Source organism: Rhinichthys klamathensis, unplaced genomic scaffold (genome assembly GCF_029890125.1).
Source record: "Rhinichthys klamathensis goyatoka isolate OS25496 unplaced genomic scaffold, OSU_Roscu_1.1 h1tg000237l_1, whole genome shotgun sequence".
Taxonomy (NCBI): Eukaryota; Metazoa; Chordata; class Actinopteri; order Cypriniformes; family Leuciscidae; genus Rhinichthys; species Rhinichthys klamathensis.
Window position 1 is genome coordinate 842,683 of NW_026606760.1, and position 276,172 is coordinate 1,118,854.

A 276,172-nucleotide genomic window follows, 5' to 3' on the forward strand; every position below is an offset into this window, starting at 1 on the left:
TTTCATTAAAAAAATTGCCATTGAAGTAAAAGAATTGAAAGTGTGTGGTGGGGGGGGGATGAAATAAATGTTTTTCTCCAAAATACATTGGCCACAATTATTGGTACCCCTAGAATTTTTTACGAGTAAAATATCTCTGAAGTATATTCCCATTAATGTTTACCTTTTTTGGCACGACTAGGAACATGAAATTGTCCAGCCATGACTTCTTGTTTCCCAGGAGTTTAAATATGAGGAAACACAAAGGCCAAATCCCCTTAATCATCCATCACAATGAGTAAAACCAAAGAATATAATTCTGATGTGCATCAAAAGATTGTTGAGCATCACAAAATAGAAAGTGGCTGTAAGAAAATATAGCTAAAGAATTAAAAATCCCCATTTTGAACATCAGGGCAAAAATTAAGAAGTTCCAATCAACTAAAGATGTTAAGAATCTGCCCGGAAGAGGACGTGTGTCTATATTGTCTTAATGCACAGTGAGGATGAAAGTTTGAGTGGCCAAAGACTCTCCAAGGATCACAGATGGAGAATTGCAGAGATTAGTTGATTCTTGGGGTCAGAAAGCCTATATAAAAAAAATCAAACAACCCCTACATCCCCACATGTTGTTTGCGAGGGTTTCAAGAAAAATCCTCCTCGCTCATCCAAGAACAAACTCCAGCATATTCAGTTGTCAGACATGACTGGAACAAACGACACAGGGTTCTGTGGTCAGATGAAACTAAAAAAAGAGCTTTTTGGCAGCAAACACGCTAGATGGGTTTGGTGCACACAAGGATAAAAAGTACCCCATGTGTACAATTTAATAAACCGTTGGATCTTTAATGTTGTGGGCATATTTTTTCTGCTGGAGGTCCTGGACTTCTTGTTCAGATACATGGCATCGTGGATTCTATCAAATATCAACAGATAAAAAATCAAAACCTGACAACCTCTGCTAGAAATCTTATAATGGGCCGTGGTTGGATCTTCCATCAGGACAACGATCCAAAACAAACATCAAAATCAACACAAAAATTTGTTACGGAGCACAAAATGAAGCTTCTGCCATGACCGCCCCAGTTCCCTGACCTGATGAGTGCAGAACTGAAGAGAAGAAGCACACACATGGATCTGGGAATCTGCAGGATCTGGAGAGAGTCTGAATGGAGGAATGGTCTCTGATCTCTTGTCAGGTGTTCTCCAAACTTATCAGGCATTAAAGGAGAAGACTCAGAGCTGGTATCTTGTCAAAAGGAGATTGCAAAAAGTATTTAATAAAAGGGTACCAATAATTGTGGCCAACGTGTTTTGGAGAAAAACATTTATTTCATAATGTGATCCCCCCCCCCCCCCCCCCCCACTTTCAATTCTTTTACTTCAATTTAAGGTTAGATTTTTGGCAATTTTTGAAAGATCAAAAGGATAAACGATGCAGATTTATTTTTTACAGCCAGTTTTGATCATATTTACCAGGGGTGCCATTAATTCTGAGCACGACTGTATATATATATATATATATATATATATATGAGTAAATCTATTTGTATTTATATTTGATTCTATTTGTTAGCTCCTTTGAATTAGATGTTTATTGAAACAATGCAGTGACACTGTATTCATGCAAATTAGCACATTTACCATATTCCAATATGTATGAAGTTTATAAATGCCTCTTAAATTACTGTTTACAATCCACAACATATTCAGCTAAAATCATTAAGACACATAATTGCCAAATCTATTTTATGATAGCATTCAGCAGATGGATTTTCGACTGCTTGTCACCGTCCCTCTAATCGTTGTAAGTTATACTATACAGATAGAGGATAGAAGCTAATGAACAGCATGTGATAGTGATTGTGAGAGTAAACTCAATGAACTTTGAGCGGTCAGCAAGGTTTACATAGTTCACTATGTCATTTGTATTTCTTTTGTTTACTTATTTTTATTGTTATTTATTCATAATGCAGAATCATTTCATGTGGAGTACAAGTCAGCCGTGTGCAGCCGCAGCGTCTGTGTGGAGTGGAAGAATCAATTTGTCTTGTTTAGAAACATGGATACAGTTTTGTTTAAAATTAAAAAAAATATATATATATATTTTTTTTTTATTGACTTGTAGGCCCGCATAAACACTATGCATGCACTTTTTGTAAATAGGAAAGAATGGGGCTTACAATTTTCCCGTGTAGATTTCAGGGTAGGTTTATTTGAAAAGTCAATATATTTCATATTTCAAAATAGACACCTAGCTTGACTATACAGAAAAAAACTATTAAACGTTATTATCACCAATGAAAAAAGTACAGTTCTTTGAACATATTGACCTCAGTCATTCCTGTTTGTAGCCTACCTTTGAAACATTTATAAAATGAATATACCTGTGTTGTAATTTAAGGAGATATTTCTATAATTACTGTTCCCTGGACTTCAGAAATATAGTCCACTCAATGTTAAACACTTAAACTTTTTTATAGGCTATAAACTTTCTCTTTCTTTCTTTCTTTCTTTCTTTCTTTCTTTCTTTCTTTCTTTCTTTCTTTCTTTCTTTCTTTCTTGATAATGTTATTTATTTATATGTTAATGTTATATTTTTGAAGTAATCTTTACTCGTCTGTTATCAATTGTCTGATTCAATATTTTGTAAGTTTTTCATTTGAGAAATTACCTTTCTATTCATCTTTATGTTCAGTTGATGTTCTAACTTTTTGCATGGTCCATTTGATATCAGTGTTCCTCTCAATCAATCCACAAATATCAGATATCATTTATTTGAACGATGCACTGTCTGTTTAAAGAAACTCTAGACCCCGCCCACTACAGTGAGCGACACGCCCTGTGCCGACATGTGGGAGGAGCCATGCGAGCAGGACCAGCCCCTTTCTAACAAAACACAACGCCGAGCGTCTTCTCAGTATCAAAGGCGATTATCAATAACATATATCGACTCCGGGGCTCAAAACGGAGAAAGGTAATTTTATTTTTTTATATAATAATCCCTCAGTGTGATTAAAAATGCAGTGACTTTGTGAGCGAAAGCACATGGATCATGCATTCGCGTCTTTAGCAGTGCTAACAATCACGGCATTATTGTCGACGTTTATCTAAGGTAAGTTAGTGAGGGATTGTCCTTGTATTCAACCCCGAAATACACCGCATTCATGTTTGTCATGTATTAACCTCCATAGAATGAAATATAGGTCATTGCATGGTGTTCTGCGGCTCGCGCATGCCAGTAGCCATGCACGCTGCCAGAAAATATGGTTCATGGTCATGTGAAATAAAAGCCAAACTGCATTTAAATGTGTACTTTCACGTGGCACCCAGCCTCGTGCGTTGTCGTTATTTGTGACGATCGTTTTACTGCGCAGATGACCTGTAATCATAATATTATGTAGGCCATATAGGTGGATACCCGTCTTTGTCTCGAGCCGCGAGTCATTCCTAACTCAGCCAGCTGTTGGTTTGATTCCAGACACTGATTCCCAGGACTGGCCAACTGTTGTCCTTATGTGGCCAGAAACGACTCTCAAAGACCACAGTTTGAATCGTAATTCTCAAGTGTATATGTTTATAGTGTTGCTAGTGCTCTGACATGACAGGACTCATGAGATTCACTGTACAAGAACAATCCCAAGTCCCCTTTTACCACTTAATCAAAGCAAATGAAAACAGTTATGTTTTGCTTAAAGAAAATTATGACTTGTAAGCACATTTATTTTGATTATCATCATAACTGTAATGCAAAATCAGTCTCACATTCATTAAAATTCATCAACATGAAAGTATTTCTAGATTAAAACATAGCATCACAGTATTGGTTTAACTGTAATACAGTCATGATAATCTAATGAATGTGATTTGCAATGTGAATTTTGATGGAAAACATGGCTATTTGTCATTAAAATATAAAAGGTCTAAACATTGTATGTCATCACACAATTTAAAGCAAAAGACTATTAGGATATTAATTGTTATTTGTTTACTTTGCATTAAGACTCATTTTAATTATTTGATAGTTTATCCATAATGTTGTTGCACTGCCCTTAGTTTGCATATCTAAATAGATGGATGTTTTGCAGCCATTTACAGTAAAGATAAAAAATACCTGAGAATTTGGTGATGTGATGACAATTTGGGGGAAGATCATGAAAATAATCTTAATTGGTCCCAAACGGCATCATTTTCAGGTGTTTCTTTTGATTCTGGATTGAATATACTTGTTTGTTATTCTTTTAGTGTTTTAGTAACTCAATTCATTCTTTGTAAATGCGAAATATGCCGCTCCTTACATATTGAAGATGAAATTGGCATTGCATCAGTTTTAGTGCAGTGACAATGCAGAATGATATTATGTCCTAGAACTAGAACACAAAAAATTTGCATTGGGATGGGCCAGTGGGTTGCATGGTAAATCATTGTGCAGCAGTGCAATGTAATAATTCTAAAGGTCCACTTGTGTTTATTTGTTTGTTATTTACTAGCACCCATTCCTGGCTTGCAGACACGACATCAGCAAACTGTAATCGCCGCTGAGCTGTCCTTTTCTAAATGATGTGGCACATTTCTGTGCATCAGCTTATGTTAAGATCACTTTGCCAAGCTGTGCTTCCTTTTGCAATCCTCCCTAAATCCATTATTGCAGTTGAGGAGGATTTTGATAATCTTTTTTGGGGAGCATTTAATTTTTATGATTTGTACTCAGTCAACCAGCAACACTCCATTGGTATTACCCTATTGGATGCTTACGTGACCACTTCCATTCTCAGCAGTTTATGAGGAGGTCTTTACCACTCTGATTAATTCTGATGTATTCAGATTGGTTGAACTAAACTGGATGGCAAAGAAGGTCTCAATGTAGTTTTTTTTTCTTTTTTCATTTTACTCTCTCTTCCTGTAACTCTTTCACGTGTTCTGTTTTTCCTCTTTCTCCTCCTCCTCCGCTCTCCGCTCTTTGCAGAACATGGACCAGGAGGGAATCGCATGAGATGTACTTGATGTGCTGCATCACTGTTGAAGGTGAGTGGGACTGTCAGCTTTTTGAAATCTAGTACAGCCTGCATTTGAGGACTCAGATCACTATGTACTTGATAGGGATTTAACCTACTTTTCAGCTTGTTTTGACAATTTGTTCTTTTTTGTATCGTTCTGGTATTTCTGGCATGGTGAAATGTTGCTTCTTACAAGCACAACTTTAAACAAGAAGGGCTTCCAACAAAACCTTTGTGTGTTTATCCTATAAAATTGAACAGGAATGCATTGTATGACTTGGCATTAAAGGAATAGTTCACTGGCTGTCAACCTCTGAAGTCAAATTATCCCTTTTTGCATGAAGCACAGACTTGAATATATAAAGGGAGAGAGAGTTCACCCAAAAATAAATTCTTGACTCCCCCTCATGTTGTTCCAATCCTGTATGAGTTTCTTACTTCTGTAGAACATAATATATTTTGAGAAATGTCTCAGTTTGGGTTACTGGGTTAGTCGCTTTGGATAAAGGCGTCTGCTAAATGACTAAATGTAAATGGAGAAAAAAAGAAACAGTGTGGTTTCTAACATTCTTCAAAATGTCAGCTTTTATGTACCACAAAAGAAAGTCATACAGGTTTGAATGGTGAATAAATGATGACCAGTCACAGCAGGTTTGACATTCTGTGATTGAATAATGACTTCAACTTAGCTTGGTTTCTCATGCAAAGCTGACGCTGGTGTATTTTATGATTCTTTAATGGTGTTTTTGGTTCTTTTTGGAGCTTGACAGCAGTGTTCACTATTTTGGGGTAAACCATTCCTTGACTTCTTTCCTGTATATTAGTGTTTAATTTAAAATATCTCAAAGAACTGTTTTTTATATCTGCCTGAAGTATTTCTTATTTCTTTTGATGTTGAGTCATAAGCCCCTTTCTCACAGCAATCCCGGTAAATTACTGTAAAATTACCAGAATGACTTTACCGGTAAATGCACAAATATGATGTCACACAAGCAACGGTGTTCTGGCTTTTTACCGGTAAGAGGCCATTCACACATCAGCACCAAAATACCGGTAAATTTTGTGATGTCAGTCATCGGATATGTTCTTTAAATGCTGCGTTGTTGTTGTCTTTGTCCGCTGGCATGAGGAGAAGCACTTTAGTCTACTATCTGTTCAATTTGACAAAATGTTTTGACGTCTGAGTGACAGGCATGAGGGATGATGATCAAACAGAATGCGTTTTTGCTCTTAAAAACACAAGACTAATATAATAGTCTATTAGACTAGTAATATTATCCAACTGCAGAGCCGCAACGTTGATGAATGGAAAAGAAGGCTGGGTCTCGAGCGCGACACGTTGAAAAAGCTGTGAGACGTGGCGCAAACGTCAAAAATGATCATGTAGCGCATATTTAAATAGGAAAAATATTAAAAAGCTTACTGTAAACAGCACAGAGTAATCACCTCATCTCCATAAGAACTTTGATTGGCCCAAAGAAGACTTCTTACCTCAGCGCGTTCTGACTTCGTAAATGTTACAACTTCCCTTACTGGTAAATTGCCGGAACTGATTTACGGGTATTTTTGAAAAGGTCCTGTTCACACATGATCTCTTACCGGTAAAGACTGTTTGTGTGAAAGGGGCTAATACACACAGATGTAGTTTTATTCACTCTATGCCTATGGGACATTTGAGGCTGCTATAATCATGAAAATGCGTTTCAAAGTCATTTGTTTTAGCCCTAAATCAGTCGTGGCCTAATGGTTAGAGAGTCAGACTGGGAACCCGAAGGCTGCGGGTTTGATTCTTAATACCGGCAGGAAATGACTTGAGCAAGGCACTAACCTTCAATCGCTCCCCGGGGGCCGCAGTGAATGGCTGCACACTGCTCTGGGTGTGTGTGTGTTCACTGTTCCCTACTCGCTGCTCCTAATGTGTGTGCACTAACTTAGATTTGTTAAATGCAGGGGACAAAACACTTAATGTCATGTCACTGGGCACTAAATTATCACATACAAATAAAAAATTTGTTCTTTAATGTGTTATCTAACAAGTTTTTCTTCAACTTTTTTGCAGCTGTGTAAGTAGACAATAGACTTGTTCCAGGATGGAGGCCTCCATCATACTGCCTGTGCTGAAGAAGAAGCTGGCCTTTCTGTCAGGTAAAGACTAGTAACATTATATTAAGATTTTAATTAATTAAATGGAAAAACAAGTCATCAAATAGTTTAGAGTAGTTTGGCAAAAAGTATCACAATATTACAGAAATGCAATTGCTGCCGGCATCTCTCCTCTCCTCTCTAGGATGTGATGTGAATACTTTCTTCATGCTTCATGATTAGATTTGATTATAACACTGAGCCAGAAATAAGCTGCTATCCAATAAAATGGACAGTGTCTAGTGATTATTTGAAACCCTTCACTTCTTGCTTTCTTGTTTGCTTTAATGGAAGTGAAAGATTGTGTCTCTGGCAGCAACATCTTCATCTTAATATAATGTAGTCAGAGATCATTATATGATCTGTTATTACTTTCGGCTTAATCTCAGTGAACCTGAACACTGTATTGATAAAATGATAGGCTATATTAGGTTTTTGCTGTTAAAATTTTCTTCAGAGTGTTAGTAAGACATTTTTGGGACAAGTAATTTGTATTTTTATTTTATTAGTTATTTACTACTACTTGACACTAGTTGGACTTTCACTCAAATGTCCACATATTATTTTAGATGCCTTCCAGAACTCAATATATACAGAGTATGAGGCTGTTTTGTCCGTTATCATATGCTGAAGGTTGTATAGATGCCTCCTGCTTCCAACAGTCTGCTGGATAACACTTGTCAACAATGGATGTCAACAAGAACATTGGCAAAATTGGGTCATATACTGAGGTGTTCTGATGAACTGATTCTTTTTTTTATATTTTCGTGTGTCTCAACATTATTTTTTATCACGGTCTTTGCACAAAAATTGGATAATGAAAGCTTCTAGGAAAGGAATTACTGAAACATTTGATGCTTGGTGTCCTTGAAATGGCGCATGTTCCCATGAAATAGTCTGAATTAATTACAGTTTGCAATGTCACGAGGCTCTACTCCTCCAAAAGGCTTTTTGTATAACCTCCGTACTGTTTTCTTCAGTCTTTTCCTTGAAGCTTCACACTCTTACACTGTTTTTCCATTCCTACATCATATTTCACTTTGTGCTGCTGGATTTTCTGCATATCTCCTGACTCGGCCCATTTGGTTTTCCAGGAGGCAAGGACAGGCGCAGTGGTTTGATCCTGACCATCCCACTATGTACCGAACAAACCAGCATGGAGGAGCTCAGCGCCACTCTAGACTACCTACTGAGTATTCCTAGGTAAACACAGCTCTGTTGCAAAGGCTGTACATCAAGCACACGTCAAAAGTATTGAGAGCAGAAATGAAACATTAATCTGATCATTGTAATTATAATGCACACTGTTACGGTATTCACACATGGAATAGAAAGTGGCCATAATTCATGGTCAGACTGTGGTTACGAGTTGAAAAATACTTTTATTGATTTCTCCAGACCTTTGAAGGTCTTTTAGGCTCCAAGGCACTGGAAAGATTTTGCTGTATGTTTCTGTTAGTTTGTCCATTTTACATTTGTGTCGGCTGTTACAGTATAAAGGTTTAACAAATAGCGGATAGTTATGATTCTAAATTCTGACTGGATGAGCCATGTTCAAAACCACTAAATAAAAATGCATTGTTGCTTGACAGTCACAAACTATGTTGCTTGACAGAATAAGACCATCTATGTTGCTTGGCAGTAAGACCATCACTTGTTCTGTAATCCCTTTAGTTTTTTAATGGTTTCATAGTTGACCTTCTCCAAATTACTTTTCTACTGACATTTTAGAGGCATTTTACGGGGTGAGTTGGCTGTTCTTTTCCCCAAAGAATGAAAAGAAATGTTATTCAGGCCTGCAATGTGTTTTTTTTTACAAACCAAAATAGTAACTGTATGATTGAATACATGTTTCTTGGAATCTGTGAGTCCTTGCTGCTCACACAAGCTCAGTTTATTCATTTTTAAATGCCACCACAGAAGAAACAAATTAGTCTGTTTAACGACACCGCCACAATGGAGGCGTTGTAATTGATTCATTGTATCTGTACCGACAACATGTATTGGCCTATCATTTGTGTTATGCAACCGAATAAATGTCATGTTTTTCTGTTGTATCTCTGCAGCGAGAAGTGCAAAGCTCGAGGTTTCACCGTCATCGTCGATGGCAGGAAGTCTCAGTGGAATATAGTGAAGACTGTTGTTCTGATGTTGCAGGTAGGATAAGAGACTTTTATTTGATTTGCCCACTTTTGGATTTTGTTCAGATTGGCAGAAAGCAACAAAGGAAACATTATGTGAAACATATGTCTGCTCTTGTTTATTTGACATCTGGTGCTTACTTTTCCACTAATGAACCCATTAATATTTGTGGTGATTATTTAATGAGCACTTAATTCCCCTGTAATAGAGCTCACTTCTTAAGGAATACCTGTAAATAATGAGATTTCAGTGCTATTATCAGAAGACAATGCTGCTTGCGTGTTGGCGGCCTTCCCTGGTTTTGTAGAGCGTGCTGTTGGAAGTCATTCACTTTGAGCTTTGTTGAACTGAATGGATGCTTGTTCTGCCCTGTTATTTTCCCCTGTTTATGGGACACAGCACTGAATTGCTGCTTTAAATAAAGGCTGCTAGTTTTTTCTTTTGCATTACGACTTATTCTGCATTACATTAAAGTCCCAAAATGCAAGTCCGGTCACTCTGTGGCCATCTTGGCGATCTTTGGACACAGCGGACCGCTATTTTCTAGGCAATAACAATAAAATTTGACACAAGTGGCATCATAAATTGTGCTAAAAAACACTTTTTCAGGCTGTACCAGCTAAGACACGTTTTGAAGGGGAAAACAGGTGGTTGGCTCTTTTAATTAAAAGGTGGGATGTCCTTCTATTGAGCGTTTCAATTTCTGAGTAGTCTCCTTCATGCTGTGTCCAAGTCAGATTTTCTAACCCCTAATATTTCATAATTCTTTTAATAGAATTTGTTTTGTGAAATTAGTGATGCTGCTGGTGTATGATGTTGCACAAAACATGGCGACACCCAAAAAATTCAGCAAGAATAATACATTTTTAAATGTATTAGATTAGAAAACAATTTATTTTAAATTGTAATAATATTTCACAATATTACTTATTTTACTGTATTTAAAATCAAATAAATACATCCTTGGTGAGCAAAAGAGGCTTCTTTCAAAAACATTAAAACAATGTTGCTGAACCCCAAACTTTTGAACAGTAGTGTTTTACCGATCAGTTACTAGGAGGCAATCACTTGCATTTTTGCACTTGCAATTTTGTTTCCTTACAAATATATTGTCTTCTGCGCTTCGGGCAATGACATGCCTTTATGTTTGCAAGTAGGAGATTGTGAGTAAGACTAGATTCTCTGAAGGAAATGGCAGCTTAAAGGCAGCATAAAAATAGTTTTAGCTTCAGGCTTGGGATGAATCGCTTTGGTGTATTCCTTGTTTGTAAGGCGCTTTTGAATTTATTGCTGATGATATTTGTGAAGAACAACGTTTGAGAAAAATCAATACCCTACATCTGACTTTGAATGGAACACAGCGTATGACTGTTATTATAAATTGCAATATTGTTTCGCCAAAGAAAGCTGAATTGGTTGTAGTTGGTTATTAAAGTGGTTGTAGTTGTACCTTGTAGATTTGTGTAGTTTGGCACTTTCTATCAGTGGAGGAGATGGTGAAGCCTCTCTGTTATTGTTGCTTGACGTGTCCTCTGGGTGATCTGCAGTTTTTAGTTATGAGTGAGTGCATTGTACATTTGCAGTGTGCAGATAACTTAATTTCAACAGCTTTAAAGATAGGATTTAAAAATAGAATCAAGTACTTGTATCTCTCAGCCTTTTCTCACTTTAAGAGCCTTTGGAGGAATGACAGGAGTTTACTGTCCTTCAGACCAGTAGCTACAATAACATTGATCAGCCGATTTTAAATGGTTGATTTGGCGATTATGTTAATTAAACTGAAAGGATTATGTGACCTTGGTCCCCTTTATATCTGACTATCAATGATTGATCCATCGCTATTCTTCAATAAACAGAGTGATCTAAATGTAAGTGGTGTGTGTGGCTGTCATGTTTTTGAATGATTTAAACAGCTGGATTGTGAACTGTGATATTTTTCTTCTAGAATGTGATCCCAGCTGAGGTCTCTCTTGTGTGTGTGGTGAAACCTGATGAATTCTGGGACAAAAAAGTGACCCATTTCTGCTTCTGGAAGGAGAAGGACAGGCTTGGCTTTGAGGTAAGTGTACTAGAGATCTTTTGTTTTAGTGGACAAAGAGCTCAATTTTTGACATAACTATTATTTGACATTAGGGTTGGGAATGAGTACACAAGTACTTAGGAGTGACAGCAGTGATCAAACATGAAAATGTAGTATTAGTGTTTTTCATTTTGTGAATGGTTGCAGTGGCCCATTGGGTAGTATCTTGTGCTCTGATTGGTTAGAGTTAGGTTGAGTCTGTTTTATTTGTATATTGTCGCTGAGTTTTAACAGCTCGCAACGTGGATCACAGTTCATATCTGGACTGAAGCAAGTGTGTTTCAAGTTTTTACGGACATATTTTGTTTACTCTCCTCACATATGCTCACATATTTCATCATGTCGTCTTCAAATGAAAAATGTTTGTGCAAAAAAGGACACTGATACAGCGGTACGTCTGATCATAAACACGATAACACAAATTTTTCTGATACACAGAAGACAATGATGTAGACAGAAAATTCTTCGCAATCCTTCAGTATTTAAAAAAACCCAACTGATGGGTCAATGGCTTTTTTGTTCAACCTAAATGGACTGTTTAGAAAGGTTCCACTGCAAGTGTTTTCCATACATCAGACCTCGGCTTCATCGTTTTACTCTTGGTGTAGCTGCACATAATACAATCACACATGACGACAGTGTATTTAATTAGGGACGCCAGAAGGATGTCATGCGTGTAAGTAGGTAATTTCCTGCATTTGCTGTGAATAATGAAACTCCATATACAGTAGTTGTGCATCTTCATTACAATGGTCTGGGGCTTCACGGTAAGACAGTGCTTTTGTTATTGACACTGATGCAATGGCTTCATTTCTCTTTCATTTGTCAGGGCACAAAGAGAGCGGTGCTGTGAGTAAAATAAGGTTTTCAGGGCTGTTTTAGGGCTTTAAAGGACATGGAGCACATCTGGGCTTGTCTGAATGAATTCTTCTGGAAAACTGGCATCATGAAGGTTGTTTGTTTCTTTGCTTTCAATTAGAGATGCACTGAACGACAGGCCAGGGACCGGAATCAGCCAATTTTCCACATGATCGGCATGGTCCGGTAACCGGCTGGTCAGTCTCACGTCTTACCGATTCCGAGCCAGTCAGTTTTATTGCCAGCGGCACAGGCAATAACGTCAGTTGCATGTTCTCGCTCTCTTCTCTCCGACGGCGAATTGACCCTCGCTCGCAAAGACACATGACCTTCTCTCACTCACTAGTCTCATTCGCTCTGGTTAAATAGTGCTTGTATTGCGCATAATTTTACTCATTCCAGCAGGTTTCGTGCTCACACTAAAATATATGTAAGTGGAGCGCACATAAGCCGCCTCCGTCTCAAGCAGCTTGTGAGTCGCAAGTTCCAAAATGAGTGGCTTACTGCGCTTAAATGGTCAAATACACACAAAATTATGTCAAAATGCCCGTCTTGGCGAGTATTCAGTTAAACAGTTAGTTTTGGAAACTAATTAATTGAGAAAGATAAGTAGTAGGCTATATTGGATCCATGCGTAAGCTCTTAAAGTGACAGCAGTCTAATATTCCTGCTGCTGTTAATAAAAGAACAAAAGACAGAGAAAATCACTCTCTGCTCTTGACTGAATATCTTTTGTAACTAATTGTAAGCATTTATCTGTATTTAATTTTTACAATGAAGACTCTCCCGTGTTACATTTTATTTTACAAATCCACTATCGGTCGATCTCTAAACCCAATCCTAGCTTGAATGAAAATGTTTCATACTTTGAATTATAATATTAGAATGCCTAAATTCACTTGTATAATCTACATGTTTTTGTTGTTTTTTTTGTATGTGGTTTATTTAAGAATGATTTATTCTGGAAAAATGATTGTCTTATTGATAATGGTCAAATTTTAAGCATGAGGTAAGTGTTTAAAGGAGAACTCCGGCGCAAAATGAACCTTTGGTCTAATTACACATTGTTACCTAGTCAACCGTTCTCTGAGATTTGTTTTCATGATTATCGAATGTAAAGAGTTTTCTCTCTAAAAACTGTTTAGCCAATAACGCTAGTATATAGGGCATAGAGTAATGGCAAATAAAAATCGCTAGTTAATACCACTAACAAGGCTGAAAATAGCCCCACACTAACACGGTAGCGTAATGAGGGTCCCTACCTGCAAACCGAAGCATTGAGAACTTTGTCAGAGTCCAGACAGTTTAATAAGAAGATACTTTATAAAGACAGTCCACTTCGCGTATACAGGCAGAAGCCATCTTTGTAAAACAGTCTCGACCAGTAGAACTACGAACGCCGATCCAAGTGAGCTGAACTGTGTCTTGGAATCTCATATGGTCCGTTGTTTCCGGAAGAAACCACTGAGCGCATAAGAGAAGCACTGAACGCAACACAGAAAATAAATAAATAAAAATAATTTAAAAAAGAGAGACTTAGATCGGCACTTAGATCGGCGTTCGTAGTTTGACTTGTCGAGACTGTTTTTCAAAGATGGCTCCTGCCTGCATACGCGAAGTGGACTGTCTTTATAAAGTATCTTCTTATTAAACTGCCTGGACTCTGACAAAGTTCTCAATGCTTCGGTTTGAAGGTAGGGACCCTCATTACGCTACCGTGTTAGTGTGGGGCTATTTTGAGCCTTGTTAGTGGTATTAACTAGCGATTTTTATTTGCCATTACTCTATGCCCTATATACTAGCGTTATAGGCTAAACAGTTTTTAGAGATAAAACTCTTTACATTCGATAACATTCTCCTTTAAATCGCTATACAAGAGAATGTTTCATATGGGTTGGTTTGGTTCCTTCACTTTCATGAATCTCTCCATTTCATCATCTCTCCTGTAATATCATAAATTAGAGCAGACTGCAGTGTTTCCTTGTAATCGGGCCATGAAGAAAATGGGTGAAGTTGGCAGGTGGTTGTGTTTACATTGAATGAGCAGCCCTCCGGCATTCACTTCAGGAGCAGGAAATTGGGCTATATGTGAACGTAACCGTAACATGATCATGCAGATGCGCACTACAGTATGCAGTCATGCACAGTATGTGTGCTGATGAAGCCTGGCCTCGAACCGCATGCTCATTTGTCTGGCTGTCTTGCTTAATGCCCTCTCTGGGCATTAACCAAATGCCATGTTGCCTGGCAACCATCACATGGATCCAGCCAAGAGCCGAATGACGGGTTTAGAAGGACAGTCGGACCACTGTCTCCTAAATGGAAACCTCTGTATGTGTATGTTTGTTGGGGTCATTGTGTTGTTTGTGCCGTGATCTGGGCCAGCAGGCCCCTCTAGCTGCCTACAACTAGCAGATGGCACAGTTTTGGCTGAATGGAGGTCAGTGTATCAGCATTAGGAAGTGTGGAGGCTTGAACACGGAGACTAGTGAAAACAGTCATTACCATACTCTTGACCTACTTGAAGATCCATACTTGAATGGGGGTTTTGTATCTGCATCCGATCGCTGAGATGCACGAGGACCGTGCGCTCTGCATTAATCATTCTGTCCAAGAACCTCTTCATCACTGATGCTTGGCCTGGCGTTATTGAGCATATGGGAAGGAAAAGACCCGGAGGCCTTATTAAATAAGTGGATTCTCGTTCACTGCCACTTAGGGTCCATTGGACCGTCTGTTACAGGGCTGCACTTTTTTTTATCCTTATAGACCTTATTCAGAGCAGCGCCATGACAGGTATGAAAGCGAGGCTGTGATTGATAGACTTACTGTGTTTTCAATGGCATCCGCTGTAAAAAGCTGTATAGAGCTCCTAGATCACTCATAATTTTCCACAGCTCATATTTTCTGAATGATGGTGATGACTGTTGACCGCCATTGCTTATTGAACATTTCATATAGATGTAAATATAAGTATAACCTTGTATTTTTTTTTGGATGATTTGTTTAAAGTAATTTTAAATGCAGCTTTTTTGTGTGTAAACCTTAATTGCTGAAATGCGTATATGTACACTATATCGGGCACCTTGCTCGTAAATACTAAAAAATATTTTATTTCGTTTGGCTCACGCTGCATTGAGCAGACACGTTCAGTTTATAATTGTTGTGTCTGTTCTCTAACTAAACTAAATATTTTGGGTATAAATGGGTAAGTGATGTAACTAAGCACATCAAAAAAAAATTTTAATTGTACTTTAAAATATATATATATTGTGTTTAAATACTTGCAAGGTAACCAGAATGCAAGCTGCTTTGAGGGACCTGTATTGATCAGACAGCTTTAGCAGACACAGTGTTTAATCTCCTCCAGCTAACCTTGCAGATGTGAGGGCACAGCTGGCACCAGTCCAGGCGGTTGCGTTCCTGCTTCAGCACCAGGCCTGCGTTCAGGGTCACTGGAGGATCTCAAAGAGCGCACATTACTTTGCTTAAATACACATCAGATTAAAAGTTTGGTGAGCAGATGGTTTTTAAAAAGATTTGTTCGTCCTAAAATGAAAATACTGCCATTTATTTACCCACATGTCATTATAAACTTGTATGTTTTTGTTTTTTGCATCCATCACAATTTATAGTGACCACAGATGTCAAGGCCCAAATTGGCTTCTGAAATCATACGATAGCTTTATGTGATCTCCACACTATGTCCGGTTAGAATATATGCAGGTGTCGATGAGAAAAGAGTCAAAAATTACAAAAAGGAGTGCACATTCTAAATCTAAGTTAGGCTCCGGTGCAGGACAAAAAAGATAACGATAAAATAAGCTTCCGATCAGACACGATGAAGGCACTTCATCATCACGAGCCTGAAGAAGACCCGATCGGTCGAAACGTTGCACTGTTTATAATAAATATTTATGTATTGAATCGATTTGTAATTTCAGTGTGCGGATATATCTTTTCTTTTTGTCAATGAGAACAGAAACATGAATGAGATTTGAGAGCTGCAGTGTAGGGGAAGATTATTAGTGAATGGCTTTAGTTTCAGATGACTTCAAAGGCCACGTTCAGACTGCCAACCAAAATGTGTGTTTTTTTTTTTTGTTGCAAATCCAGATTTTATCCAGATGCGGTTTTATCTCAGTCTGGATGCTCAAATCGGATTTCAAACTGTCTTTTGCATCACTAATCGATAACACGCAACAATAACACATAAACGATAACGTCAAAACTGGTGGCAGAAATGCTGGAAGCAATCATACGGTTTTCAAATGGTTTGTCAAAAGATTACGGAGGATTTCTGCACCGCAACTCGACAGGGCGCTCATTTGGAAAGCGAGATGATGCACCTCCATTTTTTTTTTATACGTGGGTATGCCCTTGTTGTTTCCAAAGCAACCCATTGAGATTGGTTGGTTATTTCTGGAAACACAAGTCTTATTTGATCACTTGCAATTAATCGTGCGGACAGTCTGCCTGAAAAGATCTAATTTGAGAAAAAAAATCCAATTTGCCTGCAGTCTGAACATAGCCAAGTAGATATTGCAGAAATAGTATTGACTATTTTTCAGGGTGCTCTGGCCCTTCCCCTCCCCCCAGCCCCAGCATACTGATGACATGAGATGTGACAGCTCTTTTTTGTTTTGAGTGAACATTTAAGCAAGGTGTTGGGTTTGTGTTTTAGTGATTTTTCTTTCTTTTTTTTCTCTGCATGCCTTTCATCTCGGAATTTGCAATGATATCATGACAGAAGGAGATAAGATGAAATCCAGTTCAAAAGCTTTTATGCTCAAGCTGCATTTTAGTATCTGCCACAGAAACTTCATGGCCCAAAACAAGGCTTTTTAGATGCAAGAACACCCGTTAGAGAGAGTTTGTGAAAACTGACATGAAACAAACCTGGCTTTGGCTCATCCTGTAGGCTTCTTTTCCCCCTTAAATTGTCCCCGGCAGACAGCCACGCAGCGGAGGCAGACACGCCTCTTACATCCTGTGAGTAATGTACCCCAGATATTATGAATCCAAAATATTTTTCTTCATCTCCTCTTTGGTGACACAGGCTGGAACTGTTTGCAGTGAGGCCTTGTCCCTCTGTGCCGTGTGTTGACTCAGCTGAACATATTTGTAAAGACAGCTGTTCTGTCGACACACCAAAGTGCAGTGAGGAGGGGTGTCCTTATTTTTATTGAGACTGCATACATTAAGCGCAGACAAAGGAATGATAAACATTTACATGTAAAGTATACCATAAATCAATGTGTGTGTATAATGTTACAGAATATTTTTTACTCTGCTTGGCAGCTGTAAACAGGTTTGTTTCGTATTAACGACCAGTCGATTGTACATTTTATTCCTCTTATTACTTGGCTGCATAACAATTAAGTAAATAAATAAATAGACATGACATATTGATTTGAGCTGAAGTGTTTGATTATCTGAGAAGAAAGAAAACGCTGAATGGTGAGGAACATCAGTCTCTGACAAGGTTTTATTTTGTCTAAGGAAAATATATAGTTTATTCATCATTGTACAGAATTTATTTATAATAAATAATCATAATTTATTATTATTAGTAGTAGTAGTGGTAGTTTGTTATACAGTATTATGATTACTTATTTTATAAACGGAATAAGTTAAGGTGGTCTCTGTTAGTGATTTTTACCAAAGATTAAGTAATGTTCTTAGGCACAACGTGAGATAAATTTTTAAAATCTTCATTACACTAATCATGTTTAAATATTTGGCTATTTAAACCTTTTTTTATCATGTTAATTTTCTCAAAGATGACAGGCAACACTATATAAAAATCTTGCCTGGTGTTCTTCTATAGAAACAGTTTTGGGTAATGAGTGTGACTGACATTATGTGACCCAGCGGAAGGGCTGCTTCACCTGCAGAGTTTGTCCTATATGCCTTCAAATATCAAATAAATTATTCACGGATTTTAACCTTGCATGACATTTGACTGCTGCAGAAGCGATTTCAGGTTATGCTACATTACGCGCACAGATGCCTGTTTAGTTGGTTACATTAGTAAATGGTGCACTTTCCCCTCTGTTACAACAAATAATTCTCAAATGGGTGGGTTTTATTATCTTGTCTTTTACATTCACAGAGCAGATATTGGAAAAGGTCCTTGGTCATGCCTGAGAGTAAATTTTTTTGTGTTTCAGGTGATTCTGGTGTCTGCCAATAAACTCACACGCTACATCGAGCCATGCCAACTTACAGATGAATTTGGCGGGAGTCTGGTTTACGATCATTTGGACTGGGTCAACAAACGATTGGTGAGTACCAAATTGCTTTATTAATTGGTAGACTACAATAGCCACAATACCACAGTTGTTGTGGCTAGTAGGGCTGAGTGATGTATATTCACATGACCTTGCTGGCGATATAAAACTAAGCAAAATTGTAAATATCAGGGGATTATTTTAGCATTCTTTTCTTGTGGTTTTCTGTGGTGTCATTAGTCTACTTTAGTTCATTTCTGGGAATCAAACTGTCTGTTTCAATGAATTGCCTCGTAGCCCTGATTCCACACTTGTTTATAGGGTTGTCACAGTACCGATACCAGTACAATTTCACGGTTCTCGGTACCAGTTTCGGTAACAACTAAAACTGTTGGAACTAGTTTACTTTTTTATTTCACTCTTTGAAATATTAATATTCATTCAATTTAATTAGTTTACTATTTATTTAGCCTTCAAAAGTTTTATAAGTAAACATTGTTTATAAAAAGATCAAGTGAACATTTTTTTAATAAAATGAAGGACAAAAAACACATACACTTTACATAGAGCAAGTGACAGGTCTATTAGTTTGCATTTACAGTCTAATACTTAATGCACAACTATTTTGACATACAGTATCAGATTGTTTTGTCACATCTGTTGCTATGGATATATCACTGTCAATCTTTGCAGTTTCGGATTCGATTGCGCATTTTAAATACAGTTGTGAATCCAGAAACTTTGCAGTGTACTGAGCAGCATGAAAAACAATACTTTTATTCCAATTGTATATGGGCTATAAACAGAAAGCGTGCAAAGAGCACTCCCTTTATAATCACTGAAGCTGTCAATCACTAAAGTTCAGAGCTTGACTGAGATCTACACACCTGCAAAGACCGTGAAAAGCAGCGTTGAGCGAATTCTGACACGTTGTAAATAGAAACCTTTGTTGCTCTTCACAGAGTGCTTACACATACACACGGGAGCGTTTGAAAGCAGCCTCTATCAGCGTGTACTGAATATGATGGTGTCACTTTTTTTTTTTTAAAGCTGCAGTCTAACACTTTTTTTTGTTAAATATTTATATAATAAGCGAGTACATCATAAATCCATTTTCCAAACCGTGTTTTTGTCTTATCCTGAATCACTACGGTACATCTATAATAAGTGCTTATATTCTGACTATTCAGACTGGTTCAGGTCGGCACCACTGCGGAGTAGCCCAGTTCCTGCTTGACTCGTCATAGACCCAAAAAAAAGAGACTGTAGCTCCGCCTACAATGTTCTCCCGCAATACACCATAAAAGTTACGGACTGCAGCTTTAAGTAAAAAGTTTCGATGTTTTGACAACCCTACTTGTTTACATTATCATTAAAAATGTTCACTGATATATTTCATATATTAAAATACAGTATGTTTTAGAAACAATAAATGTATCTAAATATTCGTCTTTTTTTTACTATGAATTGTTGTATTGGTGAATAGAAATTCACATTTAAAATATTATTAAATTGTCATTCTTCATTAGTTAAAATTAGTGTGTGTGAACCAGGTCTTCATTATTTAACTCAATTTCACTTTGCATTTTGAATCTACTTGACAGTAGTGGCTGTTTAGTTGAAACTAGTGTTATGTTAGTGTTGTAGTATTTAGTAACATTTCGAATTATCGATTTATTATGTTATTTACTTTCGTCATTTCTTTTTTAAATATTTCTATTCATCTTTTATTTATTTACATTTTTTTGGGTCAGTTTTAGTAAGTGTAGTACTTCAACTTTTATTTCAGTTAGTTGCCAAAGCAACATTTCTAATTTTCGTTTAAATAAAAATTTGTTTCCCATCTAACTTTATATTTTATTTTTCTTCGGGGTTTATTTTATTTAACAAAAACAATTCATAGTTTCAGTTTAACAATAACAACACTGTTTGAAACTGTGATCCTGCTTCAGTGCAAATACAGAAATATTGAGATGGGTATTGAATATCATTGAAAGGCTGAAAAATATTTAAGTGTGTAGCTATATCAATATAACGGTATGCTGTTTTTAACTGCAGGTCTTATTTGCCATTTATCCCTCATTTAGGTCTTTGAAAAATTCACAAAGGAATCCACATCCCTTCTGGATGAACTTATCGTCATCAATGAAAATGAGAAAGGAAGCCAGGCAGAGAAGGACAGGTATTTTATGACTCATCTCCAGGCATGAGCTCCTAATTATGTCTGCGGTTTCAAGGGCCACTGTTTTTCTTTTAACTATTAGCTGTTCTTAAAGGGGTCATTTAAAATGCTTTTAAAGGCACTGAACAATCAAATACACACAGCAATCAATTAGTTTGTTTCATTAAATGGTCATAATTTCATAGAAAATGCTCAACAACAACATATTGTTACAATCATAGGTCTTCAGAGAGCAACATCCTGCCTTCATTTGACCCTGAAACGGTCCTTCAGACTGGTGAGTGCTGTCTGTGTTCACATGCATGTAGGCATTGCTTTGAAATTGCTAAACTTTTAGATGTTTCTGAAATGGTTTGGGTCCATTTGAAAACTATTTGCAAAAGCAGATTTTGGTTTGGGGATTTGAACTGCTATGCTGTATCTAGCATGTGGTGTCAATGGTGAAGCTGTTTTTCCAGCTGGCCTGTGACTCCATTCAGTTTTATTGGTTGGGTAGAGCTAAGAACTTGGCTTTTGTGCTGTTTAGCACTCTAAAGCGATTTCACAGCTTTTGTGTTTGAAGCTAAAGCTGGTTTGTAAAGTGAGCTGATTCTTCCCTGAGCAGTATGTCCCTCACATCATGCCCTGCACTAAAGAATGGCTTCATCAGTTTAGTGATGTTGTGCCCCATGCAGTGGTGGATAAAGTACCTGAAAGCCACACTTGAGTAAAAGTATGTAAATAGATGGTAACAATCGTGACATTAATCGTTTGGGTCGGACTTGCGTGGGTTTTTGTCACATTGCTTTAACCGCTTGAGGTACTACTAATGTTAGCATCCTCTCAGCGTCAACTGCAAACATACTGCTGTTCTCCTGTAATGCAGCATCTAGTCAACAAACTTTACTTTATAATGATATGAAAACATGTACTGTAATGTAGACTGCATAACATACCATATTTTTGTCTTTGTTGTCTCCGTTTTTGAAGTGTCCCACTCTGTGCAGCACGCAGCCTCACGTCACGTGTCAAAACAAACTCCACGAGGCGTCAGTGATAGTTTTTATTTCGCCTCTAGAGGCTGTTCTCGTACTGTATAATGACAGCTCACCCTTCTCAGCCACTCCAGCAACGGCTGCACTCGGAAAATTAATGAATTAATCAAATGAAATCAACCGCAGTTGTGTGAGCACTTGTTTGCACATGCTTGCTTGCTGGCAATCTTCCGACTTAATTTTTTTGTAAGTAACGAATATGCTTTGGGGAAATGTATTGGAGTAAAAGTATACATTTTATAAAGTAAAAGTTGACAGAAATATAAAAACTCAAGTAAAGTACAGATTCTCCCAAAAAATACAAAGTATTATTAGTTTGTTACATTACACCACTGGCCTAAGTGATTTTTCTGTGAATAAACTGTAACAAGCAGGGTTGTGCACCATTCAGAATTGAACTGAGAATGCCTTTTAAAGGGATAGTTCACTTTGAAATTATTTTTTTATATGTTTTAGCTTACCTCAAGGGCATCCAAGATGTAGGTGTCTTTGTTTCCACAGTATTTTCAATTTTGATAATTTTAGGTCAAACCGTTCTTGTCTGTCAGTCATATAATGCAGGTCTATGGTAACTTCCTCAAAGAGCATGCACAGAGAAGTCCAAATTAAACATGATTTAATGACTTGTAAATGTAAGTAAACATTGATGGCCTAAGACACGAAACGAGCGGTTTGTGTGAGAAAACGAACAGTATTTATATCGTTTTTACCTCTTGTAAACACAGCCACGTCCAAGTGATCTGAGGTCGCGGGCGCTTCAGTCTTTTCCGGAAAGCGCCGGAAGTGATCTCTCGCGCGTGTACGTCACTCATTGTTTACACAGAACAGAGATTGTAGGTAAGACGGCTAATTAAAATGGTACTAATTTGCGCTTATCCGGGATGTTTAAACCGTCGTAAAAGAAAACAATAATAAAAATTTAAAAAATAAAACAATTGTATGAGTGACGTACACGCGCGAGAGATCACTTCCGGCGCTTTCCGGCGCTTGCCGGAAAAGACCGAAGCGCACGCGCCCTTAGAACATCTTGGATGCCCTTGAGGTAAGCTAAAACATATCAAAATTGTATTTCAAAGTGAACTATCCCTTTAAATGCCTTAAAAATTCAACTTGCATTGTTTCAAAGTAGAATTGGTGATCGGTGCATCTCAAATATAAACTACCAAAATATTTTAGTTTTTATCGCATAAATGTTTATTTGCCCTGTTGTCTACCTCTTTCATAGGGCATGAGTTGCTCTCTGAGCTCCAGCAGAGGCGTTTCAATGGCTCTGAGGGTGGAGGAAGTGGCACAGCCTGGTCACCCATGGACGATGAGCTGCTGGCTCAGCCTCAGGTGATGAAGCTCCTGGACTCTCTGAGGGAGCAGTACACAAAGTATCAGGAAGTTTGCCGACAGCGCAGCAAACGCTCCCAGCTAGAGGAAATCCAGACCAAGGTCATGCAGGTAAAACAGCAAAATGAAAGATCACCTCCAGATAGTCAGCTTGTGTTTAAGATATATCCTTCAGGCATTCCTGTTTCATAAGGGAGGACATAGCCTTGTGTTTATTTCATATCTTTGCACCGTCATCTTTCACAAACCCACAACATGATGTAGTGGAGTGTGAGGGAGTTTCAATGTGAACCATTTTGCTTTATTTCTATATCTAAATACCACCCAAGGTTTGAAAGAGAAGACATTGTACTCTTAGTTCAGACTTTGGCTGGGCTTCGATATTATGGTGAATCAGCAGTCTTTAGTCTACAAATAGAAGTTTTTGGTGGATCTCTGCACCATACAATCTGAGTTTTTCCACAGAAAAGATTCGTCACATAATTTTCTGTGCTGCACTGTATTCTTGGAAGGCTTACAAAACACACTCCCACCAAATTCCCTCTGACAATCCGATTACTATAGAGAATCACTGTTAGAGAGCAGGGCTGTGGCGGTGCATTCATACATCTATATATTGTGCTTTTGCTTTCTTTTTTTCACTACAATGATATGAATTGATTTATATTCTTGTATCAAATTGGGGCCAGTCATATTTTTATTTTATTTTTTGAATGCATGATCAAAAGTAACAGTAAAGGCATTTATAACGTCACAAATTCAAATAAATCCTGTTCTTTTGAACTTTCTGTTCATCAAAGAATCCTGAGAAAATATATCAAGGTTTCCACACAAATAATTTCTTAGTTTAATGTAATGAAGAATGTCTAAAACATCTGGAAATCACCAAGGTTGATGCCAAGATCAGAAGTTGTGTATCCTATGAAAGTCTCCCAAAACCACTCCTGTCAGATGAAATACAATGTCTGTTTCCATGGTAATCAGGATATTGGGAGGTGCACATCTTGTGTGTTGGAAAAGGAGTTTGGCCTACTACTTATCTTCTGTGAAAAATTGTGCAGGGAAGGGGTGTAATCCACAGTGCCTGAAGCAATTACAAACAGGAAGCCTTGCAAACTAAGCAGCGATTCTTTAAAAGTTCAGGCACATCAGCATTAGACAAATGAATGACTTTCTTCACAAAGCAAGTTATCTTGCTGCGGTTCCAGACTTTTCATTTGCTCCCCCAGTTCATTGAACAACAGAAATGAAATGAAATTTTCTGCCATTTCAGTTGTAATTCCCATTTTTAACTCTTAGCTATCAAATTGAGACTGAACTTGCAAGTTAATTAACGGGTTAGTTCACCCATAAATGAAAATTGTTGTAGTTTTTTTCACCTTCATGTTGTTCCAAATCTGTATCCTTTTCTTTCTGTGCAAAACAAAAGGATGAATTTTGAAATATCTTTACAAAGAGCTTCGAATAACACCATTAACGCTGTAAATATTATACTATACACTCACCGGCCACTTTATTAGGTACCCCATGCTAGTAACGGGTTGGACCCCCTTTTGCCTTCAGAACTGCCTCAATTCTTCGTGGCATAGATTCAACAAGGTGCTGGAAGCATTCCTCAGGGAGTTTGGTCCATATTGACATGATGGCATCACACAGTTGCCGCAGATTTGTCGGCTGCACATCCATGATGCGAATCTCCCGTTCCACCACATCCCAAAGATGCTCTATTGGGTTGAGATCTGGTGACTATGGAGGCCATTTTAGTACAGTGAACTCATTGTCATGTTCAAGAAACCAATTTGAAATGATTAGAGCTTTGTGACATGGTGGAAGTAGCCATCAGAGGATGGGTACATGGTGGCCATAAAGGGATGGACATGGTCAGAAACAATGCTCAGGTAGGGCGTGGCATTTAAACGATGCCCAATTGGCACTAAGGGGCCTAAAGTGTGCCAGGAAAACATCCCCCACACCATTACACCACCACCACCAGCCTGCACAGTGGTAACAAGGCATGATGGTTCCATGTTCTCATTCTGCCAAATTCTGACTCTAACATCTGAATGTCTCAACAGAAATCGAGACTCATCAGACCAGGCAACATTTTTCCAGTCTTCAACTGTTCAATTTTGGTGAGCTCTTGCAAATTGTAGCCTCTTTTTCCTATTTGTAGTGGAGATGAGTGGTACCCGGTGGAGTCTTCTGCTGTTGTAGCCCATCCGCCTCAAGGTTGTGCGTGTTGTGGCTTCACAAATGCTTTGCTGCATACCTCGGTTGTAACGAGTGGTTATTTCAGTCACTGTTGCCCTTCTATCAGCTCGAACCAGTCTGGCCATTCTCCTCTGACCTCTGGCATCAACAAGGCATTTCCGCCCACAGAACTGCCGCTCACTGGATGTTTTTTCTTTTTCGGACCATTCTCTGTAAACCCTAGAGATGGTTGTGCGTGAAAATCCCAGTAGATTAGCAGTTTCTGAAATACTCAGACCAGCCCTTCTGGCACCAACAATCATGCCACGTTCAAAGTCACTCAAATCAACTTTCTTCCCCATACTGATGCTCGGTTTGAACTGCAGGAGATTGTCTTGACCATGTCTACATGCCTAAATGCACTGAGTTGCCGCCATGTGATTGGCTGCTTAGAAATTAAGTGTTAACGAGCAGTTGGACAGGTGTACCTAATAAAGTGGCCGGTGAGTGTATTTGTGTGAGGAAACAGACTGAAATTTAGGTGCTATTCACTGACGATCTTCCATTTAGCTGCAGGTCTGAGATCTCATTTTGCTCTAACATTGATGTTCATTCAAAATCTGACAGCCAAAGGATTGTGCAGCCCTCGAGACGTGCAACCTACTTTTTGTCTTTTTGTAAACAAGTACATATCTAATTAAGTAAATCTTTAATTTGAGCTCTCATCGACCTGATCCTGTCATTTAGTTAATTAGATTTGCTCTTTGTTCCTCCTGATTTATTTCCGATTAGAGTCTGCTCGGGGGACAAATGTGGTAGTGCTTCACTAATTAAAGGTTTCTTTGTCTGTGTTTATGTGTCTTGTGTGTGAGCAGGTTGTGAATTGGCTGGAGGGTCCTGGCACAGAGCAGCTCCGCACGCAGTGGGGGATTGGAGACTCCATACGCGCGTCTCAGGCCTTGCAACAGAAGCATGAGGAGATCGAGAGTCAACACAGTGTAAGTACAGCTGTCATCTCTGGCTTGTGTATGTGGTTTTTGTGGAATGTATAGCACCTCTGAAATGCAAATGGGGAATTTTCAATATGGGTCTGTTATATACAAGGACATAACGGATTGACCAAATCAGTTATGATCAAGAATTTACACAAAAAAGCATGATAGTCATGTTTTGAAGTCGTATAATAGCTTTGTGTGAGGAACATACTTAAATCTATGGTTCTTATTCACTAATAATCTTCTCTCTCTTTTTTTATTTGAGCGATTAACAAAGAACTGATGCTGCTGGATCAGTCAGCGAGTTGACATCAAGGACCGTACCAGTTTGCTAATTGTTATTTTTGAGTCTGCAAATCAGACTGAATCAATTCACAAATCAGAAATAAATTATGTTCAGTTCAGCAACTTACTCAGTCTGGTCACAAGTTAACAGCATGTGAAAGTGAAGATTATCGGTGTATAATTTTTTTTTTTTTTTGCATTTTGGAGCTTAACAGCTATGTTCAATGCTTGTAACATGTTTGTTACTTTTGTAACACTTTACTTATAAGGTGTCATTTGTTAAAGTTAGTTAACAAGAGCGAACAATGAATACTTCAATCTGTCAATCTTAACATTTACTAATAAATTAAGATCAAAAGTTGTAAATCGGTTAACATTAATTAATGCACTGTGAACTAACATGAACATTAAAAAAATCACTAACTAAGAAAGGTTAATTAATGCGGTAAAAATATACGGCTTATTGTTAGTTCATGTTAGTGTATTATTAACTAATGTTAAAGGGTTAGTTAACCCAAAAATGAAGATTCTGTCATTAATTACTCATCCTCATGTCGTTCCAAACCCGTAAGACTTTCGTTCATCTTCGGAACACAAATGAAGATCTTTGCTACTCAACTACCTCATTGGTTCTTGCAGAAGCTCAAACGTGCGGAGTAACACAAAAATAAACCTCATTGGTTCTCGCACGTCATGTGAACATGCTTGAGCTTCCGTTTACCACAACTGATGTGTGTGTTGATGAATGTTTATATGGGAATTTAAAGCCTACATTCAATCGGTTCATGATATAAAGCGATCGTGTCTCTTCAGAAAACCGCTCAATTCATATGGATTAGTTTTACAATCTCTTTATGAACTTTTTGAAGAGTCAAGTGGTTGATGCGTAGCTGTCAACGGAGGAATATAAATTTTCATAAAATTTCATAAAAAAATCTTAATTTGAGTTCCAAAAATTAACTATAGTCTTATGGGTTGGGAACGACATGAGGGTGAAGAATATTTGGGTGAACTAACCCTTATTGAGACCTTATTGTAAAGTGTTACGATTACTTAGTCTTTCAACCTGTTGAATGAAAATTGCAGTGAAATAAATCATATTTATTTTTAGCATTTTGCAGCTTAACTGCCATTTTCACTGGTTATAACATGTTTGTTACTTAGTCTTTTAACTTGCCTGCTGAAAGAAAACCACAGTGAAATTTGAATTAGAACTGGTGGTAACTTTGTGGTACTCGGATGTTCTGAGTTGCTTGAGAAGCACTGTTGTAGACCATTGAACTCCAGCAATCAGAGCTGCTGAGATGAGGGATTTCATTAAAAAAATATATTTTGTGCTACTTTTTTGTGTTTCAAGATATAATTGCTATCTTGAGTAGATTTGTCAGGTCACAAAAGCAGAAGTCAGAGAAATGACACTGAAATGCCACAATCATGCAGTTTATGTCCCGCCAGTAGGTGGCAGTATTGATGTATTTTACTTTAGGGAATCGCATTCCAATTTTCTTAAACATATTTGTGCTTCAGATTGTACAAACTTTATTTGAGGAAATAAGAATATGATGTATGTAGATACATGTTAAATCTTTGATTCAGGCTACCTAGGATATTTTAGTACATATTTCATCAATACTATGTCATGTTTACAGTCTTTGTTAAAATGCATTTGATTTGCTGTAAAGATGTGGTTTTCACCCACAGTCACAGTTTTCCTGAAGGTCAGCTGTTTGGCTGTCTGTCTCAGGAGTGGTTTGTGGTGTGCTCTTGGCTTGTCTGAAGTAGTTACTGCCTCTGTATTTCTTCAGTGTGGTTTGTGGCTCAGTGTGATCACAAACAGCCTCTGTGATTTACTGGGATCTCTGACGTAGAGTTGTTGTTGGTATTGATGTTTTGTTACAGGAAGGTGTTGTTCTGGAGTGTGTGACTCAGTGGCTTCATGGTTTGTTGAACAGTGACCTCTTTGTCACACTGAGCCAGGAACTGAGCCAATTATAGACATGGTTCAAACCGTAGGTTACGTAAAAGTGATTTCATGTTAGTCAGCATGCAAAGTGGTGAGCTTTCTTGCAACACTCCAATAGGGATTTTGGTCACAATAGTATTTTTTCTAGATATTTCCTAAAGAACATGTAGGCTAAGTGATCTTTGTCTATGCAAAAGTCAAAAATGTGAGGGTATGAGGTTGGGATTGGTTGCCAGGACATTATGCGGTTACTAAGGTGTTCAGCTTGGTTGCTAGGTGGTTATTTATTGGTCTCTGTGCTGTTGAGTCTATATATACACTACTGTTGAAAAGCTTGGGGCTTGAGTCTTTTATGCTCACCAAGGCTGCATTTATTTGATCAAAAGTACAGTAAAAGCAGTAATATTGTGAAATATTATTACAATTTAAAGCAATGGTTATCCATTTTAATTGTAATTTTTTCCTGTTGGCAAAGCTGAATTTTCAGCATCATTACTCCAGTCCTCAGTGTCACGTGATCCTTCAGAAATCATTCTAATATGCTGAAACCTGTGGTGAACCTGTGATCTTTATGAGTGCTAGTGGTTTATTTAACTGTCTTAACAGCCAATGTCATGCTGTTTGCTGCAGGAGTGGTTTGCTGTTTATGTGGAGCTGAACCAGCAGATCGCAGCATTGCTGAGCGCAGGAGATGAAGAGGACCTGATGGAGCTCAAGGGTCTGCAGCAGCAGCTCAGTGATGTCTGTTACCGGCAGGCCAGCCAATTAGAGTTCAGACAGAACGTCCTGCAGTCTGCCCATGAGTTCCACATGACGGCACAAGATGTAAGATTCTAGACTATATCTGATCATGGAATCTGCACCCACAGAATTCTATTTTAAGCTCTGCAGATTTCAACAGAACACAAACATCTTTTGAATGTAGATTTAAGTAAATATTTTGGCTTCTTGGATGCTTTCTGCTATCTCTAGATACAGTGTAATACTATCAGTTTTGTCTAAAGTCAACATGAAGTCAAAATTTTACTTTTCCAATGTACAGTTCTGGTCTTATTGTGCACAGTTCACCTATAAATGTTATTCCAAATGAAATGCAATCATGTAATAACTTGCTCAGCCTCTGAAATAAGTTAATGGCATGAATCCCTCTTTCATATTTTCATCCCATCCCCTACAATCAGCAGGCTCCAATGTGGTATTTATCACCCACGCTTCACAATCCAATCCAAATTCCAGTTGGTTAAAATCAAGTCTCATCCTACTTTCTATTTTCCTCTTGTTTTACTTGTCTTAAAATGTCTTAAAGTCAACATAAAATGCTATTCACAAGCCATTTACGCATATTTAAAGTGCTCCAATTGTGCTTTTTCAGATTTTACCTTTCATGTAGTATGTAATAGCGATGTTTGTGAATGTAAAAGGTCTGCAAAGTTTTAAAGTTAAAAGTGCATGATAAATGGAGTTATTGTCTCCCAAAAGAAAGAACCAATTCTGGACTGCCTGAAACGAGTCGTCAGTAATTCCAGTCTTACTTCCTGCACAAACGTTTGTTGGTTTGTAAAAAAAATTGCATAATGCTCTTCATTGGCTGCCCACAAACAACATCTAGTTTGACCCGTTTTTAGACATTTAGTTCCAAGTTCCAACACAACAAACTGGGCCATCTGACCAATCACAGCAGAGTAGGAAAGGAGAGGTTTAGAGAGACCAAATCCTTTATCAAACCATTTCAGACAGTGTGAGAAAAGAGATTATGCTCCAGTGTACATATAAGAAAATTAAAGGTTTTTTTTAACCTTGGATGCATGTAAATCTATTGTTTGAGACCTCTAAAACAGAATTAGGAACCTTTAAAATAGCATAATGGGGGCTCTTTAAAGCCATTCCACAGATTTCCTCCCCAAATCGTCACAAAAAAGTGTAAAAATTCTTTGTTGGCCATATATATATGGAAAGCTTCTTTCTGACGTCAGTGTCTGTGTTTGTCTCAGCTGTCCCAGCAGTTAGACGGGCTGTTGGGAATGCTCTGTGCAGACGTCGCCCCTGCAGATGGAGCTGCAATCCAGCAAACTCTAAAACATCTGGAGGAGAAACTCAAGAGCGTAGGTTAGGAAGCCCTGTTGTCCTACTCATATGCCTGACGATGTTTCATGTAATTAAAGTTTGATAAAACAGAACTTCTGGTGCTAATTCATTAGTCTTACATAACCAGATTTTTGATTTTCAAGAACCACCCAGACATAAGGTTATTGTTCAATTTGTTATACAGTTAATTTTGTTACTGTGTCGTTTTGTCGTTATAATCTGAATTATATAGAATTTAAATAAAAGTTTAGTCTTAAATTAAATGCTATATACTATGCACTGTCTACTTCGCCATCTAGTGTATGAATTTTATAAGGTTATTTTGTCATCCAATATCAAAGTCTGATAGCCCCTCCTCCGCTTCATAAGGAAAGCTGTGACAGTTTTTTCGGTTAAATAAGTGCATCATCCGGGTATTTGAAGTGCCCTTTTTGTATTTGGAATTTTCAGTGTGAACATAATACTTGCACTATTTATAATATTAATAAAACTTAATAAATTACTGCATAAGTACATGAATTGGGATGCTTTTTTTAAAAACACAATTTAATTTACATTTAGCAGACGCCAAAGCGACAAAAAAAGGATAATTCAACTCTGACATTCTGTAATTCATGAAACAAAGCGGAATATGCTGTTCTGCTTGTAGATGTCTAGTTAACTTGCTAATTAGTGCTTCAAACTAAAATATTGTGAGTAGCAAAAAAAGATTTGAACAGAATTTTTCCATTTTTGTGCAATATGCATCGGGCAGTCACTGGGCCTGCCGTCCATCTCTGAGACTAAATATGCGTGAACATAAAACAGGAGAACTGTTAAATAGAGACGTTTCATCACTTTCAGTGTATTGAGTTCCTCTCACTGTCTTCCAGAGGGTGCCTTGCAAAGTTTAAGAGAAAAAGGCCAAGTGCTGCTTGACCAGATGTCTACCCAGACGTCCTTTTCCTACGGCAAGGATGTAGGCATTGAGAACAAAGATAATATCGACCACATTCAGAGCGTCATGGAGGACATGCAGCTCCGCAAACAGAGGTTCCTCTCCTCTTTTTATGATTTCTCATCATGGACACAGAACTCCTGGTGTACCAAGAGCAAGCGAAGAGGGTCTTATGTGTTCGCTTGTGTTTTACAGGTGTGAGGACATGGTTGATGTCAGGAGACTCAAGATGCTGCAGATGGTACAGCTCTTCAAGTGTGAGGAAGACGCTTCGCAGGTCAGAGCTTGAAATTCAATTGAAAAGACTCTTTTGAAGTGTGTCTGTTGTTCCTAGGGGTCTGTAAGGGCCGTTTCATTTCTTCTCAGGCGGTGGAGTGGTTAGGAGAGTTGCTCGATGCTTTGTTGAAGACCCACATCCGACTGGGAGATGATGCACAAGAAACCAAAGTTCTGCTGGAGAAACACAAGAAGTTTGTGGATGTTGCACAGGTATTTGAAACTGAGGTTTTGATTTTCTTCTTCTAATGAACCTTGCTTTAATAAGTTGGCACATTGAATCGTATTGAATCCGCTGCTAAAGACGTTGTGAACAGCTCAATTTTCCACATTATTATTATTATTGTATTTTATAATATTTTAGTTTTGATCAAATAATAATTTAATCCCGATTTATAGATTCTCATTATTAAATAAATTCCAGCCTTTTATATCCTTATGACCTATTATGTTGTCTTTTTCATCCGTTATAGTTTTTTATAAGATGTTTCACTTAAAATTTAAATATCATAATTGCCTTGATCTAAAGTATTTAATCCTCATAAATGATCATGTATTAAATAAATTCCTCCCTTTTTTTTAATGTTTATTGTTACAGAAGGCAACAATTACTCGAGTAATTTTCATTATAAAAACGGTCATTATAATATACGGTCATTTCATTATAAAAAATAATATTTCAAAAATGCAATTTTCCCCAGTATAAATGTAAATGTACTTTATTTATATAGCACCTTACATCGACCGATAGGTGAACCAAAGTGCTTTACAACAGATTAAACAACAATTTAGAACAATAACACACCAAAAACACAAGTACAATAATAAAAGAAAGAAACGTAAGAAAAATAGATAAAAATAAAATCAATATAAACGTGCCACCACACTACTAGGTACTAAAAGCCACTATAAAAAGATGCGTTTTAAGTCTTGATTTAAAAAGGCCCAGGTCAGCTCAGTAACAATACGCATCTCACTGGGAAGCTTATTCCAGAGCTTAGGTCCAGAAACTGAAAAAGCGCGGTCTCCCCAGTGTTTAAGTTTTGACCTGGGCACTTCCAACATGAGTTAAAAGTATATATATATAAGTATAAGAAATGAGTTTTCATGCTTCTTAGAGTATAATGTGGTAAGAGTATCCAGCCCATGTGGTGTTAACGGCTCACTGTAAATGTTTGCTTTTCTGCTTCCAGAGCACCTATGATTACGGCCGCCAGCTGCTGCAGGCCACAGTGGTGCTGTGCCAGTCTCTGCGCTGTACCACCCGCTCCTCAGGGGACACGCTGCCCAGACTCAACCGTGTGTGGAAACAGTTCACAGTCACGTCTGACGAGAGGCAGCACCGGCTGGAGATGGCCAGTGCCTTCCACACAGCCGCTGAGAAGGTTGGCGCAGTTCTGCAGAACAAATGTCATGCCAAATTTAAAGGGATAATTAAAGGAAAATTCTGTCATTTACCCACGCTCGTGTTTTTCCAAACTTGTATGAATTTCCTTATTCCATGGAACACAACAGGAGAAGTCTTAATGAGCAGCATGATTCTTTGGATTTTTCTCCCTTTTGTGTTCCATGGAAAATATAACAGCAAATCATGGGTTTGTAGCAACATGAGGATGTGTAAATGACGGAATATACATTTTTGGGTGAACTGTTTTAAACATATAGTTGAAACTATGAAAACTGAAACGGTGTTTTAAAGCAGTTAAAGGGAAAGTTCACTTTGAAATACATTTTTGATATGTTTTAGCTTACCTCAAGGGCATCCAAGATGTAGGTGTCTTTGTTTCCACAGTATTTTCAATTTTGATATTTTTAGGTCAAACCGTTCTTGTCTGTCAGTCATATAATGCAGGTCTATGGTCACCACCTCAAAGAGCATGCACAGAGAAGTCCAAATTAAACATGACTTAATGACTCGTAAATGTAAGTACACATTGATGGCCTAAGACACGAAACGAGCGGTTTGTGTGAGAAAACGAACAGTATTTATATCGTTTTTACCTCTTGTAACCACAGCCACGTCCAAGTGATCTGAGGGCGCGGGCGCTTCGGTCTGCGCGTTACAAGAGGTAAAAACGATATAAATACTGTTCGTTTTCTCACACAAACTGCTCGTTTCGTGTCTTAGGCCATCAATGTGTACTTACATTTACGAGTCATTAAGTCATGTTTAATTTGGACTTCTCTGTGCATGCTCTTTGAGGTGGTGACCATAGACCTGCATTATATGACTGACAGACAAGAACGGTTTGACCTAAAAATATCAAAATTAAAATTGCTGCGGAAACAAAGACACCTACATCTTGGATGCCCTTGAGGTAAGCTAAAACATATCAAAAATTAATTTCAAAGTGAACTATCCCTTTAAGGCATTGCAAAAGCTTTTTATTATGAACCCATAAATAACTATGGTCTGCTTGATGGTAGAGGAAATATGCATATTCATGGTTATTTTTAGGCAAATGAAAGCTGACATTTATAAATCTCAGTGGGGTTCAAAAAATGAATTTGCATTTTATTCTGCAATCTACCCAAAGCTTGATGATTTTGAAGTGATTGATATGATTTTAGATGTAGACTCATGCACCAAACCAGAGCTCTGTAATATATCAGACAGTAACTGTCTTTCTCCCTGCCTTCAGATTCTGAGAGAGAGCCCTGAATTAGCAGAGCTGATGGTGGATGTGGAGGCGTATGAAGAGGTGGAGACGGTGGGGAAAGGTTTGCTGGACAGGCTCACTGTGCCAGTCATTTTCCCTGATGGGTAAGAGCCAAAAAGCCAAAGTACAGCACATTTATGACACTCTTCTACTGTCTTTTTTTCTCTCAACTGTCATTAGTTGTAGTATATTAATTAGAACTGCACGATTTTAATCGTTAAAAAATTGGGATTTCGATTCAAACCCCCATGTGATCTTATTCCTAAATGACAACGATTTGGCTGTGTCTATTAAACCTTTGACAAAATCATACCGGAACATTCAATTCTGTCTTCACGCTGCCGCTGACCCAGAGAGAGCAGTTGTCATGTGTAGGTATGAAACCACTTCCCAGTGCGGATTTGTGTGATTTTCATGCGATTTGGGGTATTTTCATATCATTCTAGAAAGACTTCAGATAATAGGTGGGTTAATGTATAGTGGGATCAAAGTGGTGTAGATAGGCAAGCCATGTTATCCCAGAATAAAGGCTATTAATGGCCGAATACAAACAAAAGAATAATGCTAAAAGTAGAATGAAGATTAGATCTCATTACCCGCCAGAGGTGTGAAAGGTTTGTCGAGTGAGAACAATAGAAACATGAATGGGGCCGTTCGCCACACCAGACATAGACAATAGAGTGCAAGTGTTTACAGGGCAACACAATATTTTATTAGCATCTTATCAGCCTTCTCTAAAAACACACATGACATGATCTCAGAAAATGTTTTATAAAAATCATAGTTTTAGAGATGACATCCTCAGATTTGAAATGAAGCATGACCACACTTGTGTAGACCACACTATAGCCACATCATATTTTTATACATTTAAAAAATATATTCTTCATATTTGTATTTTTGTTTATAATAATGATGATTATTGAATACATTTTTAAGAATAGGATCCTTTAAAACTATTGACGGAGTAACCATGTATGTTCAGTCAGTAGGCGTTAGGGTTCCTAGGGAATGTATGAATTGAAAAAATATATAGCTTGAATGTGGTGGTAGTCACTTTGTATAAGCATAAATGTATAAGCGATAATGCATAAAATATTGCCTCGCTTTAATTGATCTATTTACTAATAATTTATGTACCGGTATCCACATACAACATCTTATGATTACATTATTATTATTATTTATGAATAAATTTTTTAAAAATAGGATCCTTTTAAAAAGTATTGAAGGAGTTGTGATGTAAGTTTCTTTCACTATCTGTTCTGATTCATCCATTACAAGTTTTTTTTTTTTACTTTTGTAAAGAAATCCATATGTTGGGCCAATTTCTATTCGCCTCAAACCAATTTAACGCATTAAACCATAATCTTTTAATATTTATTCCTTAATTGGAATGCTTGGTCGTCTTGACTTCTTCAACAATCACTGAGATGGATATGTCTTGTTTTTGTCATCATTTCCCACCATCCCCATTCGCCCTGGTTGCAGGAGCGAGCAGTTCTTCGGCAGCCCGGGGGACATGGCCTCCTCAGCCGAAAGCATCCGCGACCGGATGAAGCTAGTGGAGGAAAAGAGATTCCTACAGGAAGAGGAGCAGCAGCGGCTGGATGAGGAGGCTCTGGAAGCGGGGCCTAGGGAAAGTTGAGAACCCAATACCCCTCATGCCCTCTTGCAGGAATCGACGCAGTCGGCAGCACAGCGCCTGATTCTCACGTGCTGTCCCGCTGCTATCCCGGTCCGGTCCAGAAGTGACCCCGATCACCCGCCGTCTCTGTTGTACTTCACCTCACCAAACCATCTTAACTTACAGAGCGCAGTTAAAGAGAGACTCCACGGGCTCGCGTTGCATTGCCTGCGTGGACAGCTGAATACTAAACCGACCACATTACTCTGAACTCTCGCCTCCCTAAGAAGCTTTACCTTACCTGTCGACTTGTTCTCCTCCCACGAGGCGCCTTGAGCTTGTAATGGTGCTACTAAACCTGTAGAATGTACATAAAGCACCATCTTTACTCCATTTGTACCTGGTGCTCTAGATTTTTAGGCCTTTCCTGACCGTAAGCATTGTATTTTCTATTTCTTTTCTTCAGCTGCTTTCTGTTGAGAATTACCAAACCTTCTCTCTTGTGCCAGTATAAGTATCCATCCACAAGGCCTTCGCTGAAATGGCAGAAGATGGCGTCTAATGTAGAACCGCCCGGTATTGAAACAACACATCAGAAACTGAAGCTGTTGTAGTTCAACCATGAAGGTACAAAACAAAGCAAAGCTTTAAGGTTCAAATGTAGAATTGTTGTTCAGAGCTTTGTTTTGATGGGAAAATGTGAGCAACGGTTTCATCTCATAATTTGTCAGTCTAATGCGTACGCTGCTTGCAAATGAATGCATGTCATAAAATATTAATGCCATTATATTTATTTTCCTTTTTTTGTACCTTGCATACCATTTAAATTGTATAATGCTTTTGCCATTTTTAAAAGGCTATAGTGTATTTTATGAAAATATAAGTTGTATAAAATAAATGAAGAAAGAAATTGCGACAGGAGAGGAAAGGCTGTCTCTCTTATAAAGCTGGCAGGTTGTTACAGTTTACAGGACTTTGTTACTGTATGTATGCTTTGCATAAATCTGCCTCATAATGTCCATTGCTGTACAGGAATATTCTAGCACCCATTCAATAAACATGGGCAATATTGCGTTTCGTGATTTATTTTAATTTAATTTATTTTTATTTTTTTGTCAGTGCAATGCAAAATAATTAGCATTTCTGGCTGATTATACCAGTGTTGGTACGTGTGCATTTTTTTGAAAGAAGTCTCTTGTGCTCATCAAGGCTGCATTTATTTGAATAATACAATAAATATTATTACAATTTAAAATAACTTTTCTATTTTAATATATTTTAAAATGTAATATTCCTTTGATGGCGAAGCTGAATGATCAGAAATCCATTGTAACATTTTAAATGTCTTTACAGTCACATTTTTGATAAATTCACTGCATCGTGAATGAAATTGTGTTCTTTCTAAAAATCTTACTGACCTCAAACAATTTTAAAGGTAGCATGTGTTTATTTTTTTATTGAGAGAGCGAGAGAATTTTGGCTGCTGACTGGTTTGTGTGCAGTATAAATATTTTACAAAATCTTCATGCATACTGCTTGAACTCTGACTTGTGTTTGTATTGAGGATTTCTTATAACATCCCAAGGAAAAATGCGAGTCAAGCAGGTCATTAGTTGCCTGAGGCTTTGCTATTCACTTACATGCTCTCTGCCATGTTCAGCATTTTAGGAGAAAAGTCCTTGTCAGTTATGGTTAAGAATATATTTCTATATACTGAATATTTAAAGTTGCATCAATGTTTAACTGCAGATTTCAGCAGCTCATCTCAAACTCTTGCTTTCTGGTTATTTACAGGCCCTAAATGATTCACTTAGTTTGTACTGAAAATCATTGGCATAACTGGGAGTCATTTGAATAGCATTCTGATTTGATCTGTCCAGATCGCATTTCACCTAAAAAGTCAAAAGAAATGCTGAAATTTTTTTTATACTAAATTTGTAATTCTCTTTTTTTTTTTACCATTAGTCTATTTTATTTTATCTTATTGCAATATTATTTAATGAAGTGAAGTTCTTAAGTTATTCACATTTGATCTCGATGTGTATGTTTTTATTCCCTTATTATAAAGATGTAACAGGTGTCATTTTTAGCACATACATGCTTGTCAGGTTTCCACAAAGCATAGTCACAGACCTTATGTGATGACTGGCCTGAGAATCAGAGTTTTGTCTAATAATAAACTTGAGTTTATCAGGGCCCCTGACAAATGGCATGGTTGTCGTCAGGGGCCTTCTTAGGTCCTATACTAGTAGCCATTGGTGCTCTCTGAAGTCTATTGAATTTCTCAGCTGTCTTAGCAGCTGCTGCCTCTGTGCTGGTTTTGGGAGGACTGGTGGCATGTCTGTAACAGTGGGAAAAAACAGACCCTCTGTGGCAACTTTCTGGAAACCTTTATGTTCGTTTTTAACAGGCAACCTTTTAAACAGATCCCAGTCTTTGCAGTGAATTTGTCATGGAGATTTTTTTATGCTTCACAGTCTAAAATATTTAACAAAATATTGCTCTTTTGTAGCGTGAAACTTGAGTTGTTTGAAGGCCAACTGACTTACAAATCGGTACAGGTTATTTGTTAGCACTAAAAGTCTGAATTTGAGTGATTTAAAAAAAAATCATATCCAGAAAACAACTTCTATGGTCATGGAAATGCAATGGTGTAAAAATTGTAGAAATCCTGTTTAAAAATGTATGATCTACTACAATATGTATTCTTGTGAATTCCACAGACAGCCTGTAGATTATTTTTCTATTTTCCGTTAGGGTTGAAGATGAAATGACATCATCGTCTCATGTTCACTGTAATGGTTATCACATATAGCTGTATAAAATGCTGAATAATCGTTCAATGTGCAATGCACAGCTGAATTGCTCTTCCATTGCTGCCCTGTTGTTATCAGTTTCCCCACTTTATCTCTAAACATTTCCTCCATCAGGCACTGGTAGGAAGACCCCATAGCAAGACCTCAGGATGTTCTGCAACTGCTATTGTCCTCGGTGGAAAAGACAACATTGTTGCAGCAGTAAGTATGTGGTGGGATGCTGATCTAAAGGTCACTTTTTCCACTGTTCACAGTGATCATTTCAGTAATTAATATTTTGATAAATGTTTAAATAGTGCCTGTAAGTGATTTTCATTTTAGGAATGCCAAGCATAAAATGTCAATATCACCTGACACCTGTCATTCTTCAAAATAATTTTCAGAAACGGAAAATGTGAGGGTAAGTGATGATAACATTTTTGGGTGAATTTTGTCAACATATTGGAGCAAGCTAATTTTGATTTCATGCTCTTTGTAATATGATTGCAACAAAGTTTGCCGGGCGAGTAAAACATGATTTACTCACCCTCATGTCTTTCCAAACCTGTTTGACTTTCTTTTTCCCTGTGAAACCTAAAAGAAGATATTTTGATGAACAATTAACTAAACAGCTTTGGCAACCATTGATTTTCATTACATGGACAACACAATATATTTTATATTCCACAGAAGAAAGAAATGTTGGCCAATACAGGTTTAGAACAAAATGAGGGTACATTTACATATTTTTTTTTTTGTTAAACTAGCCCCTTTAAGGGTGTGTAGGGGACTGTTTCTCTTTGGGACTAGTCACTATCAGAGCTTCTCTCTGGTCTTTTCCGTCAATTGAGCTCTGGTTGACTGACGGACATTAGACTCTAAACACACCAGATACCTCTGCCACCTTCCAATAACTTTTGTTTTATAATTGCTTGCACTTTGTATAACAGTGTTTGTACTATTGTGCATTTACATAAATAGATACTGAGCAATAATATGAACCGCATATAGTACAAACAGTTATTTTAATAATTTAGTAGCCATTACATTTAATAGGAAGGAACGTAATGTGGATTTCTGGTGGTCTGTGGTTTGGATTGGAACAGGCATTTAATGACAGAACAGGCCTCTTCCATGGTCATTTTAAACACATGGTACAACATGGAAAGATGCCTTGCAGATGCATTACACTGAAAATGCCTTTCTGTTATTTCTGACCATTTAATTATGCTGATGACAATATAGTAGCAGTGGAAATAAACACTTCTGATAGGATTAGTTCACCCAAAAATGAACAGTCTGTCATGTCGTTCCAAACCTATGACTTTCTGTGGAACACAAAATGGGGAAAAAGTATCAGTTTGCGAAACAAAAGAAATTCACTTTCTCTTAATGATTATAGGCATGTTGCAATTACTTCTTTGGTTATGAAGTCTTTAATAAAAAAAGTTAGGAAGGAGATTTCAGCCTTGACACAATCAGCACTATGGATCAGGTAGAGGAGTTGAACACACTACTTGCACCTTATTAAATATGATTTTAAAGGGGTGGTTGATTATGATTTCACTTTTCTAACTGTAGTTAGTGTGTAATGTTGCTGTTTGAGCATAAACAATATCTGCAAATTTACAATGCTCAAAGTTCAAAGCAAAGGGAGATATTTGCTTTTAAAGAAAAGGACTACAAAAAACGGCTGGTAGGGACTACACGACATCCCTCCAGGGTTAGTGACATCACTAACCCCAAATGTACATAAACCCGCCCCCAGGAACACAGAAGAGGAAAAGTTGTTGTATAAGAGTACATTTGTGAGTCAGCTCAAACTTTAGCATCCTTTTCACATGCAATAAAAAGTCACTCTGTGTGCGTCGATCTCACAACAGTTCCAATTCAAGCGATTTATAGATTACCAAGACAGAATATCCTAATTGAAGATAGTTAACTCCACATCAGCAACATAAATTCATCAACTAACCATTCAGAGACATCCTGTTGCATTCTACATGTTGACACTTCTTCTTAGTCTCTCCATCTTTGTCTGACTCCGTTTTAACATGAAAGGGAGAACAGTTTCTGTCATTTTAGTGTGTCTGACTGCGTGAGTTGATCGCAGCTGCTAACAGGCACGAGCTCTTGAAACCCCGCCCTCTGCAGCAGCTCATTTGCATTTAAAGGGCCAGGCACAAAACGGTGCGTTTTTGCAAACCCTCAAAAAGTGACAACTTTAACATGCTATATAAACATATGTGTGGGATATTTTTGTGCTAAAACTTCACACACACACTCTGGGGACATCAGAGATTTATTTTACATCTTGTGAAAATGGCATTTTACCACCCCTTTAAGACATTTGGAAGGTACATGTACGTTTGCTTTTCATTGATATTTCCTCTGTTTTTAACTGTTCAGCCACACATTTTGCCAAGAAAACTTATTAACGATTTTCATTTCGAATTGAACATTGTGTGTTGGTTAGTGGATTTTTTTAAACGAATAGATCTCAGGATAGATGTCAACGCTGTGTTGTCTAACACACTGCTGTGTTCCACTGGCACCACACAGGGTTGTGTTCTGTCACCTCTTTGTTTCCCTTATATACTGATGAATGTCAGAGTATTTTTGAGGGGAGACACATTATTCAATTTGGTGATTGTTTCTCTTCTCACTGAGTCAGATGGTAGTCATGGTCCAGTGGTAGATAGCCTACTTTTATTCAATGGCGTGATGCTTCAGTTTTAAACATGAATGCTTCTAAAACAAAAGAGATGTTCATTGATTTCTATAAGAACTCGATACCGGTGTTGCCTGCTGTCTTCATCGGGTTGAAGTGGTTAAGCGTTAAAGATATTTAAGGACATTATTTGATGGTAAAATAGATTTTGAGGTAAACACTAACATTATTAGAGGGAAAGCTCTTCAGCGCATGCATTTTCTGAAGAAACTTTGCAATTTTAATGTTGATGTCTCTTATGAAAATGTGTTATACCTGTTTTATTGAATCTGTCTTAAGTTTTTCTATTATTTGTTGGTATGGTAATCTTAATGTAAAGAATATGAGTAAGTTGAATAGTATAGTTAAAACGTGCAGCAGCAAGATAGTGGGGACCGACTTAAGGACTTTTGTGTGTGTGTGTGTGTGGTGTTGCTGTACATGTATGTATGCTGTCTACATAAATTGCCTTTCGAGGACAATAAAGTAATAGAGCATACGTCAAGATTTTTAGTGAATGACAACTTTAGTTTTGGAATGTAGAACTACTTGTGCTTTTTTTGTTATTTTGTTATGATTTTTACATGAGATGAGTAAATAAGTTTTTAGTTTTTTTCTTCTGGTATGCAATAGTTTGCAATATGTTCTATTGTGATGAAAAACAAACTTTAGGCTAAGTGAGACACATGCAAGGGGTGGAGAAAGAGCAACAGACGCACTAAAGCAACCAAACGGGGGTGTGTCAAATGGCTCTCCGCACAGTGTGATAAACTTGGTGGATATTTCTATTTTTAACACGCCTCTCTCTGCCCTGTCAACATAGACGGCTGTGTTTTCACCATACTGTTCAGTCAGGCCAGTGGCCCTGGTGGAGCCTGCAGGAGCCCAGCTATTGTGAAAGTCCTTTGAGGGGTTGCAGAGTTTACCCGCAGGGCAAGTGGATCTTTGATGTGGACGTGGGCTGTGTCACTTTAAAATCCTTCAGAGACTTTACTCTGTTTGGGTTTAGTTGTGGAGATTTGGATTACAGCAAGAACCTGTGTGTACTGAGCTTTGTTCTGACCTTTCTGATTCTTGGACGTGTGGACTCGAGGGGGAGAATGTCCACAATGTCCAGTGAAGGTGATGCTGGAGGTCAGCCTTCCACAACCACAATCAGCACCGTGGCCGTACAGGCTGGAGACTCCCAGATTGTTGTAGCAGTGCTCAAGGTATTTTAATTTGAACTATTTTACTTTACAATGCGAAGACTTTTTGTTGTGTAAACATGTTTGTGTCTTATTATCTGTATGGTCATCTACATCTAAAGGTCAACTAAAGAAATTACAAACTGCCCAAAACAGAGCTGCCAGGTTAGTATTACATTGTCCCATCAGAACAAACACTATCAGTATGCACCGTCGACTCTCGTGGTTAACGGTAGAGAACAGGCTGGTTTTCAATACAACTACATCTACTTTTCTTCTCAACCCGTTTTCTTATATAACCAAAATGTTAGGTGTGATCAGGTTAATTCTCATTTGACTAGGTCAGCTGATGATGTTACCACGCCCAAAATCAAATGCTTTAAAGAGAACAGTTTTATCGTGCCATCAATCATTGGAATAATTGCCCACTGAATATATACGTAAAATGAATGGCAAAGTCTCTTTCTAGTACCATCTGAGAATGCACTATTTAAAATTGTGTGTAGGGAATGGACATATTTACTGTATGAATGTAATAATGAATATAATACTGTAATAATTTATTTTGAATCATTTCTGATGATGTTTATAATGATGTCTACAATGTTTTACTGCTTTTAGATTATCATTATGTGATTTTTTTTTTCTTTCTTTTTTTGTGGACCCCAGGAGGACTAGCTCGTCTCACTTTGGTGACAGCTAATGGGGATCCTTTTAACAATAAACAATAAATAAACAATATTAACTTGATACTGGTTTGTTACTGGTACACTTATAATTCTTTCAGATGATCATTGTGCAGTTAATAATAAAATTTTTTGGTGATTAAGGTTGACTTGTACTGTAGTATCAGTATGTCTTGAAATTACTTCATAGGGTAGTTCTTTCAAATATTAAAGTTAAATCATTATTTACTCAAATTACTGTTCTAAAGTAGAATCTGTGGAGAACAAAATAAGAGATTCAGCAGAATTTCCCTGCCGCAGTGTTATTTTAGTATATTTTTTTACATTCTATTATAGTATACTAATATATACTTTTTTGTTTTTAAATTTTGCAGATTTTAATTTAAGTTAAATTTGTATATTTTTTTGTGATTTTGTCCTTTTATTTTATTTTAGTACTTCCAAGTTAGTTAGTTAGTTAGTTATGAATAAATTTCTATTTATGTTTGATTACCAAAAATATATATTCAATTTTTAGTTTAAAAAGGAATTTAATAATTTTAGTTATACAGTGCAAGTGGATGGGGGCTGAATTTACATTTTGGGGTGAAATATTCCTTTCTTAATAATATCTTTCAATTAAAACTACTGCGTAGCTGCATGTGATGTGAACTCACCGTGAGATCTTTGTTGATTTATCTAAAGCTCTACAACACAGAAAGGAAACTGCTCCCACCAGTGATGTCCTGAGCACACCGCTTGCTTGGGCTATATTCAACAGACGTTTGGCTTAGGCTATCAATACAACCTTTTGTTTGTTTTTTTTGGTGAGAGAATTCCATGCACTGTGAATTTTCCAAAAATGCCTGACATAGTGACTTAATAGGAATACAAAAACAGCTGTGAGACAAACACAGAGCTCTGTAATGGTCCAAACCACTTATGGCATGAATTATTCATAATGGTTCTCTGCGACCGTTCATCCTCCTGTCTGGTTATTGTCTAGTGTGTGCTTGTTAGAAGGACACTACAGTCTCCCTGCTATTGTTTCAAGGAATAGTTCATCCCAGAATTAATATTTTTACTTCTCGTAATTTATATGCTGTTAATATGTATGTTAGGGTCAAAAAGTAGTCCATACAATGCTTGCTCTCTTCCAAATCTCCTGACATCATTTGATAGCTTTGTGTGGGAAACAGTATATTAAATATTTAAGTTGTTATTTACTGATAATCTTCCCTTCACCAGTGTTGCGGGAGGTTTGATATCATTGGCTTTTTAAGTTGAAGTATTCACTTTTTTCTTTGTTTATATGGCTGGTTCTTCATACACAAAGCTGTTAATGGCGTGTTGGTTTTAGCCTGCAATAGACCCTGTATGCTGCCTGAAGCTCTCGTTGAGGAGGGTTTTAGAAAGACTGAATCCTTTATCGAGCTTTTTCAGGCACTGTTAGTAAAGTGGTGATGCTGCAATGTATATTATTATTTGAAAATTAAAGTGTTTCTTGACCTTGGATGCAGCTATTGTAGGAGACCTCCAAAACAAGGAACGTTTAAAATAGCATAATAGGGGCACTTTAATGTATACAGAGCTGATAATTAGCCATCAGACATCATACCATAAACTGTATTTTTTGCTTTTGTTTAACAAACATGACTGGCTGTGGCAGCTGTGGAAGCTTCACATTTCATTCACTCTTAGAATGGCTTGTCCTGTACTTGCAAATTGCAATGCGAATTTAAGATCAGTGCAATTTGCATGCCAAAGTATGCATTGGGACTAGCAATTAATCGGATGAGAATTCACTGAGGGGGCTTGGCATTGAAATCGAAGTGCGCTTTGGCCAGGGGCCAGTGGAGGACTAGTCTTGTTTACAGTCTGTGAAATGCACTTGGGGCCACGTGGATACATAAGGTGCATGTGCAGAAGCACAAGCAAACATTAACACTTCCGTGTGCATGTGTGTGTTTAAAGTGTGGGGAGCTGGTGCATCTACACCTGATTGAAGCACAACCCAACCTCTTGGAGATTGGAAACAACCAAGATGAGACCAAAAAGCTTCTAGAGGAACATGAGCAGCTTCTTGCCAAACTTAAGGTAATCTCAGCTGTACCAACGCAAAATACAATTTCTTTTTATCTTAAAAGTCCCCCTGTGGTGAAAATCAAGTTTGTTCATATGTCTGTGTGGTGTTTTTAATGTGCTTTAAGACAAACCATGTACAAATGCATAAGTCGACACCATTGCTGAGTATTTTCTCCTTAAAACTGCGGTGAACCAAAGACTCAAAAAACACGGTTTGAAATCTCTGGTGTTTCTGACATCACAAACAACCTTGTAACCAATCAGGTCAACGAGTGATCGTCAACAGGTGGATCTCTGAGCTGTTGTGGTTGCTAATTTGCATATTCATAAAATAGCGTATACTAAATGAGGCAAGGGTGTTACATTCAAGGTATTTTAAGACTTTTAAATATGTCATTTTGGTGATTAAAGATGAGTTTTTAAGGGATTAAATGATTGACTACAGGGGGGCTTTAAAGCACAATTGTTTTATTTTGTACTACTAGACAAAAGTTACATTTCTCATGATCTTTAAAACCATTTTATGCAGACAAAATTAGTTTTGTAGACATTTTTTTTAATTATTATTATTATTATTACTACTACTGTATGGAGTTGGACCAGAGAGTGAAGTAAGCAGCCAACAAGTGTCCTTACTGTATTTATTGATCAAATAAATGCAGCTTGAGTGAGAATAAGAGACTTCTTTCAAAAAGTTGGTTTAGCAACTTTGAAGAAGCTATAATATAGTGCAGTTTTGATGATTCCCAAACTACAGTTGTGATATTATATAGTGTTGATGGCAGTTGGTGTGTTCAATGTATTGGCATGTATTTGTATAGTTTTCTGTTCTTTCGGTGCCCTATCTTAAGCCCAATGTCTTCCTCACAGAACCATGAGGAGATGATTAACTGCATTTCCACTGGCGTTTTATGTTGCCGTTGTTGGAGGCTCCTGAACTTTAATGCCTCTTTAAGACCCACCACACAGTTTAACTGCAAGGTTCTTTAATGTTTCATTTGAGCCTTTGAAATATGATTGTTATAAATCTGCTCTTTTCAGTGGGAAGATTCCATTCATGATTAATGTTTTGAAGGTGAATTATAAAGTTATTTGCAGGGTAAAAATCAAGGATTTAATGAAGAGAAATGAATAGCAGATGTTTAACATTCTGTGCACAGTTGCATAAGACATTTTGTACACTTTTATATTGCCCTATCTAAATAGCTGGCGTTACATCTGTCATATGCAACAAAGTGATGCTTTCAGACCTTACAAGGAGAGTTCCTTGCTGCTTTGATCTGCCTTAAAAAATATTTATTTGAACATACAATTATATGCATTTCTGTGCTATATTTGAAAGTGAAAAAATGGTCAGACCGCTCCAAACTGTTTGGGTGAACATCAGAGCTGCTATCTGACCAAAAGTAACTACAGACCCAGAACGGAGAGTATAGCCTTTAATCAAAAAAAAAAAAAAAAATCCTCTACCACAGTTAAAACGGCATTGCACATTAATATTTCATTATGTGCTTGTGCATCTGCCCACCAGACGTGTCTAATCAGCATGGAAGCTGCTTCTTGTTTACAGTTTAAATAAAAGAAAGAGTTGGGTACACTTAATATACTTAATAATACTCTAATAATTGAATTTCAATCCAACAGAAAAATGAAGGAGGTGTGTGGGCTTTGCTGGAGGAGGCAGATAAAACAGCAGCTCAGAAGGAAAGAGAGGGTCTGGTGTATGAGGCAATGGCTGTCTCTCTCAGCGAGGCTTGGAAAACACTGGTGACCCACCTGGAGAAGAGGAGATCCCTCCTGATCTTGGCTTGCTATTTCTTTGAGTGTGCTCTGGAGGTAATGTAGTTGCTTATAGGACCTGCTGACATACTTGAAACCACAGAGACTCGCTGTAGCAAAATTGCATGCTTAAAATGCAGTTTTATTTATTTTTTGAAGCCGAAAATGCAAAGAGAACGGTGTCCTTAAGTGTCCTTTAGGGGCCACTGTGCATGACAGCAGTGAAATTTCGTAACTTTAAAAGCCCATTGTTATATTTTCGCAACATTTTCCAAACATAAAGTATCATTATTTTCATAACCAGCGGCTTTTAAAAAACAATTTATAGAAAAAAAGCTTGGTCTCTGATGGTTAAACATTCCACGGGGAGTGCAGTACGCGGTGTACTGTTCAAAACAATGACGGTTTTTGTTTTTACAGCTTTAAAGTTGGAAACCATGGTGCTATTTGATATTGAACATGCAATGTTGTATATTTCTTCAGTTTTTTTTATAGTGAACAGCCACTTCTGTCTATCTTCTGCAATCTGAAGCAAGTCAGTCACAGTACTTTGAAATCTGCTTCCGCTATAAATTCCAGATAAAAGATGACTCCTCATCAAGGTCACATGCTGCAGTTTTGACAGAAGCCGAAAGCGAAAACAAATGTTGAACATGTTTCAGAACAATATTTGTTTTGCTGCTAAGATTTCAACACGCATGCTTCCTGCTAAATTACCGCTATGATGATGTACATAGTCGACTGCATTCATCCGTTGAAGGTTGCTGCTATCATTTTTGTGACGCGATGGAGTTGTCTTTCACCAGAAACTGGTCATGCAGAGTACACACACTGTTTCCGAGCAGATGTTGAAAGAAATGTGGCGTATACCAGATCTCAGATATCATTCTTTCTCAGAGATGAGAATCAAAAGGAATTTAACTATTTTTTCTTCCAAAGTGATTCCATCAACAATTGCTTTATTATGAACGTTTGAAGTAACCTCCTTACCAATAATTTGATTCCATGGAAACCAAAAATACTCATTAAAACAAAACAGTATTACAGTATTTTGGTAGCATTTTGATACCATCTATTACAACAAAACTCTGTTCTGAATTTGATTCTGAACTACATGTTGTCATGTGAGCAACTAGTCAGTAACAAAAATCTCATAAAAACAACACAGTAACAACTTTTTTTCATTTTAGTTGGAAATGGCTATTAATCAAACAAATAGTTGTTTGATTCAAACCAATGACTCTAGTGTTTTTAGTTCATGGGAGTAATTTGCCTACACTGGTCACATGCTTGTTGCGTACAGTTCTTTCTATAAATCTATACAATTTGCACTGTAATTTATTTTTATTTTTTTACAGTTTCCACTAAAAGTACAATCATTTTCAACATTGACAATAATAAGAAATATTTCTTGAGCGCCAAATTAACACATAAGAATGATTTATGAAGGATCGTGTGACACTAAAAATTCAGCTTTGGAATTACAGGAATAAATTCAATTTTAAAACAGTTATGTTAAACTGTAATAATATTTCATAACACTTTTTTACTGTATTTCTAATTAAATAAATGCAGCGTTGTTGAGACTTCTTTCAAAAACATTTAAAAAAAAATCTTACCGCCCCTAAACTTGAACATATTTCTTTTTATTAATATTTCCATAAGCCTCTTAATCTTACCAGTCTTTTCAGCTGCCTTTTAAAAACTTTTTCGATTATAGTTTGCCATCAGCATAGACGAAGCTGAGGACTTTCAGAGTGTTGGCCAGAAGTCGACCACTGCAGACAACATGAATGAATTGTTTCAGAGACACGGCACTATTAGAAGAGGTAAGAGCTTTGTTCCCCAGGTTTGTCTGTCATTCAAACTAAGTAACTATATAGGCACCATTCTGAACACGCTTGCGACTCACAGCCACCCGAACACCAAAGCAACTGACTAATGATGCACCCAACACCCTTGCAGCAAGAGCAAAGTCCGTAGTGGAAGCTTTGTTAGATTGACAGTAAAAAACACTATAATGAGATCATCATCACATGAACGTCAAAATAAGTGTGCATAGAGCTTTTTGTTATCTGTCATAGACACTGTAGGATCAAACACACCAAAGCTTGTGCTCTATCCTCAGGGATGTTGGAGAAGTCAATGCTGGTGTTGAATAAGAGTCGTGAGTTGCTGGAATTTTTGAAGGACTTCCAGTCTGAGAAGGCCCTGCAGTATGACAGAGCTTCTCATGGGGCCTGGAGCAGCTTTGGAAAGGTTGAAGGTCTAATGGAGATTCTGCAGGACAGACGCAGGCAAGTGGACCTTTGCATGAGACATCAGCAGCATGAGCTGGAAACAATCCACCGCATTTGCCAATGGGAGCGACAGGAACAGGAGGTAAGCCACTCTGCCAGATGAAAAAGTCCTTTTTATTATAGAAACTGGATATATTGTGTCTTAAGTTGAGTAAAAAAAAAATCCGTAAAAGAAGATATGCCATCAGCTGCACCTGGACTTGCAACAGAAGAGTGTAAGAGGCACTATTTTTAAGTGTTCGGCTTGGAGTTTTTTTGTTGTTGTTGTTGTTTTCTGGATGCTACAGCTACAGCCGCCAGGTCCAAGACAATACTGGCCGGTGCAACATTAAAATTTACTGATTGCTCCTTTAAGATATACCACATGACATCAGAATAAAATGAAAACGGTAAATGTCTGGCTGTGCTGCTTAAAGGGTTCTGCAGAAACCAGTCACAATCCTGACATTACTGCCATTGTGCAATCATGAATAGCTTGGTAATAAAATATGATATGATGAATATAGCTAACGTGAAAGTCGTTATTTTCATGATAGCGACTTTTTGTTGTGTTCACTTTAGTTTGTACAAACTCTCACATAGTAAAGGTTACTCAAGCTCAAAGGCACTCTGCAAAAACACGCTGATGACTGGCTGCCTTTTAAAAATGTTGAACTAAAATAACTGTCCAGCATACTTAACATGCTGAGAGGGGACAGGGCACATGCTAGTGTTTGATATGATCCCTGTGGAAATGCTCTTACTGCTTTCACTAATGTTTTGAATCACAATGTTCAATTTAAAATAATAATAAATGTATACTGCTGAATTAAAAAAAAACTGTGAATCAAATAATATTTAAGATTATCAAATAAATAAAAAACAATTAAAGGAAAAAAACTGACAGTCGGCTGTTTTTGCTTCCATTGGAGCTCTTTAGAACATACCTACACTAATCTTGCTGGAAAACATGATCATCAGGGTTTATGTATGTCAGATCTGTACTGCTGTCATTAAAGACAGCAAATAATCAAATATATAAAATAAATAATAAAATCTATTTTTTATGCTCATCATTTGTAATTTAATTTTGTATTAAATTGTAAAATTTACTACACAATTATACTTCAGGTCTCACACTTCTCACACTGTTGCATCTGAAAACTGTGTAATATGTGCTTTTAAACAGGTAACACAATGGTTTAAGGAAAAGACGACTTTGCTCTTGGAAAAAAGTCAGCTGGGTTCATCTCTGTCAGAAAATGAGGACTTACTACATGAATGCAAAGAGTTTGAACAGAAAGCCAAGGTAAGAGATCCCTTTTCAATAAACATTTGGCTTCAGTTTAAATTCAGAGTAAAATAAATGTAAAATAAATCACATAAACCTTAATATATTGGATAAAATATTAAACCTGGGAGGGGGGTACAGTATTTTTTTCTCACAAAACAATGAGTAAATGTCATAATTGAATTTTAAATCATTTTATTGCCATGTTTGCTCTGTCTCAGGTGTTATGCGCTGTCTGCTAAAAAAAATTTAGTATGAATATTTCAGGTGTTATTTATTTCTCTTTTCCAAAATGTTTCAAAACGAAACACACCCCTCCAGTTTCACAGACAAGGCGTAAGTCTAGTCTCAGACTAAAATGCATGTTTGAGCCGTTTTAACTGAAAGCAACTTGCACTGACATATCTTAAAATATGTCAGTGCCATTGCCAAGTGCTCAAGTATTGCTTTTTTTTCTAAGGCATTATTATAGAAGCTACTTAAATGTCCTAATTGAACTAAGACCTAATCCTGGCTTAATCTAAGCCCTGTCTGAGAAACCAGGCCATTGTGTTTTAATTGATTAAATCTATAATTAGTGTACAGGTCTTTGTCCACAAAATGCTATATCACATTCAAACAACTATTTTACTAGCAAAAGTCAGACATCAGGATGTGACATCATTTTGGTAGGAAAACAACACAGACATCAGTAAAAAAAATTGTATACATTAAATAAATACTTTTAATAAAAAATAACATTAATTTAAAAAATAGTTTGATATAATGACATAAATGTGCATGGTATTATATAACTTTCGAAATTAAATTGACATGTAATTTAAGTCCCTCACTGAGCCACAGCTACAGTAACATTAGATCTCTATTTCTGAACTGTTCATCTACTTGCCATTGTGTGAAATAATCAAGTTATAATTAATAAAGTGTCTGAGCTTGACCACAGCACATTACTTAAAATCTGATATAGAAATAGCTGCTAGTATTACAGCACACACATATTCTTTTCCAGTTTAATAGGTACTTCATGTCAGGACTGGCCCAAATAATACTGTTTGTCTTTGTGTTTCATACTGTTATCTTCCTTCAGGACTGGGGTGTGCTGGTCGAGAGGTTACTACAGCAGGCATCAGATCTGCTTTCCTCCAATGAGTCCACACAACTCCAGCGCTTGTCAGAGAAGAGTGACAACCTCAAAACTACACACGAGCAGTTCTGGAGCCTCATGATGAATCGTCTGGCTCATCTACAGGAGAGCAATGCCTTTTACAGCAGTGCTAATAAAGTATGCACTGTAGTGTAGTAGCACTTCACATGCTTTGACTAAGTTGAGGTTTGGATAACTGAGCTGATAGAGCTCTAACTCTGGTAAACACTTAAGCGGCTGTGTTTCTTCTGAGCGCACGCTAGTGACTTATACGTTTTGTTGTTGGAGGTGGTACCCCCTAGTGGAGATGTATATTGTAATAATATGAGTGTGGATTATAAAACAGAGAGAGAGGAGAAAATAGAGTGATTTGTTGCATACGTTGATTTAGAGCTGTTTGGTCATGACATCAAATTGTAGGCTAACCCGGAAGGCTAATTTGCAGTGGATTCCCTCAGGAATAAAGGTTTTTAAAGCCTGTGATTAACATTACTTGAAGAAACGTTCACATTTTTAACAAAACATAAATTACACGGATACCTTAAAGGTGAATATTTGTTGTGTGCTTATAAAATGTAAGTTGATATAGTTAATAAACGCAGAGTGTGTAAAACCTGGAAATATCAGGGAAATTTAATATTGCATAATATATTTAATGTTACTTGCATTACATGACAAAAATTGAAGTTGGTGATGTAATTGTCACAGGCTGTCAAACATGCATGTATCCAAAAAAAAAAAAAAATTATATTATTATTGTTATCTTTAATAATAAACAGGAAGAATACGCAGGAGAATCAAAACAGCAACTACATCATTACAGAAACTTTTACTTTCAGATTACTTTTGACCAAACTCGTTTATTGCATTGAATTGAATAGGATAGGGTTTGTGAAGGAACTGCAGGGGGTTTGTGAGTTTAATGAAAAGCAAATAGTTAAATAAATGTCAAATTAAAATAATTACCCACCCGACTAATGGCTGGTCTGTTCCACAAAACTGGAAGACTTTCTGAACGTATATAAGTGCTAGGCTTTTTAGCTTTTTAGACTGATTTACTGCGTGATAAACATCAGTCTTTCGAGGGCCATAATGGAGACATTTGTACTGCAATAATTCGTAAAGTATAAATCGTTTAAATATATACTTCAAGAGATTGGATCCTGACTTACAAATGGAAATGAAAATGAGTCAAAGTATCCCTATATTTGATGTGTTAGTCAGCATAGACTCAAACATTAGTGATCCACATTTATGTATTAAATACAAAGGTTTTTATGACATTATATATTTTTTGTCATCAGGCATTTGAGGTGCTGGGCACGATAGAGATTGCTATAAAGGAGCTGAAGACTCAACCTCTGTCATTACCTGAGCAGGCTAGGAAACATGAAGAGTTTTCACGCAGTATCAAAGACTCATCCACCGAGCCTCTTCAGAGAGGTCAGCTGTTCCTTCAGAAGCTCGACCCACAAAGGTGAGAAGACAAAGAGCAGATGCTACAGTGTGTTAAAAAAAAAACCCTATCACAGTAGATATCCAGACTCCAGGTTTTCCGTGGATTGGGATGTTCTGTGCAATGTCAGGCATCTGTGTTTGTTTGTTTGTTTGTTAGTGCCCAAGTTGGAGGGATACAAAGGATGCTGGGATACATCAAAGAGAGAATTGAGGTTCTGAGCCATGAGTGTCATGCCCACAGAGTGTTAACAGGCAAAAGGCAGCAGCTGGTGTCCTCCTTTGAAGAACTGGTGGATAAGGTATGGAAAAATTAGATAGTCTCTCTTTTCACTGTTTTAAGACACCTCTAATAAGACAGAATTATGGGAGAAACACATTTTTTTGATACATTATTTTTAAATGATTGTAAATAATAATAATACTTACAATTCAAAGACATCATTTATATGAAGTATTTATACATTATGGTTGTATTTGCTGTTGCCTTTCTAATCAAATGCAAAAATAGAATTATTATTTACGGCTGGCTTTCTATTTATGCTGATTAAAAACAAATCAAATTGATTTATCTAATGTTATCTAATTTATTGGCACATTTCTCCACCTAATAATTATAAAAAATAATAATAATTTATGTACAGTATTTATACACCATTGTTGTCATTGCTGTTGCCTTAATGCTGAATTGGTTATATTTTCTCTTGCCTGTATGCTGATTAAACTAAACAAATGCTAAAATATATTATTTATTTGTTTATTATATATTTAACCTGGACATGTTTTCCCGAGATTCAGCCTTAAACTCTTTTTTTTTTTTTTTTTTTTAAATGCATCATTAGATTGTTTATTATATGTCAATAAATGTGGCTTACTATTTCACAGTAGCTTGTTGAAAAGTGTATATATTTCCTCAATGATCTGGATCTCTACAGGTCTCTGTTTGGATTAAGAGCAGCAACAGTGTCCTGTCTGCCAGCACAGAGCCTGGTTCATCTCTAACTGAGGCTGAGGACACCCTTAACAAGCATGTTGAGCTACTCTCACAGTCTCAGGTGTCTTTATACTCGCCTACACTGAGAGTACAATATGATATGGAAAGTTCAAAGTGAACTGTGTTATTTTATACAACCCCTAAAAAGTTTGTAAAAGTGCTATGAAGATCTACTCATTGTAAACCGTGGTGTTTTTGTCCTGCAGGATGCTATGAGAGAATCAGAGGCTATAGCTAGTTTTATAAAAGAACTAAAGGGACTGGAATCCTCAGAGACAGTCGAGTTTTCGAACAAAGCTTCACTTCTGGCAGAGGAGATGAAAACATTGGCGAGGAACATATCATCACACGTGGAGAGCCTCAGGCCCTATGTGGACTTTTTGCGCTGTGCAGATGAGGTATGGTTATATATTTGTGACATATATTTATAATGAAGTACCCAGTTAGACTAAGGCCAAAAGTCCAATGATGATATTTTCTGTGGTGGCACAGGTTGAGGAGCAGATAAGGACTCTTCAGGAATGCTACAAGAACAAGCCAGAGGAAGAGGAGGAAAATGAAGGAGCATGTGCATCCATGAAGGAAATGTTGGATGCTAAGTGGCAGTCGTTGCTGCAGAGGTTTTTCACCATGCAGGATCTAGGGAACAACTTTATTAGCTCATCGAACATGGTAAGAAACGCTGTAGAGACACATTTTAACACAAGCTTAACAATAAGTGGTCTTTACAAATCTATGGCAGTGTCTTTGGGGTTTAAAACGAACAATAAATACAATATTATGTGTGTATGTATTTATTTATTTTGCAGATCAGTGGCAACCTGAATCTAAACGTTAAAGCAGCAGGGAATGTTGTAGAAAAATATATGGAGACACTGACCAGGAAGAAATCTGAACTAGCAGACTTGTGGACATCCTGGCAACTTCATTACAGTCAGATCAAATCTGTGAAGAAGCAATGGAAAAAATGTAAAGATCAACTTAAAAAGGTACCTTGGGATTTCACTTGGAAATACATCAGAATAGGGCAATTTGTGAAATGTTGGCCCATCCATATTATTTTCAATTAATAGAGCATTTAAAGAGAATGCAATTTTTTTTTATACAACAAAACATTATTAATAGACCATCTTTGTTCAATGCCCTAAATTTGTGGTTAATTGCCTGCAGGTTCTTCATGATTTAAGGGCATTGGAGGAGATTTTTGCTCCAGCATCAAAGGTTGATTTGGGGGGTGATCCTCAGTCTGTGTATAAACTACAGGAGAAATTCAACTCTGTAAAGCCAGAATTCCTGGTGAGAGAAGACTTTTTGCTTTCTCATTAGTGCTTATGATTTGTTTTAGTAACTAACCTAAATTTGAAAACCTTCATAGCAACTGAATGCAGAGGTGGAATTCCTGGTTAAAACATCCGAGCTGCTCGGCTTAAAGGGGATACCAGTGAAAGAGAAGAACGAGAAGGTTTCCGAGCTTCTGCAGCTACATCAGCACATCAGAGATAAAATCAGGGAGTATGAAACCGTTCTCAGTATGGCCGGTAAATTTCACCAGCTTTATCAAGAGGTAAAGTCCCATTTCTGTCAGAACACTTTATAGAATCAGAGAAATCAGAGATTGTGATGGATTTAAAATCAGAATTGATATGTACTGTTAATAGATGGACACCTTCTCATTCTCTGATATTTTCACACTTTTAGACTAATTGTTAATTAAAGCATAAGAATTAAATAGTGATGCAGAAAATGTAAAAGCATGTTCAGTCACCAACCAAGCTGCACATTCTTTTAGCCAGCGTCACAAGTTACATCCTGACAACTATAAATTGTGACTGGACTAAACACTAATTAATAGTAGTAGTAGTAGTAATAATTATAATAATAATCATCATCATCATTCACTAATGGGATGCAGTTTTTTTTAAACAGTACTGAATGTTATTACTATATGATGGACACTTGTTGCCTGTTTTTCTTTACCTTAACTACTATGGCCAGCTCATTAAAAATAATATTTTTTATTTTATTTTTTGTTTTTAAGTTTTGTAGACAAATATACATTTTGGTTAACCAATAGTAGTACTACTAGTAGCAATAATAATTATATTACATTACATTAGATACTGAAATTTGGAGCCTAAGCATAATTTACTTTATTTTATTTTAGTTGGATACCGTCTTACACACAGAACCAGTGACGGTGTTCAGTGACACCAGTCAGGCCAGGACTCAGTTGACTCAGCACCAAGAGAGGCAGTCTCACATCCGCCATCTGTATAAGCTGGCCCTCTCGCTGGGTGCAGACCTCACCAGCACTGTGCAGCAGTCGGTGCGTTGATTGCTTAACAATATTTCATGCCCTCATTATCTTCAAAAAATCCATGCATTATTTGGATTTCCTTACCTGAATCGTTTAACTTTTTTTATTTTTATTTTTATTTTTTACATAATGTCAACAGAACATGTGCAACCATGCTGTTGATTATTTCTTTGCGATGCATAAACAATACTTATTGATTTGATAGAAACTGCCACAAATGACCATCCTTTTCCCCCTTCTTTATGCTCCAAGCATGTGCTGGTGTTGTCAGTGCAGCAGTTACATGAGAAACTGGTAAAGTTGGAGAGAGGAAGCACTGACTGGATCGCTGAGGCTAATAAGTGTGAAGAGAGTTTGATAAGCAATGTCCACTTCTGCCTTCATAAGGAAGAAATCAGTGAGGTCAGTATTGTATGTGTGTGTCAGTTGGTCAGGGTTTAGGTCATTTACTAATCTGTAGATCTCTGACATACTAATCTTATCAGAGGCGCAGATCAGGAAAAACACAGGAAGAAAGATAATATAATATAATAATTTATAAGTGTTTATTTGCACTTGTCTGTGTTTTTCCCCATGAGGTCCACTTATAATATTTTTGTGCCCAAAGCAATCTAACTTAGACCATTTTCCACTATCTTTTAGAACTCAGAGGCGTTATTTGCTGCTGTGCTATTAAGACTCCAGTGAAAACGACCCTTATGCATGTGAAACGAGACTGTTGGGTCCAATATAGTTGTTAATGGTCCCCTCCTTCACAGCCTCTTTGCAAAGCCTGCATTGTATTGTGGAAAGCAATGGTGGATTTAAATGTGCAAAAATGGCAGTCATTTTTTCAAATGTATTCATCTTAACGTTGGAAAGTACAGAACAAGCCAATTTTTGCAGCTTAAGTTTCAACAAATGACCTTTTTTCACTGGGGAACAAATGTTGGGTTCTGGAAGTTAGTATGTTTTAAATTTTTCAGACCACTGAAGCTTTGATTCCTCATGATCCCCTTTTAACTGTATGAAGAAGGATTTTGGCCCAGCCCTTACTGTCAGTCATTTTCCCTAAAGATGTGTTAATGTCCCAGCCCACAGATCCAGGGCTCAGCAACACATGTGTTGGGCTTGTGGCTGCCTCTCATTGTCTCTCTCCCTGAATTATTTATAGCTTGTTAAATTTAGTCTGTGAACTACAGGGTTTGTCTTTCCGTCTGTTGACTGAGGGATCCTGCCATTTGTCTCTCATCACTTCAGATAGCAGGAAGGATTCCACCCTTATCACATACTTAATGCCCCCCAACCACAAAACCCACAGTCAATCCCCAGGATTACACGGCAAGCCTCCCAGGGCACTTTCCTATCACGACTCAGTTTCATGATGTCCTTTATGATTTTTGATTACAGCATTGGTTTCTGTGTAAGAGGAAAACAGACATATTCTCTTATCTTTCTTTTTTTAAGCTGCCACATGGACTGAAAAAAATGTTAACAATACTTTAATTTTAGAGATTGGTGAGAGGCAACATAAATCATTTCAAACATTTTAGAATGTCTTCATAAAACATTTGTTACTGTTGTGATGATATTATAATCTCTGCCTCCCTCTAGAGGACAACAATTTCAGTTTTTTCCTCTCTAAATGAATAAGCACAGGCATATAGACCAGTGATTCTAAACTAGGGGTCTGGGGTCCACTAGGGGGCCTCAGCAAACTTTTATAAAGACAAAACAAGCATTAAAATAAGCTTGAAATTCAATATTTCGAAAACATTTTATTTTTAATTTTATTTATAATTCATCCTCTCAACAACTGTTTTCTTTGAATAATCTTAAAACATGCAGGGAGGGGGGGGGGGGGTGTCTTGGAGTCAAAAAATGTTGAGAACCACTGGTTTTAGACCTTTTTAATAATCGCTTGGAACTTGGAAGCAACTGTGACATATTGCAAGGTTTTGTGAACTGTTTAATGCAGAGGACTGTCACTTTCTGAAGATTACCAGAGAATTAAAAAATATTTTAGATTTTTAGATTTCACGCAAAGACATGGGTTGCATTAAACCAATTAAACTCATGGGTCTCTATTAGTAAATCAGCATTCCAGAACCCCTGTGTCTATATCTTACTCCTCAGTCAAATTCAAAGCTTCTTAAACATATCCAAGTTAACTATGCCACGTGATGTCATGCTATTTCAATGTATGACTGCTGCAAGACTGTAAATAGAGCAAAGAAATTTCTAAAAGTAGCTGTACTTTATAGAGCTCGTACATGTTCTAGTTTTCTGTGAACATTTCTAGTGTGGCTTTAAAATGTAGGGAGTCTTCACTTCAAATCACTGTCTAAACAGTGGGATTTGGATTGGCGCATAGACTATGAAAACCTTTTGAATGAAATTAAAACATATAAGGGTTCTGTATACAGTACTGTTAAAAAGATTGGGGTGGATATCAAGAATAAGGCATCAAATTCAATGTCCATGTGAGTCACCAAACCATATGTTGTCACGTCAGTCTTACCCATAGATCCACCATCCAGTCATAAATATTATGCATGAGTAAACAAGCTGACATTTTAGCTTGGACAGTTGCTGCTGTTCATCTGCAAGGAAGACTGACTCTATTTCTCTCACTGTGAGTTCACAAGTCCAGTGTACTGCTTACAGAAGCTTTCATATGTTACTGAAAGGATATTTCATTGTAGTCGTGCTGACTCCTTTATATTTTAGAGTTGAATTAGAAGTAAAATTTCTTACTGTCCTGTTTAGTAGTGGATCTAATTGCACTCAAGATGGCCATCAATGACTTACATCTTTATTATGCTGTGATATTCATCAGTTTGGTCCGCAGAAATCCCTCATTCCTTGTTTTACAGATCACAAGGCCATGAAAAAACAGTGCCACCATAAATGTTTACTGAGCACAGTTTGAGTAAGTTGTTTAGATGGTAACCATTAATGTTACTGAACTTTCCTCCACGCATATCCCACTGTTTGGTCTGTAGCAGAAATTTCCTCTATAGCCCCCTGTTGGAAAAATCCAGCAAGACAGTTATGAGGCTTCTTTAACTGGCTCTAAGCTGGGCTGCAGCTGTCTTTGGGCGACACTTGAGCCTGTCATTTGGAGACACGACACCATTGCAAAAGCTCATCAGGCTGGACAGAAATGGATCTGCATTATAAATCATCCACCGGCCTGACAATTAATCCCTCTAAAATAATCCCCCTGGACTCTGCCCTCTGCACCCATGTACAACTAATCTTATATTTGATTACACTATTATATTTGGTTACGCAGTTCATAATCAGCATGTTAAACGAGGCGGATATTGTGGTTTTAGAGAGGGGTTTTAAAGGGATAGTTCAACCTAAAATGAAAATGATTCATGTTGTACATGTTTATGTTGTTCCATATATATCCAACACCATGATGATATGCGATTCCCATTTAAAAACATTGACCATATGGATTTGGCATGGCAGATCACACAAGTCTGACTTTATTTGGGATGGGCATTTCAAGCAAAAATAATATTCGATAATCGCTGGGAATTATTCGATTATTCCTCGAAAATCGCACCCCTCCCCCACATGCTCAGCGGTAAAACGGCGTTTGCTCAAATCCAGTTTTGACATTAAAGGGTTAGTTCACCCAAAAATGAAAATTATGTCATTAATGACTCACCCTCATGTCGTTCCAAGCCCGTAAGACCTCCGTTCATCTTCGGAACACAGTTTAAAGGGAAAGTTCACTTTGAAATTAATTTTGGGTATGTTTTAGCTTACCTCAGGGGCATCCTTTGTGTCTTTGTTTTCGCAGTAGTTTCAATTTTGATATTTTTAGGTCAAACCGTTCTTGTCTGTCAGTCATATAATGCAGGTCTATGGTCACTTTCTCAAAGAGCATGCACAGAGAAGTCCAAATTAAACATGATTTAATGACTCATAAATGTAAGTACACATTGATGGCCTAAGACACGAAACGAGCAGTTTGTGTGAGAAAACGAACAGCATTTATATCGTTTTTACCTCTTGTAAACACAGCCACGTCCAAGTGATCTGAGGGCGCGGGCGCTTCGGTCTTTTCCGGCAAGCGCCGGAAGTGATCTCTCGCGCGTGTACGTCACTCATTGTTTACACAGAACAGAGATTGTAGGTAAGACGGCTAATTAAAATGGTACTAATTTGCGCTTATCCGGGATGTTTAAACCGTCGTAAAAAAAAAAAAAAAAAAAAAAAAAAAATGTATGAGTGACGTACACGCGCGAGAGATCACTTCCGGCGCGTTCTGGCGCTTGCCGGAAAAGACCGAAGCGCCCGCGCCCTCAGATCACTTGGACGTGGCTGTGTTTACAAGAGGTAAAAATTATATAAATACTGTTCGTTTTCTCACACAAACTGCTCGTTTCGTGTCTTAGGCCATCAATGTGTACTTACATTTACGAGTCATTAAATCATGTTTTAATGAACAGACATGTTTTAATGACAGACAAGAATGGTTTGACCTAAAAATATCAAAATTGAAACTACTGCGGAAACAAAGACACCTACATCTTGGATGCCCTTGAGGTAAGCTAAAACATACCAAAAATTAATTTCAAAGTGAACTATCCCTTTAAGATATTTTAGATTTAGTCCGAGAGTTTTCTGTCCCTCCATTGAAAATGTATACACGGTATACTGTCCTTGTCCAGAAAGGAAATAAAGACAAAGTAGTCCAAGTGACATCAGTGGTTTAGTTAGAATTTTTTGAAGCATCGAAAATACATTTTGGTCCAAAAATAACAAAAACTACGACTTTATTCAGCATTGTATTCTCTTCCGGTTCTGTTGTCAAGCCGCGCGTTCAGTGATGCTGGTGACGTAAGACGCTGCTGACGCGTAATCTGGTGCGAAAGAGCTTCGTTCACTGTCTGAGGGAGATGCACGCTGTAAACAAAACAATCTTCGCAAACATGTCTAAGGATTTCCACACATTTTTTTGCCCAGCCATATTTATTTCTGAACCCGAATACATGGACCCACCAGATACACGTCAGCAGCGTCTTACGTCATCAGCGTCACTGCGGACTCGTGAACGCGGATTGACAACAGAACCGGAAGACAATACAATGCTGAATAAAGTCGTAGTTTTTGTTATTTTTGGACCAAAATGTATTTTCGATGCTTCAAAAATTCACATGATGTCACATGGACTACTTTGATGATGTCTTTATTTCCTTTCTGGACAAGGACAGTATACCGTGTATACATTTTCAATGGAGGGACAGAAAACTCTCGGACTAAATCTAAAATATCTTAAACTGTGTTCCGAAGAGTCATTAATGACATAATTTTCATTTTTGGGTGAACTAACCCTTTAAATTTCTCTGTAGGTTACTTTACGTGCTGTAGCCATTAAAGAAAACGTAGGCTATTTAGTTTCATATTTATGTTTAAATAATATAATGTTATTTTTAAATTTCATCTATGTTGATTATATGAAAAGTGAACTGCATGAGTAAGACAGGATCATAGGATTGAGTGGCTCAGACATGAGTTTGACCACTTCAGTAAGTTTTGTTTTGTAGAAAGCCTTTCTTTAAAGTAAATGTCGTTTTGTATAAATTGTATCTTAATTTTAATCAGTGTTTCATCAACAAATTCCCTTGATTTAATAAACAAGAAGCAAATATAGCCGACAATATAGTCAGGACGTGGAGGCGCCGGCGCGACCACTTGCATTGTACAAAAAGAAACGGTAGGCTATAGGCCTACTCTCTGCATTTTTAATCCGTATCATATGAAATGTGCATTTCTCATAGGCGCATTATACGGCGAAAATGGCAAGTCAGCATCGTCAACCGACACTGACACAGAAAACACTAGTTCATTAATAAACAATTAAAAACTCTCCTTGCTATATTTGACACATTCATAATTATTACTTTTGCCGGTTCTTAAATATTCTTTACAATTTCTTAAAAATTCTTAAAAATGTCTTAACTCGTGGATATACTATTTCTTCATTCACCCTTAGCTGTCTTTTTAGTAGAGTGTTTTATGCACTTTTTAGGCACTTATTTACATGAATGTTGATCCTGAATCCTTTATTTTAGCTGAGAGAGTCCTTTAAAGATCTCAAAAAGAAATTCAACAATTTGAAATTCAACTACATGAAGAAAAACGAGAAGTCGAGAAATGTAAAGGCGGTGAAAAATCAGCTCCAGCAAATTGAGATTTACATTGAAAAGCTGCAGGTAAGGAAGCCCTCTTTTAATCTACTTGCACTCATTTTATTAATGTTTTCTTCCGAATCTTTGCTCAGCAGTGACACAATTATACAGACATATACCTTAAGGAGATGTCTTCCTTTTTTTAATGCTTTGAGAGTTTTATATTTATAAAATGTAACATCCAAATCCCTCCCTTTTGTAGGTTTTGAAGAAGAAGCTGCAAGCCTTCACTCTGAAAGTATCCAGCAGCAGTGAGAGGCATTTAATTGGCAACAGCCTCAGAGAGATTGAGGATGCCTTAAATGAGTTGCAGAGACAGGTGTGCGACTTTGACAGGGCAGTGGAGGAGTACAAACAGAACCTGGATATGAATGTCAAGCTCCAGCAAGCCTTAGAGGAGGTGGGGTGCACCAGGAACATACAGTATAATGAGACAAAATTCAGCAGCAATTTTACATGTTCAATTTATAATCCTAGTGTGGAATTTCTTCAATTTTCTAATTTCTTTCAAAGTTTTACATGTTTAAACTGTTTACTCTTAGATCTTCCCATTCCTAATGCTGCTAAATGAAGTAGAAACAAAAAGAATCGGCTTTGCTTTAACTTATGTTTGCCTTCAAAGCAGTCTCTCAGTAAATGTCTATAAATAGTCTCTGAAAATAGTCTCTCCTCTCACCTTTCATTTTAAACACAGTATCAGTTCTGGTGCGACGAGGCAAGTTCCACAATTGTCCGTGTGGGTAAATATTCCTCCCAATGTAAGACTAAGGAAGCAGTCAGCTCTCTCTACAAACAGTTTGAAAAATTTGTGTGGCCCACAATACCACAGCAAGAGGAGAGAATAAGCCAGATCACAGAGCTGGCAGTGCGGCTACATGGTGAGAAACTGAGAATGCATTCTGAAATATTGTTTGGAGGAATGTATTCTTTATCATTCCAATGAATAGAACAGAGAATATAATGACAGCAATTTGGAAATTAATCGTTTTAACCCTTCAAATTCTTTATAATGTTCCTCTGATCAATTTAAAAGCTAGAATTACTAAACTTTGAATAATGTGCTTTTACAAGGTGGACATGGACTTATTATTTTAAATGTGAATCTTATCCAACATAGTAGCAAATGTTTCGGGTCAATTGCACCCCATCAGAATGATTCTCTGAAGTGTTGTTGGCCTTACAGTGTGACTGATTTTTTAAAATGTAGGTGCTGAAGATGGAAAGAAATATATGGAGAAAACAATCAACAAACACCATGAAATTGTGGAATCAATAAAAGAACTCTCAAATGGACTGCTGGACCTTGAGGCCAAACTTCAGGTGATGAAAACACCAAACATAATATTGTACTTGGTACATTCATCTGAGATTTTTTATGAAATATACTTTTACTAATATTTTCAAATGAACTCTTTCTGTAGCTAGAGACTTTGAAACAACCTCTTACACCTGAAGACAACAACAAACAGGACACCATTGATACGGTAAACACCAGTAACACTTTGACTTACAATTTCAAACATGCCAGAATTACATCGTCCTTCATTTTGTACATACATGTTACATTCAATTTAAAATGCAGGAAATTACAATTAAAGTTCAATTACAAAAACATAGAGTAAAAAAAAAAAAAAATCAAGGCATGTTTTCCCTGTTTGTAAATAAAATCTGTGAATATACTTGTGTGAACATTTGATGTATATGATCTAAAGGAATCATTAGTTCAGAGTTTTGAATCGATTCATTGAACTAATTCACAGAAATTAATCAAACTTGCATATAAACTCTAAAACCATATTTTCTGCTAAAGTTTAAATTACAACCACAAGACAAGGATCATAAAACCAGTGTAATGATGGTCTTAAAGGGTTAGTTCAGTGCCTTTAAGGAAACATAATAGACAAATATAATGGGCATTATTCAACGTTGTTTAATTTTGTCATCAGCAAAGGCATTGCAAATATATGATATATATTCAGAAATTGCTCAACCCTAAACCATACTTTTTTTCTGTTGCCACTTCAGTTTGAACCAAAGGAAAGTGGACATACCCCTGAGATGACAGGCCCACACTGTACTAAAGAGATGCCTTTCGGCAAGAATCCAGAAAACAAGAAACCTCAGCTTCGCAAAGCACAAAGCCAAGATCTGCCAGACATGCATCATCCGGAGCATCAAAAAGTGCTACAAGAGACCAGGTTGCACACCCAGGAGGCCTATTCCAAGACCAACAAAGTGGAGACCATCATGTGCAAATCTACTATAGAAAGAAGAGAGGAAATGCACACTTCCATCTCTAACTCCCGCACCATTAATGTGAGTCATTCCCCTGTGGAGCGGGATAAGAGGAGTCACACTATGCAGCAAACCAAGAGAAACTCCCAAGAAACTCCTCCTCCGCCACCTCCACGAGATCCAACTTTATCTCTCCCCATCATCATAGATATCCAAAGAGAGTTGCATGGTACAGAGAAACAGCATCCTGTTCAGAAGACCAACTCTGAGGACAAATATCAGGCCTGTAGTAGAAATCATCCTTTTCTCTCATATTCCAAGGTGAGCCTTGTTTGACATAAGAGTCATTCAATGGAAAGGTGCCTTTTGCCATGTTGAAAAGGTGATTGATTGACTGATTTATTTAGGCAAATTATAAGTAAGATTTTAATAATTCTATTCGACCAAGAATAGGCCTATTCTTTAAGTGACTGATAAATCCTGTTTTATTTTTAAATAAATGATGTATTTTTAAAACATACACTACATTTGAAAAGTGTGGGATATATATATATATCCTGGCCATGTCTTGGCACTTTTTAATAAACAAATTTAAAATAATTTATATGGCTGGTTATACAGCGATGTATAAATAATACACCATACTCACATAAAATATTTGGTAACACTTTATTTCGATAGTCCACTTTTGACATTCTACTAACTATAAGCAACTGTGTATCTACATGTCATCTCTCATGAGATTTAATAACTCCCATGTATTTTTGAGTTAAAATATTTGTTACTTTCCTGTCCTGTGTGCCATTGTTGTAGTCCTGTGTAGTTTTTCCCCTCGAGGGCCAACACGGTAGAGCCGGCAGAGCTGGAGACCAAAAAACTACACAGGACTACAACAATGACACACAGGACTAAAAACAGGAATATAACAATATTTAAGCTTGTAAATGACTAACACTAACAAAAAATGGTAACACAAAATTATTTTACAGGGAGATTTACAGGCATTCTTTTCTCATTATTTGTGTGTTTTATTTCTAGACGGCAGCTCATCATTCTTTAGAGGAGGACTTTTTGTCACATGGGACTCCAGAGCCAGCAGTTCCTGTAGGAAGTGTACCAGAGGGTGAGTTCCAGCCTGACCATCTCACTGAGGAGTCGCTCTCCAATGATGAATATGAGTGCACCTCCCCAGATGACATCTCCCTGCCTCCCTTATCTGAGACTCCAGAATCCAACATTATTCAGTCAGAAAATGACCTTGATGATGGCTATTGCGTGAGCTCTCACAGCCATCGCGTTAACCAATACAGCCACCAGTTCCACTCCCAGCAGGGTGACACCCTAAACCAGAGGCAACAGGAGTGGATGTCGTGCCAGGCCGAGAGCAACCCATCTCCCACCACTGGCTCGGGGGCCAGATTTAGAGCAGAATCATCCTCCTTTCTTCAAAGCCCCCTCACAGTACCTGCCCCTAGTCTTGTGTCAAACACCATCTCCAGCATCTTAAAGAAATCTGTCAACCCACCACCAGGCAGCCTCACTGAAACGCTTTACTCAGTGCATGAGAGTCATACTGAGATGCAAAAGTGTGTGCATGAGTCCAGTATGGGTCAATGCCACAGTGCTCAGCCCAATAACATGCATGCTACCCCAACCCCATTAACCACAGAGCTGGACTCGGATCTCTGCAAGCCCACAGCCATTCGAGAGGAGATCAGGCGGGCATCTTCCAAAAAGGTTATGGGCAAACTGACAGGCGGCACAGGTCCTAACTTCTCCAAGCCCTTGTCTAATACCACGGTAATGGAGGGCTCTCCGGTGACACTGGAGGTGGAAGTCACTGGATTCCCTGAGCCTACATTAACCTGGTGGGTAGCTTATAACAAACTTGACCTATAAATGAAAACATTCTTTGCTATTTCTTCAATATAATATAATTTAATATAACTGTTCAATAGTTTGGGGTCAGAAAGATTTTAAAGAAATTTAGAAGGAAAGATTAAATATTTCAGGAAGGATGCAGTAAATTGTTTAAAAGTGATAGCAAAGACATATAACGGAAGACTTAACACTTATATATATAGGCTATATAAAAAAAAAATGAAAACAGTTATTTTAAATTGAAATAATATTTCAGAGTATTACTGTTTTTACTGTATTTTGATCAAATACATTTTGACTTCTTTGAAAAACATAAAAAATATTGTACCGCCCTAAACGTTTGTATGGTGGTGTAGTATATAGAGATTATTAATTATCTGAATACTTTTGTATCTAAATAGGTGGCAAATTCTCATTATACAACACATAGATCAATATCCAGTTTTTAAAAACTAAAAATTCGTCACGAAGCCCAGTATTTTTAGTTCAGATAGATGAACAATTATGTATGTGTCTGCCTGCATGAAGCAGGTTTGTTGAGGAAAGTTGACATATTCCATTCATTTTGATTCCATTTCATTTGAAGAATTTAATTTCTCTTCCACTGTCATGTATATCCATTCATACTAACTTTTTATTCTAGATTTCCTGTAGCTAACATTTCCTTAGTTTGAATGTATTTTCTGTATACCTTCAACTTTAACATACCTCTAATTTCTCTCTTCCATTCAGTCTGTATTAATGAGTGCCCTTTTTTTGCTGTGGTGTGTTTGTGTGACATAATTCACTCTTTGTTTAGGTTCAAGAATGGACACAAACTGGCCAATGATGAGCACATTGAACTGTCCCATAAAGAAGGCAAACATGCATTGTTCATTCACAGCTCTGCAGTGAGAGACTCTGGGCAGTATTTGGTTACTGCCTCAAACTCAGCTGGCACAATCTCGTCCAGCTCCATGCTACAGGTCAAAGGTAACAGCAGCCCTGATTTTGACGTTCTCAAACTGGACTGGCACACCTGCTTTGGCACCCTCTGTTTCTTCTTGTGGCTTCTCTATCTGCTGTTGCTATAACGGACACTGCCATTAACATAAGGAAAACTCATGGATGTGGACTCTTTACTTTTGGACCTTCTTCACACGCACAAAACCACTGGTGTGCACAAAATTAACTGTCTTTGCACAAATATAAGAGCACATGGGTAGATATAAAAACTCTTTTGACACATCTTGTGGTGTGATGTGCTTTACTCCATCTAAAACGAGTTATTCTTTTATAATTCAATGCATATTTTGTTTGGTAAAACAACATTGAACATCTGTAGTTTAAAAAATGATGTTGTCACGCTGCAGGACAATGCAGTGAACTAGTGAAGGCAAAAAGGTGTTTTGAAATAGTGATCAGTCACAGGCCTAAATATACACTTAACCTTATACATTCATATAAATGTTAACATAAAAAATTGAGTGTTTTTTATTTGTTTTTGTTTTTTTTATTAAAAATGTATGCATCAACTAACCACATATTTGTTCACTTTGGCTATAACACTGAAATCACTATAACAATGTTTTGCAATATTCAAATTCAACATGAGATTAATTATTCTGTATTTTTCCTAATATATTATGCAAGTTGCAATGGATCTGCATACAATTCCCTTTGTGATGGTAATGAAGCCCTGGTCTGCTCTCCAGTTATTTATAGTTACAGTTCTGAAATAACATGTTCAGCATTTTGCAATTAAATTATTTATTTTTAAAGAGTTTGTGGGTTTTTTTTTTTTTTTTTTTTTTTTTTTTTACAAATCCACTTCCAGATCTTAAGGAAATGGTTCAATAAGGAAAATTAATTTATCAGTCATTCACCCTCATGTCCTTTTAAATCTGTATGACTGCAGAACACAAAAGAAGGTATTTTGAAGAATATATAGGCCTATATGTTTTGCCCATACAATGAAAGTAAATGGGGTCCATTTAAAATTGCACACACCAATAAATAAATAAATAAATACATGGGCAAGTAAGGTAAGTAAACAAGCTGTTCAACAAGCTCAACAAGCTCTCAATAATTTGCAACTACATGTCCACTAACTCTCATTAGAGTATTAGTTGACTGTTGGGTTCGGGTTAGTAGAATAAGTTGACGTACTTGCAAAGTGACTTATAGTAAGTAGAATGTCTGTTGGGGAACCATCAAAATAAAGTGGTAGCAGATATAAGCAGACAGTCTACTCATACTCTAATGACTCTAATGATGGTAGTTGACATGTAATTGCAAAGGTACTTATAGAATGTCCAAAGTGAAATATTAAAATAAAGTGTTACTAACATTTGTTGTATTTTGTAATATTTATTGAACTTTCCATAATTAATCAGATAAATTATAACCATAATACATACATGATCATAAATTAAGCTGATTTAACCTTTTGGAACAGTGATTAATCTAAAGCTGGCCACACTTTATGTGTGTCTTTAACTATTATGTACTTGCATGAATCAAATGTTGGTAACACTTTACTTGAAGGGGAGTGCATAAGACTGACATGACACCTTCATAATCATGACATGACACATGTCATGAATATGAAGGAGGGTTTACGCATGTTTATGACAACTGTCATTAAGTGTCATTCGCTCAATTATGACATTTTTAATGCAAATATGACATTGTTTGAGATGTCTTTGTTATGACAACTTGACATAAACCAATACATCATAACCTGTCAGTGCACACCCCTTCAAGTAAAGTGTTACCATAATTGCAAAACACTTTTGCTGATATTGAGGTTTGTATTTTTTAAATATAAGTGCAATATAAAAACATGTACACAATACACTGTATCAAATGATTGATTTAAATGTTAGTACATAAGACACTTAAAATAAAGTTGGACCCTAAAGCCTTATATTTCTAGATGAAATTTATAGTGACCCTTATTTTATACAGACATGGTATTGGTGTTCAAAGGGCTTCATATCCAACTTGCCAGCACTAAGCTTGAAAATAAGAGTAAGGACTGTTGTACAGAATGTACCCTTGGTTGTGAGAGAGTCTGTAATTTGACCTGAGGTAGGTGGCGACTGAGGGAAGGATATTCACCAACCCACCAGCTAATAGACACATCACAATTAACTTTGTTTATTGCATGCAAGTTGCTTGTCAGTGGTGTCATAATATCCACATGAGTTTCAGTTTCTTAGTGTTCTGAATTTCTGTTGATTTTGTTGACAAGTACATTTACTAATATTTCCTGTTGATAAAATATTTTTCCTTTTGGTAGGAAATACATTTTTATATGTAAAATAGATACAGGATGGATTATATGTTCTGTAATTTAAGGCTTGCTTAAAACCTGATCCTTAAAGACCCTTTGAAATTGGTTTTGTATTTTTCTTCCGGAGTCTTTTCTGATTAAAAATGAAGTTAGGAAGAAACATATTAATTAACAAACGCCATCGCACACCTGCAGGTGATAGGTGCGTAGAAAAAGAAGACCAAATAGGTAGGTCGACACACTATCAGTACTTGCAAGTAATATAAAAATGTTTTATTAGCAACGTTTCGGTCTCACGACCTTCATCAGGCCTGATGAAGGGTTGTGACACCGAAACGTTGCTAATAAAACATTTTTATATTACTTGCAAGTACTGATAGTGTGCGGGAGTTCCTTATTTGAAGGAAGAAACATACCGTATTAAAATATTATTTTAGAGAGCATTTTATTGTTAATATCAATATTGATACTTCATTAAGTGCAAGATGAGTCGTCAGTATTTTAGGACGTTTTGCGAGAAGAGATAGAATTATGAATAATGTTGAACGATGAATTGAATGAATGAACCTTTAGCGATAGCGAATAGATTAGTTTAGCATACAGATGACCTCAAATGTTACAGAGTAAAAGCCTCAAAATTTCAAATTTGATTTTATGGTATCTCTACTGAATGAAAGGGTGACTAGGGGCATGTTACTGTTATCACACAGCATAACTCAGGGCTCTCGGGTTACACCTTTGCTTCCTTGCCATGTCGCCCTACTGTGAAGGTGTCTATGGCGTCATTCCTCACCCTCCATTAAGATACAGCTGTCTCGCATTTATACTTTGCCTCCAGTGCTCCTTACTTTTTTACTTACTACTTTTTTCCAACAGTAAACAATAAAGGCAGGTAACATGCTTAATGAGGCGCAAGTTGGAGTATGACGACCCTTTTTGAACTATAACATTTTTATTAGCCTTTTTTTGTTCGAGATAATGATATGATAATTTCTGCTTCATATTCAGTGCAGTAAATTATAATGCAATTTGATTTCCTCAGGACACAGGGCCACTCCACACTTCCTCTCCAGACTGGATGAGCAAAATGTATTGGTGGAAGAAGACCTCAGCTCACACTGCACTTATCCTCAAGTGCTCTGTATGAATGATACTAAGGTTTCAGCATGTGACGAGAGCCAAGTGAGTCAAACGTATATACACTGAACAAAATTATAAATGCAACACTTTAGTTTTTTCCCCCATTTTTAATGAGCTGAACTCAAAGATCTAAAACTTTTTCTATGTACACAAAAGGCCTATTTCTCAAAAATATTGTTCACAAATCTGTCTAAATCTGTGTAAGTGAGCACTTCTCCTTTGCCGAGATAATCCATCCACCTCACAGGTGTGGCATATAAAGATGCTGATTAGACAGCATGATTATTGCACAGGTGTGCCTTATGCTGCCTCCCTCCCCCTTTTCAATTTATGAGTCCTTTACAAAGACAGCCTGTTAACAAAGTGTTGATACATCAGATTTTTGAGCCTGTACTTGCCTGATGACTCAGGAGAAAGATGTGTTTTACCTAGGTGACTATTAGAGACTATCTTACAAAATATACAATAATAATAATTATTTGTATGTATATTTTTAACAGGGGCCAAAACCACCATAAAGGTCACTGATTATGGGATTTATAAGGATCTGGAAAACCTCCTATCACTCTTTGCATTCACAGGCACAGATTCTGTTTATGGGAAAACTGGATTTCAGAGTTCACTGAGCCTAATCTTCTTTGTGAATTATTAAAAAAATGTATAATATCTGTAACACTACTGCTTGCAACTGATTGTTTTGTGTATACGTTGCCTTGCAAAAGTATTCAGACCATTAACCAATACCAATAAATGTCATATAACCACATTCTGAACAAAAATAAACAACTGAAAAACAGCTGCGTCTATGTTGTTTTTCAGTGATTGTTGCTAAAGCTTACAGAGATGAAATTCCCCAATGTGGAGTAAAAATATCAAGTTCATCATGATTCATACTATTAAATAACTCCCATATGTGATTATCAACATATAGTATGTGTGTATGTATGTTATGAATGCAAACAAAGGAGCATTTGAATTTAACTCATGCAAGTCCTTGTCAATGCTAGTCATGCATTCCACTCTTACATGTCACTGCCTATCTTTAACATGGTCTCTTCTGTCCGTTTTAGTTTGCTGCTAAACCAACTAGATCTCACCATGATGGTAATGTTCATAATGTAACTTCTTTTCTTCACAAAGTTTTAAAAGTCACTTCTGCCTCACTACACGGATAAACAAAAGAAAAACAAATGGGTGAACACTGCCTGTGATCTGAGCTGGAGACGTTTATCTTGCAGACTCAGAGCCTGAGTGACAGTGACAGCCCTTCTCCCCCATTTGGTTCTTCACTTCTTGGTGATCAACATGCTGTAACAGTGATTAATTTATGGGATAAAGCCAGTGAAGATTTATTTCTTTATGAGGGGCATTTTCCTGTTTCTTTAGGTATGGGGGTTTCAGACACTCTGTGATAATGAGCCCTGCGCTATGTTAAGTAAAGTAGGTGACAGGTGTGAGTTTGCATAAAATGGCTGCTACCTCCCATGATGCCTCGAGGGGGGATGGCCAATGGGGCATGGCAATGTAGTGATGATGCTGATTAGCCAAGGGGTATATAAAGTAAAACCACCATGTTAACACTTCTGAGCAGTTGGAGCATTCCCAGCCTTGCCTCGGGTGTAGGGATTGCAAGGGAAAAAAGCAAAACTACACGGTTAAGACCCTGTGTAGTTTTGTTTTTTTGGGATATTTCGAGGCTCATCCGTTCTCACACTGTGTTTTCTGAAATAATATCTGGATAAGGACTTTGTTTCAGAAGACAAAACCCTTTGGGATTCGTCCCTCCAATTCAAGGCACTCTTGGATACAAGTAAGTATGCTTTGTGCTCTTGTACCCATGTGCCAGTGCTTTCTAATGATGCTTTGTTGTGTGATTCTAACAGAGTAGAAATGCCAAAGGCAATGTTTACTTATGCCTATGATGTTATCAAATTGAATGAATATTCATTTGATTTTGTCCTAAGGCTTTTCGTTGCTGAAGGTTATAAAATGGTGCAGTGGTTTTAGTATAGCCAAGAATAGCCTGTGATAGCATTAGAGTGGTGCCCTAGCTGGGCCATGATGTCTTTTTAAGGGAATCAGCAGCAGAGATATCAGTTGCACCTCCAGCTATGTGCCACATGGTGACTGTCAATCAAGCTGGATACTGACTATTTTTAGAAGATGCCTTTTGTGACACTGGGTTTGGTTTGCTTATGAACATTTATTGCAGTTTAAATGGATTTTCTTAAAGTGGTTGCTGGAAACTTCTGCCTTATTGTTGTGCAGATCTACAGTTATTTTCAAGTTATGGTTCTTAAGGTTTAATTCTGAACTTTTGATATTAATGAACCTGGTTACCTTTGAATTATTGCTATGGTAAAACTATTCATAGGAGGCTATAATTTATTTTTATCACTCTTAATTTCTTTGTTTTTTAATAAATGAGAATGTAAGTCAAATTATTCTCCATGAAACATGAGTTGTTAGTCTCTTAAAGTGCAAAAAAAAACAAAAACCAACAACAACATTGTTGTGTTGTGGTTGTATATTTCAGAGCAATGCTAAATTTTCATTTCAAATTATTTTAATGAATTTAAATATGTAAACTTAAATGATATCAAATTATTTATGATAGCTATACCGGTAACTATTGATTATACACAAATGTAATAGTACTTTTACAACAATATAATTATTTCCACATGAACTATACCTGATTTTTGTCCAGTCTGTGTTGTTCTATTTTAGGTAAAGGTCATGTGTCTAGTAGTTCCTGTCAGCCATTTTAAATTCTAATTATAAACTAGTTCTCTTCAAAGTAACTTTTTTATCTTTCAGACAATCGAGACTGGTTCATGTTAAATGCAGAGTGTTTAAACCTTATGAGATTGTGTGATTATGCAGTATGTTTATGAATAACATCTCAGTATTGCTTGGCAGAGGACCAGTTTTTCAATCCAGCATTGAGATTGAGTCACAAGTTCAATAAAGATGCATAAGCCACTTATTTATATTAGTTTAAGATTTGATGATACAGACCTGTCTGGCTGTTATAACTGGAGGGCTATTCTAAATTATGCGTCATGCCGGAAAAAGAGCTCACCGCAGGCCACAGGCACCAGTTGTTACTGTCATGTCTCAAGAGCTGTCAGTTGATATGAGGCCCAAATGTTTGGCTTAACACCCAATGGAGCCACTGAATCTCAAGTGACAGGCCAAGTTCTAACAGGTTGATAGGGACCACACCAATGATTAGTCTGTTTAGAAGCTGCTAAAAATACTGTTCTCTTTTTGAATTAAAATATTATATTCTTTTAAGTTTTTGCAGGGTTCCAAGCCAAAACTATAATTTTATTTTATGTCTTCCTTTAGGGTGCCTTCCACCATGTCAACACAGGCGCCAACATTTACACAACCACTTCAGAGCGTTGTGGCACTTGAGGGTAGTGCTGCAACGTTCGAAGCTCAAGTTAGTGGTAAGAATGTTACCACTTTGCCATTCCATTGCAGCAATGTAGAATTATACTTGACTCTTTTACAATGTGTACAATATGAAATTAGTTAAAGGAATGTTTAGTATTTATTTGCATAACTCCACAGAGTGTTTACATTACATAGCATTGATGAATTTATCTGAATAAGTGGTTTTCACCTTGGGGTCTGTAGCAGCATTGTAGGGGATCCAGCCATTATTGTTTGATCGCTTTATTTATTTGTGGGAGGGACAGTAAAACATTTAGCTAACTTATTTTTTTCTTTATATTTGTTTATAAATACAACTATTATAATAATGTATAAATTAGTCTGAGCAAGTAAATAATTTATTTCACTGTGCAATGTTTAAGCATCATGATAAAGTTGTAAATGCATTAATATGCTACCATATGCATGTTCAGGTCAGGATTAAAATGAAAACCTACATTATGCAACAAGGGGCCCCAGCTCCATCTTTCTATCCGCAAAGGGGACATGCATTTTGACTACAGATTAAGAAATGTTTGTATTTGTCTAGATAAAATATTTTATTATATTATAACATAAAACTCTACACACAGGTAATCCAGTTCCAGAGGTGAGCTGGTTTCGTGATGGCCAGGTTCTTACTGCTGCCGCTCTGCCCGGCGCTCAGATCTCGTTCAGCGATGGCCGCGCTGTTCTGATGATCCCCGCCGTGACAGCCGCACACAGTGGAAGATTTTCTGTGAGAGCCACCAATGGCGCTGGACAAGCCACTAGCACAGCTGAACTGCTGGTTACAGGTAATAACCAGTAACTTGGTTTGAGCTATTGCCACCGGATAAAATAATAATAAACATGCCTGCCATGCCATTGCCTTCCAAAATACTATAGTTAGCCTACTAAAATTAGTGTTAATAAAACATTAATTTGTCTCATTTGTTAATGATTATAGTGATTACAAGTTAATTTGTAGTAGAGTCATGAATTCTCCCACTGCGTGCTGGCACCCTTGAGCTACAGTAAGCAAATATGTGGATTAATTGATCGGCTCATAAAGTTAATGACTGTTACTTGTTATAGAAAGTGGGTATCCAGTGATAGGCTATTGTTAAATTACACATGCAGGCTGTCATTGCTCGAAGAATTTATGGAAAGGAATGTGTGTCACCTTTTCCAGTGCTTGCAAGGCAGTGCTGTATTGACAGGGGATTTAAATGTAGGGGACATTGGGGGGCAAAGGAGCGGTTGCTTGGGGGTCTCAAAAGTGTTGTCATATATAAGTACATACACCTTTAATTGCGTTTAAATGTTCAAACAGCATTTTCTTTCAATTTTCTTTCTTTTTTTAAAAAGAAATTAATATTTTTATTCAGCAAGGATGTGCTAAATTGATTTAAAAAAGTGACAGTGAAGACTTATAAAATAATTTCTATTTTAATTTAATGTTGTTTTATTTAACTTTTTATTCATCAATGAAGCCTGAAAAAAATATCACAGGTTCAATAAAAAATAACTGTTACCAACAATGATAATAAATCATCATATTAGAATGATTTCTGAAGAATCATGTAACACTAAAGACTGGGAGTTATGGCTGTTGAAAATCCAGCTTTGCATCACAGAAATTAATGATATATATATATTTTAAGAATGTTAAAATAGAAAACTATTATTTTAAAGCTGTAGTCCGCAGTTTTTCCCCTTTGCCACCATCTCTTTTCGAAATCTACAATTGCAGTCATTCGCAGAATTATCAACTTTACGTGAGTTGTACCTCGGCACGGCACAGCACAGATGAATCCAATGTTTTGAGGAGAATGTGCAGCTGCCAGTCGCCGACTCGCCGCGCGGTGTGGATAATGCCATTCAGAATCACAGATTCTACTTTTTGGAAATATGACCAACATAAGAATTTTCACCCTAAAATGTAATCTGAACCAGTAACATCCACTTTTGTTCTTTTGACCAACTGAGGGAAAAAAAGCATTGCAGTAAATCGCGCTGATTAAATCTAACGATCGCTTATTATATCACGTCAAACCGTGCAAATTATACTTTGTTCTCAAATTGTTCATGTTAACAACATCAGCATTGTGTGACTACATGTAAAGCCCTTCAGATATTTTCCAAACTCTCAGTCCAAAGTCTTTTGCATTTTACAAATGGTGAATCTCTAGTTGTCACTGGTGATTGTCGTTTGAACCTTTCTGGATCCGCCATCAAATTAATAAGTTTAATTATATCAAGTGCTGTGAGAAAAGGCTATAAACCTCCACCTCCAATATCCTCACTCGCAATATAGCCTACTAGCCGAGAAACCTTCTTTATGTGTACACTACAGATATGACGTAATGACGCAAAGACATGCTCAAATTTCCCGCGGAAATCCAGCAGTAGCCTACCACTGTCTGGAATTAAAAACATTTGTAACAAGCTTACCGTTTTGAATCGAGTTAAGGCAAGCAGATAGTTTTGAACACTGGCTGGTTATGTATGTACTTGCTCAATTTTATTTTGAAAAATGTTTAAGCCAAAAAAGTTACGGACTGGAGCTTTAAATTGTAATAATTTTTTTCTGTATTTTTTTTTCTTCAAATAAATGCAGGCTTGATGCGCACAGAGCCATATAGAGATATAAAAGCTAAAATGGCTTGCCATAGCATGTCACTGTGTTTTTTAAATGATAAAACTAAAAGCAATTCTTGATTGTTATTATTTACTGAGGGATGTGCATCCATATTGACCAGTAGCCTATGTCCAGCCAATCAACATTTTAAATGCAATATAGCCTATACCAGGGGCGTTGCTAGGGTCTTGATACATTGGGGGCTTAGCCCAGACCCCACCACCCACCCACCCCGCTTTTGGTAACTACTACTTCTACTCAGAGGCACATAATAATATAAAAGCAATAATAATATAAATGGGGGGTCTGGGGGACCTCCCCCAGGAAACATTGGGCATTAAACACTTAATTTCCGGCATTCAGGTGCATTTTTTGTAGCTAATTTAATTGATAGGTAAAAAGATAGAATGCTTTATTTTGTAGAACTGCAACAGCTATTCACAGAAACACAAATAAATAATACATGAATATTAAATATATAAAAAAAATGAATATAAAACTATATATATATATATATATATATATAGGCTATTCTGTGTAGATATTTATCTATATCTATTTAACTATCTATACACACACACATACACATAAATCACTCCAACAGTGTGCTTATAAGTCTGGAAAAGGAACTATAGCAGGCATGAAAAGGGGTCAGGGGTGAAAAAGTTGAGAAGGATATTACCCCTCTAGGGTGGTCCGGGGGCATGCTTCCCCGTAAGAAAATTTTAAATATTCCATATTGTAAAGCATCAATCTGATGCATTTTGAGATGCATTTTTTGCCAACCTGGAGAGCTGGAGAAACTTAACTTCAGCCATGAGTCAAAAATATTATGGCCTCCGTAGCGTTAGCTAATAATTTTCCACCGGAGCTTTAGCTAGCCTAGCTGGCTAACGTTGCGTTCTCTCCTGCTGTGTTCAACGACTCAATTCATGCAAGCTAAGCCTATGTCAACAGAGCTCCTCCTGGGTAACTTAGATATAGCCTACCAGAAAATATTAGGGATGTCCCGATATCATTTTTTCTGAACCGATCCAATCCGATACGATACCAAAAATTCGGAGTATCAACCGATACCGGTCCAATACCAGCGCAGTTTTTTTTTAAATCAAGTAGAATTTCTATAACTCTGTGTGTTGAACTGATAATCACTCTTTTCTGTGTTAAACACAATCTACTTAATACAGACAACTTCATTATAAATAAAAACAACAAATAAAAAAAAAATGTGATCATAACCTATGACAAAAATTATATTATAAACTAGATTAGTGGATAACTCAGTAAAATTTAGTCTAGAAAAACAATAATTGTATTAAATCTGAACATTTATTGGAAAAAAACATTATTTAGTGGGGAACAAAGAGACAATAAGTGTTGCACTAAAACATTGCTCTTTGTATTGTTGTAAAATACATTCATGAAAAACAAGATAAAAATCAGAAAGATCAATTATTATAGGCTATAGGCCTATATATATAGTCTACTATAAAATTAAGACATTTTTAAATGTATAGCACAGCTGTTTAATGAGGCAGCAACATATGATAGATAGGACAGAACAGAACAAAAAAAGCTATTAATAATCGTTCATTGCGCAAAAGTATTATGATATAATTATGAAAGACTCATGTGCGGCACACAGCGCTTATGCGCATCTCGAGCGCAGAATGATGCGCTTGAAGCAACACAGAGTCACAGCGCGCAGAAAAGTTCAAAGCACAAAGGAAAGGCATATCGATGCATAGTGTATTATACAGTAGGCCTAACAGTATCTATCTATGCAATAGTTTATTGAGCCTTTTCTTTTAACAGTTTTAAATTTCAGTTAATGTGCGCGTGAAGAACAATTATAGTGCTCTCAGTGTGATCGGTAGAAACGAATATTAAGCAATACAGTCCAGCAAGATATAGTCATTTTATGCAAAACCATATAGCTTTATCTACCGTCCGATAAAGTATAATAATAGTAACATTGAATCATCTTGGAGAGAGTTTCATCGTTGACTGTCGTAACCAAACGCAACGCGCTGTTTGATGCTGAATGGAGACAGCCGCAGCGGAGGGAAACGTTTACGTGATCTTGAATTTAACGACTTAAATTTGTATTTCTATCTCACATTATACTATAGTTTTCATATAGTATATAGTATACCTTCCCCCTCTAATGTCCATAATAGCTACCACCACCAGAAGCCACAAACATGGCTCTTTCAGGCTCTCTCTCTCCTCTGGTGCGCACTCTAAATACAAGCGTGCTGTAACTATAACCATAACTTTGATCTGCTTGAACACATTTTAATCGTCTTTAATACATGATTCCGAAGGATAGATTAAAAGACCCGGTCATTTTTTTTATATATAAATACAAAATTATTAAAAAATAATAATAATTATCAATAAATTAATTTTTTTGAGATCCGGGGCTAAAAAAAAAACATCCGGGGCTGAAGCCCCGAATGCCCATGTCTAACGACGCGCCTGGCCTATACATCAATAGTCAATGTCATTGCTTTATTGCATAGTTGTAACTAAACTGACTTGGAGACTAGATAATCATTGTCTTGTTTTAAAAGTATGTGCGTCTATAATGAGGAGAGCCATCACGCCTATATTGTACTGGTCCCCACAGATGTTTTGCTGGAAAGTGCGCGTTTCATTTCGTGCACGCGCATGAACGCATGTTAACGCGCGAGGCGCGACGCGGTTATCTTTTCCGAGCTGCAGTTTATAAACAAACACCGTTGCCCTTTGTCGTTTATCAAACGTAATACATAGTTTATTTCACTCTCACTTTTAGTCACAAAACACAGCCCTGGAAGTGGCCGGCATTAGCAAGACACAGAAAGACCAAAAGATGCACTGCCCAGCTAGGTTAGACAGACTAGAGAGAAATGCATTAACTTTACTGTTATTTGCTGACATCAAACTTGGAGAGGAGAGAACACAAGTCTACCTGATTGCTGTTCCCGAAATTCACTCTCGTGGTGTTTTTTTCCTCTCTTTTCGTGACCAGAAGGATAGTTCCGCTTAATTTTCTCATCGATGTTGTTAACTTTGATAACACGCTTTGACACGAGGGGGAGGCGGTGCCTTGAGTAATATGCGGGGGCCTATGCAACAATTATAGGCCTATATTAATTTTATATAATTAATAAATATAAAAGCCAGTTCAAATTGCACTGGCAAGTACGGCAGCAACAGACAGCAACACCCCTGTCAGCTTCTGTTAGCATGGTCGCCACTTGTATTCGCTGATTGAACATGTTGACATTTGTGGAGTTGTGGAATGCCTGACAAGTATTGTAATCTGATGATTGTCTGCGTTGCTAAGCCATTGGTGCAGTGTGGATTGGCCTTAAGAGAGAATGTGATAGCCTACTGTTGTGTTAAAAGTAAAAAAAAAATGTACATGTTTTTAACCATATTTTAATTTGCAGCTGAAACTGCGCCACCAAACTTCATTCAGAGACTACAAAGTATGACTGTGAGACAAGGGAGCCAAGTGAGACTGGATGTTCGAGTTACAGGAATCCCTGCACCTGTGGTGAAGTTCTACAGAGAGGGAGCTGAGATTCAGAGCTCTGCTGACTTTCAGATTGTTCAAGATGGAGACCTTTACAGTTTGTTGATTGCTGAGGCCTTCCCTGAAGATTCTGGAACTTATTCTGTCAGTGCTTCTAACAGCAGTGGACGTGCAACTTCAACTGCAGAGTTGCTTGTTCAGGGTTAGTTTTTATTTTTAGTTGGTAAAAATGTGTAGCATTTTTTTATTTTTATTTTATAGATGTCGCAACTAGCATTTCATTCATGATTCACAGGCGAAGAAGTCGTACCTGCAAAGAAGTCAAAAACAATCATTTCAGCCTCTCAGATTTCACAGACTCGTCAGACTAGAGTAGAGAAGGTGAGTGACTGTGAACTAGCCACAACAGAATTTTACCCCGTAGATCACTGTGTTAATTATTTTCTTTTAACAGAGGATGGAGGCTCATTACGAGGCCTCTGCCACAGCCATGATGCAAATGCAAGTAGAGGGTGGGGTTGTGACCCATCAGCTGGCACATAAGACACCACCTCGTGTGCCCCCTAAACCAACCTCCAAATCCCCCCCTTCACAAGTGACTAGAGTGTCAGCAGCTCGCCAACAGTCTCCCTCTCCTGTGAGGCATGTTAAGGGCCCGACACCCTCTCCTGTCAGGTAATGCATCTGAAGTTTCCAGATTTACATGTGTAGACAATTCATATTATATTTTTAAGTGGATAACTAAGTTAAAGTTTAAATAACTTTAAATTGATGGACTTTACTCTTGAGAAAATATTTCTATTTGGATTCTGTAATTTATTCCACATTACAAAATGTTTATTCATAAAGAAATAAGTAACAATTTGGGGAAATGATTTAAATTATGTGTACGCACATTAGATTGATTGATGTAGATTTCAGTCAAATAATAGTGACCCTAAAAGCTGTTTTACTCTACCCAGAGTCAGAGTGAATCACACCATTATGGGGGCTACCATGTTGACATCATGACCAGTTGTGTCTTGTAGTTACTACTACTTGTACTACTAACAATAAATAATACATATTTTTTTTAAAGATGTTAGTTAAACATTTTAATGGATATAAGGAAAAGTGTATATCTTACAGTTTGTCCTGGAGCTGGTCATTTCTTTTAGGCTTTTCATTTTTAAACATTACCTTTTCTAGTTACATTTAAACATCTCCTTCTGTGTGACAAATTCATTTTCTAATACTAATATTCCATGTAGTTAATGAGGTCATAAAATCTGCACGTTTAATAATTGTAAAAGAATTGGCAAAAATTCAGTTTTTGCTGAATGCTTTTAGATGAGAATAAACAGTACATATCAAGTTTCTCAGCTCTTATTAATCCAAAGGCTAAGGTTTGTGGTTCATGTTCTCATAACATGTTTTTCCATTTAATTTCAGTGCTGTGTCTCCATCTACGAGACTGTCTGTTTCCCCAATCAGACCAGTCAAATCCCCTGTGATGACCCGCAAACAGGTCACGCAGGGCTCTGAGGTCCTACCCCCATGGAAACAAGCGGGGTATTCTTCAGAAGCCAGCTACACCCGCATGATTGCCGGTGCAACACAAGTCCAGACGACTTCTACCCATGTCCAAATGGAACAGCGTTGGGAGGGCTCTGTTTCTGTTCAGCAACAAGTTGGAGTTGTCAAAGAGGTAAAGAATTTACCATTAGACAAACTTGCTTTCAATCTTTCTGCATGTCATGAATGACTTGTTTAGTGGTGCCACCACTTCCTTTCTGCAAGTGACCTGCAAATCTCATGTAAATGTTTATTTGTCGGTGAAAATGCCTGTAATGTAAACTCTAACAACATCTTGCAACCCAAATCTACTTGCATGTGAAAAAGGAGCAGAAAAACGTGGATGAGAAAAGTATTGCTGTTGCCACTGTGGTGGCGGCAGTGGACCAGGCTCGTAGTCGTGGGCCGCTCAGTGGCTCTGTAGATCAGCCCAGTGTTGAAACCGGCATAGCTGGAGAACACATTACATCTCAAAATGAGCAGGTAGTCTGGTACTTTAGTGTTGTGGTTGTCACCCATCCAAACCTCATACTCCTAATTTTTTGTTTTTACCACTGACTCCACAAAGATTTTTATAGGACAACAATAACAGAATTTACTTGCCCATTTTTCCATCCATTACTCCACCTTCTCCTACCTTTCCAAATATAAATATATATATATTGTTTTTACATTTAGACAACAATTTAGAGATTTCTTTCCGCATGTTCATAGATATCATGTAAGGAAATCCAAGAGGAATCAGTCACAACTGTGACAACTCATAAAATCAATATTGATGTTTCAACCACTAGTGAGAAATCCTTTGAAGAGATCTCATCAACTGCAGAGGTAGAATCTAAGAGAATAATATTTCAGTTGGCCACAATTATAATGCCTTCTATCCTGTTTTACATTCACTGAACTTTGTTTTTCAGAGAGCACCTTCTGTTTTTGTGTTTAAGGGCAACATTTGAAAGGTTACATATTCAGTCATGTTAGGTTGAGTGATTAAATACAATTTGGTTTTATGGTCTTATTTTGAACAATTGTCAACAAATAATTTTGATTATGAAGACAAAACATTGTCTTTTCTAAATCTTTAAGTGAAAGTTTTTGTAAAACTTTCTAAAAGTAGCATTAGATGAATATAAATATGTTAACTTATTCTTTAGATGGAAAGTAAATGTAAGCCCACGTAAATGTTACCCTTAAATCAACGGAGGTGAAACTATCTCTTTTTCCACACCTTTCAACACTAACCTTTAGCAGACAACTTCACTGGGTGGTGCATTTTCCAGCTTTCGTCCCATATTTTTTTTTTTTTTTTTCATTTACAGTATTCAAGCTCTGTATTTTTTTAGATGAGAATGGATTCTGTCTATACATGTATTATAGATATTGATCAGTGATTGCTCTTGTCAGGGTGACGGGAAAAAAGCAGAAGCCGTTGCCACTGTGCTTGCTGCTGTTGATCATGCACGTATACGAAAGCCCACGCATGCTGAAGGGGCTCAGATGGAAGAAGAGGCTGATATAAGACATCAGGAAATGCTAGCAACTAAGCAACAGGTCACAAGTAAAAAGGAGCTGTTGCTTATCCCCACTGAAATGTCAACTTCTACTACTGAGAGTGTACATGTCACCCAGGTTAGAAGCATTTAACAGAAGCTGAAACATGAACATGACATTTTTAGTCTATCTGCATTCAAATATTCTTCTGTTGATTTGCAATAGATTCAAAGAGCTACTGAGGTCAGCTCCAAGGTGGAGACTGACCTTTCACCATCCCCAGTTCCACATTTCACAGTATCAAAAGTTACTGTACCAAAACCAGATCATAGCTATGAGGTAAGATTGGGTGATTACAGGCAAGCAGTGAAATCCCCCTTTTCTAAGGTATCTGGATTTTCAGATATTTAGGAAAGAGGATAATGAGAGAGAAAACTGATATAACATTAACAAATTAGTTGGAAACATATGAAATAAATCTGAAATCTATTTTCTTTTAATTAAGTTGTTTTCCTGCTTGCCTGAAACACAGTTTCAAGAATTCAACCGTATATTTATGCACAATGGGTTCCAAAATCTGAGACCACTATGAATATTTTGAAGGTTTTTATTAATCAAAGTATATAAAATATAAAACGTGAAAATTAAGAAATGTTTAACATTTTGCACAGTTTTAAGTCATTGCACAAATCATAAAAAATATCAGTTTTTATGCTTCCAATGAAGTACAAGATGTTAGCATCATTCTGGAGAACATGATCATCAGGTTTTACGCAGACTTGTGGAGATCATGCAGCTTGACTACTGCTGTTGTTATAGCAAAAGAAGAACATACCAAATACTTATACATTCTGAAATTAAAGTACATTTAGTTTTTGTATAAAATAATAAAATGCTAAATGTATGCATTTTCACTAGTAGTCTCAGAATTTGTGTGTCCCTTTGTGGTAGACTTAATTTTAACTTTTTATCACTAGCCTTTAACAAGTGCCGCCTATCCAGACCAATCTAAAAAACCCACCCTCAATACCTAATATACAAACTTCACAATAACTTTCAACATAACATCCATCCATTAGTTTGTCCATCAACCTCTTATTATACCATCGAGTAATTATATCATTGAGTATTTTCTAACTAATTAATTTTTTCCTGCCATCCTTCTAAAGGTTCCCTGATTGTTCCCCTCTGTGTGGCTAAACAAAAGTGAACTTGTTTTTTTGATATTCTGTGGTAATGTTGCTCTTCTTGGGTTGGTCAGGTTTCAATAGCAGGTTCTGCTATTGCCACACTACAAAAAGAGTTATCCTCAACAACTGCTGCTCAAAAGATCATCAAGCCTGTCAGGCCTCCAACACATAAGATTGTGGAGACTCGTGTGATCCCAGAGCCAACCCCTCCTCCTTTTAGAGACACTGCAGAGAGATATCAGACTCATTTCGACAGAGAGTTACACAGAAAGATAGGTGTTTCGTTTGCCGGGGAAGAGTGGGACACACAGGTTTGTAGTTTAACATGTTGCCCACTCGCAAAGCTAACATTGACGTATTATCAGTTATTCATCATATGGAGTCTTGTGTGGTTGGATTATCACTTACAGAAAGATTCCTCAAAGCTAACGGTTTTCCTTACAGATTCCATCTTTATATACTGAGGATTTCTTCTCATCATCTCTACCTAATCTTTATTAGAACGTTTTTGTTTGTTTCATACTCTTTTTAAACTCGTTCTTTTCTCAACCTTTCTTTTTTATCGTTACTTGTGGCACTCGATAACAAAGCAAATTGAATTCAAGAGTCACTTGGTTAGTAAACAAATGTCGATTTTTCTTGCAGGTTGTTGAGACTGCAGCGATCCCCTCAGCTATCAAAGAGCCTGTAGTGCCCCCTACCTTGATAGCAGTAAGTGTTTTATTAGCATTTTGATGAAATGCTGCTGATTTGTAGAATCACTTGAAGAACCACTAAATACAAATTGGTGTCTTGTTCATTAGGGTTTGAAGAATGTGACTGTCACAGAGGGAGAGTCTGTCACTCTGGAGTGCCAGATTTCAGGCCACCCCACCCCAGCTATTATGTGGTTCAGAGAAGATTACAGAATCGAGCACTCCATTGACTTCCAGATCACTTATGAAAGCAGCTATGCCCGCTTGGTGATCCGTGAGGCCTTTGCTGAAGACAGTGGCCGCTTCACTTGCACTGCTACCAGTGAGGCTGGAACTATCAGCACCTCCTGCTACCTGCTTGTCAAAGGTAAATTTCATTTACAGTACTGTAATAAAATTTCTGTGTATAAATGTTTTGTGGAGAACAAAAATATGCTTATTTTATATGTAGGTCTGTAATAAGGCTATAACAATAAGTTCACAAATGTTTTAAAACAATACCATAAATTAGAATCTCCTACCACCTCAGTGCATTTCTGTTGAACCCAAGGTTGAAAATCTTGAATGAACAGACTTTGATCAAAAAGCAAAAAAAAAAAAAAACAGGATATCCCTCCTCACCTCTATCATTGTTTGAAAATAAAAGCACAACCTCAAAAAACATTTATGTTATACTTTTTTTACAGTGTCAGAGGAGATTGAGAGCAGAGAGGAGATAACTGTCCAGGAGAAACAGTAAGTTACAAGGGCAAGAGCATGGACTTGTGGACCTTAACTAATAAAAGAGTAGAGCCAAAAGGAAACAAATTTTAATATTTGTTGTAATTATAATGTGTGTGTGTGTGTTTCAAACAAGGACTGTCATTGAAGCCAAAGAGGAGACCATGTCTGAAATAAGCGCGGTCTCTGCGGACACTGCAGCATTTGTTGCTCCTTTCTTTGTGAAGAAGCCAGTGGTTCAGAAGCTGGTCGAGGGAGGCAGTGTTGTCTTTCAGTGCCAGATTGGAGGAAGCCCCAAGCCCCATATTTACTGGAAGAAGAGTGGAGTTCCACTCACTACTGGATACAGGTATAGATTTCGAGCAAGTAAACTTTGGATCTAGTTGGTCTCTACACAGTGAAAAAGAAAGCTCATACTTTCCTTGTAATTTAACAGATATAGAGTTAGCTATAACAAGGAAACAGGGGAATGCAAATTGGAAATTTCTATGACATTTGCCGATGATGCTGGAGAGTACACCATCTTTGCCAAGAACCAACACGGAGAGGCATCTGCTTCCACAATCCTGTTTGAAGAAGGTTAGTTGTGACTTTATTATAAACTGTGACTCACAATAAAATAAAGCTTCGAACAAAAAATACAACATCCATCATGCCATCATGCATTTACAGAGGAGTTTGAAACCTATATGAAGAAACAGGATGTGACATATGTAACGGAAGTGACGGCAATGGTGCAGGAGCCCAAAGTTGCAGATGTGCCCCCTGTAGTTGTAAGTGAATATGAAAAAGAGCTCATACAGAGGAGAATGGCTCAGCAAACACAGATGATGAAATCCTTCATCTCAGAGACGGTACGATTTTATATGGGAAAAGTGATTTTACTCATTTTTGTAATGAGATCGTAAATCACATAAAACATTTGCATACTAGGAAATGCCTCTAAAAATGATAATTTAATACAAATATATAAACATTTCATTCTCTTCAGGAATTTCAAATATCTGCTATTGAACGAAAAATTATCCAAGAGATTGAAATCCGCATCCTTAAAATAACTTACCGAGAGCTGGTGATTGAGGATGGTGAGGAGATGGTCATGAATGTTGCTGAGCATGAGGCTGTCGGATCCTCATTTAGCACTCCTGTCAAAAGCTACAGAATTCTGGAAGGAATGGGTGTTACTTTCCATTGCAAGATGGAAGGAACACCATTACCAAAGGTAATGATGGTAATTATATTGAAAAGCAGTATTTTTACAGCAGCACAATGTATACAAGTAATTTTATATAATTTGTGTTAAATAGATTGCCTGGTATAAAGATGGCAAGCGCATTAAGCATGGAGGCCGCTATCAGATGGAGGTTCTACAAGATGGAAGAGCCAGTCTGCGCCTACCTGTGGTGCTGCCAGAAGATGAGGGGATCTATACTGCATTTGCTAGCAATATGAAGGGTAACGCTGTCAGTTCCGGAAAGCTCTATGTAGAGTCCACTGCAGCTGCTCAGCCTTACTACCCTCAGGCCGAAGCTGTGAGAAGAGTCCAGTGAGTTGCCTTTGCCTTCATCTCTGGATTTGCTGTTCTGTAATTAGATGTTTAGGATAATGTTGTCCATATTTACACATTTACACTTTTAATATTTTAGGTCTACATCTCCAATGTCTGCTCGCTCAACTAGCTACTCCCCTGGACGTTCTCCTGCTCGTTCTGTTAGCCGCTCTCCTGCTCGTAGACTTGATGACACTGATGAGAGTCAACTGGAGAGACTATATAAGCCTGTCTTTGTACAGAAGCCATCATCCTTCAGGTGTTCTGAAGGACAGACTGCAAGGTTTGACTTAAAAGTAGTTGGAAGACCAATGCCCGAGACTTACTGGTTCCACAATGGTAAGTGTGCTTTAAAGCTACACTACCATTCAAAAGTTTGGGGTCAGAAATTCTTTTTTTATTGATTTATTTTCCTATTGTTCTATTTAGCAAAGACTCCTAAAAAAATGCATCACAGTTTCCACAATTTTTTTTTTCAACATTGATAATAGAAATGTTTCTTAAACACCAAATCAGCCTATTAAGAATGATTTCTAGAAGGATCATGTGACACTGTAATGGCTGCTGAAAATTCAGCCTTACCATCCCATGAATAAATTACAATAAAATATATTCAAATAGAAAACAGTCATTTTAAATGGTAATATTTCACAATATTACTGTTTACTTTATTTAAGACTAAAATGCCATGTCTTGGTGAGCATAACAGACTTCTTTGAGAAAAATAAAAAAATTATTACCCCAAACTTGGAAACGGTAGTATTTGCTTTCATTTTTCTTTTTTTGCTTGATTATTTGTTTTCTTTCTTACCTGTTGAAAAAAGAAAGTTAATTTTTTATATTTTATTATATTTACCAAAGGACAACAAGTGGTCAATGACTACACCCACAAGATTGTGGTAAAGGAGGATGGAACTCAGTCAATGATTGTGGTTCCTGCCATGCCTCAGGACTCTGGAGAGTGGACGGTTGTTGCTCAGAACAGAGCTGGAAAGACAACTGTTTCTATGACTCTCACTGTTGAAGGTAAACCGTTTTTGTTCTAAAAAACTAAGTCTATTTGACTTAGTGGTGTGGAACATTGTGTAAACTCTCATCTTATGTGTCACAGCAAAGGAAAATTTGGTCCGGCCCCAGTTCATTGAAAAGCTAAAGAATATCAGTGTTAAGGAAGGAAGTTTGGTTGAGTTGGCAGTAAAAGCCATTGGAAACCCCCTCCCTGACATTGTCTGGCTGAAAAACAGTGACATCATCTCTCCTCATAAATACCCTCACATCAAGTATGTTACTTTACTTTGGATTGTTGTTTAATTATTTCCTTTTTTTTTTAGTACTATCTATGTTAAATTCAAAAATTGTATTACAGAATTGAGGGTACCAAGGGACTGGCACATTTCCAGATTCCTCAGACTTCCGGCTCTGACAGTGCATGGTACACAGCCACAGCTATAAACAAAGCTGGTAGGGATACCACTCGCTGCAGAGTCAATGTGGAGGTAGAGTACACAGAACCTGCACCAGAAAGAAGACTCATCATTCCCAAAGGAACATATAAGGCTAAGGACGTTGCTCCACCAGAGCTTGAACCACTGCATCTTCGCTATGGTCAGGAACAGTGGGAAGAGGGTGACCTTTATGACAAGGAAAAGCAACAGAAGCCACACTTTAAAAAGAAGCTAACTTCAGTCAGGATGAAGCGATTCGGTCCTGTGCACTTTGAGTGCAGACTGACCCCTATTGGAGACCCAACTATGGTTGTTGAGTGGCTCCATGATGGCAAGCCGCTGGAAGCTGCTAACAGGTTGCGTATGATCAATGAGTTTGGCTATTGCAGTCTTGATTATGAAGTTGCTTATTCCAGAGATAGTGGCGTCATTACCTGTAGAGCCACCAACAATTTTGGTGCTGACCAGACTTCTGCTACACTAATTGTGAAAGATGAGAAGAGTCTTGTGGAGGACAGTCAGTTGCCAGAGGGAAGAAAAGCACAGAGAATGGATGAAATGGAGCGAATTGCCCATGAGGGTGCACCTTCTGGAGTAACTGGGGATGACATGAGTGAGAAGACCAAGCCAGAGATTGTCTTGCTTCCTGAACCCATAAGAGTATTTGAGGGTGAAACAGCCAAATATCGCTGTAGAGTGACCGGTTACCCCAATCCCAAAGTTAACTGGTACCTCAATGGACAGCTCATTCGAAAGAGCAAACGTTTCAGACTACACTATGATGGTATTCACTATTTGGAAATCACTGACTGTAAGTCCTATGATTCTGGAGATGTCAAATTATTGGCTGAGAACCCAGAGGGTACAGCTGAGCACACTGTCAAACTCGAAATCCAACAGAAAGAAGACTTCAGGTCAATCTTGCGCCGTGCTCCTGAGATGAAGGCTCTGGAGGCACCGGGCCCTGAACATGGCAGAGTGTCTTTTGATGTTGTGAAGGTAGATAAACCTGTAGATGCTTCACAAGCAAAAGAGGTTGTCCGACTGAGGAAGGTTGAGAGAGTTGTTCATGAAAGATCCACAGAAGAGACAGAAGAGCTGCGAAGCAAATTTAAACGCAGGACTGAAGAGGGCTATTATGAAGCCATATCCTCAGTTGAGATGAAGTCTCGCAAGAAGGACGAGTCTTATGAAGGAATGTTAAAGAAGAGAAAAGATGAACTTATGCACTGGACCAAAGAGGTGTCTGAGTTAGAAAAGAAGAAAGAGGAGGAGGAAGGCAAACTCACCATTCCAACAATCAGACCTGAGAAAGTCGCTCTCTCTCCTAGCATGGAGGCTCCAAAGATTTTGGAAAGAATTCAGAGCCAGACAGTTTCACTATCTGATGAAGTTCGCTTCCGTTGTAGGGTTATTGGTAAACCAGAACCAGAGTGCCAGTGGTTCAAAAACGGCATTTTACTTGAGAAATCAGATCGTGTTTACTGGTATTGGCCCGAGGACCATCTCTGTGAATTAGTAATTAGAGATGTCTCAGCTGAGGATTCTGCTAGTATCATGGTCAAAGCCATTAACATTGCTGGTGAGGCCTCAAGCCATGCTTTCCTGTTGGTGCAAGGTATGTTTTGTCATTTATAAATCAGTTGTGTGATCATTGTTCATATGGAAATTACTTTATCTAATAAATTGTCTTTTTTTTGCAGGCAAGCAAGTTGTATCTTTTACCCAGACATTGGAGGATACCTATGTTAAAGAGAAAGACACAATGACAACCTTTGAATGTGAGACAAATGAGCCATTTGTTAAGGTAAAATGGATGAAGAACAATGCTGAAATTTTTTCTGGAGACAAATACAGGATGCACTCGGACAGAAAGGTGCACTTCCTATCTGTGCTGATAATCAACATGCAAGATGATGCCGAGTACACTTGTGCTGTAGCTGATGATGACCACATAAGTACCACTGCCAGACTTCATGTTGAAGGTTAGCTTACACTCATTTGTGCTATTGAATTTCACATTTTCAGAGTCATCTCTGAATTTTTTGGTCAAACGTGCCATCTGATCTGTTATACAGGTGCACCACTGGAAATGATAAAAAATTTAGAGAGTGTTGAAGTGCCTGAGACATACTCTGGAGAGTTTGAGTGTGAACTGTCGCGTGAAGATGCAGAAGGCACCTGGTACTTTGAGAACAAAGAAATTACGGCAAGCCTAAAATATGTAGTATCCTCTCGTCGTGGCCGACACACCTTGTCTGTAAAAGATGTCCGGAAGGAAGACCAAGGCAAATATACTTTTAAAGTGGGTAATCTGAAGACAAGCGCCACACTGAAAATGAAATGTAAGTAGAATTTGAATATAATTTATATATTAATATAAAAAAAATTGTATTATAGTATTTTCAAACATAATATTGACTCCATTATACATGATATGTAAATAATGATATTTTTTGTCTTGTATCAGTGCGCCCTGTAACTCTGATGCAAGGCCTCTCTGACTTGACAATCTGTGAGGGTGACATTGCCCAGTTGGAGGTGCGATTCTCTCAGGAAAATGTGGAGGGATCATGGATGAAAAATAGCCTGCCCATCTCTGCCTCTGACAGAATTCACATTGTCATCGACAAACTTGTCCACAAACTTCTAGTTGAAAATGTCAACAGGGATGATGCAGGAATCTACTCATTTGTTGTTCCTATTCAAAACATTTCTACAACTGGAAAACTGACTGTCCAAAGTACGTTTTTCCCCCACTTTTCCCCATGCATTTTTGAAAGCTAAAATACAGAAAGAGAATGCAGAAATGTAACCTTTCTTTTTCACCCTCTTCACAGCAATTGAAATCACAACTCCTCTAAAGGATGTCCATTCTATTGAGGGTACGAAGGCAGTGCTAGAAGCTAAAATCTCTGCCTCTGATGTTGCTTCAGTGAAATGGTACCAAAATGACAAGCTCGTTGTAGCTAGTGAGAGAATCCAGATGGTTGCCAAAGGGACCAAACAGAGACTGGTCTTGAACAGGTCCTTTGCTTCTGATGAAGGACACTATAAGATGGCTGTTGGCAGAGTGGAAACAACTTGTAAACTGACAATTGAGAGTGAGTATTTCTTTAAAGGAACTTATATACAATCTTTCTCTGGGTTTGCTTAAAAGTAAATTTAATTGGTTTATTATTATTAACAAACATATTCATGTCATACAGAGGTCAGCATCATCAAGCACATGGAGGACTGTGTGTGCACTGAAACTCAGAATGTCACTTTTGAAGTAGAATTGTCCCACACCGGGATAGATGCTTACTGGACCTTCAAAAATCAGCCTCTTAAGGCTGGACCCAAATACAAAATTGAGTCCAAAGGGAAACGCTATAGCCTGACCATCATCAATGCCATGAAGGATGAAGAGGGCCAGTATGCATTTGCAGCTGGCGAAAAGTCATCCAGTGCAAAACTAACTGTGTCAGGTATGATTTTCACCATTTGTTGAATATGTGTTATGTTGATGCACTGATATTGCCTCATGGTTACGTTTTTCTTACACTAGGTGGTGCTATAAACAAACCACTCCATGATGTGACTGTAGCAGAATCCCAAACTGCTGCTCTGGAGTGTGAGGTTGCTAACCCTACCTCTGAAGGCAAGTGGCTTAAGGATGGCCACTCTGTTGACTTTAGTGACAATGTCAGGAGTGAGGATGTAGGTGTGGTCCGCCGACTTGTCTTTGTCACCACAAGACCACAAGATATTGGAGAGTACACATACCAAGTAGCAAACTCCAAGACATCTGCCAACCTTAGGGTTGAAGGTACTATTACTTTTACTACTGTTTTGGCAGAATTTTTTTTCATACTGATCATATTTTCCTATATATGCCGTCGGTGTATGAATGAGTGAGTGAATGAATGGGTGAATGTGAGGCAAAATGTAAAGCGCTTTGGTGGCCATTGGGTCTGTGAAAGCGCTATATAAATGCAGTCCATTTACCATAATGTGTAACTTTTTCATACTGATCATATTTTCCTATTATGTTTAACTGAATACAAATGTCTTTCACAGCTGTGAAGATCAAGAAGACACTGAAAAATCAAACAGTCACCGAAACCCAAGAGGCAATCTTTAGTCTTGAACTCACCCATTTAGATGTGAAAGGATCCCAGTGGATCAAGAATGGAATAGAAATTGTCCCCAGTGACAAATATGAGATAACAGTAGATGGATTGGTTCACACCTTAAAGATCAAGAATTGCAACTCACAAGATGAATCAGTCTATGGATTCAAACTTGGAAAACTCTCTGCTAACGCCAGACTGAATGTTGAAAGTAAGTTTAATATTTGGCTTAATCAAAGAATTTGCACTAAAAAAACAACTAAAAAAACAAAACAAATATGTTATTTAATTCTCTTGCAGCTGTTAAGATTGTGAAAAAGCCAAAAGATGTGACTTCCCTGGTGAATGGAACTGCCTCTTTTGAGCTGAGTTTATCCCACGATGACATACCTGTTAAATGGATGTTCAAAAACCAAGAACTGAAACCTAGTGCCAATATTCAGATAATGTCCGAAAGGAAAGCACATAAGTTGGTCATTCAAAATGTTGAAGAAAGCAGTGATGGAGAGTACACAGCTGTAGTTGGACATTTACAATGCAGCGCATATTTACATGTTGAATGTAAGTATAACATTTGAAGATTTATAGATTTTAAGTCACCAACCTAAACTTGTCTAGTGTCTTATACACACCACTAACTCCATACAATGACTGTTTCAGCTTTGAGAGTCACAAAGCCCCTGAAGAACATTGAAGTTCCAGAGACCCATGTGGCCACGTTCGAGTGTGAAGTTTCACATTTCAATGTTCCATCCACCTGGCTGAAAAATGGAGTTGAGATTGAAATGAGTGAGAAGTTCAGGATTGTGGTGCAGGGCAAACTGCATCAGTTAAAGATCATGAATACAAGCAGAGATGATTCTGCCGAATACACATTTGTGTGTGGAAATGACAAAGTCTCTGCCACCCTGACAGTTAGCAGTAAGTTATTTGTGATGTCATTGTTTTTGTAGTTGTTTTCTTCATTGCCTACCAGACATGTACTTACAATGGCAACAAGAATTAGAATTGAGTCAAATGTTTATTCCCTCTCCTTCAGCTGTCCTCATCACATCTATGCTCAAAGACCTGAATGCACAAGAAAAGGACACCATCACATTTGAGGTGACTGTCAACTATGAAGGCATCACCTACAAATGGCTGAAGAATGGAGTTGAAATCCGATCCAGTGATAGATGCCAAACTCGCACCAAACAGTTCACTCACTCCCTCACTATCCGAAATGTTCACTTTGGGGATGTTGGAGAGTACAAATTTGTGGCCGGATCTGCTGAAACAGCCGCAAACCTTTTTGTTGAAGGTAATATTCACTTCATTATTCAGATTTTCTTATTATTTATTTTTGGCTAATTCTGATCAAATGTTTTTTTCATGATCAATTTAAGCTCGTGTCATCGAGTTCACCAAGCACATCAAGGACATTAAAGTTACTGAGAAGAAGAAGGCCATTTTTGAATGCGAACTCTCTGAGCCCAATGTCCAAGTAACATGGATGAAGGATGGTCAGGAACTTGAAATATCTGAAAGGTACTCAATATAATGGTTTTCCACATCCATGCACAATTTTGCTCTTTGACATTAATAATCTGTCTTTATTAAGTTCATGTCCTGATGGAGATATCATCTTCACCATTTAGGTACAAAGTTTCCACAGAGAGACACATGCATCGTCTTATGATCCAAACTGTGCGCATGTCTGATGCCGGAGACTACACTGTGGTTGCTGGATCAAGTGTATCGAAGGCCAACCTCATAGTTGAGGGCAAGGATGTGCGCATAAGTGAACCTGCCGAGAAAGAAATCACTGTAAGTACCAAGCTGTCATAAATAATATTTAAATTCTGACAGTGTTCAGTATATCAATAATGAGTTCAATTTCTTTTTAATTGAAGGTGCTTGAGAAACAACGAAGTACATTTGAATTTGAAGTCAATGAGGATGACATTGAGGGACGCTGGCTGAGAAATGGAGTCGAGATCCAGTTTTCTGTAGATCAGCGCTTCAACTATGCCGTTATTAGAAAAATTCATCGCCTGACAATCACAGAAACCTACAGAAGCGATGCCGGAGAATACACATTCATTGCTGGAAAGAACAGGAGTATTGTAACCCTACATGTCAACAGTGAGTTTGATCTCAAGTTCTCAGTTTGTTCTTGTTTGTCTCTGTGTATCTATTATTAATTCATATACATTCTTGCATTGTTTAGTCCCTGAGCCTCCTCAGATCATCAGGCACTTGCAGCCCCTGTCTGTTGAGGCTGGCAAACCTGCACGCTTCTCTGTGGAGGTGACAGGAATTCCTCAGCCTCAGGTGTCCTGGTATAAGAACACTCAGGCCCTGTCTTCTGGGTTCAAGTGTAAGTTCCTGAGGGAGGGAAATGAGCACACATTGTTACTCATTGAAGTCTTCCCAGAGGATGCAGAGCAGTACAACTGTGAAGCTAAGAATGACTATGGAGTAGCCACAAGTTCTGCGTCACTTAATGTGGAAGGTAAAGAAAAACAAATGAAAAAAAAGGTGTATTATATAAAATGTATTAAAGGTACATCATTTATTTATATTTGCTATGTCTTTTAATCCTCAGTTCCAGAAGTTGTATCCCCTGACACTGGAGCCCCACTGTCACCACCTGTGGTCATAACACCAATACGTAACACTTCTGCCAATGAAGGACAATCTGCTAGATTCCAGTGCCGTGTCTCAGGGGAAGGTAAGATCAGTAACTATAGGTCTGTTCCAAAACCTAGTGAGCTGCCTATTGGCATTTGCATTTTTTTTTTTTGTTATCTTACTTACTAAGTCTCATGAATGAGTGATTTGCAATGCTCTACATAGGCAGACACTCTGTGCACCTTAGAAATCTTTTCAGTTTATTTAATTATAGGTTCTGCAAAAGAAATGGCACAATACTGTAGTCATTAATAAAGCGTAGCTCTTCTATGATCCTTTAAAATAAAGGTACCTCACTACGTCTTGGAGCAGAGCACATATATTGGCACATACAGAACGATCAAGTAAATAGTCATTTGTACCTTAATTGCTGTTTGATGTTATACGTATTCCTCTGATTTACTCCTGTTTAGATCTGACAATTACTTGGTATTGCAAAGACAAGGAGATCAAGCAGTCTGATATATTCAGAGTGTCTCAGTTTGATGAAAACTGTCAGTTGGAGATCACCAGAGTGTATCCTGAGGATGAGGGCGAGTACACATGTGTTGCCCGTAACTCTGCAGGAATGGTCTCATGTTCTGCTGTGCTGAAAGTGGACGGTAAGCTAAATTTTCTTACAACCAAAAATTGCAAACTAATAAAAAAAAAAAAAAAAAAACTGATAATGGCTTCCTTCAATGATAATATGTTGTTATTATTATTATTAGTCAATAATGCAATTGGTGGTGGTTTGTCTATTAATTAGGGCTGTCAAAGCTAACATAGTATTTCTAAGAACTAATCAAAACTTTCAGAGCGAACTTCACAAATACACGTCACTGAGCACCCATTTATGAGTAATTGCATAAAGTCATTTGCATTCTGTCATTCATAAAAACATTCATTCGAAAACTTGCAAAGAACTGCATTTTTGCACATGTAAGATATATTACATACATAATGAGAAATAGTTACTGATTTGTTGCAGATTTGCATTTCAGTGTTTACATTTCGCATACATTTTGATGAAATTTGAGAAGTCTATAATCTGTTGCTTTTTTGTGAGTGAGATGAGTAAAATACACTGTTGTATAAATTTACTCTATGGGTTCTATCTTGCACCCAGCGCAAATGACTTTGTACACTGACGCATGTATCATTCCTATTTTGCACCCGCGCAAAGCGGGCTTTTCCCTCCTCAAACGCACGTCGGTAAACTAGGGAATGAACTTGCGCTTCCTGGGCGGGTCGGCGCAAAAAGGAGGCGTGTTTCGGCGCAAACATTCCCTAGTGCTATTTTGCAGTTCCAGAAAACATTTGCGCCACTGACCAGAAAAAACCTAGTCTAAAGTCAGTGCCGCGTTGCGCATACATTCAGATGCTATTTTAAGCGCGCATGCTTGGCCATAATACAGAGTGTGAACAACGCGCATACACTGTAGATGATTCTCTCATCTACACAGATGCATTTTACTTTTTGCAAATGATACATTATTATAAGGAGAAATATTAAAACACGAGGGAAATCATTGTTGTGTCCATGACGATGGGAAAAATAGGCATAAAGCTTACACATTTACCCAAATTATTATATGCATGTTTAACCGAAGCTAATTTGGGTGGGCTTGTCCCATCCCCAATGTCACTTCTCTGAACCGATTCTGAAGCGCGCCTGTTAAATGCGCCGTTATAATAGTATTGAGCCATGGAACAAGCGCACCTTGTTCATCATGCTCTTAAAGGGAATGTGGTATGACGCTCTTATTGGTTTGTTTCCCGTTACGCCCAAACCACACCTATGAATAATGAAGCTACTTCAGACCAACCCCTTTTAGATTTGCGTCGAGCGCAAGAGTCATTTATCCCGCCGGTTAAATAGCAACAGCGTTTTAGATCGTTAAAATAGGGCCCTATGAGTGTTATCCACACAAATTGCTGAACCTTATGATTGCACACAGGCCTTTTTTAATTTCCTTAAAAAGGAACTGAATTCATTAATGCATTAACTACAAAAAAGTATGAGATACGTCACGCTTAAATAAATTCGATTGACAGCCCTACTGTGATACAAAACAATTTTGCCAGCCAAATATGAAAACAAAACAAATTTGGTACAGGGAAACAAATTTCAATGTGTGCACTATAGTGATTAGTTGAGGATAAATCAATACTTCCTTTCAGGACAAACACATATTATGGACTGTACATCCAAGTCTCAGTCAGAAGCCACTTCCAGCCTCTTCACAAGCATTAAGAGTGTTCAGAAGGATCCTATTGGCCAAAGGCCCACTTTTATTCAACCTATTGTGAGCTGTGTGGTGGCTCATGGAGAAGTGGCTAGATTTCATGCTCGTGTGTCTGGCATGCCAAAACCAGAGATAAGTTGGTTCCATAACCAACAGTCTATAAAGCCTACCAAAAATGTTGTCTTTCATTTTGATGAGATGACAAACACTGCTACGCTAATCATAGTTGATACTTTCTCTGAGCATGCTGGACAGTACACTTGCAAAGCAGTCAGTATCGCAGGAGAGGCAGCTTGCTCAGCCAGCCTTGCTGTAACTAAAGAAGGTAATTGAGATCAAAGTAGTTTATGGTTTTTGATTAACATATCACAATTAATTCACGTAATTTTCTTTCAACCAGCCTTTCAACCAACCTCAAGAACCTCTCAATGAATTTCCTGATCACGTTCACTAATTTCACTTTATGAAACCTTATCAATGCTTCTGAAGAAGTTGTATCATACAGTGCTCTCTTGATGTTGTGCTGGCAATGCATGCTTTTGCAAACTCCCATGTTTCACCTCTTTTTAACATTTTCACATTTGTTTCACATGTAGATAAACCTATTTTTTGTCCTTATTAAATTATTGCTATGGTGATCTTTCCTTGGATATTCATGTTATAGGTGACATATTTGGCTAATTGTTTGTTATTCATCAATTCATATGACTCTATTTTACAGTTACAAAAGTACGTGAGGAGATTGAAGCAAAAATTGAGGAAGAGGTCAAAGGTAGGATCATTTTACAGTATTTATTTTGTTAATAATGATGTCTCTCTATAAAACTATTGAATTTAACATTTCCGAGCATATTGTATTGCATGCAAACAAATCCTCTTTTATGAGAACAACTTTCATATGTCACTGTTGGATATGTGTATGGTTGAAATCAAGTGTTTCTGGATAGCAAGCAATTTGATTGGTAAAATGCTTGCTGTGAAGCACTTTTGCAAAGTTTTGCATCTGTCTTCCCCTTGAAAAGCATGAAGGATATGGTACTTCTTGGTTGTTTCTAGAAATACAAGGTGCAGGATGTTTGTTCTTTAAAAGTTCCAGACCACAGGAAATTACATTTTAAAAGATATGGAAGTAGCCACATCTTTTATTTGCTTCTTACGTTTCTTGCATCTGGAACACCTTCCTGCAAATATTTCTTAGACTGGCTTGCAGATAGCGGTATGTGATTAATGTTGTTTGCTTTTTAAAATAACATGGTTATACCTGTAAACTATATTAGTTCGAATAAACGCCTTCTCAAAGAAGTCTAGAGCTGTTTTAATGACCACACTCTTTTTATCAATAGAGAGTGATGTTTCTCTATATGTGTGAAAGATTTTCGTCATTCTAAGGATTAGAAAGGGCGTTTATTCATCATTCTGCAAGTCAGGTAAGGAATATTTTAGGATATATATCCACCAAGTTAAAAATACAAGAGGCTCTTTTGCGAACCAGATCAGTATTATTTGGATACGTGTTAATGCTTTGAAAATAAATTTATGCTTTGAAGAACTGTCCACAGAAGAAGGAACAAAACATCAAGTGATTTTCGTGTCAGAATCTTTAATAAAGACTCAAGTCTTGCGTTTATTCGAACAAATATGGTGAGTGAATTTGTTTTTTATGGCTTTGTGACTTGATGCATGCTTTAATATATCTATTAATATTCTATTTGAAATATATTTCATTTTCTTTAGCAAACTGGGCATTTTGTTGAAATTTGTCTCCCTTTTTTCCAGAGTTGTTTTATAATGAAGGAGCTGAACACATGGAAAAAGGAGGACTGCAGCATGATGCATTTTCAGACCCAGAAGAAAGTTTAGATCAAGGTCTTGTAGCCCCATCTGAAAACTTTAAACCCTCCTTCACCAAAAAGCTGAAATTTCAATCTGTTGTGGAGGGTGACACTGCATCTTTTAGGTGCAAGGTAGTTGCAATGCCACCTCCAACGATATTGTGGTTTCATAATAATAGACAGATACAGAAGGAGCACCATCGTACAATATATACAGTGAGTAAAATGCATATGCATGCAACCAGTTTAACAATTAAAGGGATTAAGGAAAAAGATTCAGGCAGTTACAAAGTCATGGCAATTAACACTGAAGGCTCTGCTGAAACCACAGCATCACTTCTTGTATCACTGAGGGAAGAGCAAGATGTATCTTATTTCTGCCATTCTAGATCCTCAAACAAAGCCCACTCAAGCTCAGATTCATTAGCTGATTCAACAAAAGAAAGAAAATTTAGAGTAGATCTAAGATGTGTTGGCTCTCCTTTTGATAAAATAAGCAAAGGGCAAACAAAGGGGCGTCATAGATCAAAAAGCACTCTGTTCCGCACAATGTATTTTAGAACTTCATCCCCATCAAGAACACCAGACAAAGACAGCAAGTTTGAGACTGCATCCGAATGTGCACGCTCTCCAACTCCGATGTATGAGAGACACGATAGGTTCAGTGATCGATACAGTGATATATACTGTGACAGATTCACAGGTCGTGACCGATACAGTGATAGGTTTAGTGATAAATTCAGTGACCGGTGTAGTGATAGGTACAGTGACAGATTTAGCGACACCGAGAGCCTTCATGGAGAGGTTAAAGCAAAACTTAGTCTCTTACAAAAGGCTGTCAAAAAGAAAAAGAGACTTTCAATATCTACAATGTCCTCTTCTGAGTTTGAGGTGGAATCGGTTACAAGTGAGCCTTGTTACACAGATTATATTGAGAGACTCAGAGTAAAGCCATCTACTTTGCCCGAAATTCAACATGTTGTTCGCCCTGGTGAGCAAGCTGAAAGTGGTAGATGTTCAGCAGAATATCAGAGCAGACTGGAGAGAATTACTGGACTCGGCTCCCAATCAACAGAACGAAGAGTCAGACACTCCTTTGAACCTCAGTCAAGATCTAGGGCACTGCGAATTATGAAGGGTGAACTTCCTCTAGAGAACACTTTAAGAAAAGACATTCAAGTTGAAGTATCTGATGCACGGATGGATCAAGAGATCACATCTAAAGAGGAGTCAGAAAAGGATATAGAATATGATATTTTAGATCACAAAGATGATGCAAGCCTGAGTCAGTGGGATGAAGAGGCGCAGACCAGGGCAAAAGAACCATTTGTGTTGCAGTGGTTAGAGGCAGGACAAGCTTCTAAACAAGCAAGCAATACAAAGGAGATAAGCGCATCACATGAAGAGTCACAAGAAAAAGATTCATTAAGAGCCAAGGCAGTGAAGCCAATGAAAGAAATATTTTTTGGTGATGTAGTTAAAACAGTTCCTGTGCAGAAACTAGAACAGAGAGCTATGTCAGTGGAGAACATCCTTGAGAAAAACCTTGAGAGTGAGTGCTTAGAAAGTGAAGATCAGTTCTTAGCTCAGCGCATTCGAAAATGGCAACAGGATGTGCAGTGGAATGAAGAAGCACCGGTCAAGGCAAAGGAACCATTTGGGTTGCAGTGGTTAGAGACAGGAGAAGCTTCCAATCAAGTAAACAGTCCAAAGATCATCCCTTCACATGAGAAGCAAGCAGACAAAGAGTATTTAAGGACAAAAGCAGTGAAGTTAAAGGAAGAAAAAATTCTTGCTGATGATAGTCTGGAACAGGAAAGTAAAAAGGCTCCTGTACAAAAATTAGAAAATAGAGCTATGTCTATGGAGAACATCATTGAGAAAAAATTGGAGGGTGGTCACATAGAAAGTGAAGATCAGTTCTTAGCTCAGCGCACACAAAAATGGCAACAAGATGTGCAGGTTGATCAGGCAGAGTCTGTTGCTCCCCGAAAGTCAGAGCAAAAAGGCTCTTATTCTCATCAATCTTTTGCCAAAGTTCAGAAAGAAGAAGCAGAATCAGCTTTAAAAGCTCAAAGGGAATCCACATTTACAAAGACTTCAAGATCTTCATTTAAAGAAAAACGTTTGCATGAATGCTCAGGTGAGAGTGAGTTGCACTTATTGCGAGAAAGAATAAATGAGTTAAAAAGTGAGAGCGATCATGTGAGTGAAAAAGAGGCACTAACTCAACGTATAATGAAATGGCAACAAGATGTTTTGACTGAGCAAGAACAGGCTGTTGAACTTGATCCTGATTGGGGTGGTGTTACTGAGAGTGCTTTAGATAACACTCTCAGTAAAACCACATATAAAGATGTTGAATTGGAAAATATGAATAAGGTGTCACCACAGAGAACAGCAAAAGAGAGGTTCTTTAGTGATATTTCTTCTCACTCCTATGTAACTGATGGGTCTAAAACACAAAAGCAAATGATTTCTGAGGCTGATAGTGAGAAGTTAAGGACTGAAAGTGACTATTTTGTCAGTGAGGAGGAGGCTCTAGCAAAGCGGATTAAAAAATGGCAACAAGATGTTCCAATTGAGCAAGAAGAAAGTGTTGAATTAGAATCTAATTGGGCCATTGCAGAGCATGTGCAGTCTTCTGTTGTATTACCTGAGACAACGTTGATGTCCACAGCTTTGCCAACAGGAAAAGTTATTTTGTATACAAAGCCTGAACAGTTTATGCCTGATAAAATAGGTACAGATGTGACTGTAGGAATTGAAAGACAATATTTGGGTTATGAGGATGTAGTTCAGCAGCATCATGGTGATAAAAAAGTTGTGACAATGTCTAGACATGAACCTGATGTAATAGAGCAACAGAAAACTCTCTCAAAACGAGAAATCCCCAGTGTTTCTCCCATTGCAGGGAAAATGTCTATAAGTGTAGTAAAACCAGGAGCACCTGTCTTTGTGATGATATTAAAGCCAGAGATTGAGGTAAAGAGAGGTGAAATGACTGAACTCAGTTGCCAATTCCAGGGAGATCCCCAGCCATCTGTTTCTTGGCTGAAAGATGGACATCTTATAATGAGAGACCCTGATTTTGATGTTCGTACCAAAGCAAATTCATCAACACTGACCATTTATTATCCAACCGTCGACCATCAAGGCGTGGTTACTTGTAATATTGCTAACAAACATGGAAAAGCAAGTACATGTTGCATATTTAAAGTAACTGAAGAAGCTATCTTGCCTCCTCAAGAAGTTAAAGTAACAGATGAGTCCGTGTTCACTGATGAAGAAATGATAGAGGAAGAACTTAAGTCCCTAATGAAACCTGAGATAGACAGGAAATACACATTGCAGGTACCTCAGGCAGTCATTCACATGCCACAAACTTCATCTTCATCTATTCACTCCTCACCAGTTGAGATCAGAATAACTGCTCCAACTCCAGTGCTAGAGATGTTCGATGAGGCTAAAGACACATTTGAGCCTGTTGAGCAAACCTCAGAATCTCCAGTTGATGATGGCACCTCTCAAACAGTGAAGCATAAGTTCACATTTTCCTTTGATGATGGTCGTGAGGCTCCCCAAGTTTTCAGAGAACTAGATAACATTAGTGTTTCAGAGGGACAGACTGCTATGCTTGAGTGCATCATACTTGGTGAACCAACACCTGAAGCCACCTGGTTCCATGATGACATTTGCCTTGATCTTAATAACAGTAAATATAGATTTCAGGTACAAGACAAAAGTTATAGACTTTTCATTGACAATTTCACATGTCTTGATGCTGGAATATATAGATGTATTGCATATAACAAACTTGGGCAGGTTGAAAGTGTTGCTGATGTGTCTTTTGATTCTGCAACTCTGGACTCTGGATTTTCATCCATTGCCATAACAGAAATGGATAACCAAACAAGATCTCTTGGCTTATCTTTAGAAATCACCAAAGTTCAAACAAAGACTTTATCAAGTTCTTCCACACCATCCCAAGATATTACTCTTACAAGTGAGGACGTTCTTGATTATGACTGTTCAGTCAAACCTTCTGAATTTCAAGATATTATCAAAACGGATGAACCCCATTACCCACAGCCAGATGCTCCCAAACTTAAGCACATTACGAAACCAGCTTCAGATATGCCTGTAATAACAGGCTGTGGTTTGCAGTCGTCTGGGGCAGAGGTTAAAGTATCAAAATTAAAACAAGCATTTGAAACACCAACATCTTTTTTAGATGAGCCAACAGCACAATCAAAGGATGAGGCCTCTTTTCCTGTTGAAGATATTCCAGAGTTTGCTCTTGAACCTGGGCAATATGAAAAAGAACAAATAACTTCAATTCTCTCCAGTGAGGACAGGATAAAATATCCTACTTTGACTGCAGCTAAGACCTTCCCCTTAAGAGCTCCAACAGATGTTACAGAGACAGTTCTTGACAACACAGAAAACACTATAGAAGAAAAGTCAGATGTGAGAATGTCTTCCATAGAATCAAAGTTATTTGACTTGCAGCATTTTGTATCCTTGGCAAATGTTACCGAGGTTCAGCAATCACCTACTTTATTCAGACCCCAGGCTAGATTACCAGAAAAAATTAACCCAAAAGACAGTTCTGTTTGCCCTAAAACAGTTTTGGGTAGCACAGTTGAGCAAAGAATTATAGCGGAGGAGGCATGCGTTAGGCAAAGTGAAATTGATAACTCTGCTCAAGAACCAGTCATGTTAGAAACCAAGGTACAGTCCGCTGAAATAACTGAACCCGTAAAAATGGGTACTATTAGTGTTCGAAGAGCAGAAGTTGAGGACATGCCACAAGATAACGTCAGTCCAGTTGATATAAAACGTGATAGAATGGAAGCCTCAGATATAACAAAACTTCTTATTGTAAAACCCAAAATTGAGGTTGACAGAGTATTGCAATCTGACTCAGCAGATTACCCTTTGTCAGAGTACCCCCCACAGAGACTGCAACCACAACAGAAAAAATCTGCTAGGCTAGGGGCTGTTGGTGTTGCCAAACTTGAGGAAGAAGAAGTAACTTTTAGTGCTGTTTATGACTACTATAATCAACCGACTGATTGGGGAAGGCCTTTGTCGCCAGAGTCAGAAATGTCTATTGAAGTTGGTAGCACATTCAGTGAGGAGATGGCAGAAATAGAACGGTTCTACACACCAGCTTCATCCACTGAAATTTCTCAAATTCAAAAGTCACCAGAATCTTTCCATACCCCCTTAGAGACTCCAGGGGGTGTCATGACACCTCCTGAGTATCCGTTTTCCCCTGTGGAACATAACAGACTCTCAACTAGCTCTAGTGAAGGTTTTTATTCCCCGGCTAAGTTTCTCACTTCTCCAGATGATGAGGGTATTGAAACAACTCCCCCTGTGTTTACTATCGATGAGTGTATGATTCTTCCAGAGGGACGTGGTTCGCTAGGCTTGGGGACACTTCAGGAAAAGGTTCAGGGAATTCCTCCAGCTTTCCTTAAGCCACTTACAAAAAGAAGAGTTTTTGAGGGCGATTCCTTACAGTTCTGTGCTGAAGTATTTGGACTACCCACTCCAAAAGTGAAATGGTTTAGAAACAAAACTGAGCTTGAAGCAGATGAGAGGACTATTATTGAAAGAGATGGTGATAACATTGCCCTGGAAATTAGGAATATCACAAAAGCTGACCAAGGGGAATATATCTGTGAGGCTCTTAATTATGTTGGTGAGGCAAAAAGTGTTGCTTTGGTTCTTGTTATATCTCAGGAAGCAAGGCAAATGCTACCCCCTCCTGCTGTTACCCATCAGCATGTCATTGAGTTTGATGTTGAGGAGGATGAGGATCTGTCAAGGTCTCCCTCTCCTCAAGAAATCTTGTTGGAGGTTGAGTTAGATGAGAATGAGGTGAAAGAGTTTGAAAAACAGGTAAAGATTGTTACCATTCCAGAGTATACAGCTGATAACAAAAGTATGATCATATCCCTTGATGTTCTTCCAAGCATGTTTGAGGAAGGGACTGTGGATTTCATAACTCAAGAAAGTGATGATTTAAAAATAGCTTTTGAAGTTACAGAAATGCCGCCACGTTTTATAAACCCTATTTATGACATTGAAACTCTTGAAAACACAAATGTAATGTTTGAATGTTCTTTAATGGGTATTCCCTCGCCAATAGTGTCATGGTACAAAGGCAATATGAAGATTCTTATGGATAAGAAAAAATACATCTGTAGCTCAGATAGTGATAATCATTTTCTGAAGATTCTCAAAGCCAACATACATGACAGTGGCATATATACATGCAGAGCTATTAATGTTGTTGGTGAAACACTTTGCAGGGCGTCGCTTATGGTTATGAATCCACAGTCATTCTCAGGCAAGACAAGGGGAAGAGAACTAACTGCAGTTTCTCTTGGCAGTGCAAAAGTTCATCCTCAGAAGTTTGACTTGGTTGTTGGAAATTCATCATTTGATGGAGAACAGACATCAGAGATAGAGCTTGAATTTGAGTTCCAACAGGAATTTGATGAGTCTCAGAAAGCTGTCAGACTGGTTGCTATTACTGATAATGAGACAAGTGAGCAAGGAGAAAAATATGTTAGTATTAATTTCGATGTCTTTGCGGAACCTTCAAAAGATGAAAAAATAGAATTCAAAGGCAAATCAACAAACTCTTGTAGTTTTGAGTTTCAGGTCACTGAAATTCCCCCAAAATGTATAATCCCACTACAAAATGTCACTGCAGCTGTAGGTACACCTGTGATTTTTCAGTGCTTAGTTAGCGGAAAACCAAATCCTACAGCAGAGTGGTTCAAAGATGGTGCTCCGGTAAAAAATTCTAGATATATTATCCAGGAGAAAGCATCAGGGCATTTCAATTTGCTTATAACGAATGTAACTCACAGTGATGCTGGTGAATTCAAATGTATTATCCAAAACAAAGCTGGTTACACTGAAACAAATTCGTTGTTAAAAGTGTTTTAATTTGATCGCAGTGTATGAAACAATGTCAGGCAGGTTTGTTGTTTTGTTTACTTTGAACACATACACATTTTTTATGTATTACAATTGTAAATTATTGTGAAATTATGTATAGAAACGTTTGCTCAATCTGCATTCAAAATTATTATTCTGTGGTATATATTTTAATGATTGATCCACAATTTATTGAAAAGACCTGAAATTATCCTCAATTTCTCCTCAGTAACTTACATTGGTTTTCCACTTTGGGGGACAGTTTTAGTTTTTTCCCTTTTGGATGGTCTTGGACTTTGTTTTTGGTGGTGAAATGACACATGTTATAATGAAATATTGTACCTTTGCTTATGTCTGCCAACAGTTTGGGTGAGATTTTCAAGCACAGTTTTAAGAGATCTAATTGAATTTCTTGTTAACGCATGTCCAGTCTAATAGATTTAAAATTTTGACAGTTTTTTGTTTTAATTCAAATTGCATGAATATTATTTTCCCCTTTTGTGATTTTCTTTCTTCCTTAATGTTAAGAGTGTGATCAGAAAAAAGGTAAAGAAAATTAGTTTAAATACTTAGTTTTAATTATATCTGGAGAAACTATATTTTCCCTGCCCAAGTTCATAATTTATAGTATAAATAAGACTGCATAGTGTTGGATAATAATTTAACATTTTTGTTGTATAGTTCGATCATGTTTTTCTAAAAGTAGTAGTAAGTGAGTTATAGATTTAATAGGTTGTAAATAAAAATGTTAAAATAAAAATAGGTTAGATTAAAAAAAGTGATAGTCATGATTTATGAGTTATAATTTGCTTATGTGTTCTCATTTTTATGCCTTTATGTATCTACAATTGTCATTATTTTGGGATACAACTATAGGTAGTCAGCTAGTCAAACCTCTATGGATAGGGATAAAGAAATCTAAATGACTATGTTATAATTTTATTAGAATCATAAATGCATTGTTCTACCCATTTATTGTAATTCTATGTACATGAAAAGTAAATAAAATTATGATAAAACTGTTTACTGATATTCTGTATTTTTTTAATCTCTTGAGGGCATTATTATGTCCGCTTCTTTACTAATACTGAATGACCTCCTTCTTTATCTAAACTTGTAATTGATGAGAATATTTTGTTGAATCTTTAATCCCATTATTTTCATACAGAATTTTCTAGTTTGACTGTGAAGACCGAAGAAGAGGAAGAAACCTACAGCACATCACTTCATTTACCTGAGAAGTCAAAAACACTTGAACTCAAGCCAGAGCAAAAACGTTTTTCTAGTGTGTTGGAAAGGAAAAAGGAGAAACCTGTATTTGAGTCCAAGCTTACACCTGTGGAAGTTACTGTTGGAGAGTCAGTTAGGTTTACTGTCACAGTATCTGGTTTTCCAAAGCCAAAAGTTCAGTGGTTCTACAATGGAAAAGTTATCACTTCTTCGTCAGTTTATAAGTTTGTAGAGGAGAGAGATGAGTACACTTTAATAATAACAAAAGTAAAGAAAGAATACGAGGGAGAGTACTCTTGTACCGCCAGTAATAGATTTGGCCAAACCACCTGCAAGACAATATTAAAAGTACAAGTGAGTCAATTATCAGCAGCAGAAAAGTGGGTGGAACAAATGTTTAAAATACCAGGGCAACCACCATGCTTTACCACACAAATTCAACCTGTGCAGTGTGCGGAGGGCAGTGAGGTGAAATATCAGTATAGAGTTACTGGTACTCCACCCCCTGATGTTCAGTGGTTTAAGGGTAATTTTCTAATTAAATCAAGCCAGATCTGTTCTGTTGTAAGTAACCCAGATGGCTCTGGCTTTCTTATCATGAATAACATCAAACAGAAAGACAGTGGACTCTACACATGCAAGGCTGTCAATCCTTTTGGGGAGGCAAGCTGCAGTGCTGAGTTGATAGTATTCCACAAAAAAGTCTCTGTATTTCATAAACAGCAATTAGTTCAAGAGCAAAAAAGTTATAAGGTGTCCATGAAAGAGGAAGCCACTGAATCACGTTTGTACAGTGTTAGCCTACCTGGACAGGCAGGTGCTAGTTTGCAGGGAGACCATCAGGTAATTTATACCATTGGCACAGAAGATAGGCAAATGGTAACGAGCGAGCAGGTTGACGCTCTGCATGACTTGGATGTTTCCATTGCAACTGTGCACAGGGAGCAGGTGACTCATCAAGCTGCTGTGTTGGAGTCTCATGAAGTGCAGGAAAGAGTAATATCTGCTTCAGTTCAGCCAGAACCAGTGGTAGCAATCCCTTTGAAACAGCTCCAGGTGGCTACTATGACCTCAGCAGTTCAAGAACGCCAAGGCTTCACAGAACAGCACTTTGAACGAATCAGAAGTCCAGAGGTTACAGAGCTGGAAATTGCAAAAGAGCACCCCTCACAAATAATGTCTGCCATAACTGAGAGTGTAACTCCACTGACAATTGTCAAAGCTGAGCCATTATCAACCAGAGAAACGGAACAGATCAAGGCATCTCCTGAGCCCAAGTATCCAATATCAAGTCACCAAGTTGAGTCAAAACTCCCAATTGTTAAAGAACATTCACAGGTTATACCGCATACTCAGCAGGAAAAGGGCTACCAGGTTAAAGAGGGAGTTAAAATTCTTTACAGTGCAGTTTCAACGGAGAAACAACAGATCACAGAAGGTCACACTAAAGAACTGTCAACTCAAGAATCTACCTTTCAGACAACAGTGAAGAAAGAACCACCAGAACCAGTTGTCCTTTCAGTTAGTGAGACTGCTCAAACTTTAGCAAAAGAACAGAGGTTATCAATGCACAGACCAGTTGAGGAGACTGCATCTCTAGTCAAAGACAGTGCATTTAAATCAGCTCTCGTTGCTGAGGAAAAGCATCAGCTCCAAGCTGATCAGTCAAGTTTGATCCCAGGTTTAGAAAGTGCCATTTCAGTGCAGTCCCAGAGAGAAGAAGAACAAGTTCTACATTTACAGGTCATCACAGATCAGGATATTCTTCCATCTGAAGGCAGGTTCGGCAGTGAGAAACCAGTCCAAGGCAAGGCAGATGCTCAAAAAAGTCCTGTTCTTAAGCATACTGTGTCAGTGGATTTACAGCAGACAGTGACATGCGAGGAGTCCTCTCAGTTTTCAGCACAAAAAACAGAACTTTTCATTCATCCTGGTAAGGAGGCTCCTGCTCCTTTGCATCTTCAGGCAATTCATTTAGAAAATACGTTGACAAAAGAAGGGATAATCTCAATGGAAAAAACAGATAAACAGATTGCAGTACAGAGAAAGGAAAAAGCCCGTCATCATGCTGCAAGCACAGAAGAGAAAAGAGAGCATACTGCTGATTATTGTGAAGATCTTGATGTGTCTGTTACAGGCATGCAGTCTGAAATCAGAAAAGAACCCAAACCTGAAAGTATTCTTCAAGTCTTTTCAGAGCCAGTGCCGTTACCGAAGGAAACTCCTTTTGTAAGTGATGTTAAACAGCAGCGTGCCCTAGTTCAGAAAGAAGATCACTGGAATATTGTGCATGTGACATCTGTGTCAGAGAGTCAGGATATAGAGGAGGGACACACAGAGAATATAGGAACAATTGAGAAATTTGTGTCTAAAAGCAAAGTTGAACCCAAAATCCCATCTGAATTAATTTATGTAGAAGAAAAGGCTATCTCAACAGAGAGTTGTATTGCTCTTGTGGCCACCGAACAAGACTTTGCAGTTCAAATTCAGGAAGGACAGTCTGTTAGACAGTCAGTATTAATGGAAGAAAAGCGAGTAATCAAAGCTGAGTTATCTGAGGATATTACAAAATCTGAAACAACCACAGCAGTTGTCAGTGAGCAAAAGATGGATACTGTTTTAGTGTCAGAGGCAAGAGAGAGCCAAACGCTACCCAAAGAGCTCACTTTTGTTATTGCGCCTCCAAAACCACATTCATTGGACTTTAAATACCAGTTAAAAAGTACTCTTGCAACTGCTGTTGCTCTTGACCAGCCTTTGATCCTGGCAGATGTAGTGGAGAGTTTAGGAGCTGTAGAAATTCATGAGGTAAAAGAAAGGAGAGAACCCAAATTTGTCATGTTCACTTATCTTATCACAAGTGCAAGTGCCCCACTTGAAATTACAATTGCTTTTGAAGGAGATTATCCCCAGACTGCTGATCTCAGAAGTGAACTTCAAGCTGCTTTCTACTCTATTGTCTATCGAGAGCAACAGGTTCTGACCTCAGAGCAGCCAGGCACAATGCAAATCGACAGGCCTCAAAGATTACAGGTTACTAAGGCTTCTACAAAAGAATTGCTTTCACCTGTGGTGGAGATGGTAAGAATTACAGAAAATGTAGAGCCTTTCACATCACCAAATATTCAATCTGCAACTGTAAAAACTGAAGCCAAAGCCTCTTTTCAGTCTGTATCAGCTAAAGAGCAAGCTTTTGTGCAACAGTCAACTATTCATGTGGCAAGTGAATCAAAAATTGAGATTCAACAGTCTATCCAAGTTGAGCAACAAGAAACCAGATCTGTGACAGTAAAAGGGCATGGGAGGGATGTAGGTATGACAACTGAACTTGTTTTGGGGCCTGTTTCAAATGAACGGTCCACTGAAGTCATGTTTCAGAGAGAGGAAAGGGAGGAATATATAACTGAAGCATTTATGAAATTAGAGAAAGAAGTTGTTGGAGAGGGTTACCCAATTTTTGAAAGCTTGTTGGAGGATATTATAATAGAGGAACATTCAGAGGCAAAATTTTCATTGACTATTAGACATGTAAAGAAAGTGAATTGGCTTTTTAATGGAAAATCTATTAAGTCTGGCAAAGAGTTCAAGTGTTCCATAGACCATGACACTTACACACTAGTAATCAGCAAGGTTATGAAGGATCATCAAGGAGAATATACCTGTGAGGCTGTAGGTGATGCTGGCAAGACCTCAACGTCCTCCCACCTCACTGTGGTCTTAAGAGGTTGGAATTATGGGATTATTTTGTCACCACATGACTAACTCTTGGCATTCATAGCTAAAATAGACACACTTCATCAGACGTGCTTTCTCAGTATCTCCACACCAACTAATAGTATAGATCTTTGTTTCATATGAAAATACCTTCATAATGCCTTCCGCTCTGATCTTGTTCACAATGCTGTGATTTTTCCACCATTTTCCCATCACTGAAATGTTAGCATGTCTTCACTTCTTCACACCAACTCTTAACCCGTTGGATCTTCCAGTGTCATTCCAACATTCATCTCCTTCACTCCTGCAGTATTTTCCACTTTTTTTGTATTCACCTCTGTAAATTGGTCATGAAATACTCCATTGTTTTTCATTGTTTCATCAGTCATTGAGCACCTCATTCTTGATCTTTTTTGCTTGCATGCCAGGATGTCAAGTCTTTTTCACTCTTCATGGAATTTGTTTTTCTCTCCCTCATAGCGAGATCACCATTACTCTTCAGTCACTCCTGGAATGCTTTTTTTTTTACTCCATTACAGTAACCACAGAAATTGGCACTTTTTGAAAATACCATATCTATAAATATTATAGATGCTAGGATGTACCTAAATGTTTACATTTAACCTATTGAACTTTGTAGTAAATGTTTTTGTAAAACATTACAGGTGTTTGAAAGTGCCAATCAGTGGTTTCTGCTTTTCATTCTCACTACTTGTTAGCGGACATGTTAAATATAATGTACTAATATGCTTTTTATCTGTGTGCACAATTTAGTGCCACCTGTTTTTAGGCAGAAAATTCAAAATCTGGAGGTCAATGTTGGCAGTCCTGCAAAGTTCGAATGCGAAATTAAGGAGGCTCCTGGTGTGACCTTCAAGTGGTTCAAGTCTGGTTCTGAGCTCAGACATACTGACAAATGCAGAATTATCAGCCTTCATCACACCTCATCCCTGGAGATCTTTAGCCCATCAGTCGCTGACAGTGGAGAATTTACATGCAAAGCGTCAAACCGCCATGGAAGTGACAGCTGCTCTGCTAAACTAAGTGTGACAGGTAAGACAAATATAACTTTCTTATTGTCCATTGGTTGTCTTGAAATATTTAACTCTGGAGCTGACATGCTTTGTGTTTGATACTTTGTTGGCAAAGTTGTTTATATCTTCTTATTGATATCTTCTTTTTGTAGAGATTTTCCCACCAGAGTTTGTATCAAAGCCTGATTCGATGACTTTATTTGTGGACAAGCAAGCAAAATTTCAGTGTGTTATTTCTGGTTCTGACCCAATGAATGTTGTCTGGCATAAAGACAATATTGCCATTTCAATTGATGATCACTGCAAAGCATCCTCTGACAAGAACAAGTATTTTCTTGAAATCTTGAATCTACAACAAAGTGATCAGGGAACATACCTTTGCAAAGCTTCAAACAGTGTCGGTACAGCTACGTGCTTCTCTGAACTGAGGGTTGTTGACAAACCCAACTTTGTGAAGAGCTTTGAGTCAATCACTATTGCTGTGGGAAACCCACTACGTCTTGAATGTCACGTAGATGAAGACATTGGTGTTTCCATCATCTGGATGAGAGATGGCAAGAAACTCCATACTACAATGGACTGTAAACTAGCTTTTGAAGAAAAAATAGCCTGTCTTGAGATTCAAAAAGCCAAACTCAAAGATACAGGTACATATACCTGTACTGCTGCCAATGAGGCAGGAAGCACCAGTTGCTCTTCTAGCGTGACAGTGCAAGGTAAGACTTTCAGATTAATGCCCTTGGTAAATGCAGCATTTGAAACAAATCTGCATGACTGGGTATTAATTTCTGCAGTGTGAGCAGATTAGTGTATTTGCATTGCTTAGACGGATGTCACATAGCTTAAGCATCAGTTGATGCTGCTCTTCTTTGCCATATTAAGTCTTACAGCTTATTTTCATGGTGGTGCTTCACATGTCTCTTATATTTACCTGTTGAAGTTGTCTTTTCTTAACTTGTCTTTTTCTTTCAAACAAATCAAAGATCTTTTCCCCCATTGCATTTTAATCCGTAGAACCTCCAGTCTTTGTGAAAAGGCTAGAGCCTAAGATCTTATGGAAACAAGGAATGTCATCACGTCTGTCGTGCACTCTCAAAGGATCGCCTGAACTCCATGTGACTTGGTTTTTGAATGACAAACCGCTTAGTTCCTCTGAGAAACAAAAAATCACATTTAAGGCCGGCCAAGCCACTCTTGAGATTATTGAATTGTCTGAGTCTGACAGTGGAAATTACACTTGTGAAGTGATGAATGAGGCTGGCTGTGAAAGCTGCAGCTCTCAAGTAACTGTAAAAGGTAATACTCAAGATTCTTACCTTCTGATTAATGCTCATTATATTGAGTTATAATATAATATAACTCTTATTGCTTTTATTGTTCTTAGAACCTCCTGCATTTAAAAAGGAGTTGCAAATGGTGGAGGTAGTCAAAGGGTGCACAGCTCAGCTTGAATGTGAAGTTACAGGCACTGCTCCATTTGAGGTGACCTGGTTTAAGAATAAAAACCCAGTTTCCTCTGACAAGAAGTACAGTATTGTTTCAAAGGACTCAGTTGCATACTTGGAAATCAAATCTTTTGAAAGTGCAGATGTTGGAGATTATCAGTGCTGCATTTCCAACGACGTTGGTAAAATATCTACAAAAGCAGTGGCCAAATTGAAAGGTTGGTACAATCAATTTCAATGGCCTAAACAAATTGCTTCGTTGTTGTTAATGTTTTATTTAATGTGAAAGTTAATCTGCCTTTTTTTACGCAGACCCACCATCCTTTGTAAAGAAGGTTGAGAACACCACTGCAGTTGTAGGCAGTGCTTTGAAACTGCAAGGAGCTCTTAAGGGTTCTGCTCCTATCACAGTTCAGTGGTTTAAAGACTCAGAGTTAGTCAGGGATGATGATCCTAATATTACCACAAGTTTTGAAAACAGCATCACTATTTTGGCAATAGCAAATGTGGCCATTAACCATGGGGGTAAATATACTTGTCAAGCTGAAAATGAGGCCGGAAAACAAAAATGTGATGCCACTGTTTCAGTTCAAGGTTAGAATTAAACCATAAACATATCACAATTTCGCATTATATTATTTTGTAGTATTTTCTTCTTATTATTATTATTATTATTGTTATTAAATGATTGGTTTATTAATTGATTTATTTCATTTTTGTTAAAGAACCAGCTAGATTTGTTGAGAAACCTCCATCCATCAGTGTAACAGCAAGTGACTCTGCAACTCTTGAGTGCAAAGTTTCAGGAAGTCCAGATCTCAAAGTAAAATGGTTCAGAGATGGCAAAGAGATGACAGGAAGTCGAAAATACAAAATCTCCTTCAAAGACAATGTGGCAGTCTTGAAAATCCTCTCGGCAGAGCGGGGAGATAGCTGTGAATACAAAATTGAAGTTTCTAATCGGGTTGGAAAAGAGCAGTGTTCTTGTTCAGTCATTGTTCTTGGTTAGTGGTATTCTTCCTAAATTATCTTTCAGTTGGTTGTTTGTGTGTATGTGTGTGTTTTTTTTAACAATAGTTTTTTGTACCTCTTTTGAAACAGATAAAATAATACCTCCGACATTCACAAAAACACTTAAAAAGGTAGATGGTAATGTTGGGGGTAGTATTCAAATGGAATGTAAAGTGTCAGGATCCCAGCCTATAATAATATCTTGGTTCAAAGAGGGAAAGGACATTACAACTGGAACAAAATATAAAACTGAAATGCAGGAAAGTACAGCCACACTGAAAATAACAGATTTAGAGACATCAGATGCTGGGGTTTTCACCTGCCATGCAACTAATTCTGCAGGACACAGTGAAACAAGTGGAACTGTTTCTGTTAAAGGTTAGAATAATAGATCCCATTTTATAATTTTTGTATTTGCTTGCTGTCAACTTGGAATGTGGTTCTTAAAATAATCTCTTTCCCCAACCCTTTCAAATTAACTTTAGAACCCCCAGTCTTCTCTTTGAAACCTCAAAGCCAAGATGTTATACCAGGAACTACAGTTGTTCTAAAGGCTGGATTCACTGGGACAGCGCCTTTTATTATTAAGTGGTTCAGAGAAGACAAAGAAATGTTTACTGGAGGAACTTGTTTCATCAAGAAAGAAGCCAACTCAAGTTCACTGGAGCTGCACTCTGTGAAGCCAAATCAGTCTGCAAAATACACTTGCCAAGTTTCTAACGATGCTGGAAGGGTCTCATGCACAGCCGCCTTATTTGTGAAAGGTGCCTTTTCTTACTCCTGATGATATTTTTAGATCTTCATTTTTTTGTTATTTTGAATTTAGTTATTTAATTCATCTTAATGTGTCATTCTCTTTTTATAGAACCTCCAACATTTGTGATGAAGCTTGAATTGACTAAACTAGTATTGAATGGGAGTCTTGCAACTTTGGAATGTAAAGTGACTGGCAGCCCAGAGATCAATATTAGATGGTATAAGAATGAGACTGAATTTTGCTCAAATGATAAATACCAAATGGCCTTCACCGACTCAGTTGCTACACTAAAAATGTCCAATTGCTGTGTTGAAGACAGTGGAGATTATATCTGCCAAGCATCAAGTGAAGCTGGCAGTGATAGATGCAGTTGCTTGGTTACAGTCAAAGGTTTGTTTGAAGTTAATCATCTTACTTTTCAAGGATGTTTAAGTCATTTCCTGTTGGTTAAAGCAGTTCTCAATTAGCTAATTGGTGCTTTCTTATCTCAGAACCTCCCGAATTTGTGAAACCTTTTGAATCCAAAGAAATTGTTAAAGGCACAGATGTTGTGTTGGAAGGAACTGTGTCAGGCTCAGCTCCCTGTGAGATTTCCTGTTTCAAAGAGTCAATGCAGATCCGAAATGATAGAAGACATATAATAAGCCTAACAAATGATGTAGCAGCTCTTCAGATTTTGAAATTTGAACCTGGGGATGTCGGCAAATATCAGTGCACTGTAGGAAATGAAGTTGGCCAAACCTCTTGTGATTTTCATATTACGATGAAAGGTTAGTACGTTCAGGGAAGTCTTGGAATATATATTTTTTTTGTGAAAGTAAAAAGCTTGTGAACATTGTCCTAACATCATCTTGCATTTGATAATCTTCAATTAGAGCCACCATCATTTGTGCTGAAGATGGATAATACAAATGTCCTCCTGGGTGGTGAGGTTTCCTTGCAGTGTGTTTTGAAAGGGTCATTGCCTATGACCATCTCTTGGATGAAAGATGACCATGAGATCAAGGAATCTGAGCATGTTCAGATATCTTTTGAGAACTGGACTGCAGTGGTACACATTTCTAGTGTGCAGTTAAAACTTGGTGGAAAGTACACTTGCCATGCTCAGAATGAAGCTGGTAGTCAGAAATGTACAGCAGTACTGGCAGTAAAAGGTGTGTAGTAATTTTCTAAGACTAATTTGCATATTTATAGTATTGCTTGTTTTCTTATTTTTGCATTGTTCTTATCAATTTCAATCTCTTTTTCTTCAGCATTATTTTTCAGTTATCGTATCATAGCTCTTTTTGATTTAGAGCTTTTTTCATGTATTTATACATATTTTATTGTAATTACAGAGCCTGCAAACATCACAGAGCAAGCCAAGTCTGTCAGTGTTACAGTAGGTGATCCTGCCACTCTAGAGTGCAGGTACTCTGGTTCTAAAGTTCTTAAAGCAAAATGGCTAAAGGATGGCAAAGAGCTGACATCAGGGAAAAAATACAAAGTACAGAGCACAGATACAAGCTCCATGTTAAAAATTCTTTCTTCTGAGAAGAGTGATGCTGGAGAATATATATTTGAGATTTCAAATGATGCTGGAAGCAGCAGTTGTGAGGCAGTTGTATCTGTTTTAGGTTAGTATGTTAGAAAATAAAAAGTTTTAGATCAACATTTCAGATAAATTTTAGATTAAAACTATCTTATTTTCTATTCACTTTAACAGATCAAATAATCAAGCCTTCCTTCACAAGAAAATTGAAGGAAATGGAGAGTATAAAAGGATCTTTTACACAGTTGGAGTGTCTGGTCTCTGGATCTCTTCCCATAACTGTTACTTGGTTCAAGGAAAATAAGGAGATAGAGACAAATGAGAAGCAAAAATGCATATTCTTTGAGAATGCGGCATCTTTGGAAATCAGTCGTCTTGATAGTTCAGACAGTGGAAATTACACTTGTATCGCTAAAAACCAAGCAGGCACTGTTCAGTGTTCTGGCATGCTGAAAATTAAAGGTTTGCAATTACCCTTGACTTTTATGAGCGACGATTTGATTTGTTAGTTTCAGTAAATTTATTATGCTTTTTAGTAAAATTTATCTTCTTTTAATCTGTAATCTTAAATCTCCCTCTTGCAAGCAGAACCTCCATCAATCATTGAGAAGCCTGAATCACAAGACGTTATACCAGGATCCAAAGTGCAGTTTAATGTTCTTGTGTCTGGAACGCCACCAATGACCATTAAATGGTTTAAGGATAAGAAAGAAGTTACATCAGGAATTGACTGTTCAGTTCAGAAAAGTGACACTTCCAGCTCACTTGAGCTCTTTTTTGCAAAGCCTTCAGACTCTGGAGACTATGTCTGTGAAATAAGTAATGATGTTGGATCAGATGCCTGCCAAGCGATGCTCTTCGTTAAAGGTTTTCACTAAAATTTCTTTAAAAAATGTTCTTGAACCTTTGTTAAATGCTAAAATAAGTACTTGATTTAATTTAATTTACTTTTTTTTCAGAACCCCCCAAATTTACCCGCAAACCTGAAAAAATAACAGTGGTAAAACCAGGCCAATTGGTAGTTTTTGAATGCCATATTACAGGCACTCCAGAGATAGACACCTACTGGTTCAGAGATGGTAATGAAATAAGTCCAAGCGACAAGCATAAAATTACTTTTGTCGATTTTCTCGCACGGCTTGAGATAAGTAGCAGTGATATCAAAGACAGTGGACTGTACTACTGTGAAGCCCGGAATGAGGCGGGCAGTGAGAGCTGTAGTATGGAACTAAGAGTGAAAGGTTAGTATATAGTGCACTTTGTAGGCATTTCAGTGTTTTATTATGGTTCTTTTAAAATGTCTATAGCCAGAGCATAGAACTGTTTTTATACCAAGTTTTTTTCATTTTTCAGAGCCACCAGTTCTTGTCAAGCCATTGAGTCCTCTTGAGGTTGTGAATGGCTCAAATGCATATTTTGAATGTTGGGTAAAAGGCACAGCTCCTTTTGAGGTGACTTGGCAAAAAGATTTAAAGGATATCAAATCAAGCCTTAAGCATGTAGTTTTGCAGAAGAATGGCTCTATAATGACTCTTGATGTACAGAAATGTGATGCTTTAGATGTTGGAGAATATCAGTGCATTGTAGCAAATGAAATTGGGAGTTGTTCAAGTCAGACAACACTCAGCATAAAAGGTTAGCTTTGAGTTTTTTTTATATCAGTTTCATATACGATTGTATCTCTTTTCACCTTGTTTAACATATTTTGCACTTCCTATCAGAGCCTCCATCGTTTGTGGAGAGGATTGAAAATGTTGTCACAGTTCTTGGAAAAAAGGTTGAGTTTAAATGTGTTGTAAGAGGATCACCTCCTCTATCCATACAATGGCAGAAAGATGAAAACTGGATTTTGGAGGATCCTGCAATTGAGAGGGCATTTGAGAACAATATTGCCACTTTGAGAATCCCTGTGTGTGAGTCAATCCACAGTGGAAAATACACCTGTCAGGCTGTGAATGAGGCGGGGCAAGAGAAGTGTTTTGGTACACTTGTAGTGCAAGGTTGGTTATTTTTGCAAGTGCTTTTTGTAGCTGTCCATCCTAAAGACTTGCTATTATAAATATAAGTGTTATGTTATCCCCAGAGCCACCTCAGATAATTGAAAAGCCAGATGTGATTAATGTCACTACTGGAGATCCAGTAAGCTTCGAGTGCAAAGTTACGGGCTCTCCTGAGCTGAAAGTCAAATGGAGTAAAGATGGCAAGGAAGTGATGCCTTCAAGACAGCACAGCCTTAGCTTCATCAATAATGTCAGCCAACTTAAAATTCAATCTGTCCAATTGGAAGACAAAGGAACTTATGTGTTTGAGGTCTCCAACCACATCAGTGCCTGCCAGTGCAAAGTGACTTTAAATGTGCTAGGTTAGTGTTCCTTCATGATTAATGGAATAATTAGTATTAGTTGAATTGTAGTGATATTTATGATATTTATTTTCTTTGTTTTTATCAGAGCAAATAATACCCCCATCCTTCATCAAACCTTTGATGGAGATGGAGGAAATTCTGGGCACAAATGTTCAAATCGGATGTAAAATATCAGGCTCACTCCCCATAACTGTGGAGTGGGTGAAGGACGGAACTAAACTGTCAGGAAGAACCAAACATAAACTTCTTCAGCATGACAACAGCGTGTCTTTGGAAATTGAGTGTTTAGAGAAAACTGACACTGGAATGTACACTTGTAAAATTACAAACAAAGCGGGCAGTTGTGAATGCAGTGGTACACTGAGAGTGAAAGGTCAGATGGCTTTTGTAGTATTTAGTAGTATATTTCATTACCCTAAGATCTCTGATGGCTGCCGGTTTCTTAACAGATGTATTTGTCTTTCTTTCCCATCAATTATTTAGAGCCACCAAGCTTTGTGTTGGTTCCAGAATCACAGGCTGTCATACCAAATACCACTGTTCGCTTTAAGAGTACATTTAAGGGAACACCTCCCTTCACAGTGAAATGGTTCAAGGATGACACTGAGCTGATTTGTGGACCTTCCTGTTTTACTGGCCTGGAGGGCCTCTCATGCTTCCTAGATCTTTTTGTGGTTGGAATATCACACAGTGGAACTTACTCTTGTCAAATAAGCAATGATGCTGGTACCGCTAAATGCACCACAACCTTGTTGGTTAAAGGTTGGACATCTTTTCAAGTACCCTTATCGACACTCTTCATTATCATTCTTTTTTAATGCTTCACCATTTGCATTTTCTTGTCTCGCTTACATAAACTGTCTGTCTGCCTGTCACCATCATCTTACTTCATTACTGTTCGTCATAACGCTTTACTCCATTTCAGCCATCATCTGCTATCTTCAGTGATCCATTTTATATATTACATTATTCATTGTGATAACATGTTGTAATTTTGGTTTTACAGAACCTCCAGAGTTTGTACAGAAACTGCCAGCTGCAAAAGTCATAAAGATGGGAGAGCCTCTCCAGCTTGAATGCAAAGTTACTGGCACAGCTCCTCTGAAAATAAGCTGGTACAAAAATGATGCCATACTCAGTGATGGTGGCAACTTGAGAATGACTTTCGATAACTCTGTGGCAGTCCTTGAAATTTTCAAGTCCAGCTTTGAGGACAATGGAGTCTACACCTGTGAAGTCCAGAATGATGCTGGAACTAAGAGTTGCAGTACCACACTCACAGTGAAAGGTTAGACGGTGGATGGATCTTTCACTCACTAGTTTAATGCTTATGCCTTTAATGCTTATGCCTTTATTAGCATGAGCATTAACTGACATGGTCTATATGTTTCAGATGTGTTATTTTAGTATCATTTTATGTGTTTTATTTTACATGTTAATATTTAGGTTTATTTTTTATTTGATTTCACTTTTAGTTTTTATTCATTTCTAGTTAGTAATTTTTGTACTTCAACTTAGTTTGCCAAGGCAACATTTTAATTTTGTTTACTTGTAAATTTTTCATGTAATATTAATATTTTATATTATTTCAGCTTTATTAATCGTTTTAGTTCTAGTTATTGATAATAGATATGATCTATTTTATTGATTTTAATATGCATAAGCGTTATTTTTAATTTTAATTACTTTCTTGTAGAACCACCAACTTTCCACAAAGTCCCAACACCAGTTGAGGGGCTGAAGGGCAAAGATGGCAGTCTTAACTGTGAGCTGAAAGGCTCAGCTCCTTTTGAGATAACCTGGTTTAAAGATCAAAAACAGTTAAAAGAGAGTAGGAAGTATAAATTTGTGTCTGAGGGATGCTCTGCAACTCTCCACATCCTTGGAATGGAAGTATCAGATGCAGGAGAATATATGTGCAAAGCATCCAATATTGTTGGAAGTGATTCCTGCCAGGGCACTGTAAAGTTAAGAGGTCAGTAAGGCAACCATTTAAAGTAGTAAATACTTGTTTTACACTTTATTTTTCTGACTCTCTGATGACCATCTTCCTGACATTCAGAACCACCAGCGTTTGTGAAGAAATTATCCAATACGACAGCCAAGTCTGGTGAAGAGGTGATTTTGTTGGCAACAGTCAAAGGTTCACAGCCTATAACTGTGTCTTGGGTTCAGGATAAAGACCACATTCTCAGAGATGGTGACAACAGGAAAATTACATTTGAGAATAATCAGGTCACTCTTAAGATATTTAAAGCTGAATCTACCACCGCTGGAAAATATACATGTCAGCTCAAAAATGATGCTGGAGTAGTTGAATGCACAGCGAACCTAACAGTCCTAGGTTTGTAAGAATAATATTTTTCCCTCTCAAGTACATTTAATCTTTTAAAATTAATTGAATTGTGTAAATAACCTTAATGACGCTTCTAAATTTCTAGAACCTGCAGCAATTGTCGATAAGACAGAGTCAATCAGTGTAACCGCTGGTGAAACCGCAGCCTTAGAGTGCACTGTGTCTGGAACTCCAGAACTTAAGCCAAAATGGTACAAGAATGGTGTGGAGCTGTCTTCAGGTAGAAAATACAAAATCACCTTCTCAAAAATGATCTCCAGTCTTAAGCTGTTGTCAACAGAGAAAAGTGATACTGGAGAATACACATTTGAGATCAAGAATGAAGTTGGCAGTGATAGCTGCAAAATGGACCTCACTGTTTTGGGTCAGTAATGTTAAATATTCTTGTATTTAATATTTGTTACAATCTTAGAATTGCGTATGATTTCTTATGCAGCCAAAAGTTGAGTATGTTGTTTTTGGTCAAACAGACAAAATCGCCCCTCCTTCGTTCTCACGAAGACTGAAGGACACACAGAATATTGTTGGAAATTCTATTGAAATGGACTGTAAAGCTTCAGGGTCTGCACCTCTCACTATCTCTTGGTACCATGATGAAGAGGAGATTAAAAGTGGGCCGAACTATGACATTACATTTGCTGAGAATACCTGCACATTGAAAGTGCCAACTCTGAAACTTTCAGACTCTGGCACATATAAATGTAAAGCAGTAAACAGTGCAGGAACTGCAGAGACATCTGCTTCCTTAATAGTTAAAGGTTAGTGTTTGACTGTAGAATAATTTATAATAACTGATAAATGTAAATCTATTGGTTAAACCACATTTCACAACCTTTTCCGTGTCATATTTGCTACAGAACCCCCCTCTTTTGTGACCACACCTCAACTGGTGGAAGCCCTCCCAGGCACAAATGTCACCTTTACAGCAACCGTTCAAGGAAGTACCCCAATGAAACTGAAATGGTTTAGAGGCAGTGAGGAAGTAGTGTCTGGGAGAAGCTGTGAGATTGCTTTAAGAGGAGATACAGCAATTCTAGAGCTCTACAACATTGATAAATCTCATGCTGGCGAGTACACTTGCCAGATCATAAATGATGCTGGGAAGGAAAACTGTCCTGTGAATCTTTTTGTTAAAGGTTAGTTTTAATTTAGTTAATATATGAGTAGCAATTTCCCGTATACTTGTTATAGCAGAACTTTGTGTTTCACATACAGTATATATGTCATTTTCCTCAGAGGCTGCATGCTTTGTCAAGAAGCTAAAGAACCTCTCTGTTGAAATGGGCAAGTCGCTGATACTTGAATGCACATATGCGGGAAGCCCTAAGATTCTTGTGAAATGGCATAAAGATGAACAGGAAATTTACTCCTCTTACAAGTACAACATTACGACCACTGAGAACTCCTGCATCCTGGAGTGTCTAAACAGTGATAAAGAGGCTGCTGGAAAATACACTTGTGAGGTTTCTAATGATGCTGGACTCGACACTTGTGAAGCAGCAGTGTCCATTTTAGGTTTGTTTCTGAGTAGATGTGCTCAATATAAGCTACTGTGAGACAATATAAAAATGTGCATGCTTGTCTTTATGGAATATGTTTTGTCACTTTTAGAACCACCTTTGTTTATTGAGAGTTTGGAGCCTATGGAAGTCACTGCAGGTGATGCAGTTTGTCTGAAATGTCAGATTGGTGGCACTCCTGAAATTAAAGTGTCATGGTTCAAGGCAGATGGCAAAGTGCGTTCTTCTCCAACCTGCAAGATGGAGTTCTTTAAAGGCACCGCCTGCCTGAAACTAGCTAAAGTTACCAAATCTGACATTGGGGAATACACATGTAAGGCAGAAAACAGCATAGGATCTGCCTCTTGCAGCTGCCACTTAACTGTACAAGGTGATGCAAATTTCTTTCTAAAGCTCTGAATCTGTCTCTTAAGGATTCACCTACACTGTGTAACCACTATCAATGTATTTTGCTTAATGTTTTGCTTTCCAGATGTGAAAACACCACCTTCTTTCCCTAAAAAGATTACTAGCATTACACAAATTGAAGGGCAGCCTGTCCAGTTCGAGTGTCGTGTTGCAGGATCCTCTCCTATGGAGGTCTCTTGGCTCAAAGATGGTGAAGCTCTAAGGAGCAATTCAGAAAACACAATGTCTTTTGATGATAACTCTGCTATCTTAAAGATTGCCAAGGGTGAAATGAGACATTCTGGTGAATACACCTGTGTTGCTACTAATAGTGTTGGAACTGCTTCTTGTAGAGCCAAGCTCACGCTTCAAGGTCTGTTTATCTCTTTCATATTGTTCTCTGATTAAATGAGTTTCATTTGTTGTGAAACGCACTGAAATGGATGTTAACATGTCTATACAATTGTACTGTTCTCTCTATTCAACTCCACAGAGCCCAGATATCCACCTGTGTTTGATAAAAAGCTTATACCCGTGGATGTGACAGTGGGAGATACTGTCGAACTGGAATGCCACATGACGGGATCATTGCCTATAAAAGTTACTTGGTCCAAGGATCACAAGGACATCCGTACAGGGGGCAATTATAAGATATCGTGTGTGGATAACACCCCTCATTTAACAATTTTGAAGGCTGATAAAGCAGACTCCGGTCGTTATTCTTGCCATGCTAATAATGAAATTGGGAAGGACTCTTGTTCCACAGAGGTTTCTGTGAAAGGTATTTGGTCACTGCTTTTCGGTGTGACTGTCTTCATTGTCTTTATTGTCTTAGGTCTGACCTTGTGGTGCTTTATATCTTTTACTTTTGTGTCTTTCATTCTTCATGCCTTTGCCTTTGTAATGTTTTTCTTTGCTTACAATATGTCAACAGGTGGAACTGTTGAGCATCTTTCACAAATTCTTTAGTTTTGATATATGCATTTAGATAGAAAAAACACTTTTGTCTATCATATATGTCCTGTCTAACAACACCTCTATTTATTGTTCCTATAGAACGCAAAATTCCACCTAGTTTTACCAAAAAGCCTTCAGCAACTATTGAGGACACTGAGGGCAAAATGGTGAAGATTGAGGGTCGTGTTGCTGGATCACAGCCACTGACTGTCAACTGGTATAAAGATGAAAGAGAAATCTTCACCTCTGACTGTTATGATGTAACCTTCAGGAGCAGCCTGGCTGTCCTGTGCATCAAAAAATCTCAACTGTCAGATAGTGGCACATATATGTGCAAAGTCTCCAATGAAGCTGGCACTGCCTCTTGTGAAGTGTCAATTCAGATTACAGGTATACTGCTGGTTTCTATGTCAAGTTTTTCTTATTTCCATTGTCTTGTTATAAATGTTCTATTCCTTACATAAAATACTGTGGCAGTGCCGTGGTACAATGATGGTATCAGAAGGTAATTCCATGGTACTAAATTTAATTATTCTTGGAAGTACCTTGGTAAATACTATGGTAGTCCCATAGTACTTTCTTGTAAAATATGTATGTAATACATAACATGTGAAATGTCCCTTTTATAAATGACTTTTTTTTTTCTGAATACAGAGCAAAAGGTACCACCAAGCTTTGACTTGCCTCTTAAACCAGTGACTGTGACTGAGGGTGAGACACTTACCCTCAGCTGCCATGTACGTGGATCTCCTCCTCTAAAGATTCAGTGGATGAAGGACAGACAGGATCTTTCTTCATCTGCAAACACTAAGATCACATTTGTTGATGGCACTGCCACATTGCAGATGATTCGTGTATCTAAGACAGATACTGGAGATTATCTCTGCAAAGCAACCAATGAGGCTGGTAGTGAGTTCTGCAAGTCTAAAGTCACTATCAAAGGTATTTTCTTCTGTGTGTAAGAAAAATAATAATGGTTTTATCATTCTTGGTAATTCTTTCTTTTTTGGCTGCTTTTATATTCCTTATATTTTTTTTTTTATTTGCTTTATCCTAACCTTTCCATTAAGTTGGCTATTAGCCAATATTACAATATTTGAGTAATTATTAATCTTTCATTAATCTATTTTTGTCTTCTGTTTTTTTTTCTTGACCTGGCAACAGATTACTTTTGTCAGGCTAAGTGCTTGTTGCTTGCAAAGAAAATAAGAAAAATATTTTTTTTATGTAAGAAAAATAATGGTTTTATCATTCTTGGTAGGCTAATTCTTTCTTTTTTGGCTGCTTTTATATTCCTTAGATTTTTTATTTTATTTGCTTTATCCTAACCTTTCCATTATGTTGGCTATTTGACAATATTAGAATATTTGAGTAATTATTAATCTTTCATTAATCTATTTCTGTCTTCTGGGTTTTTTTTCTTGACCTGGCAACAGATTACTTTTGTCAGGCTAAGTATATGCTTGTTGCTTACAAACAGGTCTCAGTGATTGTTTTGGCCAAATCCGCTTCTTTGCAAATGTTTCGTTGCCATTCTTATTCTTCCTGCAAGCTGTGCGTTTTGAAAAAGTTCAACAGATCTTGAGTTTTTGTTGTCCGAAATGATTTAAGCCTTGTTCTTGGATATCTTTAGCTAAAAATGTATGTATCTCACTGCAAAATTCCTTTAAAAGTTTCAGAGAAACCAGGAGCACCTGCCCCGGCTGCACCTGCCCCGGCAAAGGCTGCACCTTCACCACCACAAGCAGTTAAAAAGTTGGACAACTTGTTCTTTATTGAGGAGCCAAAGAGTGTCCATATCATTGAGAGTGAGTGATGCTCCTTTTCCTTTTCATGGGTGAACTGTATTGAAATGTAGAAGAACATGTTATTGAAACTTTTATGTTTTTACAGAGGGTACAGCTACCTTCATTGCTAAAGTTGGTGGCGACCCCATTCCCAATGTGAAATGGATGAAGGGCAAATGGAGGCAGATGACTCATGGTGGTCGCATCAGTATTGAACAAAAGGGCCAAGAGGCCAAGATGGAGATTAGAGAGGTGACCAAATCTGACACTGGCCAGTACAGATGTGTTGCTTCAAACAAACATGGAGAAATTGAGTGCAGCACAGACTTGAATGTTGATGAGAAGAAAGAGACATCTTTAGAAGTGGTCAAACTCAAGAAGTAAGTGTGTGTCAAATTGCAAACCATCTCCAAGGACCCCTCTCCACCAGCATTAGTTAGAAATTTTAATTTAAAATAACTTAATAAAAGGCTAAATTTGTATTAAATACATGGGTTGCTATTAAAGCTGCACCATTTGTGCCTACTTGAGTTTAAGTTGAGTTTTTTTTAATGATGCAATTGTGCAATGGACCAGTAGGGGTCACGTCCCCCAACTTTGTGAAACACTGCTTTAATATAATAACTAGTAAACTATACAAGATTGCCTAAGTTTTTTTTTTTTTTTTACAGGACTCCATCAAAGCAGAAAAGCCCTAAAGAGGACAAGAATATTGACATTGTTGAGTTGCTTAGAAATGTTGATCCCAAGGAGTATGAGAAATACGCTCGCATGTATGGCATCACAGACTACCGGGGACTCCTTCAAGCTATTGAGTTTCTGAAGAGGGAAAAAGAACAAGAAAGTGGAAGACCAGTAAGATTGAGTCAGATAACAGTACAACAGCATTAGTTCCTTTGGGTGATAAGACCAAGCACATTGTTTCTGTATCAATTTATGATACATTACCTAATTATCTCCCTGACACATTTCAGTGTCTTTCCAAACAAAGTGCACTGCAACCTTAACCTTTGTTATCAAAAATGTCCATTGATTCATGATAATACTCATTTTAATTGATAAATCTTAATAGTTTAGCTTAAAGAATATGGTCATGGAAGGCATTTAGTGACACCTTTCAGGAACTCAACTTTCAAGCCAGGAATTATAAATTATATTAATTGTTTCACTGCTTGGATTTATTATATTACAGGAAGTGGAAAGTGGTGCAAGAGAGTCTGAGGAAGATTTGGCTAAACTTGTTGCTGATTTGCAAAAGAGGATGGAACAAACAGAGGTTTGAAATCTAATTTTATCATTTATATTAAATAAGTTCTTTCAGACAGCAAAAAATACTTGAATATCATTGTATTATATAACAGACTTGTTTCACAACCAGCTCTTACAATGTTGGCTACTACAGTATTGCCTAGAATTTCCCACTTTGCTTAATACAGCTTTGGTTAGTGTCCAAATATTGTGTCTAAATACTTTGTGGAGCCACTGTATGTAATTTATAGTGTGTTAATGTGTTCTTTTGTTTTCTATGCAGCCTGTCACTGTGGTACGTGATATCACAGACCAGACAACTGCTGTTAAGAAGGAAGCTGTGTTTGAATGTGAGATCAAGATTAACTACCCTGAAATCACACTGTCCTGGTACAAAGGAACCCAAAAACTTGACAGTGGTGACAAGTATGACATCAAAATTGTGGGTGATCGTCACATCTTAAAGATCAAGGATTGCCAGACAAGAGATGAAGGCAATTATCGTATTGTGTGTGGCCCACATATCTCCAGTGCCAAACTGACAGTGCTGGGTATGTAGCAACATCATTTCCTTTTAGTGAATGCAAAACTTTATAACTATATTTTATACGGTATGTTTTTACAATATTGACCCTTATTTTTTCTGCAGAGGCTGAAGTGGAACAGCGAATGCAGGATGTGGCTGGTAAGGAAGGCCAGACCTGTACATTGACATGCCAGTTCTCTGAACCTAATGTAAAAACCCAGTGGTTTAAAAATGGGAAGCTTTTAGAGCCTCAAAGCAGATATACATTTGCTGTGGCCAATTACACTCAGAAGCTCTCAATCAAAAATGTTAGACCTGAAGACCAAGGAGAATATACCTGCAAATATAAAAATCTTGAAACGACTGCAAATCTTTCGATTGAAGGTTTGTATAGATTCACTGAACTGTCAGACTTATGATTACTGTAAATATGCCATCCACTAACCTCTTCTATCATCATCTGACTACTTCTTCTTCACCTCTTATGGAAAAAGAACTCTTCTTATTTTAAATGCCATGGATATTTTGTCTTCACATTTTCCTGGCTTTCTTTAATAGCAAATCTTAACAGACTGTATTAGAAAAAAAAAGAAAAAGAAAAAAAGGTTCCACATCAGATTCAGTCCTAATCATCCACCTTGCGTTATCTTTTTCTAGCCAAGCAAATACATTTCACCAAACGCATCCAGAACATTGTGGTGCGAGAACATCAATCCGCCACTTTTGAGTGTGAGGTGTCTTTCGACAATGCTATTGTAACATGGTATAAGAACACTTGGGAGCTTAAAGAGAGCCCCAAATATACCTTTCAAAGTGAAGGGCGACGGCACTTCATGATCATCCGCAATGTTACCTCTGCTGATGAAGGTTTGTGGAGTTCCAGTGTGGGACCATTATTCGTTTTAATAATATTAAAAAACAAGGCCCATTTAACCAAATCAATAATCCTTTAGGCGTGTACTCGGTCATTGTCAGATTGGAGCCCAGGGGTGAGGCTAAAAGTACAGCTGAACTTTACCTGTCAGGCAAAGGTCGGTACAGCTGTCGTGCTCCAGCATTTACTTAACTAACAATCTCTAGAATATCAAGGCTCCTTACAGTTTTTTCTTATTTTTATTTCCCCCCCCCCAGAAATTGAAATAGAAAGTGTACCTTATGGTAAGTATGTGACACTTTTTCAAGTTTTTTTTAACACCTATAGTTCAAATTGACAGATTATTTCACATAGTCCATTAATTTATATAAGTAAATTTAAGAATGTTAAATAACACTCACACAGACATCCCGGATACATCAATACAAGTGCCTGAGGCATCTGCATTAACCATTGAAGGTAAGGTTGGGATGTTATAAAAATGACTTCTAAAAATAAATATATCCTTAAAATAAGAGACAGTTCCTCACACACTTATTATTTTCAAAAAGCTGAATCTTCCACGGAATATTACCATTATGAAGAAAAAATGGAAACGAGAGGTAAAACTGCATTATTATAAGAATTAAACTAACTTTTTCACGTCATCCTTTTCATAAAGTATCATTCACTAAAATTGACAAAAAACAATTAACCATTCATCTGTTCAACAACAAAAAATTCTAAAGAATAACATGATTGTGTGAGTTTTTTTTTGTTTTGTTTTTTGGATTTACCAACATCTTGCGTGAAATAACCAAATAACGTCAATATTTAAAGTATTCTTCTTTTGACACTTGTTACAACATTTTACTATTCACCAGAGTATGTGACCTGGACAGAGGAGAGTGTTGTAGAGGAAATATCAGTCACAGGTATTACTGAGAGCTTTTGGGTCAACAAATATAATTCACCATGTTGTTCTAACCCTCTTTTGTTTGCTCACTTATTGTTATATCTGTGTCGTATGTATTTCTGACATTCATATAATGTTTTTATTTCCCTTTGTCTTCACCATGCCTTCACAATGTCTCATTAAGTTGTATTGTATGTGTTGTTTGTAGTGTGTCGTCATACAATCATATGTAACTTTACCAACTTAAATCTTTTGAAACAGATTTATTTTTAAGATTTTGTGTTGTTGTCATATGTTTCTCCAATGCCAGTTATTATGGTAATTATGCCGATTATCCTAAGGACTTTCTTTGTCTCACCAGCCCCAAGGGTCCCGATCGAAGAGGCTGTCAGTAGAAAAACTTTGGGAATGAGAGAGGTGGCTCCAACAACAGGTACTGAAAGAGAAAACAGCTCACTGCTTTACTACTTGTTGGCAAACATGCATGCATAATCTTCACATTTGTCATGTTTATAGGTGTGTTTGTAAATTTGTGTTAACTTTCACATCCTTAGTTATGCGTGTCATCAATGTTATGTGCTGTCAATGTTTTTGATATGCATGGTCACTCTCAAAGCTGAAGCTACTAGTCTTGATATTATAGAGTAATTGTTCTTAATATTCTCAAAGAATTCGAGGAACCTGAGCCATCTAAACCAGTGGAGCTAAAAACTGAAGTACCTGTGAAAGGTATGCAAATGTCTGTCTAATGTGCTCCAGTGTTTTAATCAATTTCCGTTTGTATAAAGAGCACTTTATAAACTTTCTTCTAATTCTGTCTGTGATGTCAATATTCTGTTGTAGTGTAATTGTTTTTTGTTTGTTTTTTTGTCTAATTAAATATTCTTAAAGCATTTGTAATCATTTTTTGTCCAAAAAGCCAAAAAGCCTGTGGAAGAAATAGTTACTGCAGTTACAGTGCCAGAGCCAATTGAACGGCCCACAGCAAAAGGTATGCAAAGAAAGAACACATGCCATTATTTCCTGTTCTGTGTCACATTACCTGGTTATTAATGTGTGCATATACACCTCTTATACCGCTGATGAAGTCCTTTTTTACGCCCTCTTGTGAATGTAGACATTTTGCTTCAATGTCTGTTTATGTATGTTATGCATAAACGGTTTGTGAACAAATTGACAAAATCAGATATGACCCTCTTAATTCTTTCCTTTTTGTATGTCTGGTATCTTTATTGATGTCAGGTCTGCTTGTTCTTTTTCTTATTGCATGCAAACAGCAAATCTTGTGTCTTTCCATTTTTAGTTATCTTGTTGTCTTTTTCTCTGTTTGATGTATGATTTTAACTGCTTCACACTGCTGTTTTCATTCATATCTCAACTCTTTTGAAATGCTACAAATGTACTAATACCAAAATATGTGTTACATGAAGAAGTGTCACAGCCAGCAGCACCTATAGCTCCCGTGGCTCCTGCACCTAAACCTGAAGAGCCTAAAGCCACACCAGTAGCTGAGCCCAAACCAGAGCCAAAATCCAAGATTGAACTTAAGCCCGAGCCTGAGGCTAAGCCTACTCCTGTGAAGAAGCCTGAGTCACCTCCAGCTAAAGGTACTGTTAATTGCTTATGCTTCATGTTGTGTATTCATGTTCTTGTCTACAAGCTTTTTATATACCTGTCTTTGTTGTTGCAATTGTCCAGTTTCCATTAGGAAGTGCATTGAATGCGACACTGTGTGTTGTTTGACATGTGGTTGTAAACAAATCATTGCATGTTCTTTAAAGTTCTTGTGGAGGAAAAGAAACCAAAACCACCAATTCAAGAGCCACTAAAGAAAGTGCCAACTAAACCTGAGGAAGTCATTGCAGTTCCAATTGAAGAACCTCTAAAGAAAGGTATTGACTTTTGTGTGTGTGTGTGTGTGTGTTCTTAATTTACTAGCCACACTCTTATGAAGAACACATGACGTACAGTGGCTTTTGTTTGTCAATGTCTTTGTCCTGGGATTAATATTGTTTTTTGGTACCCACTTATTATTATATGCTGTATATTGCTTATTGTCCTGCTTCCATTAGGAAGCATGTTTTTTTGTGACATTGTGTGTTCTTTGACATGATTATGAAAATAAATCTTTAAACAATACAATGCATGTTCTTTAAAGTTCTTGTGGAGGAAAAGAAACCAAAACTACCAATTCAAGAACCACTAAAGAAATTGCCAGCTAAACCTGATGAAGCCATTGCGGTTTTAATTGAAGAACCTCCAAAGAAAGGTATAGACTTACTTTTTGTACGTTGGGCTATTTCTTTATTAACTTGCCACACTCTTATGAGGAACACGTAACCTTACTGTGGCTTTTGTTTGTCATTGTCTTTGTCCTGCAATATTATTTGGTTTAACTTATTATGGCATATTGTTCATTTCTAATGCTTTATGTTGTGTGAGTTGTGTGAGTGGTTGCAATTGTCCTGCTTCCATTAGGATGCATATTTTATGTGACACTGTTTTTTTAACGTGTGCCTATGAAATTAATCTTAAAACAATACAATGCATGTTCTTTAAAGTTCTTGTTGAAGAAAAGAAACAAAAACCAACTATTCAAGAACCACCAAAGAAAGTGCCAGCTAAACCTGACCAAGCCATTGCAGTAGAAGAACCTCCAAAGAAAGGTATAGAGATATAGGTTTTGTATGTAAAGGGATATTTTCTGTTGTGTTTGTGTTTCTTTATTAACTAGCCACACTCTTATGAAGAACACTGGGTTTTATATCATTGTCTTTGTCCTGCAATATTATTGGAGTTTGGTGTATTCTTATTTGCAGCTTCTACCATATCTTTTACATCTTATGTCTTAATTTCTTATGTATCTTAAGTCTTTTATATTTAGTTGCATTCATATCTGCCTATATGATCTTTCACTCATCTTGTCTCGCTCTTAAAACAGTGCGATTTGAAGCATAGTTCTTAACTTTAATATTCTTTCTAAGTGCAAGAACCTTCCAAGAAGCCAGAGACCCCTCTGATATTGGCTACACAGAGAGAAGACTTGATTGAAGAAGAACTGCACAAAAAAGAGACTGTTTCTACCCCTAAAAAGCAGGAAATTGTGCCTCAAAAGGAGGAAATTGTACCTCAAAGGACAGAGGTGTCTCTTCCTGCTAAACAGAAAGAGGAAGTGTTCCCCAAAGAGAAAGATGTTACAGCAAGAAAAGATGAAGGAATTGATCCTCTAAAGAAAGAGGTCTCACTTCCTTTTCAAAGGGATGTGGAAATTGTACCTAAAAAGAAAGAGGTTCCTCTTCCTGCTAAACAGGATGAGGAAATATTACCTAAAAAGAAAGAGGTCCCTCTTCCTGCTAAAAAGGAGGAAATCGTACCTCAAAAGAAAGGTGTTTATCTTCCTGCTAAACAGGATGAGAAAACATTACCAAAAAAGAAAGAGGTTCCTCTTCCTCTTAAAGATGAAGAGGCAATTGAACCTAAAAAGAAAGATGTTCCTCTTCCTGCTAAACAGGATGAGAAAATATTACCTAAAAAGAAAGAGGTTCCTCTTTCTCCTGAAAAGGATGAGACAATCGAACCTAAAAAGAAAGAAGTCCCTCTTCCTCTTAAAAAGGATGAAATTGTACCTCAAGCAAAAGAGGTTTCTCTTCCTCCTAAAAAGGATGAGGCAATTGAACCTAAAAAGAAAGAGGTTCCTCTTCCTCCTAAAAATTCCTACCAAGAAATTGTACTTCAAGAGAAGAAAGTGCCTCATATTATGACTCATGAGAAAGAGATACTTCCCACACAAATTTCAGAGAAGAAAGAAGAAAAAGAAATTTTATTCATAGAAGAAACTGCACGTCTACAGAAAGATGTGATACTTCACGCACAAATTTCAGAGAAGAAAGAAGAAAGCGAAGAGATTTTCTTCAGAGAAGTAATTACACATCTAGAGAAGGAAGTATCCTTTATACCAAAACTAGAAGAGAAAGAAGACATTTTTCCTAAAAAGAAGGATGTAGTTGCTGTCACTAAAAAAGAAGAGGTCATACTGCATCATGAGAAAGAAGTTCCTGTTCCTGCTAAAAAGCATGAAGATATTGTACCCCAAAAGAAAGAGGTGACTCCTACAAAAGGTACAATATCAGATAACATCTGATTGTCTTTTCTTCTTATTCTTTACTTTCCGGTCGTAGAATCGATTTTCTTTGAAAACTTATCTTGAACTATTTTATTGTACTAATTTCTTAGTGTCTGTGTAGTCCCATATATGTTTGTCTCTTGTCCTTTTCCAATTTGTTTTTATTCTTCTTCATTAACCTCTTACCACTCGCTAGAGTGATCTCTTGATCCTATAGATGTGAACTTTCATTTACATATTTCTTAAAACTGTGCTACCTGAAAATTAAATACTTTGATAATTAAATATAATGTTTTGGTGTCAACATGGACAGAATCTCCAAAAGATGAACTACAAAGAAAGCCAGCTACAGTTCTTTTTCCACCAAAGAAATATGAGAAGACTGAAGGTACATAAATCAAACACCACTGGATTCTTTGTAATCTTTTTATTTGACCTTCTTCTTTTAACAATTTTTTTCTCTTGAACATCTTTGTCTTCGTATTCTGTTTAAATCCCATGGGGTATACTAAGTACAGCAATCTTTTAATGTCTTTCAAGTGGGTGAAACCAAACCCCAAAATGTCCAAACTAACGCTGCACCCTGTTAAAGGTACAGATTATGAAATCCCTACAAGATAATTTGTGTAAATTTGTATAAAATGTAATGGCTCTTAAATTTAATCTCTCTTTTAAAGAGTTGTTTAAAAGCCTGAGACAGTATTCATTCATCAAGTTATTTTTCAGCAAAGACACATTTCCTACTTTTTTGTACGAAGTATACCCCGTTACCAGATTTATGATTCATCTCCATTACAAACGTAATATCTTTCTCTATGAATCTCTTGGTTCCACTGTTGGGTAAAATATTCTTCACAATTTTTCACCACATCCAAGATCTTCAAGAGTCAACTTCTGTCCTGAAGAAGGATGAAGTCATGCAATCAGACAATCGGAAAATTGCAATGAAGACAATGCTAATGGAAGAAATTTCTAAAGAGCACGTCTCTCATCAAAAACCTGTATCACACACAGAAATACTGTATGACGGAAGAAAGAGCACAGAAATTGACAGTTTACAAATTTCAAAACTGGAGGATTCTTCCAAAGAAAGTAGATTGTCTTCAGAATATTTTAGTATGAGTGAAAACGTTTCTGATGAAAAGCCACCTAGAGCACTTGTAATGACAGGTAAGATATATATATAAAAAAAAAAAAAACGGAAACCAGTGCTTACATTATGATTTCAAAATTGTGGATATGATCACTGAGAGTTTAGAGGAATTGCGTCTTTTATAAGGAGCAACCCCTCTAAACTCTCAGTGATCAGATATCTCCAATGTCAAAATAATGAAATTAGAATAGTTGTTTCAGTCAGAGACAACATTAATCTTCTGTAATTCTCCTTTTACAGAAGCTACTTTTCAACATTATTCTTTTGAAGTGCAAGAACCTTCTAAAAAGCCAGAGGTTGCTCAGTTATTGGCTACTGAGAGAGGAGATTTAATTGAGGGCATAGGTTATATGAAACCAGTTGCTTCAGATAGTAAATTAGAAGATGAAGGCAAAGTACCTCAAAAAAGAGAGACTGATGCTTGTCACCAGAAAAAGAAAATTGCAGACAAACTGCCTAAAAAAGATTTTGTTATTGGGCCTAAAAAGGAAGAAATTGTGCCCCAAAACGAAGAAATTGTACTTAAAAAGAAAATGTTTGCTGTTTCTCCTGTAAAGGATGAGGTTCCTCTTCCTCTCAGAAAAGATGAAGAAATAGTAGTCCAAAACAATGAGGTTGCTTTTTCTCACAGAAAGGATGAGGAAATGTTACCTATAAAGAAAGAGGTTCCTCTTCCTCCTAAAAGAAAAGACAAAATTGCTCTTCAAAAGAAAGAGGTTAAACAGGAAGAGGAAATGTTACCTAAAAAGAAAGCTGTTCGTTACAGAAAGGATGAGGAAATTATATTTGAAAAGAAAGAGATTGTTCTTCTTCCCAGAAAGGAAGATGAAATGGCTCTTCAAAAGAAAGAGGTTCCTCTTCCAGCTAAACAGGCTGAGGAAATGTTACCTAAAAAGAAAGATGTTTCTCCCAGAAAGGATGAGGAAACATTGCTTAAAAAGAAAGATGTTCCTCTTCCTTCTAAAAAGAAAGATGAAATTGTATCTCAAAAAAGATATGTTGATCTTCCCCTTAAAAAGGAAGAGGAAATTGCACTTCAAAAGAAAGAGGTTTCTCCTCCTGCTAAACGGGATGAGGAAATGTTACCTAAAGAGAAATATATCCCTCCCAGAAAGGATGAGGAAATCTTGCCTAAGAATAAAGAGGTTCCTCCTCCCCATAAAAAGGAAGAGGAAATTGCACCTCAAAAGAAAGAGGTTCCTCTTCCTGCTAAACAGTACGAGGATATGTTACCTAAAAAGAACGATGATTCTCTCAGAAAGGATGAGGAAATTGCATTTGAAAAGAAAGAGAAGGTTCTTCCTCCAAGAACTGATAAGGAAATATTGCGTAAAAAGAAAGAATTTCCTCTTCCTCTTATAAAGGACGATACTATTGTATCTACAAATAAAGTGGTTCTTCCCCCTCCCAGGGAGGAAGAGGAAATATTCCTGAAAAAGAAAGAGGTTTCTCTTCCTGGTAAAAAGGAAGAAGAAATTGTATCTATCAAGAAAGGGGTTCCTCATAGAAAGGATGAGAAAATTGCTCCTCGTAAGAAAGAGGTTATTTTTCCTCCCAGAATGTGTGATGAAATATTGTCTAAGGAGAAAGAAATCCCTCTTCCTTCTAAAAAAGATGAGGAAATTGTACCTAAAAATAATGAGGTTCCTTTTCCTCATAATGAAGAGAAATCAGTAACTCAGAATGATGCTCCCACACTGACAGCAGAAGTAGTAGTTCCAATGGAAAGGAATCAGGTTGTCACTGCTTCTAAAACAGAAGAAACTGTACCTCAGACGAAAGAGATAATGCCCACACAAATTGCAAAGGAGAAAGAAGAAAGTACACTTAAAAGAACAGAAGTTGCTCCCTCTCTTGATAGGGAAGAAATTACATGTCCACAGAAGGAAATGTCCCACAAACTGGAAGAGAAAGAAGATGCTTTGCCAAAAAAGGTTGTTCCATTTTCTCAAGTAGAAGAACTCTTTTCTGAGCCTAAACCACAGGAGGAAGATGTTGAGCCTAAAAAGAAAGAAATGGTTGCCGTCACTATAAGAGCAGATTCTATTGTACCTCAAAAGAAAGAGGTGACCCCTACACAAGGTATAATGACATGAGACAACATCTTGTGTTATCTTAGTCTAAAACTTGGTTTCTTAGAAATTATTTTCTTTGAACTTCTTTTAATCTTATACTGAGTTGTTTATATGTCTGTGTGGTCTCGTATGTCACTTGTCTGCTGTAATCAATATTTATTGACACAGAAAGTAGAAATTTTCTTACAATTACATCAAGTTGGATACTGCCAGAGGACAAACAACACAAAACATTCAGGACATTTATTTTATTTTCCTTTTTTTTTTTTTTTTTTTTGCTCTCTGACTAACCTCTTTTTTGTCCTGTCTTGAAGTCATAAATACAGTTATGACCCCTGATCTTTAAGTATGAGTGTTCGTCATTTTTCCTTTTTAGTGTGTAAAAACTTTTTATATTATATTTGATGAGTCTAATGGTAAAATGGCAAAAACAATTTACATTTTTTATTTAAAAATAAAAAGGTTTGGGTTTTTATAATGTAAAATGTTATTTGTGATGTAAAGTGACAGAACCAGAGAAGAAACCATCTCCAGAAAAGATACCATCTCTAGAGAAGACACCTGTTTCTTTGAAAGAAGTGGCACCCCCAAAAGGTACAATGGGGATTCTTCAACAACTCTTTTTATGTCATACTAAATTTTATGTTTCAGTTTGTCAAATTATTGTGGTCTCTTTTCATTGTTTGTCCTGTTTTTGACAAGTCGAATCCTTCATATCTTGTACATATCATATCTTTTTGTTCATCATAACTTCATAATTTTTCTCATCATAACACATTTAAATTTGTAATTTTCACAGTTGAAAAGAAACCATCTCCACAACCTGAAAGAAAGAAAGAATCTTTGCCAGAGCCTCAGGCAAAGACAGTTTCCCCAGAAGGTATTTATTTGTTTGATATGTATGTGATATGTTTTGTCTAACAACAAGAGCTTGTTTCTTTAGCATATTTTAACCTCAATAGAGGGCCTTAACATACTGTACATTTGCTGTCATATTTTTATGTTGTTCTGTATCATGTGTGTTCTGTGTGTGTAACAATATTGGTCTTCTTAGAAGTCTCGAACAGTCTTAATGATAAAAAGTTCACGCTTAGTGAACCTCTCTGACTTGGTAATTAGTCTTTAATTTTATCACAATTTTGTGTCGTTAAGACACGATCTCTTTGGGGTGCTTAAAACATGTTCTGTCAAATCTATGTGAATGCATGTCCTTGTAGTTGTTTGCATGAGTTATTAATACTGACTAATAATGTCTACAGCAAATATCTTCAAATTTTCTTACAATAGTTACTTAAAATATAAGCTGTGTGATATCTCCACATATCTCACCTCCCTATGACTGCTCATCTTGATATTCACTTGTATCTTGTATCACTTGTACAATTTTAATCTATAGAGAAACATATACAGTAATGCCATGAGAATGTTTTGCACATTACAACTAAAATAACTGCTTCTTTATTTTAACATAAGCATATAGTAGATTTAAGCAGAGCATTTCATGTGTTGTATGTCATGCTTGTAATATCTGTGTGTCTATTTCTTAACCTCGATAGAGGTTCTTTCATCACATTGTTATCTTAAATGTCTTTCGACTTAAATTTACATCAAACAACACACTTTATTTTAATTTAAAGAGGTCGATAAGAAGGCTGAAGATAAACTCATCTCTAAGCCCAAAGAAGAGAAGACAATTCCAACAAAAGGTATTATGGTAACCACAAGTCTACATCCCTGTAATGTGCTGAGAAGGAATGTCTAGTACAGAAATCTCATCATATCTTTTAAAAATTCCTTTTGAAGTACTGACACCTAAAGAACCAGAAAAACCAAAGCCTGCTCCAAAGGAAGAACCGGTACTAGTCCAACCAGTGGAAGGTACTGAAACAGAAACCCTTCTTCATAATAGCTCCCACTGTTTATAATATATCTTTATGGAATTATTTTAATTAAAAAAATTTTTTTTATAAAAGGTAGGTCATAATCTGCTTCTCAATGTAAAAACTTTGTAAGGTGTTCTGTAATGTCTGTCAAGTTGTGTTTTGTATGTGTTTCTCTTATGTGTAAGCTATTAAGTGAATGCACTCAATAGCGTCCCCTTTCCACTTAATAAAGAGAGGTGTCTTCTTTAGCAGGTTAACTCACAACCAGTGCAAATGCACATTTTCTGCACATTTTGATTTCCATTATTTAATTTAGACACTTTTCTTTGCAGTAGATAAGAAATATTGTTATTGTAACTTTTATATAACTTTTTTTTGACCACATTTCTAAATCAGATGGTGAAAAGGGACCAGTTTCTGCACCTGGACCAGGAAAGAAAGGTAAAGGCATTAAAAATGTTTAAATCTTAGTGAAAATATTTTCTCGCAGATGGTTAAGCCGTTTTAGATTATATGTTCTCTCTAATTGTATTTGTGATGTTATTTTGAAAAATGTTGTATGTTGTTAGCTTTGTCACTTTGTATGTTGTATGTCAAAGGCTTTGTCCACCTTTGTCACTTTGTCTGTTATTGATTGTGTTCTTTAGTCTTGTATTATGTATTATGTTTGTCTTGTCTTGTATTAAGTTTTGTCTTGTCATAGTTTGTTGTACTTCGAGGCCAAAGGATGTTACTGTGTTAAATGTGCTGTGGTTGTTTTTTTGTATGTACCGTTCACTTTATAATGCAATAAATTTCCAAATCTAAAGGCAAAGTTCTTAAAATAAAGGAACAAGAGGGAAGATTTGAAATTCCTACCTTGAAGAAAGCTACAAGGGTATCCAAAGATAAAGACGAAGATCAAGAAATGGCCAAACTGAAGAAAGTGCTCAAACCAGAAGAGGGGGAATATAAAGAAGGCCCAAAAGTGTATACTGAGGCTCACACTGAAGTTATCATAACTGAAAGTTATGAGGCAGAAATGCATTTTGAGACTTATGAAACTACCAAGAGAGTTGAGACAATTCAACCTGAGGTAGGCAAAAAGAGTCCTGTTGATCCTGATCAAACATCACCTCAGATAAAGCCAGACAGCGGAGTAGAAGAAAAAGCAAAGAACACGACAATAGGAAAGGTTCCCAAAAAAGATACACCAGAAGAGCCTGGCTTCACACTGAAAAAGGTTAAAAAGTTACCATTAGACAAAAAAGAAGAAGAATCTGTCAAATTAAAGCCATTTGAGAAACCTGTAAAACCGCCAGCTGAAACTGAAAAAGACACCAAAAAAGATGAAAAAGGAAGAGAACCTATTACTTTTGACAGAAGTAGAGAACCAGTTACTTTTCAGAAAGGAGAGCGACCTGAAAAGTATGAAATGCCAAAAGAACTTGATGTCCTCATGAAAAAAGAAGTGCCCTCGGTTCCTGATAAAAAGGAGCCAGAGGAAGTTGCCGTTAAAGCAGTAACTAGACCTCCCAAAGATGAAGCACCTTCAGAGCCTACAGAGAAATTATTTAAAGGTAAAGGTAAAATTCCATCTAAAGATCAGGAGTCTGAGAAGGTTCAACTTAAACCATTTACGAAGAAACCTTCAGCTGGATCACCAAAAGAAAAGGAGGTTCCAGAGCCAAAAGAACAAAAACCAATTGAATTGTCACCACTCAGTAGAGCACCAAAAGATGAAATTAAAAAAGAACCAAGTATTCCACCGAAAAGAGTTGAGAGTCAAGAAACTCCAGACAAAGGTAAAGAGGTTCAGAAGATACCAACTAAAGTACCCGTAGATGACAAAAAGATGCTGCCTAAAAAGGTTACCCCGGTAAAGGACATTACACTAAAGGAAGATGAGAAGAAGCCTATAGTCACCAAAAAGAGTATTTTACCCAAAGAGGCTGAAGAGAAAGAAGACATAATTCTAAAACCCGTTGAGCATGAAAAGGGTGGTTTAGAGCCTGAAAAGATTCCTTCGCCCAAGGTTGGGAAACCAAAGCCAACTGAATTAGTTCCTGTGGAGAGGAAGCCTAGTGAGGATTTAGCAAAGAAGCCTAAGAAAGTTTCACCCAAAGACTCAATTGAAGCTGTTATCTTGAAAAAAGTACCTTCAAAGGTTTCACCTGAAACTCTTCCGATTCCTGAAGTTGAGGACATTCAAGTCCTAAAGGAGCTGTCTCCTGGAGCTGTACAGTTAAGAAAAGTGTCAACCCAGTTTGAGGAAGAAGTATTTGAAGAAGAGTTTGAGGCTGAATTTGAAGCTGAAGATGAAGAAGAAGCGTGGGGATGGGAGGTTGCTTCTCGAGATAGTTATGGCTCAGAAGGCTCTGAAGAAAGATATTTGGAGGAAGGGGCACTTGAGACTCCTGGGATGCCAGGGGGTAGACGAGGTGAGAGGGTGGCTGTGAACTACACCATTGAATGCCTCATTTTCCGTGCTATGGAAACCAGCCCCCTATTGTTATTTATTTTCTTCCCAGATAATTTCCATGTCTACATCCATGTCCATCCACATAAAACTGCTAAATCTTGTCTGCCGCCTTCTTCATCTTCTTTCGATCTTCATTGTGGCATGTGTGTTGTATTTGAATGTCTTTTCACCTTGTTTGTTGTTTATATTTGTGTCTTCATTGATCTATGAAGCACTGGTGGTAGGAACGGTTATCGTATTTGGATCATAACTCGTCATCTAACTTCCCATTAATTGGAAGCATGATTTTTATCATCTTCATGACCCTTCGTTTAGCATTTTCCCGTTTGTCTCTAAGTGTTTCTTCATCACTTGACATTTTAATAAAATTTTTCACGTCCAAGAATTGAAAATAATAGATTTTTGCTTGTTCAGAGGGAAAGCCTAAAGAGGAAGCTGGAAGAGGCAGAGGCTTGAAACGTATGTTTATTTATTAAATTTGTTCCCTTAGCCATTTTAAACCATTTATATATTCACTCATGACAGCTCTTGTATCTGTTTGAAATGTGCTTACTAATCATTAATCTTACTACATTACAGCAAGACAAACTCCTTCTCCTGGTGATGGTGGAAGGGGTAGAGGCCTGAAGCCTGGCGCTGGTGGTGACAAACCTCCAGGAGATTCACCATTTGGTTTCCAGCTCAAAGCGGTCCCCCTGAAGTTTGTGAAGGAGATCAAAGATATTGTGTTGCAGGAGGCTGAGTCAATCGGCTCCTCGGCTGTATTTGAGTGCCAGATCTCTCCATCTACTGCTATCACCACCTGGATGAAAGATGGAAGCAATCTAAGGGAGAGTCCAAAGCACAAATTCACATCTGATGGCAAAGACCGCAAACTGCAAATCATTGATGTACAGCTTTCAGACACTGGAGAGTACACATGTGTTGCTAAGCTTGGCAACAAGGAGAAGACCTCAACAGCTAAACTTATTGTTGAAGGTAGTGCACTGATTATGAGTAAAAATATGAATATACTGTCATCTCATTTAAAAGATATACTGTATACAAAAAAATAATACCACATGAATTGAGATTTTCTTCTGTTTTTTATTTTTGATAGAGTTACCAGTGAAGTTCACAAAGACTCTGGAGGAGGAAATGTCTGTGATTAAGGGACAGCCAATGTACATGACCTGTGAGTTGAGCAAGGACAGGGATGTGGTCTGGAAGAAGAACGGAAAAGAGCTCAAGCAAATTGCTGGCAAAATTCAAATCAATGTTATTGGACTGCAGCGCTCTGTGACGATCCAAGACACAAATGATGATGATGCTGGTGTTTACACTTGCGAGTGTGAGGACATCAAGACACAAGCCAATGTCAAAGTCATTGGTATGCACATGGGCATCTTTATAGTTATTTACTTTATCTATTAATAGTTTTGCACCAAAAATGTCTAAACTAAATATCTACCTTTGCAGAAATAATCAGAGATTGGTTGACAAAACCTTTGAGGGACCAGCATGTAAAACCAAAGACTAATGCCACATTCAAGTGCGAACTGTACAAGGACACTCCCAACTGGAAGTGGTTCAAGGGAGATGAAGAAATTCCTACTGACCCTACAAATAAGACTGAAGTGAAAAAGGATGGAAAAGATATCACTCTTACAATCAAGAATGCTCAACCTGATGATGTTGGAGAGTATGCCATAGAAGTTGAGGGCTGTAGATATGCAGCAAAACTCACTCTTGGAGGTGTGTTAGACAGACTTTTCATTTATTACCTTTTGCAGAATATTGTTTTTGTATTCCCTTTAAATACTATTTTTGACTGTCAAAAATATAGAGCGTGAAGCTGAGATCTTGAAGCCTCTTGCTAGTATGGAGGTAGTCGAGAAAGGGGAGGCCAACTTTGAAACTGAAATTTCAGAAGATGATGTGCCTGGAGAATGGAAACTTAGAGGACAGGTTCTGACAAGATCACCGGTAAGATAATATATAATTAAAGAAGATGCAGCTTTATAAAGGCTATTTTACACAAGTAATTATATAATTTTTCATCCTCAGACATGTGATATCAGAGCAGAGGGAAATAAAAGATTCCTCACACTGAAAAATATTCAACTTGACCAGGCTGGAGAAGTCTCTTACCAAGCTTTAAATGCCATCACCAGTGCAATGCTAACAGTCAAAGGTATGTTGATGAGCATAAAATGTATGTCTGAACAAGAAATGCAGTATTTATAAACTGAAGAGGGTGAAAAATAACTATCTTGTGATAACTGTTATTCACACCTATAGAAATTGAAATGGACTTCACAGTCCCATTGAAGGATGTTACTGTGCATGAAAAGAAACAGGCAAAGTTTGAGTGCACGATCACTAAAGATGTGCCTAAAGTCATGTGGTTGAGAGGATCTGATATTGTAACATCAGACCAAAAATATGATATCATTGATGATGGAAAGAAACACATGTTGGTCATAAACCACTGTGAATTTGAGGATGAGGGAGAATACACTATTGAAGTGTTGGGTAAAACATCAACAGCCAAACTGACAGTTGAGGGTAAGTTTTCATTCAAGCCATATTTCAGTCACCATGGGGTCCTCTGAAAAAATGTGTTTTGTTCACAAAATCACCAAGCTAAAATGGTTTTGCAATGGACTAACACATTATAGGTATGCGGCTGAAATTCATCTCGCCGATATCGGATCAAACTGTTAAGGAAGGGAAAACGGCTCGGTTTGAGCTTGAACTGTCCCATGACAGTGTACCAGTGACATGGCACAAAAATGAGATAAAATTGCATCCGAGCAGAACTGTACTTATGCATGTTGATGGAAAGAAACATATACTAGAAATCAAGGATGCTACTCTAGATGATACTTGCCAAATAAAAGCAGAGGCTAAAGGATTGTCGACAACAGCAAACCTGACGGTGCTAGGTAACTTTTTATATATATGATGGTGGTGATAAAATAAGTGGTCTTGAAATCTGTAATCTAGTGAACATTAACTAAACAATAATCATATAAAACAGTGTTTTATTCCACAAACTACATTACTGGTTCTCTAAACTTTTTTACTTTTTAAATTTTATTTACTTTAATATAGAGGGAGATGCCTACTTCACAATTAAACTGCAAGATTACACTGCAGTTGAGAAAGATGAGGTCAATCTTGACTGTGAGCTCAGCAAAGATGTTCCTGTGAAATGGTTCCACAATGAGACTGAAATTAAAGCCTCCAAGATGATTACCATAAAGGTTGAAGGAAAACGAAGAATCCTAAACATCAAAAAAATTGAGGACAAAGAAAAAGGATTGTATGTTTGCGACTGTGGAACAGACAAGACTTCGGCCACCATGAACATTGAAGGTCAGTGTTCAAGGTTATGGTCATATGGTCACCTTTTTTTTGCTCTAAATTGCTCTACAAAAATACCTGTAATGTTTCAGGTCTTTTTTGTTCTATATAAATAATCTCTCTCTCTCTCTCTCTCTCTCTCTCTCTCTCTCTCTCTCTCTCTCTCTCTCTCTCTCTCTCTCTCTCTCTCTCTCTCTCTCTCTCTCTCTCTCTCTCTCTATATATATATATATATATATATATATATATATTTATTTATTTATTTTTCAGCTCGTGACATCAAAGTGGTGCGACCCATGTATGGTGTTGAGCTCTTCGATGGTGAGACAGCACGTTTTGAGGTGGAAATCTCTGAAGATGATGTCCATGGCCAATGGAAACTGCAAGGAGAAGTCCTCTCTTCATCACCGGTAAGGCTACTGAAACTATTTGAAATGGTGACAAATGTAACATTTGCATGAACGACTTGTATTTTTCTCTTTGTGGCAATAGGATGTTGAAATCATTGAAGATGGAGCTAAGCACATCTTAACTTTGTACAACTGCAAAGTGTCCCAGTCTGGAGAGGTTTCATTCCAGGGTGCCAATGCAAAATGTTCTGCCAATTTGAAAGTGAAAGGTAAATCATGCCGACATTTTATGCAGCCATTGTTGATTCTCAGTCAGTGGTTCTAAAACTTTTTCCTGCGTTCGGCAAACTTAATCAATCGAATGAAAAGTGTGGAACTCCTCAGTTCTGGGGGAAACTGCAAACTACCAATTACACTTTTAGGCTAAAAACTTTTAGGCTTTTTGTCCTAAATACATACATACATAATTCAATTCTTTAATTTTTACTGATCTACTATTTTGTAGACTGCTGTTTTATTATTTAATTATTTGGAATTAACTAGACTGCTGCTTACATTGCAATATACCAGTAAGTTATTGAAGTAAACAACTGAAACACTTTATCACAAATTAATGTTAACACAATCATTATAATGAGTTAATCAGTTTAATTAATTAATTGTGGGTGCTTGTACATTTTACTTATTTTATTTAAATCTTAAGTTTGTTTTTTGTTTTTTTGTTTTTTTGCTAAATCAGCTCACAGAGCACAGTTTGAGAGCCACTGTTACGGATTATAGGAGCATATATTTTTTTTTTTTTTTTTTTGCAGATCTTCCCATTACTTTTGTAACACCTCTGGCTGATGTGCATGTATATGAGAAAGATGATGCGAGGTTTGAGTGTGAGATCTCAAGACAGCCAAAGAGCTTCTGTTGGTTGAAAGGATCTCAGAAGATTACACCTGATGATAAATTTGAGGTACTTCAGGAGGGCAAAAGACACATTCTGGTGGTCAAATCTGCTTCCTTTGAGGATGAGGCTAAGTACATGTTTGAGGCTGAAGACAAGAGAACGTCTGCCAAACTTGTTATTCAGGGTAAGGGGGAGAAAATAATACATTATTTTAAAAAGAGTTTATGTCATGTTTTTTTTTTCCCCATAAAGTTTTAAGTGAAGACTACTGCCAGATTGAATCATGTGCTTGCATATTTCGCCAGGCATCCGTCTTGAGTTTGTCAGACCCATTAAAGATGTCACCGTTAAGGAGCGTGAGACTGCAGAATTCAGCATTGAACTCTCTCATGAGAAGGTTCAAGTCACCTGGTACAAGAATGACGTGCGTTTGCATCCAAGCAAAGTGGTGCACATGTCCGAGGATGGCAAGATCCATACTCTGTCCTTCAAAGAGGTGTCTATTGATGACACATCTCTCATTAAAGTTGAGGCTCTTGGAAAAACTTGTGAGGCAATGCTCACTGTACTTGGTAGGTGTTAAATTTTTTTGGAATTATAGTGTCTTAGACTTACTTATAATTAATTACATTCAATTTCCTCTTGTATATCAACAGAGGGAGAACCTTACTTTACTACCAAGTTGCAGGACTACACTGCAGTTGAGAAGGATGAGGTTGTCCTAATGTGCGAAATGAGCAAATCATCTGCTCAGGTGAAATGGCTCAAAGACGGCAATGAGATCACTCCCTCTAAGAATGTCCTCATCAAGGCTGATGGAAAGAAACGTATCCTGATAGTAAAGAAGGCAGAGAAGGCCAACATTGGCGATTACGCTTGTGACTGCGGCTCTGACAAAACAACAGCCAAGCTTAACATTGAAGGTATGTACTTTATGTATTTGTGTGTTTTGTTTTAAATTCAATATATAGATTAATAGATTCAATTGATAAAATCACTTTGAACTACTATGATCTAGTCTCTACTCCTCTCCTCTTCCTTTCTCTGCAGAACGTGATATTAAGGTTGTCCGTCCACTGTACAGTGTGGAGGTCACAGAGACAGAGACTGCTCGCTTTGAGACAGAAATCTCTGAGGAGGATGTTCATGGAAACTGGAAACTCAAAGGAGATGCCCTGCACCAGTCACCGGTAATTTCTTTTGCTCCAAAATACCAAAGAGTGATTTCTCAATAGCATATTAGCATAACTTACAGATGCTTTTTGGACATTTTGATGTTTATCAAAGCTATAATTAGTTAATTAGAGTTAATTAGAATAATTTAATTTAAAATAGAATCTTAATAATGAATTGTCTTAAAGGAATAGTTCATGCAAAAAATGCTAATTCTGTTATGTACACACTTCATGCTGTTCTAAACTCAAATTAATTTTTCATAAATATTTTATAATAGTCTTTACACAAAAGCACCATGAAATTATGAAAGTATTAAGTACTTATTGTGCAATATATTTGATGGATAGATTGAAATTTAAGCAAAAAATAAAGTTACTTGTGGCTTAGAACAAAATTTTCAATTTAAGGTGAACTGTTCCTTTAAGAGCTTACTGTTGGGCTCAATTGTGTAATTTTATTTGAATTACTGTGAATTGTTCTCTGTGCTAAAATTATCTTTCAAGCATGTTTTTTATTTCATTTATTAGGACTGTGAAATTAAGGAGGAAGGCACCAAGCACATGCTTATCCTTTACAATGTCCGCATGGATATGGCTGGTGGTGTAGACTTCAGTGCTGCTAATGCTAAATCTAAGGCTCAGCTCAGAGTTAAAGGTGAGAGTGATGAATACGATTCTTTCTTTGCATATTTTGGATACGCCAGAGAAATTGTATATCAGTGGACAGACTAGAAACAATTTTTGTTGAGTCACAAGACAGATGATATGTGCTGCTTTAGAATACTGTATGTGAATTAAAGGCAGTTAAATTAGTCGGCCACTGCAGTTTATCATTAGCTCGTAAATTACTCTGACAGATGTCATGTAGTGATAACAGGGTGTGAAAAGCATTTATGATGGCAGGGATTAATGTTTTACAGATAGGTTTGGCAGCCAAACATTTTTTTGTTTAGTTTTTTAATACTCATGCTTTAGAAACAAGCAGGGGACATCGTTATGACATGGCACCCCTTTTTTTGTCTATTATAATTTTACATGTAACATGTAACATTCTCCTTTTCCTGGAAAAAATCCAGTAGGTTGATTGACAGTAACAGATTTCTGAGCAGGGTGTCATTACAGGGGTGGGCTAGTGGCCAATCAGGTGTTGCGGTTATTTTAGAATCTGCATGCCATATCTAGAGAGGCTCTGTCAGTGATTGGCAGAGGCTCAACAGAACAACCTCCAATTTTTTTTCTGACCATATACATCTTAAGGAAACTCAATATGCAAATGAAGTAGGCCCCCAACGTAAGTCTCTCTCTTGCTGAATCCCACTTGTCCTGGAGGCTTATGGGCTCCAGAGCAGTGGCCTGTTGTCAGCGGGAAAGCGCTATGTGGATTTGTAGTTAAGGGATTACCAGTGTCTCTTGGAACTTGGAGGTGACTAACAATGTCTTCTCCTGAATCCAAAGCACGAATGATAGGCCTCTTGAGGCCTCTCAAGGATGTAATAGTGACAGCGGGAGAGACTGCAACCTTTGACTGCGAACTGTCTTATGAGGGCATACCTGTGGAATGGTTCCTTGGGGGTACAAAGCTGGAACCAAGTGACAGAGTAAGTGTGCATGTTGTCCTGTTTAAATGCATGTCTTTTGTGGTTTTGGGGGGAAAAAGTGCCACTTTATTGTGTATGCAATAATTGAATCATACCTGAATTAATCAATTCAAGATGGTCGCTCTGACCCTTTAGGTGATACACTGCTTATGGGATACCAGTACATGAAAACCAATTGTGGTAAATTGTGTTTAACCTCTAGGATTAAATACATATTTAACAACTGAAAGACAATTATTATTATTATTTCTGCATATTGCATGATAGTTCTTTACATTTGTGAGTTAAATGCTCTCCTCATATAAGGACCTGGGGGATCAGGATACCAGTTGAGCATTTGATCCGTGTTTTGAGATAACACACAGGGGTATTCTGCTCTGCAAGCGTTCCTCTGGTTATTTTTAACTGCTTCAACTTCAAGACTCTATGTGCAGTGGCAGGTGGCAAGAGGCCTTTTTACAGACATAGCTTGTATATACATGTAGCAATCTATGTATTTATTTATGTTTTGTTAAAAGCATTTAAATGTGTTTGCCATATCATTTGCAATGTGTGTGAGTTAGATCTGCAGTAATGGCCTATTTTACATTATACTTTTATCTTACTGAGTGTTGTGTAGCAAATGGTTTTGGTAAAAGGCCATACATTTAGGTGACGACAGCTGTGGTTCAAGATGTGCTTGTATTCCTGATATGTTTGTATGATAACTTGATTCTTAGTACAAATGAACCCTAATTCTACCAGTTGAGTTTATTTTTGGACAGATAGATATTTTGATTTCAGTGTATGTACTTTCTAGCTACTGCATTGTATTCGGAAAAGCACTCATATTAGGTTTACCAATATACATGGATTTTTATTTTATTATTATTGTGCTATTATTATCACATAAATACATTATAATGTTGTTTAACAGAACTAAAGGTATTTAATAATGGTACTGAACAATAAAAAAATTAAAAAGATTTAGCTGCAGAATGCTTGAATTGAGGATTTAAGACTGTTACGTTAATCTGTAAAAAATAAATAAATAAAACTTTTATTTTTAGTTTTATTTCTATTGATAAATTAAGGAAGATGTCAGTTGTAAACAAATCATATACAACAGTTTTCAATCTTTTCATTCATCTTAGATAATTTAGCCTTATTTGAAGTTACACAAGCCAAATGTAGGAGTGTATAAATTGGCTCCCAGGGCACATATTTGGGGCAGTAGAGGTGTGAAATTGAGAACAGTTTCTAGTGCTCAGCTGCTGATGTCTATTGCAGAGGGGCAGTAAATAGCCTCCCCCACCCTTGACACAGCAACGGGGATTGATTTATCAATTGGTTTGATTCTCACAGGTGGTAACCCGGGCAGAAGGCAGAACTCACACGCTGATCCTTAGGGATGTGAAGCTGACAGAAGCAGGAGAAGTAAAACTCACTGCAAAGGACTTCTTGACACAGGCTCAACTCATTGTAAATGGTGGGTGTCATTTGTTCACAATGAAATGTAGATTTACTGTAATTGCACCCTCTTTACTAACAAGCAGCACATGTATTTTTTTAATCGGCCTGACATGCAAACATTCAGGAGTAAGTAAATGTCTATCTATAATCTAGCTCAGGTGCTTCTCAATAACACAAAACATTCTTGAACATGTGTAAGAAAGTGTATTTCGCTGTTTCAAATAGAGATATAATAAGCCTGTCTTAAAATATTAGCACTGGAAAGTATAACTGTATTGTTAAAAACAGTGAATTGTAAAAAAAAACGAATTAAATTAATTTGCTGTACAGAGCCTCCAGTTGAATTTACCAAACCTCTGGAGGACCAGACTGTGGAAGAGGAAGCCACTGCTGAACTAGAGTGTGAAGTCTCCAAAGAGAAAGCAGAGGTCAGGTGGTTTAGAGATGGACAAGAAATTCGCAAAACCAAGAAGTATGACATGGTTGCTGATGGCTGTAAAAGAAAACTTGTTATCCATGACTGCACACTTGATGACTCAAAGACATATACCTGTGATGCTAAACAGTTCAAGACTTCAGCCTTCCTAAATGTTGAACGTAAGTCAACCAGAATGAAAAGGAAAAAAAAAATTAAATTTAAATTGTACTTATAATGAAAAAATAAATCACTGAATTTGATTACCTTTTGATTTTCAGCTCCGCATGTTGAGTTCACAAAGCCACTCCATGATGTTGAGGTCAAAGAGAAGGAATCTGCCAGATTTGAATGTGAAGTGTCTCGTGAAAGTGCAAAGGTTGGTTGTCTAATATTCAATTAAGTTTTTTATTTTTTATTAATCACCTTAAGCCTTTTATTCATCTCTTTTTCAACTGACATTTAAACTTATTTTATCAGTGTAATTCATAAGTTAAATGTTAGATATTCTGTTATGTAATATTGAATTTATCATTGAATGTTATTTCTGAAATTGAATTTATCGGTATATTCCATTGTCCCTTTTGCATAGGTTCGCTGGTTCAAAGATGGCAATGAAATCAGAAAAGGCAAAAAATATGAGATGATTTCTGAAGGGGTAAAACGTATTCTCATCATAAGCAAGTCTGTCTTTGATGACGAAGCAGAATATGAATGTGATGCCAGGACCTCCAAGTCCTCTGGAATGCTGACTGTCGTTGGTAAGTTATCCTGTTTATTTGTAGTCTAAACAGAATTCAACAGCTTACTTTGAACAGTAGACTGATTTGCTTGATTTCTCTTACAACAGAGGAGGAGACTAGATTCACAAAGAACTTGGCTAATGTTGAAGGCACTGAAACCGACAGTGTTAAACTGATTTGTGAGGTCTCCAAGCCCAGTGCGGAGGTTTCATGGTACAAGGGTGACCAAGAGTTGCCTGAAGTTGGTAGATATGAGCATATTGCAGATGGAAAAAAGAGAATCCTCATTATTAAGGGCCTCCGTATGGATGATGTTGGAGAGTACCACTGCAAACTTTCGACCTCACAGACCACAGGGAACCTGAAGATTAATGGTGAGACTTTGTCTTGTCCCTGAAAATGTATTTCATATTTTTTACTTATAAACTTTATTCCTTGTTTCTATAAACGTGCCCCATACTTGTGATTGCCGTTTTTTCTTACTTTTTTTTCTTAACCTTTTAGAACTTGCCGCTGAGTTCATTGCCAGGCCTCAAAACCAGGAAGTGGTTGAAGGTGAAAAGGCACAATTTGTGTGCTCAGTCTCCAAAGACACATATGAAGTGAAATGGCTCAAAGGAGATAAGGAACTTCAGTCAAATGACAAATATGACATTATTTCTGAGGGCAAAAAGAGAGTTCTTGTTATCAAAAATTGTGAACTCAAGGATGAGGGAGGATTTGTAGTCCTAATTGGAACCACAAGAGCCTCAGCTGATTTGACTGTGCTTGGTATGTACAGCATGTTGCGTTATTTTTTTTGTGTGTTTTTTTCTTTGAGAAATGCTGACAGAAATTCTGATGTTTTGCTGTGTTATATTACAGAAAAGCTCAGGATTGTCACTCCTCTCAGAGACATAAAGGCAAATGAAGGACAAGAAACTGTCCTCAATTGTGAAGTTAACACTGAGGATGCAAAGGCAAAATGGCTGAAGAATAATGAGACATTATTTGAAAGTAGCAAGTTCATCATGGTCCAGAAGGACAATGTATTCTCTCTGAGGATCAAAGACACCCACAAATCAGATGAGGCCAACTACACCATTACACTGACCAACCAGCGTGGTGAAACTGCAAATAGCTCTGCCAACCTTACTGTGCAAGGTATGACATACACGGATGTCCTTTATTTTTTATAGTTAATAGTTTTTTTACTTTGAGCGTAAGAATCCAAGTTAAGTTGCAAAACTATTGACTTGGGCTCCAAAGTAGAGACTCATGAACAAAAGTCTATATGTCTGCAAGGAAAATATTTTCTCTGAATACTGCAACTGTGTTTATATAAAAGGCAATCTCTCATGAACCATCTGCCAAAAAAACCCCCATAAAATTTTCCATTGAGTGGGTATTTAGTGGACTGTTTTGAATTAGTTTAACAGTAAAGGGGTTTTAATGTTGTAAGTAAAAGCTGACGTACGTTTTTGACAAGTAGTAAAACATTATTTTAAAGGATTTAATTATTATAAAATATATTTAAATATAAAATAACATACTTATATAGTCATATATTTCTAATAAATATGACATTAATTGTCGTGCAAAATACTTTATACAACTAACCTGCATCATATTGCAGTGACATTTTAAGTAAATGGATTTGAGACTTAGACTTTGTTCCAAAATCACATGCCTAGTTAACTTACCATACACCTTAATTTCCACAGAGGAAGATCTTAGAATCATTGTTCCTCCTGAGGATGTTGACACACAGGAGAAAAAGACCATCAGCTTCTCATGCAAGGTGAACAGACCAAATGTGACAGTACAGTGGATGAAGGCAGGTCAGGAAATCAATCTTAGCAAGAGAATTCTATATCGTGTGGACAAGGACAAGCACACTCTGACCATTAAGGACTGCAGCCTTGCAGACGAAGGTGAATACACTGTAGTTGCTGGTGCTGCTAAGGCAACGGCAGAACTGATCATTAGTGAGGCACCCACTGATTTCACCACTCAGCTCAGAGACCAAACCATCACAGAGTTTGAGGATGCTGAGTTCACTTGTGAACTTTCCAAAGAGAAGGCTGAAATCAAATGGTACAGAGATGGCAGGGAGATCAGAGAAGGACCCAGGTAAGATGCATTGTGTTGTTCTGAGTGCTTTTGTTAAGGGCATTTTTGTTGGGTTGAGGATGTTTAATATGCATTTTATGTTTATTTTTTTAGATTCCAATTTGAGAGAGATGGCAAAACATGCAGACTGCGTATAAAGGAGTGCAGACCAGATGATGAGTGTGAATATGCCTGTGGAGTGGATGACAAGAGAAGCAGAGCCCGTCTTTTTGTTGAGGGTAAGTTTGTTTCAGTGTCCATCCAAAACCTGAAAATATCACAGAATTTTAAAATGTGTAATTTCCAGGCGTAGAATAGTCATGGAAATGAGTGAAATCTTAAATGTTCTTTATGACGTTTTCACCTCTTTAGAAACCCCTGTGGAGATTGTCAGACCACCCACAGATGTGTTTGAGCCCCCAGGCTCAGATATTGTGTATGAAGTTGAGCTCAACAAAGACAGAGTTGAGGTCAAATGGCTGAGGAACAACATGACCATTGTCCAAGGTGATAAGTACCAGATGATGAGCGAGGGTAAGATTCACAGGCTTCAAGTGTGTGAAATTAGGCCACGTGATCAAGGCGAGTACAGATGCATTGCCAAGGACAAAGATGCCAGAGCCAAGCTTGAGCTTGCTGGTAAGACATTACATATATATATCTTTATTAAAAATTAAATGTTTTACAAGCAAAGCACAATCACATTCAATGCATGTTTACAAAGCCCTGGTGTTTCTCCACAGCCATACCAACAATTAAAACCTTGGATCAAGACCTGGTGACAGATGCTGGAAAGCCATTTGTTATGGCAGTTCCTTACAACGCTTACCCACATGCTGAGGCTGAGTGGTTCTACAATGAAATCAGTCTGCCAAAAGACAATATTCACACTTCTATCGACAGGACAGAGTACAGGCTTAAGGACCCTAAGAAGTCAGAGGAAGGCTGCTATAAAATCATCATCCAGAACAAACATGGAAAAGGAGAGGCTTTCATAAACCTAAAAGTTATTGGTAAGTTATTTTCATAGTATATCATTTTGTTTTGTAATACATCCCAATATTGTATAGTTGTTTAAAAATATTGCTTTTTTCTCAGATGTTCCTGGGCCTGTGAAGAACCTTCATGTTGTTGACACTGCTGACGGTGAGGTCAGCATTTCCTGGGAAGAGCCTGAGAGTGATGGTGGCACCAAGATCTTGGCTTATGTGGTTGAGAGACGTGATATCAAACGTAAGACCTGGACTCTGGCCACTGACTGTGCCGATAGCACAGAGTACTGTGTAACTGGCTTGCAGAAAGACTCCAAGTACCTCTTCCGTGTCTGTGCACGCAACCGAGTCGGAAGTGGACCCAATGTTGAGACAGATAAAGCTGTTCAAGCCAAGAATAAGTTTGGTAAGTCAAGAATATCCGAAAGTCAAGTTTTTGTGCACCCTAGCCAATGATTCTCAATTTGTTTTTTAATTGTACACACTCCAGATGTTCCTGATCCACCACAGAAAGTTATTGTTGAAAATGTCAACAAGTTTAGTGCCACCGTCTCTTGGGAACCACCACTGTTCGATGGTGGATCTGAGATCACATCATACATTATTGAGCTACGTGATAGAACTTCTGTGAACTGGGCTCCGGTCATGGTGACCAAACCACATGAACGCACAGCTATCATTAATGATGTTATTGAGAACAAAGAATACATCTTCCGCATTAAGGCTGAGAACAAGGCTGGAATTGGCAAACCAAGTGCTGCCACTAACCCAGTGAAGATCATGGACCCTATCGGTTTGCAAAATCCCAAATATCATTATTTTAGCACACATGAAAGCTTTCACATGTAATATATGTATTCAATGTTTTGATTCACAGAGAGACCAAGCCCTCCACTGAATTTGACACACTCTGAACAGACCAAGGATTCCTGTCTGTTGACATGGGAGACTCCCTTAAAAAATGGAGGCACAGCGATCACTGGCTACGTCATTGAGAGATGTGAAGAAGGCACAGACAAGTGGCTCAGATGCAATGCTAGGCTTTGCCAGGACCTGTTGTACAGGGTAAGTGTGCTAGCTTTTCAATCTTTGCCAAAGACCAACCTGAAATATATGCTTTTTAATGCTATTTAAGCATAGGAAACATCATTTATGGGACAGTCAATGTTAGACTTTGAATTTAGCTATCAATTTTGAGATTTCAGTATTTCCCCTATTCTAATGTCTTGTTTGCCTGAAATAGTGAACTACCTCCTTGTGAACTGACTTTCCTTGAAAGAGATTTTGTCTTTGATTGTTATAGTGCTTAATAGTATGTTACGAAATGCTTGTGATTAAATAATTTCCACAGATGTCAGGCCTGAAATTTGGAAAAAAATACAGCTATAGAGTACTTGCTGAGAATGCGGCCGGGCAGTCTGACCCTTCAAACATGGTTGGACCTGTGTTGGCAGATGATCCACACTGTAAGTGATTTCTGCGTCATTGCGCCCTACAGAACTATTTGATATATTTGAATCTTCAAGTCAAATCAAGATGCTTACTACATGATTTGCTTCTCTTGACGCAGTTGCACCCACTCTGGACTTGAGTGCATTTAAGGATGGTCTGGAGGTCATTGTCCCTAACCCTCTTGCAATTCGTGTCCCCATCACTGGGTACCCGGTGCCCACAGCAAAGTGGACGTTCGGTGAAAATGTGCTAACGGCTGGTGAACGTGTGTCCATGGTTACAAAGTCAACCTTCACAGAGCTCATTATAACCCCAAGTGTGCGTCCTGACAAAGGCACATACTCCTTGATGCTGGAAAATGATGTGACCAGTGTCTCAGGAGAGATTGAAGTTAATGTCATTGGTACGCACAATATTTTATTATAGTCATGTATACATCAATTTACAATTCAGAAAGGAAAAAGTAAAGAGTTATACTTTTTTATCCTGCAGCATCTCCAAGCGCACCAAAAGACTTAAAGGTTGCAGAAGTGACCAGAAAGCATGTTCACCTGATGTGGGAGGCACCTGATCATGATGGAGGCAGTCCGATCACCGGCTACCAGGTTGAGAAGCGTGAGGTCTCCAGAAAGACCTGGGTGAAGGTATAAACGTTAACATATCTTTGACCATTAATTTCTGTGAACTGTTTTGCGAACTTACAGTGATCTGTTTCCTTGTGCTTATGTCATTTTAGGTGATGTCAGGTTTGCAAGACCAGGAATACACAGTCACAGATGTTGTTGAGGGAAAGGAGTACTTGTTCAGAGTTATTGCCTGTAACAAATGTGGCCCTGGAGAACCCGCCTATATTGATGAGCCAGTGAATGTGTCTTCACCTGCAAGTAGGTTTCAATACTAATAAGAGATTAGTCAGTGTTAAATATTCACAATGTCAAAAGTATGAAATACCCCATAAATTCATGTGTTGGTGCGTGTGATTCACAGCTATACCAGACCCACCAGAAAACCTTAAATGGCGAGACAAGTCTGCTAGCAAGATCTTCTTGTCATGGGAGCCTCCCAAATGGGATGGTGGAACTGCAATTAAAGGTTATATTGTTGACAAATGTCAACGTGGCACTGACAAGTGGGAGCCATGTGGAGATCCAGTGCCTGAGCTTAAGTGAGTGATCATTTCAAATTTATTTTTTTGTAAACTTAATTGAGGTGCATACTTGCAAAAGTGAAACTAAATGAACTCTACAAACAGGTTTGAAGTGACTGGTCTCATTGAAGGACAGTGGTATGCTTATCGTGTGAGGGCTTTGAACAAACTGGGTGCCAGTAGGCCTTGCAAGGCGACAGATGAGATCTTGGCCGTTGATCCTAAAGGTACTTTATTAGATTATGCTTTCACATTCTGAGACATTATGATTGAGGTTAAGCTCAATGTTTGCTTGCTTTATTACCACTTTCACAGAGCCTCCAGAGATTCAACTAGATGCAAAGCTGCTGGCTGGCCTGACTGCTAAAGCTGGCACTAAGATTGAACTTCCGGCTGACATCACAGGCAAACCAGAGCCTAAAGTCAAATGGACCAAGGCTGACCTAGTCCTGAAGCCAGACGACAGAATCACAATTGATACCAAACCTGGCCACTCAACACTGTCCATTGCTAAGACCAAGAGGGATGATACAGCTACATACATAATTGAGGCAGTCAACAGCAGTGGCCGTGCAACTGCAACTGTTGATGTCAACATTCTAGGTTGTATGAAAAAAAAAAAAAAACATATATATAATGGAAAATAAGACTAAATTTATTTAGAGAAAATATTTTTATGAGCAGTTATTATTTCGATTATATTAATATCTAATCTTTGCTACCTCCATTTAGATAAACCTGGTCCACCAGCTGCCTTTGATATCTCTGAAATCACCAATGAGTCCTGTTTGTTGGCCTGGAATCCTCCAAGAGATGATGGTGGCTCAAAGGTGACAAACTATATTGTTGAGAGGAGAGCTGCAGACAGTGAAATTTGGCACAAGTTGTCCTCCACTGTGAAGCAGACCACATACAAAGCCACCAAACTTGTGGCTTTCAAGGAGTATATCTTTAGGGTTTATGCTGAAAATCAGTTTGGCGTTGGTCCCCCAGCAGAACATGCCCCAATAATTGCCAGATACCCATTTGGTATGTTATTTAATGCTGCTTCAACAATTCAAACACATTTTGCCTAGCTTTTTACCTGATTATTAATTAATACATATGTTCACTATATCTTAGATACCCCTGGTCCCCCATATAAATTGGAGCCATCTGATATTGCAAAGGATGCGGTAACTCTGTCCTGGTATGAGCCTGATGATGATGGTGGAAGTCCTATTACTGGATACTGGGTAGAGAGATATGAGCCTGACCATGACAAATGGATTAGATGCAACAAGCTACCTATTAGGGACACAAACTTTAGGTATGTATGGATGTCAATTCACCCTAGTATGCCATTGTTGTGTGTCATAAACTTGTTTGTTTGTATTTTAATATGTCTGAAATACAAATTTGCTTGCAGGGTAAAAGGCCTGCCCACAAGAAAGAAGTACAAGTTCCGTGTTTTGGCAGAGAATCTTGCTGGGCCTGGCAAACCAAGCAAAGAGACAGACCAGATTTTGATTAAAGATCCAATTGGTAGGATTAACATTTGATCGATATACTACTTTGCCTATTTCATCTACAAAATTTCATACTGTATGATGTGAAATTTTTTTTTTTAGATCCTCCATGGGCTCCTGGTAAGCCCACTGTTAAAGATGTGGCCAAAACATCTGCCTTCCTGCAATGGACAAAACCTGAACATGACGGTGGTGCAAAGATTGAGTCGTACACCGTTGAGCTCCTCAAGAGCGGAACTGACGAGTGGGTTCGTGTAGCTGATGGTATCCCCTCTCTTGAGCACTTCCTGAGAGGATTGATGGAGAAGCAAGAGTACTCATTCCGTGTCAAAGCTGTCAACGCAGCAGGCGAGAGTGAACCTAGTGAACCAAGCGATCCAGTGCTCTGCAAGGAGAGACTCAGTAAGTCACACTGTTAAATATAAGAATTCTGTCTTCATTTATTTATCCTCATGGAGTTCCAAACCTATATGACTTTCTTTCTTCAGTGGAACATAAAAGAAGAAATTATGAATAATGTAGTTGATTACTCTTTTTCATGCAATTTCAATAAATGGGGAGATTACATACTTCATGGAAAATTGTAAAAATACAGCTGCCGCACACTCAAACACTGTGCAAGATCAATTTATTAGCAAGCTTTCGGTCTTGCGACCTTCTTCAGGCATCAGATTTTATACTTCAAAAAGGACACAAAGGGATCATAAATGTCTCACAAAAATAGTCCATATTATGTATTTACTAGTCTTCTGAAGGCATGCAACAGTTGTGTGAACTGTCTGTTCCTCATACAAAGCTATCATATGGCATCAGAGGCCTTGAAATATAGCACACAAGTTGCACTTTTCTGGTGTTTTATTGTTATTTTGGAGCTTAAAAGCACCAATCGCTCATTATTTCTCTCATTATTTACAAAAAAGTAATGATGGGCAGGATATTCTTGACATTCTTAATATTATTCTTTTGTGGTCATATGGAAAGTCATACGGGTTTGGAAGAGATTGGGAGTGAGTAAATGATGGCAGAATTTTAAGTCTAGATAGAATTAACCATTGCTCTAACATTTAAACATTCAAGTGCATGATTCTTTATACAACATTTTCTAATGATGATCCTCCTATAGATCCTCCATCACCACCAAGATGGCTTGAAGTAGTTTCTAGTAGCAGGAACAGCGCTGAACTAAAATGGACAGCACCTGAGAGAGATGGTGGCTCTCCAATCACAAACTACATTGTTGAGAAGAGAGATGTCAGACGCAAAGGCTGGCAGGCTGTGGACACCACTGTGAAGGAGCTGAAGTACACTGTCACCCCATTAAATGAAGGGGTTCTCTATGTGTTCCGTGTTGCTGCTGAGAATGCAGTTGGACCCAGTGAATTTTGTGAACTTGTAGACTCTGTTCTTGCCAAGGATACTTTCAGTGCGTATTTAGTCCTTCTTATTGCTTGTTTCATCCAATTGATTTGTTGATATTTAGTATTGAATTTGTCTCACATATGCTTTTCTTCTTCACAGATTCCCCTGGACCTCCATATAATCTGACCATCACAGGTGTCTCAAAGACTCATGTTGACCTGAAATGGGATGCACCTAAGAATGATGGTGGAAGACCTGTCTTGAGGTAGTTACGTACATATGGCCATTGTAGCAGTTGATTATTATTTTAACATTTAGCAGTTGTTATTTTAGAATTCTTCATATACTATTATAGTGTTTATTAATAGTTTGAATTGAGCTTTATTTTATATTTTATATTTTCAATTTTTATTTTTAATTGATTACTTAATGAGTTTTTATTGTTATTTTATTTTAGATCTATTTAAGTTTTAGTCATTTTAGTACTTCAACTTATTCAACTTATTTCATTTCTAATTTTCATTTCAAGTTTTGTAAGTTTAAATTTACATCCAATTTTTATATTTTTATTTTATTTCAGCATTTATCTCAAGTTTAATTACTTTTTTGTATGACCCTTGAATCATGCTGTAAAGGCCAATTCACACTACACCGACAGACGCAGACCAACGCAGATAGTCACCAGATTACAGCATGTCACTTTTTAGACATTCTCACGCAAATTTAGCATGTTCAATCAGCGAAAACAAGCTCTGACAGACAGCAACAGACTCCGACAGGGTTAACACACTGATCCAACAAAACCCGGCAAAGTGTCTGTTGCCATGCCTCTGTCTGTCTGTGTGGTGTGAATTGGCCTTAAAGTGCTTGAGTTAATATATCTCAAAGCATACAAAAAAGTTAATCCAATGTATCAATTATTCAAAGATCACAGACATAAAAAAGATAGAATTCCTTATTTTTTTGTGTTCTAAATATCCATCTTTCCTAGATATGTCATTGAGAAGAAGGAGAAACTTGGAACCCGGTGGGTGAAATCTGGAAAGACTTCAGGTCCTGACTGCCATTACAGAGTGACTGATGTAATTGAGGGGACTGAAGTCCAGTTCCAGGTCTCTGCTGAGAACGAGGCTGGAGTTGGTCACCCAAGTGAACCCACTGATATTGTGGTCATTGAGGACCCAACAGGTATGCTAAATATAGACCCCAATATCATTTTAGAAGTTTAACCCCTTAAACCCGAAGTGTACTGCCGGCGGAACACCCCTACAACCCTGACTCCTTTTTCATCTGACTCCATAAATTTTAATTTATGGAGTCAGATGAAAAAACGAAATTAAGGCATGCAATAGTTGTGTGAACAGTCCGAAATATAATTTGGATTTTCAATCTGCTGTAAATAATGATGTGCCATTTTTCACAATTTATGCATGCTTCATGGAGTTATGTGTGAAAATGCAGCATCAGTGCTCCGTCTATATACAACCCCTCATGGAGTTGTAACACGAACCCGCACAGGTGCACACAGAGCTTTGTATATAGACGGAGCACTGATGCCGCATTTTCACACATAACTCCATGAAGCATGCATAAATTGTGAAAAATGGCACGTCATTATTTACAGTAGATTGAAAATCCAAATTATATTTCGGACTGTTCACACAACTATTACATGCCTTAATTTCGTTTTTTTCATCTGACTCCATAAATTAAAATGTTTCAATGAAATCTGTGCATCATTAAATGTGAGCAAATGTTTGACACTTATTTTTAACTCTTTAATAAACATAATCTCAAAGTCAGTTAGAATAATCAAATGTAACAATTTATTATGTCAGGTAAATGTATCATGCCAATTACAAAATCAATTCAAAGATAATCAATACAAAACATCAAATGCTCTGGAATAAAGAGAAGAGATGCGAACCCGACATTAAGAAATGCATGAAGCTGACGGTCTCGGCCGCTTTCAGCCTCACGGGCTAATCTGAAGTACAGAAGGCCCCGATTCCTTTGCTGCATTTCATTATATAGACAGAACCTCATTCACATGGAAACATGTGCTAACAATGGAAATTTGCATTCAGAGGTTACACCTTTTGAGAACGGGAGACCATTTGCCGGGAAGTCACACCCTTCTGTGTGCAAGATATTTCTAAACTATTAAGAACTTTATTACCTTTTGGTTTACTTCTTTGGAAATGAGACATTTGTACCAATCATGTATCATTTCAAATGATACCAAACATGTATAAACTGTATGATAATTGTTCACATTAAAACCATAGCTATTTTGGATGAATTTCAGGTGATCTCAGCATGAGAGAGAGAGAGAGAGAGAGAGAGTGGGGGTAGAGGGAAAGAGATGTAGATTAGAATGATTCTGAGGTGAGACTTTGCGTCTCGAATGGTGCACAAGAGTCAGTTCAAATGGTAATTTCCTTTGTTCTCTCAGAGAGTATCCCTCTCTTACAGTTCTTCCAGTTTTTCCAGTCTTACACCTTCAGAATACTAGTTAACACATAATATGGACTATTTTCATGAGACAAAAAAGTGGGTTAAAAAATGGGTTGAATATATTTGATTTGAGATGTAATCCATAATGAAACCATTCTTTATCTTGACAGGCCCACCATCACCACCTCAGGAATTGCGCGTCACAGAAGCAGCCAGAGACCATATTTGTATTGCCTGGAAGGCACCAGAAAAGAGTGGAGGAAGTCCCATTATCGGCTACCATATTGAGCTCTGTGAGGCTGGAACTGAGAAATGGATGAGAGTCAACTCTCGTCCTGTCAAAGAGTTAAAATACAGAGCAGGGGATGAAGAGGGCATTGTTCCTGAGAAGCAGTATACCTTCAGAGTCCGTGCTGTCAATTCTGTTGGTGCCAGTGAGCCCTCTGACATTTCTGAGAACGTATATGCCAAAGATTCTGATTGTAAGAGTTTTTTTTAATTATTTTTTAAATAAAATTTTAAATGATCATTTGTTACCATTTTAATGTAAGGATAACTGATTGCCCTATTACTCACATCATTGCAGGTAGCCCAACCCTTGACTTCCAGACCAAAGACCTTGTTGTTGTAGAAGGTGAAAAGATGCACCTACCTATTCCATTTAAGGCTGTGCCGTCACCTAAGATTACATGGCACAAAGATGGAAATGAACTGAAGGCTGATGACAGAACCTTCTTTAGAGCTGAGTACACATCCTGCCATCTGGAAATTCCAAGCTGCTTACACGCTGATGCTGGCCAGTACAAAGTTACCTTGGAGAACAGCAATGGTTCAACAAGTGGAACACTCAATGTCAAAGTTATTGGTATGTCTTTGAGTTCTACTGCTAGTTTGACTGCTTTGGAATATTTTATCTGTTAACAACTGATTATGCTAACATAAAAATGAAAACGCACCTTTACATTTTAAACTAATGCCATTGCTTTATGTTTTTTTTAAACAAACGTTAGGTCTTCCTGGACTGTGTAAAGAAATTGTTGCTAGTGAAATTACCAAGAGCACCTGCAAGGTGTCCTGGGATCCTCCAGACTATGATGGTGGTAGCCCCGTTCTCCACTATGTGCTGCAACGCAGAGAAGCAGGCAGGAGAACCTATGTCAATGTTATGTCTGGGGAAAACAAAGTGTGCTGGCCGGTTAAGGATCTCATTCAAAATGGGGAGTATTACTTCCGTGTCAGAGCTGTCAACAAGATTGGTGGTGGTGAATTCATTGAGCTTCGTAATCCTGTAATTGCTGAAGATCAGAAGCGTAAGTAATGACATTCATTGAACGGATTTGGATGTACCTTTCATTTTGCATTTGCATGATATTTTTAATAACTTTTTGTCCATCAAATACAGAACGTCCTGATCCACCAGTCGATGTGGAAACACACAACCCAACTTCTGAGAGTGTGACCCTTACGTGGAAGCCTCCCATGTATGATGGTGGAAGCAAAATTATGGGTTACATTCTTGAGAAGATGATGAAAGGGGAAGATAATTTTAAGAGATGTAATGACTTCCTTGTGCCAGTGTTGTCCTATACTGTTAAGGGATTGACGCAAGGAAAGCAATATCAGTTCCGCGTGTGTGCCGAAAATGCAGCTGGTGTCAGTGATCCTTCACGCAGCTCACCTTTGATCAAAGCCTCAGATGCAGTTGGTATGAACTTAATCTTTTGTTACTTGTCAAATCATAACGTTTTTTTCAAATGTGAAGTCCCTCTGATGCAAGCTATTGGCATATGTACTGTAAGCATTTTTTGTTATTCTGCTTCCAGATCGTCCAAAGGTATTCCTTAGCGGTAGTCTACAATCAGGCTTGTCTGTGAGACGAGGTGAAGAGATCCGATTGGATGCCAACATCTCTGGATTTCCTTACCCCCAAATTACATGGATGAGGGACAATTCAACCATTCGGCCAGAGCCACTGAAGAAGAGACCAGAAAGGCCCATTAAAAAGAAGAAAGAAAAAGAAAAGGAGGAAAAGAAAGAGGCAGATGCAGAAAAGAAAGAGGTAGATGCAGAAAAGAAGGTGGAAGACAAAGAGGCGAAGGAGGAGGACAAGGCAAAGAAGGAAGAAGAAAAGGAGAAAGAAAAAGAAAAGGAGGTGGAGGAACCGGAGGAACCTGAAGAAGCATACCATCCAAGCTTAAATGAACGTCTTACCATTGAATCCAAGAGGAAGGGTGAATCCTTAATTATTGTAACAGATACTATCCGAGGTGATCATGGTGTTTTCACCATAAAAGTGGAAAATGATCATGGTGTTGCCTCTGCCTCCTGTGAAGTTAATGTCCTTGGTGAGTTGAGATAATATTCTAAAGATTCTTTTTGTCTCCGTAATCTTTAATCAAAACATGATAATTTACTCTTCATCTGAAGAAGATAAAGCATGACTTTCCTTATTTGCTGATGTCACTTACCCCACACAAGCTATTGGATAATGTAATCAATACTCAAATAGCTAATTAGGCATTGTTCAAGTAAATTTATTTGGTCTGGTATACCACATTGGTATGGAAACACATCAGTTGAAACCGACTTTAATAATGACACTTTACAAGAAACATATACACCCTTTTCCACCTTGAATATTTTGGGAAAAGAATGGAATGTTCATTTTTACCCTTTCATATTTCAGATACTCCTGGACCTCCAGTCAATTTCAAATTCGAAGAGATAAGGAAGAACTCAATCCTCTGTAAGTGGGATCCTCCTCTGGATGATGGTGGTTGTGAAGTCATTAACTACATATTAGAGCGAAAAGATAACTCCAAGGCTGAGCTTGGATGGATCACTGTAACATCAATCCTTAGAGGTTGTAAATTTCTAGTGCCCAAACTTATTGAGGGCAAGGAGTACCTCTTCCGCGTCACTGCCGAGAACAAGTATGGTCCTGGAACTCCATTCATCTCCAAACCTGTCATTGCAAAGAATCCATTTGGTATGACGAATTTCCATTGTTTGTTTGATCACATAATTTGTATTATTGTTTTTCACAGTTGATCTAACAGTTAAATATGCCTTTGTCAATTCAGATCCTCCAGAGGCGCCGGAGAAACCTGAAATTAAGGATGTTACAGCCAGCAGTATGCGTGTTACCTGGATAGAACCCAATGACAATGGCAGCCCCATTGAGGGATATTGGGTAGAGAAACGAGAAATTAACAGCACACACTGGGCGAGAGTCAATCGCACCATGGTTCCTGATTTGGAAATAAATGTAGAGGGCCTTTTAGAGGGTCTGACATATATTTTCAGAGTCTGCGCGGAAAATGTAGCTGGACCTGGAAAGTTCAGTCCCCCGTCAGAACCAAAAACAGCACAGGCACCAATCAGTAAGTTTGTAACATTAAACCTGACTATATAAACCATGAAAATTTTGGAATTACATTTAATATCAAATTAATATCAATTTAAAATGTAATATTTATTATATAACAATTATTTTTTCAGTGCCCCCGGGTCCACCAATTCCAAGAGTTGTTGACACCTCAGACTTTTCCATTGATGTTGAATGGGATCCTCCCGCAGACGATGGTGGTGCAGACATCTTTGGTTATCATGTTGACAAAGTTGTTGCTGGTACCAAGGACTGGTCACGAGCCACAGAGAGGCCATGGAAGAACCGCACATTTACAGTGTATGGCGTGAGAGAAAGCGCAAAATACATTGTCCGTGTTGTTGCAGTCAATTGTGCTGGTGAAGGACAACCAGGTTTTACAGATGCAGTAATTGTGAAAAACCCTGCAGGTATAAACATAATACTAATGCTAATTATCATAGGCTGTTGTTTAATTGTTAAGCAATTAAAGTGTTCCAAGATAAACAGCTAGCTTTGTTTCTTTGCCAAAACAGAGGTTCCTGTCATCGAACTTGATATCTCTGTAAAAAATGGAGTTGTCGTTAGAGCTGGAGAGATGCTGAGAATTCCAGCACATGTGACTGGCAGACCTTTTCCATTTTTGAAATGGACAAAGGATGATGCAGCATTAGAAAAAGATCGTATGGAGGTAGAAGAAGCTGGACCGGTCAGCACTGTTGTCATTAAAACCACAAAGAGAAGTGATCATGGCAAATACCAAATCCAAGCAGCAAATCCAAGTGGTATTAAGTCTGCATGGACCAGGGTTGAAGTTATGGGTAAGAATTTTTAAATTGTAATATGGATTCAAAGTGTACACTCATTTTCATTACAGCATGCATAACATACAGTTCGCAACATTTAAAATCTCTCTGCAGATGTTCCTGGACCAGTTCTTGACCTGAAACCTGTTGTGGTTACAAGAAAGCTAATGATGCTGAATTGGTCAGATCCTGATGATGATGGTGGTAGTGATGTGACAGGGTTTATCATTGAAAGGAGGGAACCAAAGATGCACACATGGAGACAACCCATGGAGACTCCTTCCTCCAAATGTGAGATTGTAGGTATTATTGAGGGACAGGAGTACATTTTCCGTGTTGTGGCTAAGAACAAGTATGGATGTGGACCTCCAGTCGATCTTGGACCAATCCGTGCTGTGGATCCTCAAGGTAAACCTGACATACACGATGCTTTTACTCTTAGAACAACTCTCGCTATTATGACTGTTCTTGTGTATTTATTGTCATATGTTTTTTTGAATGCCAGGTCCACCAACTTCTCCTGAAAAGTTCCACTATATTGAGAGGACCAAGTCCTCTGTTACTATTGAATGGAGACCACCGCGTAATGATGGTGGTAGTCCAATCATTGGCTACATCATTGAGAAAAAGCGACAAGATGAACCAGCCTTTCAGCGTGTCAACCCAGAGCTGGTCACTGCTCAAATTTTGACAGTTGAAAACCTTGATGAGTTGCATATGTATGAGTTCCGTGCAAAGGCTGTCAATGCACTTGGTGAAAGTGAGCCTTCAATTACCATGACTGTTGTAATTCAGGATGATGAAGGTTTGTCCAATTCTAGTTTAACATCACTGTTCTTCAGCATAGACATTTCATCTGTTTTTTTGATGACACACATTTCATCTGTCTTTTGATAATTATAGTGGCACCAAGTCTGCATATGCTGAAGCACTTCAAGGGTGATTTGATCCGAGTAAGGAAAAACGAACCTATTGAGATGCCTGCTGAAGTCACAGGCCTACCAATGCCAAAGATTGAATGGCTGAAGGATGATGTTGTTATTGACACGGACACTGAGAAACTCCTGATAGAAACCAAAGAGATTGACAGAGTGACATCACATACAAAACTCTCCATCCCTGGTGTTACGAGAATGGACAAGGGCGTATACACTGTTATTGCCTCAAATCGTTTGGGATCACCCAGTCATTCCATCACAGTGGAAGTGTTGGGTAAGTTATCCTATACTTTACAATAAATAGTATTGGACACTTGAACACTTCAGTTAAAACTGTTTTAAACAAAATGTCAAACCAAGTGGCATCATGCTGAGGTGATTTTAGTGGATGTTTGGAGTCAGATCTCCTTAAGTTCACACAGTTGAATAGCCAAATGCGTAGTTCATCACATTAACTATGGAAATCATCTACTTATGTTTGACAACCAAAAGGTGCCTAATACCCTTGTCTTAATTTTTATATAAAAAATCTCTTATTTATATTAAAAAAAAGTGTTGTGAAATGTTTTACTTGAAATGTATGCTTTTTTATATGATTCAATGGCAAGCAGTATGTCATGGCTTAAGTTTCCAAAGTATGTTTATTTTGCATATACTTAATGATTTATAATTATCTCTTTTTTTCACAGATCGCCCAACACCACCAAGGAATATTGCTGTTTCAAATATCAAATCTGAGTCTTGCAACCTTACCTGGGATGCCCCATTGGATATTGGTGGCAGTGAGCTTACCAACTACATTGTTGAGATGAAAGACCTTAATGTTGAAGATCCTGAAAAGGCTGAGTGGGTGCAGGTTACTAACTCCATTATTGAGAAGCGATATGGGGTAAGCAAAACAATTATTTCATAGCATTTGTGTAGGTAGTCATTCAAAATGCGTCAAACAAGAGCATTGTTTATATAAAACACATAGAATGGGAAAATTTGCTGAAATAATGATATCATCTTGTTTAAAGACTATATATATTTTGAATTTTTTTTTTTGCAGGTATGGAACCTGCAAACCGGTGGCAACTATAAATTTAGGGTCAAAGCTGAGAATAAGTATGGAATAAGTGAGGCCTGTGAAACCGAAGAGGTCCAGATTAGGGATCCTTTTGCTCTGCCTGGCCCACCTGAGAAGGTCACTATCGCGGAGCGCTCTAAGACCCATATGGTACTGACATGGGAACCACCTAGTGACAGTGGTGGTTCTATGATTACTGGCTACTGGCTTGAGAAGCGTGAAAAGGGCACTTCCTATTGGTCTCGTGTGAATAAGGCACTGGTGTCAAAACGTGGCATGAAAGGCTGGGAATACCAGGTTACCCGTCTCATAGAGGGAACGGAGTATGAATTCCGTGCAATGGCTTGCAATTCTGCTGGTATTGGACCACCTAGTGCCATTTCTGAATCTGCCGTTGCCGATGATCCATTGAGTAAGAACAAAAATTAAATGCATTTGTATTTTGGATAGATTTAAATGAATGTTTTTTTTAACATATTTCATGTTTGTTTGTTTTGTGTGTGATTGTGTGTGTGTGTGTGTTTACAGCTCCACCTAGCATGCCAGCAGCTCCTGAGATTAGTGACAAAACCAAGCATAGTGTCACTCTTGCGTGGACCCCACCAGCTAAAGATGGTGGTCGCCCCATCAAAGGTTACATCATTGAGATCCAGGATGAAGGAACTTCTGAGTGGGCCAGGATTAATGATGCTGAAAATCTGCATCCTTCTACTGTGTTCACAATTCCAAACCTCCCAGAACTTAAGAAATACAGATTCAGAATCATTGCAGTCAATGAAATTGGCGAGTCTGAACCAAGCCCCAGAACCACTGAAGTTCGCATAGAGGACATTCAAAGTAAAGTCTTTTGTACTGAAATACAAATTAACTTCCTCAAGAGTCACAATATTTATTTTTGCATGACCTTATGCATTCTCTTAATTCCACAGCTGGACCGAAGATCTTCATGGATATCAGTGCTCATGATCTTCTGTGTATCCGTGCTGGATCTCCATTTAAGATTCCTGCTACCATCACAGGACGTCCTGTTCCCAAAGTTACATGGGAGTTTGATGGCAAAGCAAAGACAGAAAAGAAGGATCGTCTTCATATCTTACCAGTGGATTCACAGGTAATACTTTTTCTCTAATTTTAGACACAAATACAATTTTCTTCTGAATCTAAGACAGATGTTTATTGGTGATTTTCTTGGGGATTAGGTTGAATCAACTGACACTACCTCAGTTATTACAATTCCTGTGAGTTTGAGAAGCCATTCTGGCAGGTACACAATTACAGCAAAGAACAAATCAGGACAGAAGCATGTCAATGTCAGAGTAAATGTGCTTGGTGAGTTTGCTACTTATATTTTAATTTGTTTAATATTTTTAAAGACTTAATCAAAAATAACATTGTGCTATGAAGTAAATTGATATTTTTTTTTCCAGATGTTCCTGGAGCACCCAAAGAGCTCAAAGTTACTGATGTCACCAGAACCACAATGAGACTCATTTGGAAGCTGCCAGATAATGATGGTGGTGAAAGAATCAAAAGTTATTTTATTGAGAAGAAGGCTGTCAATGGAAAGGCTTGGACAATTGTCAACGCTACTTGTGCCAGCATGGCCTTTGTCGTGCCCAACCTCCTTGAGGGACAGGACTACTTATTCCGTGTTCGTGCTGAGAATCGCCTTGGCTTTGGACCATTTACCGAGACCACAGAACCTGTTAGGGCAAGGGATCCTATCTGTAAGTTGGTTAGCCCAGTATTTTGAGAAGCATCGCATGCCTCTAAATTGTTTTCTAATTAATTTCTGATTAATCTTATTTTCTTTTAATGTCAAGATCCTCCTGACCCTCCAACCAAGGTGAAAATTAACCTTGTTACAAAGAACGCCGTAACCCTGACATGGGTTCCTCCTAAGAATGATGGTGGAGCACCAGTAAAGCATTACATCATTGAGAGGTTGAGCTGGGATACCAGTGGTCCACAGAAAGAGACTTGGAAACAATGCAACAAGAGAGATGTTGAAGAGACTACCTTCATCATTGAAGAGCTTAAAGAAGGTGGCGAATATGAGTTCCGTGTTAAAGCTGTAAATGAAGCTGGTGCAAGCAGACCCTCTGTTACTGCCGGACCAATTGTCATTAAGGACCAGACATGTGAGTTGAAGATCATGTCATTTTTTTTATAAAGTTTCTTGAAATATGACACTTAGTTATTTGCTAACATTTCTTTAAAAAAAAAATGTAGGTGCTCCAAGTATTGATCTCAGAGAGGCTTTAGAAGGTGCAGAAGGATATGATGTCAACATTGTTGCCAGGATACAAGGCTGTCCATTCCCATCTCTTGTCTGGCACAAGGCTCCCCAGGATAAGCCTGATGACAAAGCTGCTGTACAGTATGACAAACATGTCAATAAACTTGTTTCTGATGAGAAATGCACCCTGTTAATTCAGCAGTCAAAGAGAGGTGACAGCGCAGTATACACTCTGACAGCCACCAACAGTTTGGGCACAGCCACCAAGAGCATCAAGCTTAGCATTTTGGGTAAGTCCTTGAATTCCAGGATTTAATTTTCTCCTAATTTGGAATGATTCATCCATTTGAAAGATAAAAAATTAATAATATGCTATTCTTGTGTCCTTAGGACGTCCTGGTGTACCTGTAGGACCAATTAAGATTGGGGAGATTTTCGCTGAAAGGATTGGTCTCTCCTGGAATGTACCCACAGATGATGGCGGTTCCAAGATTACAAACTATGTCGTTGAAAAGCGTGAGGAAAACAGAAAAACATGGGTCCATGTCTCTAGTGATCCAAAGGAATGCCAATACACAGTACAAAGGCTAACAGAGGGCCATGAGTATGAGTTCCGTGTTATGGCTCAGAATAAATATGGAATTGGACCACCCTTGTACAGTGAACCTGAGAAAGCACGAAACCTCTTCAGTAAGTTTCATATAATTGGAATCTCGAAGTCCAGCGGTTTTCAAACTTTTTGATTCCCATGACCTCCAAATATGATGATCTCTTTGCGAGGGACCACCTTACTGAAATATGTACATATATAAGGACCCATTTATACTCTGTGAGAAAAATGTTAAGCTTGACATAATTCAAATTAAACAATTGGCTTTTATATTGGCATTATAGGAGAATATTCAAATATTATCTGGAACATATTTACTATGTATTAATTTGTCAGTGTATGTTGATATCTAGTGACAGTCTACCCATAATTAGAGTAATATTATATGTTTTTTTTTTTGCATAACTTAAAAAAGTACAAGTAAGATGAATGATCTCATGATTTTTGGTTTCTGATTTCCAGTCTTTTGAAAACAGAATGAAACAATGACAATGTAAAATTCAGTAAAAGCTAAAATGGTTTTAAATGTATTAAATATACTATTCAAACTCGGATCCTTGCAAAAATAAATGTATTGTTTAAATTCAATTTAATACTTATTTTACTCCATTCTTCCCTCAATAGCTGTGCCTGGCCAATGTGAGAAGCCAACTGTTACAGATGTTTCAGTTGAATCTATGACCGTCAACTGGGATGAGCCAGAATATGATGGTGGCTCTCCAGTAACTGGCTATTGGTTAGAGCGTAAGGAAACTACAGGCAAGCGTTGGACAAGAGTAAATCGCGAACCTATCAGAATCAGGACTCTAGGAGTTTCCCATATTGTAACAGGCCTTATGGAGGGTGCTATCTATCAGTTCCGTGTTATTGCAATTAATGCAGCTGGATGCGGCCCTCCTAGTGTTCCTTCTGATCCTGTTCCATGTAGAGACCCCATAGGTATGTAAGAATTTTCTTGTTTTCTTAATTTTATTTTTCACTTGTGTACTTTTGTATTTTGGTGCGTCTTATTCATGCGTCTATTATACATTTGTATTTTTTCTTAACAGCACCTCCAGGACCTCCAACACCAAAAGTAACAGACTGTACCAAGTCAACTGTTGATCTTGAATGGATTCCTCCACTTATTGATGGTGGATCTAAGATCACAGGCTATTTTGTAGAGTACAAAGAAGAAGGGCAAGAGGAATGGGAGAAGGTATGTGCGCGCACACACACACACACACACACACACACACACACACACACACACACACACACACACACACATATATATATAATTTACTTTTTTTTTGTCTTAGGTTAAAGACAAGGAAATCAGAGGCACCAGGTTTGTTGTTCCTGGACTTAAAGAGCTTGGATTCTACAGATTTAGAGTGAGAGCTGTAAATTCTGCAGGTGTGGGAGAACCTGGTGAGGTTTCTGATGTGATTGAAGTCAAGGACAGGACAAGTAAGCATTAGTTCAGATTTTAGATTTCTCTCCTGTCTTTTTTCTGTCTTCTGTTTTCTGTATTTATTTATTTTATATTTAATTTACCATATATTTTAGTTCCCCCTGAAGTAGACCTGGATGCAACTGTCAAGGAAAAGATTGTTGTTCATGCTGGTGGGGTTATCCGCATCCTGGCCTATGTGTCAGGAAAGCCTGCTCCAGAGATTATTTGGAATAGAGACGATGGTGATTTACCAAAGGAGGCTGCTGTTGAGACCACCTCTATAAGTTCAGCTTTGGTTATCAAAAGTTGCAGGAGACAACACCAAGGCATTTATACACTGACTGCTAAGAATGCAGGTGGAGAGAGGAAGAAAGCAGTTATTGTTGAAGTATTGGGTGAGTGTTTTTTTATATATATATCTTAATTCTGAAATGATTTCAATAAACTAATGAACACTGCTTGTTTTTTCTCTTCACAGATGTCCCTGGCCCAGTGGGTCAGCCTTTCTCTGGTGAGAATCTCACCAATGACTCTTGTAAGTTGACATGGTACTCTCCTGAAGATGATGGTGGCTCAGCTATCACCAACTATATAATTGAGAAGAGAGAAGCTGACCGCAGAGGCTGGACTTCAGTGACATATACTGTCACAAGACATAATGCTGTTGTCCAGGGTCTTATTGATGGCAAGGGTTACTTCTTCAGAATTGCAGCTGAAAATATTATTGGAATGGGTCCCTTCACGGAGACTTCAGCTCCAGTCGTCATCAAGGATCCACTCTGTAAGCCTTGTTTTTGTTAATTTGTATCAGTATTTTGTATTTTTTACATTATTCATTTTTTTTACATGTCATTACTTTTAATTACTCGTATGATGTCTCACACATTTCTCACACAACTTCTTCAGCTGTACCTGAGCGTCCAGAGGATCTTGAGGTTACAGCCATCACAAATGATTCAATCAGCATCGCATGGAGGCCTCCAAAGTATGATGGAGGTTCAGACATTACAAGCTATGTTCTTGAAGTTCGTCTTATCGGACAGGACAATTTCAGGATTATTGCCGCAGAGGATAAACTTTTGGATCGTAAATTCACACATGTGGGTCTTAAAGAAGGTTATTCTTATGAATTCCGAGTTAGTGCTGTCAATCAAATCGGTCAAGGCAAACCATCATTCAGCACCAAACCAGTTACATGCAAAAAAGAGTTTGGTAAGTAATTGAAGTGTTGCACTAAATTGATATCTTTTTTTTCTTTTTTTTTATTGACTGTTTGATTTATTGTATACTATACTCTTTACTAGAACCACCAAACCTTGATCTCGAGTTCCGTGACAAGCTTGTTGTTCGCGTTGGGGAAACTTGCACTCTTCAAAGCAAATACACAGGCAAACCAGCACCAACAATTAAATGGTTCAAAAATGATGAGGAGCTTCAGGCAAATGAAGAAATCGTTCTTACCAGCACAATGAATAAATTATGCTTGACTATTGCAAAAGCAAAACGTGATCACAGTGGAAAATACACTGTGGTTCTGGAGAACTCCATTGGCTCACGCAAGGGCATATGTACTGTTACTGTTGTTGGTAAGCTAATGTCAACTTTTTGTCAAGTAGATATTATATTTTTTATAATATTATTTTTGATCTTACAATTATTTCTTTGCAAACTTAATGATGAATCTTGTTTTATGAATTTTTCAGACCGTCCACAACCTCCAGAGGGTCCTGTTGTCTTTGATGAGATTTACAGGAATTATATGGTCATTTCTTGGAAGCCCCCATTGGATGATGGTGGAGCTGCTATTTCTAACTACACTGTTGAAAAGAGAGACACCAACAGGGATTTATGGATGCCTGTTACAGACTCTTGCACAAGGACATCATGCAGAGTTCCAAAACTAATTGAGGGAAGAGAGTACATCATTAGAATTTGTGCTCAAAATATTCATGGTATTAGTGATCCATTGCTATCTGCTGAAACAAAAGCAAAGGATATTTTCAGTAAGTAACATATTCTGCAGTATAATATAATAGTCAATAAATTATTTTAACAAGAATCTTTTAATGAATGGTCTAGACTTTTACTCATGTTCTCAAATTTCTTACACCTGCAGAGGTTCCAGACGCACCACAGGCACCTGTGATAAAAGAAATCTATAAAGATACAGCTCTGATTTCATGGCTCCAGCCAGCTGATGGTGGCAAACCAATCACAAACTACATTGTTGAAAGAAAGGAGACCAAGGCCAATATGTGGACTAAAGCTGGAAAAGACCGCATTTACCCCAACACAGAATATTGGGTTCCTGATCTTCTCAAGGGATGTGAATATGAATTCCGTGTCACAGCAGAGAATGTGATTGGTGTTGGTGACCCCAGTCCACCTTCAAAGCCCATCTATGCCAAAGATCCTATTGGTATGTATCCAAGGATATTTTAAATTAAAAAAAATCAATTAACTATTTAAAAAAAAAAAGTTAAAATAATAACACCCACCCTCCACTTTTTTCATGATTTTCTTGTCACAGTGATTCCAAGCCCACCTGTACTTCCAGTAGCAATTGACAAGACAAAAGAGTCTGTCACTCTTTCTTGGCAGCCACCAAAAGACTGTGGCAGAGGCAAAATCTTTGGCTATCTCCTTGAATATCAGAAAGCTGGTGATGAGGAATGGCTTCAAGTTAATCAGACACCTGACTCCTGCCAGGGCACTGTATTCAAGGTTATCAACCTTGAGGATGGTGCACTGTACAGATTTAGAGTAAAGGCAGTGAATGCTGCTGGCGAATCAGAGCCTGCATATGTCCCAGAGCCTGTTCGAGCACAAGACAGATTTGGTAATTTATGCGTATTCGGATATGTATGATATTAGTTATTAATTATGCATGTTATTGCATTTAAGAAAATGTGTGTAACAATATTAAATGCTATTTTTGTTTTGTTTTTATCTATAGAGTCCCCAGAACTTCAACTGGATTTGGGCATGCCTCGTGAACTCAAAGCAATGGCCGGAACCCATATTAATATTATTGCTGGAATCAAAGGAATGCCTTTCCCCAAAGTCACATGGAAGAAAAATGAATTAGATGTTCCTACAAGATCAGAGATTGAAACATCTGGAACAGCAACCAAACTGGAGATGCGTTATTGCACCCGTGCAGACTGTGGCGATTACACACTTACTGTTGAAAATCCAGCTGGATCAAAGGCAGCCACATGCACCGTGCTTGTTCTTGGTAATTTTTTTTTATATTACAAAGACTATGTAAAATCAGAAATTGTACAATTTTAAATAATTTATAACAAATAGAACATAAAAATAAATGAAAATACTAGGGGTGTGACAATAAACCTAGCTCATGAGACAAGACTACATGATATTGGGCTCACAAGAGCGATTCAAGATTATATTTTAACACTATTTTTAAGAAATCTTCAAAGGCGAAATATATGACTGGAGAAATAGACTATTATTCGACTGAGTCGCAAAACAATTTTTAAGACTTTTGACTATTAATCATCTTAATCATCGTAATACATGTCACTTTATTTCTAATTTCTGAGTATGAATTATCCTATGCAATAAAAGACAGAACAATATAAGCACTGTAAAAGGTTTTGCCACAAGCTCAACTGCATCATGCTGATATCGTGAGACAGCTTTTCACCTCAACGAGAAATATCGTCACTTTTTTATATAGCAAGATCTTGTGACTCGTCAAACCCCTAGAAAATACCATTCTTTTCAGGCAAAGAGTTAAGTTGTTGTTTTATTTGTTTGTTTTTGTAGACAAGCCTGGAGCAGTTCAGAATCTCAGGGTATCTGATGTCAGATGTGATTCTGCCCAGCTGTCTTGGAAAGACCCAGAAGATAATGGTGGTGCACGCATCACTAACTTTGTTGTTGAGAAAAAGGATGCAGCATCTGCACAATGGGTGCCAGTCTGTTCATCATCCAAAAAACGTAGCATGATGGCTAAGCATTTGATTGAGGGAACAGCATACATGTTCCGTGTGGCAGCTGAAAATCAGTTTGGAAGAAGTGAATATGTTGAAACAACAAAAGCTATCAAAGCAATGAATCCCCTGTGTAAGTATGGCCTGAGAAATGTCTCCACTTCGATGCTTATTTAATGTTAATTTTCAAAACAATATATATAATGTATAACATAAAAATATATATTTATATAATAAACTAACATTTGTTTTCATATTTCATATTTCAGTTCCACCTGGTCCACCAAAAGACCTGCATCATGTAGATGCTGATAAAACCGAGGTGTGGCTCCAGTGGAATTGGCCCGATCGCACGGGAGGAAGTGACATCACAGGTTTCTTGGTTGAGTATCAAGAAGAAGGTGAAAGGGATTGGATAATTTTTAAGACTGTCAGCATTCCCGAGTGCCATGTGACTGGACTGGAAGAAGGAAAGACCTACAGGTTCCGTGTTAAGACAGAGAATGCAATTGGTCTAAGTAGACCAGATACCACTGTGCCAGTACTTTGCCAGGAAAAACTAGGTTAGACTCTAATTTGAATGTCCCGTATGATTATTTAAAGAATTTTTGTTTTCAATATGTATTATTAAAATTTGTATTCTTCTACTGTCTTTGTAGTACCACCCATTGTTGAGGTTGATGTGAAATTGATTGAGGGAATCATTGTGAAAGCTGGAAGCACTATTAGGATGCCTGCCATTATGAGAGGCCTTCCGGTTCCCGTTGCCAAATGGGTCATTGATGGAGAGGAAATCAAGAGTGAAGGCAATATCAAAATCGACACAGACAACTTCTCCACTGTTCTGACCATTGCCGATTGCACAAGAAATCACACCGGAATCTATATTCTCACAGTGTCTAACTCAGCAGGAAGTAAGACTGTTTCTCTGAATGTCACAGTTCTTGATGTGCCATCTGCCCCGATAGGTCCTGTTAATATCCTTGAAGTGACTCCTGAATCCATGGTCATTGACTGGCGTCCTCCCAAAGAGGATGGTGGAAGCCCTGTCATGAACTATATTGTTGAGAAGAGGGAATCAAATAAGGAAACTTGGGGAGGAGTAAGCTCTGGCAGCACTTCCACAAGGCTCAAGATTTCTCGTCTGCAGCAAGGAGTTGAGTATGTTGTGAGAATTCGCGCTGAAAATAAAATGGGAATTGGCGCAGCTCTTGAAAGTGCACCAACTGTTGCCCGGCACCAGTTTGAGTCCCCTGGCCATCCTGGAAAACCAGTTGCATCTGATATATCTGAAGATGCTCTCACACTTGGATGGACAATGCCACTGTTTGATGGTGGTAGTCCAATCAGTGGTTACATTATTGAGCGAAGACATAAAGGAGGCAAATGGATTAGAGTGAATAAAACACCCTGCAAGGACCTTAGATATAGAGTGCTTGGGCTTTTTGAAAGTATCGAATATGAGTTCAGAGTATTTGCTGAAAATATTGCTGGCTTTAGTGGACCTTCACCTATCTCAGATCCTGCCAGACCTTGCAGACCAATTACTGTTCCAGGACCTCCAATTAACCCTAAGATAAAGGACTACAGTTGTATACATGCTGACTTAGTCTGGATCAGACCCACAAAAGATGGAGGCAGTCCAGTCTTAGGATATATTGTTGAATGCCATAAAGAAGGTGCTGAGTGGGAGAAAGTCAATAAGGATGATCTGATTAAGCAGTGTGCTTATAGAGTAAAGGGACTGACAGAGGACACAGAATACAGGTTCCGTGTTAAAGCTGTTAACATGATTGGAGAAGGAGAGACTAGGGAAATCCCAGAGTCAGTTATTGCTAAGGATATTGTTATTCCTCCCGAAATTGAGATGGATGCCACATGCCGTGACCGTATGACTGTCCGTGTTGGACATAACATTAATGTTGTAGCATATGTGAAAGCAAGACCTGATCCAGAAATTACTTGGTGCAAAGGTGAAAGCATTTTGGAAAGGGGCAAGCGTACCACTCTGATAAACAACTTCCCAGTAGTGCAAATGCGTATCAAGGAAGCAACCAGAGCAGATCATGGAAAGTATATACTTAAGGCTGCTAATGAAGCTGGAGAGGCCTCAGCTACTATTAGTGTAAATGTTCTGGATAGACCTGGGCACTGCCAGAATCTTAAGTTGACGTATGTAACTAAAAACTCTTGCATGGTGTCCTGGGATGCTCCTGAGGATAATGGAGGCACTGAGATAACAAATTACATTGTGGAATGTCGGGAGCCAAGTATACGAGCCTGGTCAATGATATCATCTGACTGCACAAATCGTATGGTAAAGGCAAAGCTCATGGAAAATCATGAATATTTATTCCGTGTGTCTGCTGAGAACAAGTGTGGTCCTGGACCAGCAACAGAAACCAAAACTCCTATCCTTGCAATCGACCCACTTCAGAAGCCAAGTGAGCCAGAGAACTTCCACGTCAGTGATATCGGTAAGAACTTTGTTTTCCTTAAATGGAGAAAACCAGATTATGACGGTGGCAGTCCTAACCTGGGCTACCATTTGGAGAGAAAAGCAAAGGATGCTGAAGAGTGGGAAAAGGTACATGAGGGAGTCCTGAAAGAGACATTCTTCATGGTAGACAAATGTGTTGAGAACCACACCTATCAGTTTAGAGTCCAGTCAACAAATGATGGAGGTGAAAGCGCCTGGGTTAAGACATCTGATATTCTTGTCAAAGAAGAAGTTCAGAAACCAGTTATTGACCTGAAATTAGTTGGTACCATTGTGGTCAAAGCGGGTGAATCAGTAAGACTTGAGGCTGGACTTAGAGGAAAACCACAGCCTGAGGTTACATGGGTGAAGGACAAGGCTACAGGCGATAACCCAAGGATCAGTATTGACACTGGATACGATTACTCAAAATTCCTCCTTACTAAAACCAAACGTAGTGATACTGGAAAATATGTGGTCACTGCTACAAACTCAGCAGGATCATTCACAGCATATGCCAATGTTACAGTTTTGGATATACCAGGACCTGTCAGAGATATGAAGATTTCTGGCATCTCCACAGACAAGTGCAGAGTTGTATGGGATCCTCCAGAGGATGATGGTGGTTGTGAGGTGGACAGCTATATTCTAGAAAAATGTGAGACGAGAAGAATGGTTTGGTCCACTTACTCTGCCTCTGTTGTCACCAACTACTGTAATGTAATACGCCTTGTTGAGGGAAATGAGTACATATTCAGGGTCAGAGCAGAAAATAAAATGGGGACTGGACCACCAATGGAGAGTAGGCCTATTATTGCAAAGACACAATACAACAGGCCTGGTCCACCTGATACACCTGAGGTAACCAAAATTGGTAAAGATGAGATGACTGTGGTATGGGCTCCTCCTGAGAATGATGGTGGAAAGTCTATCACTGGTTACATTCTGGAGAGAAAAGAAAAGCGGGCTGTTCGATGGGTTCCTGTCACAAAGAGCCCTATCTCTGAGAGACGCATGAAGGTCACCAATCTGATCCCTAACCACGATTATCAATTCCGTGTCAAAGCTGAAAATGAAGTAGGATTGGGAGAACCAAGCAAAGCATCCAGGCCCGTCACTGCAAAAGATCCAATTGGTATGTATAGTCTGTATTACATCTATTCATCAGAGATTGTATAATGTTTTTTTTCCCCATAAGGATGTATTTAATTGTATCTTAAACAAAGCTGACATTTTTTTGTAATATTTAGAGCCCCCTGGTCCTCCTGGCAGCCTTAAAGTAGTTGATAGCACAAAGACATCGATTACACTTAGCTGGACAAAGCCTGTGTATGATGGTGGTGCTCCAATTATTGGATATCTGGTTGAAATGAGGAATAAGGTGCAAATGGAAGGTGAACTAGTGAGAGATCCTGAGGAAGGCTGGAAGAAATGTAATACTTCTGGACAACTTGTCCTAACTGAATTTACAATTATTAACTTGGATGAGAGACAGGAATATGAATTCCGAGTGTCTGCTCAAAACCAAGTTGGCATGGGCTGTCCTGCTAACCTCAAGGATGCTGTATCACCAAAGGAGGTCAATGGTAAGTGTTTGTTTTAAAGTGTCGCTTATATGATTCCCCTTGAAATTCAGTATACTTATTCAGTCTTTTTTCTTCACAACAGAACCTCCAGAGATTGATCTTGATGCCAGTCTAAGAAAAGGCCTTAGCGTTAGAGCTGGATGTCCTATCAGACTTTTTGCAACAATTAGAGGAAGACCAGCACCTAAAGTGACTTGGAAGCGCATGGGTATTGACAATGTCATTAGAAGGGGTCATGTGGATCAGATTGATACAATGACCTTTCTTGTGATTCCTGAGTGTTCACGTGAAGACTCGGGCAGATATTGTTTGACTCTTTCAAATGCCTCTGGAGAAAAGGCTGTATTTGTTCGTGTAAAAGTCTTAGGTAAACTTACATTTGCATAAAATGAATTTTAAAATTAAGATAAGCTTTACATATACCCAATACCAAGTACTGTCGGTAAAACTGTTCCTGAAATTTATCAACAGATACTCCTGGTCCTGTTGGTGGACTGGAGGGAACTGATATCACAAAGACAACCTGCCAGCTTGCATGGTTGCCTCCAGAAAATGATGGTGGTAGTCCAATCCTTAACTATGTTGTTGAAAAGCGTGAGGTTGACAGGAAAACATGGTCAAATTGCACAAATGACTTAAAGAAGACAAGCTTCAAAATCACAAATCTGACACCAGGAACAGAATACTACTTCCGGGTGATGGCAGTTAACAAGTATGGCATCGGTTTGCCTCAAGACTCTCCAAAGTCCTACCTAGCTACAGATTCCAAAAGTAAGTCCACATTGCACAGTATAATTTATTATATTATGTTATATTGTATTATATAATATAATGCATTTTAAAAATAATGTGTATATTTTTACTTTGTAAAGGTGAGCCTGATCCTCCAAAGAAGATGGATGTATTAGAAATTTCTAAAAACAGTGCAACTCTTGGGTGGCTGAAACCACTTAGAGATGGTGGATCTAAGATTAATGGATACGTTGTTGAATACCAGCAGGATGGTCAACCTGAGGACAAGTGGACATCATACTCGGTTGTGAAAGACTTGACCATTGTTGTAGCTGGACTAAAAGAAAACACTAAGTACAGATTCAGGGTTGCCGCAAGAAACGCAATAGGATGCAGTTTGGCAAGAGAAGCTGAGGGCATATTTGAGGTCAAGGAACAGCTGAGTATGTAGACAAAGATTTTGTGCTCTCCCATTATTAATTTTTATTTTTATTCATGCTATGTTTTTCATGAATCACTCTCTGAATACATTTTATACCTTAATACCTTTTTTATAGTGGCACCAAAGATCATCATCTCTGATGTGGTTACAGCAAGAGCAGGAACTAAACTTATAGTTGAGGCTCTTGTGTCTGGGAAGCCTGCACCAGTCACTAAATGGAGAAGAGGAAATGATGATTTAGTTACATCTGATCGTCTCTTCATACAAAAAACATCAACCACAAGTACACTTTTGATCAAAGAAGTTACAAGGAAGGATAGTGGTTATTACAGTTTTTCTGCTGAAAACAGCACTGCTAAGGTCAACCAGATCATCCGAATAATCATTATGGGTAAGTTTATTCATATATATATATATATATATATATATATATATATATATATATATATATATATATATATATATATATATATATATATATATTTATATATATATATATATATATATATATATATATATATATATATATATTTATTTATTTATTTATTAAATAGCAGGGCTTGACATCAAGCCTTGTCATGTACTTGGATTTTTGGTGGTGTAAACATAATTTATTCTGAAGCAATATTTAGAGACTTTTAGATACTTAAATCTGTATATTTTTGATTATTACCCCAGGGCGTTATTTACCTTTATAAAGGCAATTTTTTTTAACCTTATTAAATCTATGCCTCATCTTTTAATGTCAAATTCTTACATTTGCTCAATAAATTCAATTATCATAATAAGACACGACAGAGCTGTTACCAATCAAATTAAATATTTTACAACTGCAATAAATATTGTGATGAGATTTAATGTTTTAAATACGATTTTGAATAAACAAATAAGACATGTTGGGAAACAATGCAATAAGACTTTAAAACATGAAACTAAACCACCAGTATGTAGCGGCAAGTCACTTAATGAGTGAGTCATTGAGTCATTCATTAAACCGATTTGTTCAAAATGCTAAATCATTCAGTAACAAAACACCGCTGAGTGTTGCTTTGAGACGGCACAATAGTTCTGCTGTGATCTTTTTTTGGAACTATTTTCGTTGGTGAAATAAACAAAAACAGTCAATATTGTATCTTGTGACTTATTATTAACTACTTGTTTATTGAACTATAAAATCAACGTAACATTTGCAATCATGATAATATTCAGCAATACAGCTCCCTTGGACTTGTTACGTTACTTAACTATATAACATTATAAATAAAAAATGAAACATTTAGAATTAGAGTTTCTTCTGTGAGTTACTTTCTGTGTGCTGTTACGCTCATTTGTTTTAATTTCTCCACAAAGTCTCTCACAAAGAGACATGAGTCTCAACAGCTCGACCTTCTCACCAAAAATATACTATCCATTGCCAATAGCTGTTTACACGGACTGTAATTAATTCTCACTGAATTCTCGCGTTTCAACGCTTCCCTAATTATTTTTTGTCACTGAGGTTTTAATTAGTCTACTTGTCGAGTCGGGCAAGTAAAATGATCTTTCACTTGCCCCTTCAAAAAATCCACTTGTCCTGGACAAGCGGACAAGCATTAATGTTGAGCCATATATATATATGAGCAATATCATACGAGTAGCAGTGCGATATGGATGTATATCAGCACGGCTGTGATTCGGCCGTAGGCATGGTGTGGTCTATTTTTTATTAAGAAAATTGTCTTAATAGTCTTAAAAGGTGAAGTCTATTTTGAAGTCTATTAAAGTCAAATTTTTTCCCTTTTTTTAGACATCCCTGGTCCTCCACAGGGTCCTCTACAAATTATTGAGGTGGACGTAGATGCCTGCACACTAGCATGGGATTCACCTGCTGAAGATGGTGGCAGCAACATCACAAACTACATTGTTGAGAAGTGTGATGTGACAAGAGGTGACTGGGTCACAGCTGCATCTTGCACCAAGACCAGTTGCAGAGTTGGAAAGCTCACATGTGGCAAAGAGTATGGCTTCCGTGTCCGTGCTGAAAACCGCTTTGGAATTTCAGAACCAATTTACGCCGAGAAGGTCATTGCTAGATATCCATTTGGTAAGTCTCATAAATTGACACATTTGAACACAGACATGCAAAGGGATTAGGCTTTATTTACACCAATACAAATTTTTCGATTTCAGATCCACCCAGTGAGCCAAGGAACTGTTGTGTCAACAAAATCAACAGGGACTTTGTTGTGTTGTCCTGGGAGATACCAGTGAACGATGGCGGCAGTCCCATCACAGGATATTGCATTGAGCGCAAAGAAAGAAATAGCCTCTTGTGGGTCAAGGCAAATGAGGTCCTTATTCGCTCAACTGAATATACATGCACTGGCCTCATCGATGGTCTGGAGTACACATTCAGAGTGTCTGCTGTTAACAAAGCAGGACAAGGCAAACCAAGCAAACAGACAGATTTTATCACTGCGAGATCTCCAGTTGGTATGTGTAGGGGGGAAAACATGCTGCTGTCACTTTTAATAAAAGTTAAAAATTAAAGCACTACAAGTTTTATGTATATTCTTTTTCAGATCCACCTGGCAAACCCCAAGTTCTTGATGTGACCAGAAATTCTGTCTCTCTTATCTGGAACCGTCCAAAACATGATGGTGGAAGCAAACTCATTGGTTATTATGTTGAATCTCTGAAGCTTCCAGGTGACAAATGGATGCGTGTCAACGCAAGCAGTCAAAATGTACCAAAGGAGGAATACATTGTTCCTGGACTTGAGGAGGGAGCCCAGTACAAGTTCAGAATAATTGCAAAGACAGCAATTAATGTCAGTCTGCCCTCAGAGGAATCTGATACTATCCCAGTTATTGCAGAGCATGGTAAGTCTTACGTTCCACCAATAATGTTATAATTTTCTAAATGAAGGACTTTATATAGTTTATTTGATGTCTCTCTTTGTATTATCTCAGTTCCACCTAGAGTTGAGATTAGTCTTGAAATGAAGAAATTAATCGTTGTCAAAGCTGGAGCAAATGTCTGCCTGGAGGCTGAAGTTTATGGTAAACCAATGCCAAAGGTCACTTGGAAGAAAGATGGTGTTCCATTCAAATTGGCAGAAGGTATGAAAATGACTCAGAAGGTGCATCTCTTCTCCTTGGAACTGTTCTCTGTGACAAGAAAAGAGTCTGGCGAGTACACCATTTCTGCTGAGAACCCAAGTGGCACAAAGTCTGGCAACATTAAATTGAAGGTTCTAGGTAAGTTAACATTAAAAATATGCCAAAAAGCACTGAGTGTGCATTGTCTTTCAAACATTTAAGAAAGTGTATTTGTTATGTGAAAAATGCATAATTGTGTTTCTGCAGATAAACCTGGACCCCCAGCATCAGTGAAGATAAGCCATGTTTTTGCTGACCGAGTGAAACTGAGGTGGGAGCCACCTCTTGCTGATGGTGGTTCTGAAATCACAAATTACATTGTTGACAAACGTGAAACAAGCAGAGCTAACTGGGCACAAGTTACTGCTAACATTAATGGTCAGATAACGGACTGTTCCGTGGAGAAACTCATTGAAGGCCATGAATATGAGTTCCGCATCAGTGCTGAGAACAAGTATGGGGTTGGAGACCTAATTGTGACTAATTCTGTGATCGCCAAGAATCCATTTGGTAACATTTTATTCTTTCTTGTGCATTTCTATATTATAGATATAGACCGATGAGTGACCATTACAGTATTTTCATTACAGCATTGACTTTTTTATATTAATAATATAAATAATATTACATATAATTAAAAATGATTTAGAATGTACTCTTGTTTTTTTTCTTTATTTAGAAGGCTTTATGATGCCCAATAGTTTACAGCAAAAATTATAAATTGTAGGGAAGTGAAAAACCACTAGTACTCCATTTTAGTACTCTAGTCTTAGTTAAAATCAAACATGTTACATTATTTTCTACACGGTTGTAAATATGTGGATGTTTTTATAAGCTTGACTGCATAGAATGGCTGTTATGTTCATTATGTAATATAAACATGAGCAATGTATTTAAATAAGTTAACCAATAATTGGGTAACTATTGGTTAACTACATTATTGGTCAATAAGTTGTAATGGTGTTTTGGGTGTTATTCTTTAAAGGCTTTTCACCATTAGAAAAACCTAAAAATCATTCAAAAATGTCAAACCAATTATCGGTGGATCTCTAAAACTAATGTAAATATATTATATAAATTTGAAAATGTATATTCCTTAAACAAAATAATGTGATTAAACAAATACAACCTAAATCTTTTTTTCTTTTTCTTTTTTTCAAATTAAGATGTTCCAGGACCATGTGAACCTCCAATTATTACCAATATCACCAGAGATCACATGACTGTAAGTTGGAAGGCCCCTGCTGATGATGGCAAGGCTACTATTCTTGGATACATGGTCGAGCGGCGTGAAACTCAAGACCTCAATTGGGCTAAAGTAAACAGAAAACCAGTTATTGACAGGACAATTAAAGCTGGAGGCCTTACAGAGGGATCCGAGTATGAATTCAGAGTCATTGCATTCAATAAAGCTGGTCTTGGCAAACCAAGTGATCCATCAGTTGGTGTTATTGCAGTAGACCCAGTGTGTAAGTACTAACAATACTACATTGGTCGATAATTAACAATTAAGTTGGGAAAAAATACCTTTTATAGTTCATGCATTTAAGTCCTTGTGTTTTTGTGGTTTTATCATAGATCCTCCTGGACCACCTGCTTTTCCAAAGGTTGTTGACTCTACACACAGTTCAATCAGTTTGTCCTGGACCAAGCCAGCCTATGATGGCGGATGTGAAATTCTAGGTTATCTTGTTGAGTACAAGAGAGCAGATGCAGAAGACTGGCTGAAGTGCAATGTTCCAAAGAATCTCCAGGCAACAAAATTTAATGTTACTGGTCTTATTGATAGCACTGAATATCAGTTCCGTGTTACTGCTGTAAACAAGATTGGATTTGGAGAGCCAAGTGAAGTTCCTGGAAAACATATGGCAAAGGATATCCTGAGTAAGTATATCTCATAACTGAATATATATATATATGGGATTTCAAAATCTGTACATTTCTGATATCATTTTCATTAAAATTTTCTCTTAGTTGCCCCTGAGGCTGAACTTGATGCAGATCTCAGAAAAGCATTAGTTTTGCGTGCTGGAGTCACAATGAGAATTTATGTACCTCTGAGAGGGCGTCCTGCTCCAAAGGCAACATGGACTAAGGTCAATGCAAACTTGAAAGAGAGACAAGGTCTTATGATCAAGACAACTGAATGGGATTCTTTCCTTTATTGTGAGGAAATCAACAGATATGATGCCGGCAAATATGTCCTAACTCTAGAAAACAGTAGTGGTACCAAGTCATATACCATTGTTGTCAAAGTACAAGGTAAGTTTTTTTTTTTTTTTCACAAGTTTCCATTTGAGGTTTATTATTTACTGTATCTAACTACTGTCTGTAAATGTACACAGACACACCTGGACCCCCAGTCAATCTGATTGTTAAGGAGACCTCAAAGGACCATGTATCAATTACTTGGGATGCTCCGCTAATTGATGGTGGTAGTCCAGTTAAGAGCTATGTTATTGAAAAACGTCTGGCTGAGAGAAAGGCATGGACCTGTGTTGCTCCTGAGTGTTCCAAGACGTCTTTCAGGATTACTAATCTCGAAGCAGGAAAATCATACTGCTTCAGAGTCCTAGCTGAAAATATATATGGCATTGGTGAGGGTTGTGAGACAGCTGGACCAGTCAAAGCCTCAGGTGAGACTTCTTTGATAATGTTGCAAGTTAGTTTACATTTTAAATATATTAATCTGTTAATTATACTAAATTCTAATATTGATGTATATTGCAGAGCAACCTGGACCAGTTACAGATTTTAAACCTTCAGAGATCACCAAGAATTCTTGCACTCTTGGCTGGAAGAAGCCAATCAGTGATGGTGGAAGCCATGTTGTTGCATATGCTCTAGAGATCAGTGAAGGGGAAGACAAATGGAAGCTTCTAATTAAGTCTAAGCTCACACAGTACACAATGAGTGATCTTGTAGAAGGAAAGGAGTACTTGTTCAGAGTCAAGGCCATTAATGAAGCAGCTGAAGGACCACCAACTGAGCTTACTGTCTTGCCTAAAGATCAAATAGGTATTCATATAATCTATTTCAGGGGTTTTCAAAGTCAAATACAATGGGACTTCTGACACAACAACCCCCCATTTATATACCACAACAAACCCAGCCTGAAGTAAAAACTTCAATTAGCAAAAAGCTAAATTATTTATTTAATAAAATATTAAATATGCTAATTAAAATAAATATGACAAATACTAAAAGAATAGAATAAAGACACAAATGAAAGTGCTTTAAGGTTGTTTTTATTCTCTAGTAAAAAATACTACAGAAATTAAATTATAAAAAGTAATCAAATACAAAACAAAAAAACTGCATACTCATCATTGTATGAATTAAATATGCTACAAAAGCTATTCGAGTCATTTTTCTCTCACAAGGATGTCACTTTAATACCTTATGCACAGATCCAATATAATGATACACATATATCGGTTACTTAAGACCATGAATAGTCTGGCATTTTAACAAAGTGTGTATTTGTCCGTTCAGGTACAATGGGCCATGCAAGAGAACTGAACGCACACTGACATGCTGCTTTCTGTGCGTGCACCTCGTTTGTGTGTGCATGGAAGGTTGCCTGTCAGCGTTTGGGTGCCGAATTGGGGCAGTCGTGGCCTAATGGTTAGAGAGTCAGACTGGTAACTCAAAGGTTACATTTTCGATTCTCAATACCGGCAGAAAATGACTGAGGTGCCCTTGAGCAAGGCTCCTAACCTCCAATCTCTCCTAACCCCCCAATCTGAAGAATTCAGTTCTCTTGCATGGTTTATTGTGCTTTTAATAACTTTCAGGTATGTTTCAATCTTTATTTTCTCCTTCACCCATGTTTCTTTATTGCTCTGACATGTTAATTACTAGGGCTGGGAAAATAAATCGATGCTTCGCAATTCATAGATCGATTTCGAGATTTTCAGAATGCATCGCGATTCTCTCTCGAAATGATTCTGAGCTTAGTTTTAGTTTTTAACCGCACGCTCAAATGCTCACGAAGAAGAGCGCTCATGCGAGAGAGAATCGTAATGCATTCTGAAAATCTCAGAATCGATCCAGAATAATTTCTCGATTTGCGATGCATCGATTTATTGCCCCAGCCCTATTAATAACTTTAAGCAGCCCTACACTCAGCAGATAGATTAACATACCATGATATAAAATATATAGCAAAATCTCTGTTGTTTGAAACTGGTTGCACATTATATATTTGTCACCCAGCCCTACTGAAGTGCTCTCCCCAGACTTTGAGAAGCCCTGGTGTGCCTAATAGTTGCATTTGTGTCTTAGTGGGTATACAATTATGTCCATTTAACATTTTCCTTTTTCTCTTTTCTCTTTACAGTCCTTCCACACTGCAACCTTAAAGGCTTGCCAGACTCTAGCTATGTAGCAAAGGAAGGAAGCACTGTTCGCCTTAATATCCCTATTATTGGTATACCTGCTCCAGCAGTCACATGGAAAAAGGGTGATGTTACTTTATCAGATAGTGGCAGAATCTCAGTTGAATCAACCGCAACAAACACAGTCTTGCTGATTCGTGATTGCCATAGAGTCGATGCTGGCAAATTCACTATCATTTTGAGAAACATTGCTGGAACCGAGGAATCAACTATTGACATTAAAGTTGTTGGAAAGCCTGGAATCTGCACTGGTCCTATCAAATTTGATGAAATCACAGCAGAGGCGATTACTGTAGAATGGGGCCCACCCACAGATGATGGTGGATCAGAAGTTAGCAACTATATTTTGGAGAAGAGGCATTCTACTGCTAACAAGTGGGTCACAGTTGCTTCTGCGATTCAGAAGAACTCTATGAGAGTTACAAGACTTCATGACGGAACAGAATACATCTTCAAAGTTTGTGCTGAAAATAAATATGGAGTTGGAGAGTACCTCAGATCTGATCCAGTGATTGCTAAACATCCATTCAGTAAGTATTTAACAGGAAAGCCCAAATATGTTTTATTTAATGAAATGTGCTGGATATTTAAAAATATTTGTTTACATCAAATACACACTTTTCCCTACACCAGATGCACCAGGGGCTTCAGCAGCACCTGAGGTTGTGAGCATTCGTCATGAGTCTGCTATTCTAACATGGTCTGATCCAAAAGATACTGGAGGCTCTCCCATTACAGGTAAAACATTTCTTAACTACAGTTATTTATTTATTTATTGTAGTTATTTAGGAGTTTCGTCGTATCTAAAAACTTTTACTTCTAATATTGCTTATAGGATATTATGTGGAATTCAAAGATAGAAATAGCTTAATGTGGAAGAGAGCCAGCAAGACACCTCTGAGAGTGAAAGAATGCAGAGTGACCGGTTTGATTGAAGGCCTGGAATATGAATTTAGGGTAATAGCTATGAATGTGGCGGGACTTGGAAAGCCAAGCAAAACAACTGAATCACTTGTTGCACTTGATCCTATTGGTGAGTCTCAGTGTGCTCTTTTTTTACTTTTCCTACTTCTATTTGTGCTGGTTATGAGGAAGAAAGCACAAAATTATTTTTGTTATTATTATTGTCTCTTTCTATAGATCCACCTGGCAAACCTGATGTGATCAGTGTCACAAGAAACAGTGTAACACTTATTTGGACTGCACCCAAGTATGACGGGGGCCACAAATTGACTGGCTATATTGTTGAGAAATTAGAGCATCCTGGAAAGACATGGATGAAGGCTAACCATGTGAATGTCCAAAGCTGTGCATACACTGTTACAGACCTACAGGAAGGCTGTACTTGTGAATTCAGAATAAGGGCTAAAAATGCAGCTGGAGCTATCAGTGCTCCCTCAGAGACAACTGAGCCTCTTATCTGCAAAAATGAATATGGTAATATTGTCAGGTTTTAATGAATTTGCTTAACCAAACCCTCCATAAACATAACAATGTTTATAATCATTAATTAACTTTTTACAGAACCGCCAACTATCACAATTGACCCTGAAATGAAGGATGGAGTGACTGTGAGGGCCGGAGAAACAATTGTCATCACAGCATCAAGCATTCTTGGCAAACCACCTCCTACAGCTGTGTGGTCTAAGGGTGGAAGAGAATTCAAGTCCTCAGATATTGTCCAAATCACAAGCACTCCCACATCTTCAACTTTGTCTATCAAGTATGCCAGCCGAAAGAACACTGGAGAGTACACCATTAGTGCTAGCAATCCATTTGGTATCAAAGAAGAAAAAGTTAAAGTGAAAATCCTAGATGTGCCTGGACCTCCAGGTCCTATTGAAGCCAGCAGTGTCTCTGCTGAAAAATGCACATTGACATGGTTGCCTCCAGAAGAAGATGGTGGCTGCAGTATAAAATCATATATATTAGAAAAGAGAGAAACCAGCCGCCTACTCTGGACAAAGCTTGCTGAAAATGTAATGGATTGCCGCTATGTTGGCAGCAAGCTGATAAAGGGAAATGAATACATATTCCGTGTTTCAGCAGTCAATCAGTATGGCACTGGGGATGCAACACAGTCTGGACCAGTTAAAATGGTTGACAGCTTTGGTAAGCCCAACTTAAATTTTTACTGCATTATTTTGTTTCAGTCTATATATATATATATATATATATATATAGTTTTTTCAACTTCTTCTTTTTTTGCAGGACCCCCCGGGCCACCATCAAAACCAGAAATTGATAATGTCAGTAGAAATGCTGTAACAATTTCCTGGAAGAGACCAACTATAGATAGGGGAAGTGACATTAGAGGCTATAGTGTTGAGAGAAAAGAGAGAAGGGGAATGAGATGGGTCAGAGCTTCAAAGAAGTCAATTTCTGATCTACGTTATAAGGTCTCAGGCCTGTCAGAGGGAATTGAATATGAATTCCGTGTCACTGCAGAGAATAAGGCTGGTTTTGGCGAGCCCAGTGAGCCATCACAACCTGTAATGACAAAGGATATTGCATGTAAGTTGATAATTGTTGTTTTTTTAATTGCATATTTCCAGATATATTTTCTTGTTAATTTTTGCCCAAAAAAATGTTGATTATTTATCATTATCATTTCATTATTTTTCAGATCCACCAGGGCCTCCATCCAACCCACGAATTACTGACACCACCAAAACAACAGCAACATTTAACTGGGGTAGACCCTTCTATGATGGTGGTCTTGATGTTACAGGATACTTTGTTGAACATAAAAAGGAAGGAGATGATGATTGGGTTCAAGACACAACTACTCCCTTGAGAATAACAGAATTTGTAGTTTCAAGTCTAAAATCAGGAGGAAAATATCACTTCAGAGTCAGAGCACAGAACTCAGAAGGACTTGGAGAACCCTCTGAAGTTGAGCAAGTTATTGAACTGGTGGATCGAGAGGAGGTTCCTGACTTTGAACTTGATGCAGAGCTGAGAAAAACACTTGTTGTGAAGTCAGGTGCTTCAATCCGCATATTTGTGCCAATCAAGGGCCGGCCAGCTCCAGAAGTAACATGGCATAAGGAAGACGTACCTCTTAAAGGCCGTGCTCACATTGACACTACTGAATCATACACTCTAGTAGTCATCCCTGATTGTACAAGATATGATGCTGGGAAATATGTCCTAACATTAGAAAATGTTGCTGGAAAGAGGACTGGATTTGTCAATGTTCGTGTTGTGGACACCCCAGGACCTCCAGTAAATTTGAAACCAAGGGAAATCACAAAGCATAGCATTACTTTACAATGGGAGATTCCAATTATTGATGGTGGTTCAAAGATCACAAATTATATTATTGAAAAGCGGGAGGCAACACGAAAGGCTTACTCAACCATAACTGCAAACTGGCAGAAATGCTCGTACAAAATTCCAGATTTGGAAGAGGGCGCAGAATATTACTTCAGAGTTTTAGCTGAGAATGAAAGGGGTATTGGTGAACCAGCAGAGACACCTGAACCAATAAGAGCTTCTCAGGCTCCATCTGCACCAGATAATCTGATTGTTTCTGATGTTTCCAAAGACACAGCAACTCTTGCATGGACAAAACCAAAATATGATGGTGGTAGTCGAATAACTGGCTATGTGATAGAGGCTCAACTGAAAGATTCTGATCAGTGGACCCATGTGACAACAATAAAAGCTTTGGACTACACTGCAACAGAATTGTTGGAAAATGCAGAATATGTGTTCCGCATCTTTGCTGTAAACATGTCAGGCAGGAGTGAACCTCGTGAAAGTCGACCAGTTGTAATTAAGGAGCAAACCACAGCTCCAGAATTTGACCTCAGAAGTATACATCAGAAGATTGTGGTAGCTAAAGCAGGTGATAATCTTAAAGTTGAGATCCCTGTTCTGGGTCGCCCAAGACCACTTGTTGTATGGACGAAAGAAGATCAGGAACTTAAACAAACACAGAGAATAAACGTAGAAAATACTGCAACTTCTACTATTCTCAACATTAATGAAATTAAGAGAAAAGATGGAGGACAGTATTCAATGACTGGAAAGAACATCTTAGGAACTCTGACTGAAATCATTACTGTTCAAGTACATGATATTCCAGGACCTCCAACTGGACCAATAAAAGTGGATGAAGTTTCTTGTGACTATGTTCTAATATCATGGGAAGCTCCAGAAAATGATGGAGGAGTTCCTATTAATAACTACATTGTTGAGATGCGTGAGACCACTGGTACATCCTGGGTGGAACTGGCAGCAACTGTTATCCGCACAACATTCAAAGCTGCACGCCTTACAACTGGCATTGAATATCAATTCCGTGTTAAAGCTCAGAACAGATATGGTGTTGGACCCTACATAACATCACAACCTGTGGTTGCTGCTTATCCATTTGATGTACCAGGACAGCCAGGAATTCCACAAATAGTTGCCTTCACCAAGGATTCAATGACAATCAGCTGGAATGAACCCTCTTCAGATGGAGGTAGCCCAATTTTAGGATACCACATTGAGAGGAAAGAGAAGAACAGCATACTTTGGCAGAGGATCAGCAAAGCTCCAGTCGTTGGCAATATGTTTAAATCACCAGGTCTGATGGATGGTATTGCATATGAATTCCGTGTTATTGCAGAAAATCTGGCTGGTCTCAGCAAAGCAAGCAAGCCATCTGAGATGACATTTGCACTGGATCCCATAGACTCCCCAAGTCAACCAGTGGCCCTTAACATTACTAGACATGAAGTTACTCTTCAGTGGACAAAGCCAGAGGGTGATGGTGGTTTCTCAATAACTGGATATACAGTCGAGAAAAAAGAACTTCCTAATGGTCGCTGGCTCAAAGCCAACTTCAGCAACATTCTTGAAACAAACTTTACTGTGAGTGGTCTCACAGAAGATGCTTCTTATGAATTCCGTGTATTAGCAAGGAACTCAGCTGGAGCGGTTAGTAAACCATCTAAACCTTCAGAGGTCATTGTCTGCAGAGATGACATTGAAGAGCCGAAGATTGATGCTGATGCAAGTTTCAGTAGTGGTGTGGTAGTGAAAGCAGGTGATGTCTTCAAGCTAGATGCACGTGTTACAGGTCGCCCAATTCCATCCTTGGTTTGGACTAAAGATGGCAAGGAGCTTGAAGATACTGGAAAACTAGAGATCAAAACATCAGATTTCTATACTTGCTTGATTAACAAAGATTCTTTACGTAGAGATGGTGGTGCATACACTCTAACTGCTAGCAATCCGGGAGGATTTGCTAAATTTGTCTTCAATGTTAAAGTTCTTGACAGACCTGGCCCACCTGAGGGACCACTGCATGTCACAGACATGACAACAGAGAAATGTATTCTGTCATGGCTGCCACCACTTCATGATGGAGGAGGAAAGATTGAATATTACATCATTCAAAGACGTGAAACAAGTAGACTTACATGGACAAATGTAGCCACAGATTTACAAGTTAACCGCTATAAGGTTACCAAATTGCTGAAAGGAAATGAATATATCTTCAGAGTCATGGCTGTGAACAAGTATGGAGTTGGGGAACCTCTTGAATCTGTGCCTGCTGTTGCCACTAACCCATATGTGCCTTCTGATCCTCCACAGCCACCAGAAGTAACTTCTATCACAAAAAATTCAATGGTGGTTTGTTGGGGACATCCTGAACACAATGGCGGAAGTAGTATAAATACCTATATCATTGAGAGGAGAGATAAAACTGGTCTTCGTTGGGTAAAATGCAATAAAAGGACTGTTACTGATCTGCGCTTCAAAGTGTCAGGACTAACACCTGGACATGAGTATGAATACAGAATCTTAGCTGAAAATGCTGCTGGCTTAAGTGCACCAAGCCCTTCAAGTCCATTTTACAAAGCATGTGACACAATATTCCAACCTGGACCCCCTGGAAATCCTAGGGTTTTGGATACAACAAAGTCATCCATTACTCTTGCTTGGAATAAACCAGTTTATGATGGTGGCTCGGATATCACAGGTTACATTGTTGAAACATGCCTGCCAGAGGAAGATGAATGGACAATTGTCACTCCAAAGGCAGGTCTAACAGCAACATCATTCACCATAACCAACCTTATTGAAAATCAAGAATATAAGATCAACATTTCAGCTCTTAACTGTGAAGGTGTTGGAGAACCAGCCTCTGTGCCTGGTTCACCTAAAGCAGAAGACAGACTCCTTCCACCTGAAGTTGAGCTTGACTCAGACCTCCGCAAAGTAGTGAACATCAGAGCATGCAGTACCTTAAGATTATTTGTGCCAATTAAAGGAAGACCTGCTCCTGAAGTCAGATGGTCAAGAGAGAATGGTGAACCCCTTGATAGAGCATCCATTGATATTACATCATCCTTCACCACACTGCTTATTGAGAATGTAGACAGATTTGATGGTGGAAAGTACATGCTAACAGTGGAAAACAGTTCTGGAGCTAAAACAGCATTTGTTAATGTTAGAGTTCTTGACACTCCTGGTGCACCACAAAACCTTACAATCAAAGAAATAACAAAAGATTCTGCTTCACTCATCTGGGATCCTCCAGTCATTGATGGTGGATCAAGAATCAGGCATTATATTGTTGAAAAACGTGAATCTACAAGAAAAGCATATTCCATTGTTAATGCCTCTTGTCCCAAAACAAGTTGGAGAATTGGAGGCTTACAAGAGGGAAGCTTGTATTCCTTTAGAATTTTAGCTGAAAATGAGTATGGTGTTGGTCTTCCAGTAGAGACCATGGAAGCTATAAAAATCTCTGAGAGGCCTCTTCCTCCTGGAAAAGTGACTCTAAAAGAAGTAACTGGCAACAGTGTAACACTTTCTTGGGAGAAGCCGGACAATGATGGAGGAAGCAGAATTACTGGTTATATTGTCGAAATGCAAACGAAAAACAGTGAAAAATGGACCCAAGTAATGACTGTTAAAGTAACAGAGGCAGTTGTCGTTGGCTTAATACAAGGTGAAGAATACTCCTTCCGTATTTCAGCAACCAATGAAAAGGGAATCAGTGATCCACGTCCACTTAATGTCCCTGTGGTTGCTATGGATGTTGTTATTGCTCCTGCCTTCAAACTTGTATTCAGCACATACAGTGTTCTGGCAGGTGATGATCTGAAAATTGATGTGCCATATGTTGCCCAGCCCAAGGCAGCAGTTACCTGGCAAAAAGATGGCATTACTTTGAAAGAAACAACAAGAGTAAATGCTGAAGTAGCAGAGAAACACCTTTACCTTGTGGTAAAAGAGGCAACACGGGATGATGTGGGCAAATATACTATTAAACTGACAAACTCAGCTGGTGAAGCTACAGCAGACATCAATGTTATTGTACTTGATAAACCTGGACCACCAACTGGCCCAATCAAAATGGATGAGGTAACTGCAGACAGTGTTACATTATCATGGGAGCCTCCAGAGTATGAAGGAGGCTGTAGCATTAATAATTACATTGTTGAAAAGCGAGACACATCCACCACAAACTGGCAGATTGTTTCTGCAACAGTTGCGAGAACAACAACTAAAGCTGCAAGATTAAAGACTGGCTGTGAATATCAATTTAGGATTGCTGCTGAAAATCGATATGGAAAGAGTTCCGTTCTTCTCTCTGCGCCTATTGTTGCACAATATCCCTTTGAGATTCCAAATCCAACAGGAACTCCCACTGTTCAGTCTGCTACTAAAGAAAGCATGGTAATTGTGTGGAACAAACCCAGTAGTGATGGTGGAAGCAAGATTTTGGGATATCATATTGAGATTAAGGAAAGAAACAGCTTGCTGTGGGTGAAACAAAACAAAACGATCATTCCAGACACAAGATTCAAGATAGGTGGCCTTGAAGAAGGCATTGAATATGAATTTAGAGTTTATGCTGAGAATATAGTTGGGCTAAGCAAAGCAAGCAAAGTATCAGAAATCCAGGTGGCTAGAGATCCATGTGATCCTCCAGGCAAACCTGAAGCAGTTATCGTTAAAAGAAGCTCTGTAACACTCAGGTGGACACCACCACAATTTGATGGCGGCAGCAAGATCACTGGATATGTCGTTGAGAAGAAAGAATTGCCTAATGGCCGCTGGATGAAAGCCTCTTTTGCTAATATCATTGAGACAGAATTTGTCGTCAGTGGCTTAGTAGAGGAGCAGCAGTATGAGTTCCGTGTCATTGCAAGAAATGCTGCTGGCGTGTCTAGCGCTCCATCAGACAGCACTGGTGCAATCACAGCAAAGGATGAAGTTGATCCACCCAAAATTGACTTGGATGCTAAATATTCACAAACTATTGTTGTTCATGCTAGTGAATCATTTAAAGTAGATGCAGGGATACTTGGCAAACCCATTCCTTCAGTTCATTGGATAAAAGCTGGCGAAGAACTTACAAATACTGCAAGATTTGAGATCAAGAATACTGACTTCACAACTACTCTTAGTGTGAAGGAGGCTATCCGTGTTGATGGGGGCCAGTATACCTTACTACTGAAAAATGTTGGTGGAGAGAAATCAGTTAGCGTCAATGTCAAGGTTCTGGACAGACCTGGACCTCCAGATGGCCCAATCTCAATCTATGGGGTTACCAGTGAAAAGTGCAGCATTTCCTGGAAAACTCCATTGCATGATGGAGGTGCGGAGGTGTCTCATTACATAGTGGAAAGACGAGAGACCAGCCGATTAGTTTGGACCGTTGTGGAACCTAAGGTACAAACCCTCAATCTTAAAATTTCAAAACTTCTTCCTGGAAATGAGTATATTTTCAGAGTGATACCTGTAAATAAATATGGAATTGGTGAGCCTTTGGAATCTGATCCAGTGATTGCAGCAAATCCGTTTGTCCCACCTGATTCACCAAGTAATGTTGAAGTCTCAAATGTAACAAAGGAGTCCATGGTTATCACATGGGAAAGACCCACTAATGATGGTGGTAACGCAATTACAGGATATATAGTTGAAAAGAGAGACAAAGAGGGCGTTAGGTGGACAAGATGCAACAAACGTGTAGTAAGTGAACTACGCTTTAGAGTAACAGGTCTTCTTGAAAACCGAAGTTATGAATTCCGTGTGTCTGCTGAGAATGCAGCTGGGGTTGGTAAACCAAGTACACCCACAGTGTACTTCAAGGCAGTGGATCCAGTCTTCAAGCCCGGTCCACCAAACAACCCTAAGGTAATTGATGTCTCAAGAGCATCTGTTATCCTGCAGTGGGGCAAGCCAATTTATGATGGTGGATGTGAGATTCAAAGTTACATTGTTGAGGCCTATGAAATCACTTCTGATGAATGGATGATGTGTACACCACCCTCAGGAATAACAGAGACAAGATTTGAGGTTAAAAAACTCCTTGAAAAGCATGAGTACAAATTCAGAATCTGTGCCATAAATAAGGTTGGCGTGGGAGAAACTGCTGATATCCCTGGATCCATCATCATAGAGGATAAACTTGAAGCACCAGATATTGATCTTGATGCTGACCTGAGAAAGATGATCACTGTCAGGTCTGGAGGCTCTCTCAGATTGTTTGTTCCTATCCGTGGACGGCCAACCCCAGAAGTAAAGTGGGGAAAGGCTGAAGGTGAAATCAATGAGGCAGCTCAGATTGATATTACAAGCAGTTTCACTTCACTCGTAATTGAAAATGTTAATAGATTTGACAGTGGAAAATACACTTTAACTCTGGAAAATGCCAATGGAACAAAATCTGCATTTATTAGTGTCAGAGTATTAGATACTCCTGATGCACCTGCAAACTTCCGTGTGAAGGAAATAACAAAAAATTCAGTCACTCTTACCTGGGAGCCACCTTTGTTGGATGGTGGAGCTAAAATAAAAAACTACATTGTTGAAAAACGAGAGAGTACAAGAAAGGTATTCTCAGCTGTTACTTCCTGCAACAAGATGACATGGAAAATTGAACCACTCCAAGAGGGGAGCATCTATTTCTTCAGAGTTCTTGCTGAAAACGAACATGGAATTGGATTGCCTGCAGAGACTCTAGAACCACTAAAAATCTCAGAGGTGCCACAAACCCCTGGTAAAGTTTCTGTAGTGGATGTAACACGGAAGAGTGTTTCTCTCAAATGGGAAAAACCAGAGCATGATGGGGGCAGCAGAATTACTCATTATGAAATTGAAATGCAAGCAAAAGATCAAGATAAATGGTCTCTTTGTGCTCAAGTAAAATCCCTTGACACTGTTGTAACTAATTTAGCCCAAGGTGGGGAGTACCATTTTAGAGTCATTGCTGTTAATGATAAAGGAAAGAGTGATCCCAGACTCCTGGCAAATCCTGTTGTTGCAAAGGACCTCACTATTGAGCCCTCAGTGAGAACAAAACTTAGTACATACAATGTTCAGGTTGGGCAAGATTTGAAAATTGAAGCACGAATTGCTGGTCATCCAAAACCAACAATTACATGGTCCAAAGATGGTTCAGCTCTGAAACAGACCACAAGAGTAAATGTTGCTGACACTGCACATCATACCACTCTTACGATCAAAGATGCAACAAGAGAAGATGGTGGTATGTATAACATTGCTGTGGCTAATGTACTTGGACAAAAGGAAGCCACTGTTGAAATAATCATACTTGAAAAACCTGGCCCACCAACAGGCCCAGTCAGGATTGATGAAGTGAGTGCAGAGAGCATTACACTGTCTTGGAACCCACCAACATACACTGGAGGCTGCCAGATTTCAAATTATATTGTCCAAAAGAGAGACACCACCACCACAAACTGGGTAGTTGTTTCTGCCACAGTAGCAAGGACGACACTTAAAGTTTGTAATTTAAAAACTGGATCTGAATACCAGTTTAGGATCTTTGCTGAGAATAGATATGGTAAAAGCTATGGCATTGACTCAGATCCAGTTCTTGCCCAGTATCCTTTCAAAGAGCCTGGGCCTCCAGGAACTCCATTTGTGTCTGTATTCACAAAAGAGTCTATGGTAGTTGAATGGCACAAACCAGTCTCAGATGGTGGAAGTGCTATTCTAGGATATCATCTTGAGAGAAAAGAGAAAAATAGTATTCTTTGGACAAAGATCAATAAAACACTAATTCAAGACACCCGATTCAAAACATCTTCATTGGAAGAGGGCATTGAATATGAGTTCAGAGTATATGCTGAAAACATAGTTGGAATTGGAATGTGCAGCAAAATCTCTGAGGGTTGTGTGGCACGTGACCCATGTGACCCACCAGGCACCCCTGTGCCAGTGATTGTGACAAGGCACTCAGTGAAACTTAGATGGACACCACCAGAATTTGATGGAGGTAGCCTTGTCACTGGATATGTTGTGGAGAAACGAGACCTGCCAGAGGGCCGTTGGATGAAAGCTAGTTTTGCTAATATTCTTGAAACTGAATTTACAGTCACAGGCCTGATAGAAGACTACAAATATGATTTCAGAGTTATTGCCAGAAATGGAGCTGGATCGGTCAGTAGGCCCTCTGGGAGCACAGGCTCAATTACAGCTAAGGATGAAGTTGAACCACCAACCTATGAGGTTGCCTCAGAATATTGCCAGATTTTGACTGTGAATGCTGGAGACACATTTACCCTGGAAGCATCCGTACTAGGAAAGCCAATTCCAACAATGCAGTGGTTTAAGGGCGATGTGGAAGTCGAGAATTCTGCAAGAGCTGAGATCAAGAACACTGACTTCAAAGCAATTCTTGTCGTCAAAGACGCCATTCGAATTGATGGAGGACAGTACACATTGCACCTCGCTAATGTGGCTGGAACAAAGTCTGCTTCCTTCAATGTAAGGGTGCTAGATAGACCTGGACCCCCTGAAGGTCCTTTGACCATTTCTGGTGTAACATGTGAGAAGTGTTCGTTGTCATGGCTACCTCCAAGACATGATGGTGGCAGTAGCATTTCTCACTATATCATACAGAAAAGAGAAACAAGTCGTCTTGCTTGGACTGTAGTTTCAGGTGATTGTGGAGCAACAATGTTTAAAGTTACCAAGCTTTTAAAAGGAAATGAATACATATTCCGTGTCATGGCTGTCAACAAGTATGGAGATGGTGAACCACTTGAAGCTGCACCAGTGATTATGAGAAATCCTTTTGTTCTACCTGGGCCACCTAAAGACCTAGAAATAGCAAATATATCAAGGGACTCTATGACGGTATGTTGGACTCGTCCTGAGACTGATGGTGGAAGTGAGATTGTTGGTTACATCATAGAGAAGAGAGACAGAGCTGGAGTCCGGTGGACAAAATGTAACAAACGCAGGGTCACAGACTTACGTTTCAGAGTCACAGGCTTGACAGAGGATCATGAATATGAATTCAGGTTATCTGCAGAAAATGCTGCTGGAGTTGGACAACCAAGTCCACCAACTGTTTATTACAAAGCCTGTGATCCAACATTTAAGCCTGGCCAACCAACTAATGTACACCTTGTTGACACTACAAAGAATTCAATTACAATTGCATGGAGTAGACCAATATATGATGGTGGCTTAGACATCCAGGGCTATGTTGTTGAGATATGTAAAGTTGATGAAGAAGAATGGACCACATGTACTCCACCCTCTGGATTAAGTGATACTAAATTTACAATTACTAAACTCACTGAACACCAAGAATACAAAGTTCACATATGTGCCCTAAATAAACTGGGTGTTGGTGAACCAGTGGCCATCCAAGGAACCGTCAAACCAGTGGATAAGATGGATGCCCCTGAAATTGAGCTTGACTCTGAGTTGAGAAAAGGTATTGTTGTGCGTGCTGGAGGTTCTATGAGAATTAACATACCATTCAAAGGACGCCCCATTCCTGAGATAAACTGGACCAAGGATGAGGGAGATTTACCAGATAAAGCCCAATTAGAAAAGGGACCAGATTACACCCAGTTATCAATTGATGTATGTGACAGAAATGATGCTGGAAAATACATTCTGACTTTGGTAAATAGTGCTGGCACTAAATCAGCATTTGTGTCAGTAAAAGTACTCGATACACCAGGTGCTCCACAGAGCCTTGTTGTGAAAGATATAACAAGAAATTATGCCACCCTGGTTTGGCAACCACCACTTATTGATGGTGGTTCCAAAATAAGAAATTATATCATTGACAAGAGAGAATCAAATAGACAAGGATTTGCAAACATTACTACTAAGTGCTCCAAGACCAGCTTCCGAGTTGGTGATCTGACAGAGGGTGGTATTTATTACTTCAGAATCATGGCAGAAAATGAATTTGGAATTGGTCTGGCTGTAGAAACAGAAGAATCTGTGAAGACAGCTGATCCTCCTCTATCTGTTGGCAAGGTAACTTTGACTGATGTGACAAAAACCACAGCATCACTTTCCTGGGATAAACCAGATCATGATGGTGGTAGTAGAATCTTGGGTTATTATATTGAAATGCAGCCAAAAGGATTAGAGGAATGGACAGTTGCTGCAGTCACCAAAACATGTGAGGGTATAGTGACCGGACTTAGTTCAGGACAAGAGTACCTCTTCAGAGTTTCAGCTTACAATGACAAAGGAAAAAGTGACCCAAGGCCATTAGCTGCTCCGGTCATTGCCAAGGATGTAACTATTGAACCAAGCTTCAAAATACTTTCCAACACATACAGTGTTCAAGCTGGTGAAGATCTCAAAGTGGAAATACCATTTAAAGGTCGTCCAACTCCAAAAATTGCATGGATGAAAGATAGACAACCTCTGAAAGAAACGACCAGATTAAATGTCTCAAGCACGGCAACATCAACAGTTCTTAAAATTAAAGATGCAAACAGAGAGGACTGTGGCAAGTACACAATCACAGCCACAAATAATATAGGTACGGTCACAGAGGAAGTTGGCATAATCATTCTTGACAAACCAGGCCAACCAGTCGGACCAGTCAAAATTGATGAAGTAAGTGCCACCTATGTTACCATATCCTGGGAGCCACCAGTATACACAGGAGGTTGTCAGATAAACAACTATATAGTGGAAAAACGTGATACAACCACTACTAACTGGCAGATTGTTTCAGCAACCATTGCTCGTACCACAATCAAAATCTCAAAGCTGAAGACTGGTTCTGAATATCAGTTTAGAGTGTTTGCTGAGAACAGATATGGTAAAAGCACATCGTTAGATTCAGCACCAGTTGTGGTCAGTTATCCTTTCACTGAGCCTGCAGCTCCTGGTGCTCCATTTGTTTCATCAGTGACAAAAGACCACATGACAATCGAATGGAAACCCCCCAGCAATAATGGAGGCAGCCCTATTATTGGGTATCACCTGGAACGTAAAGAAAAGAACAGCATTTTATGGACTAAACTTAACAATCTTCTTATTACTGACACTCGATTGAGAACAAATGGTCTGGAGGAGGGAATTGAATATGAATACAGAGTGTATGCTGAGAATATTGCAGGAATCAGTCCATCAAGCAAAGTCTCAGAAAGTGTTGTTGCACGTGATCCATGTGATCCCCCTGGAACTCCTCAAGCAATTGTTATTACAAGAAATCTGATAACTCTTCAGTGGTCTAAACCACAGTATGATGGTGGCAGTGCAATTACAGGATACATCATTGAAAGAAAGAAGCTGCCTGAAGGTCGTTGGATGAAGGCCAGTTTCACAAATATCATAGACACACAATTTACGATAACTGAATTAGAAGAAGAACAAAGATATGAATTTAGAGTAATAGCCAGAAATGCAGCTGGTATTTTAAGTGTACCCTCTGAAAGCACTGGACCAATTACTGCTCAGGATGAGATTGAAGCTCCATCTGTCTCCATGGACTCAAAATTTAAAGATGTTACCATTGTAAAGGCTGGTGAATCATTTACTATTGATGCTGATATTGCTGGCAAACCTCTTCCTGATATTATGTGGCTTAAGGATGGAAAGGAAATTGACAGTGCTACACCTAGAATGGAGATTAAATCCACCATCACACGAACAGTTTTGACTGTTAAGGAATGCATCAGAGTAGATGGTGGTCATTTCCTCTTAAGTCTTAGTAATGTTGGTGGAACAAAGCAGGTACCCATTAATGTAAAGGTTCTTGATAGACCTGGTCCACCTGATGGCCCTCTGAAGATAACTGGTGTCACAGCAGAAAAATGCTATTTGCATTGGAGCCACCCATCACATGATGGTGGAGCTGGTATTTCTCATTACATCATTGAAAAAAGGGAAACTAGTAGACTGTCTTGGACAGTAGTGGAACCATCAATTCAAGCTATCAGTTACAAAGTCACTAAACTCCTACCTGGTAATGAGTATATATTCAGAGTCATGGCAGTAAACAAGTATGGTATTGGTGAACCACTTGAATCTGAACCCGTCCTTGCAAAAAATCCTTTCAACAAACCTGGACCACCTTCAACTCCAGAAGCAAGTGCAATCACCAGAGACTCAATAGTCCTCACATGGGAACGGCCAGAGGAGGATGGTGGATCACAAATTGATGGTTATGTTCTTGAGAAACGTGATAAAGAGGGTATCCGATGGTCAAAGTGTAACAAGAAAAGACTCAATGACTTGAGATTCAGAGCCACTGGGCTTACAGAGGGACACTTCTATGAATTCAGAGTATCTGCTGAAAATGCTGCTGGTGTGGGCACACCAAGTGAACCATCTGAATATTACAAAGCTTGTGATGCAACTTATTCCCCTGGTCCTCCAAATAATCCTAAAGTGACAGACCACTCAAGCACAACTGTTTCCTTAGCATGGAGTAGACCAATTTATGATGGTGGCGCAACGGTCTCAGGATACATTGTTGAGGCAAAGGACGTTAGTGAAGATGAATGGACTGTGTGCACTCCTCCAACCGGTGTGCAAACAACTCACTTCACAGTAAAAAAATTAAAGGAAAATGCAGAATACAACTTCCGTATCTGTGCAATTAATATTGAGGGGGCTGGAGAACAAGTTGATGTTCCAGGATCTGTAATTGCTGCTGAAAAACTTGAAGCTCCTGAGGTAGAACTTGATGCAGACCTTAGGAAATGTGTGGCTGTGCGTGCCAGTGCAACACTACGCTTAATTGTCACTATAAGGGGAAGGCCTGAGCCAGAGGTTAAGTGGACAAAAGCAGATGGTACCTTACCAGAGCGTGCTCAAATTGAAGTTACAGGCTCTTACACTGTGCTTGTTATAGACGATGTTAATCGATTTGACACAGGAAAGTATGTTGTGACCCTTGAAAACATTTGTGGCTCAAAATCTGCATTTATTAATGTCAAAGTCCTTGACTCTCCAAGTGCTCCAGTGAACTTTGAAATTAGGGATGTAAAGAGAGACTTTGTCCTTCTACAATGGGAGCCTCCACAAATTGATGGTGGAGCCAAGATCACCCATTACATTGTAGAGAAGCGTGAATCTAAAAGGCTGGCATTCACAACTGTGACAAACAGCTGTGTCAGAAATTCATTCAAGGTTGATGATCTCCAAGAAGGAGGTCTTTACCACTTCCGTGTATTGGCTGTGAATGAACTTGGTGTTGGTTTGCCTGCAGAGACCACAGAGGCTATCAAAGTATCCCAAGCACCCTTACCACCTGGTAAAATTACAGTTGTTGATGTAACTCGCCACACTGTTACTCTAGCATGGGAAAAGCCAGATCATGATGGTGGCAGCAAAATCACAGGCTATGTGGTGGAAATGATGACTAAGGGATCAGATAAATGGACAGTATGTGCTACAGTAAAGGCACTGGAAGCTACAATTGAAGGACTTACAACAGGAGAGGAATACAGCTTCAGAATTACAGCACTTAATGACAAAGGAAAGAGTGATACTAAACCGCTGGGAGCACCTGTTGTGGCAAGAGATATTACTATTGAACCCATTATTGATTTGCTGTTTAATACCTACACTGTAAAATCAGGAGATGATCTCAAAATAGATGTTCCATTCAGAGGCAGACCATCTCCAGAGGTTACATGGAAAAAGGATGGTCACTCATTGAAGCAAACAACTAGAGTTAATGTTCTGACATCAAAGACAGCATCCAAGATTGTCATCAAGGATGCAACAAGAGAGGACGTTGGAAAATATGAAATTACTTTAACCAATTCATTTGGTGTCAAATCAGCAGAAATATGTGTCATTGTTCTTGATAAACCGGGTCCACCAGGTGCAATCAAGGTAGATGAATTAAGTGCTGATTTTATTTCACTATCATGGGACCCTCCAATTTATGATGGTGGCTGTCAAATTAATAATTATGTAGTTGAGAAGAGAGATACAACCACTACAGCATGGCAAATTGTTTCAGCAACAGTTGCAAGAACATCAATGAAAATAACTCGTTTGACACAAGGAACAGAATATCAGTTCCGTGTTGCTGCAGAGAACCGTTACGGTAAAAGCCATGCAATTGACTCTGCCCCAATTGTTGCACAGTACCCTTTCACACCTCCAGGTCCTCCAACCAGTCTTCAAGTTTCTCATGCCACTAAATCAGGAATGCTAGTTACCTGGAACAGACCAGCAAGTGATGGTGGAAGTCCAGTCATTGGATATCACTTGGAATGCAAAGATCAGAGCAGCATTCTCTGGACAAAGATGAACAGAGTGCTTATTCCAGAAACTCAGTTCAAAGTAACTGGTTTGGAAGAAGGCCTCTTCTATCACTATAGAGTGTATGCTGAAAATATAGCTGGCATTGGACCTTGCACAAAGGCATGTGTTCCTGTTTCTGCCCGAGATCCATGTGCACCTCCAGGTCAGCCAATAGTTATGAACATCACAAGAACATCTGTTTCCCTCTCCTGGGGAAAACCTGAGTATGATGGTGGAGCTAAGGTGACTGGTTACATTGTTGAACGCAGTGAACTTCCAGATGGTCGGTGGTTAAAGTGTAATTTCACCAATCTTCAAGAAACATTCTTTGATGTCACTGGTCTAATTGAAGATCAAAGATATGATTTCCGTGTCATTGCTAAGAATGCAGCTGGCTTACTTAGTGAACCATCAGAGGGTACAGGACCTGTAACTGTAAAAGATGATGTTGATCCACCACGCATCACAATTGAGGACAAGCTAAGACAACTGGTTGTAGTGAAAGCTGGAGACATACTGAGAATTGATGCTGAAATATCAGGACGTCCAATTCCTGTGATTTCGTGGGCAAAGGATGGAAAAGAAATTGAAGCCAAGGCCAGATTTGAGATTTCGTCAACAATAACTAGTACAACACTAATTGTGACAGATGCTATTAGACGAGACTCAGGACAGTATGTTCTTACATTGCAAAATGTTGCAGGCACCAGATCTTTAGCAGTAAACTGTAAGGTGCTGGACAGGCCCGGCCCATCATCTGGACCATTGGAAGTAACTGGTTTGACTGCAGAGAAATGTACATTGAACTGGGGACCTCCGCAAGAAAATGGAGGTGCGGAAATTCAGCACTACATAGTTGAGAAACGTGAAACAAGCCGGCTTGCCTGGACTCTAGTCTATGCAGACATGAAGGCCACAACATGTAAAGTAACAAAACTGCTCAAAGGTAATGAGTATATATTTAGAGTTCGGGGAGTTAATAAGTATGGAACAGGTGAAACTCTTGAGAGTGATCCTGCTAAGGCAATGGATCCATTTACAGTCCCTGCTGCACCAACAGATGTTGAAGTCACCAGTGTTACAAGTGAAGCAATGACAATTTGCTGGGAAAGACCTGTCTCTGATGGAGGCAGTAGCATTTATGGCTATGTAATTGAGAAACGTGAGAAATCCGGTCTTCGTTGGGTACGTGTCAACAAAAAGCCTGTTTATGACTTAAGAGTAAAAGCTTCCAATCTTCGTGATGGATGCGAGTATGAATACAGAGTATTTGCTGAGAATGCTGCTGGTTTGAGTGCACCCAGCGTACCTTGTCCATTGACAAAGGCAGAGGATCCACTGTTCCTACCATCACCTCCAGCTAAACCTAAAATAATTGATTCTACTAAAACATCTATAACACTGTCTTGGAACAAGCCATTATTTGATGGTGGCTCTCCAGTTACAGGATACATGGTGGAATACAGGAAAACCAATGATGAGGACTGGACAGTTGGTGTCAGTAACACTAAGAGCACAGAGTTCACAGTGGTTGGACTCACACTAGGATCAGAGTATATTTTTGTAGTCAGATCAATTAACAAGATTGGTCCAAGTGAGCCAAGCAATGAAACCGATCCACAGTTAGCAAAGGACAGAGAAGATGAGCCAGTTTTCCTAATCAGTAATGATATGAGGAAGACACTGATTGTCAAAGATGGCAGCTCTTTTACCCTTAGAATCCCATTCAAGGGGAAGCCTGTCCCACATGTAATGTGGAACAAACCAGATGTTGATCTGAGAGTAAGGGCAGCTATTGATACAACTGATAACTGCACATCTATCACAATTGAGCAAGCTACAAGAGATGACTCAGGGAAATACACTGTAACCCTCCAAAATGTTGCTGGAACTGCTACACTAACATTGAGTGTAAAGGTCCTTGATTCTCCAGGCCCACCAGCCCACATTGAGGTAAAGGACGTCACTAAGTGCTCTGCAACTATTTCATGGGATACTCCTGAGAATGAGGGTGGTGCTCCAGTCAAGAACTACCTTGTTGATCTCCGCGAGGCAACTAAAATGGGCTGGACCAGGATTACAGACAGTTGTCCCAGGTTGACTTATAAAGTGATTGACCTTCAAGAAGGGGGGGTTTATTATTTCAGAGTTACTGGTGAAAATGAGTATGGTATAGGAGTGCCACTTGAGACTAAAGAAGGAACAAAGATTACAGGTAAAATAAAATTATTACGTTTACCGCATCATGATTGTAGCACATTTGTTTGATTATTATTTTAAATATATTTTATTTTTGTTTCTTATACTTATGTTACTTATTATGTCTAATTTTAGAAAAACCAAGTCCACCGCCCAAGCTTGGAGTCACTGATGTCACAAAAGACAGTGTCTCACTAGCATGGCTTAAACCAGAACACGATGGAGGTAGCAGAATTACAAATTACCTGGTTGAGGCTCTTGAAAAAGGACAACAAAAGTGGATAAAGTGTGGTTCCACCAAATCGACTCACTTTGTTGTTTATGGATTGAGAGAGAATGCTGAATACTACTTCCGAGTACGGGCTGAAAACCATGCAGGACTTAGCGACCCCAAAGAGATGGTTTTACCTGTGTTTGTAAAAGATCAGCTGGGTAAGTTATTTATTATTAACTATGTTTCATTTTTACACTTGCATAATGTTTTATTTTATATGATGTTAAATTATATATAATCTTGTTGCTTTCTTTAATCAACAGAGGCACCTGAAATTAACATGAAGGACTTCCAACACAACACTGCCTATGTTAAAGCAGGTTCAAATCTGAAGATTGAGATCCCCCTCAGTGGTAAACCGTTACCAAAAGTATCCCTCTCTAAGGATGGACAGGTTCTAAAGTCAACCATGAGATTTAACTCTGACGTGACAACTGACTCCCTTATCCTTCTTTTGCGTGAGAGTGTTGCTTCGGACACAGGCAGATATGATATCACAGCCTCCAACTCCAGCGGGACCACAAAGTCTTTTGTGAATATTGTGGTCCTTGACAGACCAAGTCTTCCAGTTGGCCCTGTTGAAATGTATGATGTCACAGAGGACAGCGTCAATCTGAAGTGGTTGCCTCCCGCATATGATGGCGGTAGCCCAATCACCAACTACATCGTTCTCAAACGTGAGACGACTACTGCAAACTGGATAGAAGTCTCATCTGCTGTTGCAAGGTGCACAATCAAGATCATGAAGTTGATTACCGGAATTGAGTATCAGTTTAGAATCAGGGCTGAGAATCGCTTTGGCATCAGTGAGCACATTGATTCACAGACTGTTACAGTCAGTCTTCCATACAGTGAGTAAAATGCTTCTCTACATCATAAGCAACAAACTGGTTTACAAATATATCCCCATTAAGCATCTATGAAAACTTATGACATTTTGTTTCAGCACTCCCCGTGGCACCTTCACAACCATGGTTATCAGCAGTAACAAAGGAAAGTATTACTGTTAACTGGAAGGAGCCATCTTCGGATGGTGGAAGCCATGTCTTTGGATATCACCTTCAGATGAAAGACAGAAATAGTATTCTTTGGCAGAAAGTTAACACAACTATTATCCGTGCTACACACTTCAAAGTATCAAACGTGAACGCTGGTCTGATCTATGAGTTCAAGGTTGCAGCTGAAAATGCTGCTGGTATTGGTCCAGTTAGCAAGCCTTCAGATCCTGTGCTTGCAATTGATGCATGTGGTAAGCATTTAGTTCTCTTTAAATTGATTGTTCCATATACTTGAACCATTAGTATTAATAATTATAGTTTAATCCATTGAGAAAATTCTAATTAACATTAATTACCACTGTTTTCTTCCCCCACAGAACCTCCAAACAACCTTAGAGTCACTGATATCACAAAGAGTTCAATTAGCCTTGCCTGGCAGAAACCCTCATATGATGGAGGAAGTAAAATTACTGGATATTTGATTGAAAGTAAAGATGGTCCAAAAGGCAGATGGTCAAAAGCTAATTTGACAAATGTTACTGACACAAAGTTCACTGTATCAGGCTTGACTCAGAATGAATCTTATGAATTCCGGGTCATGGCTAAGAATGCAGTTGGCTCCATTAGTAACCCATCAGCAACTGTTGGACCAGTCGAATGCGTGGACACTTATGGTGCCCCTGAGATTGAACTTCCTCAAGAATATCTTGATGTTGTAAAATACAAAGCAGGTGCTACAGTTCAGCTTAAAATAGGTATTATTGCTAAACCTCAACCAACAATTGAATGGTACAAGGATGGAAAAGAGCTAGAGTCTGGAGGTCAGATTTCTATCTCCAACACCACTGACTCTGCATGCATCTCAGTCAAGGAAGCCACACGTTTGAATACTGGAACATATGAACTTAAGATCAAGAACTCTTTAGGCTCAGCGTATGCTGCTGTCAGAGTACTTGTCCAAGGTATGTTGCAAAGTTTACTGCTAAATATCTTTTAATAACTTGCATTATATCTAACACTATTTCCATGAATATTTTTTTTTATATTATATGTTATTATGTAGTTATTTTACTTTTAAGGAATCAAGAAAAAATTAGCTGTATTAAATACATTTAATAGCCCTAATTTGAACATTTTTTGCTACATTTTTGCTCACCTTCATCAGACAAACCAGGACCCCCTGCTGGAGACATAGAGTTCAAGAAAATCACAGCAGATACTATGACCATCATGTGGGATCCTCCAGCTGACGAAGGTGGTGCAATGGTTACCCACTACATTGTGGAGAAACGTGAGACAAGCAGAATTTTGTGGTCCATTATCTCAGAAAAACTAGAAGACTGCATTGTCACAGTCCCAAGGCTAATTAAGGGCAATGAATACATATTCCGTATTCGTGGTGTGAACAAATATGGAGTCGGAGATCCTCTGGAATCTAGACCAGTAATTGCACAGAATTCCTTTGGTAAGATTTTTTTTAAATAAGCTAATATTTTTATTATTACCATTTAATTTGTAACCCAATGTGATTCATTTTGCCTAACAGTTCCTCCTAGTCAGCCTTCTAAACCACAAGTCACTATGATTACAAGATCAACAATGACTGTGGTATGGGAAAGACCAAGTTTGGATGGTGGCAGTGACATTGATGGATATTACTTGGAGAAGTGCGAGAAGAAAAGTCTACAGTGGTTCAAGGTTATTAAAGATACGATTCGTGATACCAGACAGAAAGTCAGCAACCTCACAGAAGGAAATGAATATCAGTATCGTGTCTGTGCAATCACCAAAGCTGGCGCAGGCCCATATTCTGATGTGTCGATTTTCTACAAAGCTTATGACCCAATTGGTAAGCTTCTTTGTGGTTTATTTGTATTGTTTTATTTTCCTGAATGTGCATTGATTATGTGCAACGTATGCAATGATATTTAAAACAGAATTTGTTATATTTACTAATTGCTATTTTAGATCCACCAAGTGAGCCAACCAAGCTCACAGTTGTTGATTCAACAAAGACATCCATTACCCTTAGATGGGTGAAGCCTGTCTATGATGGTGGCAGTGAAATCACAAGCTACGTTGTCGAACAAAGAATGGCTGACGAGACAGAATGGGTCACTATAAGTTCTAAAGGAGAAGTAAGGACAACTGAGTTTGTAGTGTCCCACTTGAAACCTGGAGTGTACTACTTCTTCCGTGTCTCTGCTGTTAATTGTGTTGGATCTGGACGTTCAATTGAGATGATGCAGCCAGTGCAAGCCAAAGATATTCTGGGTTTGTACTTTCTAACTGTCTGAAGCAATAAAAAAGTTGATTGAAATTATTTTATGATACTGTGAACCTGATCAAATTTGTTCTTTCATTTTAACAGAGGAGGCAGATGTGGATCTTGACATGTCAATGTCAACTCAATACATAGCAAAGGCTGGTAGAGATGTGGAGATTGTAATCCCTCTTAAGGGTAGACCTGCTCCAAATGTAATATGGAGAAAGGGGGACAAGAACATTAGTGGTGATGCAAGATATGCCATCAAAAACACAGAATACTCAACTACACTCAGCATTCCCAAAGTCACGAGGGATGATACTGGCAAATACCTTCTTGAAATTGAAAATGGGGTCGGAGAGCCAAAAACCATTACTGTGTCTGTTAAAGTATTGGACACACCTTCTGCTTGTAATAGATTGATCGTGAAGAATGTAACACGAGGTAAACTCACACTGAGCTGGGAACCACCTTATATTGATGGTGGCTCTTCAATCACAAATTACATAGTTGAAAAGAAGGATGCTAAAATGAAGGCATTCACCATTGTGACAAATGAATGTGCCAATACAACATACAAAGTTGATGGTCTTTCTGAAGAAATTTCCTATTTCTTCCGTGTTTCTGCTGAAAATGAATATGGCGTTGGTGATCCTTGTGAGACTGCACAGCCTGTGAGAGCAACTGAGATGCCTGGTGCTGTAAAAGATATTGTACTGGTGGACTCAACTAATACATCTGTATCTTTGGCATGGACCAAGCCTGATCATGATGGTGGCAGCCACATTTCTGAGTACATTATTGAGAAGAAGACTAAGGAAGAAGAAGCCTGGAGCATTGGTGGTACATGCAGATGTTGCCACTATGAGGTAACACACCTTAAAGAGCTTTCAGAAATTTACTTTAGAGTATTTGCGAAAAATGAGAAGGGTCGCAGTGACTTCTCTCAAATTGGACCCATTACTGTAAAGGACTTCCTTATACCACCTGAGGCAAACCTTATTGACTATCCTAACGCAGAATTAAGCGTTCGCATTGGACAAAATGTAAATATTGACTTGCCCTTCAAAGGTAAACCTAAACCAACTATTCAGTGGATGAAAGATGATGTTCCACTCAAGGAAAGCGAACAAGTTCGTTTCAGGCAAACAGAAAACAAGGCAAGTCTCATTGTAAGAAATGCAAGAAAGGACAATGCAGGAAAATACACCTTGGTCCTTGATAACAAACTTGTCAAGAACTTCTTTGACATCAAAGTGATTACACTTGGGCCACCATCTCAGCCTATAGGCCCAATCCGTTTTGATGAAATTAAAGCCCAGAGTATTATCATCTCATGGGATGAACCCCAGGAAGATGGTGGAGGAGAGGTCACCTGCTATAGTGTAGAAAAGCGAGAGACATGTCAAGCAGCATGGAAGATGGTTTGCTCTAGTGTGGTCAGGAACACATTCAAGATAACAAAATTGCTTAAGGGTACTGAATACCAATTTAGGGTACGTGCAGAGAACAAATATGGAGTGAGCGAGCCTCTAACCTCATCAGATGTGGTTGCTCAACACCAATATAAGCCACCAGGTCCACCAGGAAAACCTGTAGTATTCAATGTTGTAAGTGATGGCATGACTGTTCAGTGGGATGCTCCAGGATTTGATGGTGGTTCTCCAATCACTGGATATCATCTTGAGAAAAAAGATAGGAACAGCTTATTGTGGATGAAAGTGAATTCCAGTGTTATCTCTGGACGAGAATACAGAGCAATTGGACTTATTGAAGGTCTGGAGTATTCATTCAGAGTTTATGCACAAAACAATGCCGGCATGAGTCCAGTCAGTGAACAGAGCAAGCACAAACTGGCAATTTCCCCTGTTGGTAAGTCTTAGTATTGTCTTTGTAACATTCATCCACGATAAGCTTTTGTCAATGCTTATGGTTTTAATTACTTCACAGAATGCATCTTTTTGCCAAAGTTCCTTATTTTCTTCTCTTCCAAATATCTTTTTTTTTCTTTAGATCCTCCTGGCTCCCTTAACTGCATTGATGTTACAAGAGACTCTGTAACACTTCATTGGGAACCACCAAAACGTGATGGAGGAAGTAGAATTGTGGCATACAGTGTTGAAAGGCGTCAAGGAAGAGCACGTTGGTTGAGATGCAATTTCATTGACATCAGCGAATGTCAGTTTACAGTAACAGGCCTTCCTGCTGGTGATCGCTTTGAATTTAGGGTAATTGCCAGGAATGCTGTTGGAACAGTTAGTCCACCCTCTCAGTCATCTGGCTACATCATGACCAAGGATGAAAGTGGTATGTAATTACAAAGGCATTATTCGATATAAATTGTTGTACATTAGGGCTGTAAAATTTTAATTCAAATTTCAAATTTTGTTCTAATTTAAATGAAAAATCCACATTCGAATGCAAAAAACAGTGTATTAAAATTTTAGGTTTGTGTCAGGCAGCCTTATCAGTGGTGCACAAGACGCGATGATGATGATGATGATGTTAGAATCGTTGTTGCGTTTTAAAGTTTTTGTTAACCTAGAGAACCGCATGTTTAGAAAGCCATGTAGAGTTAAAAGAAGTTAAACTTTTAGAAAACATTTCTCAATCCCTCCAAACATTTTATTTTTCAGTCATCCCTGAGATTGAGTTTAAAGCTGAGAAGACCCTCACCATCAAGGCAGGAGAAAACATTAAACTCAGCTGCAGTATAAGTGGACGTCCTGTACCTCAAGTCACATGGTATAAAGATGGAAAGGAAGTAGACAAAATGCTGGTTGACATCACAACTGTTATTGGATCAAGCTCACTATTCATCAGAGATGCTGACCGCAATGACCGTGGTATCTATACAGTTGAGGCCAAGAACAGTTCTGGCACAACAAAAGTGGATGTTCTTGTCAGAGTACAAGGTATAATCTAAAATCAATTTTGATTTATAGTTTTAATAAAGTTGTTCTGGATTTAGTCGTTGCTTATTTCCACTCTGTGTTATTCAGATACCCCTGGACCACCTGAAGGCCCTCTTCGCTTCACAAATATATCTGCAGAGAAAGCAACTCTTTGGTGGAGCCCACCTGAAAATGATGGTTGTGCACCTATCATTAATTATTTGATTGAGAAGCGTGAAACTTCCAGAATTTCATGGGCACTTGTAACATCTAAGTGTGAAGCCTGCTCCTTCAATGCCACAAAACTGATCAAAGGCAATGAATATCAGTTCCGTGTATCTGCTGTCAATAAATTTGGTGTGGGCAAGCCACTAGAGTCTGATCCAATCATTGCTCAAATGCAGTACAGTAAGTAAAAATAGTTGTTCTTGATCCAATCATTTTCTAATTTATTACTGGTTATTCTTGACTTTTAACACATTCCTTTTTGATATCTAACAGCGGTACCAGATGCTCCCGGAACACCTGACTGCACTCATGTGACAGGAAACAGTATCACTCTATGCTGGACAAGACCAAGACATGATGGAGGAAATGAGATTAAGCAATACATTCTTGAAAGACGAGAGAAGAAGAGCTTAAGATGGTTGAAGGTTTCCGCAAAGAGACCAATAACTGAACTAAGGCACAGAGTTACAAATCTTACAGAAGGAAATGAATATGAATTCCGTGTTATGGCTGAAAATGGTGCTGGAATTGGACCTGCAAGTGGTACATCCAGATTGTTCAAGTGTAGAGAACCAACAAGTGCACCCAGTGCACCAACTTTAGTGAAGGTCATTGATTCCACAAAGACATCTGTTACTTTGGAATGGACAAAACCAGTATTTGACGGTGGCATGGAAATCATTGGTTACATTATTGAGATGTGCAAGGCAAGCCTTGGGGAATGGCACAGAGTCAACAATCAGACTTGCATCCATACACATAACAAAGTAACAGAGTTAGAACCTGGTGAAGAGTATAAATTCCGTGTTTGTGCAGTCAATGGTGCTGGCAAGGGAGAATTCTCTGAGACTCCTAATGTAGTACAAACTGTTGATAGACTGACTTCACCAGAAATTGATATAGATGCAAACTTCAAGCAGACACATATTGTGAAGAACGCCGGAACAGTCACACTTCATATTCCCTTCCGTGGAAAGCCAGCCCCACTTGCCACATGGACAAAGGCAGATGGAGATCTTGGCATAATGGTGGATATTAATACCACAGACACATTCAGCACTTTGACAATTGAAAATTGCACCAGGTATGATGCTGGAAAGTATACACTCTCTCTTGAAAACAACAGTGGTCGTAAATCTATTACATTAACAGTCAAAGTGTTGGACACACCTGGACCACCAGGACCTCTCTCATTCAAGGATGTGACAAGAGGTGCTCTGACACTCATGTGGGATGCACCATCCAATGATGGAGGTGCACGTGTTCATCATTACATTGTTGAGAAGCGAGAGGCAAGTCGATTGAGTTGGCAAGAGGTCAGTGAAAAGTGCACACGTCAAATCCTGAGAGTGACCAACCTTGATATTGGCGTAGCATACTTCTTCAGGGTTATCGCTGAAAATCAACATGGCAAAGGTGAGCCATTTGAAATGACAGAGCCTATTGTAGCCACAGAAGAGCCTGCACCACCTAAGCGACTGGATATCATTGATACTACATCCTCAACAGCCAGCTTAGTATGGATGAAGCCTGAGCATGATGGTGGAAGCCGTATTACTGGATACATTGTTGAAACTAGAAAGAAGGGCTCTGATCACTGGGTTGTAGGTGGTCAAACTAAATCTGTGAAAATGGTTCTGGAAGGCTTGGTTGAGAACACAGAATACGAGTTTCGTGTCAAGGCTCAGAATGATGCTGGCATTAGTCATCCACGAGATGCACTAGCCTCTGTCATCATAAAGGAGCCACGTATTGAGCCAACAGCGGATCTCAGTGGCATAGATAAACAGCTCATCACTTGCAAAACTGGAAATTCATTTGCCATTGATATTCCAATCAGTGGCAGACCAGCCCCCAAGGTAACATGGAAACTTGAAGAAATGAAACTCAAAGAAACAGACAGAGTTTCAATTAAGATTTCTAAAGGCAGAACCACTCTACTGGTTAAGGATGCCAAGAGAGGTGACAGTGGAAAGTATTATCTCACGCTTGAAAATGCAGCTGGATCAAAGACATTCACTGTCACTGTCATTGTCTTTGGTAGACCGACCCCCCCAACTGGACCTGTTAAGGTTTCAGGAATATCATCAGAATCCTGTGTATTGACTTGGGAAGAACCTACAGATGATGGTGGAACGGACATAACCAATTATATTGTTGAGAAACGCGAGTCTGGCTCCACCACATGGCAGGTTGTGAATTCAAGTGTGAAACGGACCACAATCAAAGTAACTCATCTCACTAAGTACATGGAGTACACTTTCAGAGTCTGCGCTGAGAACAAGTTTGGTGTTAGCAAGTCTATTGAATCTCAAACTATTGTTGCTGAGCATCCATTCAGTAAGTTTTTGGTATTGTATATAACATTATCCATTGATGAAATGGAACATAAACAATTCAGTATTTATTTTTGTTGTCTCCTGTCTGATAAATGTTACATTTCTGTTTTCAGTTTCACCAAGCCCACCAACCCGCCCAGATGTAGTTTCAGTGTCTGCTAATGCAATTTCTATCCGCTGGGATGTGCCATATCATGATGGTGGAAGCCAAGTAACTGGATACTGGATTGAGAAGAAAGAGCGTAATACCATTCTGTGGGTGAGGGAGAACAAGATTCCTTGCCTTGAGTGTCACTACAAGGTCTCCAGCCTTATTGAGGGCCTTGAGTATCAGTTCAGAGTATATGCAATGAACATTGCTGGTTTGAGTAAAGCAAGTGAACCATCAAGGCCAGTACTTGCTCTAAATCCAGTTGGTAAGTTTTTTGTTGCTTTCTACTTTCATTTATATGTGTTGTTTTTATTCATGGCTTAATATTTATCACATGTTTTTGTCTGCATTTTCAGATCCACCTGGCAAACCAGAGGTTTATGATGTAACCAAGACCTCAGTGTCTATTAAATGGTCTATACCATTCAATGATGGTGGCAGCAAGATTGTTGGATATGTTGTTGAACGCAGGGCATCCAGTGATGATGAACAAGCTCGTTGGTTAAAGTGCAACTACACTACAATCACAGAAAACTTCTTCACTATTACATCACTTCATGAGGGAGAGGAGTATGAATTCTGTGTTATTGCCAGAAATGGTGCTGGAGTCCATAGTATGCCATCTGAATCGACAGGATTTGTCACATGCAAAGATGAATATAGTAAGATGGTTTCCTTAATTGATGCATGCTTACAGTATGTGTAGAAACAAACATATACAGTATACTGTTTTGAATATGTATTAATATATGCTATTTATTTATTTCAGCACCACCAAAGGCTGAGCTTGACAGTAAACTTGTGGGTGAGACAATCACTATTAGAGCAGGATCAGACCTTGTTCTTGATGCTGCTGTTGGTGGAAAACCAGAGCCTAAGGTTTTTTGGGCCAAGGGTGATAAGGAGCTGGATCTTGGAGAGAAATATTCACTGACGTACACAAGTACAAGAGCGATGGCAATCATTAAGTCATGTGATAGAAATGATACTGGAAGATACATCCTTACTGTGAAGAATGCAAGTGGAATCAAAACAGCTGCTGTCAATGTTAAAGTACTTGGTAAGAACATAATAAATCACGTGTTTCAGTCAAAATACCATTTATTGGCTGTATATTTAATGAAATAATCTTTTATATTTAAGATACACCTGGTCCACCTGAGGGAACAATAACAATCAGCAGGGTCACAGAGGAGAAATGTTCAGTTTCCTGGAAGATACCTTTCGAAGATGGTGGAGATCTTGTCACTCATTATATTGTTGAAAGACGTGAGACCAGCAGACTCAACTGGGTCATCATGGAAAATGAATGCAAGACTCTGTCTTGTGTCAGCACAAAACTGATCAAGAACAATGAGTACATTTTCCGTGTCAGAGGTGTAAATAAGTACGGGCCCGGTGTGCCCCTAGAGTCTGAACCAGTTATTGCAAGAAATGCATACAGTAAGATTAATTACAATTATTATGTATTAGTGTTTCCATTAAAAATTGAGGTTTACCTACAGTACCAAGGATAAAATATTAACATTAGTTTGTAATTTACATTATAGCTGTTCCAAAACCTCCTGGAGCACCAGAGATTACTGGTGTTGGAAAAGAACATGTCATTATTGAGTGGCTTAAGCCAGAGAGTGATGGTGGAAGTGAAATCAAAAACTACCTTGTGGATAAACGTGAGACGAGCAGTGTCAGATGGACAAGAGTGAACAAAACCTACACCATTTATGATACACGCCTCAAGATCACTGGTCTCCTTGAGGGTAGCGATTATCAATTCCGTGTTGCAGCCGTAAATGCCGCTGGCACCAGCATTCCAAGTGATGCATCTCAGTATGCTCACTGTAGAGACCCAACATGTGAGTAACACTGACCTACATGGCCCCCAAAAAAACAAAAAACTAGAATATAGTAACATGCCTAACCTGCCCTGTCATTTTACAGATACCCCAGCTCCACCATCAGTTCCCCGTATTACAGACACCACAAAGCACAGTATTAGTATGACATGGACACGGCCGATGTATGATGGCGGATCTGATGTCACAGGCTATATTGTTGAAATTCTGGAGGAGGGAACAGAGCAATGGTATAGAGCCACCCAGAAGACCTTGAGCAGTACCGAGTACACAGTAACTGGTCTGGCAAGTAACAAAAAGTACAGCTTCAGAGTGGCTGCAGTCAATGATATGGGTACTGGAGAATTCAGTGAAGGCAGTATTGAGGCCGCACCTTCAGAAAGAATTGGTAAGTTTTTTTGAATAATGGTCAACAGTGATGTGCAAAGACCTCACGTTCCTGCACACCACTGATGGTCAAACTAATTTCTGCTCCTAAATGCCTTTTTTTTGTGTGGAATTACTGCATAAAATCTGTTATTGCTATCTTCTCAGAAATTCCTGATATTGAACTACCTGATGAACTGAAGAAAACCATTTGCATCAGAGCTGGCAACACTTTACGTCTTCATGTAACTACAAATGGAAGACCCGCACCAGTTGTTACCTGGAGAAAGCCTGGAATTGACCTACAATCCCGTGGATTAATAGATACTACAGAAAACACAACAACTTTAATAGTGGAGAAGGTACATCGTTATGATGCTGGAAAATACACAATAGAGGCAGAGAATCCATCTGGCAAGAAAATAGTTACCATTCTAGTCAAGATTTATGGTAAGTAAATGTATGCAGTTAATAATGAATACTGTGTATTCACTTATATTAAATAGGCTAAGTCGTTTGTATTGTAACCAACGCTTAAAACGGTTTAAAAATTGTCTTGTAGATACTCCTGGACCATGTGCTGCAGTAAAGGTCAAAGATTACACAAAAGAGTCTGTTGTAATCACATGGGATGTGCCTACTGTTGATGGAGGTGCTCCCATCAACAACTACGTAATTGAGAAGCGTGAAGCTTCAATGAAATCTTACAAAACTGTGACAACAGAATGCAAGAAGACATTATACAGAATCACTGGGCTGGAAGAAGGAACACAGTACTTCTTTAGAGTATTGCCTGAGAACATATATGGTATTGGAGAACCTTGTGAAATTACAGATGCAGTACTGGTTTGTGAAGTTCCATCTATTCCTCAAGATCTGTATGTCATTGATACCACAAACTCTACTGTCATACTTGGATGGGAAAAACCACTTCACGATGGTGGCAGCAGACTTTCTGGCTATGTCATCGAAGCGTGCAAAACTGGAAGTGACCGCTGGATGAATGTTGCTAATGTGAAATCATCTGTGCTGCAGCACACAATTGTCTCACTGAATGAAAATGAGCAATATCTCTTCAGAATCAGAGCTGAAAATAGCAGAGGTGTCAGTGAGCCCAGAGATCTCATGACACCTGTAACAATACAAGAACAGAGAGGTAAGATATCATTAAAAACTGCTAAATGAAATGAGGAAAACAGTCAAATTATTTTCATATAATTTATTGTCTGTTTGAAAGGTTAATTATTGTTATTTCTATTTTCATTACAGTCATGCCAAATATTGACTTGACTGGCATCCCACAAAAGATTGTCAATGTGCCAGCTGGTAAGCCAATTGTGCTCAACATTCCCATTAAAGGTCGACCCATACCAGTCTGTTCATGGTTCTTTGGTGGAGTCAAGATAAAGGACAAGCTTGACCGCATCAAGATTGAGACAACTGCTAAATTTACCAAATTGACAGTCCGTGAAACCACAATTTATGATACTGGTGACTATTCTCTTGAAGTGAAAAATGTCACTGGAACAGCAACTGAGGTCATCAAAGTTATCATTCTTGGTGAGAATTTTAAATTTGACTTTTCCTTGCAGGTTTTACAGGTATACAGCTACATTTTAAGTATTTTTTTAAATTGACCAAATATATTTCTTTCCTAGATAAACCTGGAGTACCTGTTGGGCCTATGAAAATTGATGAGGTTGATGCAACATCTGTCACCTGCAGCTGGGAACCACCACAGAAAGATGGAGGTGCAAATGTCAGTGGCTATGTTGTTGAGCAGCGTGATGCACATCGACCTGGATGGATGCCTGTGTCTGAATCTGTCACAAGACCCACGTTCAAGTTTACAAGACTTGTGGAGGGAACTGAATATGTATTCCGTGTGGCTGCAACAAATCGTTTTGGGATTGGAGGGTTCTTGCAATCTGAAGTTGTTGAGTGCAAGAGTGTCAAAAGTATGTTTTTTATCCTACTTCAGGTGTTTTCTATTTATATTTACATTATTTAAAAATGAAAGTATTAAATTGGTCTCATATCCTTTTTTTCTAGCTGTACCTGGAGCACCAAGCACACCTGAAATACTTGATGTGTCTCATGATGGCATGACCCTTACTTGGACACCACCTGAGAATAATGGTGGTTCTACTATTGCTGGCTACATTATTGAGCGCAAAGAGGCTGCGTCCGACAGATGGCTTCCCATCAATAAGAATCCAGTTACCATGACAAGATACAGAACCACAGGACTTATTGAGGGTCTTGAATATGAGTATAGAGTGACAGCTATCAACTCTAGAGGAACCGGAAAACCAAGTGCAAACTCTAAACCAACTATTGCAATGGATCCTATTGGTATGTACAAAGGAACAACACAAGCTTGTAAAAATTTAAGTAAATCAGTTGTCAGTAGACAAAACATGACCAATGTGTTCAACTTTCCTCTTAAACAGAGCCTCCTGGTATTCCACTGAACCCAAGAGTCACAGATACCACAAGAACATCAGTTTCGCTTGCCTGGTCTTCTCCAGAGGAAGAGGGAGGTGCTGCTATAACTGGCTATCTGATTGAGATGCAGAAGGTTGACCAGGTTGAATGGACAAAATGCAACACAACACCAACAAAGATTTGTGAATACACCTTGACACATATGCCCCAGGGAGCTGAATACAAGTTCCGTGTGTTGGCATGTAATGCTGGTGGAGCTGGAGAACCAGCTGAGATTTCAGGAGTGGTCAAAGTTACAGAAATGCTTGGTAAGAGGAATTACCTAACAATGGGAATACGAATTTGTTATTATAAACATATGTACACATACAAACGGTATTATTCTGTCATACATGTATATGGCAGTGCATTTTTGTAATGTAAGAACTATATTTTCTTTTCAGAATATCCTGATTATGAGTTGGATAAAATCTACCAGGAAGCCTATGTTGTCAGACAAGGAGGTGTCATTAGATTATCTGTGCCCATCAAGGGCAAGCCCTTCCCAACATGCAAGTGGACAAAGGAAGGTCGTGACATTTCTCACAGAGCTATGATTGCAACCAGTGAAGAACGTACTGAGCTTGTGATCAAGGAGGCCCACAGAGATGACACTGGCACCTATGACCTTGTGTTGGAAAACAAATGTGGAAAGAAGGCTGTCTATATTAAGGTCAAAGTAATTGGACGGCCAGATCCACCAGAGGGTCCTCTTGAATTTGATGATATTCAGGCACGTTCAGTCAGAGTGAGCTGGAGACCGCCCTCAGATGATGGTGGCTCTGATATCTTTGGTTACATTGTGGAGAGGCGAGAGGTGCCAAAAGCAGCTTGGTACACTGTGGACTCACGTGTGGTTGATACATCACTTGTGGTCAAGGGACTGAAGGAAAATGTTGAATATCACTTCAAGGTTACGGCAGAGAACCAGTTTGGTATAAGCAAATCCCTCAAATCTGATGAATCTGTAACACCAAAGACACCTCTTTGTAAGCATTTTTATTTATTTATTCGTAATTTTCTTAATAACCACTTTTAAATTATTGAATATCACACTAATTATTATATATTGTTTTATTTGTTTTGCATAAAGCTCCACCAGAACCTCCTAGTTTCCCTCCAGAAATCATGGATGTTACAAAGACCACAATTGGCCTGTCCTGGTCAAGACCCAAGGATGATGGTGGCTCTCGTGTCACTGGATACTATGTTGAGAGAAGAGAGATTTCCACTGAGAAGTGGGTGCGTCATAACAAGACACATATCACGACAACAATGTATACTCTCACTGGTCTCATCCCTGATGCAGAGTACCAGTTCCGTGTGATTGCTCAAAATGATATTGGTCAAAGTGAGCCTGGACCTGTATCTGAGTCAGTTGTATGCAAAGATCCATTTGGTACGTAACCCTCCCTTCTCCCTTCCAAAGAAGTTAATAATTTTCCTAAATAAAAACTAAAGTATTTTTACATCCTTAATCCTTTGTGTTCAACAGATAAACCAGGCCAACCCGGTGAGATTGACATCATCTCTATAGCCAAAGACTGCATAACCATTCACTGGTTGCGTCCTGAATCCGATGGTGGAAAAGAAATCCTTGGGTACTGGATTGAATACAGGCAAGCAGGGGAAAGTGCCTGGAAGAAATGCAACAAAGAGCGTTCCAAGGATAGACAGTTTACCATGGGTGGACTCATGGAAGCAACAGAGTATGAATTCAGAGTGTTTGCTGAAAATGAAACTGGACTGAGTAGACCAAGAAGAACAGCAATGGGCATTAAAACAAAACTGAGTGGTAAGTTAATAAAATTATTTTTCTGAAAAATACATTAACAAAGTATGCAACGTGACTAACATGTTCAATTGATCCTCTAGTTGGAGAGGCTCCATGCCTGAAAGAGGAAATTAAAGATACTACCACTAAACTAGGAGAATCTGGAACAATGACATGCCAAATTATTGGAAGACCTCTTCCTGAAATTAAGTGGTATAGATATGGAAAGGAGTTGATCCAGAGCCGAAAATACAAGATGAGCTCTGATGGCCGAAACCACTCTATAACAGTGTCAACAGATGAACAAGAAGATGAGGGCATGTACACATGCAGAGCCGTCAATGAGGCAGGTGAAATTGAGACCAGTGGCAAGCTCCTATTGCAGGCTGCACCGCAATTCCATCCTGGATTCCCATTGAAGGAGAAATACTATGCTGGTTGTGGAACAAGCCTACGTCTCCATGTCGTCTACATTGGTCGCCCTATTCCACAAATAATGTGGTTCTATGGCAAGAAGCCTCTCAATCCATCTGAGAATGTAATAATTGAAAACACAGAAAGTTACACTCACTTAGTAATCAGAAATGTCCAGCGTAAGACCAATGCTGGAAGATATAAGGTACAAATGAGCAACAAATTTGGCACAGTGGAAACTACCCTCCGTGTTGAAATCCAAGGTAAATTAAGGTCCATTTTTAAACAGTTAAACACTGAAATACCAATAGACTTGCATGAAATATATTTGCAAATGTAAAAAAATACTCTCCCTGACTTTTCAGATAAACCTCTCATGCCTGAAGGACCAATTGTCGTTGATGCTCTCTTGAAGAGTGCTGTGATCATTAGCTGGAAACCACCTAAGGATGATGGTGGATCAATGATCACAAATTACATTGTAGAGAAACGTGAAGCAAAAGAGGGCGAGCAATGGCATCTTGTGTCTTCAGCTATCCCAGGAACCACATGTCGTGTTCCAAACCTCATTGAGAGTGCGGGATATTACTTCCGGGTTTCTGCACAGAATCAGTATGGAATAAGTGAACCTCTTGAGATACCAGCTGTTGTGATTATCAAGAGTCCGTTCGGTAAGTTTCATGAATTTGTGGTCTTTAAATAGTAGTCCAATATATATATATATATATATATATATATATATATATATATATATATATATATATATTAAATAAATAAATAAAACAATAAATTAGCATGAAACACAAAAGGATAGATTGTCAAATCCATTCAATTTAATCCTCTTTATTTTTTAAAACAGAGAAACCTGGAGTCCCACAACAGCCATTTGTTTCTTCTGTAACAAAGGATTCATGTGTTGTTTCTTGGAAAGCACCAACCAGTGATGGGGGTGCCAAAATTAAGAACTATTACCTTGAAAAAAGAGAGAAGAAACAGAACAAATGGATTACAGTTACTTCAGAAGAAATCCACGAGACATATTACACTGTTAAAGGCCTTCTTGAAGGTTTCGAATATGAATTCCGTGTCAAATGTGAAAATATTGGTGGAGAGAGTGACTGGAGTGAGATTTCAGAACCAGTCATTCCAAAATCAGATACAGCTCTCCGTGCCCCATTCTTCAAGGAAGAATTGAGGGACATGTGTGTCAAATACAGGGCAAATGCCACATTTGTCACAAAGGTTATTGGACATCCCAAGCCAGTGGTTAAATGGTACAAGAACGGCAAAGAAATTTTCCCTGATGGAGAGAAAATAAAGGTCCAAGAATTCAAGGGGGGTTACTTCCAACTTGTTATCAGCAATGCTGATGAGAATGATGCAGCTGTTTACCAAATTAGAGCTACTAACCAGCTTGGATCAATCTCCACAAGTATGAACCTAGAGGTTGAGGGTAAGTATTTCTGGTGGTTTGTTTTTTTAACATGTTATTCAACCTGAGTACTTTTTTAAAACCAATATCTTTATACGTTTATCATTCTGCACGACTACTATTCCATATTAAGTTTTATCTTATCATTGTTTTTTTTTTCTAGTTCCTGCCAAAATTTACTTACCATTACATCTCCAAGGCATGGGAGCTGTTCATGCCATTCGTGGTGAAGTGGTTACCATCAAGATTCCAATAAGTGGAAAACCGGATCCTATAGTGACATGGCAAAAGGGACAAGAGATTATTAATAATACAGCTTATCATCAAGTCATTCTCACAAGATCATTCACCTCCCTGGTGTTCCAAAATGGAGTACAAAGGAAGGATTCCGGCTACTACATAATTTGTGCCAAAAATCGATTTGGCGTGGATAAGCAGACAGTTGAACTTGATGTTGCTGATGTCCCTGATCCACCAAAGGATATTAAAGTCAGTGATATTAGCAGAGATACACTCACCCTCGTTTGGAGTCCTGGAAATGATGGAGGAAGTGAAATTATCAATTACATTATAGAAAAGTGCCCTACCACTGGAGACAGATGGATTCGTGTTGCTCAGACTCCTGAGCCCCAATACACCGTGATGAGTCTCTTTGGCAAAACAAAATACCAGTTCCGTGTGATTGCAGAAAACCGATTTGGCTTGAGTGATCCATCTGCGCCAACGGACCCTGTGACTACAAAAGAAGACAAGTTAGCAATTCGAAACTATGATGAAGAAGTAGATGAAACAAGAGCGGTTACAAAGGAGGAGGCACCACATTCAAAAGTCAAGCTTGTGCCATCTCTCTACACAATCTCTGAGGAACTTGCACGCAATGGACAGTTTGGCATTGTCCATCGCTGTATTGAAATTAGCTCTAAGAAGACATTCTTAGCTAAATTTATCAAAGTTAAAGATGCAGATAGAGAGCTGGTTGCAAGAGAAATTGAGACACTCAATATTGCAAGACATAAAAACATTCTGTATCTTCATGAATCCTTTGATAGCCTGGAAGAATATGTCCTGATCTATGAATTCATGTCTGGTATGGACATCTTTGAGCGCCTTGGTACAAACTTTGACCTCACAGAGCAAGAAATAGTTTGTTATATGAGACAAGTCTGTGGAGCCCTGAAGTTCCTCCATAGTCGCAACTATTGTCATTTTGATATCAGACCTGATAACATTGTTTATTCCACAAGGAAGAGCAATACAATCAAGATAATTGAAATGGGTCAAGCTAGGTTGCTTACACCTGGAGAAAACATCAGGATTCAGTTCACTGCCCCAGAGTACTATGCACCTGAAATCCACAACAGTGATTTTGTAACCACTGTCACTGACATGTGGTCTGTTGGTGTTCTTGCATATGTCCTCCTTAGCGGACTTAATCCATTTGCTGCTGAATCACATCAGAAAATGGTTGAGCACATTTCAAATGCAGAGTATTTGTTTGATAGTGAAGCCTTTAAAGAGACCAGCCTTGAGGGTATGGACTTTGTCGACAGACTGCTGACTAAAGACGGCAAGCTACGTATGACTGCCTCCGAGGCTTTGGAGCACCCTTGGCTCAAGATGAAATTGGAACATATTAGTTCAAAGGTCATCAAGACTTTGAGACACAGAAGATACTACCAATCCCTGGTGAAAAAGGAATGGAGCACTGTTGTTTCAGCAGCACGTGTTGCCTATGGTGGTGGCTACAGAAACCAGAGAAATGTTTCCATTGGTAGAGTGAAAGTTGGACATCCTGAACAAGGCTTGAGAGCGGGTCCTGTCATGCATGGATCTGCTGAAGAGGGGGGACATGTCAGGTTTGTTTGCTGCATTCAAAACTACGACAGAAACACTGAAGTGACCTGGTACTTTGGGTCCCGCAAACTGATTGCAAGCCACAAATATGAAATCAGTTATGCTAATGGAGTTGCTAGCATCTATGTTAAAGACATTGAAGAATGTGATGATGGATTATATAGATGCAAGGTTGTCAGTGAAGACAGGGAGGACAATGCTTATGCTGAGTTGTTTGTTGAGACTGTTCGGTCCCACCGTGAATACTATCTGGGACGCTCACTCAAGAAACCAAGGCGTAGAATTGACAAAACCAAAATTTTGCAGAGGCCACCAGAGTTTACTTTGCCATTATACAACCGTGCAGCCTACATTGGTGAAGATGTACGCTTTGGTGTAACCATAACAGTCCATCCAGAGCCAAGTGTTACATGGTTAAAGGCTGGGCACAGAATCAAACCAGATCCTAAAAAATACATATTCACAAGTGACAAGGGTCTTTATCAACTCATGATACACAATCTTGACCTCAGTGATGATGCTGAATACACTGTTGTAGCAAACAACAAGTTTGGTGAGGATAGTTGCAAGGCACGTCTCACTGTGACACCACACTTACTTGCCGAGGACACTATGAGACCAATGTTCAAACGTCTCTTAGCCAATATTGAGTGTGTTGAGGGGCAAAGTGTTCGCTTTGACTTGAGAGTATCAGGAACCCCAGCACCAACTCTGAAATGGGAGAAAAATGGCAAACCTCTTGAGTTCAGACCACAAGTTGAAGTCGTTCTAGAGGACGTAGACTATCATGTTCTACATATCAGAGAAACCCTCATAGAGGATTCAGGCACATACAGAGTCACTGCAACAAATACAGCTGGATCAGTAAGTTGTCAAGCTACTCTCAAAGTTGAACGCCTGACATACACAAGGAGGGAGTTCAAGAGTGAGGAAGAGAGGCAGAAATATGTTAGAAACCAAATAGAAAAGACACTGAAAATGGCAAAACAGTTCTCATCGGCAGAGGTTGTTACACTCAATCCTGTAGCACAGGAGGCTTTGAAGGAAGCTGCTGAATTATATAAACCTGCAGTGAGCACCAAGAATGTGCAGGGTGAGTTTGACATCTCTGATAAAGAGGATCAAGAAATAAAGAAAATAAAAGAAGAAGATAAGAAGATGCGTATGCCTTACGAAATCCCTGAAGCTCGTGCACATGATCCAACTGTTCTTGGTGAAGATAACTTGATCAAACACTTTGTGCCGTTATCTGACATGAAATGGTACAAGAAACTGCGTGACCAATATGAGATTCCTGAGAGAATGGAAAGAATTGTTCAGAAGAGACAGAGGCGTATTCGTCTTTCCAGATGGGAGCAATTTTATGTCATGCCACTGCCTAGAATAACTGATCAGTACAGACCAAAGTGGCGCATTCCAAAACTTACGCAAGACGATTTAGAGACTGTTCGACCAGCAAGGCGCTCACCATCCCCGGAATCTGAGGCATCATTCAGACTGAGAAGACGCTCACTAGGAGATCTTTCTGATGAGGAGCTCCTCGAGGGTGAGGACTATCTGACAATAAAGAGAACTGAAAAAGAGAGGCAAGAGCTTGAAGAAGAACTAGAACTTGGCTTCTCTGCCTCCCCACCCAGTGGAAGCCCCGTACGCTTTGAGCTGTCTGCACTGCGTCGTGCCTCACCAAAACCTGTTCACAAAGCTGAAATGAGACGTGTAGAAGAGACCAAACATGTAACAAAAACTGAGCAAGTTCTAGGCTCTCCTCCTCCCATTTCATATTTCTTGAGAAGGAGGAGATCCTTGTCTCCAACATACATTGAACTGATGCGTCCTGTCTCTGAGCTCGTCAGACAACCCCGTGCACGCATCTCAACAGAGACTGAAGTTGAACTCATTGAAAGAAGATCACCCACCCCTGAGAGAACACGCCCTCGATCACCAAGTCCTGTATCCACTGAGAGAAGATCTTCCAGATCCTCCTCTAGATTTGAAAGGTCTGCAAGATTTGACATCATGTCTAGATATGAAGCAAGAAAAGCAGCTCTCAAATCTGAGCGCAAGTACCAGGTTGTGACTCAGCAACCCTTCAGTCTTGACCATGCTCCACGTATCACAGTAAGAATCCGTTCTCACCGTGTACCATGTGGTCAAAACACTAAATTCACTTTGAATGTTCAATCAAAGCCAGATGCGGATATCCAGTGGTTTCATAATGGACAACAAATACAAGAGAGCAGCAAATACCAGTTCACAAATATGAGTGGAGTTCTGTCTCTCCAAATTAATGACTGTCAGGCAGAGGACAGTGGCACATACCGTGTTGTCTGCACAAATTCAAAGGGTGAGGCATCAGACTATGGAACTCTTGATGTTTCAGGTGGAGCGTTTACTACGTACTCCTCAAGACGTAGAGACGAAGAGGCTCCGACACCATTTGTACCTGATATAACAAAAACTGATTATTATCATTTAACATCAATCAGAGCTTCCTCTGCCTCAAGAACTCATTTGGAGATCAAAGAAACCAAAACAAAACTAACTGAGAGACGTGAAGTTTCTGCCTTTGAAAAATATGAATCTCAGAAGCTTGCATCATCTCCAATTAGATATGCATCCACTGAATACCTATCATCAGCTTCATACTCATCTTCTGAAATACATACAACATCTGAAAAACATGTGTCATCCGAATCAAAGATAAAAGAATCAGAAAAAACATCTGCTGAACTATCAGTAAAGAAAGTTAAAGCTACTCTTTCAGCCAAAATACTCACAAAACCACAGTCTCTGGCTGTATCTGAGGGTGACTCTGCACGATTTGTCTGTGATATTGATGGAGAGCCAGCACCAAGAGTCACATGGATGCATGAGGGAAGAACAATTGTCTCTTCACACCGTATTCATGTGTCTACAACACAGTATAAGTCTACTTTTGAAATTTCATCAGTTGAGTTTTCTGATGAAGGCAGCTATACTGTAGTAGTAGAAAATTCGGAAGGAAAGCAAGAGGCAAGGTTTACATTGACTATTCACAAACCAATACTTAAAGAGGAAGTTACACCTACACAAGTGAAATCACTAGAACCTTCAGTGACATCTCCAGTGCCATCAGTTAAATCTCCAGAGCCATCAGTCGCATCTCCAGTGCCATTATTAAAGTCTCCAGAGCCCTCTGTGAAATCCCCAGTGCCATCAGCAAAGTCTCCAGAGCCCTCTGTGAAATCCCCAGTGCCATCAGTAAAGTCTCCAGAGCCCTCTGTGAAATCCCCAGTGCCATCAGTAAAGTCTCCAGAGCCCTCTGTGAAATCCCCAGTGCCATCAGTAAAGTCTCCAGAACCTTTAGTGAAATCCCCTGTACCCTCAGTTAAATCTCCAGAGCCTTCATTAAAATCTCCTGTGCCCTCAGTAAAGTCTCCGGAACCCCAAATTAAATCACCACAACCCACTGGTGTGAAATCTCCTGAACCTCGAATTAAATCTCCTGAGGGTATCAAATCCCCATTCAGAGTGAAGTCACCAGAGCCGGTTGGCTCTCTTCAGAGGGTAAAGTCTCCACCTCCTATTAAGTCTCCTGAACCAACCACCCCTCAAAGAGTAAAGTCTCCAACAGCTCTGAAGTCCCCTGAGCCAATAGCTTCACCTGCCAGGGTAAAATCTCCACCTCCTGTTAAGTCTCCTGAGCCAGTTGCCTCCCCTCTGAGAGTTAAATCCCCTACAGGCCTTAAGTCTCCAGAACCTCAGAGAGCTAAATCCCCACCAACAGTCAAATCTCCTGAGCCGATCATGTCACCTAAAAGAGTTAAATCTCCACTTACAGTGAAATCCCCAACCCCGTCAAAGGAAGCACCACCAAAGATCATTCAGCAACTCAAAGCTGAAGCTTATGAAGACAAAATTAAGATGATCTTTGTTGCTGAGAGCTCAGTAAGAGAAGTTGTGTGGTACAAGGACAGCAGAAAACTCAGTCAAAGTAGTCACTACCAGATTCATTCATCTGCAGATGGAACTTGCTGTCTCTATATATCTAATGTTTCTGAGAGTGACCAAGGGGAATACTCCTGTGAAATCATAAGTGAAGGAGGAGCAATGTCAAGAACATCATTCTCATTTCTTGGTCAAGTGTTTCAAGCAATCTACACAAAAGTAACTGCATTTGTGGCTACACATAAGGTTGTTCAAGGTAAATTTATTTTCCCTTAAACTATATTAAATTCTCATCCATTTAAAGTCTCAATGCCCATTCTTCTTAATGCCAATGCTTTATTGTATTTTTTTCCAGAATCGGTCTCTTCCCAAATACATGGGGGAAGTGAAATGATTCTTAAGAAGGAAAGTGCTGCTGTTAGCGGCATGCATGAAAGTTTTACTTCAAAATCCACCCACATGGAGAGCACAATGCAAGAAGCATCCTTCAGCAGCTCTTCAATGGCTGAGATGAAATTTGAAACTATGTCAATGTCTAGCTTATCCTCTATGACATCAGAGTCAGTATATGCAATGAGCTCAAGCAGTGTAATGTCAAGTCATTCACATGTTGAAGAATCCTCAGTTAGAGCAGCCCTCCACAGTGCTCAAGGTAAGGACCAGTTTATTAACAAACATGCATAAGAATTTGTAAAATAATGTTGTAAAATGGAAGAATATAATTTAATCAATTTATATTTTATAGGCTTAGCTCCAAGAATTGAAGCTCTTCCTGAAGATATCAGCATTGAAACTGGAAAGGTTCTAACAGTGGCCTGTGCTTTCTCTGGAGAGCCAGCACCTCGTATTGAGTGGTCACGCGGTGGAAAGAAACTGCCTGGCGAGGAAGAAAGTAGCAGGTTCCATATTGACACCACAGAAGACCTGACCACACTCATCATCACTGGTGTGAAAGAGAGTGATGCTGGGGCATACACACTCAAACTTTCCAATGAGCATGGATCTGACATGGCAACTGTTACCATCAGTATTCGATCAAAGTAAAGCCATAATTTATACCCCCAACCCTTTCTTCATTAAGCGACTTTGTATTTTTTAAATGAAATGAAAAAAAAAAATCTTGATAAGTTACCTGGATATCTGTTCCTGTAAATATAAACTATTTTTATACCAAACCTGACATTAATTTATGCCAATCTAGACTAAAGTCTAAAGTATTATAAAATGTGCCATATTGGATAATTATGACTTAGGATTTTTGATCCAATTTTCTGTGACATGTACATAATGTATATAGCCGAATTTAACGGTTATGGAAAATGTATGAATTGTTATTTATAACAATATTAACTGAAACAAATGGAACTAAATGTTTATCAGGAGAAAGTTTCACATGGAACGAATACCCCGATAAACCTGAAACTAAACTCTGTGCCTCAACAATAAGTTGAAGTCTTAAGATTGCCTCAACAGGTAGAGAGGCTCCCTGTTGACGTTACACTAAATCTGAGAGACTAAGTTATGCCTGCATGTTTACACGTGCAGTGATATTATAAACATACTCTTATGCATTGTTACTTGAACGTAAGGCCTTGAGTGTTGTTTACATTTTACCCTCATGTAAGCAGGGCGACTAGGCCTTGTGTTCTGACAGACTATGTCATACCACCATTTTAATGACATGCTCAAGGTGCGAGCGGCCTGCACTTTATGAGCAAAAATGTTTAATGTGCTCTGTTTCTGGCAAGGGACTGCTTGAATAAACTTTCAAAATAACATCTCCTGGCCAAAAACGGAAGTATATCTTGTGCTTCCTTGCAGAAACAGAGCCTCCTCTTGGAGGTTTGCTTTGAAGCATTGTGTGTTTGTGTGTTAGCTTTAGAATTCACCTTGTCACTTGTTGGGCAAACATCAAGAAAGTGTGCCGCAGTAACACCACCTGCTGTGCAATGAGAAAGAAACAGTTTAGTATCTTAATGCCCTGCACTTTGGTTTGATTTTATGTAGAATTGTAGAATTATCTATATATGCAACCTCCTTGAGTATTAATGATTCAATAAAGCATGTTCTCAGCACTAAATTCTGTCCTTGTCTTTATTAAGTGGTTTCAATGTGTCTTGTTTCATTATGATTTATTAATTTTTTTGGACCATTTGTCTTTATTTTATAGGAAAGTGGAGCATAGACAGGAAAGTAGTGTTGAAAGAGATGGAATAGGATTGAGGCACAACAACACAGACTCAAACAAGTGAATGTGCACAGTCCACTTTGCCTATGTATTTATTTATGACTATAACTAGGCATGCACAGAAACCGATATGGGGCCCGATACTGCGCTTGTGTACTCGTCAAAATGCTCCGATACCAACAACCGATAGATACCACACGTGTACATTGTTTGTGTCCAGACAAAGAAACACTGACAACAGAGAGTAGAATGGGGATAAAAGAGAAGGCTGTCTATGAAGTAAATGTATCTAATATGTGAAATATATTAAAAAAAATATAGCAAAGCCTATATAGCTGTGGTGCGCGAGCTGATAAGCGGAAAACGAGCAATAGATTGAGCATGCGGCAGTGGCACAGATGCGTGAGCTTGTCAAGCACATCCCTTTTTCACAGACATCAGTGGAATGTAGTTCGGTCAGATATGTAAATGGCAAAGAAATTAAAACAAGGCATGTATTACTAACGTTAACTGATGGGAGGGAGAGAGAGAGCGCACTTCTGTTGCATGCTCTTGATTGCTGATCGTTCACTCAGCACACATGCATTATTTGGATTAAAACTAAATCTTCTATGTAAGTAAAACATGAACTGTTACGTGATTTATGTATAACGAGTGGTTCCCTACATTATTACAGGACATTTGCAGGTCAAGAAGTTTCATGAATGCAAACATTTGAAGCGCACGCCCTGAAAGCAACTTGAATTAAATTATTTCACATCTTGCGCTTAAACGGACAAATTCAAACAAAATTATGTAAAACGTCCATCTTGGCGAGTATCCTGGTCAACATAGTTGTTTATATCTTAATGAACGTAAACAAAGAAAAGGCATGTACAGTAGGGAAGGCTATATTGGATTGGTGCATTCGGTCTTAAAGGGACAGCAGCCTAATAAACCTGCTGCTGTGTTTTTTTTACTGTTATCAAACTACAAAAAAAAAAAAAAGTAATCCCCTCACTGCTATTGTAACTTTTTAAAGATTTATCTATATTTAAAGGGGTCATGAACTGAGAATTCAAATTTTCCTTGATCTTTTGGCAGTTAAGAGGTTGTTATACTATAAAAATATCCAGTAAGTTTCAAAACTTCCTTGTTATTCCAAAAACAGCTTTTATTAAAACCTGCATTATTGAATAGTGACATAAGAACGAGAAAGGATCAATAACATTACCTTCCAAAGGATCCTAATGCTAGGAAAGTGTTGTTGTTTTTTTCAACAATGTGAATGTCTCAGCAGTGCATTATTTGTTTGTATTCGGTACATTTCACTGTGTAGCTACTATTTGGTAAATCAGTCGCAATTTCGGCGCAGGCTTTGCAAACAGACTTTTACGATATGGATTGGCCAGCAACGCCACAAACATGTAAGTAACCATGTTTATTCTAATGCCTGATCTGTGATCAGTGATTTCTGATGTGTAATAATTCAAGTTCAGACAGATTTTCTTTCTCTCAAAATCGTTCAATACTGTTTATGCATCAGTAAATCAAGCCATTGACTAAACGATCAACTTCACATTTTTTCTTCATCATGTTATTTGGTGAAAGCATTCGTTGGAGTGCAGAAATTGCATTGCAATGATGAGATCACTGCATTCACGCGATCAACAGACTGTCTGTCATCTGCTCAATGCTCATCATTACAACCTTTCATGTGATGGGAATAGATCTAAATATAATGCTATAATCAACGCTTTTCACGATTCGTTAATCTCGATAGCTGTATTAGTAAAAACGTATACGTTTTCAAGAGAGTTCCACATGTAATGCTAGATATTTCATATGCAAAGATGTCAGCCAATCAAAGAAGTGGGCGTTTACACTGAAGTCTCTCAGCAGACACGCCCCTTCAAACAGAGCGTTCAAATCAGAGGCTAAAATCAGAGTAGGAAAAATACCTTATATTTCTAAATTGACAATGTTTGATGTAAAAAATCATACTAACATTATAAGGGCACCCCAGGACACATAAAGTAATTCAGTTCATGACCCCTTTAATTTATACAGTGATGTATATGCAGTATTATTTCACATTTGATTCCTTTATTCAAATGATGTACCTGAAAACCCCCCAAAACAGCTGTTTATTTCATTTGTATCCTTTCTTTGTTCTATTGTATTTATTTGTGCTATTTGTAATTTGATTATTTGTTCTTATTTTATTACTGACAGCTTACTTGTCTTTAATAATGTTTTAAATTTAGTTACATTAATTAGGATAGTAGTTTTTGCTGTAGTATCCAAATTAGAATTGTGATATTTCACTGGTGTCTAAACACCCTGCTGGAGCAGCTCTAAATATGTGCTGTGCAATTAAATGATAGATAAAATATGATAGAGCAATAGAATGAACAGTGAAAGCTCATACAATACATTTGAACATAACTGAAGGAAATATATATTTATTCAAATTAAGCCAACTAATATGATTCAGATTCTTTTGGTTTCCCTACCCGATATATTGAAAAATTACAAATGCAGTGAAAATACAGGTATCGGCAAGTACCAAAAAATGAAAGTATCGGTATCACTCTCTCGAACACTGGAAAAGATTTAAAACAAAAAACTGGGGAGATGCAGAGCCTCGTGCTGTACTTGCGACGCCATATTGCATAATGCCAATTATAGGCTGTTACTTTTGTATTGAAGGGAAGTACAAAATTAAAGGCATCCTGGACGCTATAGCCCTAAGAGAATGCACTTTTTTTTCTTTCTTGTTTTCTCATGATCTCATGAAGTGGAAAACAAGTTATTCTAAGCAACCATGCTTAGTTTCATGTATATAGTTTATCTATTTAGGCAAATAATAGGTTACAAAAAGTATTAACAGTAAAAAAACAGAAAAGGTGATTGGTAGAAATGATAGTTTCTTTAAATTGTAACAACAAAGGAATACTAACATGGTACTCAGACCAAAAAGAGGGGCAATTACAATAGATGTATGAATTTCTGATGTTCAGGAGGAGAACAGGAAATTCTAAAACTTTTATTTCTTTATCTTTTATTTGAATGGAAATAAATGATTGGTCTAATTCATTTGTGTAACTATTGTGTACTGACAGTATAGTTTTATATAATTAATTTAGATATACATTTGTGAAATGTGAATCACTAATATTCGATGGTGGGAAAATATTTTGCCTACATCATTTGTGGTTCAGCTGCAGGTCGGGAATCAGGCTAGAGCAGGCTGCGGGTGAAATATCAAATAATGTTTATTGTTTATATATTTTATTTACATAATTTCTGCATTTTAAATGACAAGTGTGTTGGTTGGAGCAGGTTTGTAACTGAAGTCGAGGACAGTAGGACAGTAGCTCTTCAGTAGAGACTCCAAAACATGAAATGGGAACCCCTGCTCCTGGAAGAAATAACCAAAAAGATCATGATTTGTATGGACAAGGGGTCTCCAACCCTGCTACCGTCCTGCAGACTTCAGTTTCTACCCTGCTCCAACACACCTGTCTGTAATTATCAAGCAACCCTGAACACCTTGGCTGAATCCGAAATCGCCCCCTAAACCCTCATTCACTATTCCCTACATTAGTCCACTAATACTGTTCACTTGAAGGAGTGAATGAAAAGGAGTGAGTGAGTGAATTCCAATAGCTGTTTATTTTTTATTTTTACTACAATAACGTGCATTTGGGAATGTGGATGAAACTTGTGCTGTTGAACTCATTTGTAACAATTGAATACGCCAACAACACAGGAGACTGCATAAATATATTTCTAAATATGGAAATTGATGGTTGAGATTTCAAAATAAAACTTTAAACCCTTGCTCTGAGTTTGCATGTTCTGATGCCCACATTCTTGTTTAAGAAATTAGTGGCTGTAGCATTTCTATCATAAAGATGTGGCCAAACATTACAGATTAAGTACAATTAAACATTAGATATAAACAATGGTTTGCTCTTGATGTAAAGTGTAACAACAATCGGGAGGCCAAGGGCGCCCTCTGCTGGCATTTGTGATAATCTATGATATACGTTTATTGTTTATTTCTTAATAGCGTTGTAGAGGGGTTTTGGCTAATGTGCTGATCAGGTGATTGTGCTCGCCCCAGGGTGTCAATGAAAACACATCACAGGATTCAGAATCTTCTCATCTTTACTTGGTATTAGTGTGTATATGTATGTGTGTGTGGTCTGAAATAAACAAATGAATAACATTACAATAAGTAATTACAGTCTTCATACATAATAATAATATACATGTCATTCTACATCCAATACAATTATCAGAGTTTAGACTGCACTACCGAAATTAACCGCTAGATGTCGCATGAATCGCATATAATGAGGATCGCTGAGTCATATACATATCGGCATGGTCACGAAAATACGACGAATACTATTAACTTGACACTCATTAAAGTGTTAACATTGCACTAAGTAACCACAAACAAAGTATAGAGAAATAAATAACTTTAGTAACTTAAATAACTTTGTATCTGTTATATTTATGACGGTCCAACTATGACGTCAGGCTAGTATCGTTAAGGCAATAAACAGCTTGATAATTTACATCAACTAAAACAGTAATGTGGCAACTATTACTAAAGCACAATTAAGTAAATAGACTTACATTTTATCATGAACGCACACACAGAAGATAAACACTGAAGGTTAAGATACAGGAAGATATGATGCCCGTTCTTCTCTTGACTCCACTTGCTAGCTATTCAGGAAGTTTCTAACTCGCCACCTAACGTCATATCAGCGTCACCAATAAGTTCGTCGCTGAATGGTTAGATCTCCTTAACAAAACAATATGATTAGCCTACTTACTTTTGATACTTTATTTGAACCAATTATTATTGCCTCATTGTTATATGAATTTAAGTCAAAGGCTAGTACACTGTTGGACTTTGCTGTAATTTTACAGTTATAACTTACCGCAAAAAAGCCCAGTAAAATACCATGTATATGATTTACGGTTAACTACTGTAATATTTAATGTTATTAAACTTTAATGAAATTTACAGTAACTTACTGTATATGGGTATTTGCAGTACCTTACTGTTTACGCAAAAGCAGTAGTGCTACTGTAAATGAAGAAGACTGCATCTCTTCAGTATATGGGCAATATATGCCAAGCACTGTACAACTGGACTCATATAAACACTTAGCAGTGTTAATTTAACACTGGTGATTTTGCTGTGTAAGGTGTAATCATTGCCTTATAATTCATAGGATGACTGCACTTTTGTTCATTGTGTACACAACTTGTATTACTTATAGGGCTATATGCATATTGTATTTATGTTTTAGGCATATTCAAATGTCATATGATAATGTTTTATAGTTTTTTTTCCCCATCTTGTTCTGCAGATGAAAATCATGAATCTGCATTCGCATTCTCATTTATGCACACACTGGATGTTTAAAAGTTAAATAATAATAATAATAATTAAAAAAAAACATGTGGATGGAAGGATTTAAAATGAGTTCTTAGTGAGAGACCAGAGTCATTTTTATAGATTTTTTTTTTTAATCCACAACTAGTTCCCATCTATGGTTACCATACAGGCAATCATTTTATTTATTTATTATTTTTTATGCCAGGCAAAACAGCACATGTGTGGTGATATAAATGTATTTTTTAATTATTTTAAATAATTAAAAAGTATATAATATATATATAAACTTTACTTACACCTCACAAAATGCAAAGCCCGCGCAACAACCTGGCAGAATGTAAACTGAGGTTTGTTGGACGTCACGTGTCGAGTGCGCTCATAACATCGTCCATTTTTTGAATGCGTCTTCTTGACTATCATACAGTCTACCGACGTTCTGAGATCCCACAGCAGTTCCCACTCGCTGGTTTACAGCGAGGTTCCTACAGTCTGACAAGCAACAATCGTAAAGTACTATTATAAATCGTACAGTGTACGATTTAAGACTCTGAGTGATTAATTCGACCGCTAATGCAATGTCGTTCCCTCCTCTCGGGGAACCAGGGTTACATGAGTAGCCTACTAACCGAAGCCAAAGACATTCCCTTTTGAGTCCGGTTCACTCGACTGTCAAATGACTTATTTTATGCACAACATTGTCTGATTTTGATCTATTTCGTCAACAAGAATGATTCCAAACAGAGTCACAGCTGAGCCGCTGTTCATCTCTGAGCAAAAGCGGTGTTTCGTTGATGAATGACTCCGGTGAGCCAATTATTCAATGACCCATTCATAAAGACATTCACTTTCTTTTTTCCTGAATGAATCAATTGAATGAATGATTCAGTGGCAAATACTGTGGCTTTTCACATGATTTTATATAACTTTATTAGTTTGTTAAATACACAAATTATATCTGTTTGATTATTGTATTGTTTAATACATGTTCATTTAAATGTTATGTTTAATACATAACATTTAAACCATAAATGTATGCTGTCCACTCAAGTGGACATCTGAAAATCTCTTTGAATAATGTGTAAAAAAAAGAAAAATCAAATCTTGTTTTTCATGCCCTAAGAGCAATAAAAACACATAGGAAGAAAAATCCTGACTGAGGTTAGCATAATTCATGCATGAAAGGGCTAAAGTGAAAAATAGTAGAAATTATATAAAAGAAGGTTTCAATTTACCAATACAGAAGTGAATTGTGATTTGTCATTTATAAGATTGCCTCAATAGGTTTGTCCACAAGATGGTGCTAGTATGCTGTCCAGCTCCTCAGGAAACCGGTGAAAAAATGTGTTTTACCACACAAATCAAGAGAATGATTATAAAAATATATTATATTGGTTATTGTGTTATAATATATGTATTTATTTCAGTTATGCATTTTTATTGTTTAGGCTAAAAAGAACCATGGCACATAGTTAAGTCATTTAAAGTAGTAGTCATCATATAATGTATGTGGTGATTTTTGGTGTAACAGCTTTCTAATTGAGCCATGTGGCAGGTCTCTTCATTTACTGCAGTTGGAGCTACCTTTTGAATATGCATGCATAAACATGCTGACACCCAAGAGGTGCAGTTGCTGCTGCCTGTTAGGTGGTATAACATGCTATTTTGACAGAAGGAGATGAGATTCTATTTAGAATGTTTGCTAGGAAGGAACAACATCATAGTGTTTTTGCAACTGTTATTTTGGACCATAAATGTGTTTCTTAATGCAATGCAGGTTAAAACCAAATAAATTATTTATGTTTATGATTTAAAAAAATCTTGGCATTCACTGCACTTTAGTCATAAAATATATTTACCAGAGTCACACTATAACCCCTCTGAATGATTGTCTTTGTCGATGCAGCTGCCATTTATGTCACCTCATCACCAAATGCCTTGCACAGGTGGTATAACCCTGGCCTGTAGTGACCTTATTTTGACATAAAACCAGCAACACAGACTGGAATTATAGGGCCCAGAAGCCATCATGTTTGCGTCCTATGTAATCCCTGGAGTCACTGCAGGGGCCCTCTGCTCCGGAGTCCAGACCAACATTCTTGGTGGCCCACTTTTTACTCCTCTATACCCAAATTTTGACACTTTTCTCCTCTTAAAATCAATTTGTAGTCGAAGTGAATTTAGTAAGTATCCTGTGTATGAAAAGCACCTCCTTGCTTTACTTAAGGAAAAGAACAGAGTGACAGTTCTAAGTTTCCCAAACTTGAATTTAGAAGACCGCAGCTGTTCGTTGGTGACACATGAGCTTCCCTCCTGGAGATATGATACCATTGCAAACTCCTGGCGAGGGGCACAGAAATGGCTGCTGTTTAAATCACATCTTTAGACTACAGTGATGGTCTACCAAAATAAACCCATGTGCCATACAAGAGCAAGAAGATCTCAACCACGGAGTGGAAAACACAACTTTCCCTTTCCTCCCATTTGTTTTCTAAAGTTTCAGCAAATGGTTTACTAATGTATTTTTATTGTATGTTTGCATTATTATTTGAAATTAATTACATCATTTCATTTAATATCTATGGGCAATAATTAAGCATATTGCTTTATTTCCAGTTCCTGGCATCTATGCACCACAACTGCATGTAATAGGGCACAATGGGGCTAAAGGCGCACCGGGGTAAAAGGCGTTTTTGACTGTATTCTATTTTAAACAACTAGATGGGACAAAAATTCAGCACAGCGCTTTTCTTAAAGTCCCCATGGAATCAAAATGTAAGTTTTTTTTACTTCTAGTATAAATATGTTAGCCTTAAGGTTTTCTATAAGCTAGTGTGCTCCAAAACAATGACAAAATTCCCATTTAGAAGATATAAGTGTTCAATACTTACAGTCTCTCACTTCCGCCGGTATGGATCAACGATTTTGATGACATCACTCTGCACTTCAGCTTCTCATCAGATTGTCTATCCAATCAAATTCTCTCTAGAATCTGAAGCGTCCCACCCCCTATATAGATACTAAGCTGCAGCTGAAATCGGTCACTTGTTCACATAATTATATCTTCTATATGGTGAATGGCACATAGTGCACTATATAGGGGATAAGGGAATGAAGTCTGGCTTCTGGCAAAGCTTCTAGGTTGTACGTCACACCCATCACACACATGACCAGCGTCGGCCAATAGTGAGCCTGCGTGTGATGTACAACACAGAACCGTTGCGCAGTTCCACTACGTGAAATCTCGAGGCCAACAGAGAAGGAAATGAACAGTTGAATAAAGTCGTTATTTTTGTTTGTTTTTTTGCGCACAAAAAGTATTCTCGTCGCTTGATAAACTTAAGATTGAGCCACTGTAGTCACTCTGACTATTTTAACGATGCCTTTAATAACTTTTGGGCCGGCCAGTTTCGATCCCTTAAGAAGCCTATGGAGGAGTGAGACAGCTCTCTATCTTAAATTTGTGTTCCGAAGATGAACGAAAGTCTTACGGGGTTGGAACAACATGAGGGTGAGTAATTACTGACAGAATTTTCATTTTGGGGTGAACTAACCCTTTAAGGTAAATAAAGCAACAGTTTTTCAAAAACGGAAGAATATGTAAAAGTATGTTTTTTTGGGGTAAAAGGCACAATAATTAACATGTTAGCTGGCTGAATTTCCATTTGTTGTCATGACATGGTTAGATTTAGATGGTAAATAACATATTATATATAACCGTGTGTGGGGTAAAAGGCCCTCCTTGTCATCTCGCACATTTATAAAAATTTTGAAAAAGAAAAGAAAAAAAGTTTAAAGCTGCAGTCTGCAGTTTTCCCTTTGTCGCCATCTCTGGTCGAAATCTGCAATTGCAGTCATTCGCGGAATTATCAACTTTACGTGAGTTGTACCTCGGCACGGCACAGCGCAGATGAATCCAATGTTTTGAGGAGAATGTGCAGCTGTCAGTCGCCGACTCACCGTGCGGTGTGGATACTGTCATTCAGAATCACAGATTCTACTTTTTGGAAATATGACCAACATAAGAATTTTCACCCTAAAATGTCATCTGAACAAGTAACATCCACTTTTGTTCTTCTGACCAACTAACTGAAAAAAAGCATTGCAGTAAATCGCGCTGATTAAATCTAACGATCGCTTATATCTCGTCAAACCGTGCAAATTATACTTTGTTCTCAAATTGTTCATGTTAACAACGTCAGCATTGCTTGACTATAAAGCCCTTCAGATATTTATCATTGTTTTCACATGGGCTGGTTGCAGTCTCTTTTTCCAAACACTCAGTCCAAAGTCTTTAGCATTTTACAACGGGTGAATCTCTAGTTGTCACTCCGATTGTCGTTTGAACCTTTCTGGATTCGCCATCAAATTAATAAGTTTAATTATATCAAGTGCTGTGAGAAAAGGCTATAAATCTCCACCTCTAACATCCTCACTCGCAATATAGCCTACTAGCCGAGACTCCTTCTTTATGTGTACAGATGTGACGCAACAGAGCAAAGACATGCTTGAATCTCCCGTGGAAATTTACCAGTACCACTGGAATTAAAAACATTATTACAAGCTTACCGCTTTGAATCAAGCTAAGGCAAGCAGATAGTTTTGAACACTGGCTGGTTATTTAGCCTTCTTGCTCAAAAAATTATTTTGGATAATTTTTAACCCAAAAAAGTTACGGACTGGAGCTAATAATAAATGGATATTATCTCAAGATATTTTATTAGTAAGTTTAAAGAAGGGGTTTATCCATTATGCTGTTTTTGTAAAGAGGAAACAGAAACAATTGTATTTGTATTGTAGTTGTAATTATTCCAAATTATTTTGGTCCAAAGTTTCTGTTTATTTTTTGAGGTGTTTTACAAATGTGTCACTATAACTGATATAATGATCTTGTTTATGGATTGTGATACTGGTTTACTGGAAATTGATAATATAACTATAATTATATTTGGGAAATATCATATACATAAAGCAAAATGTATGTTAACTGTACCAAATGGTAGACTGTTTTCCACTTACTTAAAGGTTTTTAAGACTCTCTGACTTCAATACAGAACAACCATAAAGCTGTTAAGACATGTCAGCTGTTGAAAAGGAAATAGATTCAAATGTTTTGTATGACTCTGTATTCCCCTATTGTTATTGCAAAAATAAAAATTAAGGTAACCAAAACCCTCCCGTTTTATACCATGACACCCCACTACTGATAGGTTCAACGTTTTCTCATGACACTGACACATTGAGGGTATACTTTCACCCTGCTTAAAGTTGGAAAATGATCAATAAATATATTTGAGAAAAAAAGAATGAGTAATATTAGTCATCAATTAATCAAATTCATTATATGGATCTATGTCTGCCAGTAGTTACATGGCAATTTTGAGCTTTTACGTCAGAGTGAATTGCCATTTGAATGTTTAATTTACTGCTTGTCCAGGAGTTATTTCTTGTCACATCTTGTTCACTATTTTGATTTCAGACCTCCTGACACACACACTTGCATTGCTTTGGCCTGTCAAGCCTTTATTTAAGCCCTAAATGACTCAGAGGTCTAATTGGGGACATGGTTGTCCATCATAAATTGACTATTCTCTTCCAGAGCCAAACTGTCCTTGGATCTTTCCAACTATGCTGTACATTTACATTCTAAACTACCAATTTATTAAGACATAATCCAGATGTTTTATCTGTTTTTCCTTTCTAAAATAAAAATGCTTCAAACCAAACATGTTGTGTGTGTGTTCATGTTTTTCAACCCCCGTGGGGACTTCAACCTGAATGCACACAGACTTATCATCATTTGGTGGAAGAGCATTTTGTACCACTGCCCCCACTCTCTGGAATTCTATTCCCCAACACATTCACCACCTTCCATCATTACATAATTTCAAAACCCACCTTAAAACATATCTTTTTGCTTCTTGTTTCTCTGATCCTTGACTTTATCTGATTCTTGTCATGTTTATCTTTTCAGTTTAATTATGTTCCCTATTCAGTTTATCTGTATTGTTTCTTTGTCTACTGTCATGTTTATTTGTATGATATTGTAAAGCGACCTTGAGTTTGTAGAAAGGCGCTATATAAAATAAACGTATTATTATTATTACTCATGGGGACTCGTGGGGATACAAGCTTATAAATCATACAGAATGAGGTTTTTTTGGAAAATGTAAAAATGGGTTATGGGTGGGAATAAGGGTACCTCACGATACCGATATTATCACGATATAGCAATTCTGCGATAATCAATATATTCCTAGACAATCCTATAATAATTCGTCACGATATATGTCTAAGTATGAAAACAAAATGCCAGTGAAAACCTATAGGTTTAGGGGTAGGGTTAGTGATAGGTAAGGGGATATACAGAATAAAACCATTACATTTATGGAGAGTCCCCACATTGGATAGTAAGTGTGTGTGTGTGTGTGTGTGTGTGCGCATGTAAGGAAGTTGGCTTGGGAGAAGAAAACACCAGTTTTGTTGTTTTATTGGCACAGAACTGCACATGTGTGGCTGCAACGTGATCTCATGAGAATACGTGTGTATTTTTAGCATGTAAATGTAAAGTCAAAGCCGTCTACGCCTGGCCACTTACCGAATTTTGGTTGTAGTTCCACCAGAGTTCCACTGGGGGCGATCGTCCGAGTGCAAAATGAATTCGGAGTCTATGGAGCTAGACGGCTAAATTTGTCTCTTTCACCCGATTGCCGTTGAGAAATCTCAGATTTGAATGTAGGTTTTGCAAGTTCAACATGGGTTATAGGTCGAAAGTTGAATGAACGAGTACTTATGTTCTTCTTTCGATTTACAGGTTGAGTTGTTGTTGCGCATAACACGCTAGCATTCTGCTAATGGACACTGATTGGTCAGTAAAGGACTGATTATGACCAGATACCGCTTGATGGCATCGTGGCATCCGAAGCGGGACCAGGATGTTAAGGCGGACTTAACTCTTCTAGCACGTGTATTTACCTGTGTCAGCTGTGTTGTCGATGCCTCCTCGAGAGAAAGGAAAGTGCAGACCGCGAAAGCACTAAAGTGACTGATTGCCGTAAAGCAGTTTCTCTGGTTGTACGATGTGTATGGCGTCATTGGCATTTTAAAATACTTTTTAAAGCAAATAAGTGACTCTAAAAAATCTAACACCCAGTAATCTGTAATTGTAATAATCTGTAATAATCTCTTTTCGAAAACAACATTCAAATTACTAGACAAAAAATTAGAAACTGAGAAAAGTGGATTTTGAGGAGTATATCTCCATAGACCTCCATTCATTCTGCACTCGTCCTGTGAGCGCCCTCATATGGAACCAGAGTGGAACGGCAGACAGTTCAGAACCCGGAAGTTTACTGAGAGTGGAAGTTCTCCCCATATTCAAAGAACGTGAACGTATATTCTTCTATACTCTTTGCCATATTAGACATTCTCTGGTAAAGTGTAGTTCTATCACACGTACATTTATTTACGTTTTATGGTGCGTTCAAGTCATCTCGTATAGATCGTATTTACGAGTTGAACGCACTTGAACGCCACCACAATGTCGTAAATACCAGTGGGGAGTTCGGGATTTTCTCTATACACGCAGAAACACATAATACTGACCTATTTACAGCACTAAAACATTTACGTATTGACAGCTCAAACACGTAATTTATTTATGTATGAACAAATCTACCGACGTACAAATTTGTACGTATTAGGCCTAAGGCCCTGTCCCAAATGGAACACTAAGCACTCGCGGTCTTCCTCTGAGTCCCCACTTTCGCGACGTAACGCGGCTTTGAATGTCGGTGTTATGTATTCATGAGACAAAACCACCAAATGCTACCAAACATACTTTACTGGTGTTCAGATCACAGGTTGATTACATCACATTCCCCACACGTGCAACTCACATCACGTGACTTAAATACCCGCTCCCAAGCATGAGAGCCAATGAATACACATCCTGCATATATAAGCATTATGCCAATACACCACATTACCTCCCCCATTAAAACTAAACACACCACATTAGTTCAAATTCTCAATTTCTAAAACGTTGTGGTAATGTAATAGTCCGTTTAGAACGACGCAGACCCACTGGACTTGGGTTGTTCAATGATTGTTCAAAAGGTACCTCAGAGTCAAATGTACCTACTGGAGTTCCAGCAAATCCTGAATCTTGACCATTGAGTTCCGCATATTGAGGTAGATCATGTGGTTCAACACATTGAGCAGTCTCCTTTTCCTCCTGTGGCATTGGAATCTCTGAGGATGAAGTATGTGGTCTCAGTTGATCACCATGCCGTCTGTACACAGTATCCGATATTGGATCACGTACCTTGTACGAAACAGGTCCTGTCTGCTGTGTAATCACTCCAGATAACCACTTCGGACCTCCCTCCACTGTACTTCGCAGGAACACAGAATCATCCACAGCAAAGGATCTCTCTCTTGCGCGATAGTCATGTTGATTTTTCTGCAAATACTGTTTTCTACGAACCATTTCATGAATGTTCGGTTTCAGGAAATCCAACCTGGTGCGAATGTGTCTCTTTAAAAATAAATCAGATGGTGACTGACCTGTGGTACAATTAGGAGTTGTGCGATATCGTAACAAAAATAAAGACAGTCTATCATCAATGCACATTTGTTCATTAGTCAATTTCTTCATACCTCTCTTAAATGTCTGGACATATCTTTCTGCCAATCCATTTGTGGCTGGGTGCTTAGGTGCACTCCTGGTATGCAGAATACCATTCTGTTTCACAAATCTTTGGAATTCATCAGAAGTAAAAGTTGTTGCATTATCAGTCACTATTTGTTCAGGTAATCCATATATGCAGAAAACAATCTCTTCAGTCTGGTAATTGTAGCTTGAGAAGTGATCTGTGACATACGAAAAACTTCTAACCACTTAGAATGAGCATCAACAACGATCATGAACATGTTGTTCAGGAAAGGACCCGCAAAATCCACATGCAACCTTCTCCAACACTCACCCGGGAATTCCCATGGATGAAGAGGGACGTGACTTGGCATCCTTTGTTCCTGTTGACAGATTTGACATTCCTTGCAAATTCTTTCTATGTCTGCATCAATTTTTGGCCACCACACAAATTTACGAGTCAGCGCTTTCATTTTAACAATGCCAGGATGTCCTGAATGAATTTCATGTAACACTGATTTTCGAAACTTGAAGGGTACAATCACTCGTGTGCCCCATAACAGACATCCCTGTTCCACTGACAGTTCATCTCTTTTCACATAGAATATTTTCAAATCATCAGACACTTCAATTGGCCACCCCTCCATGACATAACGAAAAACTTTAGAAAGTTCTTGATCTGTTCTTGTCATTCTGGCAATCTGTGCAGCATTTAGAGGAGCTTCTTGAAGATGATTTGTCAAAAGAGTGTTGATATTTTCTGAAATGGCTTCGGTTCCCACATCCGTAATTTCAGGTAGTGGAATTCGTGACAGGCCATCTGCATTTCCATGACATTCTGCCTTACGATACATGATATGATAATCATATGCCGACAAAATTATAGCCCACCGCTGAATACGAGCAGCAGCCATCATTGGGAAGTGTTTATGTTCTCCAAACAGAGTCACTAATGGTCTATGATCCGTTATCAAATTAAAAGATCTTCCCCAAAGATATTGATGGAATTTTTTTACTCCGTAGATCACACTCAACGCTTCCTTCTCAATCTGTGAATATTTCTTTTCAGCAGGGGACAACGTCCGTGAAGCATATGCAATGGGATGTTCTTCACCATTCGGCATAATGTGCTGAAGCACTGCACCAATTCCGTAAGCCGAAGCATCACATGCTAAAGTCAAAGGCAGTTGTGGATCATAATGTACCAACACTTTGTCACTTGTGAGCAATTCTTTACACTTTTTGAAAGCATCTTGTTCCTTTTTCCCCCAACACCAAGTAGTTTGTTCTTTCAACAGTCTATTCAGTGGTGCCAACACTGTGCTCTGATTTGGTACAAAACGTCCATAATAATTTACCAAGCCTAAAAAAGCTCGCAGTTCCTTTACGTTTGAAGGTGCTGGTGCATCTTGAATGGCTTTTACCTTGTCTTTCCTTGGATACACCCCTTTTTCATCAATCACATAGCCCAGGTATTCAATTCGTGTTTGTCCCCACTCACACTTACATTCCTTCACTCTTAAGCCTGAGTCTTGAAGACGCTGTAGGACTTTACAAAGGTTTGTTAGATGTTCTTGTTCATCATGACCTGTAATCAACAAATCATCCAGATACACAATCACTTTCAGATCTTTCATCAAAGTTTCCATTATACGTTGAAAAATGGAAGGGGCTGAACTGATGCCAAAAACTAGACGATTATACACGTACAATCCCTTGTGGGTGTTGATTGTCGTATACTTCTTGGAATCATCATCCAGTAAAACCTGTTGATGTGCCAAGTCAATCTTGGAAAACAACTTTCCTCCACTCAAAGTGGCCAAAACGTCCTCAATCCGTGGCAGGGGATACACTTCAGTATTGGACGCTTGATTGACAGTGACTTTGTAGTCGCCGCATAAGCGGATTGTGTAATCTTTTTTAATAACAGGCACAACTGGAGCCGCCCACTCACTATACTTTACTGGAGATATCACATTGGCTTTCTCCAGCCTATCAATTTCCTTCTCCACCCGTTCCTTCATAGCAAAGGGAAGAGGACGATTTTTAAAAAACTTGGGTGGAACATCTGGTTTCACTGAAATAGTAGCTTTAATGTCCTTTAGAGTGCCCAGCTCATCCTTAAAGACTTCACGATACTTATCCAGCACTTCTTTGATAGACCCAGGCTGCTTAGCTTGACTCACATATCGAATTATTTTCCAATTCAATTTACTTTCTGGAGCCAGTTCCTACCACACAGGTTTGGACCATTCCCTTCCACTACAATTAGTGGTAACTCATTCACTTGATCCTCATATTGTACAGTAGTTGTGAATCGACCCAATACTGGAATGCATTCACCAGTGTAGGTCTTTAACTTTACTTTAGCTCCCTCCAGTGGCAAATGGGCAAACGATTGTTTATACACTTGTTGCGAAATTATGCTTACAGCTGCTCCTGTATCAATGTCCATCAACAAATCTTGCTGATTCACAGTAAAATTCACTCGGAAAGGCTGTTTCTCAGTTTCACTTAACATGGAAAACATTTCCAGCTCTGGCTCTTCAGCATACATATAAGCAGTTACTTTGTGCTTGTTTTGTTTTTCAGTAGCTTTACTGTTGAGATGTACTTTCTCTTTAACTTTACAAGCTCTCTTGTCCAATCTTCCCACAATTGTGACACTTCGAATTTTTAAAATAACATTCCTGAGCATTATGGTTTTTCCCTTTACAACGATAGCATACTTGTCTCTGATTATACACAGTCTTTGCATTTACCTTATGCACTGCTGCCGCTGAATCCTCTGTTTTCCTCAGTTGCTGGGTATCACGATGTGCAGTTTCCATGCTCTGCGCAATTTCAAGTGCTCGTGCAAAAGTGAGTGTGTCCTCCGAAAGCAATCTTCGTTGACATGCTTCACTTTGGATTCCGCTAACAAAGCGATCACGTAGAGACTCATCCAAACTTGCACCGAAGTCACATTTAGATGCACATTGTTTCAGTTCAGCAACATACTGGGACACAGTTTCATGGGGCTTTTGAACACAACGGCAACGCTGAAATCGGAAACGTTCAGCTATTATCAATGGCTTTGGTTCAAAATGATCCTTAAGAATATTCACAATTTCTTCCAACGTTTTATCCTTTGGCTTTTCAGGCTGAACCAAATTCCGCAGTAATCCATATGTGGACGCTCCCAAAGCACTAAGCAAAGTCGCTACTTGCTTCGCATCATCCACGTCATTTGCAACCATAAACAATTCTGCGCGTTCCATATACGCGGACCAGGACTCGTCTTCTGGTTTATACTCATCCAGTCTTCCGATTTGCGCCATGTCCTCTCAGTTTTATCCTCGTTGCCAATTTATGTTATGTATTCATGAGACAAAACCACCAAATGCTACCAAACATACTTTACTGGTGTTCAGATCACAGGTTGATTACATCACATTCCCCACACGTGCAACTCACATCACGTGACTTAAATACCCGCTCCCAAGCATGAGAGCCAATGAATACACATCCTGCATATATAAGCATTATGCCAATACACCACATTCGGGAAGAAGTCTGCTGTGGAGTCCGCATCAGCGCGGGCTTGGCAAAAGTGCGCATCAAGGGCGCAAATCGACCGCAGAGCACCCTTCTGAGATCTAAAAATGACAAATGGGACACACTGCGGTCTCACGGACTTAACGGACACGCGCACGCGGCAGCCATTGTAAGTCCACAAGACCGAAAGTGCACATGAAGTGTGCCATTTGGGACAGGGCCTTCCGTTACTGTTTATGCGCCCTCAAGAAGGCGTTACGTCATGTTTTACGGCCGTGATACCAAACGCTCATTGGCTCTTGTCTGCTTCGTCACAGATTGCGACATGCCGTATTTTACAGTCGGTGTAGTACATTTAAGGGCACGCGCGCCTTCACAGAGGGAACCGAAGCCGGATTAACATTTTCATGGATTACTAACTTAAATTCTGCTCTGTACCTCATGCAAAACTATTATAATACTGCCAGAGAGGACTGCGACTGCAACACATCATCATGAACGACTTTTGGTACCGGTTTTGACATTTTCGCAATAAATACATTATTGTGATTATAGGCTACTTGTCTGTCTGTTATGTTTTTCTTCATAAGTGTAGCCTACGTAGGTTTAAGGAATGGTTATGGGGAGGAGTAAGATTAGTGGCTCAAAATATATTTTAATGCTCTATTGTTAATAAAACTGCCATTTCACATCAATGTTCATTACGTTTTTATCCTTTAAATATTCTGTATAAAATGGGTATGTTTAGTTTTGGGAATAGGGTTAAGGTATCTAACATTTATCTATAAAATGGTAAAAGGGAAATTATACAGATATCTTTATGAGATGAAACATACGTAAATAGTTAACGTTTTGTAGCTGTAAAATCGTAATAATGTTACGTTTAAATGTTGCAGATACGTCCATATTATACGTTTCAGCATCTATCCAAACGTACAAAAAAGTACGTTTTCTATCTTTGAAAATAACGTATTAGTACCTACAATGAGACCAGGCTGCTTTGTCTACTGCAGATACATTGCAAGAGATGTGGAACATAAAATAAATAAAGAGATGAGCATGAGCAGCTTTGAAAAATGCATCATAGCCTACTATAAAAAGGGTGACAGGGAGTAATGTAAATTATAGTTTGTGCAGATAGCTATACCAGTTACTGGATAACTGGTATACCAGTTACTGGATAACTATACCAATCTCATACCAATACTGTACTCAAGCCCACATGAACTGTACCCACTGATCTAGATATAATGTCATTATATAGATCAGTGGCTGTACCCCAGAGTCAGACCACCTTCTCAGTCAAAAGTCAAACAGTAAATTGATCTTATATTGTCTTTAATTTATTCTGATTAGGTATCATCATGGACAATGCTAAGAATATTTTATTTATTGATTATCAATGATTTTTTGATGATTGTTGTTAATATCTAGTAAAATTTGGTTCATAATTATTATTTGGTAATAATTAATTCAAAACTATTTATTTTGTATTTTAAAAGCATTTTAGAGCCATCACCTTTCCACAAAGTGCCAACACCGCTTGTGAAGCTGAAGGAGAAGAATGCTGATCTGAATTGTGAGAAGGCTCACCTTCTGTGATAATCTGGTAAACAGTAAAACATGTTCCAGGGATGTTCTTTAAACTTTTAGTTTAGCTTGTAATGTGTTTAGGGTGAAATGACCATCATACCCTACTCCTTGGCATGATTTATCAATTATTTTGCTCCTTAAACTGCAAGCTAATGTTAGCTTTAGGCTAATGCTTTCAATTTCCATTGTAGTACATGTCTTGTCACCCAGCTTTATAATATAATCAGGTATCATAATAAGGTTTAATCATCAGGTGTGTGTCAGCATTTCAATATCATGGATAAATGAGGCCAGGCCAGGAGAATGGGAAAGTGATGTTGCTTTTAAGATCAAAAATCGATCTTGGACACAGACAAAAAAAGCTGATTTGGACACAGACAAAAAAAAAAAAAAAACTTTTACAGTATAATGAGTAAATATGAGAAGTACATTAGCTTTTAGTGGTGTTGAATTTTACATCCCAAACAGTGACCACAAACTCTTGTTGCAAAAGGAGTGCATTTTTTTCTATTAACAGAGCCATTGAAACAAAGTTGTGAAATGTAATGTTTTGTTCATCAAGACTTTGGATGATTGTAACACATTTCAAAAATAGGCACAGTTAGCAAGCATTCTGTAACCAGTATATCCGTCCCTTGCAATGGGGGTTGCCTTGCCTTGCTCTTCCTTTGAGTGACAGGGACAGCCAGTCTCTCCTTTTGGTCATCAACAGGTTAATGACTGCCATAAGGGTTTTCAGCATTGCATGTCATTGAATCGGGCATGAACATAACCATTTACTTGCAACAATGAATCCACAAACCCAATGTAGTAAATAAACTCCATCGTGAGGCTAAGGCATATCAAGCTTGCATTAACTTGAGAGAGGGGGCCACTGAGTAACAGGTGTGAAGTTGCATAAAATGCATCGCTTTCCCATGATGCTTTGACCAATTGGGAGTGGCTTGAATGTGATGATGCAGTCTAGGCTTGAGGTATATAAACTAAAACAACTATATTAGCAGTTCTGAGCAGTTGGAGCATTCCCAGCCTTGCCTCGGGTGTAGGGATTGCAAGGGAAAAGCAAAACTACACGGTCTAGACCTTGTGTAGTTTTGTTTTTTGGGTTATAACGGGGCCCAACCGTTCTCACCTTGGATTTTCTGGAAACATTTTGGATAAGAGGATTGTTGCTGAGGCACTAGCCACCTGGGCACAGTCCCATCAAATATAGGCAGCCTTGTGATACAAGTAAGTGGCATTTACTCTGTAGAATGGCTCCATTAAAGCAAGTCTTTCTATAAGCTACAATGATACATGCTTGGACACCCTTTTAAAGCAAAATAAAAGTGCTGTGGCTTACAATGTGCTATTTGTTTGAGGTTTTAGAAGGGTGACGAGATAGTGTAGCCAATATGTGTTACTTCTCAAGAATATTCTAAAACATAATTACTCTCAAGGTTATTAAATGTTGATTTCGGAATAGCCAAGAATAGCCTGTGATAGCATTAGAGTGGTGACCTAGCTGGGCCATGATGTCTTTTTAAGGGAATCAGCAGCAGAGATATCAGTTGCACCTCCAGCTATGTGCCACATGGTGACTGTCAATCAAACAAGGGACAGATTATTTTTGGAGACTGCCATTTCTGTCATACTGAATATCAGTCTTCATACATGATGCCATTTAGTCTGAATTAAAATTGTATTGGCATTTTCTGTCTATTATTGATATTTATTATTACACAAATCTTTTGACTGTGATTGTGAGTCATATTATGGACAATGTGTGTCTGCACTTACCTGTTGGTTTCCTGCATTAGGCTTATGATGCAGATGGCTTAACTGCAAGTAAAAATTATTTTTCTTTCTTTCTTTCTTTCTTTCTTTCTTTCTTTCTTTCTTTCTTTCTTTCTTTCTTTCTTTCTTTCTTTCTTTCTTTCTTTCTTTCTTTCTTTCTTTCTTTCTTTCTTTCTTTCTTTCTTTCTTTCTTTCTTTCTTTCTTTCTTTCTTTCTTTCTTTCTTTCTTTCTTTCTCTCTTTCTTTCTCTCTTTCTTTCTTTCTCCTGTTAAGTAGTTAACAATATTCCATTTCAACTGAGTCCATTTCCATTTGAGCCGAGTCATTTAACAAAGACCATATCAAGTATGGTTTAATATAATCCAATCAAATATCTTATTGTTTTAGTTTTATACAAGATCACACAGACTAAAGATAAATAATATTGTATTATGTACGGGAAATATCTGTACAATACACATGTGAAGCTATTTGAAGCAGAAATATTTAGAGGTGAAGTTTTTCATTTAAAGCACTAAATCCTCATGGCTGTTTGATGACCAACTTTCAGAAGCTTGAAAATTAATTTTTAAGATATATTTTATCTTAAATATCTTATTTGCACACCACATAAAGATATATATTAAAATTTCTTCATACTTGGCTATTTTACTTAAACATTTACAAACTATACTTGTTTGATATTTTAAATGAAATATGTCCACATACATTGACTTAATTTGTGTATAGAAACAATAAGAATGCAAACTATTTTGCTGCTTATATGATTTCGTTTTTTAACATTGCATGTCAGATGTTACAAGAAAAAGGTCACCTAAAGCTCCCAAATTGAGTCCTATTTTCTTTTGTAAGCCAACGATAATTTGAAACATTGGATACACCTAGATCCTATTATGCCAGATATTTTAATGTTGAAATAGTTTAGTCGATTATGACTTTTTAGTTATGTTTTATTTTTATTAGCCTTATCTTACAGCTCACAGTTGCTGTTTAACACATTTCTAACATATTCAATTGGGTGCTTGACCTGACACTCAACAGCTTCGCCGTTCACAGTTCTCACAAATGACAGACTGCTGATGGCCAGGTGTCGGTGGGGGTGTTGGTGATTAGTCAGTTCATTTCTTTTACAGCTAAAAATAGCCCTTCCAGTTTGTCATGTAACAGACAGTAATGCTGTTGTATTTCTGATTGATTCATTGGGCATTAAACAATTATCTGGCTGTAATATGGTATTCACTACTCTATTCTGTTCTTTTCTAGGGTGCCTTCCACCATGTCAACACAAGCTCCAACATTTACACAGCCGCTTCAGAGCGTTGTGGCACTTGAGGGTAGTGCTGCAACATTCGAAGCTCAAGTTAGTGGTAAGGACTGGTCAGGTCATTATTAACTGGAAAGATTTTGACCCAAAATTACTATTTTAACCCAAACTTTGTTAACCCAAATTTTAAATAAAAATATTATGGCTGCGAAAAAGAAATTACATCCAGTATAATATGAGTTAAAAATTATCACATTTCTCTTTTGGTATTGATGAAGGGGTACTTGAGCTTTACTGATGAGGCTATGGTGTGATATAAGACAAAAAGATTGAGAAATACTATTCTAGAATAGCTTATTAATAATTTCCTCCAATATTTTTCTATAGGTAATCCAGTTCCAGAGGTGAGCTGGTTTCGTGATGGCCAGGTTCTTACTGCTGCCGCTCTGCCCGGCGCTCAGATCTCGTTCAGCGATGGCCGCGCTGTTCTGATGATCCCCGCCGTGACAGCCGCACACAGTGGAAGATTTTCTGTGAGAGCCACCAATGGCGCTGGACAAGCCACTAGCACAGCTGAACTGCTGGTTACAGGTAAGCCATCACTTTTGAAACAACTTTTGTACTTTTCTGCCAGTGACTTTTTATGTCAAACAAACATAAAACTATTTCTTTGCTTGCCTCAAAGCGGAAACTGCGCCACCAAACATCATTCAAAGACTACAGAGTATGACTGTGAGACAAGGGAGCCAAGTGAGACTGGATGTTCGAGTTACAGGAATCCCTGCACCTGTGGTGAAGTTCTACAGAGAGGGAGCTGAGATTCAGAGCTCTGCTGACTTTCAGATTGTTCAAGATGGAGACCTTTACAGTTTGTTGATTGCCGAGGCCTTCCCTGAAGATTCTGGAACTTATTCTGTCAGTGCTTCTAACAGCAGTGGGCGTACTACTTCTACAGCTGAACTTCTGGTTCAAGGTTTGATTTTTATTTCGTAATGAAATAACTTGACATTTTTGTAATATAGTGTGTTCTTTAAATATTTCCTTTTTAATGTCAGGTGAGGAGGTTGCAGTGCCTGCAAAGAAGACCAAGACTTTTGTTTCAACTTCTCAGATTTCACAGACTCGCCAGGCTAGAGTTGAAAAGGTAGTTAACATTTGGACAAAATTACACATGAGGCTGACAGCAAAAGACCATGTTAACTCGGTGTTATTTGTCCTTCACAGAGAATGGAGGCCTCCTTTGAGTCCACAGCCATGATGGAAATGGAAATAGAGGATGGTGATTTGGCTCACAAGACACCACCTCGTGTGCCTCCAAAGCCGACTTCCAAGTCCCCAACCCCACCAACAGGGGTGTCAAAGGTTGCAGCTACGCGCCATCAGTCACCCTCTCCTGTGAGGCCTGTTAAAGCCCCCATTCACACACCTCACAGGTGAAGTATATTTTCAACATCATTACTACTCAGTAGAAATACCTTTACAAACACCTTTTTAGAGTGCACATATTGCAGATAACTGAACTAAAATCAATAGTGAAAATGATTGCTATATAATGGAAAGTCATTTGTTCCCTCACCCACACTTATGAAAATGTAAGTGTAAAGATGAATCCGTGTTCTGTTTATTTTTATGATACATTAAACATCTTTCTTTCTCGTTTTATTTTAGGCCTGCTTCCCCTTCAAGACTGTCTGTGTCCCCTATCAGACCAGTGAAGTCTCCAATGACTATACACAAACAAGTCGCACAGGCTGCAGATATTCTGCCTCCTTGGAAGCAGGAGGGTTATGTGGGAGAGTCCAGCTATACCAGCATGACTACTGGGGCTTCATATGTTCAGACCTCCTCCACATTTGTCCATAAGGAGCAGCAATGGGAAGGTTCTTTTGCTATGCAGCAACAAGCCAGTGGAGTCGCTGTCAAAGAAGTAGGTCTATTTTTGCTACTATGACCTCTAGTGGGTAAAATGTAACATTCTGTCTTTGTGATAATATGAAAGAAAAACTCTTCATTACTTGGAATTTATTTTAAAGTAATGAATAATCAAAACATTTTAATGAAAAATAAAGAAGTGCTTAAAATATCATTTGAAATAAACAATAAAAGTGTAACAACATGTGTGTGGTAACTGACAAAAGGTCATTTGGAGGTATTTAAGATAATTCATTGTCTACTGCAAACAGACTGAGTTGAAAAGGAGACCACACACATTATTCAGACTACTGTTACCTCAGAGGCAGTGGGGGAAGGGGTGATTGTTTTCCCACCATTTTTCAGTTGTCACACCTTAAAAAATCACACTTCATTTTGCAAACTAGCCCAGCAAGTCTTACTAACTTGCAATTTTGAAGTTTAACTGTTTTAATGTAATTTAACTGATATATATCAACTGGACATACACATGTTGATAAAGTTTTTCTTCCATCTGAATACATTTGCTCCACACTATTAAACCACATTACTGAAATTACATTACTTTTATTAGAAAGATAGTAAATCTAATGTTTTTTGTCTGTCCATTGCCAAAGTTTGTGTTCATTCTATGTGCACAATATTTTCTGCTTCTTGCTCTTAAAGTGAGAAAAGTGCATATGCCTACAGGCCTAATTGTTTCTAGAAGTTGATCAGTTGTATTTTTAAAAGGTTTAGTACTCACAACAATTTATTAATCATCTTTGTTTTGAATCTCTTGAATAGAGGTAAGCATGCACAGTGAATCCCTCAATAAATATATTATAGCACCAACCTTTTTAGCCAGCAAAAATGTAAAATATAAAAATATAATATAAACACAAACTATATGTGCATAAATGTGGATCAGATAACTAAAATGTCCTGCTTTGTCAGTAAGGCAATAGTAGGTAAATGTAATTGAGCGTTTGACCAAACAGTTATAAGCTATAAGCTATAAGCTATGTATATAAGCTGACTGTGATGGATGTACACAGTTGCTGAGCTCTAAAGATAGCTTGTGCCATGTGATGGTCTTATAATAGAATGATAAAAAAAAAGTGTGCCAAGAATTGGACACTGCTTGCCATGAATCTATTTTACCAGTGAACAAACTAAATATTCTTTGACTTTAATATTAGGATTCAACCTCACATTGATCATTAGTATATCTCTTATGTAAGATACTACATTTTAATTAATTGCAATTCAGGTTGAATTTATATTTTGTTATAATAATACAGTTTATGATAGCTGCAAAAAAAAAAAATTATTTACAGGGGGCATCACACAATCTTGTGGTGGTAACTTGGGACACACAGGTTTGTTGTGTAGATTCATTTTGTTAATCTGACTGAAATCATCTCGAATTAATCCAGTTACAATATCGCCCCCTGCCTTTTGACCGTTATGAACACAACCAGTCCTGTACAGATCTCACTTGCTTCACTGAGGAATTACTCTCTTTTACCATTTTTTCTCTTTTACCCATTAATCATTGATCTCAAACCATTTATATTTTACTGTTACAATCTTCTGATTTGTATTTGGTTTTCCATCTCAACCACTCATGAAAAAGCAGCAGAAAGATTATAAAATAATAATAATTATTTAATAATACATTTTCATTTTATTGTTTCTTTTTTGCAATTTAGATTGTTGAGACTGCAGCAATCCCATCCCTAACAAAAGAGCAAGTGATGCCGCCAACTATTGTGGCTGTGAGTAAATGAGCACTTATGTACACATGAAAGTGTACAACACAGAGTGAACATTTAATTTTCTTAATTTTTAAAAAGGGTAAGATCTCTTGCAAGGTTCAACTATTTACTTAGATTTTGAAATTCTGTTTTTACTTTGCCCAGGGTTTAAAGAATGTGACTGTTACCGAAGGAGAGTCTGTGTCTCTGGAGTGCCAGATTTCAGGCCACCCCACCCCAGCTATTATGTGGTTCAGAGAAGATTACAGAATCGAGAACTCCATTGACTTCCAGATCACTTATGAAAGCAGCTATGCCCGCTTGGTGATCCGTGAGGCCTTTGCTGAAGACAGTGGCCGCTTCACTTGCACTGCTACCAGTGAGGCTGGAACTATCAGCACCTCCTGCTACCTGCTTGTCAAAGGTAAGATCATGAATCATGAAATTGACCACTAAATATGACTTGGCTTGAAACAAAATGATCTGTGCGATTACAGACTAATTTTTAGAGTTCATTTTTCATTTTCAGTCTCAGAAGACATTGAAAGCCGGGAGGATTTCTCTACTGTTGCTGAACACATTGAAATGTCTGCTCAGGAAAGACAGTGAGTTGATAGAATCCTTTGTGGTATAAAACTATATTAAATAATATAAGAATTTGCAATCTGAGTCCTTGGTGTTTCACAAACAGGGTTACAGTTGAAGCAAAAGAGGAGACAATGTCTGAAATAAGTGCAGTCTCTGAGCATATGGAAGCTGGAGCAGGTGTTGCCCCTTTCTTTGTGAAGAAACCCACAGTGCAGAAGCTTGTGGAGGGCGACAGCATAATCTTTGATTGCCAGGTTGGAGGAAGCCCCAAGCCTCATATTTACTGGAAGAAAAGTGGAATTCCACTTACTACTGGATACAGGTATGTTTTATACTGTACAAATATACACGTTCTGATCTGAATTGTTTGTAATATATTGCCATACTTTTTCATTTATGTGAATAAAAAGTATTTAGACTGGTTAATAATGAATTAGCAAATTATTTTTTTTTGTGCTGGTTTTATGTCTATTGCGACTTAGTTTTCAAAGTCTTTTTATGTATTGTCTTCTGCTTGAGTTCAGTTTCATGTGAACTATGATGCAAATATATTAATAGGAAATAAACTCAAACTCATATATCCTCTAGGTACAGAGTAGCCTATAATAAGGACACAGGAGCATGCAAGCTTGAGATCTCCATGACATTTGCTGATGATGCAGGAGAGTACACCATCTTTGCTAGGAACCCACTTGGAGAGATCTCTGCATCAGCCATGCTGCTTGATGAAGGTTGGTTTTTGGGGTGACTATATTATAAATTGCAATAGCATTTCAGATCAATTGTTTATAGTGTTTTTTGGCATTTTACAGAGGCATATGAGCTGTATGTGAAGAAACAAGAAGAGACATTCAAGACAGAAGTAACTACTATTATAGAGGAGCCAAAAGTGGCTGACATACCTGCTGTTGTTGAGACTGTAACTGAGAAAGAGCAGATGCTCATACAAAGGAGGATGGCTCAACAAACCCAGATGATGCAGTCCTTCATTTCAGAGCAGGTATGAAACGATTTGTTTTTAAATACTATTTTAACATTATAAATCCTAAAAATCAACTTCTGAATTTACAAAGTGTGAGTATGAACCTTACAATGATATTTTACAGGAGTTCCAAATATCTAACTTGGAGCAGAGATTCATCCAAGAAATTGAGTTCCACCTACTCAAGATTACCTACCAGGAGTTGGTGACTGAGGATGGGGAGCAGTTGGATATGAGTGTTTCTGAACATGATGCTATTTCTCCTGTCTTTAATACTCCAGTTAAAAGTTACAGACTCAGGGAGGGAATGAGTGCAACTTTCCATTGCAGAATGACAGGAACCCCTCTCCCTAAGGTAAGATTAAATCGTTATGTTTACATACATTCAACATTCAATCAACTAAGCTAGTATGATTTTTTTAAACAATTACAAACAAGCACTATTGTACTGAAAATCTTCAGTGCTTGTCCAATCAAATTAGAGGACCGGATTTTTTAATTATTATTTGAACTATAGATAACCTGGTACAAAGATGGCAAGCGCATCATACATGGAGGCCGTTATCAGATAGAGGTTCTGCTGGATGGTAGAGCCAGTCTACGTCTTCCTACGGTGCTGGCAGAAGATGAGGGTGTCTACACTGCTTTGATCAGTAACATAAAGGGTAATGCTGTCAGCTCTGGAAAGATGTATGTGGAGCCAACTGGTGTAACACAAACAACGCTTCCTCAGCCAGGAGGAGTTCAAAGAATTAGGTAGGTTTTGACTAATCAATCTAAGAAATTTACATAGTTTGTAATATCGCCATAGCAAATTACATGATATTATAATAAAATTGTTATTGGATTGAGATATTAAAAATATTGCAATTTTCAGGTCCACATCACCACGCTCCACAAGTCGTTCTCCAGGTCGATCACCTTCCCGAAGACTTGATGAGACAGATGAGGCCCAGCTAGAAAGACTCTACAAGCCTGTGTTTGTACAGAAGCCCTCTTCCTTTAAGTGCTCTGAGGGACAGACTGCAAGATTTGATCTGAAAGTTGTTGGAAGACCCATGCCTGAAACTTACTGGTTCCACAATGGTTAGTGATCTGCATCCACTGGAGATTTTATAACAGTGACAATTATTTTATTACCATACCATGACATCTATACTTTTTTCATTACAGGACAACAGGTAGTCAATGACTACACCCACAAGATTGTGGTAAAGGAGGATGGAACTCAATCAATGATTGTGGTTCCTGCCATGCCTCAGGACTCTGGAGAGTGGACGGTTATTGCTCAGAACAGAGCTGGAAAAACAACTGTATCTATGACTCTCACTGTTGAAGGTATGGCATTATATACACTAATAATTAATGTATAAAATAACTTTCTGTATGACTTCAGGCCAACTGCATTAATTATTTGTAATGAAATATTCGGTTTACATTGTTATCATTTTCAGCCAAGGAAAACTTGGTGAGACCACAGTTTGTTGAGAAGCTAAGAAACATCAGCGTTAAAGAGGGTACTTTGGTTGAGCTAGCTGTTAAAGCTATTGGCAACCCCCTTCCTGACATTGTTTGGCTGAAGAACAGTGACATAATCTCCCCACATAAACACCCACATATCAGGTAAGTTTTCAGTCATGAAAATATAGCCTATTGGTTTAAGTAAATTCAAGTAAATGATCATAATGTTGGTCCCTGTGATGATGTGTATGTGTGTGTATATATATATATATAAAGCATTTCTATATTTCAGTTAACTGAATTTATTTGTTTATTAGGATTGAGGGGGGTAAAGGAGAAGCTCATTTCAAGATTCCATCAAGTACAGGATCTGATAGCGCATGGTACACTGCTACAGCTATCAACAAAGCTGGCAGAGATACCACACGTTGCAGAGTTAATATTGAGGTGGATGCAGTACGGCCTCAGCCTGAGAAAAAGCTTGTAATTCCCAAGGGAACCTACAAGGCCAAAGAAATTGCTGCACCAGAGTTAGAGCCACTGCATCTTCGCTATGGTCAGGAACAATGGGAAGATGGTGACCTCTATGATAAGGAGAAGCAACAGAAGCCTCACTTCAAAAAGAAGCTTACCTCAGTCAGGCTGAAGCGATTTGGACCTGCACACTTTGAGTGCAGACTGACCCCTATTGGTGACCCGACCATGAATGTTGAGTGGCTGCATGATGGCAAACCATTGGAAGCTGCTAACAGACTACGCATGGTCAATGAGTTTGGCTACTGCAGTCTTGACTATGAAGCTGCTTATTCCAGAGATAGTGGTGTCATTACATGCAGAGCCACCAACAAGTTTGGAGTTGACCAGACATCTGCTACACTAATTGTTAAAGATGAGAAAAGCCTTGTTGAGGAAACACAGTTGCCAGAGGGAAGGCGAGGTCAAATAATAGATGAAATAGAGCGTATTGCCCATGAGGGTGGCCCCTCTGGAGTTAGTGGAGATGATAACTTTGAGAAGACTAAGCCAGAGATTGTGCTACTTCCAGAGCCAGTAAGAGTTATGGAGGGAGAATCAGCCAAATTCCGCTGTAGGGTGACAGGCTACCCTACCCCAAAAGTCAACTGGTACCTCAATGGACTGCTCATCCGCAAGAGTAAAAGATTTAGAATTCAGTTTGATGGTATTCACTACTTGGAAATCGTAGACACCAAGTCATATGATTCAGGTGATGTCAAAGTTGTGGCTGAAAACCCTGAAGGTGTTACCGAGCATCTTGTGAAATTTGAGATTCAGCAAAAGGAGGACTTCAGGTCAATCCTGCGCCGTGCTCCTGAGATCAAGGCTCCTGCTCCTGCACCATCACAAGAGCATGGTAGAGTCTCATTTGAGGTTGTCAAAGCAGAGAAACCATCTGTAACCTCTAAAGAACCAAAGGAGGTGGTCAAGCTGAGGAAAACCGAGAGAGTGTTCCATGAGAAATCAACAGAAGAAACAGAAGAACTGAGAAGCAAATTCAAGCGTAGGACCCAGGAAGGCTACTATGAAGCAATAACTGCCGTAGATCTGAAGTCCCGCAAGAAGGATGAGTCTTATGAGGGTATGCTAAAGAAGAGGAAAGAAGAGCTTCTTCATCGCAACAAAGAACTAGGGCTTGAAGCTGAGAAGAAAAAAGAAGAGGAGGGTAAACTCACCATTCCCAAAGTCAAGCCAGATAAAATTGTGCTCTCTCCAAGCATGGAGGCTCCAAAGATCATCGAACGGATCCAGAGCCAGACAGTTGCCCTGGGAGATGAAGTACACTTCCGTTGTAGAGTCACCGGTAAACCAGATCCAGAATGTCAGTGGTTCAAGAATGGTATCTTGTTGGAGAAGTCAGACCGGGTTTACTGGTATTGGCCAGAAGACCATGTGTGTGAATTAGTGATAAAAAATGTCTTAGCTGAGGACTCAGCAAGTGTAATGGTCAAAGCCATGAACATTGCTGGAGAGACCTCAAGCCATGCTTTCCTGCTGGTTCAAGGTAAAAATAAAATCCTACTAGTTGCTGTTTGCATATTATCAGTACCATAAATGGTAAAAGTTATCTCGAGTCATTGTTTTTTCACTTTTCTTTCAGGCAAACAAGTTGTCTCTTTTACACAACTTCTAGAAGATCAGAATGCTAAAGAAAAGGACACCATGATGACCTTTGAATGTGAGACGAATGAGCCATTTGTTAAGGTCAAGTGGATGAAGAACAATGCAGAAATTTTCTCAGGTGACAAATACAGAATGCACTCTGACAGAAAGGTGCACTTCCTGTCAGTGCTGATTATTTCTATGAAGGACGAAGCCGAGTACAGTTGTGTGGTTGTTGACGATGACCACATAAGAACCAGCGCCTCACTTTATGTTGAAGGTTAGTACAACACTTGTAACAGTTTTATCTTCTCATCCAACTGTGTTTAATAGTTTTGAGCATTTAATTATTTGGTGAAATGTACAATTTGATGTCTTACACAGGTGCACCACTTGGAATTGTAAAGAACCTTGAGAATACAGAAGTACCTGAGACATACTCTGGAGAGTTTGAGTGTATCTTGTCCCGTGAGGATGCTGAAGGCACCTGGTATTTTGAGAACAAAGAAATCACTCCTAGCCTTAAATATGTTGTGTCTGCACGTCGTGGTCGTCATAGTCTTTCTGTGAAAGATGTTAAGAAGCAGGACCAAGGAAAATACACTTTCAAAGTGGGAGATCTTAAGACAAGTGCCTCCCTTAAGATGACAGGTGAGAATGAGTGAACTAGGATTAAATTATTTAAAAGTGCTTTTTATAAGCTGTGGACTTTTCTATTAAAATTCATTTTAGTTGTCTGCTATAATTAAAAGTCATTTAAATCATATTTAACTATTTCTGGTTCACTCTAGTGCGTCCTGTGACTCTGATGCAAGGTCTTTCTGACCTGACAATCTGTGAGGGTGATATTGCCCAACTTGAGGTGCGATTCTCTCAGGAGAATGTGGAGGGCTCATGGATGATGAATGGTCAAGCCATCTCTGCTTCCAATAAGATTCACATGGTCATTGACAAAGTCACCCATAAGCTTCTCATTGAGGACGCCAGTAAGGGTGATGCAGGAATGTACTCCTTTGTTGTTCCTGTTCAGGACATTTCTACAAAGGGAAAGCTAACAGTTCAAAGTAAGTCATTAACCATAAACCATAAATTAATGTCCAATGAGTTCTCAAATATTGAATCTATTTTCATGAGGAAAGAGGCTGTTTTATTAATCATTTTGTTTCTTTTCCAGCTATTGGCTTCTTGACACCATTAAAAGACGTTTCCACAGTAGAAGGCACTAAAGCTGTCCTTGAGGCTAAAATCTCGGCTCCTGATATAACTTCAGTAAAATGGTTCCAAAATGACAAGCTGGTGACAGCAAGTGATAGAGTCCAGATGGTTGTCAAAGGATCCAAACAGAGACTGGCAATTAACAGGACCTATGCATCAGATGAAGGACAATATAAACTGATTGCTGGCAAAGTAGACTCAACCTGTAAACTTTCTATCCAGCGTGAGTGTCACTCAAAATTGTTCCAATATATTTCTTTCCTGTTTTAATTGTTTTAAAAGAGTCGATAATGATGGCATTGTTCATTGTGTTTTATAGCTGTATCTATTGTTAAGCACATGGAGGACTGCGTTTGCACAGAGACCCAGAATGTCACCTTTAAAGTGGAGGTATCTCATCCTGGCATTGATGCTCTCTGGACTTTCAAGGGTCAACCTTTAAAAGCAGGTCCAAAGTACAAGATTGAGGGCAAAGGTACACACTATAGCCTCACTGTTTTGAATGCCATGAAGGATGAGGAAGGAGAGTACATGTTTATGGCTGGTGAGAAGGAATCTAGAGCAAGGCTTATTGTATCAGGTACGTAGACATTCAAATTGTTTTTAAAATATAAGTACCTACTGTTTTGCCATGCACAACGTGGGAATCATGTCATGTGTCTGAGTTGTTGCATTCTTTTTATTTCTCCACTAGGTGGTGCTATAAACAGGCCACTCCATGATGTGACTGTAGCAGAATCCCAAACTGCTGAGCTGGAGTGTGAAGTTGCTAACCCTACTACAGAAGGCAAATGGCTCAAAGATGGCCACCCTGTTGACTTCAGCGATAATATCATAAGTGAAAATAACGGCGCTGTTAGACGCCTTGTCATCGGCATCACCAGGCCACAGGATGTTGGAGAGTACACCTACCAGGTGGCAAACTCCAAGACATCTGGCAACTTGAAGGTTGAAGGTAAATTTTGTGTTGCTAGATTAGTTTACTGCAAATTATGTTATCCCATCTGTTAGAAGTTATTTATATGTATTTTCTTACTTTTTTTTATCCAAGCTGTTAAAATCAGGAAGACAATGAAGAACCAAACCGTTACTGAGACCCAGGAGGCAGTATTCAGTCTTGAACTCACCCATTTAGATGTGAAAGGATCCCAGTGGATCAAGAATGGTGTTGAGATTCATCCAAGTGATAAATTTGAGATAACAGTTGATGGCATGGTTCACACCTTGAAAATCAAGAACTGCAACTCCCAAGATGAATCAGTCTATGGTTTCAAACTTGGAAAACTGTCTGCTAATGCCAGACTAAATGTTGAAAGTATGTTTTTATGTTTTTAATTATCTGTCAAGTATACAGTTATTTAAATCTGTCTGCTGTTATTAGATGCATTTCAATACCTTTAAATATCTTTTGTAGCTATCAAAATTGTGAAAAAACCAAAGGATGTGACATCACTGCTGGGGGCAACTGCCTCATTTGAGCTGAGTTTGTCCCATGATGACATTCCAGTTAAGTGGATGTTCAACAACCAGGAGCTCGAGCCGACTTCAAATATTCAAATACTGTCTGAGCGGAAAGCCCACAAACTTGTCATTCAGAGTGTTGAAGGTCACTTGGCAGGAGAATACATTGCTGTGGTCGGGCATCTGCACTGCAGTGCTCATCTTCATGTTGAATGTAAGTATCTGAAACTTTTTTTTCAATAGTGTTCACCTTAAATGTGCAGATTTGGCATTCTAAATATATTTTAACTTTCATATATTGCGTATATTCAGATTTGAGAGTCACAAAACCTCTGAAGAACATTGAGGTTCCAGAAACCCATGTGGCCACGTTCGAGTGTGAAGTTTCACATTTCAATGTTCCATCCACCTGGCTGAAAAATGGAGTTGAGATTGAGATGAGCGAGAAGTTTGGACTTGTGGTGCAGGGCAAACTTCATCAGCTGAAAGTCATGAATGCCAGCCAGGAGGACATTTCAGAATACACATTTGTGTGTGGAAATGACAAAGTCTCTGCTACCCTGACTGTAAAACGTGAGTAATTTGTATGCTGTCTTTAAACTTAAAATAAATATAAAGTTACTATAAACACCATATTCACAAATGCAATTTCAAATCTTTCAGCAATTCTGATCACATCCATGCTTCAGGACATCAATGCTAAAGAAAAAGACACTGTTACATTTGAGGTGACCGTCAACTATGAAGGCATCACCTACAAATGGCTGAAGAATGAAGTAGAAATAAGATCCAGTGATAGATGCCAAACTCGCTGCAAACAGTTCACCCACTCTCTCACTATCCGAAATGTTCACTTCGGGGATGGTGGAGAGTACAAGTTTGTGGCTGGATCTGCTGAAACATCTGCAAAACTCTTTGTTGATGGTTAGTTTTGTTTTTCTATTGACAGCTGCCTTTATTTAATCTAGTAGATTGGCTAACAAAAATCTGTGTTCTCCAGCTCGTGTGATTGAATTCACCAAGCACATTAAAGATATAAAGGTAACTGAGAAGAAGAAGACTATATTTGAATGTGAGCTCTCTGAACCCAACATCCCTGTGATGTGGATGAAGGATGGGCAGGAGTTTGAGTTGTCTGACAGGTATGGCTTCAGTTTTAATGCAATTTACACTACAGATAAATCAACTACAAAAACAATAAAAAAACAACAGTGTCAAAACAAAAACATTTCTTAATATCATTAATCATATTATATCTGTGTAAGACATTAAGACTTTTGTACATAATAAATATAATTTCTTTTTGATAGATTAATGCTTAAAACAAAGGATGTATAATAATACAAGTCTAAATATATTATGCACTTTTGCTTCTTAAGTACCTTTTTCTTGTTCTAAGGATGTTTAAATATTTTTTATGCCCAAACAAGACAACAATTTATTTTTTATTTTTTGCAGCCTAAAGATCTCTACTGTGTCCATAATATGTAACTTCCTCGTTGTTTTAGGTTCAAAGCCACCACTGACAAATTCCTGCAGCGTTTGATGATCCAGTCAGTTCGCATGTCTGATGCCGGAGAGTTCTCTGTGGTTGCTGGTGCAAGTGTTTCCAAGGCAAACCTCATAGTGGAGGGCAAGGATGTCCGCATCTCTGAGCCTGCTGAGAAGGACATCACTGTAACTATCTTTTGTCTTATTACAGTCACATGCTAAAACATTACCTGTGTGTCATGGTGAGATCACTTTTTTTACTCTTTTTCATGCTTTTCAGGTGGTTGAGAAACAGAGGGCTACATTTGAGTTTGAAGTTAATGAGGATGAAATTGAAGGTCGCTGGCTGAAAAATGGTGTTGAAATTCAATCTTTTGAGGAGCGCTTTAACTATGTGACAGTTAGAAAGACACATCGCTTGACAATCACTGAGACTTACAGAAGTGATGCTGGAGAATATACATTTATAGCAGGAAAGAACAGGAGCACAGTCAATCTACATGTCCAGAGTGAGTGTACAGTTCCGATATCTATAAATATATTTAAATAAATGTTCAGTTTATTTTGCTTACAAATTTTACACTGCCATTCAAAAGTTTGAGGTTGGTAAGATTCTATAAATTATTTTTAAATAAGTGTCTTTTGCCGACCAAGTTGCATTTATTTGATTAAAAATACAGTAAAACAGTGATATTGTGAAATTTTATTACAATTTAAGTTATACGTTTTCTTAACATATTTTATATCTTAATATATTGTAAAATGTAATGTATTCCTGTGATGGCAAAGCTGAATTTTCAGCAGCCATTACTCCAGTCTTCCGTCACATAGTTATTACATTTAACATTTCTTATTATTATTATTATCACAGTTGAAAACATATATACACTACCGTTCAAAAGTTTGGGGTCGGTACGATTTTAAATACTTTTAAAAGAATTCTCTTCTGCTAACCATGGCTGCGCTTATTTGATAAAAAATACAACAAAAATCAGTTATAGTATTAAATATTATTCCAGTGTAAATCAGCTGTTTTCTGTGTGAATATATAGTAAAGTGTAATTTATTCCTGTGATCAAAGCTGAATTTTCAGCATCACCAGTGTCAGTGTCTTCAGTGTCAAATGATCCTTCACAAATCAGTATAATATGAGGATTTGATGCTCAAGAAACATTTATTATTATTATCAATGTTGAAACAGTTGTTGGTCTGTCAGTTGTACAGTTTTTTTTTTTTTTAGGATTCTTTGATGAATAGGAAGTTCAAAAGACTTTTGTAACATTATAAATGTCTTTACTGTCACTTTCGATCAAATTAATTATTCCTTGATAAATAAAAGTATTGATTTCTTTCCTCCAAAAAATAAAAATAAAATTCTCACTGACCCCAAACTTTTGAACGGTAGTGTATATTTGTAAGTTTGTCCACTTACAAAGAAATTAAGGGTCTATCATTTTTTATGGTAGGTTTATTTTAACAGATAGATACAGAATATCAACCAAAAAATCCAGGAAAAAAACCCCATTATATAAAGGTTATACATTTATTTGCATTTCAGTAAGTTGAAATAAGTATTTGATCCCCAAGCAAAACATGACTTAGTACTTGATGGAGAAACCAAGTTTTATAATGGGAGTCAATGGGTATATTTTTTTGGAAGTCCATCAAAGCGCATCCATCCGTGATAGAAGTGCTCGAAATGGCTCTGGGGGGTTAATAAAGGTTTTCTAAAGTGAAGCAATGCGTTCGTGTAAGAAAATTATCCATATTTAAAACTTTATCGACTAAAATAACTAGCTTCTGGCAGACGGCCGTACGCAAGTCGACTTACGCCAAAAGAGTAACACTTCACGGTGACGATGTATGACGTAGGAGTAGTGTAAGCTTTGACGCCTCTCGCGGTTCAAACAAACAGGGCTGGCCAACCGCGTTCGTCATTACGTTGTGCGTCAAGGGTTAAAGGGTTACTCTTTTTAGGCTCCATGACCCTAATGGGCTTCTTCTTGAGCCACTTTTTGTTTACTTGGGAAGGTTACTTTGGAAATGTAATAGGTTACAGATTACAATTTACCCTGTTTAAAATGTAATAGTAGTGTAACTATTTCAATTACTTTATTAAAATAATGTAACTGATTACATTTGATTACTTTTCTAAATTTCTAATGAATGTTTTCAACTGTTAATCATTTTCAAACATTTAAACCAGGCAGGGTTAAACTTACAATAGTAGCTCAATAATGAGTATTGTCAGTCTTTCAAAATCCTTCATCACTTGAATTAAGATTATAATAATTTAATTTTAAAGCACAGCCACCACAAAATCAGACTTTGGCACCTCTTTTTACGTTGAGATTGTTCATATCAAGAAATATTCTATAGTATTTTAATAGTTGGCAAACATTTTAATATATGTTTATATTTAATCTCCAAATTAATGTAGAAACAACATAAAGACTGTAGCCTATATATATAAAAATATTTTAACAGGTAGGAAATATACAGAAATTGAATAAATTGACCAAACACTTCACAGTCTTCACTGCATAAAGTATAAATTAAATACAGAATAATCCTTATTAATGCTACAAAAGTTCAGTCAAGAGCAGTGAGGGATTTTCTCTTTGTCTTGTTCTTTGATTATAACATGAATGGCTTCTTTAAGAACTGCCGCACATCACGCGGATCTGAGTCTGACACACCTCCGATGTCCTCACAACTTGTTATGGCCATTTAAGACTTTATTTAACCTATGTAAGACTGTGCATATGAGGACACTCGACAAAGCGGATTTTTGGCTTACTTTTGTGCGTGTTTTGTTGTTTTTTTCTTTTTTGACAGTCTATGGGTTTTGCCCGTTCAAGCGCGAAATAGAACTCAATGTGGCAGCGCGCTGTCCGTGTGTGTGTGTCTGTCACACAGACACTAGATTCACAGACGTGCGCCAGTTCAGATTTGTCAAGTTCTTATTTTTGCGTTTTATCGCCCTTGGATGAATGATAGCGTGAACATACTGTAACATATCCTAGCTTTTTACAGAAAATATTCAGATGTAACCCTTTTTGTAATCGATCAAATGCTTATCAATTTATAACCTTTATGTAGGCTAATGTGTTTTTTTTTCTGGCTTTTTTGGTAATAAACATCTGAAATAGATTTTTTTTTGTAACAATGGAAAAGTCTTTACTGTCACTTTTCATCAATTTAATGCATTGTGACCCAAACTATTGGACGGTAGTGGGTATACGCAAACTCTTAATCGGAATATATGTCTTCAACTCTTTCTGTCCATTGCATACCAGTATATTCCAAGTGCATTGAACCACTACATTAAAGTGTGATTTGTGAAGCTGATTGTCTTGGTCTAACATGTGTCTTGATTTAATTCAGTCCCTGAGCCTCCTCAGATCATCAGGCACATGCAGCCCCTGTCTGTTGAGGCTGGCAAACCTGCACGCTTCTCTGTGGAGGTGACAGGAATTCCTCAGCCTCAGGTGTCCTGGTATAAGAACTCTCAGGCCCTGTCTTCTGGGTTCAAGTGTAAGTTCCTGAGGGAGGGAAATGAGCACACATTGTTGCTCATTGAAGTCTTCCCAGAGGATGCAGCTCAGTACAACTGTGAAGCTAAGAATGACTATGGAGTAGCCACAAGTTCTGCATCCCTTAATGTGGAAGGTAAGCTTATTTTGAGACTGTTGTTTAAAACCAATATTAGATACTGGTTTAAAACTCTTTCATATAACCAATATTTTTAACACGAACATAACTTCTGTGAACAGTTTCAGAAGTGGTTTCTCCAGAGACTGTGGCCCCATTGTCTCCACCGGTAATTATTACCTCGCTGCAAGGTACCTCTGCTGAAGAGGGAGAATCAGCCAGATTCCAGTGCCGTGTCGCTGGAGATGGTAAGGATCAACCCTGTGCATTAAACAATTGTGGAACATAGAATATGTTTTACATTTTTAATAAGCATATATAATTTCCTTTGTGGAGTTAACAAGCATGCATTTGATGTGTGCAGATCTGAAGATTACCTGGTACTGTAGAGATAAGGAAATTGTGAAGTCTGACAACTTCATAGTGTCTCAGTTTGATGATATCTGTCAGCTCGAGATCTCCAGAGCATATGCTCCAGATGCAGGAGAATACACATGTGTTGCACGCAATTCTGGAGGAATGGTCTCTTGCTCTGCCGTTTTGACGGTCAATGGTATGTGCAAACTTTTTAGGTTCCTTGTCTTCTCTCAAGACTATGCCATCCTTTTCTTGTTGAGCAACCTGACCTTTGTTTTTGGTTTGTCTTTTTTAGCATGCTCCATTGCTTAATACAGGTTTTAAATGTCATGCATGATGGTCAGATCATTAACTTTAAATACACTGAACAATCTTGGCATAATGGATTTCTATGACCTTACCAAGACCAGGCCCCATTATTCTTTACTGTGCATGTGAAAAGCACTGTTTTCCTACTAAATTCATTGATCCATCAGGCACAATATAGAAGAAACATTAAAAGATACAAATTGCATCACCTCTTTCTCATTATTAAGAAACCTAACCACAGACCATTAATAACTTTATTTTCAATGAATAGTTTTTTTTTTCAAAAAAAAAACAGCACATTTTTGCTTGTCATCATCCTCATAGATTTTGAGAACTCATCTATGGAACTCTGCCATCTCTCACTACCTTTACCCTACAGTGATGATGATCTATTATTTTTAAACTTTAAATGGCAATTTGACATTTTCAAATGTCTAATGTTATTCTTTTTATCGCTCAGATCTCAGTGTGAGAACAGTAGGTAGGCAAAGTGTTTCGAGCAC

The 276,172-nt window shown here is 38.2% G+C and overlaps 4 protein-coding genes across 12 annotated transcripts; all 4 read left to right on the top strand.

Moving 5' to 3' along the window:
• Positions 1 to 2,852: 2,852 nt before the first annotated feature.
• On the top strand, positions 2,853 to 37,072 carry sestd1 (SEC14 and spectrin domains 1). Its single transcript, XM_056265694.1, has 19 exons — positions 2,853 to 2,956; positions 4,946 to 5,004; positions 7,036 to 7,121; positions 8,213 to 8,321; positions 9,185 to 9,275; positions 11,206 to 11,319; positions 18,372 to 18,485; positions 20,519 to 20,613; positions 20,835 to 20,890; positions 22,873 to 23,093; positions 26,048 to 26,170; positions 29,046 to 29,240; positions 30,407 to 30,521; positions 31,373 to 31,532; positions 31,633 to 31,714; positions 31,804 to 31,926; positions 32,907 to 33,098; positions 34,356 to 34,477; positions 35,865 to 37,072. The coding sequence occupies exons 3-19, from the start codon at positions 7,067 to 7,069 to the stop codon at positions 36,019 to 36,021; spliced, it is 2,124 nt and encodes a 707-aa protein (XP_056121669.1). The 5' UTR covers positions 2,853 to 2,956; positions 4,946 to 5,004; positions 7,036 to 7,066; the 3' UTR covers positions 36,022 to 37,072.
• Positions 37,073 to 42,519: 5,447 nt separating this feature from the next.
• ccdc141 (coiled-coil domain containing 141) lies at positions 42,520 to 68,365 on the top strand. 2 transcript variants are annotated; one of them, XM_056265690.1, is made up of 25 exons: positions 42,520 to 42,716; positions 45,332 to 45,454; positions 47,087 to 47,278; positions 48,942 to 49,050; positions 49,350 to 49,603; positions 50,690 to 50,809; positions 51,879 to 52,073; positions 53,240 to 53,412; positions 53,551 to 53,692; positions 54,326 to 54,445; positions 54,591 to 54,782; positions 54,877 to 55,056; positions 55,194 to 55,373; positions 55,555 to 55,680; positions 55,760 to 55,948; positions 56,549 to 56,710; positions 56,954 to 57,103; positions 62,779 to 62,919; positions 63,098 to 63,295; positions 63,590 to 63,773; positions 64,103 to 64,215; positions 64,317 to 64,379; positions 64,921 to 65,451; positions 66,169 to 66,998; positions 67,811 to 68,365. In XM_056265690.1, exons 1-25 carry the CDS (start codon positions 42,606 to 42,608, stop codon positions 68,082 to 68,084), a joined length of 5,052 nt encoding a protein of 1,683 aa, XP_056121665.1. In that variant the 5' UTR covers positions 42,520 to 42,605; the 3' UTR covers positions 68,085 to 68,365. The 2 variants fall into 2 exon arrangements, with proteins under 2 accessions (XP_056121665.1, XP_056121666.1); XM_056265691.1 differs by lacking the exon at positions 67,811 to 68,365 and having other exon boundaries at positions 65,954 to 66,308.
• A 4,674-nt stretch (positions 68,366 to 73,039) lies between these two features.
• ttn.2 (titin, tandem duplicate 2) lies at positions 73,040 to 236,048 on the top strand. Of its 8 annotated transcripts, XM_056265681.1 has the most exons (198): positions 73,040 to 73,238; positions 74,783 to 74,886; positions 75,466 to 75,669; positions 80,936 to 81,223; positions 81,317 to 81,402; positions 81,476 to 81,696; positions 82,453 to 82,708; positions 85,902 to 85,967; positions 86,060 to 86,318; positions 86,638 to 86,686; positions 86,808 to 87,020; positions 87,108 to 87,250; positions 87,344 to 87,525; positions 87,663 to 87,893; positions 87,979 to 88,217; positions 88,318 to 88,559; positions 89,082 to 89,246; positions 89,332 to 89,500; positions 89,587 to 91,283; positions 91,369 to 91,650; positions 91,744 to 92,010; positions 92,136 to 92,408; positions 92,506 to 92,769; positions 92,875 to 93,135; positions 93,216 to 93,476; positions 93,728 to 93,991; positions 94,081 to 94,341; positions 94,441 to 94,701; positions 94,820 to 95,080; positions 95,166 to 95,307; positions 95,418 to 95,586; positions 95,673 to 95,904; positions 95,990 to 96,274; positions 96,368 to 96,493; positions 96,867 to 97,055; positions 99,403 to 99,453; positions 113,195 to 113,473; positions 127,463 to 127,591; positions 127,677 to 127,950; positions 128,242 to 128,425; positions 128,763 to 128,846; positions 129,102 to 129,369; positions 129,468 to 129,728; positions 130,002 to 130,211; positions 130,298 to 130,375; positions 130,476 to 130,502; positions 130,624 to 130,677; positions 130,770 to 130,820; positions 131,082 to 131,132; positions 131,475 to 131,546; positions 131,783 to 131,842; positions 132,033 to 132,104; positions 132,544 to 132,720; positions 132,895 to 133,005; positions 133,272 to 133,382; positions 133,675 to 133,779; positions 134,098 to 135,231; positions 138,969 to 139,058; positions 139,264 to 139,344; positions 140,102 to 140,170; positions 140,268 to 140,342; positions 140,744 to 140,788; positions 141,157 to 142,767; positions 143,223 to 143,267; positions 143,388 to 143,786; positions 143,908 to 144,177; positions 144,267 to 144,542; positions 144,634 to 144,773; positions 144,855 to 144,981; positions 145,089 to 145,355; positions 145,469 to 145,735; positions 145,905 to 146,168; positions 146,427 to 146,566; positions 146,649 to 146,775; positions 147,319 to 147,585; positions 147,707 to 147,973; positions 148,058 to 148,324; positions 148,452 to 148,591; positions 149,105 to 149,231; positions 150,032 to 150,174; positions 151,519 to 151,642; positions 151,957 to 152,223; positions 152,323 to 152,420; positions 152,634 to 152,802; positions 152,892 to 153,158; positions 153,289 to 153,555; positions 153,649 to 153,927; positions 154,488 to 154,896; positions 154,990 to 155,114; positions 155,248 to 155,514; positions 155,619 to 155,888; positions 155,974 to 156,273; positions 156,358 to 156,660; positions 156,745 to 156,932; positions 157,219 to 157,333; positions 157,438 to 157,722; positions 157,812 to 157,963; positions 158,056 to 158,203; positions 158,307 to 158,484; positions 158,572 to 158,693; positions 158,782 to 159,069; positions 159,199 to 159,495; positions 159,589 to 159,775; positions 159,875 to 159,990; positions 160,077 to 160,376; positions 161,098 to 161,397; positions 161,493 to 161,598; positions 162,325 to 162,521; positions 163,961 to 164,272; positions 164,377 to 164,655; positions 164,801 to 165,100; positions 165,193 to 165,495; positions 165,614 to 166,135; positions 166,477 to 166,779; positions 166,874 to 167,173; positions 167,292 to 167,588; positions 167,694 to 167,978; positions 168,078 to 168,371; positions 168,469 to 168,768; positions 168,867 to 169,175; positions 169,591 to 169,790; positions 169,953 to 170,382; positions 170,499 to 170,807; positions 170,900 to 171,081; positions 171,170 to 171,299; positions 171,398 to 171,697; positions 171,794 to 172,111; positions 172,203 to 172,499; positions 172,600 to 172,899; positions 173,444 to 173,758; positions 173,869 to 174,017; positions 174,121 to 174,271; positions 174,371 to 174,652; positions 174,736 to 175,038; positions 175,164 to 175,469; positions 175,562 to 175,843; positions 175,961 to 176,260; positions 176,374 to 176,676; positions 176,788 to 177,096; positions 177,214 to 177,495; positions 178,050 to 178,349; positions 178,486 to 178,779; positions 178,876 to 181,830; positions 181,946 to 182,281; positions 182,364 to 182,648; positions 182,753 to 183,052; positions 183,154 to 183,456; positions 183,571 to 183,846; positions 185,242 to 185,538; positions 185,625 to 185,927; positions 186,017 to 186,316; positions 186,407 to 186,694; positions 186,803 to 187,105; positions 187,762 to 188,064; positions 188,174 to 188,479; positions 188,570 to 188,857; positions 188,941 to 189,231; positions 189,326 to 189,613; positions 190,938 to 191,525; positions 191,629 to 191,733; positions 191,831 to 192,028; positions 192,136 to 192,432; positions 192,520 to 193,107; positions 193,207 to 193,509; positions 193,622 to 210,724; positions 210,844 to 211,140; positions 211,246 to 211,833; positions 211,929 to 212,231; positions 212,358 to 212,942; positions 213,146 to 213,445; positions 213,527 to 213,829; positions 213,949 to 214,254; positions 214,352 to 216,118; positions 216,260 to 216,553; positions 216,883 to 217,161; positions 217,249 to 217,548; positions 217,642 to 219,708; positions 219,821 to 220,123; positions 220,215 to 220,520; positions 220,628 to 220,918; positions 221,002 to 221,301; positions 221,409 to 221,714; positions 221,800 to 222,102; positions 222,249 to 222,530; positions 222,643 to 223,236; positions 223,350 to 223,640; positions 223,739 to 224,038; positions 224,133 to 224,435; positions 224,534 to 224,836; positions 224,972 to 225,556; positions 225,661 to 225,966; positions 226,063 to 226,362; positions 226,443 to 227,018; positions 227,121 to 227,426; positions 227,615 to 228,208; positions 228,351 to 234,224; positions 234,324 to 234,620; positions 234,714 to 236,048. In XM_056265681.1, the coding sequence occupies exons 2-198, from the start codon at positions 74,796 to 74,798 to the stop codon at positions 235,010 to 235,012; spliced, it is 80,928 nt and encodes a 26,975-aa protein (XP_056121656.1). In that variant the 5' UTR covers positions 73,040 to 73,238; positions 74,783 to 74,795; the 3' UTR covers positions 235,013 to 236,048. The 8 variants fall into 8 exon arrangements, with proteins under 8 accessions (XP_056121656.1, XP_056121659.1, XP_056121657.1 ...); XM_056265684.1 differs by lacking the exon at positions 141,157 to 142,767; XM_056265682.1 differs by lacking the exons at positions 145,089 to 145,355; positions 145,469 to 145,735.
• Positions 236,049 to 256,362: 20,314 nt separating this feature from the next.
• LOC130100279 (titin-like) lies at positions 256,363 to 271,944 on the top strand. Its single transcript, XM_056265648.1, has 32 exons — positions 256,363 to 256,573; positions 258,383 to 258,486; positions 258,771 to 258,974; positions 259,069 to 259,356; positions 259,439 to 259,527; positions 259,608 to 259,816; positions 260,052 to 260,310; positions 261,989 to 262,054; positions 262,199 to 262,457; positions 262,563 to 262,638; positions 262,725 to 262,943; positions 263,210 to 263,352; positions 263,434 to 263,621; positions 263,728 to 263,958; positions 264,121 to 264,359; positions 264,481 to 264,689; positions 264,777 to 264,941; positions 265,058 to 265,226; positions 265,382 to 267,084; positions 267,181 to 267,462; positions 267,567 to 267,833; positions 267,974 to 268,246; positions 268,357 to 268,620; positions 268,717 to 268,977; positions 269,092 to 269,352; positions 269,449 to 269,712; positions 269,812 to 270,072; positions 270,171 to 270,431; positions 270,522 to 270,782; positions 270,859 to 271,000; positions 271,367 to 271,535; positions 271,630 to 271,944. The coding sequence occupies exons 2-32, from the start codon at positions 258,396 to 258,398 to the stop codon at positions 271,897 to 271,899; spliced, it is 8,043 nt and encodes a 2,680-aa protein (XP_056121623.1). The 5' UTR covers positions 256,363 to 256,573; positions 258,383 to 258,395; the 3' UTR covers positions 271,900 to 271,944.
• The last annotated feature ends 4,228 nt before the right edge of the window (positions 271,945 to 276,172 follow it).

Excerpts from the sequence above, each read along its gene's own strand:
- LOC130100279 (XM_056265648.1), top strand. The coding sequence starts at position 258,396 with ATGTCAACACAAGCTCCAACATTTACACAGCCGCTTCAGAGCGTTGTG. Across the intron at positions 262,944-263,209 it reads CCACTTACTACTGGATACAG|GTACAGAGTAGCCTATAATA; the intron begins GTATGTTTTATA and ends TATATCCTCTAG. Across the intron at positions 264,690-264,776 it reads AACTTACTGGTTCCACAATG|GACAACAGGTAGTCAATGAC; the intron begins GTTAGTGATCTG and ends TTTTCATTACAG.
- sestd1 (XM_056265694.1), top strand. The coding sequence starts at position 7,067 with ATGGAGGCCTCCATCATACTGCCTGTGCTGAAGAAGAAGCTGGCCTTT. Across the intron at positions 8,322-9,184 it reads TACCTACTGAGTATTCCTAG|CGAGAAGTGCAAAGCTCGAG; the intron begins GTAAACACAGCT and ends GTATCTCTGCAG. Across the intron at positions 11,320-18,371 it reads AGGACAGGCTTGGCTTTGAG|GTGATTCTGGTGTCTGCCAA; the intron begins GTAAGTGTACTA and ends TTTGTGTTTCAG.
- ttn.2 (XM_056265681.1), top strand. The coding sequence starts at position 74,796 with ATGTCAACACAGGCGCCAACATTTACACAACCACTTCAGAGCGTTGTG. Across the intron at positions 220,521-220,627 it reads CACATGCAAAGATGAATATA|CACCACCAAAGGCTGAGCTT; the intron begins GTAAGATGGTTT and ends TATTTATTTCAG. Across the intron at positions 234,225-234,323 it reads TACACATAAGGTTGTTCAAG|AATCGGTCTCTTCCCAAATA; the intron begins GTAAATTTATTT and ends ATTTTTTTCCAG.
- ccdc141 (XM_056265690.1), top strand. The coding sequence starts at position 42,606 with ATGTCCACAATGTCCAGTGAAGGTGATGCTGGAGGTCAGCCTTCCACA. Across the intron at positions 42,717-45,331 it reads TTGTTGTAGCAGTGCTCAAG|TGTGGGGAGCTGGTGCATCT; the intron begins GTATTTTAATTT and ends GTGTGTTTAAAG. Across the intron at positions 53,693-54,325 it reads TTGAAGAACTGGTGGATAAG|GTCTCTGTTTGGATTAAGAG; the intron begins GTATGGAAAAAT and ends GGATCTCTACAG.